The 288358-nt window shown below is 42.1% G+C and overlaps 1 protein-coding gene and 1 non-coding gene across 5 annotated transcripts; both read right to left on the bottom strand.

The window, feature by feature from the left end:
- Positions 1-107402: 107402 nt before the first annotated feature.
- On the bottom strand, positions 107403-275551 carry LOC129822630 (corticotropin-releasing factor receptor 1-like). Of its 4 annotated transcripts, none has more exons than XM_055880997.1 (15): positions 274481-275551; positions 244015-244141; positions 230995-231048; positions 225402-225461; positions 216504-216623; positions 182029-182111; positions 162527-162633; positions 144327-144447; positions 139601-139754; positions 139425-139485; positions 136504-136576; positions 133863-133948; positions 123106-123244; positions 122848-122889; positions 107403-112786 (listed from the first exon to the last, which is right to left on the bottom strand). In XM_055880997.1, the coding sequence occupies exons 1-15, from the start codon at positions 274502-274504 to the stop codon at positions 112646-112648; spliced, it is 1392 nt and encodes a 463-aa protein (XP_055736972.1). In that variant the 5' UTR covers positions 274505-275551; the 3' UTR covers positions 107403-112645. The 4 variants fall into 4 exon arrangements, with proteins under 4 accessions (XP_055736972.1, XP_055736978.1, XP_055736985.1 ...); XM_055881003.1 differs by having other exon boundaries at positions 244054-244141; positions 274481-275533; XM_055881010.1 differs by lacking the exon at positions 225402-225461 and having other exon boundaries at positions 274481-275533.
- A 1560-nt stretch (positions 275552-277111) lies between these two features.
- LOC129833901 (small nucleolar RNA snR44) lies at positions 277112-277264 on the bottom strand. Its single transcript, XR_008756139.1, has one exon. It is a non-coding gene; the product is annotated as a small nucleolar RNA snR44 (small nucleolar RNA).
- Positions 277265-288358: the final 11094 nt, after the last annotated feature.

The following is a 288358-nucleotide window of genomic DNA, read 5'->3' as shown; positions in this document are numbered from 1 at the left end:
CAAACACATAGATCCTCTGAACGCAGCTCACTCTCCAGATCCCAATCACCTGAATTCTGATCACCTGTTCACACACCTGTGTGTCATTTACAAACACTATTTAGTTTGGTTCATTGGACCCCATCATTGTGAGCTATTGTTTGTTTTTGTACACATTCTATTTGGAGGGCTGTTTATTTCCCTATTAGTCCTCCTGTGTATCGTAGTTTTGGCCATCCTCACTAACAACGTACTTTTGCCTATCAGATTTCCTTTCATCAACCTATTGCCTGATCTCCCGGACTACGTTATAAGCCTTTTCCCCTGCCAGTACTGTTAACTTTTTGGATTCCCTGTGTATGACCTTCTGCCTGTCCCTGGACCCTGCTACCTGCATCCTCCTGTGGTCCTTTACTAAATAAACACCTGCTGCACCCTGCGCTTGAAACCAGCACTCTGTCCCCCATCATACTCATTACAGTTATATGCTCTGTAAAAAAACATTCACGTTTTAAGTACACAATTATTGATTTTATTACACAGTATACCTACACATTGATAGGCTATATGAAATAAAAAAATCTGAAAATGCACTGAAACCAAAATACTTTTAGTTTTGGAGATCCTCTCAGCTACGGCTCATTTTCAAGCCCTCTGGTGGTTACAGTCCGCACCCTGGAACAGGTAGCACCAAAATAAATCAAGTAAAGATCTACAACACCTACGGTAGGCCTACAGTATATCAAAAAATATTTTTTTCATCTCTACATGTTGGTGATTTAAACCTGATCGAACTTGTTTGGCATCAACTGAAAACATTCATCTGTAACGATACAATTCTCCCCATACCCTCCTTCTTGGCAAGAGTCTATTGTCCTGCAAATAGCCCATAATGGGTGGATCGATGGCTTATTTTTTATTGCAATGTATTGAACGAATGTATTAATTAGTAATTTACCATTCTCGGCCTGGAAACGTTGTTTGCAGTTCACAATCTCATTTTCAAGTCCCCGTTAAAAAAAGAACAATATTTTGGAGTTGATTTCATTTTCGAAAGTGAGCGGTTGTAATCTGATTAAAAGGAATTGTAATCTAACCAATACACAAACAGAGATTCAGTGAAAATAAAAATCTCATTGATTTATCAAGACCAGTCCCCATGCTTGTCTCAAAGCAGCGCTGTCTTGACCTCTGAATGCTGTCTTTTCCCACTTCCACTTGCCTCTTCCATTCATTTTGAAAGAGTATTCTCCCACTACCCTCCTTCTTGGCAAGAGTCTATTGTCCTGCTAATAGCCCATAATGGCGCTGTACAATGTGAGTAGGCTACAGCACTACAGTAAGTGCAAAATAATCCTAACATTTCCACACCTTAATTGTAGACTAACCAATACCCAATGGGAGATTCGGTGAAAATAAAAGTCTGATTGATTTGTCAGGAGACTTGGCATGGGTCCTCAGGTCCTCAAAAGGTTCTACAGCTGCACCATCGAGAGCATCCTGACGGGTTGCATCACTGCCTAGTATGGCAACTGCTCGGCCTCTGACTGCCAGGCACTACAGAGGGTAGTGTGTACGGCCTAGTACATCACTGGGGCCAAGCTTCCTGCCATCCAGGACCTCTGTACCAGGCAGTGTCAGAGGAAGGCCCTAAAAACTGTAAAAGACTCCAGCCACCCTAGTTCATAGACTGTTCTCTCTGCTATTGCATGGCAAGCGGTACCGGAGCACCAAGTCTAGGTCCAAAACGCTTCTAAACAGCTTCTACCCCCAAGCTATAAGACTCCTGAACATCTAATCAAATGGCCAGCCAGACTATTTGCTTTGTTGCCCCCCCCCCCCCCCTTATTGCTGCTGCTACTCTGTTATTATCTATGCATAGTCAATTCAATAACTCTACCTACATGTAGAAATTACCTCGACTAACCTGTGCCCTCACACAATGACTGTACCGGTACCCCCTGTATATAATCAAATTACTGCACTGCTAATTTACAACACCTTCCTAACATGGGCCCCATTAGAAACCATGGTTCCAAACTTCTACTGCTGCCCCACATTACCAGAAGCTGTACTTGGACAGGCTGAGAATGTACACAGCCGTGAAATTGTCTTTCTTTGGACTGCGCCGGCATGCTAGCTTCTTAGCAGTGCTAAAACCTGCACTGAACAAGAGCCTGTGGCAGTAATGACTGTCCAATGAGAGCGTATGGGAGGGAATGACCTGCGTGGGAAGATACCCTCAATTGGATTCCTTCAGCGTAGCCCTATATCACAATGCTAACGTGCAATTACACAAACAAATGTAAGATGAGAAGCAGAGGGAGAGCCGCATCTGTAATTACATGTTCATCGGAGAAGTCAGGGAAATTGCTGAAGTCGTCCGATTACTGTGTGTTTTTATAGACTAGAAGAACTTGTGTGCTGTGAGGGACAGGTATTGGCGTTGGCTTTGAAAACAACAACAACCAGTGGGTTTTTGTTTTGCTCAATCAAAAACATTTAAAATACGATTGACTTTTGCGATGGCCACCTGACAACTTGCTTCTCCCTGGCCTATCCCCTTAGTCCTTCTCCAATCTCTTCACCAGTCCAGCTCTCGATAGCCTGGTTGCCAGTCTGTTTAGCTTACATTCGTCTCCAGGCATAAGCGGTCGCTTGGGGCCCACTACAGTTTTTTTTGTTTTTGGGGGGTGAACTCAGTCAGGGTCTCAACTTAAAGTTGAGAGTTACAATAGTAGAACACACAAGGTCAAATTTCAAAATTTGGTTTTGCATCAGCAGTTTCTCTTGTTATGTCAGTCACTGACTGTCACTCAGTGTCAGCTAGTTAGTCTTGCCAGCTATTTGAAGTGGGACAGACAGCGTTTTAACTACTTTGCAGATATGAAACAGACCATCATAAGACCAGTCAAAAACTATCACATCTCCAGTTCATGCTACAGAGCCAGCTTTATAAAGAGGTTTTGATTCAATATTCCATGACATAGAGTAGGCCATTATTGACAGAATAGATGGATGCAGTTCAATGCATGATTAATAATTCACGAATACATGTATTGCTATTCCAACAATATTGCCATCATGTTGTAAATCACAGCTGGCCTGGTACATTATTTGCTACCTCCAGCCATTTAGGATGAACTGTTTCAGTTTCAATTACTCCATTTTGGACAAAAACGCATGACTCCAACAAAGACTGGGAATGTGAATACAATTAAACTAGCACGGGTAATGATCACGAGCCAGTCATAAGGTGGCTAATAGACTAGCATATCTATGTATTTATTAGCTAGCTAGCTGCTGGGAGGATGTCATGTCATTGGACGAGTGGTGGACTTTTCCCTCAGCATATTGTTTTTCCAGTGGCTACAGCTAGAGATGCAGGTGTTATTTGGTTAGCTTGCAAGAACTGTGACTCACTTTGCCAGGTAGCTATACTGAACTTGAATAAGCGTTATCCACGGTTAGCATATCTCTTAGTTGTCAATCAAATGTATTTGGCATCGATCAAATGGGCAGGCAGACAAGTTCCCACTCAGTTGTCAAAACTTGGGTTGCAACAAGTATGCATTGGCAAGTAATTCAGTGCAATTCTGACGGCCAACTAAGAGCTGAAAATGTTTGAGAGGTTTTTTCTACTGTTCCCTTGTTAGATTTGAGCTAATCTCGCTCTTGCTAACATTCGTTGTTGATTTTGTTGTTGGTTATGATGATGTGCATAGGTAACTGAGAGAGAGAGTCTACCTATTCATGGTTGTTTGATCAATAGGACTATAATGTTCCCAAATCCAAGAAGACTCCTGTGATATTTACATATTTGAAGAAATCCATTCAGGTGTATTTTGTGACTTTTGGCAAATGCTTTCTAATGATCTGAAGTCAAATTGAATGATGGTAGGCCCGTGTGGCAAATGCCATATTTGCATATAGGCCTACTGCAGCTCTGATTGGTTATGGCTCACCGGCCTAGGTAGAGTCCGGTCCTTGACAAGACAGTTTTTATTAGGTTTTATTTACTGCAGTGCCTATTAATTGTCCAAAGACATGGTCTCGTTCCCACTATTGTCATAGCTGTCGCTTTCCTCATCCTCAGATGAGGTGAGGAGAGAAGGATCTTCTGACCAAAATGCGGAGTCTGGGAAATATGCCATCTTTATTTATAACGAAAAACTGATGACACGAAAACAAACAAAACACTTTCAACAAACTACAAAATAAGAAAAACGACGTACACGCAACCTGAACATAAACTTACATGGACAAACGTAAACTCACGAACAGGAACGGACATCGAAACGAACGAACAGCCAAACAGCTCCAAAAGTGAATACATCTAACATAACGAAGACATCACAGGAGACAATCACCCACAAACACACAGTGATAATGCCCTACCTAAATATGACTCTTGATTAGAGGAAAATGCAAACCACCTGCCTCTAATCAAGAGCCATACCAGGCAAACCGAAACCAACATAGAAACAGATAACATAGACTGCCCACCCAAAACACATGCCCTGACCAAAAACACATAAAAACTAACATAAATAGGTCAGGACTGTTACAGTACCCCCCCCCCAAGGTGCGAACGCCGGGCGCACCAGCACAAAGTCCAGGGGAGGGTCCGGGTGGGCAGTTGACCACGGTGGTGGTTCCGGTTCCGGACGCTGTCCCCATACCACCATAGTCACTCCCCTCTTCTGTCTACCCCTACCACTGACCACCCAAACATTACCTTCCCCTAAATAATCAGCTAGCACCGGAACAAGGGGCAGCACCGGGACAAGGGGTAGCACCGGGACAAGGGGCAGCACAAAAACAAGGGGCAGCACCAGGATAAGGACCATCACTGGAATAAGGGGCAGCACCGGGACAAGGGGCAGCACCGGGACAAGGGGCAGCACCGGGACAAGGGGCAGCACCGGGACAAGGGGCAGCACCGGGACAAGGGGCAGCACCGGGACAAGGGGCAGCACCGGGACAAGGGGCAGCACCGGGACAAGGGGCAGCACCGGGACAAGGGGCAGCACCGGGACAAGGGGCAGCACCGGGACAAGGGGCAACACCGGGACAAGGGGCAGATCCCGGCTGAAGGACTCTGGCAGGTCCTGTTTGGACGGCTCTGGCAGGTCCATGCTGGCTGACGGCTCTCGACGCTCATGGCAGACTGACGGCTCTCTACGCTCATGGCAGGCTGACGGCTCTCGACGCTCATGGCAGGCTGACGGCTCTCGACGCTCATGGCAGGCTGACGGCTCTCGACGCTCATGGCAGGCTGACGGCTCTCGACGCTCATGGCAGGCTGACGGCTCTCGACGCTCATGGCAGGCTGACGGCTCTCGACGCTCATGGCAGGCTGACGGCTCTCGACGCTCATGGCAGGCTGACGGCTCACGACGCTCATGGCGCTCTGACGGCTCTGGCTGCTCATGGCTCTCTGACGGCTCTGGCTGCTCATGGCTCACTGACGGCTCTGGCTGCTCATGGCTCTTTGACGGCTCTGGCTGCTCATGGCTCACTGACGGCTCTGGCTGCTCATGGCTCACTGACGGCTCTGGCTGCTCATGGCTCACTGACGGCTCTGGCAGATCCTGTCTGGTTAGCGGCTCTGGCAGATCCTGTCTGGTTGGCGGCTCTGGCAGATCCTGTCTGGTTGGCGGCTCTGGCAGATCCTGTCTGGTTGGCGGCTCTGGCAGATCCTGTCTGGTTGGCGGCTCTGGCAGATCCTGTCTGGCTGACGGCTCTAGCGGCTCCTGTCTGGCTGACGGCTCTAGCGGCTCCTGTCTGGCTGACGGCTCTGTAGGCTCATGGCAGACGGGCGGCTTTGCAGGCTCATGGCAGACGGGCGGCTTTGCAGGCTCCTGGCAGACGGATGGCTCAGATGGCGCTGGGAAGACGGATGGCTCAGATGGCGCTGGGAAGACAGATGGCTCAGATGGCGCTGGGGAGACGGATGGCTCAGATGGCGCTGGGGAGACGGATGGCTCAGATGGCGCTGGGGAGACGGATGGCTCTGGCCGGATATGGCGCACTGTAGACCTGGTGCGTGGTGCCGGAACTGGAGGCACCGTGCTAATGATAAGCACCTTCCTACTAGTGCGGGGAGCAGAGACAGGGCACACTGAACTCTCAAAGCGTACTCTATACCTGGTGCGTGGTACCGGCACTGGTGGCACCTGGCTGAGGGCACGCACCTCAGGACTAGTACGGGGAGAAGTGACAGTGTGTACAGGACTTGGGAGACGCACAGGTGGCTTAGTGCGTGGGGCCGGAACTGGAGGCACCGAACTGGATACACGCACTATAAGGAGAGTGCGTGGAGGAGGAACAGGGCTCTGGAAATGCACTGGTAGCCTAGTGCGTAATATAGGCACTGTAGGTACTAGGCTGGGGCGGGGAGGTGGCGCCGGAAATACCGGACCGTGCAGGCGTACTGGCTCTCTTGAGCATTGAGCCTGCCCAACCTTACCTGGTTGAATGCTCCCGGTCGCCCTGCCAGTGCGGCGAGGTGGAATAGCCCGCACTGGGCTATGCAGGCGAACCGGGGAAACCATGCGTAAGGCAGGTGCCATGTATGCCGGCCCGAGGAGACGCACTGGAGACCAGACGCGTTGAGCCGGCCTCATGACACCTGGCTCAATGCCCAATCTAGCCCTACCAGTGCGGGGAGGTGGAATAACCCGCACTGGGCTATGCACACGTACAGGAGACACCGTGCGCTCTACTGCGTAACACGGTGTCTGCCCGTACTCCCGCTCTCCACGGTTAGCCTGGGAAGTGGGCGCAGGTCTCCTACCTGCCCTTGGCCCACAACCCCTTAGCCCCCCCCCAAGAAATTTTTGGGAGTTACTCACGGGCTTTTCGGGCTTCCGTGCAAGACGTGTCCCCTCATAATTCCGGTTACGAGCTTGAATCTCCGGCTTCCATCCACGTCTCCTAGCTGCCTCCTCATACCAGCGCTCCTGGGCTGTGGCTGCCTCACTCTTCTCACGAGAGCAGCGATTTCCTCCAGTTTGCGCCCAGGGTCCTCTACCAGACAGGATCTCCTCCCAAGTCCAAAAGTCCTTGTTGCTCCGTCGAGCATTTTTCCCATACCGCTTGGTCTCTGTATTTTGGTGGGTGATTCTGTCATAGCTGTCGCTTTCCTCATCCTCAGATGAGGTGAGGAGAGAAGGATCTTCTGACCAAAATGCGGAGTCTGGGAAATATGCCATCTTTATTTATAACGAAAAACTGATGACACGAAAACAAACAAAACACTTTCAACAAACTACAAAATAAGAAAAACGACGTACACGCAACCTGAACATAAACTTACATGGACAAACGTAAACTCACGAACAGGAACGGACATCGAAACGAACGAACAGCCAAACAGCTCCAAAAGTGAATACATCTAACATAACGAAGACATCACAGGAGACAATCACCCACAAACACACAGTGATAATGCCCTACCTAAATATGACTCTTGATTAGAGGAAAATGCAAACCACCTGCCTCTAATCAAGAGCCATACCAGGCAAACCGAAACCAACATAGAAACAGATAACATAGACTGCCCACCCAAAACACATGCCCTGACCAAAAACACATAAAAACTAACATAAATAGGTCAGGACTGTTACAACTATAGTATATTGCTATTGAATTTTCACAAATGCCTTAGTATACGTAATTCCCAGTCATTTTCACGTTTTCATACTTTCATAAAATAATTCTCATTTCTCGCTTGTCAAATAAAAAGAAAAAAAAGCAACATATTCTTCCTGGGGGTGTAAATGAACAGATTTTAATAAAATGTCATGTTGCTAAAAAGCTGTCAGTTCCACTTTAAACTTGTAGTAATCATGGCCGAATACTGATCGGGCATGCAAGGCAGGTGGCCAGGGGCCCTGACCTCCAGGGGACCCCCACCGATTTTGTGATTCAATCTCACTCTGATATCATTAACTCTTGGCAAAATGTATAGACTTGCAGGAGATTAGCTTTAAAACTGCAAAGATTTCTCTCCACCCCATGACAAAATGACTAGAAATCTGCTGTAAAACTGCAATTTCTTTCTCACTTGCCCATGGCAAAATGTGTACAATGTGTACAATGTACAATGTGGGGTTCCTTTAGAGGCCTTGGACTGTCACCCACGTTACACTTTGGGAATGTGCCTAGGCTCGGTTCGACAGCACCACCCAAACTTCTACTTGGTCACAATCCCGGATCCGGGAGCACCCCCATCAGTAAAAAAAGCTGACTAGCATAGCCTAGCATAGCGTCACAAGTAAATACTAGCATCTAAATATCATTAAATCTCAAGTCCAAGACACCAGATGAAAGATACACATCTTGTGAATCCAGCCATCATTTCTGATTTTTAAAATGTTTTACAGGGAAGACACAATATGTATTTCTATTAGCTAACCACGATAGCAAAAGACACAACTTTTTTTCCCCACCATTTTTTTCCTGCATAGGTAGCTATCACAATTTCGACCAAATAAAGATATAAATACATTTACATTTACATTTAAGTCATTTAGCAGACGCTCTTATCCAGAGCGACTTACAAGTGCATACATTCATACTTTTTTTTGTACTGGCCCCCCGTGGGAATCGAACCCACAATCCTGGCGTTGCAAGCGCCATGCTCTACCAACTGAGCTACACTAACCAAGAAACAACTTCATCAGATGACAGTCTGACAACATATTTATTGTATAGCATATGTTTTGTTAGAAAAATGTGCATATTTCAGGTATAAATCATAGTTTTACATTGCAGCCACCATCACAACTCTCACCAAAGCAACTAGAATAACTACAGAGACCAACGTGAATTACCTAAATACTCATCATAAAACATTTATAAAAAATACACAGTGTACAGCAAATGAAAGACAAAGATCTTGTGAATCCAGCCAATATTTTACAGCGAAAACACAATATAGCATTATATTAGCTTACTACAATAGCCAACCACACAACAGCATTGATTCAAGCCAACAATAGCGATAACGAATAAACCAGCAAAAGATATTAATTTTTTCACTAACCTTCTCAAACTTCTTCAGATGACAGTCCTATAACATCATATTACACAATACATATAGAGTTTGTTTGAAAATGTGCATATTTAGCGGCACAAATAGTGATTATACAATGAGAAAAGTAGCCAAGCTGCAAACAAAATGTCGGAGGAAATCTTGGGAGAGGCACCTAAACTAATCAATAACTAATCCTAAACTTGACAAAAAAATACAGGTTGGACAGCAAATGAAAGATACGTTAGTTCTTAATGCAACCGCTGTGTTAGATTTTTAAAATTAACGTTACTACGACATACAGCGTGCGTTAAAGCGAGACCGCACCGAAATGAATGGCGGAATAGTAGGTCAACATTTTTCAACAGAACAACGAATTAACATCATAAATACTTCTTACTTTTTGATGAGCTCCCATCAGAATCTTGGGCAAGTTGTCATTTGTCCAGAGGAATCGTTGCTCGGTTGTAGATTGTCGCCTTCTACTTTGGAATTAGCAGTAAACATTAGCCCTGTGGCGAAGACGTGTCCAACTCACTATAACGCAGCACTAAGAAATATCCAAAAATCGCAATATACTGATATAAACTGATATAACTCGGTTTAAAATAACAACATTATGATAACACCTTTAACACCTATATCGATAAAATCAGAGCCGGATATATCTAAGGCCTATAACGGGAGCTTTCCAGAACGCAATCCTGAGGTCTGTCTTGCGTCATGGCGAATGTTGAAAAGACTGCACCCCACGTTCCAAGACCATTTATATGGCCTCAGATCTGCCTAGCAACTCCATTCCAATTCTCACTATTTGCTGACATCTAGGGGAAGGCGTATGCAGTGCATCTCGACCAATAGAAGACATGCAAATTAATAAACTGACCCAAGAACAGCCTGCCTGATTTCAGATTTCTCACTTGCTGACAGGAAAATTGCTCCAACTTGAGTTCTGTTTTACTCACAGATATAATTCAAACGGTTTTAGAAACTAGAGAGTGTTTTCTATCCAATAGTAATAATAATATGCATCTTGTACGAGCAAGCATTGAGTACGAGGCAGTTTATTTGGGAACAAAATTTTTACAAAAGTGAAAACAGCACCCCCTATTGAGAAAAGGTTAATTAATTGGAAGGGACAACGACCCTGGCTCTAATTTATTGCCATTGACGTGCGTCCAATGCCAGCCAATGCTGCATGTTCTCCAGCATACAGCAACACTCTGCGCATGTCACGTCAGGCATAATGTCACATTCCTGACCTGTTTTCCTTTGTTTTGTATTCATTTTAGTTGGTCAGGGCGTGAGTTGGGTGGGTTTGTCTATGTTTGTATTTCTATGTGGGGTTTTGTGTTCGGCCTGGTATGATTCTCAATTAGAGACAGGTGTGTATTGTTTGTCTCTAATTGAGAGTCATACAAAGGCAGCCAGGGTTTCACTGGTGTTTTGTGGGTGTTTGTTCCTGTGTCCTTACAGGACAGTTGAAGGTTAGTCACGTTTGTTGTTTTGTAGTTTGTAGTGTCTTGTTTGCTGTGTTCATTAAAAGATGGCTTATTTCCCTCAATCCGCATCTTGGTCCTATCCATGCTCCTCCTCGTTTGAGGAGGAGAACAACATTGACTGCCTTTACAGAAACACCCACCACAACAGGACCAAGCGGATTGAGGAGAGAGAAAAAGAACTAAGGCACTGGACACAGGAGGAATGGTCTTGGGAGATCATGGACGGAAAAGGACCCTGGGGAAGGGTTGGAGAGAATCGCCGCTCTCGGGAGGTGAAGAAGGCAGCCACAGCCCAGGAGCGGTGGATTGAGGAGGCAGCACGTATGAGAGGCTGGAAGCCCGAGAGGCTCACCCAACAATTTCTTGGGGGGAGGCTAAAGGGGAGTGTGGCGAAGCCGGGTTGGATACCTGAGCCAACTCCCCGGGCTTGCCGTGGAGTAAGAGGGCGTCGTACTGGTCAGACACCGTGTTATGCGGTGAAGCGCACGGTGTCCCCAGTACGCGTGCTTAGCCCAGTGCGGGCTATTCCACCTTGCCGCACTGGGAGGGCTAGGTTGGGCATCGAGCCGGATGCCATGAAGCCGGCCCAACGTATCTGGCCTCCAGTACGTCTCCTCGGGCCGGCGTACATGGTACCAGCCTTACAGGTGGTGTCCCCGGTTCGCCTGCATAGCCCAGTGCGGGCTATTCCACCTCGCCGCACTGGCAGGGCTACGGGGTCCATTCAACCTGGTAAGGTTGGGGAGGCTCGGTGCTCAAGAGCACGTGTCCTCCTTCACGGTCCGGTATATCCGGCGCCACCTTCCCACCCCAGCTCAGTACCACCAGTGCCTACACCACGCACCAGGCTTCCAGTGCATCTCCAGAGCCCTGTTCCTCTTCCACGTACTCTCCCTATGGTGCGTGTCTCCAGCCCGGTGCCTCCAGTTCCGGCACCACGCACCAAGCCTCCTGTGCGTCTCCAGAGCCCTGGACGCACTGTTCCTTCTCCCCGCACTCGCCCTGAGGTGCGTGCCCTCAGCCCGGTACCTCCAGTTCCGGTACCACGCACCAGGCCTAGAGTGCGCCACGAGAGTCCAGTGTGCCCTGTTCCTGTTCCCCGCACTCGCCCTGAGGTGCGTGCCCTCAGCCCGGTACCTCCAGTTCCGGTACCACGCACCAGGCCTATAGTGCGTCTCAGCCGGCCAGAGTCTGCCGTCTGCCCAGCGGTGCCTGAACGGCCCGTCTGCCCAGCGCCGTCTGAGCCATCTGTCTGCCCAGCGCCGTCTGAGCCATCTGTCTGCCCAGCGCCGTCTGAGCCATCTGTCTGCCCAGCGCCGTCTGAGCCATCTGTCTGCCCAGCGCCGTCTGAGCCATCTGTCTGCCCAGCGCCGTCTGAGCCATCTGTCTGCCCAGCGCCGTCTGAGTCATCCGTCTGCCACGAGCCATTAGAGCCGCCCGTCTGTCCCGAGCCAGTAGAGCCGTCCGTCAGTCAGGAGCCGCTAGAGCCGTCCGTCAGTCAGGAGCCGCCAGAGACGCCCGCCAGTCAGGAGCTGCCAGAGACGCCCGCCAGTCAGGAGCTGCCAGAGACGCCCGCCAGTCAGGAGCTGCCAGAGACGCCCGCCAGTCAGGAGCTGCCAGAGACGCCCGCCAGTCAGGAGCTGCCAGAGACGCCCGCCAGTCAGGAGCTGCCAGAGACGCCCGCCAGTCAGGAGCTGCCAGAGACGCCCGCCAGTCAGGAGCTGCCAGAGACGCCCGCCAGTCAGGAGCTGCCAGAGACGCCCGCCAGTCAGGAGCTGCCAGAGACGCCCGCCAGTCAGGAGCTGCCAGAGACGCCCGCCAGTCAGGAGCTGCCAGAGACGTCCGACAGTCCGGAGCTGCCCTACAGTCCGGAGCTGCCCTACAGTCCGGAGCTGCCCTACAGTCCGGAGCTGCCCTACAGTCCGGAGCTGCCCTACAGTCCGGAGCTGCCACTCAGCCCGGACCTGCCGGAGTCCCTCAGCCCGGACCTGCCGGAGTCCCTCAGCCAGGACCTGCCGGAGTCCCTCAGCCAGGACCTGCCGCCCCTTATCCCGGTGCTGGTCCTTATCCCGGTGCTGCCCCTTATCCCGGTGCTGCCCCTTATCCCGGTGCTGCCCCTTATCCCGGTGCTGCCCCTTATCCCGGTGCTGCCCCTTGTCCCGGTGCTGCCCCTTGTCCCGGTGCTGCCCCTTGTCCCGGTGCTGCCCCTTGTCCCGGTGCTGCCCCTTGTCCCGGTGCTGCCCCTTGTCCCGGTGCTGCCCCTTGTCCCGGTGCTGCCCCTTGTCCCGGTGCTGCCCCTTGTCCCGGTGCTGCTCCTTGTCCCGGTGCTGCCCCTTATCCCGGTGCTGCCCCTTGTCCCGGTGCTGCCCCTTGTCCCGGTGCTGCCCCTTGTACCGGTGCTGCCCCTTATCCCGGTGCTGCCCCTTCATTTAGGTGGGGTTAGTGGGAGGGTGGTCATTGGGAGGGGGATAAAGAAGCGGGGATTGATTATGGTGGGGTGGGGACCGCGTCCACCGCCAGAGCCGCCACCGTGGACAGACGCCCACCCAGACCCTCCCCTAGACTTTGTGCTGGTGCGCCCGGAGTTCGCACCTTAAGGGGGGGGTTCTGTCACGTTCCTGACCTGTTTTCCTTTGTTTTGTATTCATTTTAGTTGGTCAGGGCGTGAGTTGGGTGGGTTTGTCTATGTTTGTATTTCTATGTGGGGTTTTGTGTTCGGCCTGGTATGATTCTCAATTAGAGACAGGTGTGTATTGTTTGTCTCTAATTGAGAGTCATACAAAGGCAGCCAGGGTTTCACTGGTGTTTTGTGGGTGTTTGTTCCTGTGTCCTTACAGGATAGTTGAAGGTTAGTCACGTTTGTTGTTTTGTAGTTTGTAGTGTCTTGTTTGCTGTGTTCATTAAAAGATGGCTTATTTCCCTCAATCCGCATCTTGGTCCTATCCATGCTCCTCCTCGTTTGAGGAGGAGAACAACATTGACTGCCTTTACACATAATTATAACAACCGCAGCCTGACCCAGTCTTTGGAGTCTGGTTTTAAGCAGACGTGTACAGAGAAGATACATTTTGTAAGGGGTTGTGTGTGTGTCACTGAAGGAGTTGTCACTGACTATTTCATAATTTGAGAAGGTACAGTAAAGGAAGCAATGGCTCAATTGGCTTTCCAGTACCATGTCTCACTTCCATGCATTTAGGCATTTGGCTGTCCCTGTCACGCTCGTCGAAATGAATGGACCAAGGCGCAGTGTGGGTAGAGTTCCACATATTTTAATTAATCGAAACTCACCAAACAAAAACAATCAAGCACAAACGAAACGTGAAGCTAATGGCGTGCACACAGGCAACTAACCCCCCAAAAAACAAGATCCCACAAACTAAAGGTGGAAAAAAGGCTGCTTAAGTATGATCCCAAACCAGAGACAACGATAGAAAGCTGCCTCTGATTGGGAACCATACCCGGCCAACAAAGAAATAGAAAAACTAGAATGCCCACCCAAATCACACCCCGACCTAACCAAATAGAGAAATTAAAAGGCTCTCTAAGGTCAGGGCGTGACAGTCTCACACAAGGTGTGTGCCCATCAGCAGTGTTTTGCTACAGGTTTAGGATCTTCATTTGATTTGTAGCTGAGAATTTTCCTGCACCTGAAATCAAAATGTGTCTTGTTATTTAGATAAATTCACTTAAATCCTGCAGTTCTCTTTCTCTCTCGCTTGCTCAAATGCTAAAACACCAGACAGAATAAATGCCCTACTTCTGCAAAATGAATTTCCTGTTAGGAATGATCACTTAAATGTTTTTATTATTATAATAATAATAATCCTCATGCTGCAGGATTATAGAACGAAACTAGTAAAATAAGATCCTACATCTGTATGTCGTCTAGTCTCCCTTCACTCATCTCTTAATTATTTATTTGATTCAGACCTACTTTAATGACTTGAAGCCAGAGTAACATACACCAGAGCAGGGTTTCCCAAGCTCGGTCCTTGGGCCCCCTGGGGTGCCCCAGCACTACACAGCGGTTTCAGGACCAAGTTTGGGAAATCCTGCACTTGACTGGGACTTTACAACCCTGTTCTTGAGGAGCTACCGTCCTGTCTGTTTTCACTCCAACCCCAGTTAATCAACCAGCTAATTATTAGAATCAGGTGCGCTAGATTAAGGTGAAAAAAAACTGGTTAGTGCTAAACAGAATACTTGGGACATCCCTGGGATACTTGGGACATCCCTACCCTAAATCTAACCTTAACCTCTACCTTAACCTTAATCATAACCATAAACCTGACCTCACCCTAACCATTTTAGATTTCAACTTCAATGGGTTAGGGATGTCCCCAGTGGCGATTTTAGCATGTAAATCTTGGTGGGTCAAAAAGAAAAGTGGGATGCATGCCAGCAAAGCCACTACACTACACAACACAACATTAGACAATACATTAATTGCACTATAACGGTGACGAACGGTGCCCATGTTTATAATTTTGTTTATCATTTATCATTTTAACAGTCCCTTAATCCCAGATTTGGAACCACACAGCCACTCCACTGAATATCAGGCTATTAGCCTGTCACTGATTCCTTCCAAACCACTCATTGTTGAATTTGCCGTTTCCAACTTGTTGTGTAATGCTTATGTCCAATGGCCGATGAGCACCGATATGTTTTATCTCTAATTTCTCTTCTTTATTTTTCTTCATATGACAAGGATTAAAAAGGATTTGCCAGTAGATTGAAGACTTGATTCATGATGACTGCTAGCTAAGATTTTGAAAGTATGATGTTGACATCAGTCCAATCAAAGCTACTGTACATATAACGTGATTTGAAGTCATTTTATCTGTGGCCAATGACTTCGCGCCTTCTAAATAGTAAAAATAAAGAAAAATCCTTGAATGAGTAGGTGTGTCCAAACTTTTGACTGGAACTGTAGACATGTGTGCCTTTCCAAATCATGTCCAATCAATAGAATTTACCACAGGTGGACTCCAATCAAGTTGTAGAAACATCTCAAGGATGATCCATGGAAACAGGATGCACCTGAGCTAAATTTCGAAACTCATAGCAAAGGGTCTGAATACTTATGTAAATAAGGTATCTGTTTTTTATTTTTAATAAATATCCAAACATTCTAAAAACATGTTTTCGCTTTGTCACTGTGGGGTATTGTGTGTAGATTGCTGCGGATTTAATTTAATTTAATCAATTTTAGAATAAGGCTGTAACGTAACAAAATGTGGGGGAAAAAATCCAGGGATCTGAATACTTTCCAAAGGCACTGTAAACTGGGTAAATCAGTTGAAGAATAGTGAAGTAATACGATTTTAGGTCATGTTTTTCAGAATGGAAAAGTTTGTCTGTTTTTTCCTCCAGAAAATGCATTTGGTCCTACCCACTAATTTATTAAACATATCTTAGAATAATGTCACGTCCTGACCATAGAAAGCCTTTATTTTCTATGGTAGAGTAGATCAGGGCGTGACTAGGGGTTTAGTCTAGTTTATATTTTCTATGTGGGGTTCTAGTTTGTTTTTCTGTGTTGGTGTTTTGGTTTGATTCCCAATTAGAGGCAGCTGGCTGTCGTTGTCTCTAATTGGGGATCATGCTTAAGTAGCATTTTTCCACCTGTGTGTTATGGGATATTGTTTTGAGTTAGTGCACATAGCACCTCTGTAGTCACAGTTTGTTTGGTTATTGTTTTTGTTAAGTTTCACTAATAATAAAGTATGTGAAACTCATATCGCTCTGCGTTTTGGTCCGTCTCTACAAACGAACGTGACAAATAAAATGAAGTTAAACATTGCAAATGTATTAAAGCAGTCTACCAAACATCTGTTTAAACGTATTGTATTGTGTTATCCACTTGACTCTTTATCTGTAGTACAGAAGGCAATCACTGACAGAGAGAAGGAACACAGAAAGAACAAAGTAATTCCCTGTCTGCATAAATTGAATAATCACTTGAGAGGAAAGGTAATAGAGACAGACAATACAAGCGCAGTAAATGCAGGTATCAAAACCACACACTGATTTCCAAAACAAGCTACAAATTGGCTATGGTTCTAGTTTGACAATGCAGGCAAGGTACAATAATTGCTTTCAGAGGGCTTTCAATAGGGAACAAGTCTTGCTTATTGATAGAGGGTCATGATCAGTGAAATAGAAAATAGACACTGGCCTTATTCAATAAAACATTGGCGTTTGTGTGTGTGTGGTTGTGTGTATGTGCATAATTTTAGAATTACAATCAATTATACGCTGTAAGAAAAGACTAGCCCCCCCCCCAAAAAAAGTAACAAAATATATAATGAGTCATTCACACTGTTGGTTCGGTCATTACTGGAGTGAGTTTGGATTTTTGATGCTTAAGTTGAGATGGAGGCATGTCTGGTGTTTTGAACATGCTGCTAATCTTACTTACATACTGAATCCCACGGCTTTGTCGCAGACAGACAGCGGCTCATCACTCACTGATACACCAGAGGAGCAGCTTGAGGAGCTCATTGGCAAACACTTGTGGTTAGTAAGCCCTGAGCATGCAGGCTAAGTAGCAGCAGAGGATGTTTAGAGAGTCTGACTGTTTTCCCAGGCATATCGACGGATCCCTTGACCCTTTCTTCCCAGTGTACATCCTTTTCAACCCTCCACATCCACCCTCCACTTTGGCTCCCATCCGGCCCCTCTGCATCCACTCACTAGCCCGCATCCAACTCAATGCAAGTGAGCTAGGAAAACAGTACTCTGGAGAGCTGCACAGCACTCTCACAAGAGACACTCTGAAAGTGGAAAAGCATTGATGTTTCATAACAATCTTCCCCCAGAATCGATCTTTAGTGACCAAAAGAGCCTTGGCTCAGAAAGGACTGTCGATTTAAAATGCTGAGCTTGAATGGTGGCCGTTTTAAATAGAATAGGTAGTATTCTATTCTAGTATTCTGGTAGTAAAAGAGAGTCGGAGACACTGTTATATCGAGCCCTAAAACATTAAGGTAGTACAGGACAAGAGTGAAAGTGTGTGAAAGCCATCTCATCTGAGAAAAAGGGAATTATGAACACTTAAATTGTGGAGTGAAAGTCACTGAATCAATTCATGAAAGGACGCTTTAGGACTCGTGGGAGCAACGCCTGAAATCTTGCTGATTGTTTAAGTGAAAGTATCTAATGGGCTTGTGGTAATGCCATTTGAAAAGGTGTCATTTTTTGAAAGCCTACTACCTTTGCACGACAATTCAGACTGAAAGCAGCGGGGTCCCTCAGGGAGGATTTCTGTAGATAACCTCTGCCTGCCTGTACAGCTATGCCACGCTAGGCTACAGCCCCTTAGGTTACATAACACTGTCATGCTAGCATCTGTGTTACACATCGCTAATTTGCATTGCAAAACACTCCTCTATGCTATTGCTCTTCTGTGATAAAGCTCATCAATTACAAGGAGATGCTGATAGGGTATAGATTTTTTGCATGACAAAGAGACAGAGAGGAGATAAGAACTCTGAGGTGCATTATCATAAATCAGGAAGTGCTCAGTAGACAATAATTGTTATTTGAATAGAGGAAAATTAAGTGCAGTGGCTGATCTGGGTGTGAGTCAATACTGTGCACTTCCGTACACTTCCAATTTTGTTAACTCGCTGCAGTGTTCATTTGAACACGTTTGCGGTATGTATATGTGTTCACTCTCAACAGAGTGAATTTCACACTTTCAAAAGTATTCTACAGTGGAGTGAAATATAATGAAATTGTGTATGTTGTAAAGCCTATTATGCATATTTCCCAAGGATCATTTTCTTTGAGTGAATTACAGAGTTAACACCCAGGAGTGTATTTGTTAGTGACACAGACAAGGTGGTTGAATTCTTTCCTTTAAAAGGCCTGTGGCGTTCACCAGGTGAGTTCCTAAGCGAATGTTATCATTAAAATGAAACTATGACTATATATATAACATATAGCATAAGGCCTTACTTTGATGGCCTAGTTTTATCCGAACTTAGTGGTGACAGGAAACACCTGGTTTACAGGCCAGTTCTGGTATGCAAGTCACACAGTAGAGGTTCCTCAGAGGAGGAAGGGGAAGACCATCCTCCTCAGTGAATTTCATAAAAATAGTAAAATATTGAAAACGTTATCCTTTATAGAAAAAACTATACTAAATATATTCACATCAAATAATTGATTAAAAGACACTGTTTTGCAATGAAGGTCCACAGCTAGCTTCCATCCTCCTCTCAGTACATTGACTTCAATACAAAACCTAGGAGAATCTTGGTTCTCACCCTCCTTCCATAGACTTCCACAATAATTATGATAACTCCCAGAGGACGTCCTCCAACCTATCAGAGCTCTTGCAGCATGAACTGACATGTTGTCCACCCAATCAAAGGATCAGAGAATGAATCTAGTACTGAAAGCATAAGCTACAGCTAGCTAGCACTGCAGTGCATATATGTGGTGAGTAGTTGACTCAAATAGAGAGAAAGACAATAGTTGAACAGTTTTGAACATTGAGAAGCAACTTACTTAGCTAGCAAATGCAGCTGGCTAGTTTAGTTATTCAAACACCCAGCTCAAACAGAGGGATGCTATGTTAGCTAGCTGGCTATGACTATCCAACACAACACTGAAACTCTTCCAAGTCAAGGTAAGCTTTTGGTTTTATTAATTTATTGCTACCGGGGCCTGTTGGTGTAACTGCTTACTGACTATACACTGTAAAGTTACTGCATGATTGTAGCGGGTTTACTAATGCATTAGTTCTATTAGCTATGTTGACTAGGACATTACTTATATATTTTTATGACATGGTTTGGCTTGGATTGTTTTTTTTGCCTGGTCACGTACAGCTGATGTGTTGTTCACTTAAGTCCACTAACGAAGGGAGGAGAGTGCATAGAGGCTAGAATGAATACAACGTGGCTGCTATGAAAGTGAACTTTGTTTATGCGATCTGTGATCAGGGGTGTATTCATTCCGCCGATTCTGTTGGAAAAACTTTTCTTAAACGGAAGCAAACAAACGGGGATAAAAATACCTGAATTTGTCCAATGAAAAACTCTCGTTTGCAACTGTTGGACTAATGATTACACCCTAGATAAGCTAGATGCAAGCAAGAGTGTGCAAGGCAGTATTGAATGTGTCACTATCATCTCAAATGTATCTCGACTTGTGTGCAGCTACATTGTAAACTTTCCTTCATAGACTAGGTTGTAGCAACCTCATGATAGGTATAAGGACAATTTGAGTATGATGTAGTAGCCTAAACCTATGCTACATTGAACTGGGTGAATGGAATATGAATGACAGTCATCAAACATGCTGTAATAGAAATAAGGCCATGTTCACGAAGAAAACAAATCATCTTCCCTCATCATAAACGCCACTGACGTCACATTATGCTGGCATGCAAAGTGAAGTGTAAATTCTTTTGGAATCTAGACAGAGTTAAAATATCCAACAACTGGACTTTTTACTTATCCACAAACCACATTCAGAATGACTGTCAGGATAATAGGAAATGAACGAGACTATCTAAACATTTAAACTGGAACAACCATTTCAGCAATGGGTGCAATAAATCTAACTAACTGATTGGATTTCTTTTGAAAATTTTATGATATTTATCTTTGTATAGCATAAGATTATCAATGTACATGCACATTTTTTTTAAACAATAATAAAATAATATACCTGAAGTAGAGCATGCTGGGAAATATGATAATGATGGGCGTGGTTTTGATGGGACTGTTTTACACTCCGTAGTCTAAAACAATAACTCTGGTTTATTAACACCAACACTGGGGGTAATTTTACACCGCTGAGTGTTGATTTCACTCTTACAGAGTGAATTTAACTCCTGAATCAACACTCAAAATGTAACAAAAACATTATATCAACACTGGCTAATTTGCTGTGCATCATCATGTTTTTAGTAGGAAAAAATTAAATTCTCCCCAGTGTGACTGGCAGGGTTTGCTCTTGGGTCTCCTGCACTGACCACCTCTGTTAGACCAGCCTTGTGCTTTCTAAGACATCTGTTTCTGCATCAGAACATTCCTCATTTCCTGCTGTGGTGTACAATAACTTGGCAAATGTGTGAAAAACAAAACGCACTGTAGAAAAACCAACACAACTTTTGTTATTTGAATGAAGGAACATTAAGTGCAGTGTCTTATCTGGGTGTGAGGCAATAAAGGAGTGAGAGGTAGAACCCAGGTGGATAGTCCTTTCTCAGCTACATCAAAGTCTGCTATTAGACCACAGGTGTGTGAGTTGAAGCCCAGGTGCTGTTTATCTAACATATGTTGATCACAACTCTGGTGCATAACACTTGGTAGATTGTGACTGCATTTAGTCAACCGTTGTTGGTGTCATTTAGCTCAATTTGTATGGCTGTGACATCAGGGGTGCAAATTTGGTTTTAGAAGTGGGGGGAGATAAATTTGTGGGGGATCTGGGGGTCCTCCCATTTCCAATGATAATTCAATAAGCAATATTGTGTTGCACCTTTAACCCAGTCAACAGCTTTGCACCCCCCACAGCAACTTGCCCAAGACTCCCCCATTTCTCCTTCACCCAAATCCAGATAGCTGATGTTCTGAAAGAACTGCAAAATCTGGAATCCTACAAATCAGCTGGGCTAGACAATCTGGACCCTCTCTTTCTAAAATTATCCGCCGCAATTGTTGCAACCCCTATTACTGGCCTGTTCAACCTCTCTTTCGTATCATCTGAGATTCCCAAAGATTGGAAAGCGGGGAGACACTCCAGACCCAAACTGTTACAGACCTATATCTATCCTACCCTGCCTTTTTAAAGTCTTCGAAAGCCAAGTTAACCTGTTGGGGATGGGGGCGCTGTTTAGACTATTTATGCTAATGTGGCTAATTTTTTAAACGGCTTCCCACAAAATCCTTGATCGTACAATATGCATATTATTATTATTATTGGATAGAAAACAGTCTATAGTTTCTATAGGAGTTGAAATTTTGTCTCTAAGTGGAACAGAGCCCATTCTACAGCAATTTCCCTGACATGGAGTCAGATTTGAGAAACGTTGGCCACTTTTCTGAAGTCATTTAAACGGGCACTGTCGTTGCTATGACTATACGGACACTTCTTACGTCTTCCCCTGGATGCCTTTACGTGATGACGATTCCAACGGGCTCGATTGCTCGTTCACAGGCCCTACAAATGAAAAAAACCTTTAGCTAGCAAGTCTTTTCTTGCTGCGTAACGCGCGTGGAAGACACCGACCCTCTCCTGTTCCAAGCGTTAGTTTAGCCTGTTATATTTCTCCGGTCATCTTTTCACTCGTTATAGGAGTTACAAACATCACAAAGTAGTTAATTTAAAGCGTTTTATAGCAATTTATATCCGTTTAGTGCGATTTTGGGACATTTATTTTTGCAACGATGTGAAAAGTTGGTCACGCTTTTCAGTTCATCCCGAACGTAGTTGACATTTCCACATGGCAAGAGGACAGCTTTCCACCAAAAGACGATTTCTCCCAAGAAAGGATCCTTTGCCCAAGATACTGATGGAAGAACAGCTCAAGGTAGGACATTTTTATTATGATAAATCGTGTTTCTGTCGAAACATTTTAGTGGCTTAGGATGCCATGTTTTTTGACGTAGCTTCGCTTGGCGCAAACTGTATTGAAAAGTAAGGATAAATTAAAAAATGTAATAACGCAATTGTATTAAGAATTAAATTGTCTATCAATCCCTGTCCACCCTATATTTTTTAGTCACGTTTATGAGTATTTATGTATAAGAGTAGATCACTGTCTAAGTGGCGCAAGGACGTTTTCTTTACCAGCTTGTCTACATTTCACATTGTCTAACCATGATTTTGGTGGCTAAATATAAACATTTTCGATCAAACTGTATATGCATGTTGTAATGTGATGTTACAGGAGTGTCATCGGAAGAATTCTGAGAAGGTTAGTGAAAAAATTAATATCTTTTGGCGATGTTGACTTTTATCGCTCACTTTGGCTAGAATCAATGCTGGGCTGCTAATTGCTATGTGCTAAGCTAATATAACGATTTATTGTGTTTTCGCTGTAAGACACTTAGAAAATCTGAAATATTGTCTGTATTCACAGGATCTGTGTCTTTCGATTCGTGTATGCTGTGTATTTTTACGAAATGTTTGATGATTAGTAGTTAGGTAAACACGTTGCTCATTGTAATTATTCTAGTCCATTTGTGATGGTGGGTGCAATTGTAAACTATGCCATATACCTGAAATATGCACTTTTTTCTAACAAAACCTATCCCATACCATAAATATGTTATCAGACTGTCATCTAATGAGTTTTTTTGTTGGTTAGGGGCTATAAATATCTTAGTTTAGCCGAATTGGTGATGGCTACTGGTGTTGGTGGACAAATAAAAGATGGTGGAATATGCTAATGTGTTTTTTAGGTAATAGATGTACATCTTTACATATTGTGTCTTCCCTGTAAAACATTTTAAAAATCGGAAATGTTGACTGGATTCATAAGATCTGTGTCTTTCATTAGCTGTATTGGACTTTAATGTGTGAAAGTTAAATATTTTAAAAAAATATTTTTTTTGAATTTCGCGGCACTGGTTTTTCAGTGGGGGGGGGGGGGGAGTGCCGCTAGCGCCACGCTGATCCTAGACAGGTTAACAAACAGATTACCGACCATTTCGAATCCCACCGTACCTTCTCCGCTATGCAATCTGGTTTCCGAGCTGGTCATGGGTGCACCTCAGACACGCTCAAGGTCCTAAACGATATCATAACCTCCATCTAACAAAGACAATACTGTGCAGCCAAACAAATAAACAACTCTTACAAATGAAGCACAAAGACTTTGGATTGCCTTTATTAAGACATCCTCTATATCAATTTTCAGCCAGACTGTCACACCCTGGCCTTAGTATTCTTTGTTTTCATTATTATTTTTAGGTAGGTCAGGGTGTGACATGGGGAATGTTTGTGCGTTAGGTGTTGTAGTTGATACGTGTATGTATCTGTTTATTTTCCATTTGTTGAATTGTGCATTTATTTTGAGTAAAACACTGTGGTTTCGCTCAACACCTTTGTCCTGCGTTTGACTCCAAATATTCTCCGCACACAACACTGACAGAATTACCCACCAATCTAGGAACAAGCGGCGTGTCAAGCGGCAACAGGACCCACCTACACAGGATTCATGGACATGGGAGGAGATACTGGATGGTAAGGGACCTTGGGCACAACCGGGAGAATATCGCCTCCCTCGTGAATAGCTGGAGGCAGCTAAAGCCGAGAGGAGGCGATATGAGGAGGCAGCACGGAAGCAAGGCTGGAAGCCCGTGAGTACAACCCAAATATTTCTTGGGGGGGGCCTTAAACGGAGTGTGGCGAAGTCAGGTAGGAGACCTGCTCCTACTCCCTGTACTTACCGTGGAGAGCGAGAGTACGGGCAGACACCGTGTTACGCAGTAGAGCGCATGGTGTCTCCTGTACGCGCGCATAGCCCGGTTCAGTACATTCCAGCTCCACGTATCGGCCGGGCTAGATTGAGCGTTGAGCCGGATGTCATGAAGCCGGCCCAAACCAGATGCGTCTCCTCGGGCCGGCTTACATGGCACCAGCCTTACGCATGGTGTCCCCGGTTCGCCTACATAGCCCGGTGCGGGTTATTCCACCTCCCTGCACTGGTCGGGCGACGGGGAGCATACAACCAGGTAAGGTTGGGCAGGCTCAGTGCTCAAGGGAGCCAGTACGCCTGCACGGTCCGGTATTTCCGGTGCCACCTCCCCGCCCCGACCCAGTACCACCAGTGCCTCCTCCACGCACTAGCCCTATGGTGCGTGTCTCCAGCTCTTTGCCACCGGTGCCTACACCACGCATCAAGCCTCCTGTGTGTCCCCAGAGTCCTGTGCGTCCTGTTGCTGCTCCCCGCACTAGCCCTGAGATGCGTGTCCCCAGCCCGGTACCACCAGTTCCGGCACCACGCACTAGGCCTAATGTGCGTCTCCAGGGTCCAGTATGCCCTGTTCCTTCTCCCCGCACTAGCCTGAAGGTGCGTGTCCCCAGCCCGGTAACACCAGTTCCGGCACCACGCACCAGGCCTACAGTGCGCCTCAGCCGGCCAGAGTCTTCCGTCTGCACAGCGGTGCCTGAACTGCCCGTCTGCCAAGCACCGTCTGAGCCACCCGTCTGCCAAGCGCCATCTGAGCCATCAGTCTGCCAAGCGCCATCTGAGCCATCAGTCTGCCAAGCACCATCTGAGCCATCAGTCTACCCAGCACCATCTGAGCCATCAGTCTGCCAAGCGCCATCTGAGCCATCAGTCTACCCAGCACCATCTGAGCCATCTGTCTGCCCAGCGCCATCTGAGCCATCCGTCTGCCCAGCGCCATCTGAGCCATCCATCTACCCAGCGCCACCCAGCGCCGCCAACCAGACAGGATCTGCCAGAGCCGCAAACCAGACAGGATCAGCCAGAGCCGCCAACCAGACAGGATCAGCCAGAGCCGCCAACCAGACAGGATCTGCCAGAGCCGCCAACCAGACAGGATCTGCCAGAGTCGCCAGCCAGCCATGTGCAGCCAGATCCGTCAGCCAGCCATGAGCAGCCAGATCCGTCAGCCAGCCATGAGCAGCCAGATCCGTCAGCCAGCCATGAGCAACCAGATCCGTCAGCCAGCCATGAGCAGCCAGATCCGTCAGCCAGCCATGAGCAGCAAGATCCGTCAGCCAGCCATGAGTAGCCAGATCCGTCAGCCAGCCATGAGCAGCCAGTTCCGTCAGCCAGCCATGAGCAGCCAGATCCGTCAGCCAGCCATGAGCAGTCCAGCCAGGATCCGCCAGAGCAGTCATCCAGCCAGGATCCGCCAGAGCCGTCATCCAGCCAGGATCCGCCAGAGCCGTCATCCAGCCAGGATTCGCCAGAGCCGTCATCCAGCCAGGACCGGCCAGAGCCGTCATCCAGCCAGGATCCGCCAGCCAGCCAGGATCCACCAGAGCCAGCCAGCCAGGATCCGCCATCCAGCCAGGATCCGTCCCTTAGTCCGGTGCTGCCCCTTAGTCCGGTGCTGCCCCTTAGTCCGGTGCTGCCCCTTAGTCCGGTGCTGCCCCTTAATCCAGTGGGGTTAAGTTGGAGGGTGGTCATTTGGAGGAGGCTACGAAAGCGGGTAGTGAAGATGGTGGGGTGGGGACCACGACCAGTGCCAGAGCCGCCACCGTAGACAGACGCCCACCCAGACCCTCCCCTAGACTTTATGCTGGTGCGCCCGGAGTTCGCACCTTAAGGGGGGGGGGGGGGGGGGGGGGTTATGTCACACCCTGGCCTTATTATTCTTTGTTTTCATTATTATTTTTAGGTAGGTCAGGGTGTGACATGGGGAATGTTTGTGCGTTAGGTGTTGTAGTTGATACGTGTATGTATCTGTTTATTTTCCATTTGTGGAATTATGCATTTATTTTGAGTAAAACACTGTGGTTTCGCTCAACACCTGTGTCCTGCGTTTGACTCCAAATATTCTCCGCCCACAACCCTGACACAGACCGCCCAGCCAGCATGAGCCACCTGCAGGCCCGGACCCCACCAGTCTAGTCAATAACACAACTGTCTTCCCATATTTTCTTTTGTCTCAATGAAAGGTTTGGAAAACAAAAGTTTTATAAAAAACACATACACCTACACATTAACACATGGAAACAGTACATCCTCCATATAATTAATATCATAGGCCTAATAGTACTATAGAGCTCTTTTTACTTGCACACAATATAGCTGGTCACCCTGCAGTGCCCATACCCAACAAACCCTAGTCAGTGACTCTTGTTAGTTCCCTTTTCTGTTTGAGTGACATTTTTGGTTTTCTTACTGGGGAACACAAATGTTCAGTTGGACTTATCCCAAGATAAATTTGATTATACAATTATCCTGTAACTATTACAATATGTGTTTCAGTCTGGGATTGTTTTGCCTCGTTAAGATTTATTTACAAACCTTATTTTCCCCCCTTGAGAACAGTACTGTAGTATTGGGCGGATGGAAGAATGCCTGAGGGAGGTTGGAAGAAATGTGAACAGTTCACATGTTGTGGTTAGCAGTATTGGACACATTAAAAAGGGCTCTTACAAGGCCAGAGCAAGGAGTACTCCAATATTTCAATATCTCAGGATAGTTCTAGCTAGATGGGTAATGGACATGGATTTGGCCTCACAAAGAGTGTCAAACATTTCTGTTGTGCACTTAAACACTCTTGCACGCAGTTCCTTGAAAATCCACTTGATGAAACCATGGTTGAAGAATTCACTGGGACTTCTCCAACTGCCCATTCACTGCCCATAGCTAAGTGACTGGTTCCATGGAGTGCGTTGAGCCTCTGACAGATCTGATAACAGATGGGACCTGGACTTTGTTTACATTATGATAATTAACAGGGGTTGGAACAGAAGTTAGTTTCCAACTGTTTTTGTTCTGAACAGAACCATTATTTTCTTTTGTTACACTTTTATGACCAGCAAAAATGTCTGAACCTGTTTAAATCCCCAAAAGTTATGGTTATATATTGTTCCTTTTTAAGTCTGAAATATATATATATATTTACATTTAGTTCAACATAAAATTACTTCACCAATAGATGCTGTAAACAGGTCAATCAAACTCGACCAAAACAATGGAATTGCCATAGAAAATGTTATGGGGAAAAAATCCCAACTCTCATTGCTCCGTAGCAAAATTTGCCTAAATTTAGGCTGTTGTTTATATGTGTATTTCATACAATGTTGAGGTAAAAATTGGAGTATAATGCTTGTATGGATGTCAACCCCAACAGGATGTTCATGTCATTGTCACCAATCAATTGCATTACATTTAAAAAATAACTGACTACCACCACTGATTTCTGTATGCTAAACCAGCTTATACTGTATGAACTGGAGTTAGCATTTAGCAGTCCCTTCTAAACCTGAAAAGGGATACCTTCTAAATGTTCTCCAGCGAAAGAACAGACAAATAAATCCAAATCAGACTTAAGTAACCACTTTTTGGCGCTGATTTCAGAATCACGGTTGTAATGTCAGTAGGCTACTAGACTATGCTTCGGTGGGGAAGGGCAGGTTGCCTACATGCACACACACACTGACTGGCAAAGAATTTCAGCTGGCAGGCAGACAGACGTTGGAATACATTTCTGAGTGACTAGGGCTGTTGGGTTGACCGTTTTACCACCACACCGGGGTCATGAGTCATGAAAGCAATCAAATTTCACGTGACCGTTTAGTCACGATAATTAGGCTTCTCCAAGCTCTGATGCTGCTGATGGTCATTAATAACCTACCAAACTTGCTAATTGCCTGGTACTCAGCACTCAATTGTCCCTCTAATCACTCTGACATCAATGCAAATGTAATCAAAAATCGAATCAAACACTAATTGAGAGCCCATGAGCTCATGTTGCACAAAATGTCTATAGGCTCTGCAATTAGGAGAGAAAACAGAGTGATGGCCTCTATTAAAAAGAGGATCCCATCAGCTTTCTATAGGCTAGGCCTAATATATTTATTTCTCAAATTTTCCTAATATTAAGCACATTGCTTATCTTTACGATAGGAGTATAGCCTACCTGGCTGGCATGAAAATGAACCAGAGGAAAAGCGTCCTCCATTCGCTATTTAAGTGCAGAGATGTATTTTTTCGCCCCGGTTCAAGACATGATAATGGTCCATTCTAAATCAAAACGAATTTCAAGAATAGCCTGATGGGTGACAATATTAGCTCATCATTTGTGAATGATATATTATCACTTGTGAATGATTCCCAGCTAAAGGCAAGAACCAATGACTTTTTTGGGTGACTTTTTCAAATCAAGTCTCACACCTCAGGTAGCCTAGCACATAGGCCTATATGTTTTGATAAGGTTTGTATCACAACTAAATTGGCCAAATAACTTTAAAATTAAGCACATTCATCCGCTTTACAAGGGGTGTAGAGCATAATTGGCATACATAAGCAGTGCGTGAGTTTCAAGTTTGGGGAAGATAATTTTCACCATTTAAAAATGCACTTTTTATAATAAAAGCATCACATGCATAATTGCATTTGCGGTCACTTTTGATAATGGTGTTTTCATGCTATGGAACATTTGTGCTGATAGCCTACTGCCTTGTGTGCATTGCTGCGCTGATAATGTGAAGAGCCTAATAGTTTATAAACATTTTAAGCTTAATTCTTGTCAATAGGGGGGCGCTGTTTTCACTTTGGAAAAAATCTTTCCCAAATTAAACTGCCTCGTACTCTATTCTAGATCGTACAATATGCATATTATTATTACTATTGGATAGAAAACACTCTCAAGTTTCTAAAACTGTTTGAATTATATCTGTGAGTAAAAGAGAACTCATTTTGCAGCAAACTTCCATACAGGAAGTGAAAAATCTGAAAACGATGCTCTGTTCCAGGGCCTGCCTATTCAATTGCCTAATATTTATCGATATGCATGCACTTCATACGCCTTCCACTAGATGTCAACAGGCAGGGGAAGGTGGAAGGGGGTGTCTAGCTTGATCTAAGGTCGAACAAGAGCCTTTGGAGTGGGAGGTCAGGAATTTCCTTTGTCTACCAAGGCGCGAGGCGGAGCTCGACATTGGCTTCTGAAAAGCGTTCGGTATACACGGCTAATATCTCCGGCTCTGTTTTTATTTGATACATATTAGAAAAACATCATAAAGTAGGTTTTTTCAACCGAGTTTCATCCGTTTATTCAACGTTTATTGGGACTTTTGGAGTTTTCCGTTCTTTGCGTCGAGAGAAACTGGGAATGTCATCAACATTGGCTAGCATTGTGGCACGAATTCGACAGGAGAAAAGGACATTCTAAAACCAAACAACGATTTATCCTCGACCTAGGACTCCTTGTACAAGATTCTGATGGAAGCTCCAAACTAGCTCCGGACATTCTGGTGAATCGATGCTACATATTCACAATGTATAACCACGGTTTGCAGCTCTAAATATGCACATTTTCGAACAAAACATAAGTGTGTTGTATAACCTGATGTTATAAGACTGTCATCTGATGAAGTTGGTCAAGGTTAGTGATTCATTTTATATCTTTTGCTGGTTTTTGCGAATGCTATCTATGCGGTGAATAAATGCGGTTGTGTGTTTGGCTATTGTGGTAAGCTAAAATAATGCTATATTGTGTTTTTCGCTGTAAAACACTTAAAAAATTGGAAATATTGGCTAGATTCACAAGATGTTTATATTTTATTTGCTGTAAACCATGCATTTTTTCATAAATGTTTTATGATGAGTATTTAGGTATTTCACGTTGCTCTCTGTAATTATTCTGGCTCCTTTGGTGATATTTTTGATGGTAGCTGCAATGTAAAACTATGATTTATACCCCAAATATGCACATTTTTGAACAAAACATACATTTATTGTATAAAATGTGATAAGACTGTCATCTGATGAAGTTGTTTCTTGGTTAGTGACTAATTATATCTCTATTTGGTCGATTTTGTGATAGCTACCTATGCGGTACAAACATGGTGAAAATATGCGGTTGAGTCTTTGGCTATTGTGGTTAGCTAATAGAAATACACATTGTGTTTCGCTGTAAAACATTTTAAAAATCGGAAATGATGGCTGGATTCACAAGATGTTTATCTTTCATTTGCTGTATTGGACTTGTGATTTCATGATATTTATATGCTATTATTTACGTGTGGCGCTATGCTAGGCTATGCTAGTCAGCTTTTACTGATGAGGATGTTCCCGGATCCGGGATGGGTGTTAAGAGAGGTTAACGTTCTGGTCTGTTGAGTCAGCCTCATTGCATAAAAAAGTTTGTTTGATGCTAGTGGTTGTATTATTTTGGGATCTATCGCATCCCACAACTGTCCCAGACATGTTTGGAATATTTATTTTTCGGAGGGAATAGGTCAACTTTTGTACTATGAGGGATAGTAGATTGACATAGGCTAGTGCTTTTGCTGTTCGTTAGGTTTACTCATCTTGTTGGCTGACGAAAAGTAAATGTGGACAGTTCTTCCAATATCTTCAATATGCACCTCGGGAATTGGATGAGGACGCGCAGTTGCGTCCCCGATGTGTCTGTTATCACTTGTAGCCTGTGAGAAAGACTCGATCACGTGATGGAGAGCCGAGTGAAATGAGGGGAGCAGGCAGGCATGGATTTTTTTAGGGTGCATTAAGGCCACACAAAGGGGATGCCTGTCACGACTTCTGCCGAAGTCGGTTCCTCTCCTTGTTCGGGCGTTGTTCGGCGGTCGACGTCACCGGTCTTCTAGCCATCGCCGATTCATTTTCCATTTGTTTTGTCTTGTTTTCCCACACACCTGGTTTTCATTTTCCTCATTACGTGTTGTGTATTTAACCCTCTGTTCCCCCATGTCTTTGTGTGGTATTGTTTGTTGTAAGTGCTTGTGCACATGGTTACTGGTGCACATCGGGTTTTGTACCCATGTTGTTATTTTCTTGATGCCGTTGGTTTTGGAATTAAACTGCTCCGGCTATTACCTAGTTCTGCTCTCCTGCGTCTGACTTCCCTGCCACCAGTTACGCACCCCTTACAATGCCGCCGGGAAATTAAAGGCGTGCTTCTCAAAATTATCAAGTGCTTCTCAAATTGTGAATGAGAGTCTGACGAAGTATGTACAGCCTGTGCAATGTTTTTTTTATAATTAATTAATGCCTTTCAAATAACTTTTTTCAAATCATCATGCAGCCTTACAATGTATTAAAAATCAAAACATATAGCCCAACATTTGTAGAACAACTAAAGGTACATTAATAACTCTAAATTAAGCATATGGGAGTACTTCTTTCTTAAGTGCTTTCTTAAGTGCTCGTTTGGAGAAAATATAATTATCTATTTTATTCAGCTTTGTTCAATTGTGTTCTTCAAAATATAAAATAATGCCATGGAATTCTAAGCGAATCCTGTCTGCTAAATGAACTATTGTAGCCCATAGCCATATGGCATAGCCAGATCAGGAACTAACATAAGGACAACTCAGAGTATGCTATTCTGTTCTTCTTCTGAAATAGACTACATTTTCTTCATGTATCATGTTTCTTTAGACCTGTCTAAAATAAATAATGATTTTATTGTGAAGGTGTAGGCTTATAGTACATGGATTTATTAGACTTTTGAAATGTAGATGTTCCAAAGGTCTGCATCAGTGTGGAAGCCAGGAGATGCTAAATGTGTTTAATTAACGGGCAATTAACATAAACCGACAGTTATTTGCTTGACAATCACCGGCTGACGAAATTGCGTGACTGCCACAGCCCTATGGGTGACAGAGAGGGCTTTGCTTAGGCGCTTTGTTGCTAAATGCCCGGAACATACATTTAACATTATTATCCAGTTTCGATCACTTTCGTTTGCGGTTCTGATTCTGTTCCAATGAAGAAGAAGAAAATTGATTCTGGTTCTGTTCTCTGAACCGGTTTCAACTCCTGATAATAACAGCTCCACTACCAAACAAGTGTGATCAGCTCAGATGTGTAGAATATTGAATATACAGTAAGAATGGTTATTACTGCAGTTCTACTGATCTTATAGAATGATAAACAGGGAAAAGCCAGGTGATATAGTATTAACCAAAATACATCTGAGCAGGTGTAAAAGTAGTGTTCAGCCCTCAGCTCTCTGTAGTCACTGGACAACACCCGCACTAACGACGTGCAGTACCCACTTGGGTGAAGCTTCTTCTGCTGCCAATACGACCACCAAAAGCTCACGAAACATCAGTCCACAGTAGTATTCATCCTCACTACAAGGGAGCCCTCTGCTATCTCAGCACTGCAGTCCTCTCACGCGGGTGGTGAAACAACAAGCTGTCTCAAATGCATCTTTTGAATGCAATCAGTCAGCTGGCTAGCTCAAAACAATCACCTGTCCTTTCTGATCAAGTGTGCTATACAAAAACAAGGCATGGGAACCATGGAGTGATAGTTTGACCCCTAAACCTTATAGCAATTTAGAGAAGGTATACTGTAACTATGCACAACCCCAACAAAAAGCCAAACACCTTTTAAAGAATCATATTAAAGCTTTGAATAATGATAAAACAGCAATAGATTAGAAACCAAAATAATAAACCAACTCAAGTGGATGCAATAGGTTTTTTGGATATATCCAGCAATCTAAGCAACTCAAAAGTCGATAGTCCATTCAGTAAATAGTTCAAAAGGTCAAAGTCAAAGAGATTCAGTTCAAACCAAAATTTCCTTTTTTAAATCCAAGATTACCAAAATAATTCAATTAAATTGTTAGAGTTCTATCCCATAAAAAGTAAATCCATAAAGATTACAACACATTTGCAACACATTAAGTGTGTGTGCCCTCAGGCCCCTACTCTCCTACCACATATCTACAACACAGAAGTTTGGAACTGTCACGATCGTCTTTAGGTGAAAGAGAGGACCAAGGCGCAGCGTGATATAGATACACTTTCTTTTTATTTGAGAAGATGAAACGAACACGAAACTAATACAAACTAAACAACCGTGACGCTATCAAATGAAAGTGCAGACACACGCTACTAATGTCAAACATAGACAATTACCCACAACCTACCTAATGCCTATGGCTGCCTAAATATGGCTCTCAATCAGAGACAACTAATGACAGCTGTCTCTAATTGAGAACCAATCCAGGCAACCATAGACATACATAAACACCTACACTGAACACAACCCCATAAAATCTACAAAAACCCCCTATACAATACAAACACCCTATACGAGACAAAAACACACAAACATCCCCCATGTCACACCCTGACCTAAAATAATAAAGAAAACAAAGATAACTAAGGCCAGGGCGTGACAGGAACCACCAAGACTCTTCCTAGAACTGGACACCCGGCCAAACTGAGCAATCGGGGGAGAAGTGCCTTGGTCAGGGAGGTGACCAAGAACCTGATGGTCACGCTGACAGAGCTCTAGAGTTCATCTGTGGAGATGGGAGAACATTCCAGATGGTCAACCATCTCTGCAGCACTCCACCAATCAGGCCTTTATGGTAGAGTGGCCAGACGGAAGCCAATCCTCAGTAAAAGGTACATGACAGCCCGTTTGGAGTTTTCCAACAGGTACCTAAAGACTCTCAAACCATGAGAAACAAGATTCTCTGGTCTGATGAAACCAGGATTGAACTCTTTGGCCTGAATGCCAAGTGTCACGTCTGGAGGAAACCTGGCACCATCCCTACGGTGAAGCATGGTGGCGGAAGCCTCAAGTTGTGGGGAGGTTTTTCAGAGGCAAGGACTGGGAGACTAGTCAGGATCAAGGCAAAGATGAACGGAGCAAAGTACAGGGAGATCCTTAATGAAAATCTGCTCCAGAGCCCTCCGGTCCTCAGACTGGGGCGACAGTTCACCTTCAAACAGGACAACGACCCTAAGCACACAGCCACGACAACACAGGAGTGGCTTCGGGACAAGTCTCTGAATGTCCTTGAGTGGCCTAGCCAGAGCCCGCACTTGAACCCGATCGAACATCAACATTCCCCATATAACCTGACAGATCTTGAGAGGATCTGCAGAGAGGAATGGGAGAAACTCCACAAATACTGGTGTGCCAAGCTTGTAGTGTCATACCCAAGACTCAAGGCTGTAATCGCTGCCAAAGGTGCTTCAACAAAGTACTGAGTTTGATGTTTTTAATAGCATTTCACTCATTCTGCTCCAGGCATTACCATGAGCTAGTCCTCCCAAATTAAGGTGTCACCAACCTCCTGTGATGCATGTTTTTTTTCTTCTTTTCCCACACACACCAATTCTTACCCAAAAGACCCCTTACTTAAAGTGACTGGTGTAATTTTGACCAATCAATAGAATTTTCACTCTGTGGCACATCATTCATGCCATGGAATTGCCATGTGGTCTCCCGATTTTAAATGGGCGGACGGTGAAGTCGATGTGGTTGTTGTTCATGTACCGGAAAAGTTGAGCATCTTGCAATTCCATAAACAGTTTTCCCCCTAGGTTAACATGCATAACATTTAATTCTATAGCACATGTGGAGACGTTACAAGCTAGCTAAGCAAACCTAATCATTTCAATTAAATGAATGGCTCAAGCTTCCTCTTTAGACATTCATTTAGAAAATGTCTTACAGAGGCAGAAACACAGGCTACTTCTGTATGATTTGAGGATAAAATTGCATCTTGGAGAAACTATGTCTCACGGAGGCGTTATATACTATTTATCAGCTAACACTTAAACTTTACGCATGTTAAGGTTTTGGAATAAGTCCTATCAACTTTGAACATGTCTTAAATCTCTTCAATGCGGACATATTCATTTCCTCCCCATAAATCATCCCCCGATGGCTACCGCGCTGTGGAATCATCATGCATGAGGTGTCAGCCAGTCGAATACATGCTGCCTGTATTACACTCATTGATCTCTGGCAAGGTCACACCCAACTGCTCACTATCAGATAATAAGGGTTGCCAAATCGCTTTTACATTGTGCTGCTGATGTATGGGACGGATTCACACTAGCCGGTGGTGTGGAGAAGAGCTGTGATGACTGAGATAAAGGAGTTGGTGGACGTTGAGGCTAACTGTAGTTATGGAGGATGAGAAATAGTGGACAACCATGGGGATAAAAAGGGATTGATAAAACATGGGAAGGCCGTAGTCAGCAGGTCACAAAAATTAACCCGGAGGGTTTACCTTAAGTTGTTTGATGCTTTTTAAGCACTGCTAGACACACATGCGCGCACACACACACTAGCTGGATTCCCCAGCCCCACCCCCCAACACCAAAGTCACCTGGGGTAGCAAAGGCTGTTTCGCCTTTTTAATCTCGGTAACCTCAAACACAGTGGCTCCCGAGAGTCTGTGTAATAAAGTCGAGTAAAGGCTTGACTAATCTCTCTGTACCCACTCCACTCCACCCTCCCTGCTAATTGTTATTAGGGGAGGTATACCAGCCCCAAGGCAGAATCGAACTCTCCTTTTATCTAAGATGTTTTTCAATCAGAGGTGAGGAGATGGTCAGGGTGGGATGCCGATGATAACCTGAGAGGCTATTTCCGTTCCTATTGGGACGGAGGGAATTAGTTCCATGGATTTGGCAACGGGAACCGGCAACACAAGCAAAATAAGCCTCCAGTGTAGCTCTTAACAGAACTGTTTGTACGTTTCTCAGAAGTTGTGGTGAGAAAGTCGGGATGTCAGTGAGGCTCTGCCATCTCTTTAAGTCACAATTATTGACTTCCTCAATTGATTGGTTGTTTTCTTCTCACTCCTACTGTACTAAGTTGTTTTGAGCATTCATAATGAGTTGTACGGTCAAGGTTTAAACAAGGAGAATTGAGAGCTCCACTCAAGTGAACTGTTTTCCTCTACTAGCATCCCCATGACAACTTAGCATAATTAGTAAGTAAACCATGTAATTTGTGTAGCTTTACAAAGTTTGAAAAAGCTACCTGGACTCAAGTTGCTTTCTTTCGTTTGCTTGAATACACAAAACGGTATTGTTCTGACTCCCCAATTAAAATATGTTTTTGACAAGGTTATGATACATTAAAAGGTAAGAAATGTCTGCCAACCTGTGAGAGATCCATAATAGGATGGTGCTGTACAATGTTGTTCGCATCAGTTCACCCTTTCAGGAAAATCAGTGAGTCAAAATTGCTTTGCATCCAATTATATGTTTCTGACAGAGGTTCAGAAAGGTTGATAATGGACGACAAGCATACGCAGTATTTCCATTTCCTTTCCATTTCTTGGAAATGTGATTTATTACATTGAAAATGAATAATTCAAGGGAGAGGGGAGGAGTGGATGATAGAGAGAGTGACTTTAACATCATCGATCTTCCGCTCTTCTTCAACACGCCAACCGACCTTGCGCAATTCAGCCTCGAGGTTATAGTATACAGTACCTTCTGACAGTGTGCTTGAGACAGTCGTATATGAGCGCTGTCGCCAAACGATATGAGTGCCGTCTCAGCCATCGGTACTTTAGCATGTTTTGTTACTTGGCTGGTTGACAACCAAGATGGCTAAATGTATCATTCACCGTGACTTTTACACTGAAAAAAATGCATGATTTTGTTTGATATAAGAAATGGATGAGGACTGATTCCCTTCACAGTGAATAGAGTGGTTCATGTGGGGAGAGAAAGATGATTCAGCCCATCCAACATTATGTAGGGGAAAGGTTTTCTCCGATTGTAAAATGGTTTGTGAAAACAATGTTCTGAGGTGAGTTTCCCAAAAGCTATTTGGCACATAATCTCTCTCAACAATGCAGCTGCACAGCCACAAGAGACTAACAAAAAATAGCAAGACAATCGTAAACGAACAAAATTATTCAAACGGAGCACCGCACTGGTCTGGGTCTTTGAGAGAAACAAAGTATCACATTAGCAACAAAGATTTTGGGAAACTCAAACTAGTTTTGACCAGCTCGTTTAATACCATATGATCGGTTGGGGGTAAATAGTGTGTACATACAGGTACAGTATCTGCCAAAATAATGGAAACAATTGAGTAAATTAGAGTTCTGGCAGCTCTTGTGGGGTGCATTTTCCTGGCATGGTTTAGGTCCTCTCATCCCATTAGAGGCCAAGCTAAATTGCAATAAATACACAGCCATTCTGAGCGATCACCTTCAACCTAAGGTGAATCATTTCTATCCAGATGGGAGTGGTCTCTTCCAGAATGACAAATCATTCAGTGGTCACTGAATGATTTGGTGAGCTTGAAAACGATGTAAACCATATGACGTGGCCGTCTCAGTTACCAACTCTCAACCCAATTGAATAATCTGGAGTGTCGCCTGAGGTAGTGTTTTCCCCAACCATCAACAAAACACTCAATGATGGAATTTCTTGAGGAAGAATGGTGTCGTATTCCCCCAGTAGAGTTCCAGACAATTGTAGACTCGATGCCAGGGGACATTGAAGCTTTTCTGGTGGCTCGTGGTTGCCCAATGCTCGATTAAGACACTATGTTTTTTCCTTTATTTTGGCAGCTACCTGTATGTCAAATGTGATTATATTTCTTAACTGACCATTGAAATTACTTTATAAATAGGCTTTCTCTGAATACCCTACAAAACTCTCACTTGACGTCTGATATGAAAGAATAATGGATAAATATAATCATTTGACCTCATCCAGGCCCTAAGGCAAGGAGGCTTCTATAGACAGTTGACCTGGCCCATGGCCGCAGGAAGATATTTTGGGGTGGGGGTGCTGTCGACAGGGGGATCATTTTTGTTGGGGCATTCACGTGTGTGCAGTTTGGAGTGAGATTTGCTATCTGAATTTCATGGGGAAATGGGGAAAAATTACATTTGATTCCTGGAGCATTTAATATCCAATGCTTATTTGTATGACTTATTGAAAACTGTCTATGAATGGCTGCAATAATACATAGCCTCATATCATTAATTTTCAAAGACCGAAGTAGGCATATCAGATTTCAAATATATGATTATACTGGCAAAATTGGGAAGAAGTGGAATAATAAAATAAGTTTGGGGAATAACAGTAGTGTTCTTTCTGACAAGCAGAGTAAATACCCTATATGTTAGGGTAAGGCCCGGGTTTGATCCTGGGCTGTGTCACAGCCGGCCGTGACTGGGAGACACACAAGGCAGTGCACAATTGGCCCAGCGTCGTCTGGGTTAGGGGAGGGTTTATCCTTGTCCCATCTCGCTCTAGTGACTCCTTGCGGCGGGCCGGGCACTTGCAAGCTGACTGCGGTCATCAGTTGTACGGTGTTTCCTCTGACACATTGGTGCGGCTGGCTTCCGGGTTAAGCGAGCAGTGTGTCAAGAAGCAGTGTGGCTTGGCAGGGTTGTGTTTTGGAGGACACATGGCTCTCGACCTTCGCCTCTCCCGGGGCCGTATGGGAGTTGGAGAGATGAGACAAAACTGTAACTATCAATTTGGATATCACAAAAACAGGTAAAAGTTATAAAATTAAAATGAAAGATTAAGAATTGTTCCACTGATCAGACTAAAAAGTAAATAGATAAAATCTTGCAAAGACAAGATTACATAAATCCATTCATAGTCCCCTCCCTAGAATGAAAGTTTTCAGACAAAATTATTTTCATAGGTACAAATAAGGTCACCCTACCAAACTGCCTTGCTAAAAAACATGCTGTAGATCTGTCTGCTGCCTTTTCTCTATCACAGCCTAAATGCCAATCACCAAACGAGTGGCTAATGCAAGTGTGGAATAAATCGACTTTAGTACAGGCTGTGAATTGGCTGCATTCTGCACTAGGTCCGGGAGTAACAGCAAACTCATGCTGCTCATTTGACAGTTTCTTAAACTCCGCGGAGAACATTCTCTCTCCATGCAGCGCCACACTGAACGTTTCATTAAAAACATGCATCCAATCCCCTTGATCCCTTACATAACTAGACCAATTATATGCTTCAATGTGCTGCGGTTCACAGTTCTGTGGAAAAACAGGACAATGATACAGGTTCTGATCGTGATGTCAAATTGCAGGCGCAGATGCTCCGATTTCTAAACGGTTTGGAGCACAGTTGAAAAGTTAACTATACAATGGATTAGTTAGAAAAATGTAGTTTTTTAAACTTTTCAATGCGTGAAATATAAGAGGTGTGCTGTAAGAGCTTGAGACGAGAGTCAAATGCGTGTCTCAGGGCCAAGGTGTGAGAGTTGGCAGTTCTGAGATTCACATGTGGAATCGCTGTTTTGACATGTCAAGCTTAAATTTCACACGTGAAACCGTAATTTCACATGTATTACATTTAGAATTTACATGTTAACACCACCTTTTCACATGTGAGGAGAAAACATGTTTTCACCTCACACGTGAATAGTAGTTTCACATGTGAGAATCTTATCCATCTTTGGTTGTTACCCTAGTCTTTGCTTTCACAGACTTTTTCCCAGTTGTAAGTTTTGGCACATTCATTCCAGCAACATTGCATCCTACTGCTGGTTTGCCTCTGAAGCTAAGTAGGGTTGGTCCCTGGATGGGAGACCAGATGTAGATGGAAGTGGTGGGGAATTTGTCTTTTCACATCTTTGTAAGGGTGAAACAACTGTGTGGAGGGAAGGCTGTCATGGTGTAATAATATGACAGAGCTATTTATTCTGTGTGAGAGTGAGCCCATGGGAATAGGTGTCCACTGGCCAACTCATCACTTTAGTAATGGAATTATCTCATCCACTATTTTCTTGCTCATTATCATTGTTATTCACCATTGTACTTCACAATTGTTCTCCCTCTTACTTGCCCTTCCCTACTGTAAGTGATACATTGTTTACAAAGGCTTAATATAAAAAGCAGATCACAAAAAAACCCATCTTAGAATTGTGGACTGATTTCATAAACAAATTTGAAATCCTCTTTCAAACACAGTTCAAAGAGAAATTATTGTGCGCACATTTTTAAGATGACATTTGTGGTGAATCAATTACTTCAGTGTATTAAGGTTTCTAAACAGCCTATCATGCTATAATATCGAGTTACTACAGGAAACTGCCAAAATAAAGGAAACACCAACGTAGTGTCTTAATAGGACCTTGGGCCACCAGGAGCCGCCAGAACATAGATTCTACAAGTGTCTGGAACTCTATTGGAGGGATACGATACCATTCTTCCATGAGAAATTCTATAATTCGTTTTTTTGTTAATGGTGGTGGAAAACGCTGTCTCGGGCGCCACCCAGAATCGCTCATAAGTGTTTAATTGGGTTGAGATCTAGTGGCAGAGACACATCGACACTGCAACTCAATGTCACGTTTCAGGTATTGATGGGGACAGATGCCTATTGACTTGTTAATCTCTGCATCGGGTTCTCTTCCTGGTCCGTTGCTATTTACCCAGACCTATTGTCCTGCTGCATCAGATAAGCTTCTCCAGTCACGCTGTTTCTTGGAGTCACACGATGACGTGTTGTGTGGTCCTCCCACTACGACTCGTGAAAGCATGCAGTTGATTAGGCTCCAGACAACTTCACAGGGTGGTGAAAGTGAAAGATGATGAGCTTGATGCTCCTTTCCAAGAAATATTGAGGGGCTTATTCTGGTGACAGGATGGTCGATGCTTGGCTGCCGTTTATAGCCTTGCTCTTTTGTCCATAATATTCTCATCATGAAGGCTATACCCGCACTGTATGTCATCACGCAAAGCCTTTTATCTGCAACAAGTCAATTTGATGGAAAATGGGAAAATGCACGTTTGCGGATTTTCGAATATTTGCATAAATCTGTTGCCAATTGGATGGAAACTTAGCTAGTGATGGATCCCCCCCCCCCCCCCATCTTTGTATATGTCAATAACGGAGGATGGGGTAATGGAAATGAAAATGGTTTATGTTTGTGTGTTCAGACTCTTAGTACTTACTGTCATGAGACTGTTGATGATATGTGGGTGGTTTCTAGACACACATACAGAAATTACAGCCAGGTATAATTGGAGTATTGAGCGGCTGGCAGAATTCCACATGAGCAAGGCAGTCAGATTGAGTTGTCAAAATGATTTGATGGCCCTATTTATTGATTCATGTTGACCTATTGATCTATGCTGGATTAACGTAAAGGTCAATCTTATGTATTACGACAGGAGCCCACCTATCAGGATCGATCTACAGATGTCAGCTGATAATTGAAATGACACTCTAGTCAAGGTGAACCTTTGTCGTTATCTTTGAGGTGCTAGCTTGTTACTATGGCAGCAGTCCTTAACTCTTGTGACCATGCTGAACTGAACCTAATCAGACAAGTGATTGATAGCTGATCTCAGTATCACGTTGACTTTGCTCTTTATCTTATTCAAAAGTTATAGTGCGCAGTACAGTAAAAAGCAGTACACTGGCCTTTCTAAATACATGAAACATTTATTTTGAGATACATTTTTTTTAGGATACATGTGAAATAAATAATTTGCCAAATAATGTGTGTGTATTTATTTATATATATTTGGCAAGTTATTTATTTCACATGTATCCTAAAAAAAATGTATCTCAAAATAAATGTTTCATGTATTTTTTCCCATATGGGTAATAGAAAGGCCAGTGTACTGCTTGTTATGGAATGTATTTAAAATGTCTGTAAAATGTTTCACAAACTTTTAAATGCATCTGAAAATGTATTTTTAAATATATTTTCACATGTATTCATCGATATATTTGGTAAAACATGTAAATATATTTGAAAATGTTTAGTAAAATATATTCCGAAATGTATATTTACATTCAAAATGTATAGCAAATATATAAAATTGGCCAAGTAATTTTGTAAACGAAATGGTAACTGTCTTCACAATGACACTTTAGTAGACTCTTTGGTATCCGATGCACTGTCAGTCTCATTAAAGCTACAATATGTAACGTTTTTGGGTGACCTGACCAAATTCACATAGAAATGTGACTTATTGATCTTTCATTCTCATTGAAAGCAAGTCTAAGAAGTGATAGATCTGTTATCTGTGCACTGTTCCTATGTGTCTGTCACAACGTCTGCCGAAGTCGGTTCCTCTCCTTGTTCGGGCGGTGTTCGGCGGTCGACGGTCTTCTAGCCATCATCGATCTCTTTTTCATGTTCCATTTGTTTTGTCTGGTTGTCGCACTCACCTGGTTTCAATTCCCTAATTACATGTTGTATATGTTCCCTCTGTTTCCCACATGTCCTTGTCGGGAATTGTTTATTGTAAGTACGTGTGCTTTATGTACTGGTGCGATACGGGTTTTGTGTCCATGTGTTTTGTTATTTTTGTATACCGGTAGTTATGTACATTAAACGGCTCCGACTATTTACCAAGTTCTGCTCTCCTGCGTTTGACTTCATGCCACCAGTTACGTACCCCTTGACTGTGTCCTGGAAAGTTTAGTTTTTGCATCTTTTACTTTAGGATGAAAATAATTGTTTTTGTTATGAATAATATATTTCACAGCAGTTTAGGTCGTACTATGATTCTCTACACAATAACTGATTGTTTTGTCACAAACTGATTAGGTGACCTATTAGAATTTCAGTAACCAGAAAATGGCAGCACAATTTCTGCATAATGTATCTTTAAGACGGCAGAACCAGCAATGTACAAGCTTAAACTTAAATCAAGCAACACCATTAACTGGCATGACAATCCATCTAATCAGAGGCTAAAAAGAAAACAACCCCAACAAGCCATGCCTCCAAGTCTTCTAATAGGCTACTACCTCTACAATATATTTTGTCAAAAGGCTTTTTTTATTGTACTTGACAGATACCAAAAGCAGTAACATGCATTTAAATGACAACAAAAAAATACTACAAATATGATACATTATCGGTCATGTAGTGAATCTATGTCTTTCGTGTTCATATTATGACAAATAAACACAAGAACTTGACGAGAGCATTGCAACCAACGGGAAGAACTTAACGTGTATTTCATTCCACAAAATGAGTGCCTTTGATATGTTAAGTAGAAATGATGCACCAATTTTGCCTGTTATATGAAATTAAGTGCCCTTTAGTATAGATCACATGGAGAACTCAATACATTTGATTTTCAATATGAATAAAGACTTGTTTGTAACGGACGTCTGAAGAAGAGGGAGTGGACCAAAGCGCAGCATGGTAAGTGTTCATGATTTATTAATAAAACTGAACACTAAACAACAAAACAACAAAATTGTGCCAAAATTAAACGGCCTCGTACTCTGTTCTAGATCATACAATATGCATATTATTATTACTATTGGATAGAAAACACTCTGAAGTTTCTAAAACTGTTTGAATTATATCTGTGAGTAAAACAGAACTCATTTGGCAGCAAACCTCGAGATAGGAAGTGAAAATTCTGAAAATGGGGATCTGTGTCAGGGCCTGCCTATTCAACTGGCTTATATTTATGGATCTGTATGCACTTCATGCGCCTTCCACTAGATGTCAACAGGCAGTAGAAGGTTGAATGGGGTGTCTAGCTTGATGTGAGGCCGAATGAGAGCTTTTGGAGTGACAGGTCCGCTCTTTTGTGAGTTTTCAACTGCGCACAGGGGAACTCCACATTGTCTTCTGAAATGCGTCACGTATACACGACGAAATGCTCCGGCTCTGATTTTATTGGATACATATGAGAAAAACATCATAAAGTAGGATTTTCAACCGAGTTTGACCAGTCTATTCAACGTTTACTGGGACTTTTGGAATTTTTCGTTTCAGGCGCAACGATTTCTTGGACATGTGCCCTCCACATGGCTAGCCAAAGTTGCTAATTCGACAGAAGAAATGGACATTCTAAAACCAAACAACGATTTATTCTGGAACTAGGACTTCTTGCACAACATTCTGATGGAAGATCATCAAAATTAAGAGAATATTTATGATGTTATTTCGTATTTTGTGTTTTATGTTGGCTCCAACAAGGCGGAGAATTGTAGGGCGCTGTCTCACAATATTGCATACTGTATGTTTTACTAAAGTTATTTTTTTTTAATCTAACACAGCGGTTGCATTAAGAACCAGTGTATCTTTCATTTGCTGTACAACATGTATTTTTTAGTAAAGTTTATGATGAGTTCTTTGGTTAAATTAGGTGACTGTCCAAAATATCTCCGGATAATTTGGTGCATTGTGGCTACGTATTCACAATGTAAACCCACGATTTGTAGCTTTAAATATGCACATTTTCGAACAAAACATAAATGTATTGTATAACATGATGTTATAAGACTGTCATCTGATGAAGTTGTCCAAAGATTAGTGATTCATTTTATCTCTATTTCTGGGTTTTGTGAAAGCTATGTTGGCGGTGAATAAATGGCGTTGTGTGTTTAGCTATTGTGGTGAGTTAATATAAATATATATTGTGTTTTCACTGTAAAACACTTTAAAAAATCGGAAATATTGGCTGGATTCACAAGATGTTTATCTTTCATTTGCTGTACACCATGTATTTTTCATAAATGTTTTATGATGAGTATTTATGTATTTCACGTTGCTCTGTATAATTATTTTGGCTTTTTTGGTGCTATTTGTGATGGTGGCTGCAATGTAAAACTACGATTTATACCTCAAATATGCACATTTTCGAACAAAACATAAATGTATTGTATAACATGATGTTATAAGACTGTCATCTGATGAAGTTGTTCAAGGTTAGTGATTAATTTTATCTCTATTTGTGGGTTTTGTGAAAGCTACCTATGCGGTGGAAACATGGTGAAAACATGGCGTTGTGTGTTTGGCTATTGTGGTGAGCTAATATAAATATACATTGTGTTTTCGCTGTAAAACATTTTAAAAATCGGAAATGATGGCTGTATTCACAAGATGTTTATCTTTCATTTGCTGTATTGGACTTGTGATTTCATGAAATTATATTATATGACATCCCTGTTGCGTTAGGCTAGGCTATGCTAGTCAGCTTTTTTGATGAGGAGGATCCTGGATCTGGGAGGGAGACTCGTTAGAGGTTAACTAGTAATTACCAGGTGGAGGGCCATCTACAGTTAAAGTCAGATGTTTACATACACCTTAGCCAAATACATTAAACTCCGTTTTTCACAATTCCTGACATTTAATCATTGTAAAAATCCCTGTCTTAGGTCAGTTAGGATCACAACTTTATTTTAAGAATGTGAAATGTCAGAATAATAGTAGAGTGATTTATTTCAGCTTTTATTTATTTCATCACATTCCCAGCATCTCAGAAGTTTACATACACTCAATTAGTATTTGGTAGCATTGCCTTTAAATTGTTTAATATAATCGCGGATTTACATTTTTTAAATTATCCTTACTTTTCAATACAGTTTGCGCCAAGCGAAGCTACGTCAAAAAAGATGGCGTCCTAAGCCATTAACATTTTTCGACAGAAACACGATTTATCATAATAAATTGTTCCTACTTTGAGCTGTTTTTCCATCAGAATCTTGGTCAAAGAATCCTTTCTTGGGTCTAATCGTCTTTTGGTCGAAAGCTGTCCTCTTGCCATGTAGAAATGCACATTGCGTTCGGCATGAACTGGAACGGTGCCCAGAGATTCATAGTGTCTCAGAAATAAATGTCCCAAAATCGCACTAAACGGATATAAATTGCTATAAAACGCTTTAAATTAACTACCTTATGATGTTTTTAACTCCTATAACGAGTAGAAATAAGACCGGAGAAATATAACTGGCTACACTAATGCTTGGAAAAACAGTAGATCGGTGTCCTCCGCCCGCCTGACGCACCTAGAAAAGAGTTCCTACCTACAGGTTTTTTTCATTTATAGTGGCTGTGATTGGGCAATCGATACCATTCAAAGCGTCATCACGTAAAGGCATCCAGGGGAAGACGTAAGCAGTGTCCGTATACTCATAGCAATAACAGTGGCCTTAAAACTGACTCCAGAACAGGGGCCAAAATGTGTGAAATCTGACTCCATGTCAGGGAAATTGCTGTAGAATGAGTTCTGTTCCACTCAGAGACAAAATTTCAACGGCTATAGAAACTATAGACTGTTTTCTATCCAATAATAATAATAATATGCATATTGTACGATCAAGAATTTTGTAGGAAGCCGTTTCAAAAATTACACGATTTCCATAAATAGTGACAACAGCACCCCCTAGCCTTAACAGGTTAACTTGGGTCAAACGCTTCAGGTAGCCTTCCACAAGCTTCCCACGATAAGTTGGGTGAATTTTGGCCCATTCTATTCAACGTTTCAACGTGACAGAGCTAGTGTAACTGAGTACAGTGTGTAGGCCTCCTTGCTCGCAAAAGCTTTTTCAGTTCTGCTCACACATTTTCTATTGGATTCAGGTTAGGGCTTTGTGATGGCCACTCCAATACCTTGACTTTGTTGTCCTTAAGCCGGTTTGCCACAACTTTGGAAGTATGCTTGGGGTCATTGTCCATTTGGAAGACCCATTTGCGACCAACTTTAACTTCCTGACTGATGTATTGAGATGTTGCTTGAATATATCCGCATCATTTTCATTCCCCATGATGCCATCTATTTTGTGAAGTGCACCAGTCCATCCTGCAGCAAAGCACCCCACAACATGATGCTCCCACCCACGTGCTTCACGGTTGGAATGATGTTCTTCAGCTTGCAAGCCTCTCCCTTTTTCCTCCAAACATAACGATGGTCATTATGGCTAAACAGTTCTATTTTTGTTTCATCAGACCAGAGGACATTTCTCCAAAAAGTATGATCTTTGTCCCCATGTGCAGTTGCAAACCGTAGTCTGGCGTTTTTATGGCGGTTTTGGAGCAGTGGCTTCTTCCTTGCTGAGCGGCCTTTCAGGATATGTCGATTTAGGGCTCGTTTTACTGTCGATATAGATACTTTTGTACCTGTTTCCTCCAGCATCTTCACAAGGTCCTGTGCTGTTGTTCTGGGATTGATTTGCACGGTTTGCACCAAAATACGTTCATTTCTAGGAGACAGAATGCGTCTCCTTCCTGACTGGTATGACAGCTGCGTGGTCCCATGGTGTTAATACTTACATACTATTGTTTGTACAGATCAACGTGATACCTTCAGGCGTTTGGAAATTGCTCCCAAGGATGAACCAGACATGTCCAGGTCTACATTTTGTTTTCTGAGGTCTTGGCTGATTTCTTTTCATTTTCCCATGATGTCAAGCAAAGAGGCACTGAGTTTGAAGGTAGGCCTAGAAATACATCCACAGGTACACCACCAATTGACTCAAATTATGTCAATTAGCCTATCAGAAGCTTATAAAGCCATGACATATTCTGGAATTTTCCAAGCTATTTAATGGCACAGTCAACTTAGTGTATGTAAACTTCTGACCCACTGGAATTGTGATACAGTGAATTATAAGTGAAATAATCTGTCTGTAAACAATTTTTGGAAAAATGACTTGTGTCATGCACAAAGTGGATGTCCTAACCGACTTGCCAAAACTATAGTTTGTTAAATAGTATTTTTTGGAGTGGTTGAAAAACAAGTTCTAATTACTCCAACCTAAGTGTATGTACATTTCCGACCCACTGGAATTGTGATACTGTGAATTAATCTGTGTGTAAACAATTGTTGGAAAAATTACTTGTGTCATGCACAAAGTAGATGTCCTAAACGACTTGCCAAAACTATAGTTTGTTAACAAGATATTTCTGGAGTGGTTGAAAAACTAGTTTAATTGACTCCAAACTAAGTGTATCTAAACTTCCGACTTCATCTGTAAAAAGATTTTTCCAAGTTGTGGTATATTCCCACTTGGTTACAAACACAAAATAACATTACTAAACATCCACTGTAGAGGTTGGGGGTGCAACTCAATATTAGGAAGGCGTTCCTAATGTTTGGTATACCCAGTGTACAGTATGTACATGCATCTCTGCAATACATTTTAAGGAATTACATGCATTTTAGCATAGATATTTGAAATACATTTTTTGGGCCACACCTTCTGCTAGGTTGAATATACCCAGGTAAGGACAAGAGGATTCTAATATCCCATAACTATTTGCATAAATGAGGAAGAATTCTAAACAAAGGCACCAGCGATGCTAGTTAGCAACGGCACTGGTCCCATAAGTCTGTTTATTTTTTAAGCTTCTGCATTGGAATACGAGGTTGTACCTGTATCTTCAACCTAGACCTCCTGTCCTCCTTTGTTCGGTATCTTATCTTTATCTTAGAGGTTAAATGGCTTCCAACTTCAAGCTGCTCATGGGTAAAAATCTCTGCTACGGAGCCCTTCTATTCCAAAGTGTCAAAGAACATTACTCATCACCCAAAGTTTGACAATTTTCTTGGCATCCAAATCCTTAAGTGTGGATTAAAGAGTTGCAAAGGGCTGCAGCCGCCAACGTGTCAGGTTGAATTTATTACGGTCGTTTTCTATTTCACAACTTCAACATGGTCTGCTTTGCTCCAAGTAGCTGGTGTCAGATTAGTCATGAGGTTTCTGTTTCCTCTCTGTAGGGGATCAAAGAACTAGATGTACGTGCGAAAAGGGAAATCAAGGAGAAATTATCCTGATATTATATGCTGTAAATGTCACGCCTGCTCTCGCTCTTCCCCCCTGGCGCCCCCTGGCGCCCTCTTCCCCCCCTGGCGCCAGGCTGCCCTGCATTACACACTCCTGTCACCATTTACGCACACCTGCCTCCCTCATCACGCGCTTCAGCGACATTGGACTCACCTGGACTCACTCAATCACCTGTTTATTACCTCCCCTATATTTGTCAGTTCCCCAGCTCTCTTTTGACAAGTTAAAGATTGGGTAAATAACTTCCTCTTTGTGTAAAAGGACTAGTCAACATATTTGGATGTAGTAGGAAAATCTAAGACAGGGCAAACTCGAAATCAATGCATGTGTCAGAAGAAATGTATTAATTTTCCCCACCTGAAATTAATGTGAATGACTTTGGAACTAAAAAAATTAAGAAAATAAATGTATCAATTTATTCACCACCACAGTTACCACAGGCAAAGTTGATTTATTTAATTCAAAAGTATGAAGTCAAAGTAACAAACATGAGCACTGTTTGTTAGCTAGTTGGGAAAAATATAGGCTACTTTAATTTGCCACTTTACAAGTAAGCCAGCTAACTGTTACAAATACATATTATTTTGTATTATGGAATGTGCCAAATAGAGCTACAGAACCAGCATGATATTGACAATATTAGCTAATTGTTACTTTTAGTTAATTATTTCAGATGAGGGGCCTACAGATGTAGTTTCTTAATTTGATCACGCTGTTGCTGCAGGAATATTCCTGCACAGCAAGACATGCACACTTGTAGTGTATTCGAGATGTAAAATACATTTCTTACGTTTGTAATTCCCACTTTAAAATGTAAAAGTCACCCAGTGAAATACTACTTCAGTTAAAGTAAAAAAATATTTTGTTTAAAATATACTTAAGTATCAAATGTAAATGTAATTGCTAGAATATGCTTAAGTATTAAAAATATAAATAATTTCAAATTCCTTTTATAAACAGACCAGATGGAACCATTTCCTTGTTTTTTAAATTTATGGAAAGCCAGGGGCACACTCCAACATTCAGACATAATTTACAAATGAAGCGTATATGTTCAGTCCGCCAGATAAGAGGCAGTATGGCTGCCCAGGAATGTTCTAGGGGTGAAAGGGTAGCCTAGTGGTTAGTGCATTTGGGCAGTCACTGAACGGTTGATGGATCAAATCCCTGAGCTGACAAGGTTAAAATCTGTTGTTCTGCTCCTGAACAAGGCATAACCCACTGTTCCCCAGTAGGCTGCCATTGTAAATAAGAATTTTAACTTAACTGACTTGCTAAGTTAAATTTGTAAAATTGTAATTGTGATTTGTTAGTCCCTGAATTTGACTTTTCCTGTCCTGCTAAGCATTCAAATTGTATTTTTGGGTGTCAAGGAAAATGTATGGAGTAAAAAGGACATAATTTTCTTTAGGAATGTAGTGAAGTTGTCTAAAATATAAATAGTACAGATACCACCAAAAATTTCTTAAGTAGTACTTTATAGTATTTTTAATTAAGTACTTTCACCACTGCATGTACACTGTTCATAATCTACATCATAATAATGACATTTCTGAATAGTGTTTTGTCTTCATTTTGGTAGATCATCTTTATTATAAACAAACTTTATTCATAGATTCAGATAACAACAAAAACAGTACAGCCCCAACCCCTCCCTCTCTCCAAACCACCCACCAAGGCATCTATAAAAGTACATTAAATAGGAAAAGAACAAACAGTAATAGAAAACAAAAACAGTGATTTTTTTAAACAAAAATTATCAGCACAAATGGCTACTAGAACAGACATGACTGCTTACCAAGAAATGCAAGTTACAGTAAGTAAAAGACAGGCTTTCCAAATATTGTATTAATGGGGACCAGTTTAAGTCAAACTTTTGTCGGGACCCATGCACAGTGAACCTAACCTTCTCCACAGACAGAGATGACATCACCTCCTTAACCCACTGCATAAAGGAGGGTGGCTTTGCAGACTTCCAGTGAAAGAGGACAAGGCGGCGAGCTAGCAGCGAGGCTGATGCGTGGTAACATTATGTTCTAGGGGAAATACGCCAAAAATGGCAGTGACGGTGTTGGGGCTAACAGTTGTGATACACATATGTGAGAATGCCTCAAAAATGGGGTCCCAGAGGCCACTCAAAGATTGGCATTGTCACGCCCAGACCTTAGAGAGCTTTTTATGTCTCTATTTTCAGTTTGGTCAGGGTGTGATTTGGGTGGGCATTCTATGTTCTATTTTCTATGTTTTTGCATTTCTTTGTTTTGGCCGGGTATGGTTCTCAATCAGGGACAGCTGTCTATCGTTGTCTCTGATTGGGAACCATACTTAGGTATCCCTTTTCCCCCCTTTCTGGTGGGAGGATAACTTTGTTTATGGCACATAGCCCTTAAGCTTCACGGTTGTTTTGTATAGTTTATTGTTTTTGTTGGCGTCACCTAAATAAAAGGAATATGTACGCTCACAACGCTGCGCTTTGGTCCACTTCCTTTGACGGCCGTGACAGAACTTCCCACCAGCAAAGGACCAAGCAGCGTGGTGAAAGGGACTCCTGGACATGGGAGGAGATCCTGGACGGTAAGGTACCCTAGAGGCAGGCTGGGGAGTATCGCCGTCCGAGGGAGGAACTGGAGGCAGCGAAAGCAGAGTCGTGGCGATATGAGGAGGCAAGTCAGCGAAGCAGGCATGAGAGGCAGCCCCCCATTTTTTTGGGGGGGGCACACGGGGCGATTGGGGGAGTCAGGTTATAGACCTGAACCAACTCCCTGTGCTTACCGTGGGGAGAGAGTGACTAGTCAGGCACCAGGTTATGCGGCTCTGCGCCGTGTGTTTCCAGTGCGCTCCCATAGCCCGGTGCGCTCTCTGCAAGCTCACCGCAGTTGCCGTGCTAGAGTTGGCATTCAGCCTGGAGGGATTGTGCAGGCTCAGTGCTCCTGGTCGTCGGTGCATCTCTTCGGCCCAGGTTATCCTGCGCCAGCTCTACGCACAGTATCCCCAGTTCGCCAGGAGAACCCAGTGCGGCCTGTTCCAGCTTCCCGCACGTGCCGGGCTAAAGTGGGCATGCAGCCAAAAAGAGTGGTGCCAAGGCTACGCACCAGATCTCCAGTGCTCCCCCACAGCCCGGCTCATCCTGTGCCTCCTCTAAGGACCAGGCCTCCTGTATGTCTCCCCAGCCTGGTGGGCCCTGTGGCAGCCCCACGCACGAGGCTGTCTATACGTCTCCTCCCATCAGTGAGGATCCCTAGTCCAGAGTCTCCAGCGACAGTCTCCAGTCCGGAGCCTCCAGTGACGTTCTCCAGTCCGGAGCCTCCAGCGACGTTCTCCTGTCTGGAGCCTCCAGCGACGGTCAACAGTCCGGAGCCTCCAGCGACGGTCCCCAGTCCGGAGCCTCCAGCGACGATCTCCTGCCCGGAGCCTCCAGCGACGGTCCCCAGTCTGGGGCCCGCAACAAGGGTGCCCAGTCTGGGGTCGGCGACGGGGGTCCCCGCACCAGAGGCGCCACCAAATTGGGGTGAGCCAGAGGTGGAGCGAGGTCTACGTCCCGCACCAGAGCTTCCACCGCGGATAGATGCCCACCCAGACCCACCCCTATAGGTTCAGGTTTTGCGGCCGGAGTCCGCACCTTTGGGAGGGGGTACTGTCACTCCCTGACCTTAGAGAGCTTTTTATGTCTCTATTTTGGGTTTCGTGTGATTTGGGTGGGCATTCTATTTTCTATGTTTTTGCATTTCTTTGTTTTGGCCGGGTATAGACCAACCTCATTATTCGACCAACCTCATTATTGCAATAATTAATTGATTTTAAATAAAGATAATTGTTTGAATAAATGGCCAATAAGCTCATGAGGCATGTATGTTATATTATTCAAGAATGAATGGGTAAGTATAATTATTTTTTAAGTGCAAGAATGGATGTGGCAACTGTGGATTGCCGCTTTAAACAGTGAAAACACCTGGTTAATTCACTCACCATCATGCTACCTGTCCCTTGTGTACAAGCTGTTTACGAAATATGTCAAATGAGTTGTGAAACTTGATTAGCTATGTGCAGTGTTTGAAGTCGCTCTGATCAAAGGTCGAACAATGGATTAAACTTTCTCACAACAACAATCATCTGTCTCATCACATGCTAGTATCTGGGTTCAAAAGACCCAATAATGCCCAACTTTCAGTTAATTTTATGGCAATGTTAGAGGACAATTTAGTTGTAATTGTCCTTTAACATTGATTTTGAGTCTGTTTTCCAGCCTACTGCTGTCCGGTCAGAGTTTTGGATGAGTTTTGCCATTTTGGCTAAAGCTGCTGCCCAGTGCTAGTCACAGCATTACAGTCAAGACCCTGTGCCCAGACCGATCAGCTAGGCGGCTTCGCACTGTTCATCTTCTCCACAAATCAACTTCTCTCCTTTGTGATTGTTCATTCTCTCATTGCCATAATGCGTCTACATGACTCACACACAAACTACGATAAAGTCAACGAACAAAACGAACGAGTGAGTTCTTCAAGGTTCTTAAGCTCAACCTATTACAGATGTCCTCAGAAGCATGCTTTCTCCATTACTCCAACCATGTTTTTTTTGTCCATCTCTCAGTGGAGGTCGACAGTTGTGTGCCTAGAGATGCTTTTGCTTTTCACAAAAAAAAAGTTATTCTTGAACAATGGGATTCAAACTTCCAGTTGAACATGGTCTCATTTGTAAGCTATGTGCTGACAGCATAATCAACAACATTCTCTCTGTTCCAAACCCGCTGGCAAGCCATTTCATACTGCCTCGCTAACTGCCGCTTCTAACTTTTCTGTGCCCAACTGTAATGTTGTGCAATGGGAGTTTTGATCTCTTTTATGTCTTTCATTTGCAGATTAAAACAATGTGGAAGTTGTTTTAATATTGGCTTTATTCATTGTCTGTCCATAGATGCCCAGCAGCGAATCTGCTACTATTCAACATTTTCAGATGTGGGAAAAACAGTCACGGTTCGTGCCCATACGTGGAAATATTTCCTTTGAGAGGCATTTGCCCTAAATATAAAACAGTGGGAATATTGTATCTTAGAGATACATTACCATAATGCATTTATGGCATGTTCAGAGACCTTCACTGAGCTGCCGTGATTCATTTTCCCAGTGAATTATTCACTTGGATCATAAAGGAAAATCTTTTTTGACATCTTGTCAGTCTTTTGTTATTTTAGGTTTGTTGACACAGATAAATATATAACAGTAAAGTCAAGTATACTTGACACTATACTTGTTCTAAAGTAAAGCATACTGTCAGAATACCCCAGGCCAACATTCAGAATTCCTACCCAGACTGATTTTAAATGATTATAACTTCACACTTGCCACAATATTGTCACCACAAGGACAGCCATGTTCTTTTAAATTAGAATTGACTGATTTTAAGTGGGGTCAAGCCAAAGAGGATCAAAATCTTCATCAGAATAACACTTTTCCACAACCAAGTGTTTTCCCTGCCTGTCGAAAGCGAGGAAAAATACTTGTGGTCTTGGAAAACTGTAGACAAGACTCAAGTAACGGGGTTTGAAAGGTACACCTATCATCCTCGATACATCGAGTGTTCTCACATAAATTGTCACGTGATTTGTGGAAAGAATGTGTAGACAGACACTTGTCAAATTGTCAGACAACGTCACATGGAGATTCTTGAACTCAACTCCAGTGAATGTTATTTTATTGTGACTACATTACCTTATGGGTGAGGAATTCAACAGCATGACTCTTGGGCAGATGACAGCGAAGTTATTGAGAGAGAAAAAAATAAACTGAGAAAATAATGGAAAGAGAATTACTGTTTAATAAACAGTTCACATTTTCAACCCTTGCATTGTCTCAATTGGGTTTACTCTATTTAAACTTGAATACAAGGCCAGTGTTTCTTTCAAAACACTTTACCTTTTCAAACTGACATCCCCTACCTAAGCACATACACACTGAATCTCATCCATTCCTTGTGTGCACTCTGGGTCATGCCTTTCATTGATAATAATAATAATAATAAGGCTTTCACATAATAATCATTGGAAACTTTGAAAATGGCTGACATTAAAGGACAAATCCACCCAAAAGCACTAATTGCTATAACTTGCAGTGTTAAATAACACTATGTGAGAACAATATTTGAACAAATGTTTAATTTTGTTATAAGGTTGGTAGCAAAGTGAAAATCATTGTGGAAATCTGTTGCGGCTCAAGTTGACTACAAAACCCATAATGCAGTGCTCTCTGGGCTGGCTGGCTAGCTATAATACCAAAGTCAATATCAGCATGTGAAGTAGCTAGCTATCGATTTGAGTAATCCACTCTTTCAACGTGCAGAGAAAGGAATCCAAAAATTTGTTAAAACAAGTCAAAATACATTTCTATTTAATACCCAGGTACCCTAAAATGTAATTAAACTATAATATTTCATACGAAAAGAAGTATGTAAAATTAGCAAGTGTGCATCCTTTTCGTCATGCGCGCACAAACTGATTTCCTACTCTGACTCCCTTTACCAAAACTCAAAATTCTTCCTCGTTTGGGAAGAAACAAGCCTGAAACCTTGAACAAAAACTGTTGACATCTAGTGGAAGCCATAGGAATTGCAATCTGAGAGCTGGAATTGCATAGGACCCATAGCTTTCCATTGAAAGAGCATGGGCTCTCAATTTTTTTTTTTTTCCGGCTGGTTTTTCTTTGGATATTTGGCAACCATATATATTGTTATAACATTTCTACAAACTTCAAAGTGTTTCTATCCAATGGTACAAATTATATGCATATCCTAGCTTCTGGGCCTGAGTAACAGGCAGTTTACTTTGGGCACGTCAGTCAGACAGGAAGTGGAGAGAAATAGACCCTAGCCTGAAGAAGCATAGTGCAGTTTGTTTTACAGCTATCAACTTAGGAGTCTACAATCTCTCCATGATCAGATTGTGTGCTTCGCAGAGAGAGTTTGACGTTCGCAACTGCACCATGCAATGCACCCTGGACTGAAGAGGCAGAAAAATAGGAGAAATGTGGTGGACCCTCTGTTGAATTACACATTTCTTGAGGTAGGGATATTGCTCAAATATGATCAATGGCTCATTCGAGAGAAGACCACATCCCGCATTATGACATTGACCAGTATTGAAAGCTGACATGTATGATAGACGTTTTCAAGATCTAAAAGTCATCTTCCTATTAACTTCCAGTGTAGTGAGAGCAGCATTATCACAACGCTAGAGGGGTTATGGCTATTGACATGACTTTTGTCAGTTCCTGCACTTTATTTCCCAGAGTGCTCTCTTCTTCCGGCGATTCTGAAGTGATTTTCACATCTCATTCTGCACATAGCGAGGCTAAGCAGATGGGCTTGTGTTTGTCATTGAGACGCCACTTTTGGCTCCTCTCCCACCTAGGAACGCTTCCAGCATCAGAACTGGCCTGCTCTGCTCTGTCGTCCACAGCTCACAGACCAATTGCAGCCTGACATCACTGATAGGTTCACTGGAGTATAGCAGCATTTGAGATAGTGTAGAGAGCTAGCCACTGTCTTTGTTTATGGCCTTGTGAAAAAGTCAAATTCTTCCAGGCGAATGGGCTGGGGTTTATTTACCATTTTAATCTCTCATTTTTGTGATGGTTGAGCTGACATGGCTGATGTGATGGATGTGATAGGATGGCTGACTGCAGTGGACATGTGCCAACAGCAGTGGATGGGGGATGTTTCACCATGTAGCCACTAGAGAACCAGGGTGAGGGTCTGTTTCAAGGCTAGTAGGTGGCTGGTGTGTAAATTAGTTGAGCTCAGAAGGCACTCACACTCAGAGTAGAAGATTATGTCAGTATTATGTCAGCAGTAACATGCACATTATCTGCCTGAGAGTGAATATATTTGAGCTTCAGTACCTTGATTTTCCTTATCGTCTTTTGATCTTCATTGAGAAAATGTAATCATCTTTAAGGAGAAGGATGTCAATGGGAGTTAGGAAAGCTGCTGTTTACACTTATTGTTTAGCTGATGAAAGATCAATTACTGTATCTCTAATCAACCCATTACCACCCGTTGGAAATGATATGCTGCTGATTTTTTTTCTCTCATTTCAAATGCCCCCTTTGACCCTCTAAACATTGTCTAATTTTCCTCTCATTGGAATTCAGATCATGTCTCGGTGGTTTAAAACACGGACTGGTGACCACCCAAGTGTCACAGTCAGACCTGTTACCGTGACACGTTAAAACACCTCCATTAAGTTATCTTTACCCAATCCTCTCTTGTGGATGTCTTGTGTTATGAAGGCAGTGGTATCACGACAAATTCGTTTCTGCGTCCCTAAAATGGATTTACTTCCTCCAGGAAGAGTCAACTCTATAGAGGATATCATGACAAATTGTCTCGGAGCCCACTTTTTTCATTTAACTGGTAATTAATCACTGTGAATAAGCAGCTTTGGAGATCTAATATACTTCTCCTGCATTCCTCAGGAGAGAGAGGCTGGGCTCTGGTCAAAGGTAGTGCACTATATACTGTAGGGTAGCATTTGGAGCACAGACTGCCTGTGAGCAGGGTGAATAAAATGGCTGACCCATTGGCTGGAAGGCAGGCTGTTAATTATCCTCAATGTTGGTATCCCCATGGGAGGCTCAGTCTCAGGGTGGGCTCTGACACTGGGTGATAAATTGTACAAACATTACACCTCTTATGCAGATTCAGAAAGTAGCTTAATATACAGTGTCTTCAGAAAGTATTCACACCCTTTTACTTTTTCCACATTTTGTTTTGTTACAGCCTGATTTTAAAATGGATTAAACTTTGAAACCTCTCCCCACTGGTGTCATTACTACCTCCTGAGGGTTTAGAGCTTGAGGTAGTCACTTCATACGAGTACTTGGAAGAATGGCTAGACAGTGCACTGTCTTTCTTTCAGCACATGTCAAAGCTGCTGGCTAACGTTAACTCTAGACTTGGTTTCCTCTATAGTAATCGCTCCTCTTTCACCCCAGCTGCCAAACTAACCCTGATTCAGATGACCATCCTACCCATCAGCAGGTAAGGGTGCTCTCGAGTGGCTAGATGTTCTTTACCATTCGGCCATCAGATTTTCCACCAATGCTCCTTATAGGACACATCACTGCACTCTATACTCCTCTAAACTGGTCATCTCTGTATACCCGTCGCAAGACCCACTGGTTGATGCTTATTTATTAAACCCTGTTAGGCCTCACTCCCCCCTTTCTGAGATATCTACTGCAGCCCTTGTCCTCAACACCCGTTCTGCCAGTCACATTCTGTTAATGGTCCCCAAAACATACACATCCCTGGGTCGCTCCTCTTTCAGTTAGCTGCAGCTAGCGACTGGAACGAGCTGCAACAAACACTCAAACTGGACAGTTTTATCCCCAATCTCTTCATTCAAAGACTCAATCATGGACACCCTTACTGACAGTTGTGGCTGCTTTGTGTGATGTATTGTTGTCTCTATCTTCTTGACCTTTGTGCTGTTGACTGTGCCCAATAATGCTTGTTCCATGTTTTGTGCTGCTACCATGTTTTGTTGCTACCATGTTGTTGTGTTGCTACCATGCTGTGTTGTCATGTGTTGCTGCCTTGCTATGTTGTTGTCTTAGATCTCTCTTTATGCAATGTTGTGTTGTCTCTCTTGTTGTGATGTGTATTTTGTCCTGTAGTTATACATTTTTGTTTAATCCCAGGCCCCCATCCCCGCAGGCCTTTTGGAAGGCTGTCATTGAAAATAAGAATTTGTTCTTAACTGACTTGCCTAGTTAAATAAAGGTTCATTAAATACATTTTAAAATCATGTTTGCGGATGACACACAGTAGTAGGCCTGATTACCAACAATGACAAGACAGCCTACAGGAGGTGAGGGTGCCAGGAAAAAAACCTCTCCCTCAAAGTCAAGAAAGTGAAGGAGCTGATTGTGGACTTCAGGAGACAGCAGAGGGAGCACGCTCTATCCACATTGACGGGACCGTAGGGGAGAAGGTGAAGTGCTTCAAGTTCCTCAGCATACACATCACTGACAATCTGAAATGGTCCACCCACACAGACAGTGTGATGAAGAAGGTGCAACAGCGCCTCTTCAACCTCAGGAGACTGAATAAATTTGGCTTGGCCACTAAGACCCTCACAAATGTTTACAGATGTACAACAGAGGGTCCTGTTAGACTGTATCACCTTCTGGTATGGCAACTGCACCACCCGCAACCGCTGGGCTCTCCAGAGGGTGGTGCAGTCTGCTCAACGGATCACTGGGGGCACACTGCTTGCCCTCCAGGACACCTACAGCACCCGATGTCACTGGAAGGCCAAAAAGATCATCAAGGACATCAACCACCCGAGCCACAGTGTGAGGATGTTGGTGAATGGAAAAATGCGGAGTCAGGCGCAGGACACAGATATGAGTAATAGTCCGAAAGTTTACTCAAAATAAAGATAATGTTCCAACAAGGAAAACACAAAATAATCCAGAGCATAAGAACACGAACCCACATGACAAACAATAACGCACAAAACAGAGAGGGAAGCCAGAGGGTTAAAATAAGGAACATAATGGAATGGAAATCAGGTGTGTATGATGAAGACAAAACAAAACAAAAATGAAACATGGATCGGTGGTGACTAGAAAGCCGGTGACGTCGGCCGCACGAACAAGAAGAGGGACCAACTTCGGCAGAAGTCGTGACACACAACCTGTTCACCCCGATATCATCCAGAAGGGGAGGTCAGTACAGGTGCATCAAAGCTGGGACCGAGAGACTGATAGAAGCGGTTTATCTCAAGGCCATCAGACGGTTAAATAGCCATCACTAGCCGGCTACCACCCGGTTACTCAACCTTGCACCTTAGAGGCTGCTTCCCTATGTACATAGACATGGAATCACTGGTCACTTTAATAATGTAACACTAGTGACTCTAATAATGTTTACACACTGTTTTACTCATTTCATATGTATACACGGTATTCTGGTCAATGCCACTCTGACATTGCTCATCCTAATATTTATATATTACTTAATTCTATTATTTTACTTTTAGATTTGTGTGTATTGTTGTGAATTGTTAGATACTACTACACTGTTGGAGCTAGGAACAAAAGCACATCTGTCACGCCCTGGCCTTAGTATTCTTTGTTTTCTTTATTATTTTAGTTAGGTCAGGGTGTGACATGGGGAATGTTTGTGTTTTGTCGGTTTTGGGTGGTTATATGGTAAAGGGGGTGTTGGGTGTAGTGTATGGGTTTGTGTTGAGTGAATGTGTCTAGCTGTGTCTATGGTTGAGTGTAGGTTCTAGGAAAGTCTATGGTTGCCTGAATTGGGTCTCAATTAGAGACAGCTGGTTATTGTTGTCTCTGATTGGGAGCCATATTTAAGGCAACCATAGGCTTTAGCTGTTTGTGGGGAATTGTCTATGTCGAAGTGTTTTGTGTCAGCACTTATGTTTGATAGCTTCACGGTCGTCTGTTTTGTTTGTTGTTTTGTTTTTCCCTTCTTTAAATAAAAGGAAGATGTACTTTCCACGCGCTGCGCCTTGGTCCTCTCTCAGTCCCTTTGACGATCGTGACAGAATTCCCCACCACTTATGCGGGATCAAGCAGCGTGAAAAGCGGCAACAGGAGCAGCGCAAGGAGGCATGGAAATGGGAGCGTAATCTGGACTACACTACGTGGGAGGAGATCGACAGGTGGGTGATCGACCCAGGGCGAGTGCCGGAGCCAGCCTGGGATTCTCTGGCGCAGTGTGAGGAGGGATACCGGCGAATGGAGGCAGCACGACGACGCGGTAGGAAGCCTGTGAGTCAGCCCAAAAAAATTATTGGGGGGGGCTTAGAGGTAGTGGGCCGAGGGCAGGTAGGAGACCTGCGCCCACTTCCCAGGCTAACCGTGGAGAGTGGGAGTACGGGCGAACACCGTGTTACGCAGTAGAGCGCACGGTGTCTCCTGTACGTGTTCATAGTCCGGTGCGGGTTATTCTACCTCCCAGCACTGGTAGGGCTAGATTGGGCATTGAGCCAGGTGTCATGAAGCCGGCTCAACGCGTCTGGTCTCCAGTGCGTCTCCTCGGGCCGGCATACATGGCACCAGCCTTACGCATGGTGTCCCGGGTTCGCCTACATAGCCCGGTGCGGGTTATTCCACCTCCCTGCACGGGTAGGGCGACGGGGAGCATTCAACCAGGTAAGGAAGGGCAGGCTCGGTGCTCAAGGGAACCAGTACGCCTGCACGGTCCGGTATTTCCGGCGCCACCTCCCTGCCCCAGTCCAGTTCCACCAGTGCCTACACCACGCACCAGGCTTCCAGTGTGTCTCCAGAGCCCTGTTCCTCCTCCAAGCACTCGTCCTATGGTGCGTGTCTCCAGCCTGGTACCACCAATTCCGGCACCACGCACCAAGCCTCCTATGCGTCTCCAGAGTCCTGTGCATCCTGTTGCTGCTCCCCGCATTAGCCCTGAGATGCGTGTCCCCAGCCCGGTACCACCAGTTCCGGCACCACGCACTAGGCCTAATGTGCGTCCCCAGGGTCCAGTATGCCCTGTTCCTTCTCCCCGCACTAGCCTGAAGGTGCGTGTCCTTAGCCCGGTGCCTCCAGTTCCGGCACCACGCACCAGGCCTCCAGTGCGCCTATTCCGGCCAGAGCCATCCGTCTGCCCAGTGCCATCTGAGCCATCCGTCTCCCCAGCGCCATCTGAGCCATCCGTCTCCCCAGCGCCATCTGAGCCATCCGTCTCCTCAGTGCCGTCTGAGCCATCCGTCTGTCCCGAGCCATTAGAGCCGCCCGTCTGTCCCGAGCCGTTAGTCAGTCAGGAGCCGCTAGAGCCATTCGTCAGTCAGGATCTGCCAGAGCCGCCAACCAGACAGGATCTGCCAGAGCTGCCAACCAGACAGGATCTGCCAGAGCCGCCAACCAGACAGGATCTGCCAGAGCCGCCAACCAGACAGGATCTGCCAGAGCCGCCAACCAGACAGGATCTGCCAGAGCCGCCAACCAGACAGGATCTGCCAGAGCCGCCAACCAGACAGGATCTGCCAGAGCCGCCAACCAGACAGGATCTGCCAGAGCCGTCAGCCAGCCATGAGCGTCCAGAGCCGTCAGCCAGCCATGAGCGTCCAGATCCGTCAGCCAGCCATGAGCGGCCAGATCCGTCAGCCAGCCATGAGCGGCCAGTTCCGTCAGCCAGCCATGAGCGTCCAGAGCCGTCAGCCAGCCATGAGCGTCCAGAGCCGTCAGCCAGCCATGAGCGTCCAGAGCCGTCAGCCAGCCATGAGCGTCCATAGCCGTCAGCCAGCCATGAGCGTCCAGAGCCGTCAGCCAGCCATGAGCGTCCATAGCCGTCAGCCAGCCATGAGCGTCCAGAACCGTCAGCCAGCCATGAGCGTCCAGAGCCGTCAGCCAGCCATGAGCGTCCAGAGCCGTCAGCCAGCCATGAGCGTCCAGAGCCGTCAGCCAGCTATGAGCGTCCAGAGCCATCAGCCAGCCATGAGCGTCCAGAGCCGTCAGCCAGTCATGAGCTGCCCCTCAGCCCAGAGCGGCCATTAATCCAGAACTGCCCCTCAGTCCAGAGCTGTCTCTCTGTCCGGAGCTGCCTTTCAGTCCGGAGTTGCCCCTCTATCCTGACCTACCTCTCTGTCCTTAGCTATATCTCTGTCCTTAGCTATATCTCTGTCCTTAGCTATATCTCTGTCCTGAGCTACCTTATCCCGGTACTGCCCCTTAGTCCGGTGCTGCCCCTTAGTCTTGTGCTGCCCCTTAGTCTTGTGCTGCCCCTTAGTCTTGTGCTGCCCCTTAGTCTTGTGCTGCCCCTTAGTCCGGTGCTGCCCCTTAGTCCGGTGCTGCCCCTTAATCCGGTGCTGCCCCTTAATCCAGAGGGGTTGAGGTGGAGGGTGGCCATTTGGAGGAGGCTACGTAAGCGGGTAGTGACTATGGTGGGGTGGGGACCACGACCAGTGCCGGAGCCGCCGCCGTGGACGGACGCCCACCCAGACCCTCCCCTAGACTATGTGCTGGTGCGCCCGGAGTTCGCACCTTAAGGGGTGGGTTATGTCACGCCCTGGCCTAGTATTCTTTGTTTTCTTTATTATTTTAGTTAGGTCAGGGTGTGACATGGGGAATGTTTGTGTTTTGTCGGTTTTGGGTGGTTATATGGTAAAGGGGGTGTTGGGTGTAGTGTATGGGTTTGTGTAGAGTGAATGTGTCTAGCTGTGTCTATGGTTGAGTGTAGGTTCTAGGAAAGTCTATGGTTGCCTGAATTGGGTCTCAATTAGAGACAGCTGGTTATTGTTGTCTCTGATTGGGAGCCATATTTAAGGCAACCATAGGCTTTAGCTGTTTGTGGGGAATTGTCTATGTCGAAGTGTTTTGTGTCAGCACTTATGTTTGATAGCTTCACGGTCGTCTGTTTTGTTTGTTTTGTTTTTCCCTTCTTTAAATAAAAGGAAGATGTACTTTCCACGCGCTGCGCCTTGGTCCTCTCTCAGTCCCTTTGACGATCGTGACAACATCGCTACATCAACAATCAATTTTGATTTGATAGATTTGATTTCCAATCGCACAAAAAATCAAACACCCATCAAAATAAAGTTATAATTTAATACAGTTGACATTTTTACAAATTCGATGTGCTGAAATGAAATGAACGGATTATACTGTTATGTCCTGCTATAATTTTTTGAAGTTCTAATTTAGTGCCTTATTGAAAACAGGATGCATGCTTTGGAATATTTTTAATCTCTATAGGCTTCCTTTTTTCACTCTGTCATTTAGGTTATTATTGTGGAGAAACTACAATGTTGTTGATATGAGTTTTCTCCTATCACAGGCATTAAACTCCATTAACGCCGTGTAATGGTTTTAAAGTCACCATTTAATGGAAGCCTCTCAAATATAATCCAGGTATAGAATCAGGAATTTTCCAGGGTAGCTTTTTAGGCCCCTTACTTTTTCACTCTTTACTAACGACTTGCGTTTGAGTAAAACCAGTGTGTCCATGTACAGTATGTGGATAACACTATGCACTACAGCAACACTTGACTGCAAACTTAACAAAGAGTGTGGGTAGCAAGGAATAAGTTAGTCCTAAATATTTCGAAAACTAAAAGCATTGTATTTGGGACAAATCGTTCATCTAAACTCTAAACCACAACTACATCTCATAATGAATTATGTTGAAATTGAGCAAGTTGAGGTGTAAACTGCTTGGAGTAACCCTGGATTGTAAACTGCTTGGAGTAACCCTGGATTGTAAACTGCTTGGAGTAACCCTGGATTGTAAACTGCTTGGAGTAACCCTGGATTGTAAACTGTCATGGTCAAAACATATTGATACAACAGTAGCTAAAATGGGGAGAAGTCTGTCCATAATAAAGCTCTACTCTGCCTTCTTAACAACACTATCAACAAGGCAGGTCCTACAGGCCCTAGTTGTCGCACCTAGACTACTGTTCAGTAGTGTGGTCAGGTGCCACAGAGGGACTTAGGCTGGCCCTTGAAAGTACACTGAGAGCTAACATTTAATGACATGCATGTCAATCTCTCATGGCTAAAAGTGGAAGAGAGATTGACTTCACCGAGCTGTCGGTTTAAGATCATCTCGGACACCCATGCATTCCCCACAAGACATGCCACCAGAGGTCTCTTCACAGTCCCCAAGATCCAAACAAACTATGAGAGTCGCACAGTACTACAGAGCCATGACTACTTGGAACTCTATTCCACATCAGGTAACTGATGCAAGCAGTAGAATCAGATTTCTTTTAAATAAAAAAGGTAAAAATACACCTTATGGAACAACGGTACTGTGAAGAGACACACACAAAGGCATGCATTGTGATATTGTTGTATAGTGGTATCAAACATTTTGTATTATATATGTAGTGTAATAATGTTATTTGATGTATTGTTTTATGTTTTGTTTTATATGTAATGTAAGTGCTTTAATATGTTTGGACCCCAGGAAGATTAGCTACTGCCTTGGCAGCAGCTAATGGGGATCCCCAATTAATACAAATACATAACAGCCCTTAGCTGTGGTATATTGCCCTTATTTGTATTTATTGTGGATCCCCATTACTTGCTACCAAGGCAGCAGCTACTCTTCCTGGGGTCCAGCAACTTAAGACAATTAAAAATACTACATGACATTACATAACACCTTACCCAACACAGTGTGTTCCCTCAGGCCGCCACTTCACCACCAAATAATTACAATACAACATCCATGTGCATGTGTGTGTAGAGTGCGTGTCTTATGTGTATGTGTCTTTACACAGTACCCACAGTTCCATACGATGTATTTTTATCTAGCCTTTGTTTGGGGTTGGGCGAGGGGGGGGGGGGGGGGGGGGGGGGGGTTTATTGCTTAAATATTCCATTGTTTACTTCTCTCTTTTTTAGACTTCTGCCACAGCCAAGAGCTAGCATATATAGCATTGTCCAAATTCATGAATGTAAACAACCGGACCGATGTCAGCGATGCTGCGTTGCAAGCAGAAACTTCCTGAAAACACTGAACTATCCCTTTAATTACTTGTCCCTCAGTGTCACAGCTACAGCGTTCCCTACTGTTCATGAAATGTACATTGGGTCTGGACAAACAGAAAATAATCCCATTTGGCTTTAAGTGGTGCGTGAAGTGGGCACTTGATAATATGGTAAGGCTGTACATGCCGTTAAAGAGAGAGCACTTAAGGAAATCCAATAATTGGAGGGGAAAGGGATGCAAAGCAGTTAAAACTGACCGAGCTACAGTCTTCCTTGTTGGAGGAACTGTTAAAATAGGGATGAAAGGGATCTTTAACTGTGGTGACTGCCTGGTTGCTGGACACTCCAGGCAAGCTTCTGTCTCTGCCATCACCCACTGTGTCTGGTGAATGATTCCTTGGGCCACCAACTCCTCGTCTCAACCCCTAATCTGTTTAGACACCTCAGAAGGGCTACCCCGGTATCCTCTGATGACTGATTTATTCATCTAAACACACACACACACACACACAAAGAAAATTGACCTCTGTCTAACTTCCTTCTCTCAGCTGAACAGTAGTTATTTGGATGCGGAGAGGCTCTTTGGAAAGTAAATGTATTTGAGTTAAACGTAACAGACATGCTGACATTTCTTGACATACTTCCAATGGCTTATTTACAAACATATCATACAATTTTGCTCAAAGGTCGCATGTACAGTATCTGCAGAGCACACACTGTATACAGTGCCTTCAGAAAGTATTCACACCCCTTGACTTTTTCAAAAAGTTGTTGTAACAGCCTGAATTTAAAATGGATAACATTGAGATTTGTGTCACTGGCATACACAATACCCCATATTGTCAAAGTGGAATGTTTTTATACGCTACTGTTCAAAAGTTTGGGGTCACATAGAAATGTCCTTGTTTTTGAAAGAAAAGCAAATTTTTTTGTCCATTAAAATAACCTAACATTGATCAGAAATACATTGTTAACGTTGTAAATGACTATTGTAGCTGGAAAATGCTGATTTTTAAGGGAATATCTACATAGGCGTACAGAGGTCAATTATCAGCAACCATCACTCCTGTGTTCCAATGGCATGATGTGTCAGCTAATCCAAGTTTATCATTTTAAAATGCTAATTGTTCATTAGAAAACCATTTTGCAATTATGCTAGGACAGAGGAAAACTGTTGTCCTGATTAAAGAAGCAATAAAACTGGCCTTCTTTAGACTAGTTGAGTATCTGGAGCGTCAGCATTTGTGGGTTCGATTACAGGCTCAAAATTACCAGAAACAAAGTACTTTATTCTGAAACTCGTCAATCAATACTTGTTCTGAGAAATGAAGCCTATTCCATGCGAGAAATTACCAAGAAAGAGAAGATCTCGTACAACGCTGTGTACTACTCCCTACACAGAACAGTGCAAACTGGCTCTGACCAGAATAGAAAGAGGAGTGGGAGGCCAATATCAAAGAAAAAGCCATATCTCAGACTGGCCAATAAAAATAAAAGATGAGTACTAGACAGAGGAACTCTGCCTACAAGGCCAGCATCCTGGAGTCGCCTCTTCACTGTTGACGTTGAGACTGGTGCTTTGCAATGACAATTTTTTTGAAGCCGCCAGTTGAGGACTTGTGAGTCGTCTTTTTCTCAAACCATTGAAAAATATACTTTTAGATATACTGTAGGCGACATGAGTCTCACTAGTGTTGAGTAATGTGCTGTTAACCTGTTGAGGCTGGGGGCGCTGTTGTCACTATTTATGCTAATCGTGTAATTTTTGAAACGGCTTCCCACAAAATTCTTGATCGTACAATATGCATATTATTATTATTATTGGATAGAAAACAGTCTATAGTTTCTATAGGAGTTGAAATTTTGTCTAAGTGGAACAGAACCCATTCTACAGCAATTTCCCTGACATGGAGTCAGATTTCAGAAATGTTGGCCCCTGATCTGGAGTCAGTTAAAAGGCCACAGTTATTGCTATGAGTATACGGACACTGCTTACGTCTTCCCCTGGATGCCTTTACGTGATGACGATTTGAATGGGGTCGATTGCGCGTTCACAGGCACTATAAATTAAAAAACCCTGTAGCTAGTAAGTCTTTTGGAGCTGCGTTATGCGCGTGGAGGACACCGACCCGCACCTGTTCCAAGCATTAGTGTTGGGAGTAATCTTTCTCCGGTCATGTTAAGACTCGTTATAGGAGTTAAAAACATCATAAGGTAGTTAATTTAAAGCGTTTTATAGCAATTTATATCCGTTTAGTGCGATTTTGGGACATTTATTTCTGAAACGCTGTGAATCGCTGGGCACGCTTCCAGTTCATGCTGAACGCAGTTGGCATTTCCACATGGCAAGAGGACAGCTTTCCACCAAAAGACGATTAGACCCAAGAAAGGATCCTTTGCCCAAGATACTGATGGAAGAACAGCTCAAAGTAGGACATTTTTATTATGATAAATCGTGTTTCTGTCGAAAAATGTTAGTGGCTTAGGACGCCATGTTTTTTGACGTAGCTTCGCTTGGCGCAAACTGTATTGAAAAGTAAGGATAATTTAAAAAATGTAATTCCGCGATTGTATTAAGAATTAAATTGTCTATCAATCGATGTCCACCCTATATTTTTTAGTCACGTTTATGAGTATTTATGTATAAGAGTAGATCACTGTCTAATATGGCGCACGGACATTTTCTCACCAGCTGGGCTACATTTCACATTGTCTAACCATGATTTTGGTGGCTAAATATGCACATTTTCGAACAAACTGTATATGTATGTTGTAATGTGATGTTACAGGGGTGTCATCTGAAGAATTCTGAGAAGGTTAGTGAAAAAAATAATATATTTTGGCGATGTTGACGTTATCGCTCACTTTGGCTAGAATCAATGCTGGGCTGCTATGTGCTATGTGCTATGCTAATATAACGATTTATTGTGTTTTCGCTGTAAGACACTTAGAAAATCAGAAATATTGTCTGTATTCACAGGATCTGTGTCTTTCGATTAGTGTATGCTGTGTATTTTTACGAAATGTTTGATGATTAGTAAGTAGGTAAACACGTTGCTTTATGTAGTTATTCTAGTCCATTTGTGACGGTGGGTGCAATTGTAACCTATGCTATCTACCTGAAATATGCACATTTTTCTAACAAAACCTATCCCATACCATAAATATGTCATCAGACTGTCATCTGATGAGTTTTTTTCTTGGTTAGGGGCTATAAATATCTTAGTTTAGCCGAATTGGTGATAGCTACTGGTGTTGGTGGACAAATAAAAGATGGTGGATTATGCTAATGTATTTTTAGGTAATAGATTTACATCTTTACATAGTGTGTCTTCCCTGTAAAACATTTTAAAAATCGGACATGTTGGCTGGATTCACAAGATCTGTGTCTTTCATTAGCTGTATTGGACTTTAATGTGTGAAAGTTAAATATTTAAAAAAAAAATTTTTTTTGAATTTCGCGGCTCTGCCTTTTCAGTGGGGGTGGGGGGGGGAGTGCCGCTAGCGGCACCCTCAGCCTAGACAGGTTAAGTGGCGTAGGTCTTATTTATTTTTATTGAACTTCTACCTTCTCTCAGAGCGGGGTTCTGGGCCGGGACGCTCGACTCTCGCCCGAGCTCGGATCCCCTCATCTCCATGTCGCCTGGGTTGTGCCTGACCGGCTCCATCCCCCCTTTCCCCATAAGGCATGACCTCACGGCCACCCCCAATATCAAGGTGCAGATGGGCATATTTATATAATGAATATGAATTCAGAGGGCAGAAATGATTAACCTGTCTAGGATCAGCGTGGCGCTAGCGGCACCCCCCCCCCCCCCCCCCCCACTGAAAAACCAGTGCCGCGAAATTCAAAAAAAATATTTTTTTAAAATATTTAACTTTCACACATTAAAGTCCAATACAGCTAATGAAAGACACAGATCTTATGAATCCAGTCAACATTTCCGATTTTTAAAATGTTTTACAGGGAAGACACAATATGTAAAGATGTACATCTATTACCTAAAAACACATTAGCATAATCCACCATCTTTTATTTGTCCACCAACACCAGTAGCCATCACCAATTCGGCTAAACTAAGATATTTATAGCCCCTAACCAACAAAAAAACTCATTAGATGACAGTCTGATAACATATTTATGGTATGGGATAGGTTTTGTTAGAAAAAAGTGCATATTTCAGGTATATGGCATAGTTTACAATTGCACCCACCATCACAAATGGACTAGAATAATTACAATGAGCAACGTGTTTACCTAACTACTAATCATCAAACATTTCGTAAAAATACACAGCATACACGAATCGAAAGACACAGATCCTGTGAATACAGACAATATTTCAGATTTTCTAAGTGTCTTACAGCGAAAACACAATAAATCGTTATATTAGCTTAGCACATAGCAATTAGCAGCCCAGCATTGATTCTAGCCAAAGTGAGCGATAAAAGTCAACATCGCCAAAAGATATTAATTTTTTCACTAACCTTCTCAGAATTCTTCCGATGACACTCCTGTAACATCACATTACAACATGCATATACAGTTTGATCGAAAATGTTTATATTTAGCCACCAAAATCATGGTTAGACAATGTGAAATGTAGACAAGCTGGTAAAGAAAACGTCCTTGCGCCACTTAGACAGTGATCTACTCTTATACATAAATACTCATAAACGTGACTAAAAAATATAGGGTGGACAGGGATTGATAGACAATTTAATTCTTAATACAATTGCGTTATTACATTTTTTAATTTATCCTTACTTTTCAATACAGTTTGCGCCAAGCGAAGCTACGTCAAAAAACATGGCGTCCTAAGCCACTAAAATGTTTCGACAGAAACACGATTTATCATAATAAAAATGTCCTACCTTGAGCTGTTCTTCCATCAGTATCTTGGGCAAAGGATCCTTTCTTGGGAGAAATCGTCTTTTGGTGGAAAGCTGTCCTCTTGCCATGTGGAAATGTCAACTACGTTCGGGATGAACTGAAAAGCGTGCCCAACTTTTCACATCGTTGCAAAAATAAATGTCCCAAAATCGCACTAAACGGATATAAATTGCTATAAAACGCTTTAAATTAACTACTTTGTGATGTTTGTAACTCCTATAACGAGTGAAAAGATGACCGGAGAAATATAACAGGCTAAACTAACGCTTGGAACAGGAGAGGGTCGGTGTCTTCCACGCGCGTTACGCAGCAAGAAAAGACTTGCTAGCTAAAGGTTTTTTTCATTTGTAGGGCCTGTGAACGAGCAATCGAGCCCGTTGGAATCGTCATCACGTAAAGGCATCCAGGGGAAGACGTAAGAAGTGTCCGTATAGTCATAGCAACGACAGAGCCCTTTTAAATGACTTCAGAAAAGTGGCCAACGTTTCTCAAATCTGACTCCATGTCAGGGAAATTGCTGTAGAATGGGCTCTGTTCCACTTAGAGACAAAATTTCAACTCCTATAGAAACTATAGACTGTTTTCTATCCAATAATAATAATAATATGCATATTGTACGATCAAGGATTTTGTGGGAAGCCGTTTAAAAAATTAGCCACATTAGCATAAATAGTCTAAACAGCGCCCCCATCCCCAACAGGTTAAATAGTAAAGCATTAGAGTTTTAAGAATTGCGTGTGTTCAATTATTTGTGACATTGTGGCATTTAAAGCATATTGAAGTAAGAAACAATAGGATATGAAGCAATAGCCTACCGGCATGTGGTCTACTATTTCAGCAGACAAGCATGGGGACTGGTCTTGATAAATCAATTATTTTTATTTTCACTGAATCACCGTTTGGGTATTGGTTAGACTACAATTAGGGTGTGGAAATGTTATGCTCTTAGTACTGTAGCCTACTCCCGACCGATCACGTTGTACAACGCCATATTTTCCTAACGGAAACCAAGGCTTTTTTTTTCTTGGAATAGAAACACCACAATATTAATCAAATGAATTGAGCTACATTGCTTGATCAATCAAATATACTAGGTTCTTACAAAAAAGGGTTTTAGTACAGCCAATATTGAAGACTGTCAAATGCTTCTCAAAGATGCCCTCTGGTGGTCAAACTAACGCTACCTAGCATTAGTAGCAACAATGGCTGACAATTAAATAACGTGCCATAGAATTCTGCGGCAGCCCGCCACGTGTGCTGCAGTATGACGCAACTTTTACCGGAGGAACCACTGTACCTGCTGCTTCCATTTGTTGAGGCAGTATTCTGTAACGTATACACTAGGAGTCAGAACGCAAGAGCAGGTGGCGAGTTTAATAATAAATAGGATATAGCCTAATACAAGAACCACAAGTAGCGTATAGACATGAAACACAGTCAATACTACCTGGGGAATGGACCAAAAGAGGTGACAGATATAGGGGAGGTAATCAGTGAAGTGATGGAGTCCTGATGTGTCATGAGAGACAGGTGCTCGCAATGATGGGTGCCAGGTGCTTGTAACGATGGTTGCCTGGGCAGGTGGTTAGTAAACCGGCGACGTCGAACGCCAGAGGGGAGCAGCGGGAGTGGACGTGACACTTTCAAAACGTAATTTCGCTAAATTAATTTGAATCTTTGAAGTAGTCAACCTTGCATGTTAAATGTAATAATAAAAAGTAAATTAGTCAATTTAATGCTTTACTTTGAGACAGCGGATGCTTATCACAGGAAAACATCTGCATTTGTTTACAGAGAAGCACGGTTTGGCATGGTTTGGCTTTGAGAGGAAAAACTAAGGCAAGAAACGAAACATCGATTTCACAGTCAGTTTAGGGATAATAGTCCCAGTATAATAAGAACCAGGCCTCCAACTCTAACAGCCAGACTCCCGGGGTTGATTTTATTAACCAAAACATTAAAAGCAACTGCTGCCATAATACCTATTTAGTTTATGCCAGATTTGATTTACCAAATCTGCTGTGAGACACAGGGATGGCGTCTAATGGCTAGATGGCTGGACTGATAAATATCTTGGCATAGTGTGTCCTTGCATTGATATTCTCCACATCGCTGCCTTGGCCTGGTAACTCTTTGATAGCCTGGTTAAACCAGACACCGCACAGTGTCCAGTCTGGTTTATTCAAAATAGCTAATTGACACGAGTAGTGCACTGGGCAAGGGGAGGTCAAGGTTGACAGGAGGTAGGCACTCTAAACCAGCTTAAAGGGATAGTTCAGGCAAAATATATATTTGGGTGAAATTGCTCTTACTTTGAGTTGTGTCTGAAGGCCCATAGTTACAGAATCCACATTATAAACTGGCTGGTTCGAGCATTGAATGCTGATTGGCTGACAGCCATGGTATATCAGACTGTGTACCATTGGTATGACAAAACATGTATTTTTACTGCTCTATTACATTGGTAACCAGTTTATAATAGCAAAAGGGCAACTCGGGGGGTTTGTGGTATAGGGTTTTGTCCAGGCACTCCGTGTTGCGTCACACACAATAATCAAAGTATAATAAGAACCAGGCCTCCAACTCTAACAGCCAGACTCCTGTGGTTGATGTTATTAACCAAACATAAAAAGCAACTGCTGCCGTAATACCTATTTAGTTTATGCCAGATTTATACGTTAAAAGACCCCAAAAAATGGCCAATCATTTCAGGTCCAGTACCCTCGTTGGGCCGCTGGTGTGAAAGATTCAACAGGCTACTGGCATTACACATCTGGCTAAAAGATTACTGTAGCTCTGCTGGAATCACTTTTATAGATAAGTTTGACACCTTTTGGAAACAGAAGATACTCTACAGGAATGAAGGAGTCTATCCAAATCAACTTGGCTCCTGGGCCCTCATTTATCAATGTTGCGTAGAAAAACTTCTAAATGAACTCATATGAAGAATATTTTCAATGGTCGCAAATACAAAAGTTGGTATTTATCAATTGCTTGTACGCTTTATTTACACACCTGTAAGTATTTTGCCTTGATAAATCAGATACGTTCTAAAACACTGTGCTAGTGCACGTAACGCTTCATTTGCATAAAGAACCGCCCTAAATGACCATTTATGGTCACAAACTTTCCCTTTAAAGCTGCAAAAAAATGTCACTAATTTCTGTCCGCCAACATGGAGAAATCGAAAAAGAAAAACAACTTTTCGGATGCAGAAATAAAACTTTTGTTCACCGAAGGGGAAGCAAAACAAGCCATACTTTTTGGAGCCCTCAGCAATGGCTTGACAAATAAGAGAAGAAATATTGCTTGGGAGCAGGTTAGAGCTGTGGTTAAATTTTTTTATAAATAAATGGTTTGATTTGAAAGCATATGCAACAAAAAGATCCAGGGCAGTGTGACTTCACTGTCAGCTATGGACCAGTGCATTAGCACCATAATTGGAGAGACCCCAGTGTCTGGCATCATTTGTGATGGTGATACTGAGGACCCTCTCCCAGACCTTGAAGGAATACCAGACACCATCAATTGGTGTAAGTCAAGCTTTATTTTCTCAACCATATTCAGACATGGACCACATAAATATATATTTTTCTTGACAAATATACACTACCGTTCAAAAGTTTGGGGTCACTTAAATGTCCTTGTTTTTGAAAGAAAATCACATTTTTGTCCATTAAAATAACATAAAATTGATCAGAAATACAGTGTTGACAACAATGGTGCAGTTAATGTTGTAAATGACCATTGTTGCTGGAAACGGCTTATTTATTTTATAGAATATCTACATAGGCGTACAGAGGCCCATTATCAGCAACCATCACTCCTGTGTTCCAATGGCATGATGTGTTAGCTAATCCAAGTTTATCATTTTAAAAGGCTAATTGATCATTAGAAAACCCTTTTGAAATTATTTTAGCACAGCTGAAAACTGTTGTCCTGATTAAAGAAGCAATAAAACTGGCCTTCTTTAGACTAGTTGAGTATCTGGAGCATCAGCATTTGTGGGTTCGATTACAGGCTCAAATTGGCCAGAAACAAAGACTTTCTTCTGAAACTTCTCAGTCTATTCTTGTTCTGAGAAATTAAGGCTATTCCTTGTGAGAAATTGGCAAGGAACTGAAGATCTAATACAATGCTGTGTACTACTCCCTTCACAGAACAGTGCAAACTGGCTCTAACCAGAATAGAAAGAGGAGTGGGATGCCCCGGTGCACAACTGAGCAAGAGGACAATTACATTAGTGTCAAGTTTGAGTAAGATGCCTCTCAAGTCCTGGCAGCTTCATTAAATAGTACCCGTAAAACACCAGTCTCAACGTCAACAGTGAAGAGGCGACTCCGGGATGCTGGCCTTCTACGCAGAGTTGCAAAGATAAAAACATGTAAGACAATAACTTCTGGTACAATGTAAATGTGTTTTCCTTGTCTGGAAGAACAGATAGGATAGTTAGTTAGGATGTTGACTCATGCCCTGAGTGCCAGAGCTATGGGCTGTGGGAAACGCTCCCTGTCAGGCATGGGCTCATCGGGTCTGGGTGGATCATTCAGTGGAGTGCCATTTTTGAATGCAATGTTGTGGAGCACACTGCAAGCCTGGACAATGTAGCAAACCTAAAAAGGAATTTGCACATTGTATTGCATTTGAAGGAATGTCATTTCAGAGGCAAACCTTGCTTGGCTGGTATTGCAGTGTGCCTCCTGTCCCAGACAAGCACAGCCAACGCCCTTTCAGTATGCTTATGGTGCGCACCACTGTTCTTCTGTGTGTGTGTGTGGGCTTGGTTGTACCTTGCCTCTTGTTGGTTTGTGGGCAGTCATCAGCCATGTTTTTAATGGGTAGGCCCGGTCTCCTACAGTTCTGAATACAAGATTCAGATATTGTTTCCCAGTAGAGATCTAACATGTCACTTACCAATAAGCCATCCATCCTCAACAGCTCCTTCCTGGAGGTTAAGGCCGACTGAACTGTTCTGCACAATGAATGAATCATTTGGCCACTACATTTAACAAATCCAGAAGTGAATCACAGGTGACCTGCACATTGATTGAATGGAAACCCTTTCTGTTTACGAAGTTGAATTTGTTCAACAATGATGGTTTTATTGCGATGTGGGTGCAGTCAATTGCTCCAATGGCATTGGGAAATCAGCTATGGTATGGAAATCCCTTTTCACTCTGGCCTGTTGCACAGCAGTGTATGGAAACTGTATGTATTGGTGGGGTCAATGAAATAATGCCATGAAGGACTGCAGGCAATATTCGGCTCATGGTTGGTTGTGAAATGCCAGACCGATCCACAATGTTCCAGTTGCCAAAAAAACCAGGGCGGAGAGGACTTGGCTATGCACTGGGATGGCGTGTGTTTCGTCTCTCTTTCTAATACTGGAGAGAGTTGGTTGTAGAGATGCAATAAAATATTCCTTGGAAAACTAAATCTACTAAACCAAGTGTCGCTCTCAGCAAAAAAATCTGCACGCTCATTGAAAACATGCTCCCTGCGGAATGTGCCAGATCCTCCAGCAATGCAAGATTTGTCATTCTGGACAAGTCACAATGCCTCAGTGTTGCCTTTTATATTATTTAACTGGTTTAACTAAATTTCCTTCAACCTTTCATTACACCTTTTCAAATTGACTTTATTATTCAATTAGGCTTATGGTTTCATGTTTATGAATTCGATAGCATCCTGAGAACTATGAGTAGCTTAAGTGTCTATAAAAGAAATACATGAAACTATTAATGTATCTTTTTTCTTAGTTTATGAATTGGTCCAGTATGTCAATCCTTTCTCCATGTGGTGGATGGTATTTCATTATCAGTTTGACTTTTCTACCACATGGTGCAGTGCGTACGCATGGGTCAGAGGTTAAATGTACGCACATTAGGGGGCTTCTGGTTGAGCAACGTAGAAATAAGTCGCACATGGTCTCCTCTCCGACAACTTTTGTAAATAATCCTAAATTTCGCCTAAATTAATTTTAATAAACCAGTAATAGAGTGTACCTAAGTTAGCATGAGCAAGCCAGTCACGCGCTTTGGAAAATCGATGGAAAAAACTTCACATTCCACCAGATTCAATAGCCACCCCGGGTGATACGGCTAACCTGATTACACTGGAGATCCTCTTCAGAGAGCTGGCAAATCGGTGAAAGTTAGGCAGCAGAACTCACCGAATTGCTGAATAACTCACTGGTGGCTGCACTGGCTCCAATTCAGGCAACCGTGGAAACCATCCGGTGTTCTGTGGCATCTCACACTACTACACTGGCCAAAGTTGAGGCCGGGCACAGTGACCAACTCACTACGCTGGAAACCAGGCTTGACTATGTGGCCGACGCCAACAAGTCTCTGCAGCTACAAGTGGAAGATTTGATTTCACGTTCAAAACGCCAGAATATCCGTGTGATTGGACTGCCAGAAGATTCTAAGACAGGATATCCATCCCAGTTCATGGCGGAGCTGTTCATGGAAGTTTAGGCGATGAGGCTTTTCCCAATCTGACTGAACTTGATAGAGCCCACTGCAGCCTTGCACCGAAACCTCGTCCAGGCGGTCGACCGCGTCCCATCATACTGCGGTTCCATCGATACAAAGAAAATGAGCTTGTCCTTCGGGGCAAGTGAACATGGCAACATCACTTTCCAAGGCCACAAAATCAAGGCCTACCAGGATTTCAGATCTAGCCTGGTTAAGAAACGGGCCGCCTTCAACGATATCTAGTCCACTCTGGACGATTTATCCTGCCCGACTCCGTGTCACCTTTAACAGCGATCCTGAAGAAGCTGAGTCCTTCTACCGACAGCGCATACATTAAATGCCTGAATTGGGATGATTTCTCACCTGCCTGTATTATGTGAGTAACGTTAGTGCTAGTGACCGTGTGGACAATAGGCTACATACATATATGGCCATCTATCGATTCTCGTGAAACAATTTGAGTTGTTTTAGTTTCTTAATCAAAGACAATCGCTGGTAAAAGCGCCGCATTTCGTTTTCTTTCATTTTACTAAGGATTTGAACTTACTGCTCCACTCAAGGAAATCTGTACCCTACATTGCAATTTAGTAGCCTTTAGGTCATTTTAGATACCAATGTTACTAGCTACTAGTATATACATTTTTCATTGGGGTCTGCTTGATTTGTGTGTGTGTGTGTGTGTGTGTGTGTGTGTGTGTGTGTGTGTTTGTGTGTGTGTATATATAAAGATGAGGTCGGAAGTTTACATACACCTTCGTCAAATACATTTATACTCTTATTGCTGGGGGGCAGTATTGAGTAGCTTGGATGAATAAGGTGCCCAGAGTAAACTGCCTGCTACTCAGGTCCAGAAGCTAAGCTATGCATATTATTAGTATATTTGGATAGAAAACACTCTGAAGTATCTAAAACTGTTTGAATGATGTCTGTGAGTATAACATAACTCATATGGCAGGCAAAAACCTGAGAAAAAATTCAACCAGGAAGTGGGAAAACTGAGGTTTGTAGGTTTTCAAGTCTTTGCCTATCCAATATACAATGTAAAATTTGGTACGATTGCACTTCCTAAGGCTTCCACTAGATGTCAACAGTCTTTCGAACCTTGTTTCAGGCTTCTACTGTGGAGGGGGAGCGAATAAGAGCTGTTTGATTAAGAGGTCTGGCAGAATGCCATGAGCTAAGTCATGCGCACGGCCGTGAGAGTGACCTGCATTCCTTTTAATTTCTAAAGACAAAGGAATTGTCCGGTTGGAATATTATTGAAGATTTATGATAAAAAAATCCTAAAGATTGATTCTATACATCGTTTGACATGTTTCTACGAACTGTAATGGAACTTTTTTACTTTTCCTCTGGACTAAGTGACTGCGCCTCGTGAATTTGGATTTGTGAACTAAACACGCGAACAAAAAGGAGGTATTTGGACATAAATTATGGACTTTATCGAACAAAACAAACATTTATTGTGGAACTGGGATTCCTGGAAGTGCATTCCGATGAAGATCATCAAAGTAAGTGAATATTTATAATACTATTTCTGACCTCTGTTGACTCCACAACATGGCGGATATCTGTATGGCTTGTTTGGGCTCTGAGCGCTGTACTCAGATTATAGCATGGTGTGATTTTTCCGTTAAGTTTTTTTGAAATCTGACACATTAAGGAGAAGTGTATCTAAAGTTCCATGTATAATACTTGTATCTTTTATCAATGTTTATTATGAGTATTTCTGTAAATTGACGTGGCTCTCTGCAAAATCACCGGATGTTTTGGAGGCAAAACATTACTGAACACAACGCGCCAATGTAATTGGATATAAATATGAACTTTATCAAACAAAACATACATGTATTGTGTAACATGAAGTCCTATGAGTGATGAAGATCATCAAAGGTTAGTGATTCATTTTATCTCTTTCTGCTTTTTGTGACTCCTCTCTTTGGCTGGAAAAATGGCTGTATTTTTCTGTGACTTGGCGCTGACCTAACATAATCGCATGGTATGCTTTCGTTGTAAAGCCTCACAGGAGGCTTCGTGCCATGGATCATCACTGGAGGTTTCGTGCCATGGATCATCACTGGAGGCTTCGTGCCATGGATCATCACTGGAGGCTTCGTGCCATGGATCATCACTGGAGGCCTCGTGCCATGGATTATCTCTGGAGGCTTCTTGCCATAGATCATCACTGGAGGCTTCGTGCCATGGATTATCACTGTAGGCTTCTTGCCATGGATTATCACTGGATTGGAGAGACACACAGAAGGCCTGGCTCTGGGAGAAGGCACAGGACTCACCAGGCTGAGGAGACATGCAGGAGGGTTTGTGCTTAGCACAGACACAGAACTCACCAGGCTGGGGAGACATGCAGGAGGCCTTATCCTTGGCCAAGGCACCGGATGCACTGGACGGTGGAGGCGCACTGGCGGTCTCGAGCGCAGAGCTAGCACCACTCGTCCTGGCTGGATCCCCCCTGTAGCCCGGCAAGTGCGGGGAGTTGGAACAGGCCGCACTGGGCTGTGCTGGTGAACTGGAGACACCGTGCGTAGGGCTGGTGCAGTATACCCCGGGCCGAGGAGACGCATTGGAGACCAGATGCGCTGAGCCGGCATCATCCCTCCTGGCTCGATGCCCACTCTAGCCCGGCCGATTCGAGGAGCTGTGATGTAGCGCACCGGGCTATGCGTGCGCACTGGGGACACCTTGCGCTTCTCCGCATAACACGGTGCCTGCCCAGTCACTCTCTCACCACGGTAAGCACGGGGAGTTGGCTCAGGTCTCCTACCTGAGTCCGCCAATCTACCTGTGTGCCCCCCCCCCCCAAAAAAAAATACTGGGGCTGCCTCTCGTGCTCGTTACCTTGCGCCAATTCCTCGTAGTGGCGCCGCTCCGCTCTAGCTGCCTCCAGCTCTTCCTTGGGGGGGGCGATATTCCCCAGCCTGTGCCCAGGGTCCCTTACCATCCAAAATCTCCTCCCAAGTCCCGGAGTCCAGAACCCTCTGCTCCTGGTTACCACGCTGCTTGGTCCTTTTTTGGTGGGTGACTCTATAAAGATTTTCCTCCTCTTCAGACGAGGAGTATGAAGGATCGGACCAATACGCAGCGTGGTAAGTGTCCATGATAGTTTAATAAAACTGAACACGACAAAATACAAACATAACAAAGTGAATGATAACGAAAACCGAAACAGTCCTGAAATGTGAAACAAACAATAACAAAGGAAACAATCACCCACAACACACAATGGAAAACAGGCTACCTAAATATGGTTGCCAATCAGAGACAACGATAAACAGCTGCCTCTGATTGGGAACCACACCAGGCCAAACACATAGAAAAACAACAACCTAGAAAAAAGAACATAGACTGCCCACCCTAACTCACGCCCTGACCAAACTAAATAGAGACACAAAAACGGAACTAAGGTCAGGACGTGACCTCTACGAGGGCCGGATTTTCTAAAAACAAGTGAGCCAGGCTACTTACTCTCGGGATAAGACGATTCTGGATTTCCCAAATACAAAGTTGGTTTTGTGTTGGTAAACACACATTTGGAAGGTGGTTCCTTCCAGGGCAATGTCATTCAAATCAGCTTCATTGAAAAACATTAGCAGTCCCCGATGGGAGCAATTAAAAATGGCCAGGCATCCGCAAATTAGTCCAGCAAAACGTAATATGTCTTTGTTTAACTTCTTATGGCTGAGATTCCGTTAACGGGATCGACTTGACAACAGCCAGTGAAAGTACAGGGCGCCAAATTCAAACAACAGAAATCTCATAATTAAAACTCAAACATACAAGTATTTTACACAATTTTAAAGAAAGCTTTACGACAAAAGCACACGAAAGCACACCATCTGATTATGTTATGTTGTGTTAGGTCAGTACCTAGTCACAGAAAAACACAGGCATTTTTCCAGCCAAAGAGAGGAGTCACAAAAGCAGAAATAGAGATAAAATGAATCACAAACCTTTGATGATCTTCATCACTCATAGGACTTCATGGTACACAATACATGTATATATATAAAAAAAATCTTAGTTTAAATTGGCGCGTAATGTTTTGCCTCCAAAACATCCGGTGATTTTGCAGAGAGCCACATCAATTTACAGAAATACTCATGATAAACATTGATAAAAGATACAAGTATTATACATGGAACTTTAGATAAACTTCTCCCTAATGCAACCACTGTGTCAGATTTCAAAAATGCTTTACGGAAAAAGCACACCATGCAATAATCTCATTTAGTATCCCATGTGTTCTGGGACATAGATGTGGACATTCGCTAGGCTCTGGAACGGAAACCAGCAACCACTTCCTGTCCTCCTGAGCACATCTACGTTCCCACAGGGATAAGGGAGTGACTATTGACCTGGACACAAACTAGTCGCCGGTGGACTTTCTGGAATCTTCCATACTATTCAATCTCTCTCCGAGAAGTATTGGTGGCCCACCTTGGTGCAGGATGTTATTCGTTACATCAACTCCTGTTCTGTATGTGCTCAAACTAAGTCCCCCCAGCACGCTCCAACAGGGAAGCTCCTTCCCCTTTCCGTGCCTCAGTGTCCCTGGTCTCATCTGTCCATTGACTTTGCTACCGATCTCCCCTCTTCTGATGGTTTCACCACCATTCTGGTGGTTGTGGACAGATTTTCAAAACTATGGCTGTTTATCCCTCTCTCTGGTCTCCCCACAGCTCTCCAGGTCACTGAGGCACTGTTCCAGCAAGTATGCTGGGACTATGGCCTTCCGGAGGACATCGTCTCCGACCGTGGGCTCCAATTCACGTCACAGTGTGGAGGGCGTTCATGGAGAAACTGGGGGTCATGGTCAGCCTCACTTCCGGGTACCGTCCTCAGTCCAATGGGCAACTAGATAGGATGAAACAGGAGCTGGGGAGGTTCCTGAGGAGTCACTGCCAGGACCGGTAGGGGGAGTTGGCCCGATTCCTTCCCTGGGCGGAATACACCCAGAATTCATTACGTCACTCCTCCACCAGGTTACTCCCTTCCAGTGTGTCCTGGGTTATCAGCCGGCACTGGCTCCGTGGACTTCGAGCCAAACCGAAGCCCCTGCGGTGGACGAATGGTTCTGGCGCACCAAGGAGGTTTGGAGTGAAGCAAGTGCGCTGTCCCATTACCAGAAGGAGCAGGCGGATTGCCACCGCAGTGAGGCACCCGTGTTCCATCCTGGTGATCGTGTCTGGCTTTCTACCAGGAACCGCCCACTCTGCCTGCCCTGCAAGAAGCTGAGCCCCCGGTTTGTGGGGCCATTCAAGGTTCTCCAGAGGGTCAACGAGGTGACGTATAGCTTACAGCTTCCCAGGGACTAACGTATCTCACGTCACGAACCACTCATTCGCCAAAGCAATTTAATGGTGTTTGAAAAAAACCTGGAGAAAATAACAGGATAAATCTCATTTCAACCCTGAAATCAATTAACCATGTTCTACTACATAGTAATTTAGTGAACACTGTATTTCAGAGTGACTTGCAAACAGCAATAGAATGAGGCTTCTATAGAGTTCAGTCCAAAAACGTTTGGACTGAATGCTTCACCATAAAATATTTTCTAAATATGTTAGCAAAGTATTGTCAGGACTTAGGGAGAACACAACCATAACAATGTTAATCTACTATAATTCATCCCTGTTTGTATTGCCAGTATAGTCATAACTCCTGTGGACCCGTTATGAATTTTAACAGTCCTCTTGTGACTGACATTGGGACCTTTTTCAAATCTATTGTTCATACCACCCCTAACAGAATATCAACAAGCTTACTTACAGACTCTGGATTCATCTTGTGAGTGAATCTTTTAAAATATGAATAATGTGTATGCTGTTTATACCCAGAGTGCCATGCATCGTTTGAGTTTCCAAAAAAACAGGAGCAGCCATAACAGAACTATATGTCAAAAAGCAAATCTTTGAAAGCTTTCCCCCGCTAAGTGTTTTGACAACCACATGTTTAATAGCCAACTTCTAACTGTGCTGTTAGGTTATGTAATGTTGTCAAAACTCAGCATTCATTAGAGCCTGCTTGTTTGGTTGGTTACACCGGTTAGGTCCTTAATGTCACACGTTTGTCAAAGTATGGATCAGGCTCTGCCGCTAATTGCAAGTGTGGGATTGAATGTATAATTAACACCTGTTTAAAGTGAAATGAAAAAGTTCATACACTTTCATCTATCTCATTAAACATGTTAAATCTGGGGGCGAAGTAGCACTTAGCTAGCTGTCTCCTAACTGAAACGTACAACAGCTTATGTTATGGATACTACAGTCTTCATGTGACAATATGGCACTGTAGAATCACTAATCAAAATGTTGATTTTACCATGACAAGTCAACTTCATTTTAACAGCTAACACATAGTTCAGAGGGCCATAAATATTAAAGACCCTCACCATCTTGACAGCACCTCCATTTGAAATAATACAGTTATGTATTAACTCAGTTATGACCTTATTTGTATGACCATAAATCAAGGTAATCGTACAGGTAATCCTTAAAACACCTGACTCCACTTGTTTAGCTTTGGCAGCCCTCCATTTTGCATGAGTGTTCACTTTCTTGGCATTTTGTTTGAGTATCTATTAAAAAGGAGGATAAATTACATATCACTGGCAAATGTTAAATTGATTTCAGTCTCCTGTGTCTTGTCCATGGTTCACAGTATAGCATCTACATTAGGAAGCTTTACTCTGCCATCTTCTTAGTGTCTTATTTCAGATGCTGGCTAAAAACTTTGGAGGTCGTCGTTGTTTGTCATTCGAGCTCCTCCGCTCTGCCAAGTAACCAATCTAAATAAGGAAGTCAGTCACATTTTTTTTTATGGTATTGTCTTCCTACCCGGGCCTGATGATGAGTCATCTCGCCTTGGCAGGATACTGCTGTCTGCTTTAATACAGCTTTGACTGCAGAAGCTGTTCCGTATATGTAGACAGAGGAGGCATCATTCATATCCGAATCTAAAACGTAATATCCACATCTATAACAACATCTATAAGTAATGCATATCTGTATGTACTAACACCCAGTGCCATGGTGAGAGGTTATGCATTGAATGATGTCTCAAATTTTGTTGACAAACGTTGTCCTGGATATGTGTATTTCCTTATGTTATAAATTATCAATTTATACCAAGTGCATGTTTACCTAACTGTTCATGTGAGAACCCAAAGTTTGCAGTGTCGAAGTGAGTCTATCCTCATTAAACACTGTACACTGACTTAGAAATTGTTTTCTGGTAAGAGGCATGCAAGACACTCATTAGCGCACTGTACAGTGGAGGACAACAGTAACGTGGAAATAACTGTGTGGGAGTAAATTACTGATGTTTGTGGTCTGATAATGGTATGAGAACTGTCTGACTAGTTTGAGAAGTTTCTGAAACTCGTTAACATATAGTAGAGAATAACAGGAAAAACAGCAGATGAACTGAATAAATAATGTAGGAAAAAAAACATAGCAAAAAGAAAAATAAATCCAGGTGACTGTGTTAATAAAATGTGCTTATTGAAATGAAATGGAGTTTTTTCATAGTAGCCAATCTCTGTTAGAGAAAAGTCCTTGGATATCTCCCAGCTAGAAGCAGGAAGCAGTGGAGGCTGGTGGGAGGAGCTATGAGGTCAAGCTCATTGTCAAGCTCATTGTACACAAAAAAAGGTGCTGTATCTAGAACCTAAAAGGGTTATTTGGCTGTCCCCATACGAGAACTCTTTGAAAAACCCTTTTTGGTTCCAGGTAGAACCTTTTTTCTTAGTGTAATGGATGGAATGGAATAAATGGAACGGTATCAAACATGTGGAAACCACATGTTCCCCAGGTCGTTGGTGTAAAAGAGAATGTGTTCTCAGTCAACTTACCTGGTATAATAAGGGTACATTTAAAAATATATATATGTTTGACTCCGTTCCATTTGTTTCATTCCAGAGAGAGCCAGCAGCCTTGTGAAGGAGTTGGTCGCTAGACATTATCAGTGTGTCACTTGCTGGCGAGATTAAACAGATTTTCTCTTCTCTCAGTACTGTGGAATAATGGAAGTGACATGAGGGAGGAATCTTCTGGGCCCAGGAGAGGCCACAGTTTAATATAAATTAACTGAAGCATTGCGAGTGTGTGTGTGGGGTTCACTGTTATGTGAAAGTTAACCTCTGCCTTTCGGTCAAGTTCTCTCTCTCTCTCCTTTTTCATATCCCCTCTGTCTCACACACACACACACACACACACACACACACACACACACACACACACACACACACACACACACACACACACACACACACACACGTGGACAATCCCTATCCAATGGAGCATAATAGCCTCTCATCTCTGTGTGCCATGTCAGCCACAGCTGTCCATCGAGGAAGTAGACAACTGTAAATAACAGCCTCCAGCTGGGAGCCGTATAGTTCTGTCAATGTGTGAGTGTCGGTGCCCAATGCATTTCCATCCTATCCTAAGTACCAACTGCAGGGGTTACAAACCCATCAACCAGTTGGCGGATAGAAAAGAACACCAGAGGGGTAGCAATATTTGTGTTTTGAGTGAAGGCGGTATGGGAAAAGACAGGGCATATTATTGCCAAACCAGTCACAGGAGGTTAGGATGTGTTTTGAATTAAACGCAGGTGCGGCTGGATTCTATACTCCCCAGGTGGACATGTTTTAGGTCGGTGAGGATGCGATGGAAGTTGGCACTGATTTCAAAGGGGCTCTAGCTGCCCTAATGGTGACTGAGGGGAAGAGGACTGTGTGTGTGGGTGTCTGTCTGTGAGTGCGTGGGTGTGTCTGTGTGTCTGTGTCGAGGTTCACAAATGAGCTCAGCCTATGGACAACATCACGGTCACCGATCTCCTGAGTAAGGCAGGTTGAGGTGTCCTAGAGGGGTGACTCCTCTATCCCTTACCTGTTGGGATGGGCCTGTCTGACTCTAGCATAAATATAGATGGTGTCGGAGGACCATGAATATAGATGCTGATAGCAGGGGGGCTGCTATTAATAACAGAACCTTGATCTTTCTCTGGATGGAGATTGTGTAGAAAGAAATGTGGGGATGTCACGGTAAGTGAACTGTCCTCATTCTTCAAGTGGGGCACAATGTTTGGAAGGCTTACAAACGGAAGGCACACATTTTAGGGGGGCATTAGTCAAATCCATAGACACCCACTTGTTGATGTGATGGATAATAGAAGTGACAGTATATTAATTTGGAGGAAGCAGTGTGTCCCCTGAAGCGATACTTACTTTACTGGGCGAGTCCACTGAAGTAAACAGGATAATAAAGTTGGAAATGACTGATAGTAATGAACCCTCCCAATGGCACACAGCCATGTTTGTTGATCCAATGGGGAGGGGTAATGAGGATTACAGGAAATGACACAATTGCACTTCCTTTCTGGTTGCCCAGGACCCAGGAAGTGTAATGCCTTAAGGCAATGTCCTTGCTATTTTGGCACAGCAAGGAGGACAGCAGAAAAACCGCAGAGGAGACAATAAATACAGTACTGTCAGACATCATACTGTCATAGCAGTCCTTAGCAGAAGAAAAATATTATGAAGTGGATACAAGCATGAAATTTGGAACAAACATTCCTCAGGTGATACAGTATGAAAACATCTCATAAGAGGTGCCATTTCAAAGTTATTGTGAAAATTCAAAATGGCTGCCACAATAGCTGGTATTTGACCAGAAAAACTGTTATGCAACAGATAAAAGCATGGAATTTGGTACAAACATTCCTCAGATTATAGAAACATATCCTATTAGTGGTGCTCAGTTTTGAATTAAACAGGAAGTGTATTTCAAAATGGCCACCAATGGAGATGGTAATACATCCATAGTCATGTTTAATGACTTTCCATCATCCCGAGTTTGACACTTCCGAGAACAAAGAGGCTCACTTTTGCAGGAGTTCTCTGCAAGCTTTGTCAGTCTCTGGTAAGAGTTTCCACAAAGGTGTCCAGTAATCAACTTTTTTAGCCAACTCCAAAATTTATGGTGAAGGTTCCGATTGGTCCAGCCGGTATACAGTATATCACAAAAGTGAGTACACCCCTCACATTTTTGTAAATATTTGAGTATATCTTTTCATGTGACAACACTGAAGAAATGACATTTTGCTACAATGTAAGGTAGTGAGTGTACAGCTTGTATAACAGTGTAAATTTGCTGTCCCCTCAAAATAACTCAACACACAGCCATTAATGTCTAAACCGCTGGCAACTAAAGTGAGTACACCCCTAAGTGAAAATGTCCAAATTGGGCCCAAAGTGTCAATATTTTGTGTGGCCACCATCATTTTCCAACACTGCCTTAACCCTCTTGGGCATGGAGTTCACCAGAGCTTCACAGGTTGCCACTGGAGTCCTCTTCCACTCCTCCATGACGACATCACGGAGCTGGTGGATGTTAGAGACCTTGCACGCCTCCACCTTCCGTTTGAGGATGCCCCACAGATGCTCAATAGGGTTTAGGTCTGGAGACATGCTTGGCCAGTCCATCACCTTTACCCTCAGCTTCTTTAGCAAGGCAGTGGTCGTCTTGGAGGTGTGTTTGGGGTCGTTATCATGTTGGAATACTGCCCTGCGGCCCAGTCTCCGAAGGGAGGGGATCATGCTCTGCTTCAGTATGTCACAGTACATGTTGGCATTCATGGTTCCCTCAATGAACTGTAGCTCCCCAGTGCCGGCAGCACTCATGCAGCCCCAGACCATGACACTCCCACCACCATGCTTGACTGTAGGCAAGACACACTTGTCTTTCTACTCCTCACCTGGTTGCCGCCACACACGCTTGACACCATCTGAACCAAATGCTGCAGCTCAATTTCAGGGTCTTGGCAATCTTCTTATAGCCCAGGCCATCTTTATGTAGAGCAACAAATCTTTTTTTCAGATCCTCAGAGAGTTCTTTGCCATGAGGTGCCATGTTGAACTTCCAGTGACCAGTCAGTATGAGGGAGTGTGAGAGCGATGATACCAAATTTAACACACCTGCTCCCCATTCACACCTGAGACCTTGTAACACTAACGAGTCACATGACACCGGGGAGGGAAATGGCTAATTGGGCCCAATTTGGACATTTTCACTTAGGGGTGTACTCACTTTTGTTGCCAGCGGTTTAGACATTAATGGCTGTGTGTTGAGTTATTTTGAGGGCACAGCAAATTTACACTGTTATACAAGCTGTACACTCACTACCTTACATTGTAGCAAAGTGTCATTTCTTCAGTGTTGTCACATGAAAAGATATACTCAAATATATACAAAAATGTGAGGGGTGTACTCACTTTTGTGATATACTGTATCTCACTGGTCATCCCCAAAGCCAACACCTCCTTTGGCCGCCTTTCCTTCCAGTTCTCTGCTGCCAGTGACTGGAACAAACTGCAAAAATCGCTGAAGCTGGAGATTTACATTTCCCTCACTAACTTTAAACATCAGCTATCTGAGCAGCTAACCGATCGCTGCAGCTGTACATAGTCCATCTGTAAATCGCCCACCCAATCTACCTACCTCATCCCCATATTGTTTTTTTAAAACTTTGCTGCTCTTTTGCACACCAGTATCACTACTTACACACCATCATCTGATCATCATCATGTGCTCATCTATCACTCCAGTGTTAATCTGCTAAATTGTAATTACTTTGCTACTATGGCCTATTTATTGCCTTACCTCCTCATGCCATTAGCACACACTGTATGTCGACTTTCTTTTTTTTCCATTGTGGTATTGCCTGTACGCTTGTTTATTCCATGTGTAACTCTGTGTTGTTGTTTCTGTTGCACTGCTTTGCTTTATCTTGGCCAGGTCGCAGTTGTAAATGAGAACTTGTTTTCAACTAGCTTACCTGGTTAAATAAAGGTGAAATCATTTTATTTTTTTAATGGTTTTCAGACTTGTTGACCAAATGCTGGTTTGGCACACTGCCCGGTCTGAATGGTGCAGCCTGTGTTGGGGGGATGTTCTCCATTGAGAATGACCTCTTTGAGAAGAGAGCCTTCCTCAGATCAATGAAACAATCTAGGCTGATTGTCTAGTCATAGATGGCACAGCTGTATCTCTCAAGTAATGTAAAAGTGGATGAATCCAGATCAAGGGATTAAAATGGTTCAGCTGCCATGGAAACAAAGGCATCAGTCACCTCTGGAAATGACTTACATGCACTTCAAGCTGTCTTTTTGCCCTTTCCATTAAATTCGGAGGTTCTATCACAACCTGTGAATGCGCGGAAGCCTCACAAAGCCAAACTTGTGCATTCCAAGCTTCTTGTAGATGGTGTTGATGCAAATATGCTGGTAGGTTTTAACCAAACCAAAAGCAACCCACAGCTTTATGGTAGGATAATCATTGGTAAGATGGAAGAACAGCCCAGCAAGGAGGACAATGATGTCTGTATCCACTGATCGAATGATAATGGTTTGTGCACCCTTTTGAAGGGCATTTTTAAGATGAAGGCATGTGTCTGCTTCTTTGTGGTCACATTCAGGAATTGATGCTGGACAGTTCTTTGAGCTCTCTTTTCCATCTTCAAATCCATTTGCACACACCTTCTGTGTCGACATTTTGAAAAGCTCCTGTTTGTTGTTATGATTTCTGGGAAAGTCAGAGAACTTACATGGAAGCTTGGTTGTCTTCAGACTTCCATCGATTCTCTCTGAGTATTTTTATTTGTATGTGTCACACATGATCAATTCAATTGCAGTTTTTCAACTAAAGCTCCACACCACTGCCATATTAGCTAAATGTGGAAACTCGGTGGGTAGGTAAGGAATGGACAATGAGAGCTCCATCAATGATTTTGCCATCAAAAGGAAGAGAGCACAGGTGGGTAGGAATCTACAGTGATCAGGCCTAGCAGATCGGATTTTGGGGTTTGCAGGTTAAGCATTTCGTTATGTGAATGGGCTGAAGGACATGGGTTATCCTCACGAAAGAAACCTAGATTTGTTTTTTCATCTCGGAACTTGCTCGCGTTGTGAAGTCGTCAGATAGTTGCTTTCTCTCTTTTGTGACGGGCTTTGCTTTAGCATTTTTTAAGCAGTGGTACATTATTCCTCTTTATGCTCTGATGGATGGATGTGTTTCTATACATAATGACTTCCTGGAGAAATTTAAGATTTTTAAGAAGTGCCTAGTTTCTCAATGGTGCAGACAGTGGCAATAACATCTTTGCTTGCACAATTGCGTGTATCCAAAACCAGAAGCTCTGGACATTTATCTAGGAATGGACTCCCCATGCTTGAGATTGTGTTGCACAAGCTGGTCACTTGTTTTTTTTAATGTTTGCTGGTGTGATGAACTTTGTTCATGTTGAATATTACAACTACAGTTTGGAACTAGCAACATTTTCCATTGGGTGAATTGTTGGTTAGTTGTTAGCTAGATAGCTAGCTATGTCATGTAGTTTTGGTATTTACAAAATGGTTGGAATTTCCCAGCTAGCTCCTCAGCTGATAGGGACATCCTAAGGACGTTCACAATGTTTCCTGTTGGTCCTTTACCATTTTCCCTCAGGACGTCCTTTTGTTAGCTGTGTAGTTAGTTTGGTATTAATATTAATAATACCATGAAACAAGATTAACCAGGTGTAAAGGAGGCATTGCGCTTACATAACTGAAAGTGAGTTGATTAGACAAACAAATGTATTAGCTAGCTACAAAGACTCAAATGATTGATTAGTGTTACAAATATCCTGCTGGTGACTGTTATCAACACCTCACAACCCTGAGCTGCACACTCCACTGCCCATCCCCCATGACCGTAGCTTGAGAGTCTATGGCACAGGTGTCAAACTCATTCCACAGAGGGCCGAGTGTCTGCGGATTTTCGCTCCTCCCTTGTACTTGATTGATGAATTAACATCACTAATTAGTTAGGAATTCCCCACACCTGGTTGTCTAGGGCTTTATTGAAAGGAAAAACCAAAAACCTGCAGACACTAGGCCCTCCGTGGAATGAGTTTGACACCCCTGGTCTATGGGGTAGCATAAACCTGCCTCTCAAACCCTTTGACCTGTGTGACCTGTGCCCAGATAGGTAGCTAGGGAGGTTACTAGGGGGCTGTATATCTGCCCATCCTCTTGACTATACAGGTCATACAATACTTGAAGTTTCCCTCAAGCAGTGGCAGAGCGCAACATCTCTGTCTTAATTATTTATTGACTAACTAATCAAATCACAGAAATAGATGAACACATACTCACAATTAGTTATACATGGGGTATTACATGATAAAGGAAAAAGTCCCTAGCAGATGAAACCGATATTTCTTAATTTTTTATTTCACCTTTATTTAACCAGGTAGGCAAGTTGAGAACAAGTTCTCATTCACAACTGAGACCTGGCCAAGATAAAGCAAAGCAGTTCGACACAGATAACAACACAGAGTTACACATGGAGTAAAACAAACATACAGTCAATAATACAGTAGAAAAATAAGCCTATATACAGTGTGAGCAAATGAGGTGAGATAAGGGAGGTAAAGGCAAAAATAGGCCATGGTGGCGAAGTAAATACAATATAGCAATTAAAACACTGGAATGGTAGATTTGACAGTAGATTGCAAAGTAGAAATACTGGGGTGCAAAGGAGCAAAATAAATAAAGACATTACTGTGCAGCCGTCTTCATCGACCTGGCCAAGGCTTTCGACTCTGTCAATCACCATATTCTTATCGGCAGACTCAATAGCCTCGGTTTTTCTAATGACAGCCTTGCCTGGTTCACCAACTACTTTGCAGACAGAGTTCAGTGTGTCAAATCGGAGGGCATGTTGTCCGGTCCTCTGGCAGTCTCTATGGGGGTACCACAGGGTTCAATTCTCGGGCCGACTCTTTTCTCTGTATACATCAATGATGTTGCTCTTGCTGCGGGCGATTCCCTGATCCACCTCTACGCAGACGACACCATTCTGTATACTTCCGGCCCTTCCCTGGACACTGTGCTATCTAACCTCCAAACGAGCTTCAATGCCATACAACTCTCCTTCCGTGGCCTCCAACTGCTCTTAAACGCTAGTAAAACCAAATGCATGCTTTTCAACCGTTCGATGCCTGCACCCGCACGCCCGACTAGCATCACCACCCTGGACGGTTCCGACCTAGAATATGTGGACATCTATAAGTACCTAGGTGTCTGGCTAGACTGCAAACTCTCCTTCCAGACTCATATCAAACATCTCCAATCCAAAATCAAATCTAGTCGGCTTTCTATTCCGGAACAAAGCCTCCTTCACTCACGCCGCCAAACTTACCCTAGTAAAACTGACTATCCTACCGATCCTCGACTTCGGCGATGTCATCTACAAAATAGCCTCCAATACTCTACTCAGCAAACTGGATGCAGTTTATCACAGTGCCATCCGTTTTGTTACTAAAGCACCTTATACGACCCACCACTGCGACCTGTATGCCCTAGTCGGCTGGCCCTCGCTACATGTTCGTCGTCAGACCCACTGGCTCCAGGTCATCTACAAGGCTATGCTAGGCAAAGTGCCGCATTATCTCAGTTCACTGGTCACGATGGCTACACCCACCCGTAGCACGCGCTCCAGCAGGTGTATCTCACTGATCATCCCTAAAGCCAAAACCTCATTTGGACGCCTTTCCTTCCAGTTCTCTGCTGCCTGCGACTGGAACGAATTGCAAAAATCTCTGAAGTTGGAGACTTTTATCTCCCTCAACAACTTTAAAAATCTGCTATCCGAGCAGCTAACCGATCGCTGCAGCTGTACATAGTCCATCTGTAAACTACCCACCCAATTTACCTACCTCACCCCCATACTGCTTTTATTTATTTACTTTTCTGCACTTTTGCACACCAGTATCTCTTCTTGCACATGATCATCTGATGATTTATCACTCCAGTGTTAATCTGCTAAATTGTAATTATTCGATTTATTGCCTACCTCATGCCTTTTGCACACATTGTATATAGATTCTCTTTTTTCTACCATGTTATTGACTTGTCTATTGTTTACTCCATGTGTAACTCTGTGTTGTTGTCTGTTCACACTGCTATGCTTTATCTTGGCCAGGTCGCAGTTGCAAATGAGAACTTGTTCTCAACTAGCCTACCTGGTTAAATAAAGGTGAAAAAAAAAAAAAAAAAAAATACAGTAGGGGAAGAGGTAGTTGTTTGGGCTATTTATAGATGGGCTATGTACAGGTGCAGTGATCTGTGAGCTGCTCTGACAGCTGGTGCTTAAAGCTAGTGAGGGAGATCAGTGTTTCCAGTTTCAGAGATTTTTGTAGTTCGTTCCAGTTGTAGTTCGTTCCATGGCCCCCAAAGCCAAGTGAGATATACCTGCTGAAACACGTGCTACGGGTGAGTGCAGCTATGGTGACCAGCGAGCAGAGATAAGGCGGGACTTTACCTAGCAGGGTCTTGTAGATGACCTGGAGCCAGTGGGTTTGGCGACGAGTATGAAGCGAGGGCCAGCCAATGAGAGCGTACAGGTCGCAGTGGTGGGTAGTATATGGGGCTTTGGTGACAAAACGGATGGCACTGTGATAGACTGCATCCAATTTGTTGAGTAGGGTGTTGGATGCTATTTTGTAAATGACATCGCCAAAGTCGAGGATCGGTAAGTTGGTCAGTTTTACGAGGATAAGTTTGGCAGCATGAGTGAAGGATGTTTTGTTGCGAAATAGGAAGCCGATTTTAGATTTAACTTTGGATTGGAGATGTTTTATATGAGTCTGGAAGGAGAATTTACAGTCTAACCAGACACCTAGGTATTTGTAGTTGTCCATATATTCTAAGTCAGAACCGTCCAGAGTAGTGATGCTGGATGGGTGGGCAGGTGCAGGCAGCGATCGGTTGAAGAGCATGCATTTAGTTTTACTTGTATTTAAGAGCAAATGGAGGCCACGGAAGGAGAGTTGTATGGCATTGAAGCTTGTCTGTGTATGACGGCTTGGTAGACAAAGGAAAGGGGGTGGGGAACTGATAGCTGATAACTACACTCATAGAAATTGCTAATACTTTACATGAACGACCCCTTATTCGAAAATAAATTGCAATTTACATATTTACGAGTATGTCTTGCTGTCTCTCTCTGTGGGTGCTAGTCCATCTGCTGGAGAGACTCGACAGAAAAGTGTCTGTTTGGGTTCCCCAGAAATCACATTCTGTCATAGTTGTTATAATGGGTACTTCAGAGTACCATTCGGAAATCTTCTTAGAATAGGGTGCATTTACCAAACTAAAGTATTTAAACAGCTGCAGTCTGAATAATTATTTGTTAGTTTGTAGACTTCTTCGCCATTTCAACATGGGAATGATCTTCACGTTCTCTGGTCTTGTCTTTTGGTAGAGTTGTAGTTAAACCACTTCACACACTAGCGTCACCCGGCACGTTTTGGTCTTAGAAATTCAAACATTTGCAACCTTAGTTTACACCGTGGTTTGCGTGGTCTGGTGTGAATTGCATCATGGGGTCTTTTTTGCTTGGGTAGCAAAGGGCTGTCTCATCATGTTTGTGCCCTCCTGGGTGTGGCTAATGATTGTGCCTAAGTTACCATTAAACAACCAATTCTCATTTAGAAAACTAAATCACATTGTTATATTTTCAAAAGTAGTATTATACTTATTCATCCATCTTGTACAACATTCAGAAGTAAACCTGACAGCTGGGAAATGTACACTATGAGATATAGTTATGTGTGTTTCCTGTCCATGAGATCACCAAATGAAAACACACTCGACATGACTGTCCCTTAAGTGTCCACGGACCATTCCCACATTCTCAAAAATATAAATGGTTTAATTCTACCATTTTGGGGATTAGGACTTTCTAAAGAGAATCTCTTTGTTCTCCATAGGCTCTTTCCCTCCATACTCCCTGGCAGTGAAGAGAGAGTTCCTAGCAGGAATTTATGACAGTTGTAAAACCTGATGTGGCAGAGGGAGTGAGAGGGGGGGGGAGCATCGATATACACCCCAAAAGGGCCACGTTGTGACACCTTCAACATGAAAAATCATATGCACACATTTATTTATTAATTTTAGTTCAGCTTTCAATACAATACAAATACACACACTGCTGAAACAACTACTGGACCAGAATGTCAACGGAGGCCTCGCAGGTTGGATCTAGGACTTTTTAACTGACCGCCTACAGAGGGTCCTCATAAATGGGTCCCTCTCTTATGAAATGACCCTGAACCCACAGGTGTGTCCTTTCACAGTTGTTGTTCTCTGTCTACACTAACAAGATGAAGATCCGAGGAATTAATATGAGCCTGAATGGCCATCCAGTGGAGGTGGATGAGTGTTATAAATACCTAGGGACACATTGATAACAAGCCGAGTTTGCCAGAGAATGCAGACTGTATTTTTTTTTAAAGCAAGCCAACGCCTGTTCTTAATCAGGAAATTATAGGGGTTTGGGGTCAGCCAGGTTGTTCTGGAAAGGGTGCACAGCAGCTTAGTGGAGAGCATCCTCACGTTCAATATGACAGTCTGGTATGGTAATCTTAGCATGAGGTGCAAAAGTAAACTGCCAGAATAGTAAATACAGCCAGCAAAGTAATTGGTTGACCACAGGCACATTTGAGCATTCTGTTCCACAAGGCAACCAAAAAAAAGGCACTGGCTGTCGTTGGCGACCCCTCCCACCCTCTACACCCTCAGTTCGCGAGGCTTCCCTCTGGGCGGCACTTCAGAATGCCCATGGCCAAGAAGAACGTAGTCAAACATTAATTCGTTCCTTGTGCTGTTGGACTACTAAATGCGAAGTAAATTGTATCGGTATATGTACTTATCTATCTAGTGCAGATGGGACAGTAGTCGTTTGTGAGTGAATGTATTAATGTCCTCTATGTTTTTAGTGGATGCAACATGATGGACTGACTGGTTTAAATGTGCATGATGTGAGAATGTATGTTATGTGATTCATTTAATGGAAGGTGATGCCAAAGAAAAATGTCCATCCTGGATGGACAATCACATTTTTTTCTATTACGACCTCACCTACCATCAATAGCTACCATGACTGAACACAACGCATCACGACAATTCCCTTTTTCTACAATTATCCATAACTGACAAAGCGTTTCAGGTTAATCTAAAAACGATGGCACTTTAAATGGATTTCATATAAAGGCTAATTCCTCATGTTTGCGATGCATTAGCCTGCAGAGGTCTGATGCCCCAAATCATGATTGAGAGCAATAAATGTGAGACAAACGATCAGTACATGATTTGATAGCTTGAAATCAATGTTTGTTTGCCATGGTGTAAGTGAATAACTGATGTTTAAACGTATTAGATGCTTGTCATGGTGAATTGAGGTTTTAAGGTACATTGGAAGTCGGAAGTTAACATACACTTAAAATTGAGTCATTAAGACTAGTTTTTAAACCACTCCACAAATCTCTTCTTAACAAACTATAGTTTTGGCAAGTTGGTTAGAACATCTACTTTGTGCATGACAAGTCATTTTACAGACAGATTATTTCACTTATAATTGTCACGCCCTGGCCTTAGTATTATTTGTTTTATTTATTATTTTAGTTAGGTCAGGGTGTGACATGGGGTATGTGTGTATTTTGGGGTATTATATGGTAGAGGGGGTGTTGGTTGTAGGTTATGGTTTTGTGTTGAGTGTATGTGTCTAGCTGTGTCTATGTTGGGTGTAGTTGTCTAGGAAAGTCTATGGTGGCCGGAATGGGTTCTCAATTAGAGACAGCTGATTTCGGTTGTCTCTAATTGGGAGCCATATTTAAGGCTGCCATAGGCTTTAGCTGTTTGTGGGTCATTGTTTATGTATATGTAGACGTAAGTAGTTTGTGTGTGCACTTACGTTTGAAGTTTCACGATCGTTTGTTGTTTTTGTTAGTGTTGTATAAGTGTTTGGTGATCATCTTCGTCGTTATAATTAAAGAAGATGTATTCAAATCATGTTGCGCCTTGGTCCTCTCGTTCATGTCAACGCGATCGTGACAATAATTCACTGAATCACAATTATAGTGGGTCAGAAGTTTACATACACTGAGTTGACTGTGCCTTTAAACAGCTTGGAAAATTCCAGAAAAATATGTCATGGCTTTAGAAGCTTCTGATAGGCTAATTGACGTCTAATGGAGGTGTACCTGTGCATATATTTCAAGGCCTACCTTCAAACTCAGTGTTTCTTTGCTTGACATCATGGGAAAATCAAAAGAAATCAGGCCAAAAAATTGTAGACGTCAAAAAGTCTGGTTCATCCTTGGGAGCAATTTCCAAATGCCTGGAGGTACCACGTTGATCTGTACAAACAATAGTACGCAAGTATAAACACCATGGGACCGCGCAGCCGTCATACTGCTCAGGAAGGAGACGTGTTCTGTCTCCTAGAGGTGAACGTACTTTGGTGCAAAAAGTGCAAATCAATCCCAGAACAACAGCAAACGACCTTGTGAAGATGCTGGAGGAAACAGGTACAAAAGTATCTATATCAACAGTAAAACGAGTCCTAAATCAACATAACCTGAAAGGCCGCTCAGCAAGGAAGAAGGCACTGCTCCACATCCACCATTAAAAAAGTCAGACTACGGTTTGCAACTGCACATGGGGACAAAGATGGTACTTTTTGGAGAAATGTCCTCTGGTCGGATGTAACAAAAATAGAACTGTTTGGCCATAATGACCATCGTTAAGTTTGGAGGAAAAAGGGGGAGGCTTGCAAGCCGAAGAACACCATCCCAACCGTGAAGCACAGGGGTGGCAGCATCATGTTGGGTCTTCCAAATGGACAATGACCCCAAGCATACTTCCAAAATAGTGGCAAAATGGCTTTAGGACATCAAAGTCAAGGTATGGGAGTGGCCATCTATTTCTAGCATCTATTTCTAGCCCTGACCTCAACCCTATAGATAATTTGTGGGCAGAACTGAAAAAGCGTGAGTGAGCAAGGAGGCCTACAAACCTGACTCAGTTACACCAGCTCTGTCAGGAGGAATGAGCCAAAGTTCACCCAACTTATTGTGGGAAGCTTGTGGAAAGCTACCCAAAACGTTTGACCCAAGTTAAACAATTGAAAGGCAATGCTACCAAATATTATTTGAGTGTATGTAAACTTCTGACCCACTGGGAATGTGATGAAAGAAATAAAAGCTGAAATACATCATTCTTTCTACTATTATTCTGACATTTCACATTCTTAAAATAAAGTGGTGATCCTAACTGCCCTAAGACAGGGAATTTTTACAAGGATTACATGTCAGGAATTGTGAAACTGAGTTGAAATGTATTTGGCTAAGATGTATGTAAACATCTGACTTCAACTGTATGTGATTTGCAGTTTACAGGTATGACATAATGGCAAATACTATTGGTCTCATCATTATTGTGAGTGAGAGTATCGACAAAAACAACACACTATACAAATGGTAACATCTATGGTTTCACATAAACATGTTTGTGCAACATTATATTGCTTTTGATGGTTTTTGTTGTCTTTTTCTCTCACCCATCTACACACAATACCCCATATTGACAAGTTGAAAACATGTCTTTAGAAATATTTGCAGTGTGGGCCTAAACATGACCAAATAATTGTGTACTTGACCCAACGATATTTTAAATATGCCTCTACACACTTTCAATGAATGCTACGTGTTACTGTATTAGTTTTCTTCACGTGTTTTGACCGATTAAACATCTTCACACACTAAACACTCACTTCACATGTTTTATACCATATACCATTATACCATAATCCCCAACACCTTGGGATGGGCAACAGTGTTCTTACAACATTCACATGTTTGACCTTAAAGAGCTTTAGGTATCTTTAAATAACTTTTGACAGTTGGTTCATAAGTCCATGTGCAATGTTCATCATAGCAGTTTCTCCTTTCCAGCATCTGAAGAAATATTTTTGAGGATTTACTTCAACTTCAACCCCTACATGTCAGCTATTGTCTATCATGTGTTTCCTTAATGTGTTTTAAATCAAAATAGAACATTCAAAGGGAACATTTGAGGTTCTCGTTCATCTCCATGAGCCATGTCATACCCATGTGCTTCATTTTAGGTCATTTGATTATAAATGACTTTCAAGTCAGCTCTCTGAACTCTAGTGTGTCTTGCTTTCATTACCGATCATTTGACTGTGTTCCCTGGCATCACTGTCTAACAGCCCTGGCAGACAGCAGATGTATTGGGGTGAGGGTGTGCTGGCTCAGCTTGGTGAGAGTATGGCCTAGATTAAATCAGATCAAGCGTTAACCTGCTATGCCTCGTGGGCATAAAGATCCAACAAAGCCTCATTGTTTGTGTTCTCTCTCTCTCTCTCTCTCTCTCTGTCTCTGTCTCTGTCTCTGTCTCTGTCTCTGTCTCTGTCTCTGTCTCTGTCTCTGTCTCTGTCTCTGTCTCTGTCTCTGTCTCTGTCTCTGTCTCTGTCTCTGTCTCTGTCGCTGTCGCTGTCTCTGTCTCTGTCTCTGTCGCTGTCTCTGTCTCTGTCTCTGTCGCTGTCGCTGTCTCTGTCTCTGTCGCTGTCTCTGTCTCTGTCGCTGTCTCTGTCGCTGTCTCTGTCGCTGTCGCTGTCTCTGTCGCTGTCTCTGTCGCTGTCTCTGTCTCTGTCTCTGTCTCTAGCACTGAGATGCAATGCCTTAAAACCGCTGCGCCACTCGGGAGCAATTAGTGGCAATTAGATTTTGATGTGAAAGTTTTCCACGTGTGAAAATGCAATTCCATATGTGAGAGTTAGATTTCAGAAGTCCCCGACAGATTCATTACCTACAATACAGCTCTGCACTTAGAAAAAGAGTGCCATCTGCATTGCTATTTTAGTTATCAGTTAATCCGACTATTGACTCATCATTGATTTAATTTATGTATTTAAGCAATTTGAGGGTTTTCTGTATAGTTGTCTAATGTTGGTGGGGCATATGAAAAATATAATATTTTTTCTTGATTGTATTTTTAGAACCCTGCGATTTACTTTGAAGTCCAAAGTGTAGGAATACAGGTGAAATCAGTTATTGACACAGACATGTTGGCGTAGCAAGAAGATGGGAATGCCATGAAACCAAGAGGTTATGAGTTCAAATCCCAAGGAAGCACATGCTGAATAATAATTGACGTATAAATTAACATACACAATGGAGTCATGTGTGTCAAATATGTACAAGTAATGTGTGTATCATAAGCTCTTGTTTCCGTTTGCAGGGCATCACAAATTGTTATCTCCATGTGAAAGACTGTGATCACATGTAAAAAATACACATGTGAAACTTCATAGAATGTCACTTGAAGTGACCCAAAAACACATGATTTTACATGTGAAATCATGTGCTTTTTCCGTAAGGGACACACCCGTCTGCACATATGCATGTACACTTTAGTCTGACAGAACAACATAGCCACAAACACAGCAGCCAACATTAAGTTTGACTTGGAAATCGTCTCGCTGAGGTTAACATCACTTTTCAGGGCTACACACTCTTAGTGTAATCTATTTTCCCTTTCTATGTCTGCTTTCAGTTAATAGTGCTCTGTGTTATTGAACCCAGACCTCTTATAAGAATCTGTACTGTGTTTAGAGAAAGACAATCTATCGCACTATAGAATCACAGTGACCAACGGAGAGATCTCAATGGAAGCAGACTACATGAGTAAGCCCACAGCCCTCGCATGGGCTGAATAGTTTGTAATAAGAAGTAAAATGAGGATAAAATGTCTTAAGCAAACTTCTAAGTAACTACTGTATGAAGTGTTCGTTCGAAGAAAAAAAACACACCCACGCAACTTGTAAAGCTCTCACTCGCCGTCGGCTTGACCCGTGGCTCTAGGTATGTTTACTCAGTTTTTACTCTTCTCCTTAGCCAGAGATTATCTCATCCACATGAAACCCTCTGGATTTTGCCGGCGGGGCTGTTTCTGTGTAAAGCCTTTGAATTGCAATCATGTGGAGGGATCACAAGCTACAGGGCTTTCCTTTCAAAACCAAAGTATTGTATCTTTGCAAAGGTGCATGTATGGGTTGCTCTGGCTTGGACAAGGCTTAATTACTTTACTTACTTAAAGCTAGAATCCGGAGTTGAAACAATAACAAAAGGGTTATGAAGCCTCTGTTTTGGTAAAATACTGAGGGATGGGCCTGGAGCAATGTAACCACTCTAAAATTCATAGACAGAGGTATGGAAGTAAGAACTGACCATCCACAATATCAAAATTATAGTTTTAACCATGTTTTGAGGCTATACAGTGTTTGTTTTTATTTACGTTGTTTACAAACATTGGAGTAAGCTTATATTTTGGGTTCTGATGGGGTACGACAGTTCAATTGAGCACATGAGGCATTTATACGTTATATTCTTCAAGAACTAAAGGGTATATCATTCATTTATAATAAAAAAAATGGATGTAGCAACTACGGATTCCAGCTTTAAAGGTGTATGTATGAGTTTGTCAGATCAATAAATATGTTTTGCTTGTCATGTGGAAGGGATCAAAGCTAGTCTGTAAGAATCTCTGATAATCTTCTTATTCATATGGTGATGATAACAATGAATGTACTGTACATACAGTGACATGTATCTGCCAGTTGTCATGACAGCACTGACAAATAAAAGGCTTAATGCCACAGAATTATCTCTTGACAGTATTTATACAGTATACAGTTGAAGTCGGAAATTCACATAAACCTTAGCCAAATACATTTAAACACAGTTTTTCACAATTCCTGACATTTAATCTTAGTAAAAATTCCGTGTCTTAGGTCAGTTAGGATCACAATTTTATTGTGTGAATGTGAAATGTCAGAATCACATTCCCAGTGGGTCAGAAGTTTACATACACCCAATTAGTATTTGGTAGCATTGCCTTTAAATTGTTTAACTTTGGTCAAACGTTTCGGGTAGCCTTCCACAGGCTTCCCACAATAAATTGGGTGAATTTTGGCCCATTCCTCCTGACAGAGCTGGTGTAACTGAGTCAGGTTTGGAGGCCTCCTTGCTCCGACATACTTTTTCAGTTCTGCTCACATATTTTCTATAGGATTGAGGTCAGGGCTTTGTGATGGTCACTCCAATACTTTGACTTTGTTGTCCTTAAGCCATTTTGCCACAACTTTGGAAGTATGCTTGGGGTCATTGTCCATTTGGAAGACTCATTTGCGACCAAGCTTTAACCTCTCTAGGATAGGTGGGACGGTAGCGTCCCACTTGGCCAAAATCCAGAAAAAATGTAGCGCTCCAAATTCAAATATATTACTATAAAAATCTATCTTTCATGAAATCACAGGAAAGACACCAAATTAAAGCTACACATGTTGTGAATCCAGCCAACATGTCTGATTTCAAAAAGGATTAACGGGGAAAGCACACCATACAATTATGTTCGCTCAGTACATAGTCACAGAAAAACACAGACATTTTCCCAGCAAAAGATAGTAGTAACAAAAACCAGAAATAGAGATAAAATTAATCACTAACCTTTGAACATCTTCATCAGATGACACTCATATGACATCATGTTACACAATACATTTATGTTTTGTTCGATAATGTGCATATTTATATCCACAAATCTCGGTTTACATTGGCGCCATGTTCAGAAATGCCTCCAAAATATCCGGAGTAATTACAGAGAGCCACGTCAAATAACAGAAATACTCATCATAAACTTTGATGAGAGATACATGTTTTACATATAATTAAAGATACACTTGTTCCTAATGCAACAGATGTGTCAGATTTAAAAAAAACGTTGCGTAAAAAGCTCACCATGCAATAATCTGAGACGGCGCTCAGATAGTAACAACATTTCTCCGCCATGTTGGAGTCAACAGAAATACGAAATTACATCATAAATATTCCCTTACCTTTGATTATCTTCATCAGAATGCCAGGAATCATAGTTCCACAATAAATTGTTGTTTTGTTCAATAATGCCCATTAGCTAATTTTGCTAGCATGTGTAGTGCACGTGTCCAAACGCTCGCGCAGATGCAGGCAAACGTCGGACGTAAACTTCAAAAAGTTATATTACAAGTCGAATAAACTGGTCAAAGTAAGTAGAGAATCAATCTTCAGGATGTTGTTATCATTTATATCCAATACGGTTCCAACCGGAGAATTCTTTTCAGTCTCTATAAGTAATGGAACGCAAGACGATATAATGAGGAAAGCGCACGACCAAGAACTGGCAATCTGCCAGACCACTGACTCATTCACCTCCCATCTGGTCCCACAACACAGCATAAGCTTCATTCCACGTTCTACTGACTGTTGACATCTAGTGGAAGGCGTATGAAGTGCAAACAGATCCATATATTACAGGGAATTGAATAGGCGATGACTTTAACAACGACCACTCTCAGATTTTTCACTTCCTGTTTGGATTTTTTCTGCCTGCCATATGAGTTCTGTTATACTCACAGACATCATTCAAACAGGTTTAGAAACTTCAGAGTGTTTTATATCCAATAGTAATAATATGCATATATTAGCATGTGGGACAGAGTAGGAGGCAGTTCACTATAGGCATGAAATTCATCCAAAAGTGAAAATGCTGCCCCCAATACCAAATAAGTTAACTTCCTGACTGATGTCTTGAGACGTTGCTTCAATATATCCACATCATTTTCCTGCCTCATGATGCCATCTATTTTGTGAAGTGCACCAGTCCCTCCTGTACCAAAGCACCCCCACAACTTGATGCTGCCACCCCCTTGCTTCACGGTTGGGATGTTGTTCTTCGGCTTACAAGCCTCCCCCCTTTTCCTCCAAACATAACGATAGTTATTATGGCCAAACAGTTCTTATTTTGTTACATCAGACCAGAGGACATTTCTCCAAAAAGTACAATCTTTGTCCCCATGTGCAGTTGCAAACCGTAGTCTGGCTGTTTTATGGTGGTTTTGGAGCAGTGGCTTCTTCCTTGCTGAGCAGCCTATCAGGTTATGTCGATATAGGACAAATTTTACTGTGGATATAGATACTTTTGTACCTGTTTCCTCCAGCATCTTCCCAAGGTCCTTTGCTGTTGTTCTGGGATTGATTTGCACTTTTCGCACCAAAGTACGTTCACCTCTAGGAGACAGAACGCGTCTCCTTTCTGAGCGGTATGATGGCTGCGTGGTCCCATGGTGTTTATACTTGCTTACTATTGTTTGTACAGATGAACGTGGTACCTTCAGGCGTTTGGAAATTGCTCCCAAGGATGAACCACACTTGTGGGGGTCTACAATTTTTTGCTGAGTTCTTTTGATTTTCCCATGATGTCAAGCAAAGAGGCACTGAGTTTGAAGGTAGGCCTTGAAATAGATCCACAGGTGCACCTCCAATTGACTCAAATTATGTCAATTTCCGATCTTTATGATACATTGCCTTCAGAAGTTTTTTACACCCATTGACTTTTTCCACATTTTGTTCTGTAACAGCCTGAATATATAATTGTTTAACCTCTACAGAGTACCTAACCCGGATCCGGGAGCACCCCCCACACCCCCCACACTGATTAGCATCGCTAGCATAGCGTCACAATTAAATAGTAGCATCTAAATATCATTAAATCACAAGTCCAAGACACCCAATGAAAGACACAGATCTTGTGAATAAAACCACCATTTCAGATTTTTTAAATGTTTTACAGGGAAGACACTATGTAAATCTATTAGCTAAACACGTTAGCAAAATGACACCATTTTCTTACTCCAACAGTTTCTTACTCCATCAGGTGCTATCACCAATTCGGCTAAACTAAGATATTGATAGCCACTAACTAACAAACAAATTCATAAGATGAGTCTGATAACATATTTATGGTATAGCATAGTTTTTTTTTTTTAAATGTGCATTTTTCAGGTATAAATCACAGTTCTACATTGCAGCTGCAATCTGATATAGTGCTGATGCAGCTAGAACAATTACAGAGACCAACGTTATATAACTAATTACTTGTCTTAAAACATTTCAGAAAAAATACACAGCGTACAGACATTGAAAGCCCAACATCTGGTGAATCCAAACAATATTTCAGATTTTTTAAATGTTTTATAGCGAAAACAAAATGTATCGCTAAATTAGCATAACCAGGCCAGCCAGAACCGGCTGGACGCGCCCGACCAGTTCACATGCACGACAGATATATGAAATAACATCGTAAATTGGGTCTTACTATTGCTGGTCTTTCATCAGAATGTTGATCAAGGTGTCCTTAGTCCTGATGAGTCGTTCAATCCATTCACAATGGCAACCTCCCCTCTTCATTTAGCCTGGGTACTGGTCGACTGGCACGGTCCATGTCCAAAGTTAAAAAACTCAAAGAACGGAACACGGCAAAACTCCCGAAAAAATTCTAATAATCTGATTAAACTATATTGAAAAAACATACATTACGGTGATATGGTCACATGTATCAAACAAACTTCGACACGGAGATAGTTTTCATCCGTAACGTCAGCATAACAAAAGACAATGGCACCTCTGAAAACGCGCATCTCAGAAACCGGAAGTTGTCGGTCACGCTAAAGAAATAGGTCTTATTTCACGTCAGTACAAGATAAACAAAAAAATTCTCCTCTGACGTCTTCCAGACACCCAGAGGAAGAAGAAGGAAGTGTGTTTCGGGTCATAGGTCGCGTGACCATATATAGGCAGAGCTTTGAAGCGAGCATACACATCTTGCAATCTTCTTCTGGCTCAGGGAAAGTGCTGTGAAATGACCTGTGTTTGACTCAGAGACAAAATTGGAACGGTTTTAGAAACCATAGCTTGTTTTCTATCCAATGGCATATGGTTATATGCATATAGTAACAGCAATAATTGAATAAGAGGCAGTTTAATCTGTAGAGGCAATTATGCTAATGCGAAACAGCACCCCTGTATTCTCAAGAAGTTAAACTGAGATTTTGTGTCACTGGCCTACACATAATACCCCATAATGTTAAGTGGAAATATGCTTTTACAAATTCATTTAAAATTAAAAGCTGAAATGTCTTTAGTCAATAAGTATTCAACCCCTTTGTAAGTGTCACGTTCCTGACCTGTTTTCTGTTGTTTGGTATGTGTTTAATTGGTCAGGGCGTGAGTTTGGGTGGGTAGTCTAAGGTATGTGTTTTCTATGTTGGGTTAATGGGTTGCCTGGTATGGCTCTCAATTAGAGGCAGGTGTTTGGCGTTTCCTCTGATTGAGAGTCATATTAAGGTAGGTTGTTCTCACTGTTTGTTTGTGGGTGATTGTCGCTGTGTCTGTGTTTATTGCACCACACGGTACTGTCTCGTCTTGTTCGTTCTTACCTGTTCATGCGTGCTTCGTTATATGTAGTTTGCATGTTCAGGTCAGTCTACGTTGTTTGTTTGTTATTTTGTAAATATTCAAGTATAGTTCGTGTCAATGTTCGACGTCTCATAAATTCATTATGGATTCAACACCCGCTGCGCCTTGGTCCGTTCATACACCACCAGACGAACGTTACAGTAAGCCTAAATAAATTCAGTAAAAATGTTTGTAACAAGTCACATAATAATCTACAAAAAATGTGGCAAGGAAATTAACTTCATGTCCTGAATACAAAGCGTTATGTTTGGGGCATATCCAACAAAACACATCATTGAGTATCACTTTATATTTTCAATCATGGTGGTGGCTGCAACATCTTATGTGTGTGCTTGTAATTGGCTTGGACTAAGGGAGATTTTTTGGATAAAAGTAAAAGGAATAGAGCTACTGTAAAAAATCCTATAGGAAAAACCTTTATCAGTCTGTTTTCCAACAGAATAATTCACCTTTCAGCAGGACAATGACCTAAAAATCAAGGCCAAATATACACTGAAGTTGCTTACCTAGATGACAATAAATGTTCCTGAGTGGCCTAGTTAAAGTTTTTGACTTAAATTGGCATGCAACTCTATGGAAATACTTAAATGGCTGTCTAGCAATAATCAACAACCATCTTGAGGGAACTTGAAGAATTTAAAAATAATTTGTAAATATTGTGCAATCCAGGTGTGCAAATCTCTTAGAGACTTACCCAGAAAGACTCACATCTGTAATCGCTGCCAAAGATGATTCTAACATGTATTGACTTAGGGAGTTGAATACTTATGTAATCAAGATATTAGAGTTGTATTTTTCATATTTGTCTTTTAACAAATGTTGGAATTTGTCTTCCACTTTGAAATTACAGAAGATTCTGTGTAGATTGATGTCACCCAGTAAAATACTACTTGAGTAAAAGTCAAAAAGTATTTGGTTTTAAATATACTTAAGTATTAAAAGTAAATGTATTTGCTAAAGTATTCTTAAGTATTAAAAGTACAAGTAAAAGTGTAAATAATTTTTAAGTTCTTATATTAAGCAAATCAGATGGCACAATTTTATTTTTTACATACACCACTGTTCAAAAGTTTGGGGTCACTTAGAAATGTCCTTGTTTTTGAAAGAAAAGCAATTTTTTTGTCCATTAAAAAAACATCAACTTGATCATAAATACAGTGCATACATTGTTAATGTTTTAAATTACTATTGTAGCTGGAAATGGCAGATTTTTCATAAAATATCTACATAGGTGTACAGAGGCCCATTATCAGCAACCATCACTCCTGTGTTCCAATGGCACGTTGTGTTAGCTAATCCATTTAAAATGTATCATTTTAAAAGGCTAATTGATCATTAGAAAACCATTTTGCAATTATGTTAGCACAGCTGAAAACTGTTGTCCTGATTAAAAGAAGCAATACAACTGGCCTTAGACTAGTTGAGTATCTGGAGCATCAGCATTTGTGGGTTCGATTACAGGCTCAAAATGGCCAGAGACAAAGTACTTTCTTCTGAAACTCGTCAGTCTATTCTTGTTCTGAGAAAGGAAGACTATGCCATGTGAGAAATTGCCAAGAAATTGAAGATCTTGTACTACTGTACTGCTTGTACTGCTGTGTACTACTCCCTTCACAGAACAGCGCAAACTGGCTCTAACCAGAATAGGAGTTTGAGGCCCCGGTGCACAACTGAGCAAGAGGACAAGTACATTAGTGTCTAGTTTGAGAAACAGACACCTCACCAGTCCTCAACTGGCAGCTTCGTTAAATAGTACCTGCAAACACCAGTCTCAATGTCAACAGTGACAGATTTTTCGGGTTTGTTAAAAAAACACATTTTAATGCACAATTTATGTAGTAGCACTGTTCCATATATCTTGAACTCTCCACATATACTTTTTCTCATTAGATTGCTTTTTTTGTTTTTTTACAAACTATGTACAATTCCTCAACGCTTTCCAACATTGAACAAGTAAAGTCATAAACATAATAAATACAATTTTTCCTTATTGGACTTTGAAAGAGGAAAGAAAGATAATTGCAACATTATCAAACATAACAACAAAAGTGAAAAAAATCACATCAAACTACGTATCGCACCTTTCATCACAAAATCTTAAGTAGACACATTGTGGACATAATTCGATTTATTTATCAATCTATATTATAGGTAATGTGGGCCTGTGTCCTTCAATAAAAGCTGTACCCTTTAAATAATGTGATAAATATAAAAATCTGTGTGCCTTAGACAGCTAAATAAATACAAATGTTTTTGGTTCTTACACCTTCACAACAAAAGATGAACACATTGTAAATACCCGAGAAAGAACACTTACATACATCGTTGTTATAGTAACTATAACTGCATCGAGAGAAATCGGTCAAGACCCCTCTGCACAATTAAGGAAACAAATCAAGCCAAATAAACAATCAAAAAAGAGAAAGGGCAGCAGCAGAATTTCTTATTGAAATAAAGAGATAGGGCAAGAAATAAGAACAGCCTATCGACTAGATAGCTGCGCTTGTGTCTTTGGAGGATGTTCGTGACCACAACTACTTTGGTAATGACAAAGAAAAACAAGAGAACATTTGACTACACTGATGTTGCTGACGGTCAGTGGTATGACAGCTGACTACACTAATAGCATATGTGCAATTAACTGGAATTCATTATGAAGCTGTCTGTGTACTGTATACTGGAGCCATTTTCAATTGCAGTATTATATTAAAGAAGTATGAGGACTACGACACACTTTGAGAGACATCTACTGTATACAGAATGATAATAATAATAGTAATGATGACGGCTGCCTCAAGAAACTACTTTCCCTGGATTGACGTCAGCTAGCAAATTCAGAATTTCAAAATCGGAGTCTGACCATGCACATGTATACATGAAAATATTTGAACTAAAATATTCCTGTTTCCTGGAAAAGGAAGGAAAATAGCTGTATAGTCCATTTTCTACAAAATACTGAAATACTGCATTTGATTGAAAAAGTTTTCAATAGCATCTGGTTATTGGTTATGATAACTGGAATATGTGTTCAGAATAGAATTACATTCAGTGTTTGGAATACAATTCTCGGAAATCTGGTAGCTGTGATTTAGAACAGGGTTCTTGTAACATTATAACAGAGAACCAACTGGCTTTGGATTTCCAGGGTAAATCATTTTTGGTTAAGAGAGAACATATTTTCATGACAGAGGCAGGTACCTGGAATTGGAATGCATAACACTATCATACATTGGCAATTCCATTCCAGGCTAACCTCTAATCTCATGAACGTAATATCGTCACGTATCCTGGCTGTTGAGGAACACATGGTGTGTGTTGGAGGGCAGTAGCATCCCTGGCTGGGTGGGCGAAGAGTTCGTTTTGACATATCAACCACCAGCCAGACATTCTCACACTCTCTCTCTCTCTCTCTCTCCATGTTAAACAGAATGACAGGTACATAAACAATGGGATTGTGGAATAAACTGTGCTCTGTTAGATGGGGTTGGACAGTAGTTTTATCACATTTTCCCCATGAAAAATAAATCAGCCTGCCTTCAGCAAACATAGATGAAGCCGCATCTGTGATTCTTGTGATCATTTGTTTCAGCGATTAGGATGCATCTGTCTGACAATACGTTCTATAGCTATTACTCAAAGCGATCTGTAAACATTGCCAATGACATCACATATTTTATTCTGACTGCTTTATGCCAATGATCAAAAGGGACCGGGAGGAAAAAAGGATTCAGAACAAACTATTTCTGTTGTCTATAGACATATCTGCCAACGGAGGATTGGCTTTGTTTGACTTTGCAAAATAAACCCAGCAGTTTCTTTTCTTTTCTAAATGTCAGTAAGCGCTTCAGGATGCATTTCAACTGAATACACACTGGGCACAGAAGTCACTTCAATGTCTAGTTTTAATATTAATTTGGTTGAGTTGGCAACTAACGTGAATTCAACGTGAAATCCACCAAATATGCCACCCTGTCATTTGATTGTGGTTAAAAGTTGGGTGAAAAAAAGACAAAAATCCTATCAATTTAAAAATCCAATCAGTTTCCTACGTTGATTAAACATCACATTACATTTTTGGGTTGAAATGATGATTCAACCAGTTTTTTTAAATACTGTATATAATTCTGTTCCAAATAAGCACAAAAGTCTGCATGAACAAATACATGAAAAACAGCACTTTATGCCTTTCAAACCCCCAAAAAACATCAAAACGATCCCTTTTTCGGTCCCTGGTTGTGAACTATGGCCTGGGGGCATGGCCGCAGGAAGATGTTTTGGAGTGAGGATGCTTGATAAATGTAGATTTATCAGGGGGTGCTGCAACCCCTACTTCATGCGGCTATGCCCGGTTGAACATTTTAAGTCAATTCCCAGCAAGTCCCAGTTCCTATCCCTGCCTCTATCTATACCACAGAATCCCTTTTCATTTAATTCTCAGTTCTTCCATTCACTCGCTCATTCATAGAGATGTTGCATAGCAGGGGACAGTGTCAGGGTACAGGCTTTGGTACTATTCTCTCTTTCCTGAATTGTCCCTGGCTCTCAGCTTTCAGACAAACTAGCTGTGACTTCCCTGCAGATAGAGCTAATTAGCAGACAACGCGCACGAGAGAGAGAGGCAGATGAGAAGTCCTTGTGGGTGAGGCCATTATAGCTCTCACAGTCCTCTCATAGCTCTACCTACTGGGGTGAGCTATCTTAACAACACCAAGTAAAACGTTGGTCTTAATTGGTTTCATCCTGTGCTGTGTGGGGTAGTGTGTGGAAGCCAACTGGTTCTCTGAGCCCTGAGATTCAAGCTTCAAGCTCACAAGCTTTTTGGGAGGGCTCCCACATTAGCCAATGTACAGAACAACAAAAAGAAGGGAACTTTTGGGGAGCTGATGATTGTGAATTATTTCAGCTTTTGTACTCATAATTACAATATTTTTCAGCGAGAGAAAGAGGGAGAGAGGGGAATCCTACTGCAAAACATTTGAGACTGGTCCTGTCTAGACAACGTCTATCTGAATATGCATAACTCTATTCCCCTTTGTCAGAACAAACCACAAGAAGTCAGCATTCACTCAATCATCTGCCAGACCTTGTGTTCATCTTTTCCTAGTTACTTTGACTTATTCATGTGTCATTCAAACATAAAAAGTTGTGCTATGTGCATGACAATATCTGATAAATGGTTTTATGTTGGAATGATGATCCGATTTGTTATGGTCCTTCATAATGGGTGTTTCAATTTGAAAGGATTTGCAGAATTTCAGCAAAGTATTGTCAGTACCCACTGGGCACAGACGTCAATTCAATGTCTATTCCATGTTGGTTCAATGTCATTTTGTTGAAACGATGTGGAAACAATGTTGTTGTGTGTGCCCATTGGGTACTTTCTACGACAAAATAGCAATATAACATATTACCTGTTTGATGGCAAGAAAGAGTTTGAAGAACAAAATGATTTAGTCTGAAGATTTAGTATAGATACGTTTTGCAAGTTGCAGAGATGAAGCAACCAAAACATCCACGTTCCTCTCAGACCTTAACATAGCTAGCCAAAATAATTATATTAATAATTGGCATTTCTCCCAATCCAGCTTTCAAAATTCTATACTAAAGTGGGCGTTATCTTATTACGGTCCTGGTCATTTTTGAATTTGAAATAAATAAAAAAGTGCTTTGATAAAGGTGTGCTTAAATCAGTTGAAGATTAACACCTTTTACAACCTTACGCAAAAGAAAAAATATCTTCAGTTATGTTTCATACTGTAGCCTATGATAAATCCTCTCCATATGTGTGTGTTTGTATTTGCTTGAGCCTCAAAAAAACTCAACCTTACCAGGCGTGAAATGCCTTATTGATGTTAAACTGCCGCTCTTCCTTCACCCCCCCAGGTCTGACTATCTCTAAGCCAACGTTACGTTTGAGTCCCAGGAAAAGGCTAAGATGAAAGGAAGGAGAAGAAGTCATTACAGTTTGAGGAGATATGCTAAATATTTACTTCCTGAAAGAACTGGGCAACACAAACACAACTGTTTTGTCCTCTAGGTAGATTTGACAGTGTGTACCAATTTTCACAGTTCATTCCCATTAGTAACAGTGTTGGATGTCACATCACTTTTTCCGCTTGCACAATGCCTTGGTTGTTGTTGTAAGGATAATGGGGAAGGCATCCATCTTCAATGGTGGCCAAAGATATCACATCCAGAACAAGATAATAATTAATCAGAAAAACAAAAGGAAGGAATGGGAGAATGTTTACTAGAGACAGTAGTCTGGAAAGACATGAAATAAATGGTCCATGACGGTCATTCGCTTTACGATGCAGCGCCAGTAAGCATAGCCAGCTCAAAGTTCAAAAATTGCTCCACAGAAAATAAAAACATGCAAAGGAACGAGAATCAAATTGTTTTTGTCAATGATCTTGAAAAGGTCAGTTAGTCCAACAGGGATCATGTATTTGACACTGATACAAGCACGTGCCCCAGTGCCATTTTCTTCCCACTTTCAAAGTATTCTTATGGACTCCAACTTCATCCATATGGACTAACTCCATCCATATGGACTTCAACTTCTGGATTTTGCAGAATAAAATAGAATAAGAGAACACTGGACTTACTGACAAACGTGATTTTCTTTTTCATCTGACATCAAAAGTCCCCTTTCAGCTGAATCTGCCAATGCCACAGGGATTGTACCAATTCTCTGTGCAGCCTTTTGGCAAAAAGTCCGCTCTTGACATTACTTAGTTTGGCCATTGTCATCCTGACTGTCTGTAGCTTCCAGAGGGAATGCACTGAGCGAACGTACCTCAATGTATTAGCAGGCGAGAGACTACAGAGGTCACCGCACCCTGGGAGGGGGTATGTGAGGTCTGTGTTTACAGACCAAGTGTACCCTGTGTGAACCATCACGGTAGCTGTTTCCCTCGGTTGGTTTGGAGAGAAGAGGGGAAAGCAGTGCTCTGTGGGGGACATGTTGGAGGGGTGGTTGGCGGTGAGAGGTTAGATGGGGGAGTTCAGCCAAAGCAGAGTGTTGCTGGTCCTCAAACAGCCGAGGACTGCTTGATGCTGTGGAAGCTGACCCGCGTGGGCGACGTGGGGATGGACATGGCGCGTGCCACCCGAGCCCTGATTGAATGCTTGTCCTGCCAGCGGTGCCATCTCTTCCTAACCGCAGAACGCACCTGAGAGGATAGCAGAGAGAGAGAGACGGAGAAAAAGAGAGAAAATTCAAATTTTGTTTGGTCTGACGGTGTAAATTGTTGACTAGAGTAACATAACAATTATATTTATTTTCTTCACAGAAACTATGTAAATCGGCAATGTCAGTTTGATTGAATACCACTCATAGTTAACTGCCACTTTAAGTGAGTTTCCATTGAATTGTTTTCACCTAATTAAAATGTTCTCATTTATGCAATTTCCAAATTGTGGTAACCAAGGAGAAGTGGACAGTGTTGGGCCAGTGCCATGGTATTAAAAATATGAGGGAGGTAGAAGCTTTTAAGGCACTGAACTTCTGCCACACCATGAGGACCACCATGTATTCTCTAATAACAAGTCAGTGACATGATAACTACTTTCCTTATTTGCTTTTGGATTTTAATAATTATTAACCTCATTAGAAGCCCAAACTTTGACTGGATGTATCAAAGGATAAGTGTACAGGCCCCTTTCTCACTAATAAGTTAGTTTACAAAGGAGAAGCAGCACTATGTTCTTTGGCTCCCTGGTTTAAGTATGCTGAAAAGATCAACATCTAAGTTCGAGTTGTTCCCTTTCTAAACCTATATTCATGAAACTGTGTGCTCCATAGAGCTTCCACATCTTGAATAACACTCTTTCTTCAGCAGGAAAGTGTTTATTTTTTTGGACAATTAACACTCATAGGCATAATATTTCTATCCATGATTCTACCAAAACACAGGCTCTATGTAAGACGTCTATCACAGTATATTTAATTAAAGCCAACCTGTTTGTTTTTTCACCTGCTTCTAAAGAACTAGAGCAACAAGCAGCTCTATCTTTTCACTTTGTACTATGTGAAACCCTGCAGGGGCCTTTGGAACACTGCACACAGTTGGCTGTGGAATTGAAGGAAATATGTCACAGAGGATGAGGACTGTGTACAGTAGGGGTGTGAACGCAGTAAAGACATATTTGGTTATGTCTGCGAAAAGAGCCTTGAGTGTTTAATACAGAAATAGAATAACGTACTGTATATTAACGATTGTAGATAGAATAGCTGAATGACAGTTAGAGTACATTGTGGGAGTGATTTCATGGATAAAAGGATAAATAATCACTTTCCCGCTCTTTTCTCAGAGACTGGAAGCCTTTCACACAAAAGAGGTTTCCATCAAACTTTTTTATTCGAGTAAGTACATCGGATAAAACATGTAAAGACAAGCCTGTTGGAAACAGCTAATTTGTCGACAAAACTAAATACGTGGGCAGATATTTTGGTCTGTGAAACAGAATATGCAACAATTGCAGTAGAAAAGCTTTTATCTGCTATTATTGACATAATAACCATCCTTTTTAAGTAAACTTGGATCCACACTATGCTATGTTGTGTGACCCCCCACTGCCACTTGGAAAAGCATGCACAGATTTAAATAAGTTATGAACTTTACAGGGTGGTGAAAGTGCGCGGTGATGAGCTTGATGCTGTCACGTCTACTCCCGCTCCACCTCTCATTGTCGCCAGTTTACTCATTATTCCACAGTTTGCTCATTATTCCGCAAATCTGTCACCATTGTTACACGCACCTGCGCCTCATGAGACACACCTGGTCTCCATCACATTCCTGATTACCTCCCCTATATCAGTCACTCCCTTTGGTTCTTTCCCCAGGCTATATTGTTTTGTGTTTCATGTCTGTACGCTACTCGTGGTTCTTGTTTCATTAGATTCATTAAATTCACTCCCTGTACTTGCTTCCCGATTTATTAGCGTTGACGTTCCAGAATAGCGCCTCACCAAAGGAAGCAACAGGGATTTATTTTTGCTTTTTTACTGGTGACGTCAGGTCCAAGTGCGGCTGCTGACGCAACCAGGGATGGCTCTTTAGGCTTCATGCCTCAGCTGGCTTGATAGGTTCTCAAGCCTCGGTTGGCTCGTCAGGCTTCAATTGCCGAAGCTACAGGGGAAGCCGCAGCTAGCTCGTCCGGCTTCCGTGACTCAGCTGGCTCATCGGGATCCCATGCCTCAGCCGGCTCGACAGATTCCCATGCCTCAGCAGAAGCGATACTGGTCCTCGTGACCGTCCCTCTGGTCGACGTCCTGTGGCTGGAGCCGCGCGTCAGGGAGGGGGTACTGTCACGTCTACTCTCGCTCACCCTCTCCGGCTCTTGTTGTCGCCAGTTTACTCATTATTAGGCACACTTGTGCCTCATGAGACTCACCTGGACTCCATCACCTTCCTGGTTACCTCCCCTATATCTGTCACTCCCTTTGGTTCTTTCCCCAGGAGTCATTGTTTCATGTCTGTACGCTACTCGTGTTTCTTGTTTTGTTCCATGTTCGGTTATTTATTAAATTCACTCCCTGTACTTGCTTCCCGATTTATTAGCGTAGACATTACAGATGCTCCTTTCCAATAACTATCGATGGTCTTATTTCGTATGGTGGTGACATGACTATCCATGCTGGGCTGCCAGTTGACAAATAAAAATGATCATGGTCTTATCCATAACCTCCTAATCTACCCTTTGCACTGTATCTGCAAGCTGTTGTCTAGAGCTACGTGCCAAGACGCGAGTGGGGACATTTTGCTGTTTATCGCAGACTTTGTGCCAGAACCAGCGTCAGAAATAAAACTAGGATGGAAACACAGGACTTCTGATGTTTAATTCACTAAATGAAAAGTTATGACTATGTTACGACGCACTGCTTTTTATCTGCAACAAGTCAGTTTGATGGAATTACAGCTCTGGTGGGAAAATGTTCCTTTTTTTAATGTGGATTTTAGATTATCATATGTTATCATCAGAATATCATAGAATAATCATATGTTTTATATCATAAATTATTGGGACAGGGACTCTGTACTCCAGCACTTTGGATTTGAAATGATACAATACACAAATATCATACACCCCCCCAAGATGATAACCTCCCCTGTTATTGTAATGATGAGAGGTTAGCATGTCTTGGAGGTATGATATTTGTGCATCTAACATTCTCACTCGTTTAGGATTATTCGTAATCATGGTAGCATCCACATTAATGTGGAAGTGTTTATACATATTTTCTGTTATTTACAATAAAAGTGACTCAAAAATTACACATTATTTACCATTCATTTCTATTGGGCACAAAATAGTCTGAAACACAACCAAAACAAACATAAAATGCATCAAACTAATTTGTAGAGTCACAAGCTTGATGTAGTCATTGCGTGCAATGAATATGGGACCGAATTCACAACCTTTTACTACTTTAATACAAGTGAATGAATCCCTATACTTTTGGTCCCCTAAAAATGGGGGGACTATGTACAAAAAGTGCACTAATTTCTAAATGGTTCACCCGATATGGATGAAAATACCCTCAAATTAAAGCAGACAGTCTGCACTTTAACCTCATAGACATTGTTTAATTTTTAAATCCAAATTGTTGAAGTACAGGCCAAAATAATAAAAAATGTGTCACTGTCCAAATGATTTTGGAGCTCACTGTAAACTGAGTGTACAAAACATTACGAACGCTTTCCTAATATTGAGTTGCCCCCCGTTTTGGATCAGAATAGCCTCAATTCATCAGGTAGTGCTGAGCGATTAGTGTTTCTTGAGGTCGGTTCGGTTTCGGTTCCTTTGTAAAAAAAAAAATATCACCGTTTTCTATTTCGATATATTTTTTACATTAATGGGTCCAGTGGGTTAATACTGAACGTTTTTTTTAACGTTCTGAGAACAGAAGTGAAAATTTTGCCTGTTCTGGGAACGTTTATTTTTAGGTTGCAGGGACTACATGCTTAGATACCCAACAGATCCAATATAAAGAGCATTTTTCTCCCTGCTTAGCACAAGGTGAAGGAGAGCTGTATTAGATAGGAATGCTAAAATACCAGTGATTGAAGTCGGCCGTGGCTAACTGGTATGGAAAAAGCGGCACCTCTTTCTTCTCTCTTTCCTACTTGAGTAACAGTACCTCTTCTAGAATATCAGAGTAGAGAAGGCTAGTTAATAACATTTACTTGTGTGTCTGAGGGTAGTACTACTCTGGTTCTCCGTATGTTGTAAATGGTGAAAAAAAAGCAGAAAAAAAACTATCGGTCCTCTCTGGCTTTGCTTCACAGATTGCTGATGGTTCATGATAACATTTGAACAACCGCCGAACTCCACCATTTGTCCTTTGGATGTAGTCCCATGATACCATCAAGAGCAACGAATTAGCGGCTGCTCGACATTAGCGAGCCGACAGGAGAAACAGAGGTTGATTAGCTAAGCATACTGCCAGCACACGTCTATTGAGTGGCCACTTTTGCCCTAAGTAACTGCACCTCAGTGGGAGATATCTTCCACACTAAGTGGCGTCATGCTAACATATTGTACATTGATCTCTACTCAGCGTTTAGTGTGTAGGCTTCATTTAATTTAGATTAAATATTTTTCACATTGATGCACTATGAATTATCTGGGTTGAATCCTGTAATAACACAGAAAAAAGCAATAAAAGTCCCATGATGGTAGCGACTGCCCATTAATGCTTATCACTTATTATTAAACATGATTTATTCACTTCACTTTAATCAAATATTTCAGTTGTTGTGTATAAAACATTTGTTTTATTTGATGACATTATTTAATTCCAGGTCATTATCTCATCTCTATAAAGCTGCTGTCTGACAAAATCACTTTTCCCTTTCAGTTAAGACCTAGAAATCCAGGTGATGGGTGTTCCCTTCTAATTAGTGACCTTAATTCATCAATCAAGCATAAGGGAGGAGCAAAATCCCACAAACACTCGGCCCTCCACTTGATGTAGCTTATTGGCCTGTTGGAAACTATAACTCCCTACTACCCTCATACTCAACTCTGGACCTCGAAGCCAGTTCCACTGCATTTTTTAAAATTGTTCCCCTCTAATCAGGGACTGATTTAGACCTGGGACACCAGGTGTGTGCATTTCATTATCCGATGGATCAGAAAACCAGCAGGCGCCGGACCTCGTATGGTAAGAGTTGAGTACCCCTGTCCTACTAAATGGCACAGTTCAGGCTGGATCTGATTTATCTCTAGAGAAACTGTGCAATGTGCGCATTGAGCTCACAGGAAAAAAAACGGAACAAAATGGAATTCAAATAAGTCAATTGGTTGTTTAATAAACAAAAACGAACCAACGTTTCCGTAATCACTCAACACTATCATCAGGGCAAGGACTCTACAAGATTTTGAAAGCGTTCCACAGGGATGCTGGCCTATGTTGAGTCCAATGCTTCCCACAGTTGTCAAGTTAGCTTGATGTTCTTTGGTTGGTGGACCCTTCTTCATACACACGGGAAACTGTTGAGCGTAAAAACCCCAGCAGTGTTGCATTACTTGGCACAAATTACCATACCCCTTTCAAAGGCACTTAAATATTTTGTCTATCCTATTCACCCTCTGAATGGCACACATACGCAATCCATGTCTCATTTGTCACAATTTTAAAAAATCCTTCTTTAACCTATCTCCTCCCCTTCATCTACGCTGATTGAGGTGGATTTAACAAGTGACATCAATACTGGATCATAGCTTACACCTGGATTCCCCTGGGCAGTCTGTCATGGAAAGAGCCGGTGTTCATAATATTTTGTGCACTCAGTGTATGTGATAACCTACAGTATTTTCCTGAATGAAAATGATTCATGATGTGTTAGTCCAGCGTTAAAGTATGGGTCGCAGCATCTGTGTGATGCCTCAAAAAGCATATTGCTTCAATCAGTTTATTCTAGTTAAATGTTTTCATGATTTCTTGTATTTTAACAGCAACAGTTCCACAATAGAAAGATATATGTAAGAGTGTTTTTAATGGAGAAAAATGAACATGAATAGCTATTTAAATGGGTACTTCATTTCATTGTTATTTGTTTATATTGCAGTTGTTTTAGGCATAAGGGCAATGAAATGTACTGATATTTACAGTTGAAGTCAGAAGTTTACATACACCTTAGCCAAATACATTTAAACTAAATTTTTCACAATTCCTGACATTTAATCCTAGTAAACATTCCCTGTTTTAGGTCAGTTAGGATCACCACTTTATTTGAAGAATGTGAAATGTCAGAATAAAAGTAGAGAGAATGATTTATTTCAGCTTTCATTTCTTTCATCACATTCCCAGTGGGTCAGAAGTTTACAAACACTCAATTAGTATTTGGTAGCATTGCCTTTAAATTGTTTAGCTGGAGTCAAACATTTCCGCTAGCCTTCCACAAGCTTCCCACAATAAGTTGGGTGAATTTTGGCCCATTCTCCTGACAGAGCTGGTGTAACTGAGTCAGGTTTGTAGGCATCTTTGCTCGCACACGCCTTTTCAGTTCTGCCCACAAATTTTGTATAGGATTGAGGTCAAGGCTTTGTCATGACCACTGCAATACCTTGACTTTGTTGTCCTTAAGCCATTTTGCCACTATGCTTGCGGTCAATTTCCATTTGGAAGACCCATTTCCGACCAAGCTTTAACTTCCTGACTGACGTTTTGAGACGTTGCTTCAATATATCCACATCAGTTTCCTGCCTCATAATGCCATCTATTTGTGAAGTGCACCAGTCCCTCCTGCAGCAAAGCACCCCCAGAACATGATGCTGCCACCCCCGTGCTTCACGGTTGGGATGTTGTTCTTCGGCTTGCAAGCCTCCCCCTTTTTCCTCCAAACATAACGATGGTCATTATGGCCAAACAGCTCTATTTTTGGTTCATCAGACCAGATGACATTTCTCCAAAAAGTACAATCTTTGTCCCTATGTGCAGTTGCAAACTGTAGTCTGTTTTTTTATGGAAGCAGTGGCTTCTTCCTTGCTGAGCAGCCTTTCAGGTTATGTCGATATAGGACTTGTTTTACTGTGGATATAGATACATTTGTACCTGTTTCCTCCAGCATCTTCACAAGGTCCTTTGCTGTTGTTCTGGGATTGATTTGCACTTTTCGCACCAAAGTACGTTCATCTCTAGGAGACAGAACTCGTCTCCTTCCTGAGCTGTATGATGGCTGCGTGGTCCCATGGTGTTTATACTTGCGTACTATTGTTTGTACAGATGAACGTTGTACCTTCAAGCGTTTGGAAATTTCTCCCAAGGATGAATCAGACTTGTGGAGGTCTACAATTTTTTTCTGAGGTGTTGGCTGATTTCTTTTGATCTTCTCATGATGTCAAGCAAAGAGGCACTGAGTTTGAAGGTAGGCCTTAAAATACATCCACAGGTACACCTCCAATTGCCTCAAATGTTGTCATTCAGACTATCAGAAGCTTCTAAATCAATGACATAATTTTCTGGAATTTTCCAAGCTGTTTAAAGACACAGTCAACTTAGTGTATGTAAACTTCTGACACACTGGAATTGTGATACAGTGAAATAATCTGTCTGCAAACATTTGTTGAAAAAATGAATTGTGTCATGTACAAAGTAGATGTCCTAACCGACTTGCAAAACTATAGTTTGTTAAGAAGAGATTTGTGGAGTGGTTGAAAAACAAGATTTAATGACTCCAATCTAAGTGTATGTAAACTTTCGACTTCAACTGTATGTATAGTTGCATATTTTCATAAGCTTGGGATCCAGGAAAACAGAATTTCTCATTTGGGTCCCAGGCTGAAAAGGTTTAAGTACCCTGTGTTAGTCTAACAACAGTATGTTGATTGGTGTACCGTTTTGCACTACACTATAATTATTCACAGGTTATTGTAGGTGAATGCCAGATCTACTCAAATATGAGTTTCACATTTATTTCCATAAGGTTGGAGGTGATTACTGTAGTATAGGCTAGGATGGGAGTTTGGCCTGCTCTTTTTCTTGTGCGTGGGTGGGTGTGAAAATTAAACTGGCGTATTGTCCTGATAGGTTTGACAATCTTATACACAGCCTGCCATGAGTGTCAAATCATTAACATTTCAAAATAGCGAAGGCAATTGTGTAAGGCTAAGGAGTCGCTAGAGAAATTAAGGTTTGAAAAACCACATGATTTCACATGGCAAATCACAGGATTTCAAATGTGACATTTCCATTTAGTTTTGGAACACTTCACGTGGATTTTCATAAATGATCACATGTGAAATCCTGTGAAACAATACGGTTTTGGAACACTTCACGTGATGATATTTCGCATTTAGTTTTAGAACACTTGATGATATTTCGCGTGAATTTTCACATGTGATCACATAACCTTTCACATGTGGAATCATGTGTTGTAGGAAAATATGTTTTTAGTTTCAAACTGGTTGTGGGAACAAAGTCCTATGTTTACAGACCAGTAAAACCGAACTTAAAAAAAAAACGTTTTGCATGTTCTGGGGACGTTTATTTTTAGGTTGCAGGGAGGTTCTGAGAACGTTTTACTCTGACCACCACTTGATTATCATGGGATTCAATACATGTCATGACATTCAATACGTTTATCAGCTTGTGGGGTCCAGTGGCTTTAAAACACACGACAAAAAGACTCCGTCCGGACTCTGGAATATTGAACAAATACACCATAACTACCACCACAACCCAGGTATTTCTCAGTCTTTTCACACAGGAGTTTTTACTCAGGACTACACGCGTAGATACCCAGCAGATCCAATTTAAAGAGCATTTTCTCCCTGCTAGTGAGGTTAACACAAGGTTAGTGAATCTTTGTTTTGGCTAGGCTAGGTTTTCCCCTTGCAGCATGCTTTAAGTCTGTCATTAGAGTCAGGGTTGTGTGTATTGCTTCAAGGGGTCTCCCTGCAGCATAGGAGTTATTAAAAGAAGATTCTGGAGAAGAGAGAAGGTTAAACCCTGCTGCTCATCATGATTTCAGTGTAGTTGGTTAGCGTTAATATCAGTTAGGTCATTAGCCGAGCTTGCACTGTGTAAGTGTGAAGGAGAGCTGTATTAGATTGAAGTTGGCCGCGGCTGACTGGTACAGAAAAAGCGGAACCTCTTTCTACTCTCTTTCCTACTGCTTGAGTAATGGCACTTCTTCTAGAATATCAGAGTAGAGAAGGCTAGTTAATAACATTTACTTGTGTGTCTGAAGTTAGTACTATTCTGGTTCTCCCTATGTTGTAAATAGTGAAAAAAAGCTGAAAAACAACCATTCGGTCCTCTCTGGCTTTGAGTCACAGATCGCTGATGGTTCATGATAACATTTGAACATCCGCCGAACTCCACCATTTGTCCTTTGGATGTAGTCCCATGATTCCATCAAGAGCAACGAATTAGCGGCTGCTCGACATTAGCGAGCCGACAGGAGAAACAGAGGTTGATTAGCTAAGCATACTGCCAGCACACGTCTATTGAGTGGCCACTTTTGCCCTAAGTAAGTGCACCTCAGTGGGAGATATCTGCCACACTAAGTGACGTCATGGTAACATACTGTACATTGATCTCTTTTCAGCGTTAGTGTGTAGGCTTCACTTCATCCTTCCTGACTCTCCTTGTAATATTGAGGTAAAATAAATGCATTTATTAACCAAAATACACGGATCAGTTATCCAGGAGACATGACCCGGATAGTCTCCTGTTGAGACAGATTGCTCCAGGGAGAATGGGATACCTGAGGAGGTAACTGCAATGTTTACATCAAGCTGTGTAGCAAGGGTACTTTCCCAGCTCTCCCAAGGGTTTTTCAGGTTTTAGGGTAAGCAATCTTTTGTAACTCCAGACAGATTTAGGTTTCTCACCGGTTAATATTTTATGACAAATCCATTTAGGCATCCTATTCCTTATATAGTGCACTGCCTTCGACCATGGCACCATGCAGCCTCTGACATGGGGTGTGTATATATGTGTTGGGCTAGGGTGAAGCTCATTGTGATCTTATTAATTCTGCTGTCCAGTGGAGGAAATCTGCATGTCCAAGGTAACCCTGCTGCTTGGCTTGCATTTTAGACGACACAATACATTTTTGAGGACATTTTTAGCTCTGCATGAAATGATGCCAAGTGGACATGTTTTCAATAGTCCTGGGAGGAATGAGAGGAGGGTTGGAGGGAGGGATAGAAAAGAAAAACTCATTACGGGTACAGTGTGAGCGGTGGGGGATCATGGGACAAACATGAATCTGCTTACCTCGCTGTTCAGGAAGCAATAAAACACTGACACGAAAAAGCCCTGGAGGACAGAGACAGAGGGAAAGATGGCGAGAGGAGAGGGGGAGGAGAGAGAAAGAGTGTTTAACATTGAAGATAAGATGAACAGTGCGAGCAGCACTACATTGTACTGTAGCCTACATCTATTTTTTGTGACACGTTATATGCTTCAGAATGTTTACAGCGTCAAACAAGTTCTCAAACCCTCTATAACACTTTTCATTTGGCCTGGGCATACCTGAAAAGACTCCAGGATGGAGTTGAAGTAGATGAAGACTATTTGGGCGACCTCATCCTCCCCTCCCGGGTTGACGAAAAATAGCATGTAGGTGATGCCCAGGAGAGGCAGCAGCACCAGAGTGGCCTTCACCGCTTTCCTGATGGACACACAGTAACACAAGAGTCATATTATTAAATAAAGACCTGGCCGCCAACTAGAGAGTCAATTAGACACAGACACAGAGCCATACTAATGACACAAATAGATGCCTAAAATAGACCTGCCAGACAACTAGTGGGCCAATACTAATTTGCTAATGGCTGCCAAGTCTTTTTTCTCCTGTTCTGTGATTTATATGGTTCATGAGAGCACTCACAATACTGTCGTGTGTAGTTTGGATTTATGGTGTCGACATACCTTTAAGGGTAGTGATAATGTTTGTCAAGTTCCTACAATACTTTGATTCCACACTATGGGTGTGGGGTTATGCATTCAAACCATGGCAGCAGTTTCCAGTTCACATGCATATTGAATTACCTCATAGTCCTTACAGCACTATAACAGGTAGACAAAACTCCAAATTGAATTGCTCTGTTAATATATTTATGTTCTTAAACTCTCTATGATGAGTCAGTGGCTGTGTGTTTGTTTCTGTGTGTGCGGTGTGTGTGTTTGTGTCCGTGTTTGTGTGTGTGCGCGTGTGCCATGTGAATGCCTGTGCGCGTATGTGTCATCCTTGGCCGCCCCATGGCGCTCTTACACCTGTGAATGAGTGTGGCAGCTGTGCCCATCACCTCCATGCAGAGAGACCCCCGATGTCAGCTGCTGAAAATGTTACCCAGCGCTGTCAGAGCTAGCATTTCGCCGTACTGCCCTCTCGTCTACACTGACACAAATTGAGCACAAAATGAATGCTCAATTTCAATTTCTGACATGGCCTAAAGTAATGTGACACAGAGACATTCTTTCAATTCATCCATTTCCTAGTGGAAATGCATTGCTGTGGTGCATACCAGCTATACGGCCCACCAAGGGGTTAATGTATAAGGACTAGGTCATGTTCTAGATCATTCTGGCCTCTCATCCATCAGCATATTTTTAATCACAAGTGAAGTGCTGACCAGCAGTCCAATAGAGGAGCACTAGCTGAGGCTCAATGGCGCGAGACCCACAAAATGGCACCCTGTTCCCTACATAGTGCACTACTTTTGACCAGGGCCGGCCCTGGTTAAAAGTAGCGCACTGTATAGATAATAAGGTGCCACTTGGGACGCAGGCTAAAAGCTGCCTGAAGGGTAACGAACGTAGCCTTTATAATCACATTAGTGAAGCCAAATTGAATTTGCTCAATAAGAAGTTTGATTGACAAATGACTCCATTAAATTACAATAATGAGCGAGGGATATTTGCTTGGCTACTTTCCAGTCAGATGACCCCATGCAGCGTCTGCCATTCTGGTTTCATCATCCAAGGAATCAGTCAAACTGTCAGATTTTACTGTACCAATAAAAAGGTGTGAAAATGATTACGGCTTGTGAATAGTCAGCATGGTGTGTTGTGTTAGCTGGTTACAGTAGCTGTGAAGGGTGTGAGAGTTTCTGAAGATACAGCTACACACAGGCACGGGCATGGGCACGCACACACGCGGAACGCACACACTCTCCCACCCCACCTGGTTCCACACAAAAATCAATTATTACAATTCAACCAGACAGGTATCGATCATTAGGTTTCTTCCAACGAGGCCATTGATGTTTCATGGGCGTGTATTAATTAACAGCTCATTGAGGTCTACTTTACAGCTGGGGCTGGCTCAGCTGACCCTGGAAGCATCCCAAATATTACCCTAATCCCTACAGTGCCTATAGAAAGTCTAGGACTTTTAGGACTTTTTTCACATTTTGTTGTGTTACAAACTTGGATTGAAAGAGATTTAACTGTACTTTTTTGTCATTGATCAGAAAATTATTTACAAGTGAATAAAAATGTAATCATTCAAATATAGTCGTTGCATAATCATTCAGCCCCTTTTTTAAAGGCAAGCCTAAATAAGTTCAGAAGTAAAATTTAGCTTGACAAATAGGGGTTGACATGATTTTTTATGACTAACCCTTCCTCTGTCCCCCATACATTCAGCATCTGTAATGTCCCTCAGTCAAGTATTACATTTCAAGCACATATTCAACTACAAAGACCAGGGAGCTTTTCAAAAGCCTCATAAATAAGGGCAGTGATTGGTAAATGGGTAACAATAACAAATCACATATTCAATATATCCTTAAGCATGGTCACGTTAATAATTGTGCTGTGGATGATGTATTAAACCTCCCAGACACATCAAAGATGCAGTCGTCCTTCTGCACTGAGCTGCAGGACAGGAAGGAAACTGCTAAGGGATGTCACCATGAGGCCATTGGTGATGTTAAAACAGCTACAGAGTTCAATGGCTGTGATGGGAGGAAACAGAGGATGGATCAACAACATTGTAGCGACTCCACAATAATTACCTAAATGACAGAGTGAAAATTAAAAAAATATACAAAACATGCATGCGAGGAGGTAGAGTCATTAGATCATATATTCCTGTTGTACGCGGAATGAGGAAGAGCTCGGTTTTGTTTGTTTGGAAATGTTGTTGTTTAAAAGTATATTGGAAAGATCTTGGTAGCTACCTAGCTTCTTATGTTGGATCCCGGGAAGCAGTTGGCATCAGTTGCTGGGACTACTAGTATCTTTCCAGTGATCCTGCCGACCAAGGACGGGTCTGAGGAGCTATTTGGCATCGCAGCTAGCTGGATATCAAGCTAGCGAGGTGTTCTTAAACGCAGCCCGCGACGCAGTTAGCCATTGTGCCTGGGACCGCAGATTGTCCCGGGTTTGAGGCTGGCTAGATCCCTGCTGTTTGTTGTTTTCAATTTTCCCCGTGACCTGCCCTGTCTGGAACTGCGAGGAGTAACAGCCTAACATATGTCGCTAGCTACCATGACAAAGACCAAAGCCGGCGGGAGTACCGTTGAGGACAGTGGTGTCTATCACACGTGAAGGATCTTTTAAACCTATAAGCAGTTGTTACAACAACAATAAAATAGTTTCAAGTGTTTTTTCCAAATACTTGTGGATTCTACTAACAAAAGAATGGACGACCTGACCAGAGAGGTCCAGGACCTGAAGAACAGTTTGCAGTTCTCCCAGGGTCAGCCCGACGAGTTGAAACAGGAGAACGACAAGATGACAGCAATCTGTAAGTCATTGAGAGAGGACATTTGTGTGAATCCATGATAACAATTACAGATAAATCAGACTATCTCGAGGGACAATCAAGTCGAAACAACATGGTTGTTGACGGAATTGCAGAACTCCACATGAGACCTGGATGGAGTCTGAGGACAAAGTGAGGGAAATGATCTCTGAGAAATTGAAGATGGACCACAGGAAGATTAAGGTGGAGCGTGCCCACAGAACTAGAAAACCCACCACCGGCCCAGGTGATAGGTCCAGGCCGATAGTGGTCAAGTTCCTGAGGTTCAAGGACAAGGTAGCTGTTCTGGAAAGAGCCAAGAACTTGAGAGGAACGTATATCTTCCTCAACGAGGACTATCCTGAAGCTGTGCACCAGAAAAGAAAATAACTGATCCCAACCATGAAAGCTGCCAGAGCGCAGGGGTATATTGCGTACATCTGCTACGACAGGCTCATTGTCCACCCTCCCTCCCTCCCTCCCTCCCTCCCAGAAGCCTGCAAGGGATGAGAGCCAAGCCTATGGGTTCGTAGCCTCAACCCCGCAGCACACACACACACCAATTGATTCATGGACTGCTGAATGTATATATTTTTTTATCTTACTTTGTATGCTCTTTTCAATATTATGTCTATCTCTGATAAGCTTCCCAGGAAAGGGCTGAAAATAGCCCATATTAATATATGTAGCCTTAGAAAAAAGGTTCATGAAATCAACATCAGATAACAGTCATATATTAGCCATTTCTGAGACTCACCTAGATAATTCATTTGATGAGACAGCAGAAGCAATACAAGGATATAACATCTATAGAAAAGACAGAAATGCTTATGGGGGAGGAGTTGTTGTATATATATATTCAGTGCCATATCCCTGTAATGCTTAGAGAAGATCTTATGTCGAGCGTTATTGAAGTGTTGTGGTTGCAAATTCACTTGGCACATCTAAAGCCTTTTCTTTCGTGGTGTTGCTATAAGCCACCAAGTGCTAACAGTCAGTATCTAAATCATATGTGTGAAATGCTCGATAGTGTATGTGATGTAAACAGAGAGGTCTACTTTCTTGGGGACCTGAGTATTGACTGGTTTTCATCAAGCTGTCCGCTAAGGGGAAGCTTCTTACTGTAACCAGTGCCTGTAATCTGGTGCAGGTTATTAATCAACCTAGTAGGGTGTTTACAAACACTACAGGAACAAGATCACCCACATGTATCGATCACATTTTTACTAATGCTGTAGAACTTTGTTCTAAAGCTATATCCTTGCCCATTGGATGCAGTGATCACAATATAGTGGCTATATCCAGGAAAAGCCAAAGTTCCAACAACTGGACCTAAAATTGTAAATGAGAGATCATACAAAAGATTGTGCTGTGACTCTTATTTGATGATGTTAAAAATATTTGTTGGTCTGATGTGATTACTGAGGTGCATCCAGACACTGCACTTGATGAATTTATGAAATTGCTTCTTCCAATTATTGATAAATATGCACCAGTTAAGAAACTGACTGTTAGAAATGTTAAGGCTCTATGGATTGATGAGGAATTGAAAAACTGTATGGTTGAAAGAGATGGGGCAGAAGGAGTGGCTAATAAGTCTGGCTGTACATCTGACTGGCTTACTTACTGAAAATTGATAAATTCTATAACTAAACTCAACAAAAAGAAAAAAAAACTTAATTATGAAGCCAAAATATGATATACTGTATATATAGATTGATGGGAAAAAAACTTGAGTACTTTAAATTATGGGTTGAAAGACAAATTCAACTCCATCTTTCATCGAATCAGATGGCTTATTCATCTCAAAACCATTTGATGTTGGCAATTATTTTAATGATTATTTCATTGGCAAAGTGGGCAAACTTAGGCAGGAAATGCCCACGACAAACAGCGAGCAATTATATTCATGCATAAAAAACTAATCATGAAAGAAATGCAGTGGAAGTTTTAATTTTGTAAAGTTAGTGTGGGAGAGGTGGAAAATTTATTGTTAACGATCAATAATGACAAACCATTGACCATTGACAATTTAGATGGAAAGCTCCCGAGGATGGTAGCTGACTCTATAGCCACTCCTATCTGTTATATTTTTAATCTGAGCCTAGAGGAAAGTCTTTGTCATCAGGCCTGGAGTGAAGCCAAAGTAATTCCCCTACCCAAGAGTGGTAAAGCGGCATTTACTGGTTCTAACAGCAGACCTATAAGCTTGCTGCCAGCTCTTAGCAAACTGTTGGAAAAAATGGTGTTTGACCAAATACAATGCTATTTCTCTGTAAACAAGTTAACAACAGACGTTCAGCATACTTATAGAGAAGGGCACTCACCATGTACTGCACTGACAAATGACTGATGATTGGTTGAAAATGATAATAAGAAGATTGAGGGAGCTGTTCTGTTAGATTTCAGTGCAGTCTTTGATATTATTGACCATAATCTGTTGATTAAAACATCACAGCACAGTTGAAAAAGCATCACAGTACAGTTGAACATTTTTTGGCAAATAGAAATTCAAAATGGATGGTGTTAAGAGATAGATGGGAGGGGTTGAATGGAGCTGAAGGGTGGGACTCTGCCATATTGTGGATTCAGAGCTATCTATCTAATAGAACTCAAAGATCTTTCTTTAATGAAAGCTTCTCTAATGTCAAACATGTAAAGTGTGGTGTACCGCAGGGCAGCTCTCTAGGCCCTCTACTCTTTTCTATTTTTACCAATGACCTGCCACTGGCATTAAAACAAAGCATGTGTTAACCGGGTGTTTAACCGGGTGTTAACCCCGGTGTCCTGGCTAAATTCCCAATCTGGCCCTCAAACCATCATGGTCACCTAATAATCCCCAGTTTACAATTGGCTCATTCATCCCCCTCCTCTCCCCTGTAACTATTCCCCAGGTCGTTGCTGCAAATGAGAACGTGTTCTCAGTCAACTTACCTGGTAAAATAACGGTAAAATAAAATAAATAAATAAATGTGTGTCCATGTATGCTGATGATTCAACCATATACGCACCAGGAACCACAGCCAATGAAGTCACTGAAACACTTAACAAAGAGTTGCAGTCTGTTTTGGAATGGGTGGCCAGTAATAAACTGGTCCTGAACATCTCTATATCTAAGAGCATTGTATTTTGTACAAATCATTCCTTAAGTGCAAGACCTCAGCTGAATCTGGTCATGAATGGTGTGGCTGTTGAACAAGTTGAGGAGACTAATTACTTGGCATTACCTTAGATTGTAAACTGTCATGGTCAAAACATATATATTCCATGGTTGCAAAGATGGGGAGAGGTCTAGCCGTAATAAAGAGATGCTCTGCTTTTTTCACACCACATCCAAAAAGCAGCAAGTTCTGCAGGCTCTAGTTTTGTCTAATCTTGATTATTGTCCAGTCGTGTGGTACAGTGCTGCAAGTAAATACCTAGTTAAGCTGCAGCTGGCCAAGAACAGAGCGGCACATTTACCTCTTAATTGTAATCATAGGGCTGATATAAATGCTACTCTTGGCTAAGAGTTTAGGAGAGACTGACTGCATCACTTCTTCCTTTTATAAGAAACATTAATATGTTGAAAATCCCAAATTGTTTGCATAGTTAACCTACACACAGCTCTGACACACACACTTATCCCACCAGACATGCCACCAGGGGTCTTTTCACAGTCACCAAATCCAGAACAAATTCAAGAAAGTGTACAGTATTATGTAGAGCCCTTATTGCATGGAGCTTCCTTCCATCTCATATTGTTCACATAAACAGCAAACCTGTTTTTTTTTTAAACTGATAAAGCAACACCTCGCTGCACAATGCCTCTCCCCTAGTTGACCTAGATAGTTTGTGTGTATGCATTGATATGTAGGCTACGTGTGCCTTTTTTTAAATGTACGTAGTTCTGTCCTTGAGCTGTTCTTGTCTAATGATGTTCTGTATGATGTCCTTCTGTATTATGTTTCATGTTTTGTGTGGACCCCAGGAAGAGTAGCTGCTGCTTTTGCAACAGCTAATGGGGATCCTAATAAGAAAGCAAATTTTGGTATTGTCCATATGTAGCTCGTTTTTGGTCACAGGTCCAGGAATGGATGAAGAATTGCAACATTTACCTAGAACGCTGCAGATAGCAATACTGGGTGATTTGAAAAGTCATAGTCAATCAAGTAATAATATAATTATTATTTTAGCAAAAAAAGTTATTTAATTTACAATCTGTAGAAGCTATGAAAAAAGAAAGGTTCAGTACTTTTGTGAAGCATCACCGCACAGTTGAAAAATATATGGCAAATACAAATCCAAAATGGATGATGTTACGAGATAGATGGGATGGGTTGAATGGAGCAGAAGGGGGGGACTAATAACAACAAGATAACCAATGTAAAACATATGGGGTGTGTAAAATGTATGGAGGTTCAGAAATGTTGTGAAATAGCACAGTTACAAATAGAAATCAAACTGCATGGACATCAGAAATAGAGAAAGGACTAAAAACAAACAAAATATAACTATTGTAAAATAGATTGTCTGTAAAATGTGTATAATATGTATAAACTTAAGGTAGAAGCCTAAGTGTTATTGTTAATTAATTTACTCCAATTGGTGGTAGGGTATGCGGGGAATAATAAAGCTATATTCTAAAAAAAAGTGTATGTATGTATGTATGTGTGTGTATGTCTGTATGTATATATGTGTATACGTATGAATGTTTGTGTATACGTATGTATGTATATATGTGTATACGTATGAATGTTTATGTGTATATATATGGGTATGTATGTATGTACAGTTGAACTCAGAAGTTTACATACACCTTAGCCAAATACATTTAAACTCAGTTTCACAATTCCTGACATTTACCCTAGTAAAAATTCCCTGTCTTAGGTCAGTTAGGATCACCACTTTATTTTAAGATTGTGAAATGTCAGAATAATAGTAGAAAGATTTATTTATTTCAGCTTTTATTTATTTCATCACATTCACAGTGGTTCAGAAGTTGACATACACTCAATTAGTATTTGGTAGCATTGCCTTAAAATTGTTTAGCTTGGGTCAAACGTTTTGGGTAGCCTTCCATAAGCTTCCCACAATAAGTTGGGTGAATTTTGGCCAATTCCTCCTGACAGAGCTGGTGTAACTGAGTCAGGTTTGTAGGCCTCCTCGCACAAACACAATTTTTCAGTTCTGCCCAAAAATGTTCTATAGGATTGAGGTCAGGGCTTTGTGATGGCCACTCCAATACCTTGACTTTGTTGTCCTTAAGCCATTTTGCCACAACTTTGGAAGTATGCTTGGAGTCATTGTCCATTTGGAAGACCCATTTGAGACTAAGCTATAACTTTCTGACTGATGTCTTGAGATGTTGCGTCAATATATCCACAATTTTCCTCCCTCATGATGCCATCTATTTGTGAAGTGCACCAGTCCCTCCTGCAGCAAAGCACCCCCACAACATGATGCTGCCACCCCCATGCTTCACGGTTGGGATGGTGTTCTTCGGCTTGCAAGCATCCCCCTTTTTCCTCCAAACATAACGACGGCCAAAAGGTTATATTTGTTTATACTTGCGTACTATTGTATATACAGATGAACGTGATACCTTTAAGAGTTTTGAAATTGCAACCCAAGGATGTGCCAGACTTGTGGGGGTCCACAATTTTTTTCTGAGGTCTTGGCTGATTTCTTTTGATTTTCCCATGATGTCAAGCTAAGAGGCATAGAGTTTGAAGGTAGGCCTTAAAATACATCCACAGGTATACCTCCAATTGACTCAAATGATGTCAATTAGCCTATCAGAAGCTTCTAAAGCCATGACATAATTTTCTGGAATTTTTCAAACGGTTTAAAGGTACAGTCAAACTTCTGACCCACGAATTGTGATACTGTGAATTATAAGTGAACTAATCTGTCTGTAAACAATTGTTGGAAAAATGTATTACGTCATGCATAAAGTAGATGCCCTAACCGACTGGCCAAAACTATAGTTTGTTAACAAGAAATTTGTGGAGTGGTTGAAAAACGAGTTTTAATGACTCCAACCTAAGAGTATGTAACTTCCGACTTCAACTGTATGTATGTGGGTATATATATTAACCCCAAAAATACATGGGGGATTGAAAATTATGCAAACAATTACATTGATGGAAGAAACAATCTATCCGCAATATTAAAGCTGATCCTCCCTATAAAAAATATATATATTATATGGATGAGCGATGGCCAAGCGACATAGGCAAGGTGCAATAGATGGTATAGAATACAGTATAATGTAAGATATGTAAACATAATTAAAGTGAAATTATTTAGTGGCATTGTATAAAGTGACTAGTAATCAATTTATTAAAGTGGCCAGTTATTAAGTCTCAATGTAGGCAGCAGCCTCTCTGAGTTAGTGATTGCTGTTTAGCATTCTGATGGCCTTGAGATAGAAGCTGTTTTTCAGTCTCTCGGTCCCAGCTTTGATTCAGCTGTACTGACCTCACCTTCTGGATGGTAGCGGTGTGAACAGACAGTGGCTCGGGTGGTTGATGTCCTTGATGATCTTTTTGGCCTTTCTGTGACATCGGGTGCTGTAGGTGTCATGGAGGGCAGGTAGTTTGACCCCGGTGATGCGTTGTGCAGACCGCACCACCCTCTGGAGAGCCGTACCAGCCCGACAGGGTGCTCTCGATTGTGCATCTGTAAAAGTTTGTCAGGGTTTTGGGTGACAAGCCAAATTTCTTCAGCCTCCTGAGGTTGAAGAGGCGCTGTTGCGCATTCTTCACCACCCTGTCTGTGTGAGTGGACCATTTCAGTTTGCCTGTGATGTGTACGCAGAGGAACTTAACTTTCCACCTTCTCCACTGCTGTCCCTTCGATGTGGATAGGGGGGTCCTCCCTCTGCTGTTTCCCGAAGTCCACGATCATATCTTTTGTTTTGTTGACATTGAGTGAGAGGTTGTTTTCCTGACACCACACTTTGAGTGCCCTCACCTCCTCCCTGTTGGCTGTCTCATCGTTGTTGGTAATCAAGCCCACTACTGTAGTGTCGTCTGCAAACTTGATGATTGAGTTGGAGGCGTGCATGGCAACACAGTCGTGGGTGAACAGGGAGCACAGGAGGGGGCTGAGCACGCACCCTTGTGACGCCCCAGTGTTGAGGGTCAGCGAAGTGGAGATGTTGTTTCCTACCTTCACCAGCTTGACAGCGCTTGAAGAATTTTGGAAATAACAATGGCAAATATTGTACAATACATGTGTACAAAGCGCTTACCCAAGAAGGCTCACTGCTGTAACCGCTGCCAAAGGTGTTTGTAACATGTATTGATAAATAAATACTTATCTAATCAAGTTATATTTGTATTTTATTTTTAATTCATCTTTAAATATACTTTTTCTTCCACTTTGACAAGCAGATAGGGTAGATAACTATTAAATATATTTTAATCCCACATTGCAACACAATAAAATGTGAAGAAATCCAAGGAGGTAGAGCATTACCTATGGGGACCTGGTAAAAGTAATGCACTGTGAAAGGTATAGGGGGCCATTTGGGGCCCTGGTCCTGGCTCACCTGTACTGTATTGTCTCTGAGGTTGTGGAGGCTCTCAGCTTAGTCATTAGGATTCTCACAATGTTGAAAAGGAATATAAAGTTGATCTGAAAACAGAGAGAAAATAAGAATGTAGAAAGATTTACATTGGTTAGTTATGAGAAAGAAACATTTAACAAAACAAGCTTTGTCTGTGCTGGAAATAACTGTCACAGAGTTGACGTTTTTCTCAATACATTGCAGGAAATTAGAAAAGATGTCACAGGCTTGACCTTTCTCTCGGTACATTGCAGTCAATGGGAAAAGATGAGTGTAACAGGGTTTCAAGTTTTCAGGCTGATAATGGGCTGATACAGTATATTGACTGATGTATGTCAAACAAGGAGTAAAAAATCCAATTTAATGCTTCAGAGCAAGGTCTTAGAAGGATTGACTACTGAGGTTAAGGGAAAATAAATAAATCTATTTTTTACATTAAAATGTAGCGTGCTGGTTATATCATACAGTACCAGTCAAAAGGTTTGGACACACTTAGTCAGGGTTACTCCAGGGTTTTTCTTTATTTTTTACAATTTTCTACATTGTATAATAGTAGTGGAGATATCGAAACTATTAAATAAAACATATGGAATCATGTTGTACCAAAAAAAGTGTTAAACAAATCAAAATATTGTATATATTTGAGATTCTTCAAAGTAGCTACCTTTTGCCTTGATGACAGCTTTGCACACTATTGGCATTGTCTCAACCAGCTTCATGAGGTAGTCACCTGAAATGCATTTCAATTAACAGGTGTGCCTTGTTAAAAGTTCATTTGTGGAACTTCTTTCCATCTTAATGCATTTGAGCCAATCAGTTGTGTTGTGACAAGGTAGGGTTGGTATACAGAAGAAAGCACTATTTGGTAAAAGATCAAGTCCATAGAACAGCTCATATAAGCAAAGAGAAATTATAGTCCATCATAACTTTAAGACATGAAGGTCAGTCAATCTATAACATTTCAAGAACTTTGAAAGTTTCTTCAAGTGCAGTCGAAAAACCATCAAGCGCTATGATGAAACTGACTCTCATGAGGACCACCATAGGAAAGGAAGACCCAGAGTTACCTCTGTTGCAGAAGATTGGTTCATTAGAGTTACCAGCCTCAGAAAATAGCTTCGAAGAGTTCAAGTAACAGACACATCTCAACATCAAGGAGACTGTGTGAATCAGGCCTTCATGGTTGAATTGATGCAAAGAAACCACTACTAAAGGACAGCAATAATAATAAGAGACTTGGTTGGGCAAAAAAACACGAGCAATGGACATTAGTACAGTGGAAATATGTCCTTTGGTCTGATGAGTCCAAATTTGAGATTTGTGGTTCCAACTGCCGTGTCTTTCTGGAATGCAGAGTAGGTGAACGGATTATCTCCGCATGTGTGGTTCACACCATGGAGCATGGAGGAGGAGGTGTGATGGTGTGGGGGTGCTTTGCTGGTAACACTGTCAGTGATTTATTTAGAATTCAAGGCACACTTATCCAGCATGGCTACCACAGCATTCTGGAGTGATACGCCATCCCATCTGGTTTACGCTTAGTGGGACTATCATTTGTTATTCAACAGGACAATGACCCAACACACCTCCAGGTAGTGTAAAGTCTATTTGACCAAGAAGGAGAGTGATGGAGTGCTGCATCAGATTACCTGGTCTCCACAATCACCCGACCTCAACACAATTGAGATGGTTTGGGATGAGTTGGACCACAGAGTGAAGGAAAAGCAGCCAACAAGTACTCAGCATATGTGGGAACTCATTCAAGACTGTTGGAAAAGCATTCCAAGTGAAGCTGGTTGAGAGAATGCCAAAAGGGTGGCTACTTTGAAGAATCTCCAATATAAAATATGTTTTGATTTGTTTAACACTTTTTTTGGTTTACTACATGATTCCATACAGTATGTGTTATTTCATAGTTTTAATGTCTTCACTATTATTCTACAATGTAGAAAATAGTGAAAATGAAGAAAAAACGTTGAATGAGTAGGTGTGTCCAAACCTTTGACTGGTACTGTATTTTCAATCATGTTCCAATGCTATGTGTGAGTATCTGATGAGTTATGTAGGGAGAAGACATGAGAAAAACAGTCGCCTATTTAAACTTTCTTAAGGAGGAAAAAGAGTGTGTAAAGAGTTAAGCTGAGCTAAAACGGTCACAGTTTAGCGTGCTACAAATCATTTACGATTCATACATATTCCGCACATATCATATTCATTCCAACTGACCCAGTCAGTTCTGCATATGTGTAGTAGGTGTCACGCCGTTCAAATAGCTTCACATGGTGGTATTACTGCACGTGCGTGAGTGTGTGCGTTGGAAGGCTGCGGTATAAAGTTCACACACCATTGAATGTCAATGACCTTTCTACTGTTTGTTTTGTATTACTTGACATCGAAAAACTATTTCTGCTTGAGTGCACAATAATGTTATTTTGTCAGTGTTCCTAACTGTGCGGTGCTGTAAATACAAACACACTTAGAGGGAACGTGTAAAGGGGAAGAGCTTGGTCATGGATGTAGGAAAACCTAACAAGGACAATGCTAGAACACTATGTCTATAAATGTCTATACTAGGAGGAAAAATATGGAGAAATGGGAAAATGATTGTGTAACACTGTCTTACCAGCAACACCAGGATCATTGGACCCTGGTAGATGTAATCTGTGTACACTCCTGCCTTCTTCCCAAACCAGCACCTGCAATTTAGAACACAGAGAGTTGAGCCAATCATACTGGCCGATGCAGAAGGTCCACCAGTCACATTTATCCAATGACAAAGCAGACCTCGGGACCTTTGCCAACAATTTTTTAAAGTTGACTAAAATGAGCATCGGCCTCGGCCAATCACAATTGATATCAGAGGTGAGTGAGAGGGCTTAGCCTATCAAAGCCAGTAGTGGCAGAGAACAAGAGAGGCCTTTGTAAAGTCCAGCACTCCTCTCTAGCAACAGAAAACACCTAAAACAAAGAATTTGTTGGAATTACATCCACTTTGCAGTGAAAACAAAGGCATGAAAAAAGGAAAAGAAGACGCTCTCTGAGGGGATGAGACGCTCCAGTTTCACTCATTCTACAGACTCAGTTCAGTGGAGTGAATCGTTCATTTGTTCCGTCTTCACCTTGTTGGTATCAGAGCGAGAGTGAGAGAGAGAGCAAAACAGCTCATGGTAAAAAAAAAAGCAGAGGGATTGGGGGAACTGTGTCTGGATAGAAGTTTGTTTTCGCCCCCCTGCTGAGCATTACGAAAAACAAGCTAACAGGTTTCGGAGGGTGGACATCACGGCAACCCCTGTGTAAGCAAGAGACTCCGATGTGATGCAGTGGAAACGGTCAGGTTCCTGGTATAGCACTAATGAAACTGATGCCCCCCAGCCAACCAGCTGGTTGAGGGAAGAAATTTAAACTCTACCAAGCGTGTTTTCTGATTGTATTAGAGAGCAGAATATCAGAGAATGGGAAAGGATATGGAGTATGTTTGCTTAGGTTATGTTTGCTATTTCAAGTCAGGTTGATGATGGTGTAATTAAGTTGCCTTGCACAAGCTGGAACAGCTGATAGGAGCAGGAGCGTATGTCCTGTTTCTGAAGCGTGACGCAGCTGGATGTACAAGTCCACCCCCCCAGGACAGCACACTAGTCTGTCGAAGGGCTATCCCATACCAACGGGAAGTAGTTTGGGGGTGAGGGTGCTACAATTTTTACCCACGCTGCAGGCGGCTATATTGGTACGCTAATACAGGACTATTAAAAGCCAAGTGCACTACTTTTGTGATTTAAAAATATATATATATTATTATAAACTCAGCAAAAAAAGAAACGTCCTCTCACTGTCAACTGTGTTTATTTTCAGCAAATGTAACATGTGTAAATATTTGTATGAACATAACAAGATTCAACAACTGAAACAAAAACTGAACAAGTTCCACAGACGTGTGACTAACAGAAATCGAATAATGTGTCCCTGAACAGTGGGGGGGGGGGGGGGGGGGGGTCAAAATCAAAATTAACAGTCAGTATCTGGTGTGGCCACCAGCTGCATTAAGTACTGCAGTGCATCTCCTCCTCATGGACTGCACCACATTTGCCAGTTCTTGCTGTGAGATATTACCCCACTCTTCCACCAAGGCACCTGCAAGTTCCCGGACATTTCTGGGGGGAATGGCCCTAGCCGTCACCCTCCGATCCAACAGGTCCCAGACGTGCTCAATGGAATTGAGATCCGGGCTCTTCGCTGGCCATGGCAGAACACTGACATTCCTGTCTTGCAGGAAATCCCGCACAGAACGAGCAGTATGCCTGGTGGCATTGTCATGCTGGAGGGTCATGTCAGGATGAGCACCACATGATGGAAGAGAATTTCTCCCCTGTAACGCACAGTGTTGAGATTGCCTGAAATGACAACAAGCTCAGTCCGATGATGCTGTGACACACCACCCCAGACCATGACGGACCCTCCACCTCCAAATCAATCTCCAGAGTACAGGCCTCGGCGTAACGCTCATTCATTCGATGATAAAAGCGAATCCGACCAAACAGACAAAACCGCGATTTGTCTCACAAGAGCACTTTTTGCCAGTCCTGCTTGGTCCAGCGATGGTGGGTTTGTGACCGTAGGCAACGTTGTTGCAAGTGATGTCTGGTGAGGACCTGCCTTACAACAGGCCTACAAGCCCTCCGTCCAGCCTCTCTCAGCCTATTGTGGACAGTTTGAGCACTGATGGAGGGATTGTGCGTTCCTGGTGTAACTTGGGCAGTTGTTGTTGCCATTGTATACCTGTCCCGCAGGTGTGATGTTCGGATGTACCGATCCTGTGCCGGTGTTGTTACACGTGGTCTGCCACTGGGAGGATGATCAATTGTCCTCCCTGTAGCGCTGTCTTATGGGTCTCACAGTACGGACATTGCAATTTATTGCCCTGGCCACGTCTGCAGTCCACATGCCTCCTTGCAGCATCCCTAAGGCACGTTCACGCAAATGAGCAGGGACCCTGGGCATCTTTCTTTTGGTGTTTTTCATAATGAATCTTGTTTTGGAGACAGCTGTGCAGAGTGATCACTAGCTGGCACAGCCACAAAGTCCAAAAATCTGATTTTAAACCGAACCCTAACCTTAATCCTAACCTTAACTATACTGCTAGCCCTAATGCCTAGCCTTAAATTAAAACCAAGTAGGAAATCTGTGTTTTCATGAATTTTTGCAATATAGACAATTTTGACTAAGGGGACATCGCTCAGTTCTGCCACCAGGGCAAGACTCATGACAATAAACGTCAACCTGCTATTCTGTATGCAGAGAAATTATAGGTTACAGGTTCACTAAGACTCCCGTAAAATGAGGATAAATCGGTTGTTTAATGACCTGGCAGAAAGTACAATTAAGGAGATGACTGGGCGACATCCAAAACTCATCCACTACAACGGTCACTCTGATGGGTCTGAGAGGACCTAGACACGGACAAGATTGTTGCCTGATTCCAAAGACAAATCGATACCACAGTGACATGAATAGAGATAGAGAATGTGAAAGAAAAATACATGTGCTTACTTTTCGTTGTCGTAGTAAAGCTTGCCAATGGCCCATGCGATGATGATTGGAAGAGGGATACCTGTAAAACAGCACACATCGTCTCTGTTACAGTCGACTTACAGTCTTTGTGACGAGGGAAATGAATCAATCAACCCACATCCGTCTTTCCCTCGATGAGCTAAGTGTTAACTCACACCACCCGATGCAGATGAACATCCACTTCCGTAGCTTGTCCGTGGAGTAGGTGAGCACGATAGCTGTATGCAGGTAGCAGCCCTCCCCAAACATCCAGAAGAAGTTTGTCACGTGGAAATAGTTATAGGCTGCCGTGACCAGCCGGCACCACAACTTTTTATAGAGAAGAAGGAAAGAATAACAAAAAAGATTAAGGCTAGTAAAAATGAAAAAAAAGTGAGAGCTGTAAAGCCACAACTGGTTCCTTTCCTCGCTCCTTAGGGGGTTGTTGCTGATCCAGGCTGCATCTGAAATGGCACCCTGTAGGCCCTTGTCAAAAGTAGTGCACTACATGGGGAATAGGGTGCCATTTCAGATGCAGCCCTGGTTCTCTAAAAAACACTCAATTTGCGAGTGACACTCCACCGTGCAATCCTTATTTAAAATGTGCAGCTTCTTTGAGCTTCTCTATCATGCTCTGAGTATTGTCAAAAGGTCTCTCTGAATGCTTCCAATTTGGAACTGGTATATAGGCAGATGTCTGGCAAACAAAGGTCACCGCGGCAGTTTAAGAATGGCAGATTTGACCTCCTGCATTACTTGTTAAACTGCATCATAGCTCTCACTTCCCATGGCCTATGACAGTCTGAGTCATCCAACACTGACAATACCTCTCAACAAGTCCAAAGTCAATATTGATCTGCTATCTTAATTTGATCACCCTGTTGTCGCAGATAATTTTCCTGCGCAGCAGAAAATTGTAATTGTAGTGTATTCAAGATTTAAAAAGGTTTCTAAAGTTTGCAATTTCCAATTTGAAATGTAAAACTATTTGTCCTAAAGAAACATTTATCAACACCTACAAAAATGTCCATTTAATTCAAATCCACATAATAATTCACATTTTCTGGTGCTGCAGGATTATTTTCATGCTGTGAGAAACTGGTCAATTTAAGATAGTACACATCTGTCTGCCACTTTCAGCACTTCAACCTCTATCTTCTTTGACAATAACTGAGACCAGATCATTGAGGGCCACTTGGGAGTTACTTTGGATTGAGAGCGTCAGAGAATGGCACAGGGGGAGTCTGGACTAGGTGTTGTGAGAGCAAAATTGCAAGATTATGTCATAATACTGTAATTGCATCAAATGGTTGTTTTATGCAACATAATAGAGGGCTCTTATAACTCTATTGTGTCTGTGTGAACTGATAGTGGGCCTCTTGGAGATTTAACACTGACAGAAGATGTATGATGTCTTTGGTTGATAAACCTAAAGAGACCGCATTCCATAGCATGAGTTATGTTTCTGTGCTGTCGTACCAGGGGGAGATGGCTCCAGTATGGAGTTGGGGGGACAGACCCTGGTCTCTATACAATGAAAACAGTCTCCATAGGAGATACTGTCTGCTGTGAATTCTAAGTATCTTTCATACGAATCTTAACCTTGTGACTCATTCCCTACATCTGTTTGTCATGTAGACTGAAGGGGGTGTATCGTTGTTATAAAAGGCCATGGTATCTTTTGTTGTTGGGCTCTCAATGAATCACTTGTTCGTTGACAACATCCATTACTGCAATAATTAAATAATAAAGTTGACTTGTTTTGAAGAAATTGAAAAGTCTCTCCTTTTGACGACAATAATTCCACGACAGTGTCTACAGCTGGGAGATGAGACAGGAGATCTGTCAGTCTTTAATCTCGCTCTCAAGATTGAGGAGCGACGACTCATTGGGCGATGATCTCAGTTCGGAAAGAGGGGGGAGATGCTCCCCTTTGGCGTTTGTTCAAAAGTAGCAAAGCCCATCTCTGAAGGCCTGTGATGAATATGTTGTCTAGGTGTTTAACTATAGTAGTTTCATGAAAACGTCTTAACATATGTAAGACTAGAGGCTTAGACGAGAACTCCTTATTGTCATGCAGGTCGGGAGTGGCCTTGGTTCACAATCAAAATAAGGAGCCTTTCCAAATCAGGTGTTTCTTATTTACCTCCTTTTTCATGACAATAAGACAAAAATATTTGAATTTAGCATTTGCTCAGGTAGTTATTCATATGGTACCTAGTGAAAAGAAAAGAGTAATGTACTGAGTGGGGAAAATCTCTATTCAATATGAAAGTGTCATTGACTCCTTGTCTAGCTTCACACTCTCACCCCACTTATTTCGAGGACATACCAAAAGACTCCATGACCTGGTACTACCCATCAAATCATCAAAGTCACACAGATAATGGGACTCTACAGCCAGCAATCTCAGTGTATTTGGGCTAAGATCTCAAGTGACCCTTTCAAATTCCCTCCACTCTACCCCTTGTGTAGTCTAAAGGCATTTCAGGGCAGCTGTCAAATCAGGATCGCAGTTCATTCACAACTCTCCATTTTCTCTAGCCTCTACTCTAATCGACCCATTGAGGGTGAGAGACTCCCAGTCCGATCAGTGAAGTGGGGCCATGGTTGAGTGTGATAGCGTGATATCGGTACCATCCTGACATCCCCGCCACTGACGCATGACAGCTCCCTCTATATTCGCAGGGGGAACCCAGTGTACCAAGGACAAGAAAAAACACAAAAATGACAGCTTTCAAAAGTGAAAAAAACTCTCCTGAGGTTCGGGAGTTGCTTGTGACCGAGCCAACTCCCCTTTTGAAAATAGAGAATCATCTTTTGAGACAACAGCTGATAAACAGGTGAGGGGATGCGCTGTACCGAAATGATTGAATGGCAGGAATCAAAGCAATTGCGTATTAGCTGACGTGTCCTAGTATGCTGATATTTGTCTTTAACTGCATTTGTTTTTTTATAAAAAGTACGATGTAAATAGTATGTAGTACGATTGCAACACAGTATGCAGTTACAGTGCAGCGAAATAGTATTCCCGCATGCAAAACTGCTTTACCTCAGTGGCATTTAAGGGTTTCAAGCATGAACTGCTCATTTAAAGTCCTGCCACATCTCAATTGGGATTAGGTCTGGACTTTGACTAGGCCATTCCAAAACTTCCAATTTGTTGCGTTTTAACAATTGTCATGACTTGATTGTGTGTTTCGGATCATTGTCTTGCTGCATGACCGAGCTACGCTTCAGCTTCAGCTCACAGACGCATGGCCTGACATTCTGCTGCAGAATTCTCTGATACAGAGCAGAATTCATAGTTCCTTTTATTAAGGAAAGTAGTCCAGGTCCTGATGCAGCAAAGCATCCCCAAACCATCACACTACCACCGCCACGCTTGACCGTTGGCATTCGGTTCTTACTGTGGAATGTAATGTTTGGTTTTCACCAGACATAATGGGACCCATCTCGTGGGACAAGGGACATCTCAGCCGGCCAAAACCTCCCGGAACCCAGACGACGCTGGGCTAATTGTGCGTCGCCTCATGGGTCTCCCGGTTGCGGCCTGGATCAAACCAGGATCTGTAGTGACGCCTCTAGCACTACGATGCAGTGCCTGTTTTAATTTAATTGTACCTTTATTTAAATAGGCAAATCAGTTAAGAAAAAAATCTTAATTTCAATGACGGCTTAGGAACAGTGGGTTAACTGCCTTGTTCAAGGGCAGAACGACAGATTTTTACCTTGTCAGCTCGGGTTTCGATCTTGAAACCTTTCGGTTACTAATCCAACGCTCTAACCACTAGGCCACCTGCCGCCTTAAACCGCTGCGCCACTCTGGAGGCCTCTGGGTCACTTTGAACGCGCCCAGTCTGTCTTCTTAGATCAGATATTGACAGTGGGGGTTGGATTCATTCATTTCTGAGGGCTGGGGGGGCCGGAGGGGGTGATGAGCTAATTAGTAAAGTAGTAGTAAAGGCTAATTGAAAGAGCTGGGAAGGAAAATAAGCATGTTATCTTTTCTCTGAGGTGAGGGATGTTTGCACAAGCAATAACGTCAAGATGCAGGTGAGCTGAGGGGCAATTAACAGTGAACCAGGACTACATGGTGGTAATCCAAAGCCTGTTAGTTAGTTAGTTAGGAGTGTGTGTGTGTGTGCGTGCGTGCGCCCGGACCCTGGAGATGTTTTTGAAATGATAGCTGTGACATTGCAATCCAATTTGATCTGAGAGAGGAAAAAGGAGGATGAGTGAAAGTGAAAGTTTGAGTGTGTGTGTGTGTGTGTGTGTGTGTGTGTGTGTGTGTGTTCATTAGTGAGCCTGGAGAGAGAGGAAAGTAATAGAAGGAAAGAGTGGGGATTTTTGTATGGGTGTCTGAATGTGTGTGTGTGTGTGTGTGCTTCCTTATCTGCATGAATGTACTGCCCTTCTGTGTTTGTGTTGCCTCACAGTGTATCACAGCAAACTATATACAGGTAACTGCCAAAATAAAGGAAACACTTGAGTTGTTATGGTGTGGGGTGCATTTTCCTGGAATGGTTGAGGTCCACTCAAACCCTTAGAGGGCAAGGCAAGTTAAACGGCAATAAATACACAGCCATTCTGAGTGATCACCTTCAATCTATGGTGAGCCATTCCCATCCTGATGACATTGCCCCCATCCACAGGGCACAAGTGGTCACTGAATGGTTTGATGAGCATGAAAACTATGTTTACCATATGCCTTGCCCATCTCAGTTACCAGAGTTGAACACTTGCCAAGGCACATTGAAGCTGTTCTAACAGCTTTTGATGGCGCCCTATTAAGACACTTTATGATGGTGTTTCCTTTATTTTGGCAGTTACCTGTATGCATATGTATATTGCATATAAAGCGGCCTGAAATTGATGTACAATTAACTTCCCTGTACTCACCACATTGCTCTCGTGCACCTCAGGGTTCATGGTGAGCTGTACGACGAACCAAGTGGCGTTCCTCAGGATGAAAGCTGTGATCAGGTTCCAGTGAATGATGTTCCTCAAGCAGCGGATACTCCTGGGAGGAGAGAGGAGAATAGAGGAAAAGGTAAGCACTGGTACCTATTCATTATACTGTACAGTGCAACATGGCAGCAATGCTATGCATCACATTGTGAATCTTTTGCAAGAAGATATGTATCAAGGTTCTTGATGCCTAAGTCAATACACTGCACTGTAATACTCCTGGTGGTAGAGGAGAGAACAGAGGACAGGTTAAGAGCTGGTGGTATGTATTATAATTATTGCAGTGTGTGCAGTTTTTCCTTCTTCAGTATAATTATGACATTTTAGGTCGAGCACGCCGATTCCTGATGCTATGCAGTATAATGTTGGTAATACATATGACGGGATGATGGATAATGGGACCATAATAAAAAGAGGGAAAGTTAAGAGACAGTGGGGAAGTTTGTGTGAGTGTGTTTTTGGATGTGTGTTTTGCATAATTAGTACAGCATGTGCATGGACTATGGCCGTGTATGTGTGTGTGTGTGTGTAAGTCTAAAGAGCTAGACAAGACCCGTTCCCTCAAGCAGGGGGTGTATCACTTTCTCTGTTCTTTTCTAACCACTTCATCCCACCTCCAGTGGCAAAGCAAACCACCTCACAATAATCTCCCAAAACCCTCTGGCAGTAGAGTTGGGCAGGCTGATCAATCTTTTCCCCAGGCCTCAGTAGCACCAGCAGCCCAGCAGGTTCTTCAACCCACAGGAATGCCTGATCGAATTGGACCAGCTAATGGATGGTTTATTAGATCAGTCAAGGTTGTAATTCACACATTTGGTGTACAAACATGGAGGTAATAAGACACCAGGAAAGGAAAGCATCCAGGACCAGCAGGGCATCCAGGACCAAAACCTTCGTACGGTGCCATTTTTTTCCTCAAGCTAATACTTAAACTACGAAAAGTTGCTAGTCCTCAGTAATGTTATTTTAAATGTTCTTAAGCTTCTTCCTATTAAAAAAAGTTATGAAGAAATTAGATTCTTGAAAATAATGTTATTGGATTTCGTCTTGGAAATGTACTTAATTCCAAGATAGCTAAACCCTTGTCTTAAACTCACGGCAGTGAGAGAATAAGCTAATGAAAGCAGTTGAACATATTTAAACCCCCCAGAGTTAATGTCAGCCCCCCACGGAAATGTATTTAGTATAATAAAGAAATGCCCATAAAAAAACAATCAGTGAAAGATGACAGAGCTAGAGTGACCATTTTGCTTTGCGATCCCCACAAGCGTCTTGGGACTCGTACGAAGTCAGTAAAACCGATCTGCCAACTTCTGTCTGTAGTGTCTGAACAGTTTGGGCTACACACTAATGTCCCTCTGTGGAAAGGTGAGACCATCACGAACATGTTTTGCTCTAGGACGCCCACATGCCTCACAAGACTCTGAATGTTATTTTCAAAATTCGTCAAGCTCTTTCAAATCGGTCATTGATCATTGCTAGACAACCATTTAAGTATTGCCATAGATTCTTCAAAAACATTTAAGTCAAACCTGTAGCTCGACAACTCAGGAACATTCACTGTGTTCTTGGTAAACAACTCCAGTGTATACTTTTGGCCTTGTGTTTTAAGTTATTGCCCTGCTGAAAGGTGAATTCATCTCTAAGTGTCTGAAACAGGTTTTTATTTTGGATTTTGCCTGTACTTAGCTCCTTTTAATTATTTTTTTTATCCTGAAAAACTCCAGTCTGTAAAGATTACAAGCATACCCATAACATGATGCAGCCACCACTTGCTTGAAAATATGCAATGTAATGTGTTGTACTAGATGTGCCCCAAATATAACACGTTGTATTCAGGACAAAAAGTGAAATGCTTTGCCACATTTTTTGCAGTATTACTTTAGTGCCTTGTTGCAAACAGGATGCATGTTTTGAGATATGTTCTGTTCTGTACATGATTTTTTATTTTCATTCAGTCATTTAGGTTAGTATTGTGGAGAAACTACAATGTTGTTGATACATTCTCAGTTCTCTCTTATCACAGACATTAAACTCTTAAGCTGATCTAAATTGGAGTGATTGTGAAATCATTGAGCGGTTTCCTTCCTCTCCGGCAACTGAGCTAGGAAGGACACCTGTATTTTTGAAGTGACTAGGTGTATTGATACACCCTCCAAATCATAATTAAATGGTGCTCTGGTACCCCTTGCCGTGCGGTAGCAGAGAGATCAGTCTATGACTAGGGGGGCGGGAGTCTTTGACAATTTTTACGGTCTTCCTCTGACACCGCCTGATATAGAGGTCCTGGATGGCAGGAAATTTGGTTCCAGTGATGTACTGGGTTGTACTACCCACTACCCTCTGTAGTGCCTTGTGGTCGGAGAACAAGCAGTTGCCATGTCTGGATGCTCTTGGTGTAGCTGTATAACCTTTTGAGGAACTGAGAATCCATGACAAATCTTTTAAGTCTCCTGAGGGGGAATAGGCTTAGTGTGTTTGGACCATGAAACCTTGTCGGTGATGTGGACACCAAGGAACTTGAAGCTCACAACCTGTTCCAGTACAGCCCCGTCGATGAGAACGGGGACGTGCTCGGTCCTCCTTTTCCTGTAGTCCACAATCATCGCCTTTGTCTTGATCACATTGAGGGAGAGGTTGTTGTCCTGGCACCAGGTCACTGACCTCCTCCCTATAGGCTGTCTCATCGTTGTCGGTGATCACTGTTGTGTCATCTGAAAACTTGGTGTTGGAGTTGTGCCTGGTCATGCAGTCATGAGTGAACAGGGAGTACAGGAGGGGATTGAGCAGACACTCCTGAGGGGCCCCCGTATTGAGGATCAGCGTGGTGGATGTGTTGTTCCCTACTCTTACCACCTGGGGGTGGCCCGTCAGGAAGTCCAGGATCCAGTTGTAGAGGGAGGTGTTAAGTCCCAGGGTCCTTAGCTTAGTGATGAGCTTTGAGGGCACTATGGTGTTGAACACTGAGCTGTAGTCAATGAATAGCATTCTCACGTAGGTGTTCCTTTTGTCCAGGTGGGAAAGGGCAGTGTTGAGATCATCATCTGTAGATCTGTTGGGGCTGTATGCAAATTGGAGTGGGTCTAGGGTTTCTGGGATAATGGTGTTGATGTGAGCCATGACCAGCGTTTCAAAGCACTTCATGGCTACACACATGAGTGCTATGGGTCGGTCGTCATTTAGGCAGGTTACCTTAGTGTTCTTGGGCACAGGGACTATGGTGGTCTGCTTGAAACATGTTGGTAATTCAGACTCTGTAAAAATTGTCAAAGACCCCAACCATCCCAGTCACTGAATGTTCTCTCTACTACCGCATGGCAAGCAGTACCGGAGCGCCAAGTCTACGACCAAAAGGCTTCTCAACAGTTTTTACCCACAAGCCATAAGACTCCTGAACAAGTAATCAAATGGCTACCCAGACTATTTGCATTGTCCCGCCCCGCCCCCCCAACCCATCTTTTATGCTGCTGCTACTCTCTGTTAACCAAATATTCATAGTCACTTTAACTATACATTCATGTTCATTCATAGTCACTTTAACTATACATTCCTGTTCATACTATCTCAATTAGCCCGACTAACCGGTGCCCCCGCACATTGGCTACTCGGACTATCTGCATTGTGTCCCGCCACCCGCCAACCCCTCTTTTACGCTACAGCTACTCTCTGTTTATCATATATGCATAGTCACTTTTACCATACCTACATGTACATACTACCGCAATTAGCCTGACTAACTGGTGCCTGTATATAGCCTTACTACTGTATATAGCCTCGCTACTGTTATTTTTCACTGTCTTTTTACTGTTAATTAGGGCCTGTTACTACTTATCTATTGTTCACCTAATACCTATTTTTTACTTAAAAATCACACTTTTGGTTAGGGCCTGTAAGTAAGTATTTCACTGTAAGGTCTAGACCGGTTGTATTCGGCACACGTGACAAATAAACTTTTGATTTGAACTCCTGTACGGGAGACGACCCCGAGGACAGCTGGACGTGGCTAAAGTAGCCTGGGAACAGCAACCGTCGCCCCATCGAACCATGGTGGAACACGTGGAAGACATGCAATACCGGATGGCAACCCTGTGGCCCCTGGATGCCCAAGAGGCCCAAGCACGGGTGTACAACAGAGGGGCACAGCGAAGAGCCTGCTACAATACACAATAGCACAATTGGTTATGGGATCGTAAAATGGCGGCCATCTCCTTCGGCACCATTGAAACAATGTTTTACTCAACTACCAATAGGTGCTCTTCTTTGTGAGGCATTGGAAAAACTCCCTGGTCTTTGTGGTTGAATCTGTGTTTGAAATTCACTGCTTGACTTAAAAACCTTACAGGGGTACAGAGATGAGGTAGATGTTCAAAAATCATCTTTAATCTTGCCATAAAAGTGATTGAATACTTATGGACTCAAGACTTTTCAGTTTTTCATTTTTTATTAATTTGTAGAAATGTCGAAAAACATAGTTCCACTTTGACATTATTGGGTATTGTGAGTAGGCCAGTGACAACATCTAAATTTAGTCCATTTTAAATTCTGTTACACAACAAAATGTGAAATATTAAAGGGATGTGAATACTTTCTGAAAGCGAGTATTGACAGCATTCCTCCCACTTTATACTAAATGTTTAATGGCTCATTACATCATGTTTATTCAAAAACATTTCCTACCAATGTTAAAATGTGACAGAATGCACACTGTGGTAGATTACCTGTTTCAACCATGGTACAATAAGTGCTTTGTGGTTGTACAAGAGACACGCACACACACACACACATGCGCACACGGACGCACACATGCGTGAACACATGGCTGACATAGCTACACCTACACAGAAAGAGAGAGAGTGAAGAAGAGAGAAAGGTTGAGGACAGAGAGAAATGGGGAAAAAATTAGGAGTAAATTACAGTGGTCCTTTTGATAGAGGGAGAAGGAATGAGTTGAGGGTGAACGAAGGTGAGGGTTAAAATGAAAGATGACGCACAGCGGGGGGAGAGACGAGAGAGAGAGAGTCAGAGGAATTAGTGAAATTGCTTGTGAGAGTAAAATAAACAGAGGGAAAGGTAGAGGACGACGTCTACATTGGCTGTACTCCAAACAGTCTCTGGTGGATTATTAATCATTTAAGAATTCAAATGTTTTTTTCAAAGCTTAAAAGGGCTTTGTTTGTCAGAACCATCCCCCTCGTTCTATTTTTCTCTCGATCCCCCCTCTTCTTTTATCTTCATCAGGCCGGACTAAATTACTGGAGGCAGAGGAGACTGAACCCATATTTCCTTATCCTCCTACTCATACCTGACAACGTATTGCTGGACAAAACCATTTGTTAGGATGGAGTACAACAAAAAAAAAAGTCAAGGGTTACTGGCTCACTTCCCTCCAGACATAACCTTACATGTCTTACTCTTCATTTGTCAGCCAAAGAAAGTATGAAGCTCTAGAAATCTACCTCAATTCTATTTACAGCTGCATCTCATGGAGATCTCAAAGCCTGAGCGAGGATGCCAAATTGCACTCTATTCCCTTTGGCGTGCACTACTTTTGACCATGGGCCCTGGTCAAAAGTATTGGGCTAAAGAGGGAATAGGGTCCCATTTGGGATACAGGCAAGGACTGCGATGGTCTTCTTCAGGAGAACATATTTTGGAGTATGGGTAACTCTAGCTAGTGGGTATGCCGAGTTATACAAGTGTGTTATGTTTCCAATTAAGTAGACATTTGAGCAGTCCGGGGACTGACCGCTCAAATCCTATTAAATTAAAGAGACTTAAAAGCAGTCTAGAAGACAAATGTTGGAAGTATAGACTCACATAAACCCAAAATATCTGGTGTGTGTCATACAGGAAATGTCACTTTTAATCTGAAATCAAAACACTAAGGAGGTTGAGGTTTCAGAATGTTTCTTTTTGTGGAGTGTATTTAGACAGTCTCTTGTTGACAGAGTATCTAGGTATGGACAGAGACACACACACATACTTTCAAGAGGATTATCTTATATAAAACGCACCTTGAAAAGGCACACACACACACACACTCATGCATACTGTACGCAGAGCCCCTGGTCGTCACAGCTCTCCACAGAAAAGTGCCTCGGGGATTGCGTTAGAGTGTGCACATTCATTTATTTTAAAGTGGAGGCTTCAGAGGAACAAATTAGGATATTAGAGGCATCAAACGATTCTTTGATTTATTTGCCTCGGCATATCAATGTATGTAAAAAGGGAAACAGAATGGCCCTGAAGAAAATGCAATACAGGGCTTGGATGGAGCTCCGTGCTGTGTAAGAGCAAAAGACTGGCCTGAAAATGAACTTCATCATTATTCCTTTCATTTTAATTTGATTAATAATAAGACAATTCATGTCATTTCACAGGGAATTTCAACTTGTGTTCTTAGAAAAGTGATAGAGAGGAGGACAAAGTGAAGAGACATTATGAAAATAACAATATACACAAACATACACAAATTGCAATTCTCTTCTCAGGGCCCTAAACCTATTTGCAGTGTTTCTTGAATGTGCCAGACTGCCCAGCGCACAGTTTATTCATTGGGGAGTATTGACTATAAGCACTCTACCAATTTACAGGGTATACAACAATATGAGGGAGAACAAGATATGATGCTTCAGTAACTTCATGCTACATCACAACCGGGCCGTGAATGGGAGTCCCATAGGGCTGCACACAATTGGTCCAGCGTCGTCCGGGTTTGGCCGGTGTAGGCCGCCACTGTAAATAAGAATTTGTTCTTAACTGACTTGCCTAGTTAAACTCAATTTTCGCCTAAAATGACATACCCAAATCTAACTGCCTGTAGCTCAGGACCTGAAGCAAGGATATGCATATTCTTCATACCATTTGAAAGGAAACATTTTGAAGTTTGTGTAAATGTGAAATTAATGTTGGAGAATATAACACATTAGATCTGGTAAAGATTGCCCAAATGTGCCTAATTGGTATATTCATACATTTTCAAGTTCATAACTGTGCACTCTCCTCAAACAATAGCATGGTATTCTATCACTGTAATAGCTACTGTAAATTGGACAGTGCAGTTAGATTAACAAGAATTTAAGCTTTCAGCCAATACCAGATATGTCTATGTCCTGGAAAATGTTCTTGTTACTTTCAACCTCATGCTAATCGCATTAGCCTACGTTAGCTCAACCGTCCCGAGGTCTGGCCACCGATCCTGTAGTGGTTAAATAAAGGTTCAAATGTTTTTCTTAAAAATAAAAAAAAATCAGTTCACACAGTGATTCTGGTTGACTGAGTCAGCAGAGCATGGCACTTGCAACACCAAGGGCTGAGTGTTCAATGCTGCTGGGGCCACCTATATGCCAAATATATGCACGCACGACTGGTTAAAAGCATCTGCTAAATGGGATATATTATATTTTCAGTAAGTCCTCTTTGTGCCTCCAAGAGGATAAAACACTCCCAAATTCTAACAAACCTCTTTCACAAGAGTTTTACAGCGGTAGACATGAACTAGAAAGAAAACAGTCACCTCAGTTGTTTCGAGTCTCTAAAACAGGATTTTGTTTTAAAAATGGTCAGAACAGTACATCTCTAGTTGGTTTACCCAAAGGCAGTTTCTAAGAACCAATGCCCTCTGACGCCACTCTAGGAGGCAGTCTCTTTCTCTGTCTGTGGGTTGATGTCATCACGCATCAATAGAGGTGACATGACAAAGATGGACACTGGCGAGATGTCTTCAGGGGAGGGACTGAGGTTCCAAGGTTCTGTCTGCATCCCAATTGGCACCCTAATCCCTTTATAGGGCACTACTTTTGACTAGGGGGCTGGTCAAAAGTAGTGCACTATATAGGGCATACGGGGCCATTTGGGACACACCCTCTATCTATCTCTATTGAGAACATGCCAAGACTGTCAAGCTGTTGCCTAGCTCCATGAATGACAAGAGAAACTCTACGTACTAAATTATCAAACACACCCACACCACCAGCAGTGATGTAGCCCTTATCTAAATGAAGAGAAACAAGCTTCTCTGTATGGGGACCCAGGCTATATGCGGAGGTTCGGAATGAGGAATTGATACGCACACACACACCAGCCTGGCCTCAGAGCCATATGAAACATACTTTACATATTTCTGAGCACCTGCAAGACTCATGATACCTACTAATAGTCTAGCTACTTCAGACAGAAACAAAAGTAGGGAAGTTGGTCAAGGAGGATGGGTAAGTGTAATGCGCAACTGTCTAGCAACGCAAAGGTTGCGTGTTGGAATCGTGTCAGGAAAAACTGTAGTATTTTAGCTAACCCTTCCACTAACCCTTATTCTAAACTTAACCCAATTCAACTATCCTTCTATGTAAATTCACCTAACCTCTGTCGCTTTAGTTCCCCCCAACCTTTAATGGAAATGATCCAAAACTTTTGTAGTTTGTTCACCTAACCACCAACGTAAATTCTCCCCGTAATTCTCCTTTGTTGTTAAGACGCAACAAGCAACCTGGTTTTAGAGAAATGCGTAGAATACTATATGACTTCCAAGACCTATGATAACTTACATCATCCAATTGAGCAGACTTGCTGGTGTTTTTACAGTCTTTTATGTCTAACAATGCAAATTCTAATATATATATATTTTTTATATACTTGGGGGGGCCATAATAAAACCACCCGCGGGCCAACAGTTGGGGAACCCTGCTATATGTCCTCTAATTCATATGATATTGTATGACTGCTATTCCATTCATAATGTAATTTAACACAATGTAACATATATTACTAAATGGAGTGTCACAGAATAAAACAAAATTGCCCTGAGACCAAGTTACGCACACACACACACTTCCTTTCTGTTCTCTGGGCTCAGTCGTAGTTCAAATCTCTGGCAACAGAACCTTGTCAAAATCGGACACACTTCACGTTGTTACTTCCAACTCCAGCATCCAGACTCTAACCACCAAGCATAGCTGAGCAGCAGGGATCTGCAGAATAACAGATTACTTCACAAGAAGTTAAATGGGACTGTGAAAAAGAACTGGAGTGTGGTGCAGTGTTTAAAGCCACACTGGGCTGGGTAAATATGGAGGCATGGCCACAAGCGTGGTAAAACCAAGACCATTCAATCCCAGAGCAGTCCTACCAGAAAATGAGGTTCAAACCACACCAATGAGGCTGCAGCTGAGCTAAATACCATGTACAGTATATCTAAAGCGGTTTACCAGAACAGGATATTATGCATATTGTAACAGTCCTGACCTGTTTTATGTTGTTTTTTATGTGTTTATGGTCAGGGCATGTGTTTTGGGTGGGCAGTCTATGTTATCTGTTTCTATGTTGGTTTTGGGTTACCTGGTATGGCTCTTGATTAGAGGCAGGTGGTTTGCGTTTTCCTCTAAGAGTCATATTTAGGTAGGGCGTTCTCACTGTTTGTTTGTGGGTGATTGTCTCCTGTGATGTCTTCGTCGTTGTCGATGTATTTTCACATACGGGACTGTTTGGCTGTTCGTGTGTTTTGATGTAACGTTCCTGTCCGTGAGTTTACGTTTAGTGATGTGAGTTTATGTTCAGGTTTCGTTCTACGTCGTTTTGTTATTTTGTAAGTTTGTTAAAGTGTTTGTTTTCGTGTTGCCATCATCATCATTTTCATCGTTGTTATAAAATAAAAGATGGCTTATTTCCCGCAAACCGCATTTTGGTCTGAAGATCCTTCTCTCCTCACCTCATCCGAGGATGAGGAGAGCGACAGCCGTAACACATATCAACATCCACCACATGCAGTGGCTACATAAGTATTCCCACCTAGAACTCATTAGAGATGTTCTGTTCTACACTGTGTTCTATTTTTGACATGTTCTATGGGATGTTATATTCTCGTTCATTCTATTCTGTATCGTCTACTACTCTAATACAACACTAGACACAAGTACCAATGCATAATACATCATAGCTACTTGAATAATACATTGTCATCGATGTACACTTGGTTAAAGTTCTGATTTTGAAATGGTTCAAATAGATTTCTGGGTGCACTGGAATCACCTAATCATTTCCTGTTTGTTGTGGCAATAGTAATCGATAGGGAATAGTAATCGACACGTTTGTGTGTTTGTGTGCATGTGTATATATGTAAGTTTGCAGTGGTGGAAAAAGTACCCAATTGTCATGCTTAAGTAAAAGTAAAGAAACCTTAATAGAAAATGAATCAAGTAATAGTGAAAGTTACCAAGTAAATACTACTTGAGTAAAAGTCTAAAAGTATTTTGTTTTAAATATACTTAAGTATCAAAAGCAAAAGTAAAAGCATAAATCATTTCAAATTCCTTATACTAAGCAAACCAGACGGCACGATTTTCTTGTTTTTTAAATTTACGGATCGCCAGCAGCACACTCAAACACTTAGACAATAATTTACAAACAAAGCATTTGTGTTTGGTGAGTTCGCCAGATCAGAGGCAATAGGGCTGACCAGGGATGTTCTCTTGATAAGTGTGTGAATTTGACCATTTTCCAAGCATTCAAAATGTAACGAATACTTTTGGGTGTCAGGGAAAATGTATGGAGTAAAAAGGACATTATTTACTTTAGGAATGTAGTAAAGTAAAAGTTGTCAAAAATATAAATTGTAAAGTACAGATACCCAAGAAAACTACTTAAGAAGTACTTAGTATTTTTACTTAAGTTTGCATGTGAGGCGTAACTTAGTACTTTGTAAAGCTCAATTACATTTTCATTTTGAGTTTGAGTAGCCGTCACCTGCTGTTGAACTATGACGGGGCTTCCACTGCAACAAGCCGTTTCAAGACACCACCAGGTCAAGCTGAAGCCTCCCATGACCCCTCACCCCAGAATCCTCCCTCCCAGAGCAGGCACACACGGGTAAACAACACCACACATGTGCAGGTCTCATGGGCAGCCGAAAATGTCAACCGAGGCCCCAGCTTGGGTTTGTATTATTAATATATAAAAAGATCATATCTGGGCTAACTATTCCCTTGTGTGTCATATGGCAGAAATCCAATAATTAAAGGTCAGAGATTCTCTGAATCACTAACTTCTAGCAGAATGAGATGAACATGTGAGTTCAGTTTACTCAGCAGAGAGACATAGGGAGTCATCCCTTCCTTGTTTTTTATTTTATTTAGGCTTACAGCAAGTTCCAGTCTTGGTAAAAAAAGAGAAGAATTATGTTATTTCTGATATACCACACTTCTGCCATTGTGCATTACCAGATAAAGGGATTCTGAATCAGTATAAGCGAGAATTGACTGGTTCTTTCAGTCAATTTCTATTCATGTATATTACATTATACACCATTAACCCAGATCACAGAAATGGGGTCTGTTGAGCCATTAATAAGTATTATTTCATCCCCCAACGTCAAATACGTTTATGAACAAACATCACGTGTTTACACTAGAGTCAAGTCAGCTATCTGTGTGACTGGTTAGTACGTCTGCTTGCTCAACAGCAGGCTATTGGACTTGACCTTTTCAGGCGGATGTAACGCTGGAGTGTGTGTGGGGAATGGGAATTGCACGTGTGTGTGTGTGTGTGTGCATGTGTGCATGTGTGTGAGTTGTGTGTCTGTGTGTGTGAGTACAGGTTACCCATCAAGATAATGGCTTACCTAAGATGGGTCACCGGGTCTCTCTATAATGACTCGATGACTAAAACGACCTCGTCCTCAAGGTTAGAGAGTACCTGGGTATTGAAGCAAAGTAGCATAGTCAATGAGCCCACGTTGTTCCAGAATGCCTTGAAGGTTGTCATAAATGACTCCCATCACCCCAATCACCAAGAAGTCTCTTTATGGAGCTGTAAGGATTAAGGGCATGACTTTAATCTCCTCAGCCTCTCCCCTACACTGGCCATCAGATTTGCCCTTGACGTTGTTGGTACGCAACATTCATTACGCTTTTGGAAGGTGCTACAGTTTGATGTCCCAAACTATGTAATTAGTACTATGGTTAGGGTAGAATTAGTTAAAAAAAGTCATTAGTGAAGCGAAATTAGACAGACACGTGGCTAAGATCCATTAAACCAAATAAAGACTGAACATAGTGCCATTGGCTACCTCAGGAAGCCCTTTGAGGCACTAACCAGCAGTGGGCTGAAGGCTCTGTTTCATATTTCTGAGCTCTGGGCTCTTGTAAAAAAGAAAGCGGGATCAGGGACCCCACTCCAGGGAAAAACATGCCACATCGCTGTTAAAACAAGCCTGTAATCGTCCCCTTTAAGTAACCGCAAAAGTGCCTTGGTTTACAAGGAGGACATCTCTAAGTTGGGTAGATGTCACGTTCGTTCTCCTCCTCGTCTGAGGAGGAGCATGTATCGGACCAAAACGCAGAGTGATATGAATACATCTTCTTTTATTGGAGACGAAGACGAAACGAACACTATACAAACAAATACAAAAACAATAAACCACGAACGTGAAGCTACAAACGAAAGTGCACACACACAGCTACTAACGTTAGACATAGACAATTACCCACAAACACCTAAAGCCTATGGCTGCCTTAAATATGGCTCCCAATCAGAGATAACAATAAACAGCTGTCTCTGATTGAGAACCAAACCAGGCAACCATAGACTTTCCTAAACACAACCCCATACACTCTACAAAACCCCCTAAACAATACACACACCCTAAACTAGACAAAACACACAAACATCCCCCATGTCACACCCTGACCTAACTAAAGTAATAAAGAAAATCAATATAACAAAGGCCAGGGTGTGACAGTAGAAGTGTTGTGGTACAGTATCTCTGCCGCTTTACTTTTCCTTTTTTGGTAGCAGACTATCCCTTTCAACAGGGTGCTGTATTTACGTCAATGATTTGCAGCTTGATTCAATGCTGATGTTAAGTTCATGTTCGGTACCTTGGCAACAAATGTCTTTAACAACATGTTTGAACTGGACCTCTGCAAACTGACTCTAATGGAGTGGGCTCAAGCAAAGTTAATAAAAAATAATGCCATGGTGAAACATTGACTGGCACTAGGCTAGACAGCTTTTCGTCTGATGCGTCGATGCCAGCCAGTGCCAGGTGAGCTGTGACAATCACTGACAGGCACCACTCCAGCCGTCACACTAGGATGCGAGCTCTGAAAGTGGGCGAGCAGCTGCTTTGGGATCCAAAGTTCCGCCACGTTTGTTCCAAGTGAGAACACGGGCTTATGTCTTACACTTTATTATATGAATAGTATCACAGTTTTGAGGGAGTTTGAGCTGCTGTACAGCCCAGGGCTCTGTGCTGAGTGGATCCTTACTACATGTGATCTCAAGGGCCTAGTGGTACAGTAGGGTTGACAGCAAACCCCTTCCCACATCACCACAGTTCCTCTAATCTCACTGGCCTATCTCTTGGTTAATTTCCCTCTCCCCAGGGAGTCCTGTATCTTCACTATGTACATTCTTGAAAGCAGCAGTATTTCCCGTTTCATGCTTTAAACCCCCTCCCCACTGTGAACGAACTTGGACAGCGTCATGGGCATTTTGCTGCAAACCAACCTGGTCTCAGAGCATTTCGTATGATTCTGTACATACATCTGAGACACTCCATTTAGTATGATATGTTACGTTTTGTCACATAAGACATATGTTTACCTAAGGCAAAAACAAAAGGAAGGTGGCTGGTCCGGGTGGCTGGTCGGGGTGGATGGGTAGACATATAACGGGAATATCTAGCTACTCAAAGGTTGCGAGTTCAAAAATTATCACAGATAACTTGAGCATTTTAGCTAATTAGAAGCATTTTGCTACTTTTTAGCTACTTTTCAACTACTTAGCATGTTAGCGAACCCTTCCCCTAACCGTTAACCCTAGTTTAACTCTTTAACCTAACTACTAAACTTAACCCTAACCCTATCTATTATGGCTCCTCAGATCCTCAAAAGGTTCTACAGCTGCACCATTGAGAGCATCCTGACTGGTTGCATCACCGCCTGGTATGGCAACTGCTTGGCCTCAGCAGCAGGATGAAGAGGCACTACAGAGGGTAGTGCGAATGCCCCAGCACATCAGTGGGGCCATGATTCCTGCCATCCAGGACCTCTATACCAGGTGGTGTCAGAGGAGGCCCAAAAATGTTCAAAGACTCCAGCCACCCTAGTCATAGAATGTTCTCTCTGCTACCGTACGGCAAGCGGTACCGGAGCGCCAAGTCTAGGTCCAAGAGGCTTCTAAACAGCTTCTACCCCAAGCCATAAGACTCCTGAACATCTAATCAATTGGCTACCCAGACTATTTGCATTGCATTGCCTTCCCACCCTCTTTACACCACTGCTACTTTCTGTTGTTGTCATCCCATGCATAGTCACTTCAATAACTCTACCTACATGTACATACTACCTCAACTAACCGGTACCCCCTCACATTGACTCTGAACTGGTACCCTCCTGTATATAGTCTTGTTATTTTACTGCTGCTCTTTAATCTCTTCTTCTTGTCCATAATTCTTTACACTGCATTGTTGGTTGGGGGCTCATAAGTAAGCATTTCACTGCAAGATCAACACCTGTTGTATACGGAGCATGTGACTAATACAATTTGATTTGATTTGAACCCCTAGCCTAGCTAATGTTAGTGAGCTAAATACCATTAGCCACCAAGCTAGAATTGTTAACATATCATACAGTTATTATTCATAGCATATAATACGAATTGCAATTCATAACATATCATACGAAATATGCGATGGACATCAACAAACTAATACATACTATACGAAACTTAGAATATCATAAGCGTTTCACTGTTGTATTCGGCGCATGTGACTAATACAATTTGATTTGATAAATGGAGTCTCGGATTTACATACAAAATAATACGAAATGCTCCGAGACACGGTTGTATAAGCGCCTGCTCCTTTAACCTGTTAACAAAATGAGGGGGGATAGATCAGGCAAAGATACTGGTTAGCTACGTGAATAACGCCTCTGTCGTTTTCACAACAGGGGGTTTTCCATTAGGGGATGACAGCAGTGCTGCTCTGCTTGTCCTTTTCCACTGACGCAGACTCCCCCTGGTGTGTTTCACAGTCCAAATGGCATATCACTGCTTTGGTAACACCCTGCCAGTGCAGTGCTGGGGTCCTGGGTATGTTCGCTGTCGGTGCGCTTCTCAGTTCACTGGGGGAGCTGAGGAAAGCTGGCCAGGGGCCACCACTTCACACTGAGACCATGTGTCTCTGAGGTCTGTAGACTCCTATCCTCTACACCCCCCCCCCCCGTCTCTTCATCCTGCTGCTACGTCAGTATGGACGGGAATAGAATCCGCCAGGTCCTCCTAGTTCAGGGATCAGTGGAAAGTCAATGATGATCTAAAAGTCGCTGTTTCCCTGATCATCTTTTCCCCTTTCGGAATCACTGAAGTGTTAAAATAATTGACGAATCGTGAAGTTGTGTACGACGTTTCCAAGTGGAGGTAATCACAAAACTTGTGCACAAGAAATATCCAAAATTTGTATAACGCGAAAGTAATTTAGGTCCGCCCAATTCAACACGTCAGCTGATGTCCCCACACAAACAACTAAGCCCTCGTCCCATACGAAAGCACCATTACCTCTTTTACACGTATGCGTCTGTGTATTTCAGTGCTCGGCAGTATCTTACCAAATGTCAGCAAGTGTGAATGAAAGGAGGGGCGAAGCAGAAGTGTTCTCCCACGGATGCTTTGTCTACAACTCAAACTCGGCAATACCGTTCACAGTGCATTGGGTGCCTTAACTCAGTGAGGCTTGAACAAGTAGGCATAGCAATGGGTTTACCCTCTTCTTACCGTTGCTGTTCCCAGACTGAATGACTTGAGGTTATTTTCAATCTAAACTTGTCCGCACACTAAACCAGGCCTGGGGTCTTCACTGAGTTTGAATAGGAGGTTTAGGACTATCCAAACAAAGTGTTACCGAAACTTATGTGCAGACACTAAACCTCTTTAAAAGTGGTTTCCTTGGCCGAGCTACCCAAACAATCCGCATGCATTGAATGCACTGATACTGTACGGCAAAGCATTGCATGATCAAAGAAGAGCGTATGCACTCAGGAGTGACACTGATGTGCATTGTTTTTCTAACTGTACAGTGCATTCAGGCAGGGAAGCTATTTTGATTCATCTCCGTAATCTGATAATCCTTCAAATTGTACTATCGATTTTGCAATCAGTCCTGAAGAGCAGATTAGACAGGATATAAAATGAGGATATAGAAAATAACTCCGTTTCAAGGATGTAAGGAGAAAAACGCACCTTTTGACTTTCGATTTTATGCCAGAAGACATTGAAGGCCTATAATCTATCGAAACGAGGCATGTGAATGAGAAAGTACTCCTTTCGGGGACATTTCTTCTGCCGTTACAGTACGTACAATGTATGACTCACACAGCTACCATTCTCCTGTGAGAGGTCTATACCCGTGAAGTAGCTAGAGGGGCTTTAGAGCCCCCCCCCCCCCCAAAAAAAAAAAATGTGTGTATGAAATATTAAAAAGGACAGCTTTATCACAGCCAGATCAAATGAAAAGATAAAGGCCGTGAGTGGAGAAGGAGTAATGAAGTCTCAGGGTGTGTGTGTGTGTGTGTGTGTGTGTGTGTGTGTGTGTGTGTGTGTGTGTGTGTGTGTGTCCATCCCAGACATCTGTTCCTGCTAGCTGTTTCAGTTCAGTTTAGGAAGTAAACAGTAGACCAGCGCTGGCCGGGCCTGTCTGCTACTTTACTTTGGCTATTCTCTACATACATGCAGTACGACCAATCCCAAAAGCTTTATGACACACCACTCTCCATATTAGCTGAGATGGTAAGAGGTTAATTAATGAACAGGGCACTGATGTTGAAGATGTAACTATTTTAACCAGACCAAACCAGACCAAAAAAAACTTCCTCTGTTGTCTCAACTCAAATGAGACTTCTTGATTGGAGCAATTGAAGCAGTGAGACAGTATCTTGCTGAAATTAAATCGGACCAGATTAATCCAGGATAATCTGTTCGAAACAATCTCTTACACTATATGTTTAATCTCAGAGTCCAGATAATCTGTGTTGGTGTGGCCTTTGAGAAAGCCAAAAACCACGCATGTCTGTGTTGACTGACATGTTGGGTTGTTAGTGACATGCTGTTTGTCACGTATCACTGCTTTCACCACCGCACAGCGCCTTCACTGGTCAACACCTTCCCAAACAGACATCATTTCAGCATCTAGTTTTGGTTTACATTTGGTTGAGTTGTCAACTAACATGAACTCAATGTGAAATAAAATTAAAAAAATGACCATGTCATTGGATTGAGGTAAAACAATTCCCTTCCGTTGATGACTTTTTTCAAATCCAATCACTTCTCCACGTTGATTCAACGTCATCACATTGTTTGGTTGAAATTACGTGGAAACAACGTTGACTCAACCAGTTTTTGCCCAGCGGGTTGAGCCCTGGGAGTCCAGAATGAAACAGTCTCTCTCCCCTCTCACAAAACAAGATTGCGGTTGTGTGAACATGGGTTTGAGTCTCAGAGTGGATTTGTCCATGTGTGTGTGTGTGTTTGTTCGTGCGTGCCTGCCTGTGTGTGTGAATGTATTTGAATAATACACGACACTCCAGCAGGACACACTTCACTAATATGCTGGACAGAACCGAACAAGGCTACATTACACCTAGGTCAAACCAGCACTGCATTACATTCACCACCTCATTCATCCAACCTTGTCATTAGTCAGAAAATCAATTTAGACATAGATGGGTCATGCCAGAGCATGCACTGCAGGGTTGAGGGCCGGGCTGGTGTTACACATAATGACATACCCCCCCGGTGAGTGACAAGTATCGAGCACAAGAACGCGGATCCTGTCTACTGAGCCATAAAATAACATGAATCTTGGCAGGATTATTATAGAGTATTACGATCTATGTTATAATGGTATTTTCTTCTCGGTTTCATACTGTTACTGTTTCGTGTTGTATTGGATTGAGTATGAAACACTTAGCCGTAACCAAGGATACGGGTTCGTGTGGGTGTGACATCAGAACGCAGGAGGTGTTGATATGATGGAGGAACGTGAAGGAACGTAGCAGGCGGGTGTCGTGCTGTTATCTGTTTCTGTTATATGATGTGTTGACATGATGGAGGAATGATAGGAGGACGACAGTGTCACTCACCTCAGCCTCATAAAGAGGATGAAGGCCACCAGCAGGGCTGCCAGAGAGATACAGTGTCCCATGTAGTTTATGATCACGGCTATGTGGTAGTGCAGCTTGCTCTTTTTCTGCAGAAAGGAGGGGAAAAAAGCCAGAAGTAATATGTAAGTAATATGCAGTAATATGCAAACAATAGTATGGACACACAAATCTATACTTGGCAGTGTACATCATTGTCAAAGTTAAACGATAGCTAATTACTTCATGAGAGATATTGTGCACTTTCGTAATGCCTACTGATAAAAACAGTGCAAAACGTATCAACTATGAATCGTATTATGGCAATTGCTTGGCATCCGACTAAGGCGCTACAGAGGGCGGCGCGTATGTCCCGAGTACATCATGGGGCAGAGCTTCCTGCCATCCAGGACCTCTATGCCAGGCGGTGTCAGATGAAGGCCCTAAAAATGTTATAAGAGTCCAGCCACCCAAGTCATAAACTGTTCTTTCTGCTACCGCACAGCAAGTGGTTCCGGAGCGCCAAGTCTGGGACCAAAAGGCTCCTGAGCAGCTTTTACCCCCAAGCCATACGACTGCTAAACAGTTAATCAAATGGCTACCCGGACTATTTGCATTGATTTCCTTCTTTTTGCACAGACTCTCTTTTATTGGCTCTGTGCACCCTCACTGGACTCTACCCACACACTCACACATACTGCACTGACATTCCAACACACACACACACACACACACACACACAACGCTGCTGCTACTCTGTTATCTATCCCGATTGTCTAGTCACTTTTACTCCTACCTACATGTACATACAGTGGGGCAAAAAAGTATTTAGTCAGCCACCAATTGTGCAAGATGAGGCCTGTAATTTATCATACGTACACTTCAACGATGACAGACTAAATGAGAAAAAAAAAATCCAGAAAATCACATTGTAGGATTTTTTATGGATTTATTCCCGTCCATACATATTTTTAAGTGGGAGAACTTGCACAATTGGTGGCTGACTAAATACTTTTTTGCCCCACTGTATAACCTAAAATACCTCTGCTAGCTCATACCCCTGCACGTAACCCTAACTCGGTACCTGTACTCCTTGTATATAGCCTCGTTATAATTATTCAAGTTAATATTTCCTTTTTGCTATTTAGCAAATGTTTCTTATTTTAAATATCTGCTTTGGGAAAGGGTTCGTAAGTAAGCTTTTCACGGTAAACTCTACACCTGTTGTACTCAGCGTTGTACTCAGCGTATTTGATAAATACAAGTTCATGCATTACAGCCTTCGCTCATGAGGTCATCATGTACAGCAGACTTTGCAAAGGATCTATAAAAGTCACATAATTGAATTATCTCTAAAAACAGATACTTTTTCTAAACTCTTGACGCAGCAACACACCTACATCACACAATTAGCCAAATAGTTAATTTTCTGCTCAGAACCACATTTTGTTCATTAAATACCAACTCTACATTTCGAAACGCAAAGAAACGTTCTCTACATACATTAACTTTATCAAAACACGACAAACCTGACTCATTATCTAATCATTCTGTCAAAACACTAGCACATGTTTTCTATCCAAGAGGAACATACAGTTGAAGTCGGAAGTTTACATACACTTAGGTTGGAGTCATTAAAACTCGTTTTTCAAACACTCCAAACTTCTTGTTAACAATCTATAGTTTTGGCAAGTCGGTTAGGACATCTACTTTGTGCATGACACAAGTAATTTTTCCAACAATTGTTTACAGACAGATTATTTCACTGAATCACAATTCTAGTGGGTCAGAAGTTTACATACACTAAGTTGACTGTGCCTTTAAACAGCTTGGAAAATTCCAGAAAATGATGTCATGGCTTTAGAAGCTTCTGATAGGCTCATTGACATAATTTGAGTCAATTGGAGGTGTACCTGTGGATGCATTTCAAGGCCTACCTTCAAACTCAGTGCCTCTTTGCTTGACAACATGGGAAAATCAAAAGAAATCAGCCAAGACCTCAGAAAAAAATTGTAGACCTCCACAACTCTGGTTCACCCTTGGGAGCAATTTCCGTACGAACAATAGTACACAAGTATAAACACCATGTGACCACGCAGCCGCATACGGCTCAGGCAGGAGATGCGTTCTGTCTCCTAGAGATGAACGTACTTTGGTGCGAAAAGTGCATATCTGTCAAGTTCGTCATAAGGAGTAGACCAAGATGCAGCGTGGTATGTCTCCATCCTTTATTATGGAATAGAAAACTTCAAAGAACAAACGAAACGTGAAGCTATAATAATGCTCACAGGCAACTAAACATAGACAAGATCCCACAAAGCACAATGGGAAAATGGCTACCTAAATATGATCCCCAATCGGAGACAACGATAAACAGCTGCCTCTGATTGGGAACCATACTAGGCCAACATAGAAATATAATTCACCTAGATAACCCACCCTTAAATCACACCCAGACCTAACCAACATAGAGAATAAAAGCTCTCTATGGTCAGGGCGTGACAGTACCCCCCCCCCCAAAGGTGCGGACTCCGCAAAACCTGACTCAATAGGGGAGGGTCCGGGTGGGCATCTACCGTCGGGGGCGGCTCCGGTGCGGGGCGAAGTACCCACTCCGCTCGTGGACATGTCATTGGAGGAACCGGACCGTGGCTAGTTGCCGGAAGAACCGGACCGTGGGTCGTCGCCGGGGGCTCCGGACTGGGAACCCTCGCTGGAGGCTCCGGGCCGCCGATCGTCGCTGGGGGCTCCGGGCCGCCGATCGTCGCTGGGGGCTCCGGGCCGCCGATCGTCGCTGGGGGCTCCGGGCCGCCGATCGTCGCTGGGGGCTCCGGGCCGCCGATCGTCGCTGGGGGCTCCGGGCCGCCGATCGTCGCTGGGGGCTCCGGGCCGCCGATCGTCGCTGGGGGCTCCGGGCCGCCGATCGTCGCCGGAAGCTCTGGACTGGGACCTGTCGCAGGAAGCTCTGGACTGGGACCTGTCGCCGGAAGCTCTGGACTGGGAACTGTCTCCGGAAGCTCTGGACTGGGAACTGTTGCCGGAAGCTCTGGACTGTGGAGGCACACTTTTGAGGCCTGATGCGTGGGACCGGTACAGGTGGCACTGGGCTGATGACATGCACCTTAGGGCGAGTGCGGGGAGAAGGCACAGGACGTACTGGACTGTGGAGGCGCACTGGAGGCTTGATGCGTGGGACCGGTACAGGTGGCACCGGGCTGATGACATGCACCTCAGGGCGAGTGCGGGGAGGAGGCACAGGACGTACTGGACTGTGGAGGCGCACTGGAGGCCTGATGCGTGGGACCGGTACAGGGGGCACAGGGCTGATGACACGCACCTCAGGGCGAGTGCGGCGAGGAGGCACAGGACATACTGGACTGTGGAAGTGCACTGGAGTCCTGTGTGTGGGACCGGTACAGGTCGCATAATGACCATCGTTATGTTTGGAGGAAAAAGGGGGAGGCTTGCAAGCTGAAGAACACCATCCCAACCGTGAAGCATGGGGGTGGCAGCATCATATTGTGGGGGTGATTTGCTGCAGGAGGGACTGGTGCACTTCACAAAATAGATGGCTTCATGGAGGCAGGAAAATGATGTGGATATATTGAAGCAACATCTCAAGACATCAGTCAGGAAGTTGCAGCTTGGTCGCAAATGGGTCTTCCAAATGGATAATGACCAGAAGCATACTTCCAAAGTTGTGGCAAAACGGCTTAAGGACAACAAACTCAAGGTATTGGAGTGGCCATCACAAATCCCTGACCTCAATCCTATAGAAAATGTGTGGGCAGAACTGAAAAAGCATGTGCAAGCCTAAAAAACTTATTCAGTTACACCAGCTCTGTCAGGTGAAATGGGTCAAAATTCACCGAACTTATCATGTGAAGCTTGTGGAAGGCTACCCGAAACGTTTAACCCAAGTTAAACAATTTAAAGGCAATGCTACCAAATACTAATTGAGTGTATGTCAACTTCTTACCCACTGGGAATGAGATGAAAGAAATGAAAGATGAAAAAATAATTCTCTACTATTATTCTGACATTTCACATGCTTAAAATAAAGTGGTGATCCTAACTGACCTAAAACAGGGAATTTTTACTAGGATTAAATGTCAGGAATTGTGAAAAACTGTGTTTAAATGTATTTGGCTAAGGTGTATGTAAACTTCTGACTTCAACTGTATAGTCAATCATAGCACAACGACTTTTAAAATACTAACATTTGATGGCATTACAAAAACTGCATTACTTTTAATTTTTCAGTTCTACCTGCATACAATATGAAATATATATTTTTTTATCATTCATTTTCCTTTTACTGGAAACCACTATATTTTTTTGTTGAGTGTCGAATGTGTGCAGTTTTGGCAACATACTGTCTAAAAGTGAATGAGTCATCTTAACTTTATAGAATGTACAGTAGCAAAGAATAGTAAGTGACAGAATTGCTGCAGTAAAAGCTTTATTAGCAACATGAAATTGCTGCCAGTAACCAACAAAAAATCCAACATACATGGTCTTTGGTTCCAAAAGTGTAAAAATAAAACACAATTACAGTTTAAAAAAGGCACAGAAGGGGAAGAAAAAAAAATTCACAGTCCTGTTCTAATCTATATGATCTTCAGCATTTGGCCACATGTTCTCGTCCCCGTCACATCTTATGTCATCTCTCGCTATGCACCTTTTGATAGAAACGCTTGGCATACTTTATCCACCCCTGGCAGTCTTCAGCTGAGATGTCTCTGCAGCCGGCATCCATTGCATTCAGGAGGGACATTTGGTCATGTGGCCGATGATCATCCACTTTACACCTCCAGGCAAAAAAAAAATACCTCGATGGGGTTGAGGAGAGGCGAGTAGGGAGGGAGGAAAAGGGAAACCATTCTTGGATGGGCTGCAGACCAGTTTGTGATTGCATGTGAATGGTGGAATGCTACATTGTCCAATGCAATCACAAATGTCCTCATGTTTCCTCCCACCTGTTCCCTTTCTGCTTCTGGCACCAGTTGTTGGTGGATGTCATCTAAAAACAAAAGAAGGCGCTCAGTGTTGTAGGGACCAATCTGTCATTTCTGCAGGACCAAACCAGCACCCGAGATTGCAGCACACATTGTGATATTTGCTCCTCTCTGACCCGGCACATCGACGGTGGCCCTTTTCCCGATTACGTGTCTTCCCCGCCGACGTGTTTTTGCCAGGATCAACCCTGCCTCGTCAACATAAATGATTTCATGTGGGGTCTGATTAGCCTCCAACTCTATGACTCTCTGGGGAAGAAAACACAGCGTGTCCTACTGCATGTACTGTAACCCATGTTTACATGTAGAGTAGCATAGTGTAAAACTCACTATAGAACAAGACATTGGATAGACACCATACCTGGACGTGCCGGAGTTCCTTGACCTTTCAAAAGGAACTGTGTACAACTCTGAGTTTGGTCATAGTCCGAGCAATGGTAGTCAGGCTGATGCTTTCCACATTGTGAATTACCAGGTTGTCCTCTACAATTGTGATATGAATTTCTCTCAATTTTATTGCATTGTCAGCAATGAACAATACTTCCATGGCATGCTTTCGGTCTCCACTGAGGAGCTTTCCTTCCTCCCCAGAGGGAGGAAGACGTCCTTTAGAGCAACAAAAATACAACATACATCTTTGCATTGAGCCTGGTGGCCTACAGTTACAGTGAGACATTGCAACAGTAATGATAGAAGAAGCCCTTGTGAAATGCATTACTTACCTGTTGGTTTGTTAAATTCCGGATAATGGAAGCCACGGTTGACCGTCTGAGATTAGGCTGGACTCTTTCACCAGCCTCTCTCAGTGATAGACCATGTGATAAACCATGGTCTATGATGGTGGCTCTTATTTCGTCAGTGACAACAGATCTTACTCTCCTTTGAACACCACCACACATTCTTACTCCTCTCCCCCTACCTCCCCTTCTTCATTGTCCTGGTCCAACTATTCCTCTGCCTGGTCCGGCTTCTCCTCTGCCTTGTCGTGCTACTCCTCTGCCTGGTCCAGCTACTCCTCTGCCTGGTTTAACTATTCCTCTCCCTTGTCCAAACATCGTTTTTTCTCTCTCTGCTCCTCTGTGTTGTTCTGTCTCCACATTGGTCAAAATCCATCCAAAGAGTCCACTTTTTACTGTGTATGTCCATGTAATTGAAAGAACTTCAACACCTGGCAATGTCTCTGATTGCGATTGGAATCAGCTGTGGTTGGTCTATTTTACACAACTTCAAGTAAATCAGCTATTTCTCAATGTTTCAATGATCTGTTCATTCAAAAATGCTTATCATCTGTTTCAATATAGCTTTTGAGCTGCTGTTGTTGCAGAAGTAGAGGCTTTACGCTATAGTTAAGGTCTTAGACATTAGGTCTTCATTTCTGGCGTGCTGTGTGCAAGCATTTGTGAATAAGACAAGAAAGATCCATCATTTTGGTAATGGGTAAGGAAATATGTAAAGAAAATGTAAGCATTTTAGAAATGTGTTAATTGACTACATATTCTGTGAAAACAACATGAATTGTGTTAATGGTACGGTCCACAACAGACGGTTGTTGTGCTAATTGTGTTTAGAGTTTTGAAAATGTGACTACAGCTTGGACAAAACAATATTAGCGATTGTAAAAAAAAAAACTGTAATATTTCTGTCTGTCTGTATGTATTATGTACTGTTAGAACAGTCTGGTATTGAATAGATAGAGTCAAAGTGCAGAGGTTTGAGTTGACACTGGATTATATGACTTCCCATCATTATCTGTGAAAAAGACCCCTGTAGAACTCAACCAGATGGCATTTTATAAGGGACAAGACAATCCTTGTTGTCATTAATATCAACGTGCAATGAGTGATGTAAAATATTACATATTGGTCATTTAGTCAATTTCATTCACATCAAACAGAGAAATGATATGTCATTGGTACTTTAAATCACATCTTTACTTTACACCATTTAAACGTTCACATTCTTGTACAGTTAACACCTCTGGGGCAACTGTCTATCTCCTTCTCTACAAATAACAGCCCCTCATCTCTTTTCTTTTTAGAGATGACTCTGTCACGCCCTGACCATAGAGATAATTTTATTCTCTATGTTGGTTAGGTCGGGGTGTGATTAGGGTGGGTTATCTAGGTTATTATTTGTCTGTTGGCCTGGTATGGTTCCCAATCAGAGGCAGCTGTTTATCGTTGTCTGTGATCGGGGATCATATTTAGGCAGCCTTTTCCAATGGGTTTTTTGTGGGATCTTTTTTGTGTGTAGTTGCCTGTGAGCACTGCATTTGACTTCACGTTTAGTTTTTTTCTGTATTGTTTTGGTGAGTTTCTTTAATTAAACTCTACGCACGCTGCGCCTTGGTCCGTTAATTCTACAAACGATCGTGACAGACTCTTTGCATACTTCCTCCCTGTCTTCTTTCTGGAATTTAGCTCTGCCCCACAGTGTTGTTTCCCTCCGCATTCTATTGTAATTTTGGAGAACTGGATAGCTAGGGGGGGGGGGGGGGGGGGGGGGGACTAAGATCTACTAACAGACAAAGAAACAAAAACAAACTCCCCCCAGAGACAAATGTGAATCTTTATCCATCCAGATCATCCTGATCCGATTATCTCCCCGGTAATCCCCCAATATAATCTGTCACTTAGATGGATTACCAACAGGCAGCCACTGGCAGATTACAAACGTACGCCTTGATGAGTCATGAGAATTTTAAAAACTTTTTAAACTGGAAGCACCCCATTCCCCTACCAACACACACACTCACTCACTCACTCACTCACTTACATACACAGACATTTGCATACGCAAATGCACACTTATCCTAGCAGCTGTTTCATGCAGGGCTATCTTGATCTTGCAGGTGGAAGAGTCTGTTTTACCTCAGGCTACAACACTGCCAAGGGTCTCCTCGAGATTCTTCATCTACACTCTATCCTGTCTGCTATCTCTGTCTCTGTCTCTTTCTGTGCTGTGCTATAACTGGGGGGGAACTAGCTTTGTCATTCACAAACGAACCAGCGACTCCCTTGTATTCTGCATAAAACAGGAACTCTGGGATCTAAGGCAGACAAAATGATTTACCTTTTATAGCGCTCTTCATTACATAAAGAATCTCAAAGCGCTTCATAGCAACACAAAAAAAAAGAAAAGCAATTTAAATAAATGAGACGGAAGGTCAAGAGAGGGTTGGAAAGTTCACGGCTTGAATGGTCATCGGAGGGAAGTGGTCACCGGGGGAAAGCAAGCAGCGGTGGTCCCTGGAAATGGTCTCTAACATGGTGATAGTACTCAACCCTGAGGCATCTCTTTCGCTTTCCTGGCTAAGGCAGTAGCAGCATTCAGAGCAGCCCCCAAACAAACACTGCGAAGGCAAGCTGTAACTCACCCCATCATACCAAGTGAAAACAACTGCCAGGTTTATAAGGATCACTTTACATAGGGTCTCACATATGGTAACAATGATCCTAATGCTCCGTCTGGCAACAGTTTCTTAGAAATATTCATATTCTTGCTGGGTCTGAGGGAAACAGATGTCAGGGAGGGATCCAGACTGCTTCTGTGGACATCCTTCCTGGCCCCTATCTCTTTAATTAGGCAATTGGGACAGACCGGATAGTCCTAGCATACGATGTGGTACACAGGCTTGCATCCTATCTATCTATCTATCTATCCATCTATCCATCTATCCATCTATCCATCTATCCATCTATCCATCTATCCATCTATCCATCCATCCACCCATCTACCCATCTACCCATCTATACACATCAGCAGGACATGCATGTGTACTGTGTATGTGCCGGTGTGTAAGGACAGGCTGTTTTTGTATTTGTTCAAGAGTTAACATGTTTATTAAAACATCGGAGGCTGTGAGCCTTGTGTTGTGTGTCTGACCTCCCTGAAACCTGATAAGAACAAGGCTCATATGTTTTGTCACGTAACGCTGGTCCGCAGAGGGGGAGGATAGGTGGAGGCTTGTTGATGGCTGTGCCCAGCCGCCTCCCACTCTTAGAGGCCAGCCTTCCCGCTGGCCAAATCTGTCACCAATTTCCTCCTGCCCTCTTAAAGGAGGCCAGTGAAAGCTCTCCGAGCCAATAAAATAGGACAGTGAGAATGGAGGAGCAGCATGCCATGCAGAGCCAAACAGAGGGAGCAGGCTGCATCGCCAGCCTATGAACAGTAGGGATGGCTGGGTCCTCATCTCATTTCTCCTGACTCCCCTGCCTCTCCTTCTGCTGCAGTGCTGGTTTAGATAAACTATTATTTTAGTTTGATGTGTATATGAATGACTCCCGACGATGACTAAGATCTGTGATTATAGAAAACATGTGTGCCATTGGTACACAATGGCATGTGTTAAGACTTGAGTCAGAGATTTGAGCTGGTACATTCAGTTGGTATTTAGCCATTTGGTCAAATTACTTTTGGCTTTGTACTTTGGAACACAGCGAGCATCTCACTTGTAGAGCTGAGATTTTACTGATACATTTGAAATCTGCAAGAGGAGATTCCAGCACCTTGAAACTGTAAATGGACATACAGTAGTGATTAGTAAAAGTGGGCGAGAGAGAAAAAAAGCAGGTTGAAAGGGGTTCCCACTAAAACACATCCATGCAGTTTCCCTTTATTTCTCGCGGGGCAGGCTATCCGCAGTATGTGCAAAACATGATCCTCTCCCCACCTTTTAATGTTTTAGTTCTAAGAATGAATTTAGTTCTCTGATACAGAGGTAGCAGTTATACTCACAGTTTCATTCGCTCTGTGCCCAACTGTCTTCCCCACTACACTTTGTGAAAAATGTTAAATTCATCCTATCAGCTGTTTCTAGCAGGGCTATCTTGATCTCGCAGGTGGGGGAGTCTCTTTTACCTCATGCTGCAACACTGCTTAATCTACACTCTCCTGTCTGCTATCTGTGCCTGTGTCTCTCTGTGCTGTGCTCTAACTGGGGGTAAATAGCTTTGTCATTCACAAAAGAACCAACAAGTACCTTGTATTCTGTATAAAACAGGAAGTCTGGGATGTAGGGCAGACATTGGGATGTATTTTTTTACTCGGAAATGAGTCCCTCATTGCTCATTTGTCTGCCTCAGCATAACGAGACATGGTGATAGTACTATGTCCTGAGGCATCTCTTTCTCTTTCCTGGCAGAGCAGCAGCATCCCCCTAACGCACAGCGTATGCAAGATGTAATTCGACAAGATAACTTGCCTGAGCCAGTTGTTGTCCCCCATGAGGAAATAAGAGGGGGACTATGGATCTGTCTCCGTATGTTCGTCACAGTCGACACCACTGGTGAATGAGGCGTCTTTCCACGGAGATGGAGATCCGACATTTACAAAATTACACTAATTGGCCCAAGCACACATCAATGGGCCCCTGCACATCGCTATACTAATCGACTGAAACTTTGAACAAGCATATCTCCAGTCCCGTTTGACCTACATTCATGAAATATTTAACATATATGCAGCTCTCGATGAAAAACGTGTTTGCCCATTAACAATTTATTTGGATTTTGATGTGTGCTTGGGGTTATTGTCTTGCTGGAAGATCCACACTCCACAGCAAAATAGCCCCATAACATCAAAGATCCACCACCATATTTTACAGTAGATATGGGGTTCTCTTCTGCTCATGCGTTCTCATTTGGACACCAAACCCACCACTGGTGTGCGTGGCCAAAGAGCTCTATGTTCATGTCATCCAACAAAATGCAAACACCGTGAGATTGCTAAACAGCATTAGCACTTGGGTTGGGAACCAGAAAAGAACCCCATACCTACTTTAACATCTTTATCAAGCGTGTTAATAATTTTGGACCCCACTGTATATGTATCTCCTCATGAGAAACAAGCATCCTATAAGGACCTATAAGCTCTGCCCATAAAATTTTCCACAATTTAGACTTGTTGTCCCCCATGACTGTGGGGGGAATATACACTACCATTCAAAAGTTTGGGGATCACTAGGAAATGTCCATGTTTTTGAAAGAAAATGACATTTTTTGCTCATCAAATTGATCAGAACTATAGTTTAGACTTTGTTAATGTTGTAAATGACTATTTTAGCTGGAAACGGCTGATTTGTAATGGAATATTTACATAGGCGTACAGGGGCCCATTCTCAGCAACCATAAATCCTGTGTTCCAATGGCACGTTGTGTTAGCTAATCCAAGTTTATCATTTTAAAAGGCTAATTGATCATTAGAAAATAATTTTGCAATTATGTTAGCACAGCTGAAAACTGGCCTTTAGACTAGTTGAGTATCTGGAGCATCAGCATTTGTGGGTTCGACTACAGGCTCAAAATGGCCAGAAACAAAGCATTTTCTTCTGAAACTTGTCAGTCTATTCTTCTTCTGAGAAATGAAGGCTATACCATGCGAGAAATTGCCAAGAAACTGAAGATCTCGTACAATGCTGTGTACTACTCCCTTCACAGAACAGCACACACTTGCTCTAAACAGAAAATAAAGAGGAATGGAGGCCCCAGTACGCAACTGAGCAAGAGGACAAGTACATTAGAGGGTCTGGTTTGAGAAACAGACGCCTCACAAGTCCTCAACTGGCAGCTTCATTAAATAGTACCCGCAAAACACCAGTCTCAACATCAACAGTGAAGAGGCGACTCCGGGATGCTGGCCTTCTAAGCAGAGTTGCAAAGAAAAAGCCATATCTCAGACTGGCCAATAAAAATAAAAGATTAAGATGGGCAAAAGAACACAGACACCGGACAGAGGAACTCTACCTAGAAGGTCAGCATCCTGGAGTCGCCTCTTCACTGTTGACGTTGAGACTGAGTGTTTTGCCCCCGGTGATGCGTTGTGCAGACCTCACTACCCTCTGGACAGCCTTACGGTTGTGGGCAGAGCAATTGCTGTACCAGGCGGTGATACAGCCCGACAGGATGCTCTCGATTGTGCATCTGTAAAAGTTTGTGAGTGTTTTCGGTGACAAGCCAAATTTCTTCAGCCTCCTGAGGTTGAAGAGGCGCTGTTGCGTTGTCTGTGTGGGTGGACCATTTCAGTTTGTCCGTGATGTGTACGGCGAGGAACTTAACTTTCCATCTTCTCCACTACTGTCCCATCAATGTGGATAGGGGGGGTGCTCCCTCTGCTGTTTCCTGAAGTCCACGATCATCTTCTTTGTTTTGTTGACGTTGAGTGTGAGGTTGTTTTCCTGACACCACACTCCGAGGGCCCTCACCTCCTCCCTGTAGGCCGTCTCGTCGTTGTTGCAAACTTGATGATTGAGTTCGAGGCGTGCATGGCCACGCAGTCATGGGTGAACAGGGAGTACAGGAGAGGGCTGAGAACGCACCCTTGTGGGGCCCCAGTGTTGAGGATCAGCGGTGTGGAGATGTTGTTTCCTACCCTCATCACCTGGGGGCGGCCCATCAGAAAGTCCAGGACCCAGTTGCAAGGGGGGGGGGGGGGGGGGGGGGGGGGGGGGGGGGGGGGGGGGGGTCGAGACCCAGGGTCTGGTGTTAAATGCTGAGCTGTAATCCATGAACAGCATTCTTACATAGGTATTCTTCTTGTCCAGATGGGTTAGGGCAGTGTATTGCGATTGTGATGTCTGTGGACCTATTGGGGCGGTAAGCAAATTGGAGTTGGTCTAGGATGTCAGGTAGGGTGGATGTGATATGATCCTTGACTAGTCTCTCAAAGCACTTCATGATGACGGAAGTGAGTGCTACGGGGCGATAGTCGTTTAGCTCAGTTACCTTCGCTTTCTTGGGAACAGGAACAACTAGTCTAAAGAAGGCCAGTTTTACTGCTTCTTTATTCAGAACAACAGTTTTCAGCTGTGCTAACATAATTGCAAAAGGGTTTTCTAGCCATTTAAAATGATAAACTTGGATTAGCTAACACAATGTGCCATGTGCAGCTATATTATTTGATAACTGATATTCAGATTTAGACCAAAGAAGTTTAACACCATTTTGCAACAGCTCTGATGACATATCTTCCTGTGAAATAAGCACATTTCCCCACATGCCACTAAGGTTTTTCTCTTTGCTTTTCTCCTGTAACGCATCTCCCCATCAAGCAGTGGGGTCCATTCTCTGACATCCCGTCCATTGTGAGCTATCAAGTTTTGATTTCCATCGAGGGAAAACATACCTCATTGTTTTAATTCTCTCTTATTAATTCACGCAACATAAGTTGGAATAATTGTCACTAATTGCCCCAAGGGGGGGCACTGCATCATTTATGGATGACATGTTTACTGTTGCCTTGTTTCTTTGTGCACTTGCTTTCACAGTTGAGTGATTTTTTTTTTTTTACTTTCTTTTGTCTTTGGCCCATCTACCGAAGCCTAGAGGGCCAAATTTTCAACCCGAGTTCACATATACAACACGTGAAAAGCATTGGGCCAGTAAGCATTTTTATTTCATGTCAAGTCTGTGGACCTGAGTGACAAACAGCCCTCTTTAGAGGCCATGATTGACCTGGGAAAATACTCTATGGCTATTTCTATACCCCCTGCCTCTGGGGCTCTGCTGACAACGACCTTTTCCTACCTTAACAAAGTGCCTTTTCTTGTTTAAGAGTACATGTGCCACAGTGGAATGGGATGGGGACATGTGCCTGCACTGGTGTTTTAGTACAGCAGAACAGATGTACTGTATGAAGCAAATTAACACAGTACAGTTGTGTGTGATAAAAAAAGTTTGTTTGCTGTGTTCGTTTGCAGTCATCTATTGGTCGTTTAAACCGGGGTAGTCAAGTCTTTAGAACATGGCTTCATTCTTAACCACATATGCCACTGGACTGGAATGAAGAACATTTCACAGTCATTTCCCTTTTCTATTACAAATGCATGCAGCAAATGACCAGATACACTACATACATCATTCAAGTCCATGATCATGGTAATCACATGAAAAGCAAAGGCTGTATGACCTCTGGTTCTGCCAAGTTCTTTTAAAACAAAAGTAACCTTAACATGACTCCTAACCCATGAGCTCTCTCCTACGGGGGCCCTAGCCCAGGGAAAGGAAACTTAAAAGCGGTGAACTAGCTATGTATTCCAGGGTCAAAGCTCATCATATCTGTTCCTTCACTGTTTTAGTCTGTAAAGTCGTAGGAGTGCAGCATTCACTCGGCTGCCTACTAGAGAGAAAATAACCCCAAAACATCCAGCCTGGGCAGGAGGAGACTGACCACAGAGAAAATGAGAACATAAACCAACAGCTGGACATGATTTTAATGAAATCAGCACTCTAGCGACAGCAATTCCTCCTTAAACAACCATTACCAACTGAGCAACCACGATATAAACTGTGGTGAATCATAAGCCAAATGCTCTCAAGGGTTGCTGGGATTTCAAGGAATGCAGGTTTGTGATTGGACCAAGAAGATTATAGCCAGTTTGTCAGCTATAAGCTTTGCGGACCGGAAGATGCCCTAGAAAGCGTTTACTCAGCCCCCTCCTGCTGTGCTGGTATACGGAACAAATAGGGAGATCAAATTGAACGTTTTGTAACCACACTGAAGTGGTTAACTCATCTTGTCAGTAGCCCACTGTGCTGTAAGTGGGTTAAAATGTTCTACAGGTGGAAAGGGCAAGTTATCATTTACAACACGATCCAGCTATAAACATAGTCAAAGACCTTCCCGGGGAAAAAAAACCCCTTGCTTTTGTACTCTCCTGCTCTGAGATGAGGCTAGATTTTTCTTTGCTCCTCTCTGCTTTCTGTCTTTCCCTAAAGGTGATATTGAATGCTGATGCTAGCAACACTGGCAGCAGACGGCTTTTCTTTCTTCTCAACAAAACCTAGTCATATAAGTTTGGTCTACCACTATTTATGCAACCGGTGTTAAAACCCAACACTTAAAAGTGTTCAAATTCAACAGTTACTGCATACCTCGTAAAATGTGTGAATTGCTGGCATAAACAGCTCCAACAAAAGAACCACTGTAGTCAGATATAGTGAATGCCAAAAAAGAGTAATATAGTTAACCTTTTCCCTACTTGATTTAAAAAAAGATTGGTAAGCAAAAGCTACACCCTAAAGGATTGCACACTTTCTGAATATCAGTAAAGGTCACTAGAACTACTTTTAATTAAGTGCATTGGGACCTTTGTGTCTGCAAGGTGACACTGTTTTAATACAGTAGCACCGCTTTGCCACCGTCCTCAGTCTTTGAATAATCCTGCCATTGATTCCCATACTGTTTTTAATTTTCCCTATACCACAAGGTTTGATTTTGTTAATGCGCAGCGCCAACCTTCCCGATGATTGCATCTGGATGAGTCAAACCACAAAGCAGTGGGCGTCTGAGGCGACAGGGTGCTCCCCTGTGTGAGTGGACTTATTCATTTGCATGTGTATGTCCATCAGGAGACAGATGGTGGGGAGAAGAGAGCATGCAGTGTGCAGCCGTCTGCCCAGTGGCAAGGGGGTCCTCAACAACCTTAGATGACTCACGTGTTCGCCTGTTCACAATACTGCTAGCTAGCAGCTGTCTGCTTGCCAATGGCAATCACAATCAATCTACGTGATTGGTTTTGGGAAGGGAGATCATTTGTTTACTATATGACTCATAGTCCTGTAAGTGATGCATATACTATAGTGGTCAGTTTTTTCAGGGAATGGAAAGGAAGGCAAAAAGGTCACAGGTCAAATGTGGGGTTAAAAAGTATTATAAGGGAATCTAATTTACCTGTTTACAATCAGTGGTAGAGGCATTGGAATAGCTTGATGTGAGAAAATTCACAGAAAATGTGTTTTTAATTCACATTGTACAGTAGTTGTAACAAGTACTCGGGAGACCAAGCATATAGTCTACCTCACACTAACGTCCCTTCCCTCCAACCAGATCACCTCCATTACACTCCATAATGATCTGGTCGATGTAAACAACCACTTATGCCTTGTTAAATACAAGCTACAAATAAGATAACAAGCCTATACATCATTCAAGCTCTCTCCCACTCTCTTATCCTCCCAAAACAACCCATGATACATATTTTAGCTGGCAGAAGGCATGTATGGCCCATAGTAGGCCCGCTTACTTGCCAGTCAGTAAAGGCTAGAATCAGTGTGTGTCCTACTGGCACCCCAGGACCCACAACAATAACAGGACTCCATTAACGTGTGATGGAGGGTAGAGAGAAAGGGACTAAGCATCCCATCCCATAAAAAGTGCTCCATTTGAATGTGCCTGACTCAATAGAGCTACATGAGGTGCTTGTTGGAGATGGAAGAAAAGTGGTTCGGTAAAAGCCATGTTGTCTTGAGGACTGAAATATAAAGGTATGACTCTGTACGACTGGTAGATTCTGCTGTGAATGACAAAGCTGAGCTGGGCCCTGTCTGAACGATTTTGACGGAGTACAGTTGCTTCAAGTAGGCATTAACTTGTGAAGGCTTAGTCATCCAGGATCAACAGGATGCTCATGGACAATGAAAAGCAAACTGAAGAGGTGAAGCATGCAACACCCACTCTATAACACACATCATCAGTCCTGGAATTTTAAAGAGAATGTGTGCTGGGGGAGCACATGGTGGTGCTGTTGTGATTTCGGTTGTACCGCAGAATGTTTCTATTAGCAGGAGGTAGCCTCAAGATTCGAGAAGAGGGTCAGTAACCTGAGGCTAGCCATTCGCTTTAAATACCAGAGCCGACGGGAAAAAAAATCCGATGAACGTGAGGGTTACTTGCATCAGTATCGGAGGTGCTACAGACGTTGTGACCTTGCGCAAGGTACTTACAGTAGAATCTTTCTTTTTTACAATGAAATCTATATTTTTTTGAATGAAAATGATATGTTATGGGAAGGGTTCAGACACCTTTTTTTTGTCATTTCACTTGTTTATGAGAAACCCAAAACAGTAAATCAATTCCTCATCCTCGTTGTGTAGTACGGGGGCCCTGAAAAAACATGAACAAACGCTCCAAAAACATCCAAATATGTCCTTTTAGAAAAGTAAAATCTCTGTATAGTGATGCAGATGTTTAGATGTTGTACACCTGAGATTGTGTCATTCTGAACATTATCCGCAGCGTTATATTCCCGTTTGTGCAACTCGAGCTGTTTAGCTTATCCAGCTGTTCCATTCTCTGTGTAGCTTGCTACTACACAAAGAATTGCAAAATCAAAGAGACACCAACATAAGGCGTCTTAATAGGGCAGTAGGCCACCAAGAGCCGCCAGAACAGCTTCAATGCGCCTTGGCATAGATTCTACAAGACTCTGGAAATTCCTGTGTTGTAGCTGCTTTCAATACACTTTGTATCCCGAATTTACTCAAGTGTTTCCTTTATTTTGGCAGTTACTTGTAGAATGGATGGAGGGGAATCTTTTGAGTCGCAGTAAAAGGGAGTATAACATTGCGGATAAAGTTCGGAACGAGACAATTTCACAACATCTAATGACCTGCATCACTATAATGAGAGCTGTTTTTGGAGCCTTTGTTCATGATTTGCTGTTTGAGGTAATTTTCTCAAAAACACGGCTTCCAGTTGAGCAATGTAGAAAGAAGTCGCACGATGTCTCGTCTCCGACAATTTTTGTAAATAATCCGCAATTTTGCCTAAATTCATACTTCTCATGATCTCAAAAACATTTTAATTACCCAGTAATAAAGTGTATCTAAGTTAGCATGAGCAAACCAGTAACACGCTTTGGAAAATCAACGGAAAAAACTTCACATTCCACCAAATCAACTTCAGCTTCATCACAATTCCAGTGGGTCAGAAGTTTACATACACTAATTTGACTGTGCCTTGAAACAGCTTGGAAAATTCCAGAAAAGGATGTCATTGATTTAGAAGCTTCTGGTAGGATAATTGACATCAAATGAGTAATTTGGAGGTGTACCTGTGGATATACTTCAAGGCCTACCTTCAAACTCAGTGCCTCTTTGCTTGAAATCATGGGAAATTCAAAAGAAATCAGCCAAGACCTCAGAAAAATAATTGTAGACCTCCACGTCTGGTTCATCCTTGGAAGTAATTTCCAAATGCCTGAAGGTACCACGTTCATCTGTGCAAACAACATTACACAAGTATAAACACCATGGGACCATGCAGCCGTCATACCGCTCAGGAAGGAGACGTGTTCTGTCTCCTAGAGATGAACATACTTTGGTGCGAAAAGTGCAAATCAATCCCAGAACAACAGCAAAGGACCATGTGAAGGTGCTGGAGGAAACAGGTTTCAAAAGTATCTATATCCACAGTAAAACGAGTACTATATCGACGTAACCTGAAAGCCTGCTCAGCAAGGAAATAGCCACTGCTCCAAAACCACCATAAACAAAGAGACTACGCATGGGGATTAAGATCATACTTTTTGGAGAAATGTCCTCTGGTCTGATGAAACAAAAATAGAACTGTTTGGCTGCAATGACCATCGTTATGTTTGGAGGAAAAAGGGGGAGGCTTGCAAGCTGAAGAACACCATCCCAACTGTGAAGCATGGGAGTGGCAGCATCATGTTGTGGGGGAGCTTTGCTGCAGGACGGACTGGTGCACTTCACAAAGTTGATGATATCATGAGGACAGAAAATGATGTGGATATATTGAAGCAACATCTCAAGACATCAGGCAGGAAGTTAAAGCTTGGTCACAAATGGGTCTTCCAAATGGACAATGACCCCAAGCATACTTCCAAAGTTGTGGCAAAATGGCTTAAAGACAACAAAGTCAAGGTATTGGAGTGGCCATCACAAATCCCGGACCTCAATCCTATAGAACATTTGTGGAGAGCACTGAAAAAGCATATGCGAGCAAGGAGGCCTAGAAACCTTACTCAGTTACACCAGCTCTGTCAGGAGGCATGGGCCAAAATTCACCCAACTTATTGTGGGAAGCTTGTGGAAGGCTAACCGAAACGTTTTACGCAAGTTAAACAATTTAAAGGCAATGCTACCAAATACTAATTGCATGTATGTAAACTTCTGACCCACTGGGAATGAGATGAAATAAATAAAAGATGAAATAAATAATTCGCTCTACTATTATTCTGACATTTCACATTCTTAAAGTAAAGCGGTGATCCTAACTGACCTAAGACAGGGAATTTTTACTAGGATTAAATGTCAGGAATTGTGAAAAACTGTGTTTAAATGTATTTGGCTAATGTGTATGTAAACTTCCGACTTTAACTGTATGTCCAATAAAAAAAAATACATATATATTTTTTTAAAGTTCCTCAAAACAATTACATTTACATAAAAAATTGAGATGTGGTTGTAAAAATCAAAACTTCCTCTTTAACTAACTCCCACAATGCTTTAGGGATGCTGCTCTGTGTCTGACCCTGTGCTGCCTCCAGACTGTCATGTGTGTGTTTGAGGGATACTGAGAATTTCTCTACAAATAGATAGTAAAGATATTTTCAGCAGTGCTTGTATCCTTAGAAGAAGAATGGAAGAATAGATATTTTACTAACCATTACAGAGAAAGGCTCAGTATTCTCAGAGTTAAACAGTTACCTTTCCATACAACAATAACCATGCTACATACAGTACATACCTCATTGAGAATCTCTTGACACTGGGTGTAGTTGCCTTTCACGGCCCAGGACCCGTTGGAAAGGCATTCTCTGTACACATTGTCTGTGGAAATAAAGGATTGAAAACCATGTAAGTAAAGTTAGCAAACATGCACCATTTCTCCTTTCATACAAGCGTCTAAAATGAACCGAAACCTTAAACTCAGATTCTGCAAAAACCACGCAGGGTGGCTGTAATTTATGCAGCTTAGAGTGCTGATAGCCCCAGATAGAGGACACATGATCCAGTCTTGACAATGTTGCACGCCAAACCCAACTCTTGACAGTGCTGCCGCTTTTTATGCTCTAAATAATACAAAAATACAACAAAGTGAAGCAAAGAAACCCCAAAAAAGCTAATAGGTGTCTTTGTTTGATGTCAGGTGCACATGCTACATGCACACAGTGGAGGTAATGTGACTCAAGAAGTAAGCAAGAGACAAACAGAGAAGCAAAGCCACAGACTTCTAAAAGACTCTCCGCTGTGTTCCCAAGGTTGCGACAAAGTAAGCGACAGAGTGTCGGAGACAGCAGAAGACAGACCAAAAGCAGTCAGGCCTAGAGAGCTGCCCTGCGGTACACCACACTTTACATGTTTGACATTAGAGAAGCTTCCATTAAGCTAACCTAAAATAAAGACTGTCAGCTAACGCTCCACTAGCACCTAATGAACCATCATAATATTACCTGACAAACTGCAAGAAATGAAGCATCATGTCATTACCCCAAGACAGGTCTAATTGGTTGTTCTTAAGTTGATTGACATAGAGTAGGTGGCATGCCATGCTCTCATTATGTTACATCATATGAATTCGACAGACAAAATACAAAACATATCAAACGTAAGCACGACCTAAGGCCATAAGATTTTGTATACTTCCTGCTATGCTCTAAACATGAGGATCTGTACAAACACGAAGTAATGGGATTGAAAAAAAAACATTTTGATAAGACTTGGTGAATCATTACAGAAAGTATGGAAAATAAGAATGAAATCCAGAACTACAATTAATGGAGAGACGTGTGATGACATGATATTTCAGTAATGACACTCTTGATGTGGTATACACATTCCAAAAAAAATGAATAAATATTTGACAATATCAGAATTTTTCAAAAGACAATTGTTTTTGTTGTTGCAGGGGTTCGGTATTACAGTAGATAGGTACAACCTTGTTTGTCTACATGTACAGATACACAGTATACTGTTTGAGATCAATGTTTGCGGTTAGAAAACATTGTTGGTAAGTCATTGACATTCCGTTCATATCATATTCTCTCCTTGGCATTGTTGATTCATTTATCGACCATTATGTGTAATCTTTATTTAAAACTAGGCAAGGCAGTAGGCTGCATTGATTGACCTGTTCTGATCAGTGGGAGTTGGGGTGTAATACAAACACTAATGAACACACTCTCATGCATTTATTGATCATTGACATCAACATTTTAACTTGCATAGTCTGTATCACTAAATACTAATAACCCGTTGGACTAACCTATGCTTCTGTCCTACAGCTTATCTTCATTATGTCATTAAGAATACACACAGTTCAATCTTTGAACTGGGTTGGAGGTTGTGTTGTACTGAACACATGGCATACTATGGATATGACATACAGTACATACTGTATCTGATAGAGAATGAGACAGTATAAACGCACACAAACAAAAACACACACACACACACACACACACATACACACACACTGCAGAAAGCAAGGGATGGATGGTCTTCTGAAACAAACCGCTGACAATACATTTCTGCCAAACTGCTCTGGCCCACCATGTGAATGATATCACTCTCCTACTTGAGTCGCCCCTATTGTGGGGTTCTGCTGTAGGGGGATTTGGGGAAGGCCTCAAATCAATACCTTTAAGGCTGAGTAGCTATTATCAGTGTGATTCAATCATTCCCACTGCAGCTGAGAGCCGCTGGCCCTGCACTGAGCAAGGACCTCTTCCTCACTCTACACTGAACGTTGAGCTATAGTACACTTTCTCAGAAGGTGTACGAATGCCATACTGCTGTCCATGGAAATAAGCTTTCTTGGATAGATTGAGGCAAGGACATTGCACTTAAGAGGAGAAGATTACATTTAGTCACGGATGGCAATATCCACAAAAACGATACTGTTTTCATCTTTTTGACTTTGAAAATCAATCACAGTGACCTTTTTCTAAGCTGCCCATCCCAAGGGTTTCTCTTCTTTTCAGCTTTGTTTGAAGATGAGGTCGCTAGGAATTAATGGTGCACCATGGGGAATAAGTGTGGCCCTCGTGTCTGGATCCCATCAAGCTATGATGTCCAGAATCAAGCCAATGTGACCTTGAACTCAGGCTAACTCACTCACAGCAACGCCCCTGCGGCTAAGGATTTACACCCATCAGTCCCTGTATTGATCAAAACCCACTAATATCATAAATTTAAAAAAACGATAGAATGCAGGCTTTGGTGGAGCGGTAACACTGCAGAGATCGGGATCCCAGGTCTGGAACTTCCTTCCTCAAGATAGAGTCTAGAAGGGTCAGTAAATTCCAGGTCTGGAATTTCTACACTTCACATCCTCCCTCATCTGTCTCCACCTCTCCTTCCAACTGTCTGAATAAGTATAAACACATAACAAATATAACAAAGGAGAATGGAATTCCATTAGTAAAAGTAGAACTCCAGCTGAGAGCTAGACTGAAATTGGAAAGGAAGAGAAGGAAAGATTTAAAGTCTGGATCTGCATTCTGCATTTTCCGACAGTCAATATCTACCCTGAAGAAGAGGCTCCCATGTACCCCCTCCTGACTATAATTGAAACAATACAAAGGCCAGTGCAAAATCCAGACTTCCAGAAAATCCAGGAAACCACCTTGAGATGGTCCGACACTCATTTTCAGTACACAGTAATTCCAAAGATCAATCATGTTAAACTCCAATTATAAACACATACAGTTGACACATTACCATTTATTGACTTGCTACAGTCTCCTTCTCATTCAGTGTGATCTCATTCTCACTTTCCCTCTCTCTGCCCACTCGCCACGGAGACCCCCATGGGTATTGGATACTCGCTGTCAGCTTTCTAAGCTCTAATTCATCTAAATCTATCTGAATCCCATGGAAGCCCCCGCCAGAAGCTTAACATTCTCTCTCGCCCCCCTCAAACGGGATGTGTATGTCATGTACCGCTCTGATGCTCAGCCGTCGGAAGTCATCGCTACAGCCGGCACATCTTAAGTGGGCTTAAATCGACGAGCTGACAAGCTATATAGTAAGCGTGGCAACGCAGAACAGCGAAAATACTGTCTACCATTATTTGAGGAATTATCTTTGTACAGGGGAGAATATATCTGGTGAGTATGAATGGGGTTCAATCTTCACCTTCTGAAGAGCTCTAGGAATTCTAAGAAGCAAGTGGGAAGCCCAGTTATACAGTTATCTGAACGGAACCCCTACAGTCAGTAAACCCAGCCACAAAGGAGATAGATGTGAAGAATGATCAGGAGTCGGGGCCCAATTGAACGATTTAATTCCAGACTACATCTAGGGGTGTGTCGTGTCTTTGACTATCAGGTGTGAAACACTAATATCAGGGATGAAACATCTAAAGCTGTATGAAATGATAATACCAATGTAACCTATCTGGGAAGACAACTACAACTCTGAAATTATGATACAGCACCATGTATGAAGGAAACTTTCAGCAAAACGTTCTGCCAAAGTTCTCCAGCTTCAGGCTGGCTTGTACCCTTTCATCATCCACGCTTGGGTTATCCATAATGACGAGTACACTGAGCCAAGAGAGAAGCAATTGGAGGGTAGTCAAGGACTTTAGCCATCAGTTGTCTCAGCTCTTCCCTCCAACTGTCTGTCTCCTAGCAGGTATAAGCTCCATTGGACACAGACGGTAATGTGACGAGTACAGTGCTAGTCGATCACTCTAGCTTGGACCAGAGGGACTAGGGAAGGACTCAACACAGCTTCTGTTAAAGCCTGAGCAGATTGGGGGCAGACAGTGTTTCTGGACAGAATTTAGAGGTGGAATGCAACGGAGCAGTGACTGGAGAGTTGGGCTGAGTTGTTGAGGGGTGGGGGTGGTGGTGTACAAGGCTGGAGAACTCACTCTACTGACTGTCGATATAACAAGGGGGGAAATACAGAGGGAGAGGGGGCCAGATGGAGTGTGTGTGTGTGAGAGAGAGAGAGAGAGACAGACAGACAGACAGTATAGGCATCGCTGTAGGCCAAATGGACATGCTGATGGACAAGTTATAGAAGAGACCTGCGAGACTGGGAGGAAGAGCGAGAGTCCAGGAAATAACATCTTTACACCTCTTTCTTTCCAATTCATGTCCATCACTCTACTGGAGTTCTACTTTTCTCGTTAGATTTTTTACTTTTTGACTTGAATCCTTCCTGGGCTATTTCTGTACTTTTCCTCCTTATCTCTTTTCACCCTGCTTACAGGTTGTGCTGATATTGATCACACACACACAACTCAATGACTTTTGTAATTGTTCCTGTCATCATTTCCCCTCATTTCCTTTTTCTCCCTCTCCGTCCCACTCTTTTCTGCCTCTAATGCTACCTATAGTTGGTAGTTGTATTGATTAGTCACATAAAATCCAAGGGCCTCCTTAATTGCTCCTGTCAAACCATGAAAGAGTTCTCAGTGATCACACACACACATGCAAATGCACATGCACTCGTACACACACACACTCACGCATATGCACACACACTCACATGCACACGCACACACTCACACATGCATATGCACACGCACTCACTCACACACACACATACAGCACACTCCTGACAAAGTGGTGGGCGGAAGGCAGAACCATGGATCAATTAGTTAGTTAGAATATGGCGATGTGAATTGGCAGGAGAATGATTCTAGTGAACTTAACACGAGTCATCATTTAGCTTAAGTAATTTGAATTACGATGACACTTGTAATTACAGTGATCATGAACATCAATAAGCGTTCATGACCGTCAATAAATATTGAGTGTGTGATTACACTTTTTGTGGAGCTGGTGGTGGATCTTCTTACGTTTCTGCAACGAAGATTGAGATCCCTGGTGTTTTTCCAGGATTGCCGTGGCTCATTTAAAGATAAACCACGATTAAGCCTTCTTTTAATCGCACACTCAATGATCAACTTTTAGTGACAAAACACCCTGAGACAATTGGTCTACTTTTGAGGTCTGTCTAACTCTAATCTTGGGGTGAAATGTCCATTTAACAGATGTTTGATAATGTGTGCTTGCTATTATAAAAAGGACCAGAACATTGCATGTGTCCAGATTTATACCTTTGCTAATCTAATATATCACCTAAAGTGTGGTGTGGGACCATTTAAAAATCACAGAGAAGCAGCTCCCAGCAGTTCATCATCGTTCTATTCTTGTCAGCATATTTCATAAATTCAAATTTGGGGTGGGGGGGATATTTTCACAGAGAACTTCTGGATGAGGAACAGACTGGGATAATTGCTCCATTTTTAGAGTTTAAAGTCCCTTCCTTCAAATCAATTGCAATCAAATCTGCTCTGATCATCTGACTGTACTGCTGGATGAGCTAAATGGCGTTTGCGCTGGCTTCACACCAACGTTGATTCACTCGGGAGATAGATCATTGTTCTAAAAATGCACTGGACAATTATATCACAAATCGTATGGAGAAGATTTTGGCAATATATACAGTACCAGTCAAAAGTTTGGACACACCTACTCATTCAAGGGTTTTTCTTTATTTTTACTATTTTCTACATTGTAGAATAATAGTGAATACATCAACACTTTGAAATAACACATATGGAATCATATAGTAACCAGAAAAGGGTTCAACAAATAAAAATATATTTTATATTCTTTAAAGTAGCCACCCTTTTCCTTGATAACAGCTTTGGCAGTCTCTCAACTAGCTTCACCTGGAATGCTATTCCAACAGTCTTGAAGGAGTTCCCACATATGCTGAGCACTTGTTGCCTGCTTTTCCTTCACTCTGCGGTCCAACTCATCCCAAACCATCTCAATTGGGTTGAGGTCAGCTGATTATGGAGGGCAAGTCATCTGATGCAGCACTCCATCCCTCTCCTTCTTGGTCAAATTGACCTTACACAGCCTGGATGTGTGTTGGGTCATTGTCCTGTTCAAAAACAAATGGTAATCCCACTAAGCGCAAACCAGATGGGATGACATTTCGCTACAAAATGCTATGGTAGACATGCTGGTTAAGTGTGCCTTGAATTCTAAATAAATCACAGTGTCACCGGCAAAGCACCTCCTCCTACATACTTCACAATGGGAAGCACACATGCAGACATCATCCGTTCCCCTACTCTGCGTCTCACAAAGACACGGCGGTTGGAACCAAATCTCAAACTTGGACTCATCAGACCAAAAGATAGATTTCCACCGGTCTAATGTCCATTTCTTTTGTTTCGTGGCCCAAGCAAGTCTTTTCTTCTTATTGGTGTCCATAAGTTGTGGTTCTTTGCAGCAATTAGACCATGAAGGCCTGATTCACATAGTCTCCTCTGAACAGTTGATGTTGAGATGTGACTGTTACTTGAACTCTGTGAAGCATTTATTTGGGCTGCAATTTGAGGCTGGTAACTCTACTGAACTTATCCTCTGCAGCAAAGGTATCTCTGGGTCTGCCTTTCCTGTGGTTGTCCTCATGAGAGCTAGTTTCATCATAGCTCTTGATGGTTTTTGCGACTGCACTTGAAGAAACTTTCAAAGTTCTTGAAATGTTCCGCATTGACTGACCTTCATGTCTTAAAGTAACGATGGACTGTCACTTCTCTTTGCTTATTTTGAGCTGGCATTGCCATAATATGGACTTGGTCTTTTAGCAAATAGGGTAAACCTTCTGTATAACACCACTAACTTGTCACAACACAACTGATTGGCTCAAATGCACTAAGGGCAAAGGGTGGCTAATTTGAAGAATCTCTGTCACGCCCTGGCCTTAGTATTCTTTGTTTTCTTTATTATTTTAGTTAGGTCAGGGTGTGACATGGGGAATGTATGTGTTTTTGTATTGTCTTGGGGTTTTGTAGGGTAAATGGGTCAGTGTCTTGTCTAGGTGTTTGTATGTCTATGGCTGCCTAGATTGGTTCTCAATTAGAGGCAGCTGTGGTTCATTGTCTCTAGTTGAGAGCCATATTTAAAACTTCTTGACACTAGGGGGCGCCATTTCGGCTTTGTAAAAATTCGTTCACAAATTAAACTGCCTCGTACTCAATTCTTGCTCTTACAATATGCATATTATTATTACTATTGGATAGAAAACACTCTCTAGTTTCTTAAACCGTTTGAATTATTTCTCTGAGTGAAACAGAACTCATTCTGCAGCACATTTCCTGTCAGGGAGTGAGATTTCAGAAATCGAGGTCCCTGTTCTGAGGTCAGTTTATAAGTCCCCATGTAAGCCATCGGGCTACATGCACTGCATACGCCTTCCACTAGATGTCAGTAAGCGGGGAGAATTTGAATGTAGTGGATTGCGCAATCTGGGCCACTATAAATGATCATGGAACGGAAGTACCATTCTTTTCAACGGGACATCTGGCGCAAGAGGACATCACAATGGCGTCCTGCAAACGCTTTCGTTTTAGCAGTTCTATATCTCCGGTCATGTTTTTATTCGTTATAGGTGTTAAAGACATCATAAGGTAGTTAATTTAAACCGACTTATAGCAGTTTATATCAGTTTATTGCGATTTTCCTGGATTTCTTTGTGACGCGCTTTCACTAGTTGGGCACCTCTCCAGTGGGTGGCTATCGTTAGCTGCTTTTTCCACATGAGAAGAGGACATCTTTCAACCAAAAGACGATTGTTCTGGAGAAAGGACACCTTGCCCAAGATTCTGATGGAAGCTCGGCAAATAGTAAGCAATCTTTATGTTGTTAATTCGTATTTATGTTGACAAATGTCAAATAATAATTCCGCCATGAATTTCGGTGCGGTCTCGCTTTAGCGCACGCTGTATGCTTGAAGTAACGTTAATTTTAAAAATGTAACACAGCGATTGCATTAAGAACTAATTTGTCTTTCATTTGCTGTCCAACTTGTATTTTTTAGTCAAGTTTATGAATAGTTTTCGTTTAGAATAGGTGCCTCTCCAAGATGGCGCCGGACAGATTGCTTGAAGTTTTGGCCACTAATCACATTGTATAACCACGAATTGTGCCGCTAAATATGCACATTTTCGAACAAACTCTATATGCATTGTGTAATAGGATGTTATAGGACTGTCATCTGAAGAATTCTGAGAAGGTTAGTGAAAAAATTAATATATTTTGGTGGTTTATACGTTATCGCTATTTTTGCCTTGAATCAATGCTGTTGTGATGTTTGCTATTGTGGTAAGCTAATATAACACTATATTGTGTTTTCGCTGTAAAACACTTCGAAAATCTGAAAGATTGTCTGGATTCAAAAGATCTGTGTCTTTAATTTGCTGTACGCTGTGTATTTTTAAGAAATGTTTTATGATGAGTAATTAGGTAATACACGATGGTCTCTGTAGTTATTGTAGTCGCTTTGGTGAGAGTTGTGATGGTGGCTGCAATGGTAAACTATGATTTATACCTGAAATATGCACATTTTTCTAACAAAACATATGCTATACAATAAATATGTTATCAGACTGTCATCTGATGAAGTTGTTTCTTGGTTAGTGGCTATTTATATCTTTATTTGGTCGAATTTGTGATAGCTACTGATGGAGTAAAAAAATGGTGGAGTAAAAAAGTGGTGTCTTTTGCTAACGTGGTTAGCTAATAGATTTACATATTGTGTCTTCCCTGTAAAAAATATTAAAAATCAGAAATGATGGCTGGATTCACAAGATGTGTATCTTTCATTTGGTGTCTTGGACTTGTGAGTTCATGAACATTTTATTATATGATATCCCTGTGGCTTTAGGCTAGCCTATGCTAGTCAGCTTATTTGATGGGGGGGATCCCGGATCCAGGTTTGTGAGGCGTTAGAGGTTTTAAGGCAGTCATATGCATTGGGTTTTGTGGGAAATTGTCTATGTTGTACGTTTGTAGCTTGTGTGTGCACTTACGTTTATAGCTTCACGATCGTTTGTTGTTTTGTTATAGTGTTCGTTGCGTGTTTTTCCCTTCTCTAACTCAAAGAGAATGTATTTTGCACACGCTGCGCCTTGGTCCTCTCTCTCACCCATAGACGATTGTGCAATCTCAAATATATTTTGATTTGTTTAACACTTTTTTGGTTACTACATGATTCCATATGTGTTATTTCATAGTTTTGATGTCTTTACTATTATTCTACAATGTAGAAAATAGTAAAAAATAAAGAAAAACCCTGGAATGAGTAGGTGTGTCCAAACTTTTGACTGGTACTGTATACATAGATTTTTTTTCTATGATAATTTCTATATAATATGAAGATAATTTTGCATCCAATGAGCTGTACTGAAACCAGGAATCATATAGCTATATCATCATCATCGATGTAAAATTCCCAATACCTTTAGAGGCAGAAAAATATGACAGTGCTATAGACAGGTTGGTTGTTTAGCAACAAAACCGACGGCTGCACAACTAAAGGCAAAACAGACAGGGTTGACTTAGATTGTTGACAACATGTAGGCCTAAACTATATTTCGTCTCCAAATGTTTATTGAAAACATAAATACATTTGCACAATGAGCACTTTTTGTCTCAAATACACTACTCAAAAAAATAAAGGGAACACTTAAACAACACAATGTAACTCCAAGTCAATCACACTTCTGTGAAATCAAACTGTCCACTTAGGAAGCAACACTGATTGACAATAAATTTCACATGCTGTAGTGCAAATGGAATAGACAAAAGGTGGAAATTATAGGCAATTAGCAAGACACCCCCAAAAAAGGAGTGATTCTGCAGGTGGTGACCACAGACCACTTCTCAGTTCCTATGCTTCCTGGCTGATGTTTTGGTGACTTTTGAATGCTGGCGGTGCTTTCACTCTAGTGGTAGCATGAGACGGAGTCTACAACCCACACAAGTGGCTCAGGTAGTGCAGCTCATCCAGGATGGCACATCAATGCGAGCTGTGGCAAGAAGGTTTGCTGTGTCTGTCAGCGTAGTGTCCAGAGCATGGAGGCGCTACCAGGAGACAGGCCAGTACATCAGGAGACGTGGAGGAGGCCGTAGGAGGGCAACAACCCAGCAGCAGGACCGCTACCTCCGCCTTTGTGCAAGGAGGTGCACTGCCAGCACCCTGCAAAATGACCTTCAGCAGGCCACAAATGTGCATGTGTCTGCTCAAACGGTCAGAAACAGACTCCATGAGGGTGGTATGAGGGCCCGACATCCACAGGTGGGGGTTGTGCTTACAGCTCAACACCGTGCAGGACGTTTGGCATTTGCCAGAGAACACCAAGTTTGGCAAATTCGCCACTGGCGCCCTGTGCTCTTCACAGATGAAAGCAGGTTCACACGCACATGTGACAGACGTGATAGAGTCTGGAGATGCCATGGAGAACGTTCTGCTGCCTGCAACATCCTCCAGCATGACCGGTTTGGCGGTGGGTCAGTCATGGTGTGGGTGGCATTTCTTTGTGGGGCCGTACAGCCCTCCATGTGCTCGCCAGAGGTAGCCTGACTGCCATTAGGTACCGAGATGAGATCCTCAGACCCCTTGTGAGACCATATGCTGGTGCGGTTGGCCCTGGGTTCTTTCTAATGCAGGACAATGCTAGACCTCATGTGGCTGGAGTGTGTCAGCAGTTCCTGCAAGAGGAAGGCATTGATGCTATGGACTGGCCCGCCCGTTCCCAGACCTGAATCCAATTGAGCACATCTGGGACAACATGTCTCGCTCCATCCACCAACGCCACGTTGCACCACAGACTGTCCAGGAGTTGGCGGATGCTTTAGTCACCTCATCAGGAGCATGCCCAGGCGTTGTAGGGAGGTCATACAGGCACGTGTAGGCTACACACACTACTGAGCCTCATTTTGACTTGTTTTAAGGACATTACATCAAAGTTGGATCAGCCTGTAGTGTGGTTTTCCACTTTAATTTTGAGTGTGACTCCAAATCCAGACCTCCATGGGTTGATAAATTTGATTTCCATTGATAATTTTTGTGTGATTTTGTAGTCAGCACATTCAACTATGTAAAGAAAAAAGTATTTAATAAGAATGTTTCATTCATTCAGATCTAGGATTTGTTATTTTAGTGTTCCCTTTATTTTTTTGAGGAGTGTACATTGTTACAGTTGTTGGCTAGCTAGCTAGAAAATATTTGACATATTAGCACAGATGTAACATCAGTCAAAACACCTCAAAACAAGACATGACATCAAGAACAAGATAAAACTAACGGAAACCAGCCACCTACGATTCCCCATGTGGCAGCTTCATGTCGCTGTTAGCTGTCTGACTGTTCAGAGTCAAAACATCATAGGCCCTTCAGCTCCATCGGTGTGCGTACATTTTAGCATCATTTAAAAGTCAATAATATTAGCTAACCTACTAAAATCTCTATGTACTGTGTGGACCAGGATACAGGAAGATGACATCACAACAAAGCTCACAGAAGGTGCCCTCTGACCCTTTTCAATGGAAGTGAAATGCCATTCCATGGTGTACTGTACGTCTATGTTTATTTTATGGAAACACTGACATTTACTTATTAAATGAATATCCCTTTGGATTGTGTGGGATGACAGAAGAGAGGAAGGACTATCATCTTGAAAAAGGTCTCTGTCCTAAATGTCCACAATAACATGCAGATGTAATACTAATGTGTGGGAGTTATCTTTTCTGCAATGAAAGTGAAGGACTAGAGAAATGAAATCACAGAAAAGGATATAAAGGATAGATCGTGCGATGAATCATGTCTCTTAGGTCAGGTTGTGACATATGGATCAACACTTTGCTGTTTCTCATACTGTAATGTAACCTTCTGGAGTGGTGTGTTATCTAATTTACATGGCCCTTTCGTCCTTTTCCTTGGGCCTAAGTGGACAGAGAAAGAGTAAGGGGGCCTATGGTGGTACTGAGGGTAGATTTGTGTGTCCTCCACTTCGCTATCATCACTCGTCTTTAATGGTTAGTGACTAATTACTAGAGGGAATATCACAAACAGGCCTAAGCACTTACTCCAGCAATTAAAAAATCATCAACATTTTTAATCTGCAGAATCAGAAGACTTTCATTTATTAAATTGGTGCATCCACACAAAACTAGGATTCATTTAACCCTACTGATCATTTCAAGAGAAGCACACAAATGAATGTGCATTCACACATTGACCCTCTGAGAAAAGGAGGAAATGCTAGTTTCTGATAGTGATTAGGTGGTTATGGTTGGAATGGGAGCTATATGAAAACAAAATCAATGACAGTCCTCTTTAACTAACATCAGCTAATTAAACTATCCACATTGATGTCTCAAGAGTTTACTAAATCTTACTTCGTAAATTATTAAAACAGATTTTGGTGTTGGTTTGAATCTTTTACATGACGTCAAACTGAGAGAGCAAGAGAGAGAGAGAGAGAGAGAGAGCGCGAGAGAGAAATACTGAGAACCAGGCATCTGTTACTGCAGTTTCTGTTTACTTTTTAAGTGGGTTTCTCCGAAAATGGATAATGATGGGAGAAATTGGTAAACAGTCCCTTTTATTAACCAATTGAACATGAGAGCTTAAACCTTTTCAAGACCCGCCGTGAAATGTCCCATGACCAACAGCCCGAATCATATTACATTGAATATACTGTATACATTAATATTCATTGCTCACCTTTCCATTGCATTTGTTTTGTACCGCTTCGATGCATTGACATTATTCAGATTACAATCTGTGAAGGTGTGCCCTGAAAGTAGGACTAATTGATATTCAGAACTCTCCCTCTCTCAATTTTTTTTCCAGTCAGTCGTCTTCTCATCCGATACCTGCTGAAAGAAACACATCCAGAGCTGATGTGTTTAGCTAAAAAGTAGAGCATAGGTGTCATGTTCTGACCATAGTTCTTTTGTGTTTTCTTTGTTTTAGTGTTGGTCAGGACGTGAGCTGAGTGGGCATTCTATGTTGTGTGTCTAGTTTTCCCGTTTCTATGTTTGGCCTGATATGGTTCTCAATCAGAGGCAGGTGTTAGTCATTGTCTCTGATTGGGAACCATATTTAGGTAGCCTGTTTTGTGTTGGGTTTTGTGGGTGGTTGTCTTCTGTCTTCGTGTGTCTGCACCAGACAGAACTGTTTCGGTTTTTTCACATTTGTTGTTTTGTAATTTGTAGTGTTCAGTTTTTTGTCTTTATTAAACATGATGAACACTAACCACGCTGCGCTTTGGTCCTCTCCTTCGTCCACAGAAGAAAGCCGTTACAATAAGCATACATAATGTACCCCCTTCTGTTTGTCGTGCCCATGACTACATCACTAACTGGTTTCCAAAAGTTTTCTAAACGCTACCAGTTCCCTCCGGGTTAATTCAAAACAACAAAAAAAATAGACCTGGGGAGAAATATGACACAAAAAAAAGAGAAATAAAATACAACGGCACTGCACCATTTGACATAATGCATTATTCAAGATTTCAGTTCCAGTCAAATCACTGCCCTTGGGTATGTCTTGCTCTGGTGTAAAGAGCCATGGGCTGAATTACCAAGGATTTGAATATGCAGTGTGAATTTGCATTACTGGTGACCTAATTTAGAAAACCTACCTCCTTCTCCATAGACAGAGAACCCATTAGGAATTCTACAACACGGTGCCCTCCGTAAATATTATTATTTTGGCTCTATACTGCAAAGGTTTGGATGATTTGAAATCAAACAATGACTATGGTGTTAACCAACAGTGCAGTTCAAGAAGTAGAAAATATTTATCAAGTTGTCAAGTTGTTTGTAATAATGATGGTCGGACCAAGGCGCAGCGTGCGTAGTTTTCCACATATTTTAATAAATAGAAACTCACCAAACAAAACAAACAAGCACAAACAAAACGTCTTGGACTACTCACAGGCAGCTACACAAACACAAGATCCCACAAAGGGGAAATGGCTGCCTAAATAAGATCCCCAAATCAGAGACAACGATAAACAGCTGCCTCTGATTGGGAACCATAACAGGCCAACATCGACATATAAAACGCCTAGATGACCCACCCTAAATCACACCCCGACCTAACCAACATAGAGAATACGAGCTCTCTATGGTCAGGGTGTGACAGAAGTAGGCTAAAATAAAAAGTAATAATAAAAAGTAACACAATAAGAATAACAATAATGAGGCTACACTGCATACTGTACAGGGGGCACCGGCACCGAGTCAATGTGCAGGGGTACAGGTTAGTTGAATCTGTACGTGTAGGTGAGGGCGAAGTGACTATGCATAGGTAACAAACAAACAGTGAGTAGAAGTAGTGTACAGGGGGAGGGGGGGTCAATGTAATTTGTCCAGTGGCGATTTTTATGAATTGTTCAGCAGTCTAATTGCTTGGGGGTAGAAGCTGTTGAGGAGCCTTTTGGTCCTACACTTGGCGCTCCGGTACCGCTTGCCATGCGCTAGAAGAGAAAACAGCATATAACTTGGTTGACTGGAGTCTCTGACAATTATATGGGCTATCCTCTGACACCGCCTATTATTTACGTAGGTCCTGGATGGCAGGAAGCTTGGTGCCAGTGATGTACTGGGCCATTCTCACTACCCTCTGTAGCGCCTTAAGGTCAGATACCGAGCAGTTGCCATACCAGGTGGTGATGCAACCGGTCAGGATGCTCTCGATGGTGCAGCTGTAGTACCTTTTGAGGATCTGGGGAGCCATGCCAAATCTTTTCAGTCTCCTGAGCGGGAAAAGGTTTTGGCGTGCACTCTTCACGACTGTCTTGGTATGTTTGGACCATGATAGTTCGATGGTGATGTGGACACCAAGGAACTTGAAACTCTCGACCCGCTCCAATACAGCCCCGTCGATGTTAATGGGGGCCTGTTCGGCCCGCCTTTTCCTGTAGTCCACGATCAGCTTCTTTGTCTTGCTCACATTGAGGGAGACGTTGTTGTCCTGGCACCACACTGCCTGTTCTCTGACCTCCTCCCTATAGGCCATTTCATCGTTGTCGGTGATCAGGCCTAACAGTGTTGTGTCGTCAGCAAACTTAATGATGGTGTTGGAGTCGTGTTTGGCCACGCAGTCATGGGTGAACAGGGAATACAGGTACCCCAAGTACCCCAGTGTTAAGGATCAGCGTGGCAGATGTGTTGTTGCCTACTCTTACAACCTGGGGGCGGCCCGTCAGGAAGTCCAGGATCCAGTTGCAGAGGGAGGTATTTAGTCCCAGAGTCCTTAGCTTAGTGATGAGCTTCGTGGGCAATATGGTGTTATACAGTGAGCTGTATTCAAAGAACACCATTCTCACATATGTGTTCCTTTTGTCCAGGTGAGAAAGGGCAGTGTGGAGTGCGATTGTGAATCTGTTGGGGAGGTATGCGAATTGGAGTCTAGGGTGTCCGGGAGGATGCTGTTGTGAGCCATGACCAGCCTTTCAAAGCACTTTATGGCTACAGATGTGAGTGTCATGTGGCGTTAATCATTTAGGCAGGTTTCCTTCGCTTCTTTGGGCACAGGGACTGTGGTGGTCTGCATGAAACATGTAGGTAATACAGACTCGGTCAGGGAGAGGTTGAAAATGTCAGTGAAGACACATGACAGTTGGTCCGCGCATGCTTTGAGTACAGGTCCTGGTAATCCATCTGGCCCAGCGGCTTTGTGAATGTTGACCTGTTTAACTTCTCTAGGATAGGGGGCAGCATTTTCACTTTTGGATAAATAGCGTGCCCAATTTCAACTTCCTTCTACTCATCCCCAGAATATAAGATATGCATATTATTAGTAGATTTGGATAGAAAACACTCTGAAGTTTCTAAAACTGTTTGAATCATGTCTGAGTATAACAGAACTTATGTAGCAGGCAAAACCCCGAGGACTAACCATTCAGATTTTTTTTTTTTAGGTCACTGTCTATTCAATGGGATTTCATTGGGATACTAGATTTCTAATCAACCTGTTTGCAGTTCCTACCGCTTCCACTGGATGTCACCAGTCTTTGGAAATAGGTTGAGGTTATTCTTTTGTGCAATGAAGAAGTACGGCCATCTGGAATCAGTGTAACGTTATGTGTACTGTTTGAGAGTTGCGCAAGACTAGAAAAGTAGCGTTAGTTTGTTGTCCTCCTGTATTGAAAACAGATAGACCCGTCTTCAATTTGATCGATTATTAACGTTTAAAAATACCTGAAGCTGTATTACAAAAGTAGTTTGAAATGTTTTGGCAAAGTTTAGAGGTAATTTTAGAGATATTTTGTAGTGACGTTGCGCAAATTGGAAGCTGTTTTTTTCTGGATCAAACGCGCCAAATAAATTGACAATTTGGATATATATGGACGGAATTAATTGAACAAAAGGACCATTTGTGATGTTTATGGGAGATATTGGAGTGCCAACAAAAGAAGCTCGTCAAAGATAAGGCATGATTTATATTTTATTTCTGCGTTTTGTGTTGCGCCTGCAGGGTTGAAATATGCTACACTCTCTTTGTTTACTGTTGTGCTATCATCAGATAATAGCATCTTATGCTTTCGCCGAAAAGCCTTTTTGAAATCTGACCTGTTGGCTGGATTCACAACGAGTGTAGCTTTAATTTGGTATCTTACATGTGTGATTTAATGAAAGTTTGATTTTATATCATTTTTTTGAATTTGGCGCTGTACATTTTCCCTGGCTATTGGCCAAGTGAGACGCAAGCGTCCCACATATCCCAGAGAGGTTAAAGGTTCTGTTCAAATCGGCTACCGAGAGCGTTATCACATAATCATCCAGAACAGCTGGTGCTCTCATGCATGCTACAGTCTTGCTTGCCACGAAGCAAGCATTAAAGGCGTTTTGCTCGTCTGGTAGGCTCACGTCACTGGGCAGATCGAGTCTGGGTTTCCCTTTGTAGTCCGTAATAGTTTTCAAGCCCTGCCACATCCGACGAGCTTCAGAGACGGTGTAGTAGGAATCAATCTTAATCCTTTATTGACGCTTTGTTTGTTTGATGGTTCGTCTGAGGGCATAGCGGGATTTCTTATAAGCGTCCGGATTAGTACAGCTCTAGCCTTTAGCTCGATGCGGATGTTGCCTGTAATCCATGGTTTCTGGTTGGGATATGTACGTACAGTCACTGTGTGGACGACGTCATCGATGCAATTATTGATGAAGCCAATAACTGAGGTGGTGTACTCCTCAAAGTCATTGGATGAATCCCAGAACATACTTCAGTGTGTGCTTGAAAAACAGTCCTGTAGTGTAGCATCCACGTCATCTGACCACTTCCGTATTGAGCGAGTCACTGGTACTTCCTCCTTTAGTTTTTGCTTGTAAGCAGGAATCAGGAGGATATATTTATGGTCAGATTTGCCAAATGGATGGCAGAGGAGACCTTTGTATGCATCTCTGTGTGTGGAGTAAAGGTGGTCTAGGATTTTTCCCCCCCTGGTTGCACATGACATAATGGTAAATATTTGGTAAAACTGATTTAAGATTGCCTGCATTAAAGTCCCCGGCCACTAGGAGCGCCACTTCTGGGTAAGCATTTTCTTCTTTGATAATGGCCTTATAGAGTTGGTTGAGAGCGGTCTTAGTGCCAGTTTCACTTTGTGGTGGTAAATAGACGGCTACAAATAATACAGATGAGAACTCTCTTAGTAGACCGTGTGATCGACTTATCATTAAGTACCCTACCTCAGGCGAGCAATACATCGAGACTTCTTTAATATTAGACATCGCGCACCAGCTGTTATTGACAAAAAGACCCCCACCCCTCGTCTTACCAGAGGTTGCGTCTCTGTTCTGCCGGTGCATGGAAAATCCCGCCAGCTCTATATTGTTCGTTTCTTCGTTTAGCCACGTCTCGGTGAAACATAAGATGTTACAGTTTTTAATATCCCGATGTTAGTTTTTAATGTCCTGTTGGTAGGATAATCTTAATAGTAGGTCATCAACAACAAAAATATCCAATGATTGCACGTTATCAAGAAGAATGGAAGGCATTGGGAGTATGCTCCCCTTTCCCGGCATCTTTTCTTCACGCAAAAGGCGTGGATCTGGGCCTTTTCCAGTGAAATCAGGATATCCTTCTCGTCGGACTAGTTAAAGGAAAAAGTTTATTTCAGTCCACTGTGAGTAGTTGCGTTCCTGATGTCCAGAAGTTATTTTCCGCTAGCGGAACCCCAGTCCTAGACATGTTAGATTTCTGCCTTGCTAGAGCTGCCCTGGTCAACTGTAAGTGCCATTATTGTGAAGTGGAAACCTCTAGGAGCAACAACGGCTCAGCCACAAAATGGTAGGCTACACAAGCACTCAGAACGGGATTGCTGAGTGCTGAAGCTCATAGCGTGTAAAAATTATCTGTCCTTGGTTGCAACACTCACTACCGAGTTCCAAACTGCTTTTGGACGCAACGTCAGCACCAGAACTGTCAGTCGGGAGCTTTATGAAATGGGTTTCCATGGCCGAGCAGCCGCACAGAAGCCTAAGATCACCATGTGCAATGCCTAGCGTTGGCTGGAGTGGTGTAAAGCTCGCCGCCTTTGTACTCTGGAGCAGTGGAAACGCGCTCTATGGAGTATTGACTCACGCTTCAGATGCAAGGAAAATGCTACCTGCCCCAATGCATAGTGCCAACTGTAAAATTTGGTGTAGGAGGAATAAGGGTTTGGGCTAGGCCCCTTAGTTCAAGTGAAGGGAAATCTTTATCTTAATTAGGGGTACATACATTTTAGATGATTCTGTGCTTCCAACTCTGTGGAAACAGTATGGGGAAGGCCCTTTCCTGTTTCAGCATGACAATGCCCCCCGTGCACAAAGCGAGGTCCATACAACAATGGTTTGTCGAGATCAGTGTGGAAGAACTTGACTGGCCAGCACAGAGCCCTGACCTCAACCCCATTGAACACCTTTGGGATGCATTGGAACACCGACTGCGAGCCAGGCCTAAACGCCCAACAGTGCTCTCGCTCTCTTTCCCTTCTCTCTCCCTCTCTGTCCCTCTCTCTGACTGTTTAACTCTCTTCCTCTCTCTGCCTGTCTCTCTCTCTGACTGTTTAACTGTCTTCCTCTATTTCAACTCTCTAAAATGCAAAAGTGTTCATATATACTTGTCATGCCTCCCTCTCCTTGGTGAGAATCAAAAGGACCCACAGCTAGGCAAATGTTTGATGATAATGTTTGAGGATAATCTCTACAGACCAGACAGCGTCGAGCGGTTTGTTCATGTGCTGAAAGACTAATGTAGCTCTGCTGAAGTCACTTTTATTGATAACTTTGACACCTTCTGGAAACAGAAGATACTCTACAGGAATGACAGAGTCCATCCAAATCACCTTGGCTCATGGACTCTGTCCACACATTTCAAGGCTGCGTTGAAACAATGACTGGTAAATGATCCAAGACCAGCTCAGTTAATCCCTACCATTGTGGCAATGAGTCAAATGCACATGATCCTATGGGCACTGTCAAACACAATATAAGTCATTTAATTTGTGTACCCCTAATTGCACCGAAGACACCTGTTTATCCTACAGATATTGTGAGCAGTAATCATGAGCCTATGAACCAGAGTTACGCTGTTAGCACTGAGGCGGTGTGCAATCGTAGGAAGACCACTTTATGCGTCTCACCCTGCACTATCAGCTCCAATGTAAACAACATGAGTAAGTCTACCTCTGATAAGCTTCCCAGTAAAGCATTAAAAACAATCAAGCAACCCAGAAAAGTGCTAAAAAATAGCCCATAAGAAACAATGTCCATGAAGTCAATAACTTGCTTGTAACATGACATTCAAATTTAAACTCTCTCTGAAACTCACCTAAAGCCCATTATTGTGGGAAGCTGCTATAGACCACCAAGTGCTAACAGTCAGTATCTGGATAATGTGTGTGAAATGCTTTATAATGTATGTGATATCAACAGAGAAGTATATTTTCTGGGTGATTTAAATATTGACTGGCTATCATCAAGCTGCCCACTCAGGAAAAAACTTCAAACTGTAACCAGTGCCTGCAACCTGGATCAGATTGTCAGTCAACCGACCAGGGTAGTTACAAACAGCACAGGAATTAAATCATCAATGTGTATTGATCACATCTTTATTAATGCTGCAGACATTTGCTTTAAAGCAGTATCCAAATCCATAGGATGTAGTGATCACAATATAATAGCCATATCTAGGAAAACCAAAGTTCCAAAGGCTGGGGCTAATATAAGAGGTCACACAATAAGTTTTGTAGTGATTCATATGTTGATGATGTAAAGAATATTTGCTGGTCTGTGGCATGTAATGGGGAGCAACCAGACACTGCACTTGAGGCATTTATGAAACTACTTATTCCAGTTACTAACAAGCACACACCCATTAAGAAAATGATTGTAAAAACTGTTAAATCCCCTTGGATTGATGAGGAATTAAAGAATTGTATGGTTGAGAGGGATGAGGCAAAAGGTATGGCAGTTAAGTCTGGCTGGCAAACATACTGCAAATTAAGAAATCATGTGACTAAACTAAATAAAAATAAATTACACCATGAAACAAAGATAAATTATATAAAAAATGATAGTAAAAAGCTTTGGGGCACCTTAAATTAAATTTGGGGGAAAAAGCCAAATTGGCTCCTTCATTCATTGAATCAGACGGCACATTCATCACAAAGCCCACTGATATTGCAAACTACTTTAATGACTTTTTCATTGGCAAGATAAGCAAACTAAGGGATGACATGACGGCAACAAACGCTGACACTGTACTTCCAAATATATCGGACCAAATTATGACAGACAAGAATTGTACTTCTGAATTCCATAAAGTCAGTGTGGAAGAGGTGAAAAAAGTATTGTTGTCTGTCAACAATGACAAGCCACCGGGGTCTGACAATCTGGATGGAAAATTACTGAGGATAATAGCAGACGATATTGCCACTCCTATTTGCCACATCTTCAATTTAAGCCTACTAGAGAGTGTGTGCCCTCAGGCCTGGAGGGAAGCAAAGGTCATTCCGCTACCCAAGAATAGTAAAGCCCTCTTTACTGGCTCAAATAGCTGACCCCAATCAGCATGTTATCAACCCTTAGAAAACTTCTGGAAAAAATTGACCAGATACAATGCTATTTCACAGTAAACAAATTGACAACAGAATTTCAGCATACTTATAGGGAAGGACACTCAACAATCAGAGCCATTACACAAATGACTGATGATTGGCTAAGAGAAATTGATGATAAAATGATTGTGGGTGCTGTCTTCTTAGACTCAGTGCAGTGCAGCTTTTGACATTATCGATCATAGTCTGCTGCTGGAAAAACTAAAGTTATGGCTTTACACCCCCTGCTATAACGTGGATAAAGAGTTACTTGTCTAACAGAACACAGAGGGTGTTCTTTAATGGAATCCTATCAAATATAATCCAGTTAGAATCAGGAATTCCCCAGGGTAGCTGTTTCAGCCCCTTGCTTTTTAAATTTTTTACTAACGACATGCCACTGACTTTGACTAAAGCCAGAGTGTCTATGTATGCGGATGACTCAACACTATACACGTCAGCTACTACAGTGACTGAAATGACTGCAACACTCAACAAAGAGCTGCTGTTAGTTTCAGAGCGGGTGGCAAGGAATAAGTTAGCCCTAAATATTTCGAAAACTAAAAGCATTGTATTTGGAACAAAACACTCACTAAACCTCAACTAAATCTTGTAATAAATAATGTGGAAATTGAGCAAGTTGAGATAACTAAACTGCCTGGAGTAATCCTAGATTGTAAACTGTCATCGGTCAAAACATATTGATGCAGTAGTAGCTAAGATGGGGAGAAGTCTGTCTATAATAATGCGATGCTCTGCCTTCTTCACAACATTATCAACAAGGCAGGTCAGAATTTCCTGGCTGAAAGTGGAGGACTACTTTTATTTATGAGAGGTATTGACATGTTGAATGCACTGAGCTGTCTGTCTAAACTACTGGCACACAGCTCGGACACCCATGCATACCCCACAAGACATGCCACAAGAGGTATCTTCACAGTCCCCAAGTCCAGAACAGACTATGAGAGGCCCACAGTACTACATAGAGCCATGACTACATTGAACTCTATTCCACATCAAGTAACTGACGCAAGCAGTAAAATTAGATTTAAAAAACAGATAAAAAAACACATTGTGGAACAGTGGGGACTGTGAAGCAACACAAACATTGGCACAGACACATGCATACACACACACACGATAACATACACACTATACATAAACATGGATTTAGTACTCTAGATATGTGGTAGTGGTGGAGTCCACTGAGGGCACACATTGTGTTGTGAAATCTGTGAATGTATTGTAATGTTTTTAAAATTGTATAAACTGCCTTAATTTTGCTGGGCCCCAGGAAGAGTAGCGGCTGCTTTGGCTAATGGGGATCCATAATAATTTTTTTATTTCACCTTTATTTAACCAGGTAGGCAAGTTGAGAACAAGTTCTCATTTACAATTGCGACCTGAAAATACAAATACAAATGTGTAAAGTTTTCATTCTCATGAGCATAGCTTTCACATGTATGTACCAGCCCATTCTCTTTGTCTCTCCCGCTCTCTTTATCTTGCCCCTCCCTTCCCATTATGTAACCAAATAGCCATATCGGGATAGTCCACCAGGGAATTTTCATTGCATTATGTTCGTAATCGATAATCTATACTGTGTGTGTGTTCATGTAATTCTGTGTGGTTATTTAGTTAGTTAGTAAATAAATAATTAAGACAATTTGTGTATCGCTGATTCATCATTTAGGCTCGGGTTCGTGCATACAGTGGGGCAAAAAAGTATTTAGTCAGCCACCAATTGTCCAAGTTCTCCCACTTAAAAAGATGAGAGAGGCCTGAAATTTTCATCATAAGTACACTTCAACAATGACAGACAAAATGAGAAAAAAACCCAGAAAATCACATTGTAGGATTTTTAATGAATTTATTTACAAATTATGGTGGAAAATAAGTATTTGGTCAATAACAAAAGTTTATCTCAATACTTTGTTATATACCCTTTGTTGGCAATGACAGAGGTCAAACGTTTTCTGTAAGTCTTCACAAGGTTTTCACACACTTGTTGCTAGTATTTTGGCCCATTCCTCCATGCAGATCTCCTCTAGAGCAGTGATGTTTTGGGGCTGTTGCTGGGCAACACGGACTTTCAACTCCCTCCAAAGATTTTCTATGGGGTTGAGATCTGGAGACTGGCTAGGCCACTCCAGGACCTTGAAATGCTTCTTACGAAGCCACTCCTTCGTTGCCCGGGCGGTGAGTTTGGGATCATTGTCATGTTGAAAGACCCAGCCACGTTTCATCTTCAATGCCCTAGCTGATGGAAGGAGGTTTTCACTCAAAATCTCACGATACATGGCCCCATTCATTCTTTCCTTTACACGGATCAGTCGTCCTGGTCCCTTTGCAGAAAAACAGCCCCAAAGCATGACGTTTCCACCCCCATGCTTCACAGTAGGTATGGTGTTCTTTGGATGCAACTCAGCATTCTTTGTCCTCCAAACACGACGAGTTGAGTTATCAAAAAGTTCTATTTTGGTTTCATCTGACCATATGACATTCTCCCAATCTTCTTCTGGATCATCCAAATGCTCTCTAGCAAACTTCAGACGGGCCTGGACATGTACTGGCTTATTAAGCAGGGGGACACGTCTGGCACTGCAGGATTTGAGTCCCTGGCGGCGTAGTGTGTTACTGATGGTAGGCTTTGTTACTTTGGTCCCAGCTCTCTGCAGGTCATTCACTAGGTCCCCCCGTGTGGTTCTGGGATTTTTGCTCACCGTTCTTGTGATCATTTTGACCCCACGGGGTGAGATCTTGCGTGGAGCCCCAGATCGAGGGAGATTATCAGTGGTCTTGTATGTCTTCCATTTCCTAATAATTGCTCCCACAGTTGATTACTTCAAACCAAGCTGCTTACCTATTGCAGATTCAGTCTTCCCAGCCTGGTGCAGGTCTACAATTTTGTTTCTGGTGTCCTTTGACAGCTCTTTGGTCTTGGCCATAGTGGAGTTTGGAGTGTGACTGTTTGAGGTTGTGGACAGGTGTCTTTTATACTGATAACAAGTTCAAACAGGTGCCATTAATACAGGTAACGAGTGGAGGACAGAGGAGCCTCTTAAAGAAGAAGTTACAGGTCTGTGAGAGCCAGAAATCTTGCTTGTTTGTAGGTGACCAAATACGTATTTTCCACCATAATTTGCAAATAAATTCATTAAAAATCCTACAATGTGATTTTCTGGATTTTTTTTCCTCATTTTGTCTGTCATAGTTGAAGTGTACCTATGATGAAAATTACAGGCCTCTCTCATCTTTTTAAGTGGGAGAACTTGCACAATTGGTGGCTGACTAAATACTTTTTTGCCCCACTGTATTTAGGAGGTCAACGACGTTCAGAATGAGACTGATATGATGAAATTATTGATTATTGTCTGTTATGATATTGAGATATTCTGATATAATTGAGTTAATTTGGGAAATGGTGACTCATTAAACAAACTTTTCCCGTGGTGCCCCAAGTTACTAATGAGTTCATTGTTACATGATTAATTTACTCAAGTAATAATTTAAAAAAATTAATTATTCGATAAATAGTATGTCATCACATGTAGTCACATCATGACATATTGGAGCCCCGTGCAAGGAATCTAAGATAGAATGAGGCCTTCATGTTGCATTCAGCCTATGTGAAATTGTAAAGTAGATTACGTTATACACCATTAGAGCTGTTGGCAGGAATTGTTGGGTGGGTGTGTTTCTATTTGAACAAGATCTGAAGGTTGCCTCTGGGGTTGTTTCTCTGACATAGTCCGTGAGTAGGTTCAATTATTGAATACTACGAGCCAGTGTCACGACTCCCACCGAAGGTGGCTCCCCTCCTGTTCGGGTGGCGCTCGGCGGTCGTCGTCACCGGCCTATTAGCTGCCACTGATCCTGTTGTTTCCCCCTTGTCTGTTTATTAGTTGCACCTGTGTTTAGTTAGGTTAATTGGTTGGGCTTTATTTACCAGCCGGCCCGTCTGCTGGTTGTGCGGGATTATTTTCAGTATACGTTTGTACTCGACTGTAAGTCACGGTTGTTTGTGTATAGTGTTTTTTGCTGAACTGTTTAGTTCCCCCTGTTTGGGGCATTTGGTTAAGTTGGCGTCATTTTTCACCGGTGTGGTGTAATAAAAGTATCGCTACCCTGAACTCGCTGCGCCTGACTTCTTCCTCCGCTACACCCCGGACGTTACAGCCAGGTCAGACATATGCGCCGGCCGGTTAGGTACTCAGAATTCAGCTTTCAGGGATAAGTGACCCCTGGTGGTAAAGAATCGCCTAATATATATATATATGTATATTTATTAATATATATATATGTGTTTTTTTTCATGTGACAGCAACCTCATGCTCACATTTGTAAACAAATGGTTACACTTAGGATATCCAACCAATTTCAACTGATTGAATATCGTTCTCTCATTCAATTTTTCCTAGGATGTTAAAATTGTCAGACTTACAGGTGATCATTAGGATAAGGTCCAAACAAATGTGTTTCTACCAATGTGACAATTTAAACTTTTCCACATTAACCTAGATACAGCAACACTTTCAGGTTAATTTGATTGGTGTCCCATCCACGGGACGGTTAAGCTAACGTAGGCTAATGCTATTAGCATGACATTGTAAGTAACAAGAACATTTCCCGGGGCATAGACATATCTGATATTGGCAGAAAACCTAAATTCTTGTTAATCTAAATGCATTGTTCAATTTGCAGTAGCTATTACAGTGAAATAATACCATGCTATTGTTTGAGGAGAGCACAATTTTGAACGTGAAAAGTTATTAATAAACAAATATGGCACATTTGGACAGTCTTGAACAGAAATGAAATGGTTCATTGGATCAGTCTAAAACTTTTCACATACACTGCTGCCATCTACTGACCAAAATCTAAATTGCACCTGGGCTGGAATAATACATTATGGCCTTTCTCTTGCATTTCAAAGATGATAGTACAAAAAAATACAAAAGAACAGTTGTTTATCTTTTATCGTTTACCAGCTCTATTGTGTGTTATTCTCCTACATTCCCACAAACTTCAAAGTGTTTCCTTTCAAATGGTACCAAGAATGCATATTTTTGCTTCAGGACCTGAGCTACAGGCAGTTAGATTTGGTTTAGGCAAAAATGGAAAAAAAAGGGGTGGATCCTTCCCAAATAGCCTATACAGGTATGATTGATCATTAACATTGATTAATCAATTAAATTAGCTTTTGAAAATTCATTCACGTCCAACTCATACATTACTGATCCAGTATTGATGGTTCAGTAAAGTATTTAAATAGATTACAATAGTTTTCTGCAGCTCCACAACGACTCAAAACCCAAATCTATTAAGAATGTGCAAGCTATCAGAGGGGGTGGTCCCCAGTCCCCTACTAATTTGTGAACCCTCACCCATAAAAGGATTAATCACTGACCTCAGCAGTGATACTAACCATAACAATGCCATTACAGGAAAAACAGCAGAAATTGTGACAAACGCTCTCCAAAATCAACCGTTGGTCGCAGGCCTTGTAAAGGTTCTCTCCAGTTTAGCCCTGATGTATCACCACCAGAGATTGGCATTGGTCCCATTCCGCAGTGCTCAGCAGAAGCACGAGCAAGAAATGGTTGATATGAAGGGACAGGTGGAGAGAACCAGGAAGCTAATAACAAAAGTAGAAAATTAAAACATTCTGCTAGCCGAGGAGCTGCGTTTGAAAACTGAACAATTAAAAGTAATTGCTAAAGCTTATGATGACGAACGAGCACAAACACTTCAACAAAATCGTTTTCTACAGGAACAAATCGATTTAGCCAAAACTAAATATGATGAAGTCCACGCTAAACTAGATAAATCTCTCTACGAACAGGAACACCCAACTTGATAACATACATGCAGTTTTGATGAACGTTACTCAAAGCAACAATGTTCTAGTCATAATGCTGCAGACCAAAGACAATCAGTTGAACACAATGACAAAGCTGGATGAGAAATCGGCAGATCTCTTTGAAGTCGCTGACCAAATTAATGGTGAGAGAACAGGTGATGAAGATGGAAATATTGATTTCTAAGCAATCGGAGGAAATCTCATCACTGAATCTCTTGCTCCGTACTCAAGACCTCTACCTGCAAACCATGACAGATAAGTATGAGGACGAACAAAGCAAATGCGACACTCACGTGTCTAAAATAAGTACTCTAAACGCCCAAGTGGACTCTGCTACACAGCAGAATACCACCCTTAGATATCATCTGGAGAAATTCCAGAGCAGTCACACGCTACAGCGTGACTATCCAGTCAAGCAACCGGAGCTCGGTACTCAAAGGAGTGAAGACAAAAGAAGATTTCAGACTTTGCCTCCATCATGTGTCCTTTAGTCTTCTCCTCTTGGCCATTTGGCACAGAGTAATATGGCGCCTCCTCTCCAACAAAACCAAACCTTTGCTTCTCCTCTTGGTCTTTCGGCCCCAATTTCCCCACAGTATGAAGCCAACCTTCTACGCCTGCCTTGACAAACTCGTCAAAAACTTCAACACCTTTGACCCCATTTCTGGCAAGCCAAACAATACGGAGATATTCCTAGCAGACATAGAGGACGCCTTGGGTGGCTTCCAAAAAACAAGGTTAATTGTTCTACAATAGCAACACGTGCAAAATGACTACGCTAAACTTGCCACAGCTTTGAAAATAGAATAGAAGTCAGTGGTTCTGCGACTCGCAAACACGACAGTTCGCTGGCTAACACTGTCAAACAAGCTTAAAATGAACACCCACAAGCTTACTATCATAGGCTCCGTTCAGCTTACTTTGGCCTACTCACTGAAACAGGAATGGAAGAGTTGTTACCATTCAAACAAATGTTGCTGTCGAACATGTATCCCAACTTCATTACCTACTTGGGCCCAACAGCCCACGTTGCCTTGCCAATCTTACATCTCAGAGAGCTTGCGAGCACAGCTTTTTGAAACATAGAGCCCAGACATTTTGGTTACCATGAAACAAATACCAACCGCGGTCGAAATAACTGTAAATATGTTGCCATTGAGACGACTACAGCTACAATTGACCTGATCACTACGTTCCTGCATCCAATCCACACAAAGAGTCAGAGCACAAGGGTAACAAAGGGTTCAAGGACAATCAAAACGTAGACCAATGTTCTCTAGAAGTTCTACTACGTGGAGAACTAAAGCGAGAAAAATTTGAGAAAAGGGCCGTCTCCACTAACCACACTGTCTTCTCCTAACACTTGCTGCAATGCAGTCATCCACAAGTAGTATCTGTCGACAGCATTCTTGAGAAAAAGACGTTTCGAAACCTCTTGGTGCAGAATCCGATCCAAGGAGATATTACGATAACTCGATACATTCTATCAGCAAACCTGATTGATCATCCTTCTCGTGATTTTGGCCAGCAGTCTCTTTGAATGAGCATCTTCCCTCCTCCTTGGAGTCGTGCAATACTGTAGCTTCCACAAACACTGCGGCCATCTCAGCAATAAAAGCATCGACGTGCAGAGTGTATTCTGATTCCGATGATACATTTTCCACTTTGTATGGGATTGAAACCCCTTAGTGACACTAACGGTGTCAGTTGCGCAACTGACCCAATGACTCCCACTGGTGAAATGCTGTGCGATATTGCAGACAGATATCCTCGTCTCTGTTCGCAGGTACTGGAGAGGTTGCCACATGCGAACGCTGTGGCGACTGACAGGCCTTGACAGTCACTGAGTGTTTTGAAGCGCAAACACCAGGAGATTTGGTTGAAAGGTTACAGCCAATCTAATAACAATGTGCTCCTGACAACTCGTACAAAGGGTCTGACCTTTTCGTTTGTGCCTCGGATACCAACACCAACCGCTGCTGGGGGAGTCCCGAGACACAAAGGGAAATACTAGCCCAGACCCATTATGAGCCTCGTCGAGTCTGATGGGGTGGGGGGTGGGTTTGGGTGGGGTGGGGGGTCGAGACTACATGCAACACTGTACGAGGCCGCCAGAGCAGGGTACAAATCTAGTTGTAAACTTTAGAGGTCGACCGAATTATGGCTGATTTCAAGTTTTCATAACAATCGGTAATCTGCCTTTTTGGATGCCGATTATGGCTGTTTACATTGAAATCCATGAGGAGACTGCTTGGCAGGCTGACCACCTGTTACGCGAGTGCAGCATCAAAAGGGCCTTGTGGCTGCAAGGAGCCAAGGTAAGTTGCTAGCTAGCATGAAACGTATCTAATAAAAAACGATCAATCTTCACATAATCACTAGTTAACTACACATGGTTGATGATATTACTAGATTAACTAGCTTGTTCTGCGTTGCATATAATCAATGTGGTGCCTGCTAATTTATCATCGAATCACAGCCTACTTCAACTTGATGATTTAACAAAAGCGCATTCGCAAAAAAAAGCACAATCATTGCACAAATGTAACTAACTGTAACGGGCTTCCTCCTCCTCTTCATAGTGATTCGACCAAACTGCAGCGGGTTGTGAATACATAATGATTTAATAAACAAAACTGAAGAACACGACGAACACTTGAATAATTACAAAACAAATAAACGAATGTAGACAGACCTGGACACGAACTTACATACAACGTGAAGAACGCATGAACCAGGAAAACAGATTACATAAAACGAACGAACAAACTAACAAAAACCGGAACAGTCCCGTGTGGCATAACATACAGACACTGACACAGGAGACAATCACCCACAAACAAACAGTGAGAACAACCTACCTTAATATGACTCTCAATTAGAGGAAACGTCAAACACCTGCCTCTAATTGAGAGCCATACCAGGCAACCCAAAACCAACATAGAAACAGAAAACATAGACTGCCCACCCAAAACTCACGCCCTGACCAATAAACACAACCAAACAACAGAAAACAGGTCAGGAATGTGACACTAACCATAAACATCAATGCCTTTCTTAAAATCAATACACAAGTATACATTTTTAAACCTGCGTATGTAGTTAAAAGAAATTAGTTAAAATAAATTCATGCTAGCAGGCAATATTAACTAGGGATTTTGTGTCACTTCTCTTGCGTTCAATGCAAGCAGAGGCAGGGTATATGCAGCAGTTTGGGCCGCCTTCCTCATTGCGAACTGTTGAAAGGCCATTTTATTCCTAACATAGTACATAATTAAATTCCGTATTTCGTTTTGTTTTTGAAATGATAGTTTCTGGATATATTAATGACCAAAGGCTTGTATTTCTGTGTGTTTATTATATTATAATGAGGTATATGATTTGATATAGCAGTCTGACTGAGCGGTGGTAGGCAGCAGCAGGCTCCTAAGCATTCATTCAAACAGCAGCTCTTAGCAATGCTGAGATGCACAGCGCTGTTTATGACTTCAAGCCTATCAACTCCCGAGATTAGGCTGGCAATACTAATGTGCCTATAAGAACATCCAATAGTCAAAGGTATAGGAAATACAAATGGTATTGTCACGGCCATTTAAAGGAGTGGACCAAGGTGCAGCGCGATTGGAATACATATTTTGAGTCAACAAAGATCACTTAACAAAATAACAAACAAACCGTGACGCCAACGTAGCTCACAGGCAACTAACGTGGACAACTACCCACAAAACCAACATGGAAAATGGCAACCTAAATAGGCTCCCCAATCTGAGACAACGATAAACAGCTGTCTCTGATTGGGAACCCACTCAGGCCACCATAAACCTACAATCCCTAGACAATACAAAATCCCCATAGATAACAAAACCCTAGACAAGACAAAACCCCCTAGACAATACAAAAACTAAACAAACCACCCCTTGTCACACCCTGCCCTAACCAAATAATAAAGAAAGCAAATATAACTAAAGTCAGGGCGTGACAGTATAGAGAGAAATAGTCCTATAATTCCTATAATAACTACAACCTACTGGGAATATTGAAGACTCATGTTAGAAGGAACCACCAGCTTTCATACGTTCTCATGTTCTGAGCAAGGAGCTTAAACGTTAGCTTTTTTACATGGCACATATTGCACTTTTACTTTCTTCTCCAACACTGTGTTTTTGCATTTTTTAAACTAAATTGAACATGTTTCATTATTTATTTGAGACCAAACAGATTTATTTATGTACTATATTAAGTTAAAATAAAAGTGTGCATTGTTCATTCATTATTGTTGTAATTGTCATTTATTACAAATATATATATAAAAATCGGCCGATTTAATTGGTATCGGCTTTTTTTGGTCCTCCAATAATAGGTATCGGCGTTGAAAAATCATAATCGTTCGACCTCTAGAAAACTTCTCCATGAGAACTGAGAGGAGCAGACAGGCCCCTCGATGGGGATAACCTTAGAGAACATCTACGATATCACTGAGGTGTACCAGAGTGGTCGTAAAAGAAGTCCAGTGGACTTTCCACCTCCAAAAAACAAATGTCAACAATAATCATTCCTTGCCATGTGTAGTTTCAAATACAATGCAACTAGTAAAATGCTCAAATCATATGTTCCGGTAAGATAACATTTCAGAATAAATCGGTAGGATAACTGGTCCCCTTTAGTACCAGTACCAATGCCAGCACAGTCAGTCCAGCCACAATCAGTCAAAAGGTTAGAGACCTAACAAGTCAAATTGCTATTGATGACAGCGACAGAGTAGTTAGTAGTCACTCAGATTGCAACACGTGGAAGGGAATCTCCAAAACACTTTTCTGATGGTAAACACACATGCCTCTAATACAGTAGCAAGAAAAAGTATGTGAACCATTTGGAATTACCTGGATTTCTGCATAAATGTTACATAAAATCACAACAAATCACAACAATAGACAAACTCAGTGTGCTTAAACTAATAACACACACATTACTGTATTTTTCTTGTCAATATTCAATACATCATTTAAACATTCACAGTGTAGTAAAAAGTATACTTTTTCCAACCTGCACTGTGAATTTTTACATGGTGTGTTCAATAAAGACATGACACATTATAATTGTTTGTGTGTTACTAGTTTAAGCAGACGGTGTTTTCCTATCGTTGTGACTTAGATGAAGATCAGATAAAATGTTATGACTAATTTATGCAGAAAACATGGTAATTCTAAAGGGTTCACATACTTTTTCTTCCCACTGTAAATAGAATCCTCCATTCAGGAGGACAGTTATTTGAAGTCATGAACCATGATCACACCACGTACGACTGGTTCAGTGATTATAGAGTACTTCCGTTGTGAGGTTAGCTCCTTAGTGGATAACATAGCAATGAAATAGACTCTTTCATACCTATCGCCACTACAATGGTGTAAGATACATTCACGTGTAGTAAACTACAGGTCCCCTTAACATAGGTCTTGAGGAAGATATAAATTTTTACTAACCTCCAGGCATTGACATGGAAATTATCTGATGATGTCAGACTCATTCTGAACCGGTTGCAGCCTACCAGAATACTTGGTTTTCTTTCCCTGGGCATGTGTGCTTGTGTACGCATAAACACACGTACAACAGAACATTTAATAAGGATTTATGCTAGGATCACTTAAGGGTTCGAGCCAAATACCAGCCTTAGTAAAGTTGAACATTTACCCTGAGGCTTTTGACTCTACAGCTACAGTACTCACCAGTTTCTCCCCAGAGGTCTATAGGTCATCCCTGTAGACTGTCTGAAGCTAGGTGCCTTACAGCTGTAGACTTATCATGTAGTTCTCAACTTAGGATAGTGCCCTAAGCAACACACCACCAAGTAGGAACGCCTTAGATATGACATTAGACAATGCCATGATAGGGTCATTTTACCAAGACCATGGACCTATATGGAATATAGTCCCATTATATGATTAAGGTGTGATAACTAAATTATGTATATCTTTTGTTTATGCTTTTATAAATGTTTTGTTTCATTGTCTTTGACACTTAGGAAGTGATAGAGCCATAAACAATTTTCCCAGATTCTAAATGTTGTAAAACCTATATGATTAAATATTAAACTATTTGTGAAAAGATAGCAATGTGATTTTAGCCTTCTAAATTAGATAACATTTTTTCATATAAACTTGTTCCAAGTCGGTAACCACGCCCATGTGAGCACAGACATTGTGGCAACTTGATGGAACCACCCTCAAAGGCGAGAGCTTGAAATTACTTGTTGAAGAATTAACATATTAGAGCAGAGAACGTGAGGATCATCCACACGTTGAGATGTTTGTAATTTAAATCTCTACAGACGAGAGCGTTGAGCGGTGGCTACATGGCTGACAAATGGTTTAAAAACTACAAGACTAGAAAGTGGTAAGACACTCTGAAACTCACGAGTGAAGAAGATAAAGACTACACTGGAACATGCAGTCTGCAGCTGTTTTAGTAAACTCGACCAAAGACCACTGTTTGTGCAACATCTGGAGGATCCATCCTGGACAAACACTCATAGAGAAAGAAAACTACTTCTACAAAGGACAGTAGGCCTCTGGTGGACAAACTAGAGGCCAACTACTCCCCAAAGGCATAGACGGACCGGGTGATTTCAACAGAGAAACGACAAAGACATACAAGCGTAAATATATACGTTGCAATTATTTTCGAATGAGCGGTGGTTCATGTGCAAAGTATTCATTCTCATGAGCATAGCTTTCACATGTATGTACCAGCCCATTCTCTTTGTCTCTCCCGCTCTCCTTATCTTGCCCCTCCCTTCCCATTGTGTAACCAAATGGTCATATCGGGTTAGTCCACTAGGGACTTTTCATTGCATTATGTTAGAAATCGCTAATCTATTCTGTGTGTGTGTTTATGTAATTCTGTGTGATTATTTAGTTAGTAAGTAAATAAATAATTAAGCCAATTTGTGTATCGCTGATTCATCATTTAGGCTAGGGTTCGTGCAGATTTACGAGGTCAAAAACGTTCAGAATGAGACTGATTTGAGGAAATTATTGATTATTGACTGTTATGATATTGAGATATTCTGATATATTCTTGAGTTAATTCGGGAAGCGGTGACTCATTAAACAAACTTTTCCTAAGGTGCCCCAAGTTACTAATGAGTGAATTGTTGCATGATTAATTTAATCACGTGATAATTAAACATTGGTAATTATTCGATCAATACCCTGTCATCACATGAATGATAGTCACGTCGCGACACACTCTAACATGCACAGATGTACAAAGATTTACTCGGATGTTTGCATCTGCATGCATACGTGTGTGTGTGTGTTTGTGTACTGTATGTGTCTTACAACAGGCCTGTATAAATAAACAATAGCTAAACCCTGAAAATCGATAAACAACTATGGATATTGGACAGACATGTACAAATATGCATTGTCAATGGGGCTCTACTCACTGGTGGTGTTGTATTTGACACCATAGAACATCTCTGGACATGGCCGTGACACCCACTCCCCTGCAGTGCTCTTGGGCCAGCAGGTACCGATGGGATCGATGGACATGTTACAGAACAGGCCTGAGTGACAGAGAAAGGACCGAGGGAGATAGCGAGACAGACACAGAGAAGGGGATCACAAAAGGAAAGAAAGAGAGAGGACGAGAGAAAAAAAGCCAGCGTTACAACCAGTGGACTTGTGTCTGTGATTGTGGACGGACAGAGGTTAAAGAGCGCAGTGTCACAGCTGTCTAACAGGAAGTGGATGGTAACTAAAGAACAGGACATGACCACTGTGACCTGCCTAGCAGTGCTTACAGGTAACTGGAACTGGCAGCAGCAGGGTCGACCACACACACGCATGGTCACAGACGTCGTAACCATGGCACCAGTCATCAACTGAGCTACAGCCTCAGCTGTATTCAATTATAATAACCCGTAATATTTCTAATGTTTGAACATTGTACATTTTGGAAAGTTGTGCCGTGTTAACCCATTACATTTTACATTTCCATCCCTCTTATATGAAGTGGTATTCAACAGTAGGAAGTCACTGCTTTGTTTTAGATCACCCCTCAATCTATAAATGCCAACAATTACATGAATTATGTTGATTGAAAGTTTGTTTACAAATACTAATTGAAACGTGCAAAGTGCAAACTAGGATTACAGTTGCAATGCTGTAATGTGTACTCACAATACAGCTACACTGTATCTGACTATGTAAGTACAATTTAAATACATGGTTATAGTGCCACCTCATATAAAGTGGGAAGCCAATTTCCTTGTTGATTTTTCCCATCTCTGTAAACGTGGCATTGTAATACAATGCGATGGCAGTCAAGATAGGGCTTGTTATTGCCTGTGGAAAAATGATGGCTTCAGTTATGATTACAAACATATTACAATAACCTATTACATTTAATGATATACTGTACTGTGTCTGAGCAACAATCTGTTTGCACTCAGGTGAAAAACCCATTGTATGAATTTTCTATTTACCTAAAATTGTTTCCTTAAAAATCATTGAACATGTATATTAACATATTAGTAAAAGATCCATGTTGTGTCACCACCATGGGATTGGAGACAAACAGAATGAAGTGTGATGTAAACAGAGAGGTCTACATTCTTGGGGACCTGAATATTGACTAGTTTTCATCAAGCTGTCCGCTCAAGAGGAAGCTTCTCATTGTAACCAGTGCCTGTAATCTGGTTCAGGTTATTAATCAAACTACCAAGGTGTTTACAAACACTACAGGAACAAGATCATTGATCACATTTGTACTTATACTGTAGAACTTTGTTCTAAAGCTTTATCCGTACCCATTGGATACAGTGATCCCAATATAGTGGCTACATCCAGGAAAGCCAAAGTTCCAAAAGCTGGGCATAAAATAATGTATAAGAGATCATACAAACAATTTTGCAGTGATTTATGTAGATCATGTTAAAAATGTTTGTTGGTCTGATGTGAATCATAAGGAGCACCCAGATGCTGCATTTGATGAATTTATGGAATTGCTTCTTCCAATTATTGATAAACATGCAACCTGTTAAGAAACTGACTGTTAGAACTGCTACGGCTGCATGGACTGATGAGGAACTGTATGGTTGAAAGAGATTTTTTAATTTGACTTGTATTATTTAACCTTTATTTAACTAGACAAGTCAGTTAAGAACAAAATATTATCTACAATGACGGCCAACATCGGCCAGACCCTAACCCAGACGACGCTGGGACAATTATGCGCTGCCCTATGGGACTCCTAATCACGGTCGGTTGTGATACAGCCTGGAATTGAACCAGGGTCTGTAGTGACGCCTCTAGCACTGAGATATAGTGACTTAGGAGCCGTGATGGGGCAAAATGAGTGGCTAATAAGTCTGGCTGCACATCTGACTTACTGCAAATTGAGAAATTATGTGACTTATGCCAAGATCAATGATATAAAAATGATGAAAAAAACTTTTAATGAAATTAAATATTTAATCGAATCAGGTGGCTTATTCATCACAAAACATTTTGACTTTGCCAAATATTTTAATGATTTCTTCATTGGCAAAGTGGGCAAACATAGGCAGGAAATGCCTTGTATGGGTGAGACATCGTAATGATGCATAAAAAAAACGAATAATGAAAGAAAAGCATTGCAAGTTTGAATTTTGTAAAGTTAGTGTGGGAGAGGTGGAAAAATGATTGTTAACGATCAATAAGGACAAACCTCCTGGCATCGAGGATGGTAGCTGACTCTATAGCCTTTCCTATCTGTCATATCTTGAATCTGAGCCTAGAGGAAAGTATTGTCCTCAGGCCTGGAGGGAAGCCAAAGTCATTACGCTACGCAAGAGTGGTAAAGCGGCCTGTCAGCTTGCTGCCAGCTCTTAGCAAACTGTTGCAGAAAATGGAGTTTGACCAAATACAATGCTATTTCTCTGCAAACAAAAAACGTATGTGTTATGGCTTTTCAACCTCTGCCATAGTCAGAAAAATCTATCTAATGGAACTCAGAGGGTTTTCTTTAATGGAAGCTTCTCTAATGTCAAACATGTCAAGTGTGGTGTAACACAGGGCAGCTCTATAGGTCCTCTATTATTTTCTATTTTTACCAATGACCTGCCACTAGCATTAAACAAAGAATGTGAGTCCATGTATGCTGATGATTCAACCATATACGCACCAGGACCCACAGCTAATGAAGTCACTGAAATCCTTAACAAAGAGCTGCAGTCTGTTTTGGAATGGGTGGCCAGTAATAAACTGGCCCTGAACCTCTCTATATCTAAGAGCATTGTATTTTGATACAAATCATTCCCTAAGTTCTTGACCTCAGCTGCATCTGGTAATGACAGGTGTGGCACTTGGTGTTATCTTAGACTGTAAACTGTCATGGTCAAAACATATAGATTCGATGGTTTTAAAGATGGGGAGAGTGAAGTCTTTTTTTGACACCACACTCCATAAAGCACAAAGTCCTACAGGCTCTAGTTTTATCTTATGTTGATTATTGCCCAGTCATAGGGTTAAGTGCTATAAAGAAAGACCTAGTTAAGCTGCAGCTGGCCCAGAATAGAGTGGTCCAGATCCAGAACAAATGAAAGGAAATGTACAGTATTATACAGAGCCATGAGTTCAGCCTTCCATCGTATATAACACTAGTGAACAGCAAACCTGGTTTCCAAAAACAAATAAAGCAACACTTCACGACACAACGCCTCTCCCCCAAGTGACCTACTTGTTGTTTGTATGTACTGACATATATGTGTACAGATGAAGTCGGAAGTTTACATACACTTAGGTTGGAGTCATTAAAACTCGTTTTTCAACCACTCCACAAATGTCTTGTTAACAAACTATAGTTTTGGCAAGTCAGTTAGGACATCTACTTTGTACATGACACAAGTAATTTTTCCAACAATTGTTTACAGACAGATTATTTCACTTATAATTCACTGTATCACAATTCCAGTGGGTCAGAAGTTACATACACTAAGTTAACTGTGCCTTTAAACAGCTTGGAAAATTCCAGAAAATGATGTCATGACATCAGAAGCTTCTGACAGGCTAATTGACATCGTTTGAGTAAACTGGAGGTGTACATGTGGATGTATTTCAAGGCCTACCTTCAAACTCAGTGCATCTTTGTTTGACATCATGGGGAAATCAAAAGAAATCAGCCAAGTCCTCAGCAAAAACTTTTGTAGACCTCCACAAGTCTGGTTCATCCTTGGCAGATAATTCCAAACGCCTGAACGTACCACATTCATCTGTACAAACAATAGTACGCAAGTATAAACACCATGGGACCGCTCAGCCGTCGTACCGCTCAGGAAGGAGATGCGTTCTGTCTACTAGAAATGAACGTACTTTTGTGCAAAAATGCAAATCAATCCCAGAACAACAGTAAAGGACCTTGTGAAGATGCTGGAGTAAACAGGTACAAAAGTACCTATAGCCACAGTAAAACGAGTCCTATATCGACATAACCTGAAAGGCTGCTGAGCAAGAAAGAAGCCGCTGCTCCAAAACCGCCATAAAAAAGCCAGACTATGGTTTGCAACTGCACATGGGGACAACGATCATACTTTTTGGAGAAATGTCCTCTGGTCTGATGAAACAAAAATTGAACTGTTTGGCCATAATGACCATCGTTGATGCTTGCAAGCCGAAGAATACCATACCAACCGTGAAGCATGGGGGTGGCAGCATCATGTTGTGGGGTGATTTGCTGCAGGAGGGACTGGTGCACTTCACGAAATAGAGGGCTTCATGAGAAAGGAAAATGATGTGGATATATTGAAGTAACATCTCAAGACATCAGTCAGGAAGTTAACCTGTTGGGGATGGGGGCGCTGTTTAGACTATTTATGCTAATGTGGCTAATTTTTTAAACGGCTTCCCACAAAATCCTTGATCGTACAATATGCATATTATTATTATTATTGGATAGAAAACAGTCTATAGTTTCTATAGGAGTTGAAATTTTGTCTCTAAGTGGAACAGAGCCCATTCTACAGCAATTTCCCTGACATGGAGTCAGATTTGAGAAACGTTGGCCACTTTTCTGAAGTCATTTAAACGGGCACTGTCGTTGCTATGACTATACGGACACTTCTTACGTCTTCCCCTGGATGCCTTTACGTGATGACGATTCCAACGGGCTCGATTGCTCGTTCACAGGCCCTACAAATGAAAAAAACCTTTAGCTAGCAAGTCTTTTCTTGCTGCGTAACGCGCGTGGAAGACACCGACCCTCTCCTGTTCCAAGCATTAGTTTAGCCTGTTATATTTCTCCGGTCATCTTTTCACTCGTTATAGGAGTTACAAACATCACAAAGTAGTTAATTTAAAGCGTTTTATAGCAATTTATATCCGTTTAGTGCGATTTTGGGACATTTATTTTTGCAACGATGTGAAAAGTTGGTCACGCTTTTCAGTTCATCCCGAACGTAGTTGACATTTCCACATGGCAAGAGGACAGCTTTCCACCAAAAGACGATTTCTCCCAAGAAAGGATCCTTTGCCCAAGATACTGATGGAAGAACAGCTCAAGGTAGGACATTTTTATTATGATAAATCGTGTTTCTGTCGAAACATTTTAGTGGCTTAGGACGCCATGTTTTTTGACGTAGCTTCGCTTGGCGCAAACTGTATTGAAAAGTAAGGATAAATTAAAAAATGTAATAACGCAATTGTATTAAGAATTAAATTGTCTATCAATCCCTGTCCACCCTATATTTTTTAGTCACGTTTATGAGTATTTATGTATAAGAGTAGATCACTGTCTAAGTGGCGCAAGGACGTTTTCTTTACCAGCTTGTCTACATTTCACATTGTCTAACCATGATTTTGGTGGCTAAATATAAACATTTTCGATCAAACTGTATATGCATGTTGTAATGTGATGTTACAGGAGTGTCATCGGAAGAATTCTGAGAAGGTTAGTGAAAAAATTAATATCTTTTGGCGATGTTGACTTTTATCGCTCACTTTGGCTAGAATCAATGCTGGGCTGCTAATTGCTATGTGCTAAGCTAATATAACGATTTATTGTGTTTTCGCTGTAAGACACTTAGAAAATCTGAAATATTGTCTGTATTCACAGGATCTGTGTCTTTCGATTCGTGTATGCTGTGTATTTTTACGAAATGTTTGATGATTAGTAGTTAGGTAAACACGTTGCTCATTGTAATTATTCTAGTCCATTTGTGATGGTGGGTGCAATTGTAAACTATGCCATCTACCTGAAATATGCACTTTTTTCTAACAAAACCTATCCCATACCATAAATATGTTATCAGACTGTCATCTAATGAGTTTTTTTGTTGGTTAGGGGCTATAAATATCTTAGTTTAGCCGAATTGGTGATGGCTACTGGTGTTGGTGGACAAATAAAAGATGGTGGAATATGCTAATGTGTTTTTAGGTAATAGATGTACATCTTTACATATTGTGTCTTCCCTGTAAAACATTTTAAAAATCGGAAATGTTGACTGGATTCATAAGATCTGTGTCTTTCATTAGCTGTATTGGACTTTAATGTGTGAAAGTTAAATATTTTAAAAAAATATTTTTTTTGAATTTCGCGGCACTGGTTTTTCAGTGGGGGGGGGGGGGGGAGTGCCGCTAGCGGCACGCTGATCCTAGACAGGTTAAAGCTTGGTCGCAAGTGGGTCTTCCAAATGGACAATGACCCCAAGCATACTTCCAAAGTTGTGGCAAAATGGCTTAAGGACAACAAAGGAAAAGTATTGGAGTGGCCATCACAAAGACCTAACCTCAATCCTATAGAACATTCGTGGGTAGAACTGAAAAAGCGTGTGCGAGCAAGGAGGCCTACAAACCTGACTCAGTTACACCAGCTCTGTCAGGAGTAATGGGCCAAAATTCACCCAACTTATTGTGGGAAGCTTGTGGAAGGCAACCTTACGTTTTACGTAAGTTAAACAATTTAAATGCAATGTTACCAAATACTAATTGAGTGTATGTCAACTTCTGAGCCACTGTGAATGTGATGAAAGAAATAAAAGCTGAATTAAATCATTCTCTCTAATGTTATTCTGACATTTCACATTCTTAAAATAAAGTGGTTATCCTAACTGACCTAAGACCGGGAATTTTTACTAGGATTAAATGTCAGGAATTGTTTAAACTGAGTTTAACCTGTTTGGGCTGCAGGGGCAGTATTGAGTAGCCGGATAAAAGGTGCCCATTTCAAACGGCCTCGTACTCAATTCTTGCTCTTACAATATGCATATTATTATTACTATTGGATAGAAAACACTCTCTAGTTTCTAAAACCGTTTGAATTATATCTGTGAGCAAAACAGAACTCCTTTTGCAGCAAACTTCCTGACAGGAAGTGGAAAATCTGAAATCGATGCTCTCTTCTAGGGGCTGCCTATTAAAGTCCTTGATATTTAAAAGTTTAGATGCACTTCATACGTCTTCCGCTAGATCTCGACAAGGAGTGAGAGAAGAAATGGAGTGTGTAACTTGATCTGGACTCGAATCATAGCTCTTGGCATGACGTGTCACCAGTTTCCTGCTTTCTGGAGAGCGCGAGCAGGGACCTGGATTTGCCTTCTGATAAGCTGCCGTTATGGACGACTAATATCTCCGGCTTTGATTTAATTTGATATATGTGACGATATCATCGTAAAGTATCTTTTTTCAATATAGTTTAATCCGATTATTGAATTTTTTTCGGGAGTTTTGCCGTGTTCCGTTCTCTTCCGTTTGTTGACATGGAGAGATTCGCGCCACTTGGCAAGTGTGCTTGCTAAATCGAGAGGGAAAAAGGCCGTTCTAAATCCAAACAACGATTGTTCCCGACATAGGACCCCTTGTACAACATTCTGATGAAACATAAGCAAAAGTAGGACCCATTTTATGATGCTATTTCATATATCTGTCGAACTTGTGAACTAGTCATTTGCGCCCAGCTTTAGGGTACTCTCTCGCTATACCTAAGCTGGATGTCGTAATGAAGTTATTTTTAGAATTCTAACACGGCGATTGCATGTATTTTGTATTACATGTATTTTTGTATTTTACATGTATTTTTGTATTTTACATGTATTTTTTAGTTATGTTTATGAATAGCTATTTGGTCAGAATATGTGTGTCAGAAAAAGTGTCAGAAAAATATCCGGACGTTGTGGGAAAAAGATGCTACGTTAGCACAATGTATAACCACTGATTTCAGCTCTAAATATGCACATTTTCGAACAAAACATAAGTGTATGTATAACCTGATGTTATAGGACTGTCATCTGATGAAGCTTATCAAGGTTAGTCAAAAATTATATATCTTTTGCTGGTTTGTTACGATCGCTAACTTTTGCTACTGGGAAATGGCTTGTGTTTCTGGCTATTGTGGTAAGCTAATATAACGCTATATTGTGTTTTCGCTGTAAAACACTTAATAAATCGGAAATATTGTCTGGAATCACAAGATGCCTGTCTTTTATTTGCTGTACACTATGTATTTTTCAGAAATGTTTTATGATGAGTATTTAGGTATTTGACGTTGGTGTCTGTAATTATTCTGGCTGCTTTCGGTGCAGTTTCTGATTGTAGCTGCAATGTAAACTATGATTTATACCTGAAATATGCCCATTTTTCGAACAAAACATAGATTTATTGAATAACATGTTATAAGACTGTCATCTGATGAAGTTGTTTGTTGGTTAGTTTGGTTGGTTCTTGGTTAGTTAGGTTGGCGTTGTGCATGCTACCTGTGCTGTGAAAAATGTCTGTCCTTTTTTGTATTTGGTGGTGAGCTAACATAAATATACGTGTTGTTTTCGCTGTAAAACATTTTAAAAATCGGACATGTTGGCTGGATTCACAAGATGTGTACCTTTCATTTGCTGTATTGGACTTGTTAATGTGTGAAAGTTAAATATTTCTAAAAAATATATTTTGAATTTTGTGCCCTGCACTTGAAGTGGCTGTTGTCATATTGTGACTGGCCTCGGGCTTGCAGCCAGAAGAAGTTAAATGTATTTGGCTAAGGTGTATGTAAACTTCTGTCTTCAACTGCAACTGATTGATGCGCACACGCATGCACACACACACACACACACACACACACACACACACACACACACACACACACACACACACACACACACACACACACACACACTACATGTTAATATTTTTAAATGTACAGTACCAGTCAAAAGTTTGGACACACCTACTCATTCCAAGGTTTTTCTTTATTTGTACTATTTTCTACATTGTAGAATAATAGTGAATATATTAAAACTATGAAATAACACACATGGAATCATGTAGTACCCAAAAAAGTATATTTTATATTTGAGATTCTTCAACGTAGCCACCCTTACCCTTGATGACAGCTTTGCACACTCTTGGCATTCTCTCAACCAGCTTCATGAGGTAGTCACCTGGAATACATTTAAAATAGCAGGTATGCCTTGTTAAAAGTACATTTGTGGAATTTCTTTCCTTTTTAATGCATTTGAGCAAATCAGTTGTGTTGTGACAAGGTAAGGGTGATATACAGAAGATATCCCTATTTGAAAAAGATCAAGTCCATATATGGCAAGAAGAGCTCAAATAAGCAAAGATAAATGACATTCCATCATTACTATATGTGTCACGCCCTGACCTTAGTTCCTTTTTATGTCTCTATTTTGGTTTGGTCAGGGCGTGAGTTGGGGTGGGCATTCTATGTTTTGTGTTTTATGTTTTCTATTTCTGTGTGTTTCGCCGGGTGTGGTTCTCAATCAGAGGCAGCTGTCTATCGTTGTCTCTGATTGAGAACCTTACTTAGGTAGCCTTTTCCCACCTGTGTTTTGTGGGTAGTTATTTTCTGTCTTTGTGTCTGTACCAGACAGGACTGTTTTGTTTCGTTTCGTTTCGTTCTCTTTGTTATTTTGTTTAGTGTTCTGTTTTAATAAATTAACGTGAACACTTACCACGCTGCGCTTTGGTCCGATGAATACTCACCTTCAGACGACGATCGTTACAATATGACATGAAGGTCAGTCAATGCAGAACATTTCAAGAACTTTGAACATTTCTTCATTGCAGTCACAAAAACCATCAAGTGCTATGATGAAACTGGCTCTCATGTGCACCGCCACAGGAAAGGAAGAACCAGAGTTACCTCTGCTGCAGAGGATACGTTCATTAGAGTTACCAGCTTCAGAAATTGCAGCCCAAATAAATGCTTCCCAGAGTTCAAGTAACAGACACATCTCTACATCAACCGTTCAGCTGAGACTGCGTGAATCAGGCCTTTATGGTCAAATTGCTGAAAAGTAACCACTACTAAAGTACCCCAATAATAAGAAGAGACATGCTTGTGGCAAGAATCACAAGCAATGGACATTAGACTGGTGGAAATCTGTCCTTTGGTCAGATGAGTCCAAATTTGAGATTTTTGGTTCCAACCATTGTGTCTTTGTGGGACTCAAAGTAGGTGAAAGGATTATCTCCACATGTTTGCTTCCCGCCGTGAACGATGTGTGATAGTGTGGGGGTGCTTTGCTGTTGACACAGTCAGTGATTTATTTAGAATTCAAGGAACACTTAACCAGGATGGCTACCACAGCATTCTGCAGCGATACGCCATCCCATCTGGTTTGTGCTTAGTGGGACTATCATTTGTTTTTCAATGGGACAATGAACCAACACACCTCCAAGCTGTGTAAGGGCTACTTGACCAAGAAGGAGAGTGATGGAGTGTTCCGTCAGATGACCTGGCCTCCACAATCACCCGACCTCAACCCAATTGATATTGATTGGGATGAGTTGGACCGCAGAGTGAAGGAAAAGCAGCCAACAAGTGCTCAGCATATGTGGGAACTCCTTCAAGACTGTTGAAAAAGCATTCCAGGTGAAGCTGGTTGAGAGAATGCCAAGCGTGTGCAAAGTTGTCATCAAGGGTAAGGGTGGCTACGTTGAAGAATCTCAAATATAAAATATATTTTGATTTGTTTAACACTTTTTTGGTTGCTACATAGTTTTGATGTCTTCACTATTATTCTACGATGTAGAAAATAGTACAAATAAAGGAAACCCAGGAATGAGTAGGTGTGTCCAAACTTTTGACTGGTACTGTATGTAAATTGTAAAGTTTTTTGTTGTTGTTATGTGTCGGACCCCAGTAAGACTAGCTGTCACCATTGGCGTCGGCTAATGAGGATCCTAATAAATCAAGTCAAATAGATATTGAATAATGTTAAACATGACTTGAAAAAGCAATCAGTTCCATCTCCTACAGAACTCTGTGTAACCCCAGCTGAATGGAATTGAAATGTCTGCTAAAGAGATTATAGTGCATTGAGGTGTAACTGAACCTGTGTAGACAGAGAAAAATGTAGGTTTTCATTCACGTCTGAAACAGAGCTTTTCTAGTTGATTTGCATCAGGGCTTGAAGAGGGTGGGGATGTAGACATTACATTCACTCTATAAAGTGTGTCATTGTCCAAAACCTTGGTGCTCTCCGTTTCCTCACATCTTTGTGTGGCAGACGTATGCTAACAGATTGTGTTAATGCCTTGTGTTAATCTGCTATGCCTTGGGTGGATGGTATTTTTACCTTGTAATTGGGAAGGAATTGTGTGTGTGTGTGTGTGTGTGTGTGTGTGTGTGTGTGTGTGTGTGTGTGTGTGTGTGTGTGTGTGTGTGTGTGTGTGTGTGTGTGTGTGTGTGTGTGTGTGTGTGTGTGTGTGTGTGTGTGTGTGTGTGTGTGTGTGTGTGTGTGTGTGAGTAAGATCTATTAAAGGAGCTGTCGAAGCTCTTGGTCGTTTTGACACGGCAGGAAACATTAGTGACCTTTTAGATACACCGCATCACAGAAGTCACCACAAACGTCACAAGCCGTGAACCGGTCTCCAATTGATTATCCACACTACTAAGTACAAAGGCTGTTTTACAAGAATCCCAAAGGTAATTAGATTAATATTCTTGTAAACTCAACCCTTGTCAACAGCAGTGACTAGGGTCTGCAATTCATGACGGACTCCAATTCATGATTGTTTCCGGGGTGTTTCCCCTTCAGACAGACAAATCTCCCAACCAATCGTGAGGCAGACATGCCAGAACATTACGATTTCAATCCAGAATGTACAAGCAAAACCTTTGCAGTTGTTTAAATGATGGTGGTTGACGCAAACTAGCTACTTGTGAAATGCACACATTAAAAATAACCTTTGTGATCTCCATCTTGCTAGCCACTATTTTGTGTATGGGGTATGTGGCCAACAAGGCAGTGACACAGGCAGTTTCTCTATGACAAACTGACATTCTATTATGCACAGACATTACGTGTTAACCCGGAACATTGGCTGCATAGTGGGAGGCGACTGGGTTAGCTTTCATTGCATATAGATTATCTCAGCAATAACCATGCTTGCATCTCAGGTCTCTGTCTCTCTTTACGGTGTTTTCCATTTCCATTTTAGTAATTTAGCATACACTCTTATCAAAGCGATTTACATCTAGGGTTAGGATGCAGTTTTCCCCTGTCATGTTTGTTCATTACTGCAATGCCTGAGCACAACAGATGATAGCAATATATGTGCATAAAGATGAAAGCATGATAAAATCATATTTCCAATTAATGGAAAATAAGCAAAGATGAGTCACAAACTGCGTGGCCTGCTATGGACCCGTAATCCACCGTGGGTCACTAACGTACTAGCAACAACATCTGTGTTAACGTGCTAGCAACAACACGCTAGTGGAAAACATGCTTACAGGTAGCGGCAAACCTGAACCTGGGGATAAGGGGATTAACACCTCACTGCGGCCTTCCATGATGACCATACCAACAACAAAACAGCAACAACAGCAACCACCACACTAGGGATACAGCTGGGCAGGTAACCTTTAGTGACAGCTGCTGCACTACCAGTGAGGCGTCTGTGTCTGTTAGTCAGGTGAGCTGGGAGAGTGGGAGGAGAGGGGGAGAGAATGAGTGAATGAAAGAGGGAATGGTAGAGGGAGCGAGGTTGAGAGAGCGACAACAACTGAATGAGAGAGAGTGAATGACAGAGAGAAACGTAGAGAGCAGCAGACTGAAGAAGAGGTAGGCAGATTGCTCGGGTGGATAGGCTCTGTTTAGCTATAACACCATGTTGAAATAGTAATTGAGGCAAGCCATATCTGGGCTAGATAGATGTCAGTACCCTTACGGAAAAACCAAATGAATTTCTGTGAAGATGTGATAACGTGACAACATGTAAAAGCAACCTGTGATATCACAAAACTTCACATGTGAAAACATGATCTCATCTGAAATAAATGTAACAATAAATGCTTTAAAAATGGAAAACTCCAAATTCTATTTTCACGTGAACTTTTTTCACGTGTGAAAATGCAATTAAACATGTGAGTTAGATTTTCACATGTAAATTTTTCTTACATGTGGAACTGCACATTTGATTTTAACATGTGAGAATTCACTTTTCAGGTGAAAGTTGTTCACATGAAAGTACAAATTCGATTTTCAAATGTGAAAATGTGTCAAATGTGAAACTTAATTTAAAATATCACCACGTGACGTGTTCCAAAACTACATGGTTTCACATGTGAAAGGATATGTGATCACGTGAAAATCCACATATCATCACATTTAAAGCGTTACAAAACCATGAATTCACATGTGAAATTTCACATGAAATTATGTGGTTTTTCCGTAAAGGGTTATGGACGGATAAATAGATGGAGTAAGAGAAGAGAACACATAAGCAAAATAGGAGGTGTCTGTCTGGGTACATTTAGCATTGTCGGACTACATATGCTAGTGATTCGATAAGTCGTAAGGAGAGAAGACTTTCCGATGTTTTTTTTCCCCCCAAAGATTTAAAACTTCAGTGAAGACATCCAAGCCTCACTATGTAAATGAGAGAGGTAGAGACGCTGGAGGGATTTGAAAACCCAGCACAACCCCAAACACGATTCTGCTAAACTAAAATGGAGATAAAACGCAAAGTTGTGGCGCTGCAGGCAGTTTAAAACTAATTAGAGCACGTCAGATTGGAGGAGGCAAGCAGGCAGCCCTCATACGGCTGATAACGTTACTCTGGGCTTTGGTAGAAAAATGTGTTACTTATTAATCAAACAAAGGGGACTCTAATTTGTCCTGCACAGCTTTTACAACTACAGGCAGCAATGCATCATGGGCTGCCAAAGAACAGCCCTAGTGATTGGCTTAGAGAAAATCCTCCCCTTCATTTCATGGAGGGGGGTCAAATGTATCTTTCTGTTTTGGAAGAGCACAGCGGGATGTGACATTTACTTTAAACCGTAAACCGAATATAGGAAAAAATAGGACCGTAAAATAAAGAGTAGTGGCTAAATCGTCTAATATAATTGTCCCAATGCAATTTCCATCCTAATAATTTAGCTACAATGGAGAGTGGTAGAAGTTTGAAAACAAGCATTTCGCTACACCCGCAATAACATCTGCTAAATATGTGAAAGTGACAAATAAAATTGGATTTATTTGGTTTGTATAGTTCTGCCTCATACAAATCCAATGTCCAGAGTTTGATTCAAGTTGGAATGTGTTAATCCATTTATTTGTTGTTATTCTCTTTACAAAAATTTCATGAAAAATGTAACAAAATGGATTCTGATCAAGCATGGAAATGAAAAGGTCCTTAAATTCAAACAAAACTAACACACATGGCATGGCCTGGCATTACCAATACTTTTTAACACATACCTTCAGACCCTGATGTTGATGAATGTCTAAGATGTTGCTGTGAGTGCAGCCCTTTGTCAGGTGAGTAACAAAACTAGCCCAAGACACATGTTTTCTCTGTATCAAAAATGAATGCGGCTCTTTTGTGTTACATACCCTGAATCATATATCTTGCAGAAGCATCAAAAATGACACAAACTGATACCAGGCAAGACACACTTACACTTTGGGACCACGTGAACATTTCTACTGTACTCACCGGCAGTGACATTGCTGGGCGTGAGGGTCAGATTCCACAGTGCCAACGTACGTGCTGAAACACAAGAGGAAAATCAAATATTAATACAACACTAAAATATACAGGAAACACATGAATAAAACCATATTCCATTTACAATTCATGTATAGTCCTTTTCAGGTTTGACATGACGATGGATACGTGTCGGATCAATGGTGACAACAAAGGAAAACAAAGAGACTCAAAATGTCATAAAAGTCTTGTCATGATCTTCTCTGTATTCTGTCCTCCATTACTTTTAAAACGTGCTACCGGTCAACATAGACAATTAGGCACGCAAGACGCAACACTAGTGAAATCATTTCAACAATCTGACAAGGTGGAATACAAGAGACAAAAGAAGAATCGTCTTTGATTAATATTTGTAAACATGATGCTTGCCACTGTAACCAACCATTCCTTATGCCCCGTTCCCCCTATCCCTCACCCACCCCCTCACCCACCCCTTTCCCCTTACATTTGCACAGCACTTCATTTCATACTATACGTAATATATAAGCTCGGCAAAAAAAGAAACGTCCCTTTGTCAGGACCCTGTCTTTCAAAGATAATTCATAAAAATCCAAAGAACTTCACAGATCTTCATTGTAAAGGGTTTTAACACTGTTTCCCGTGCTTGTTCAATGAACCATAAACAGTTATTGAACATGCACCTGTGGAACGGTCGTTAAGACAATAACAGCTTACAGACGGTAGGCAATTAAGGTCACAGTTATGAAAACTTAGGACACTAAAGATGCCTTTCTACTGACTCTGCAAAACACCAAAAGAAAGATGCCCAGGGTCCCTGCTCATCTGTATGAACATGCCTTAGGCACACTGCAAGGAGGCATGAGGACTGCAGATGTGGCCAGGGCAATAAATTGCAATGTCCGTACTGTGAGATGCCTAAAACAGCCCTACAGGGAGACAGGACGGACAGCTGATCCTCACAGTGGCAGACCACCTGTAACAACACCTGCACAGGATCGGTACATCTGAACATCACACCTGCGGAACAGGTACAGGATGGCAACAACAACTGCCCGAATTACACCAGGAACGCACAATCCTTCCATCAGTGCTCAGACTGTCCGCAATAGGCTGAGAGAGGCTGGACTGAGAGCTTGTAGGCCTGTTGTAAGGCAGGTCCTCACCAGACATCCCCGGCAACAACGTCACCTATGGGCACAAACCCACCATCGCTGGACCAGACAGGATTGGCAAAAAGTGCTCTTCACTGACGAGTTGCGGTTTTGTCTCACCAGGGGGGATGGTCGGATTTGCGTTTATCGTCGAAGGAATGAGTGTTACACCGAGGCCTGTATTCTGGAGCGGGATAGATTTGGAGGTGGAGGGTCCATCATGGTCTGGGGCGGAGTGTCATAGCATCATCGGACTGAGCCTGTTGTCATTGCAGGCAATATCAATGCTGTGCGTTACAGGGAAGACATCCTCCTCCCTCATGTGGTAACCTTCCTGCAGGCTCATCCTGACATGACCCGCCAGCATGACAATGCCACCAGCCATACTGCTCGTTCTGTGCGTCATTGCCTGCAAGACAGGAATGTCAGTATTCTGCCATGACCAGCTAAGAGCCCGGATCTCAATCCCATTGAGTACGTCTGGGACCTGTTGGATCGGAGAGTGAGGGCTAGGGCCATTCCCCCCAGAAATGTCCGGGAACTTGCAGGTGCCTTGGTGGAAGAGTAGGGTAACATCTCACAGCAAGAACTGGTAAATCTGGTGCAGTCCATGAGGAGGAGATGCACTGCAGTACTTAATGCAGCTGGTGGCCACACCAGATACTGACTGTTACTTTTGATTTTGACCCCCCCTTTGTTCAGGGACAATTTATTTAATTTCTGTTAGTCACATGTCTGTGGAACTTGTTCATTGGAACTTGTTCAGTTTATGTTTTAGTTGTTGAATCTTGTTATGTTCATACAAATATTTACACATGTTAAGTTTGCTGAAAACAAATGCAGTTGACAGTGAGAGGACGTTTCTTTTTTTGCTGAGTTTACATGGAAATATTCCCTTTTTCTCTCCGGCGTATGCTTTGATGTACAGTTCCATTATTCAAAAAGTGCAGGGTACTAGGCACCCATGGAGCATGTTTCGTTTGAGCCAGGGCCACATCGCATCTCATCATGAAGGAAACCTAGCACTCATGACTGTGAAATAGTTCCTTCCAAACATAATTCCATGCCCGTCTACCTTCTCTTTTCCCCTCATTGAACTTAGAACAAAGGACAGTTGGATAGAGGACGCTATCTATGTCAATAGAACATAAATATATATTAAAATATTCATAAAGTACAGGCAGTTTGGGCTGTAATAAGGTGATGAAGACAGAGGCAGTCTCACATGAATGGACAGACCGTTCTTTCATTTAATCTTAGATCATCCTCAAGTCCTGAGCCGGAATATAGAGGTCACACAGCACACTGTAATGGCTCAAACACACAACGCATTTCATCCTCAAAACACTGCTAACTGTTTCCATGATTCATCCTGTATCTTTGGTGGATTCATATCCCATTTTGGTGGGAGTCCATGTTCATGTTCAGTATGTGCGACTTGGCCTTGCTAGTAGGCCGTGGAATGTTGATATGATCGTTGATATTCACGATGCATTTTCACTGCTCCTAAAGCCCTGTCTCTTAGACCTTCAGTCTGTTCCCCCTAACTGCCACTGTGGCTGCCGTCCACTGACATAAAACAAGTTGGCCCAAGCACATGATTTCAACATAAACGGTTGTGTTATGCTCAGAGAAAGACACACACAGACACACATCCAATCACTTAGCACGCACGCATGTACACACACACACACACACACACACACACACACACACACACACACACACACACACACACACACACACACACACACACACACACACACACACACACACACACACACACTAACCCTCTAACCAGTGGACCGCATGTCCACACACTGTGAGCACTGTGAGGACTGTGAGCACTGTGAGCACTGTGAGGACTGTGAGCACTGTGAGCACTGTGAGGACTGTGAGGACATGCGGTCTGCTAGTTGGAGGGTAGGTCACACAGACAGCACACACAGCACGTGTGTTACTACATTGATAACACAAGTCCTACAATCCGTCTTCAGAATTATTCTATAATAGAGGAATTCCCCAGGGACGTACTCACTCGTGATGACTGTGTCCACGCTCCACAAACATTACCATAACATCCTCCCCTAACAGGGAACAGGCTCTGGACATGGCTTGTGACAGTCCATCCATTATAAATAGTTATAATTAGAGAGGATGCACCCTACTCCCTACATAGTGCACTACGTTTGACCAGAACCATATGGGCCCTGGTCAAAACTAGTGCTCTACATAGGGTGCCATTTGGGACTCAGGCAATCATTCCAGAGAGACTGCAGGTCCCTAGTGATCCTATACCCTTGGTTCAGGTTCAGTGAGCCCCTGCATGGGTAGATTATATGTCAAAGGACCAGGCCATTGAGATAACATGCCCTGCAACCTATACAGGCTCAGAGCCAATACAGTACAAACGGATCCCTGTGATCTCGCTGATACCTCAAAAAACCCATAGAGATACACAGTATTGAATTTGCTTTTCCATCTCAATAAATAATAATTTCACAGTACTGTATGTATTCAATGGGTAATCTAATAGATCACCCATCTCCCAAGACCAAGTCCCATCTCATGATGGTCTTCTGTGCAGTAGCAGAGGTCAATGCCCTCTATTCTACCAGACGGGGTCAGTGCGGCTGACTGAACGCAAATGAAGAGAGGTCAGAGTCAGAGTTGTCCTCCAGCTAGTCACCCTACTGTAGCTCTCAGAGTATACCCTTCACACTGGTCTCAAATTATATCAAGAACTCAAATATCACACAACTACTAGAGAAAGGTGCCACTCTTCAGTGCACTGGTGGTACTGTTGCCTCTAAACCAGCTATCATAACAATTGTCAACAGCATTCCATCCTGCATCCCTCTGCTGGCTTGCCTCTGAAGCTAAGCAGGGTTGGTCATGGATTGGGGACCAGATGCTGCTAGAAGTGGTGTTGGAGGGCCAGTAGGAGGTACTCTTTCCTCTGGTCCAAAAGTAAATATCCCCAATACACCAGGACAGTAATTGGGGACATTGCCCTGTGTAGGGTGCTGTCTTTCTGATGGGACATTGAACAGGTGTCCTGACTCTCTTTGGTCATTCATTATTGTAAGAGTAGGGGTGTTAAACCCAGTGTTCTGGCTCAGTTCTGTCCCTCGTACCATCATGGCCACCTAATTATCCCCGGCGTGTAACTATTCCCCAGGCTGTTGCTGTGAATGTGTTCTCAGTCAACTCTCCGGGTTCTAAAAAAAAACTGATCCAGCCCTACCACTCACCTAAATGCTGTGCTCACGCACCAATAATTATTCCTTGCATTCATTCATGTGAGCGAGTCATCCCACACACACGTTCCAGTGATTCATTTCACCGCTGACTGGCGTAACGCAACTTGACAAGATTATTGCTCAATTAATAAACCATGACTCATGCAAACCGCAGATGTTAGAAACAGAGCCTAAAACAGTTGCAATCATCTTTTCACACCATTTCAAGTACAAAAATCAAGCTTTTTGTTCTCAATAATTGGCTTACTGTGAAGATTGATGGATAGGCAGGATAGGCAGTACCGCTCTCTCTCTCTCCCACACACTGAAAGCTATTAGTAACTGTGTGATGAGTACAGGATAAGCTATGTAGATAAGAGATCTACCCAGGCAATTCCGGGATAAATACAAATAGGCTAGAATGTAGGAATTACTTATGGTAGTCATGTCGGAAAGATTTTAAGGGAGACGTTCAATACTACAACCAATTCAACAACAACTTGTTGGTGTAATAGCACTGATAAATCATGGCCTTCAGAGGCCCATTAAAGGGAGACAGACATTGATTCATGAAATCTGAGATGAGATGTTAATCACTGTTTGATCCGCGTACTTTCCCAAAGCTTCCCTCTGTTTAACGGGCACAGATATCAGAGATGGATGGAGCCAGAGAGAGAGAGAGAGAGGGAGAGAGAGATGAGAGAGAGAGAATGAGACAGAAAAGGAGAGAGAGGGAGAGATGAGAGAGAGAGACAGAGTACTCTCTTGACATGTGGAAGGGAGTAAACATCCTCTACTGCAGATAGCAGGATATATGGTGAGCATTGGTGGGAAGGAAAATCAAATCCATAGGAAAACATGCTCTGAATTTTGTGAATGAAATGACAAAACCTATAGAATAAACAACCAGCTATACAATTATGGAGGGTGTTCATATCTTACTGGAACTATTAAGTGTACACAGCAGCAAGTAATAATGTGAGGGGGCCGCTGTACATATCCCCATTTAAGTTTTCTGTTGAATAGTCACCATGGAAACAGAACAACTGCTGCACCTGCTGCACAACCCCCCCCCCCCCCCACCCACCCACCCACCCACAAGTTTGATATGTCAACGTCTATTGACGCCAGCCAGCCATTGCCCTTGATTGCGCTGACTTCTAAACAGCAGTTCTTAGAACAGTTTATTGAAGTGGGCTGAGACGATTGTGTTAAACAAAGTGTTAAACAAAGTTATACAAAGTCGATGATTTCTCTCTGCGTTAATAGCTTGTCTATTAGACATCCTCAGTGTTCTTTCTCAGCACTGCAATGACCTTAATCGTAAGCCACTATCATCACGTTCCCCTCTTTTCTCTGCTCATAACAATTTGCCACAGTATCTTCCCTTTGTAGGTCAACAGGGTGCTCATAAGGGCTATGGATAAAAAAGGACTATGCATTATTCTTGCTTTTTACTAAGCTGCTTAATTGCAACCAAGTAGTGGCTAATGTGCATCTTATCCTTCGATATCCCTTCAAAAGCACTTAAGGCTAATTAAAGAACTGGGCACTGTGTGTGTGTGTGTGTGTGTGTGTGTGTGGGTGTGTGCGTGCGTGCGTGTTACTGAACCATCGCTCGCTGGTCCAACTGACACAAATAGTTAATTGCACACAAGCTAATTTGATCCTTAAAGGAAGAAGAAAATTGCTTATTGCATTAGTTGAAAATGGCTTCCATCCAATTAGCAGGCTAATTCAAGGGAGACAACATCAATACTGCAGCTTCATCAGCGTTTTTTTTTTGTTAACCTTTATTTAACTAGGCAAATACTGAGCTATATTGTATGCAAACATTTTTTTTATTATATTATTTTATACTAATACAATTGTACAAGATTTTGTTTAACAAGTAATAATTTTTTTTGTAAATCCCCAAGCACAAATCAAAATCCACAAAGAAGTGGTTAATTGGCCACAACATCAACATTTTGCAATGGCCATCTCAGTATCAGAACTTCAAACCCAATAAAAACTGGTGGTTTGAATTGCAGAAGGAAGTCCATAAGCGCAGACGAGGGATACCAAGGATGTAGAAGGATTTTATATTAAGAAGGATTGTGTAGGGGGGAATGGTCTAAGCTCCCTCCCAATGTGTTCTCCAACTCATACAACAGCTCAGTGCAGTTATCTTCGCAAGGTGAGGTATTGAAAAAAATGTGTTTATTTTTTAAGATAGATTACTTGTTAAACCAAATCTCTTTCTCTGAGCAATTGTATTAGTATAAAATATATTTTTGGGGAACATACAATGTAACTCAGTATTTGAATTATTTATTTTATACAATAATTTTTGCTCATCTTATCAAGGGTGTCAATAATTTTGGAACCCCACTGTATTTGCATAGTTTATTTGCAAAGCTCTAGTCTCGTCAGAGATGGGCAGTATTTCTGTTACATGTACTGTATGTGAAATACGTATTTGAATTTCTTCTGAGTATTTTGCATTTTGTATTACACTGGGATGAACTACACTCAATGTATTTTCGAACAAGATATTTCGAAAGCTGTCATTTCTATTTTCAAAATACTTTTCTATACAATTTTTCATATAACTGTTAACATTTTTGTTGTCGTCTTTCACCCTACATTGGTATCAAAAGTTTGATGGCGCTACTGTGTGATGAGAGTGTCTGCTAAATGAACAGTGCATTTGGAAAGTATTCAGACCCCTTTCCTTTTCAACATTATGTTACATTACAGCCTTATTCTGAAATGGATTCAATTACTTTTTCTATCATCAATCTACACACAATACCCAATAATGACAAAGCGAAAACTGATTTTTAGAAATGTTTGCAAATGTATAAATATTTAGACCCTTTGCTATGAGACTTGAAATTGAGCTCAGGTGCATCCTGTGTCCATTGATCATCCTTGAGATGTTTCTACAACTTGATTGGAGTCCACCTGTGGTAAATACAATTGATTGGACATGATTTGAAAAGGCACACATCTGTCTATATAAGGTCCCACATAGACAGTGCATGTCAGAGCAAAAACTAAGCCATGAGGACGAAAGAAATGTACGTAGAGCTCCGAGACAGGATTGCGTCGAGGCACAGATCTGGGGAAGGTGACAAAACATTTCTGCAGCATTGAAGATCCCCAAGAGACAGTGGCCTCCATCATTCTTAAATGGAAGAGGTTTGGAACACCCAAGACTCTTCCTAGACCTGGCCACCCGGCCAAACTAAGCATTAGGAGGAGAGGCCTTAGTCAGGGAGGTGAGCAAGAACCCAATGGTCACTCTGACAGAGTTCCAGAGTTCCTCTGGGGAGATGGGATAACGTTCCAGAAGGACAACCATCTCTACAGCACTCCACCTATCAGACCTTTATGATAGAACGGCCAGACGGAAGCCACTCCTCAGTAAAAGGCACATGACAGCCAGCTTGGAGGTTGCCAAAAGGCACCTTTTTGAACTCTTTGTTCCTGAATGGCAAGCGTCATGTTTGGAGGAAACCTGGCACCATTCCTATGGTGAAGCATGTTGGTGGCAGCATCATACTATGGGGATGTTTTTCAGCCTCGGGGACTGGGAGACTAGTCAGGATTGAGGGAAGGATGAACGGAGCAAAGAACAGAGAGATCCTTGATGAAAACCTGCTCCAGAGTGCTCAGGACCTCAGACTGGGGCGAAGGTTCACCTTCCAACAGGACAACAACCATAAGCACACAGCCAAGTCAATGCAAGAGTGGCTTCGGGATAAGTCTATGAATGTCCTTAAGTGGCCCAGCCAGCGCCTGTAATTGAACCCGATCTAACATCTCTGGAAAGACCTTAAAATAGCTGTGCAGCGACACTCCCTATCCAACCTGACAGAGCTTGAGAGGATCTGCAGAGAAGAATGGGAAAAACTCCCCAAATACAGGTGTGCAAAGCTTGCTTCAACAAAGTACAGAGTAAAGGGTCTGAAGAGTTATGTAAATTTGATATTTAAAAAAATAAATAATAATCCTTTGTCATTATGGGGTATTGTGTGTAGATTGATTAGTATTTAAAACATTTGTTTTAATACATTTTAGAATAAGGCTGAAACATAACAAAATGTGGAAAAATTAAAGGGCTCTGAATAATTTCCAAATGCACTGTATATCTAAAATATTATAATTGCAAAGCATGCTGAGTATTACTCTGATGACCGCTAAACTAGGCCAATGACAGTTCCCAGTGTGCTTTGCAGTTGTTAATTTTCACATATACCTTTACATTTTGGTAATTTAGCAGACACTCTTCTCCAGAGTAACAGTGCATTCAACTTAGGTAGATGAACAACAACATATCACAGTCATAGTAAGTAAGACATTTCCGTAACGTTACTGAGAATGTTGTTGCTTTTCGGCTGGCTACTTGCAAATTGTATTTTTGCATTCTAAAAAAGAAAATACATGTATGTTAATGTATGTTATAATACTTTGCAGAAGTATGTTTTATTTGATTTTGATACATTGGTCTTTGGGGTATTTTGGAGTAGTATATTGTCATGCCTCTTTTGCACACCAGTATCTCTACTTGCACATGATCATCTGATGATTTATCACCCCAGTGTTAATCTGCTAAATTGTAATTATTCGCTCCTATGGCCTATTTATTGCCTACCTCCTCATGCCTTTTGCACACATTGTATATAGATTCACTTTTCTTTTTTCTTTTTTTTCTCCTACTATGTTATTGACTTGTTTATTGTTTACTCCATGTGTAACTCTGTGTTGTTGTCTGTTCACACTGCTATGCTTTATCTTGGCCAGGTCGCAGTTGCAAATGAGAACTTGTTCTCAACTAGCCTACCTGGTTAAATAAAGGTGAAATAAAAAAAATAAAAAAATTGTAATATGTCATTCATGCCCATCCCTAAGTTGTGTTTTCACCTTTCATGTGGAAGTTGAAAAGATAAGGAATAAATAGCTCTGAAAAATTGTCTGATGGGCAGGGAAGACTATGTTCCCGTTCGTTGTGTGTCATCTCAGAACTTTTGCATTGTTGATTTCCCAAGAGTGCTCTAGGAGAAGGTGGTGACCTCATGACATGAGAATGACAGTTGAAGAAAGAAACTGTTACATTTTGTGCTGTGTAAACTCTATATCCAGCAATATTTCGGACATTTTCCTCTGAGAGACACAAAAAAACCTATCCTCTGTGGTGGCTGACAATTTAAAAGGGAAACAAAGAAATGACACATTTTTTTCCCATTGAATTCCATTTCAAACACTATCATGGTGAGTGGGAGATATGGATGATTTCATCTTTGACATGTCTAGATAATGTGCTAGACATGATATCCTCGATGCTCTGACGTTAAAGCTCTTCACTTTTTATGGCCCTCTGTGTAGCCAACTGTACACTCGTGGCCAAAAGTTTTGAGAATGACACAAATATTAATTTTCACAAAGTCTGCTACCTCAGTTTGTATGATGGCAATTTTGCATATACTCCAGAATGTTATGAAGAGTAATCAGATGAATTGTTCATTTGCCATGCAAATGAACTGAAACCCCAAAAAACATTTCCACTGCATTTCAGCCCTGCCACAAAAGGACCATCTGACATCATGTCAGTGATTCTCTCAATAACACAGATGTGAGTGTTGACGAGGACAAGGCTGGAGATCGCTCTGTCATGCTGATTGAGTTTGAATAACAGACTGGAAGCTTCAAAAGTAGGGTGGTGCTTGGAATCATTGTTCTTCCTCTGTCATCCATGGTTACCTGCAAGGAAACACGTGCCGTCATCATTGCTTTGCACAAAAAGGGCTTCACAGGCAAGGATATTGCTGCCATTGCACCTAAATCAACCATTTATCGGATCATCAAGAACTTCAAGGAGAGCGGTTCAGTTGTTGTGAAGAAGGCTCCTAAAGTTGATTTGGGGCACCACCAGTACAGAGCTTGCTCAGGAATGGCAGCAGGCCGGTGTGAGTGCATCTGCACGCACAGTGAGGTGAAGACTTTTGGAGGATGGCCTGGTGTCAAGAAGGGCAGCAAAGAAGCCACTTCTCTCCAGGAAAAACATCAGGGACAGACTGATTTTCTGCAAAAGGTAGAGGGATTGGACTGCTGAGGACTGGGGTAAAGTCATTTTCTCTGATGAATCCCCTTTCCGATTGTTTGGGGCATCCAGAAAAAAGCTTGTCAGGAGAAGACAAGGTGAGCGCTACCATCAGTCCTGTGTCATGCCAACAGTAAAGCAGCCGAGGACCATTCATGTGTGGGGTTGCTTCTCAGCCAAGGGAGTGGGCTCACTCACAATTTTGCCTAAGAACACAGCCATGAGTAAAGAATGGTACCAACACATCCTCCGAGAGCAACTTCTCCCAACCATCCAGGAATAGTTTGGTGACAAACAATGCCTTTTCCAGCATGATGGAGCACCTTGCCAGAAGGCAAAGGTGATAACTAAGTGGCTCGGGTAACAAAACATTGATAATGGCCAGGAAACTCCCCAGACCTCCCCACATTGAGAACTTGTGGTCAATCCTCAAGAGGCGGGTGGACAAACAAAAACCCACAAAATCTGACAAACTCCAAGCATTGATTATGCAAGAATGGGCTGCCATCAGTCAGGATGTGGCCCAGAAGTTAATTGACAGCATGCCAAGGCGGATTGCAGAGGTCTTGAAAAAGAAGGGTCAACACTGCAAATATTGACTTTTTGCATCAACTTCATGTAATTGTCAATGAAAGCCTTTGACACGTATGAAATGCTTGTAATTATACTTCAGTATTCCATAGTAACATCTGACAAAAATATCTAAAGACACTGAAGCAGCAGACTTTGTGAAATGTAACACTTGTGTCATTCTCAAAACTTTTGGCCACGACTGTACACCTGTCTGAAGGTTTGTGCTACAGGTCAAACTATCGTTGCATTACAGGTCAAATGAGTCTTGAATCTTGTCGGTCAAACCCTCATAAGAAGCTACAAAGACGGGTCTATGAAGTGTGCTCTATAACATGACATCTCTTCCACACGTAGTCTCTGATAACTTAGAGATAATCCATCTTCATAGATCTTATCGGATCTGAGCTCCACCAAAATCAAGTCCTCCAACACATTGTGTTCACACATACGGCACAGAGCAACTGCTCCACATAATCTTTGAGATTGGCCTTTGAAGTGAAAGTGGAGGGTGACGGGTGAGAGGTGTGGGGGTGGGAAGGCTAATCTTTATGGAAAAGAGACTGCAATCATCACAGACTACTCATAGATCGATACTGAGGGTAACTGAATTGCAACTCTAAGTCCCATCACCATCGCAGATGTTTAGACAGTCTTGATTAACTGCTCATGCAATAAGATCCCACAGCCTATGGAAATCGCCTGCCCACGCCTTTGTCATGTAGTCAAGCAAAACACCAGTGTCAACGTCAACAGTGAAGAAGCGACTCCGGGAGGCTGGCCTTCTAGGCAGAGTTTCAAAGAAAAAGCCATATCTCAGACTGGCCAATAAAAATAAAAGATTCAAATGGGCAAAAGAACACAGACACTGGACAGAGGAACTCTGCCTCGAAGGCCAGCATCCCGGAGTCGCCTCTTCACTATTGACGTTGAGACTGGTGTTTTGCGGGCACTATTTAATGAAGCTGCCAGTTGAGGCGTCTGTTTCTCAAACTACTGACTTGTTTACATAAGACAACACGTCGCCAATGTTATGTTGAAAGAACACTTGGCCCCTAAGCTTATCGAGTTGCAACTTGCTGATGTGTTTGATTGTAATCACTCGAGTCTGCCACTTTGTTTTGGCAAAATTACAAATGGAGACAATGCACACATGCATCCAAACTGCCAATATTCAATATAAAAAAAAATCTAAACACATTTGCGAGCACCTTGTGTCTCACCGCAATTTACTTCTTAACATGACTCCCTATGAAACACTGAAAGACAGACGGATACTGTACTCTGGCAATAGGTAGCCTTAATGAGCAGCAGAAAATCAGTATTGAGTGTAGTAGCAGCTGACTCGATACTGCAGGGCACTTCTAGTTTTCATGCAAAAAAAATTTACTTGAGAAATACCGCACCAGACACCTTAGCTAGATATCAAATTGAACGACCAAGACCTCCTCGGGAAAAAACGTTGAAGTTAATTACAGACTTCTTGATTTATCTTAATTAATTCGGACTATTTTGAAGGAAAGTGGTTGCTACCATGACTCAATAGGGACAAACAACAATAACTGCCAGGGTACGATATAGTGAACGTAACACACCCACATCGAACCATACCTCCAAGACCCAAATCTTATTTTTCTTAATGAGGAGCAGAAAAACACATGAGGAATCATTGCGTTCAGCCCCCCATTTAAAAAAAAATAAACATTTTGAAAGCTTTGTGTTATTATAGGTGATTGGGACTACAAAGTGCATATGGACTTCTATTGGGATCACATTCTTGCTCAATTGCATTGCTGTTGGCCACTGATGCTGTGGACGGACCAATAATGACTCTTGTTGCCTATGTACAGTATTCCACCAGTGCCTATTCAGTGATGGGATAAACTCAGAATGATTCAACTCTCTATTTAACATGATAGACCATTAAAAATGTTCCGCCACCATATTCCCCGCCCACATAGAAAACTGTCCTTAGACGATTGGAGGAGGGCCTCACCAGTGAGATTGGTGGACAGCAGGAGCAGTGTATCACAGGTCAGGTCAGCCGTTGTCCCAGAGATCACCACAGCCCAGATGGTCAGCACCTGAAAAGGAAAAGAGAAATAAATAAAGAGAAAACAAGTCTAGTCAGTCTGTTTCTGGAACTGGGGTAAAACACATTGTTATCTAAAAGACAGATGACATAAGTTTAGTACCGATGTGAACTTCACTGTCGACTTGAGACGAGGGAAACATAGGCAGACACTATGTCTAGTGTCTAGCATTAGTCAGCCTACCTCCCACACAAAAAGGCAGAAAATATCCCCAAGTTCCCAAAAGTGCATTTCTATGCTGTTCACTGAATAAAAAATGATGCTAATGTATCAAATGAATTGACTATCAGACACACTCCCAGTCTCAGCATCGTAAAATACTACATTCATTTTACATGTTGGTTTTATGCACATATTTTACATTTGTGGCATGAATTGTTCATGTTATTTATATACATTACTTCCCTATAGGGTTGCCTGACGTACAGTATACCGAACAACCTGCAGAGTTAAAACTTTCAGCACGTTCCATTGAACCTAAGTACAAACATTTATGTCATTTATGCATGCATATTGCACTAGCTTGTCATGTAGGCTGTAAAGAATATATTCACATGTATTGCACCCTTTCCCTTCTGAGTACCCTGGCCCTCACGAGTGGCGCAGTGGTCTACGGCACTGCCTCTCAGTGCTAGAGGTGTCACTACAGACCCTGGTTCAATTCCAGGCTGTATCACAACCGGCTGTGATTGGGAATCCCATAGGGCGGCGCACAATTGGCTCAGCATCGTTAGGGTTTGGCCGGAGTAGGCTCTCATTGTAAATTAGAATTTGTTCTTAACTGACTTGCATAGTTAAATAAAGGTTAAATAAAAATGTACATACCTAGGGAAACATATGCAGTAGATACATAAATATCCCTATAGGCCAGGAATCATCAACTAGATTCCGCCACAGGCCAATTTGTTCTTGAGCAAATGTTCAGGGGGCAGGAAGATAATCACACATAATTTGTAGACTGCAAATTGTACACAAGAAGCCAAACATATATAATAATTGACTAAAAATAATGGAATTTCCCATGGAAGAATGGTGACGTATCCCTTTTCTAGAGTTCCAGACGCTTGCCAAGGTGCATTGAAACTTTTCTGGCTTGTGGTGGCCCAAAGTTCTATTAAGACAATTTATGTTGGTGATTCCTTTATTTTGGAAGTTACCTGTATCTCTACTATGCGTGGGAATACTTCGGAACAGATTTCCACAATTAAAATCACTTAAGAGCTCATTTGCTGTCCAACAATTAAATTGTATTTATTTATTTTTAACTTGGGGGTGGGGGGGGAATAAAACCCCCCGCGAGCCAAATTGTTGGCGGAATAAAAATGTTGGGGAAAATAGTTTTCCACCTGTTGCAAGGATGGCTAAATGAAACCCATGCAGGCCGTATTTCATAAACTCAAACCGCCCATTCTTTCTGTGATCGGTCACATGTGAAGAGCCTCTATCGCCATAGGCGCTGAGGCCCTTCTTCGAGGAAAAAGGTATTTCAATGCCCACACACCCAAACAGAGAAGAGGCCTGCTAATCTAAGACCCTGCTCCCCTCCTCCTACCCCCATCCCACCTCTGAGGTTTCCTACAAATGACACTAAATTGATTTGTGACCTACATTTCGTAATATGCTGAAATTGGAATGCAATAATCCGTGAAGAGAGGAAGCTAGAATAAAATAAAAAACACACACAGGGGCCTGGTCTGCCGTTGAGCCAGTACACTCAAAATAGCCTTGACTGTTGAGAACATTAATGGGGTTTTATGTAACCTCATCTGCTTGCTTTGCTTGTGTCCTTGTTGATGAAAGGAGAATTCAGAATTCAGAATGTGTCACAAGGAGCTGCACTTGAAACATTATTTATCCTCTCAGGGAGCTCTACTTATATGCTCTGTCTCTTAACTGTGATTCACTATCACAACAAAATGGTGCTCTGTGTCAGTAGCATGTTCTGGCATAACCTTCAGCTTAAAAACAGGATGAGCAAGACGTGGAATCTTTCCCAAGTGTTAAATTACTATTCTGCGGTGGATAGTAGTGGAACTGTCTGAAAAACTAGTTTGCTTTTCCATGGTAATTTTCTAAGAAATGTAGTTCCACTGTATGCAGTCTTCCATAGTAATAAGCTGGCAGAATATTTGATAAATCAATCTTTACTAAAACTGTGTCAGCCTTGATAATGCAATCACACGTTCATCAAAGTACTTCTTGACTGACATTCACATAATTAGCATGTTTGGCAACATCTTAGCTGTGGATCTACAGTAATGCACTCTAATGCCGCATAATGACCACACATCATCACTGCAGCTGGCCAATACAGTACAACATTAATTCATTTAATTCACTCAACTAATTCAGACACTGCCATGTGGTGTGAAGATGATGCACAGCAAGTATCTTTCACACATGGGGAATATCTTACCAAGCATAACACTTCTGTGCTAAGTAATGCCAACTTTATAATCCATTTGAATAAGTACATGGTTGATAAAAACAAAGACAATTAAGGGTGACAGAATGGTGGGGACTTTGTAGTCTTTGTTGTCCCTAAATCCCAAGTCATTGTAGTACCTATATATCCCTAGTCCCTAGAGAGAGAGAGGTAAATCTGGGTTGGCAAGGAGCTACTGTATATCTAGGGGTCATGGGGAGGTTGACATGGAAATATATCCAGGGGTCATGGGCAGGTTGGCATGGAGACATATCCAGGGGTCATTGACTCATTATGCCCATGTAGTATTCTATACAACTTAATCCTGTTCCTAAGTAAAGTGGGTAGGAGTGAGTGTGTTTGCGTGTGTTCAAAAATGTATACTTTTAAAGTGCAGTTGGCAGTTTAAATGTGAAATACTTATCAGCTGGCTTCTGATTTGTTTTAAACCCCCAAAAATCTGCTCGTCTCAATTTGGGTGGAGTCAAATGGGAAGTCTCCATTCTTAATATCAAAAGCATGAGAAAAGAACCCGTCCCATGGGGTATTTTTGCTAAATCAGAAACAGATCTGTGAATCACTCTCAAACCAAAGTTAGAAAGAATGTCTGAGCTAATGAATCCCAATCCACAAGGAGCAAAGAAACTTCTGTCACTCACAAACTGCACCTCTAGTAAGTAGATATCAAGGCACATATCATGCACGTATGCGAGCACAAACCAGGGGTTAGAATAGGTTCAGGGAACAGAACTGAAAGCCGGAACAGAAAGTGATCCAAGGAACAGAAAGTGATCCAAGGAACAGAAACGGGAACGAAAGTGATCCATACTGTTCTGGAATAGAACTGTTGTTTTAAAAGCATAGGAACATTCCAGGCATTTTTTCGAGTACCACATAAAAACGCAACAAAGCGCCTATGCAAAGCACTCACTCTGTCACCCAGAAATGTATTCCAGTGTCTTCCTGAAAGCTGAAAATCTTTGCCAGAGTTTGTGTGTGTTTAGGCTACCTGCCCCTCCCCCTCCGAAGTACAGGCTACTGTACTGGCGTTACAAGCACGATTCAGGAAATATATTTTAAACTAGCTAAAGAAGAATGGATCAACTTTTTTAAAGCTAGTTAAGGATACTATATGCCTAGTTATCACGTTTCACGTTGGATTCATTAACTACAAAAAGGCAAGACTTGTTTTTAATGCTGGTGCCACTCTGCACACACAAGCTTGTTAGCTAGCTAGCTCAAAGGACATTCAAAGTTCCTCTATGGAAGCCGCTCCTCCTAAGTATAATTCTGTGGTTCTAATTCAGAGAATGCATGTCAGTGCTTCAAGCCTCCTTCTCAACCTTCTCTCGCTCTCTTCCCACCCACAAAACTTCAGACACATCTTGCGCCATAGGCTACACTCATCTGTCCATCACGCATGTAAACAACTAGCTTGCCTGCCTTGTCCTCACTGATTGGAGGAGTCATTTAATGAGCTAATTGTAAAAAACGGTGGAACCAGAACTTTATTTTGCTGGTCGGAACAGTGGAACAGAACGGAAATAATTTTGGTTCCAAACTCTGGCACGAACGCACAACCCCCCCCCACACCCACCTCAACACACACACACTCACACACTCCCCCAACAAACATCTGAGTTACACATAGCCCAGAGTGAGTGCTTCTGTGCAGAGTGGAGAGGAGAGGAAGGAAAACACAGGAAGCCAGCCTTCTGCCCTCAGTCATTTTTTCAACAGAGCAGAAGGCATGAGGGAGTTCAACTCATAACCTAAAGGTGGTTTGTCCAGCAGAGACATATGTTGTCACCTCTGACTTCATGTGATTCGCTCTGGTTCACTCCAGCAAAACTGATTGCACACTATGGGAAAATGGAGCCTATATGCCAACCATGGGTAAAGCTATCACAAAAAGAACTGTCACACACTACATGCTGAGAAGTTTCTTTTAAAGGTGGCTACCGAGCTGAGAACGTTATGTGTTTCTTAAATATGGTGAGAGTGTGGTTGTCTTTTGGTTATTTTGCATATAACCTTTCCACAACTTTCTGGTAATGGTGCAGGATAGACGCTTGGCTTTCTCAACATTCTCAGCACATCCTAACTTGACAACAAAAAAAAGATCTTGGAATTTCATTTTTTTAACAGAACGTTTCCTAAAAGTTCAAACATGGTTACATTTCATTTCAATTTTGGTAATGTTTAAGAAATGTAAAACCGTGAACGTTCTCAAATAGTTCAGAGAATGTTAAGAACCAATGTTCTACTATAGGAATGTCAGTACTGTCAGCATAATGTTTCTTTCAGGTTTCCTCATGGTTCTATTTAAAGTAATGTACTCAAAGTGTTCCAATAACGTTAAGAAACAACGTTCTTATGTGGGAATTTCAATACTTCACATTAACGTTTCCTCGTGGTTCATTTTAAAGTCATGATATCAAATTGTTCCAAAAACATTAAGAAACAATGTTCTTTTTTGGCAATTTCAGTACTTCAGCATAACGTTTCCAACAGGTTTCCTCATAGTTCTATGGAAAGTAAAGTCTTCAAACTGTTCCGAGAACGTTAAGAAAACAACAACATAAAAACCACAAGAGAACGTTCAAAGAATGTTGTTTTAAAAAAAAAATTACATTCTGTTCTTAGCATCAACAAAACTCTCTCTATCCTCTATCTTGATAAGTGTGTTCAGATGTATTCGTCTTAATGAGCACTTGCTTCCTTTTAAATGGGGTCTGTTTCAATAGACAAAATTAAGAGCTTTGTATGCGTAAAAAAACATGGCGTGCTAGCTCCATCCTGGTGGCGCAGTGGACTAATTCCATGTACATGTATAGAGAATAGAAGATTATAGTTTTGAATCTCACTGAAGCCAAGTCACAATAAAAAAAAAAAATTTTAAGTCAAAATATCCTATAATTTCCATTCTAAGAGCGTTAATAAAACCTACCATAAAAACTTTCAAGGAACCAGAGTAAAACATTCTCAGAACCTCCCTGCAACATAAAAAAAACATTCCCAGAAGAGGGAAAAAAAATAATGTTTCACTGTCTTTTTACTGTTATTTTTTATTTCTTTACTAATCTTTTGTTAACTTAATACCTATTTTTTACTTAAAAATTGCACTGTTGGTTCGAGCCTTAAGTAAGCATTTCTCTGTAAGGTCTACCTACACCTGTTGTATTCGGCGCACATGACAAATAAAATTTGATTTGATTTTGTTCACTTCTCTTCTCAGAACATTTAAAAAAGTTACGTTTTACCGGTCAGGAAACATACCGTATGGCTCCGTTCCCATAACTTCCAAAGGAACCAAATGTGTTAGCAGGGATAGCTTTCTTACAGGCTTTGGAAAGTCTGCGTGAGATACCATTGCTTGTATTTGTCTCCCTCGTGATGGACTGTTTTACTGAGTGTACGAATTTTGCTCCTTGATCCCTGAATAAGTTACAGTACTGTTGCACATCCTCATTCAGGGAAGTTTTATTTGAGTGTTCTATTAGCCACAACCACACGGTGTGCCCTGTCCTGTCCTGCCCTCTGGCTTTTCTGCCGTTTTCTTATTGCAGACGGGGTGAAACGAGTGAGGGTCTGTTCAAGTTTGAAAAGACTTTGTGCAAATACTGAATACTGTGGTTTAGTTACCAGAATATCAAACGGAGAAGGTCAAATCAACTTACACAAAGCAATAAAAATAGAACTAGAACAATATAAGACATTTTTAGGCACAATTGTACTGGCAGCAGAGCAGTGTTCATTTTATGAGCAAATCCCCTGACAGCTTAGCCTAAAAGTGTAAACAATGAACAATACATGGTAATTCAAACAGGCCACCATAGCCCTGCTCCCAATCTGCAGTTGATAAAAGGGTTGAAACTAAATCTAATTCTGACTGTTCATAGTCAGTGCACGTGATAAACTATTCTTCCCTGGTTCCGCTTTAAACAAACTACAACTTTTGTCTTAGTGAAGCCTTTATAAACCCTGAATAAGACATACATTGATGCTTCAGAAAACATTCATTATCAATCATCTTCAAAAATGAAAATGTATGTGTCAAAATGCAATTGCTACAATGAAATGGGACAACAGGGAAATGGCTCTTGATCTTCTGTCGAGTTCCTGTTGACTGTGAATGAAAGTGGATTGTATTGGTGCCAGGAGGACTACCTGCCTATCTGTCTAATGGAGTTCACCGGATAACACTGGCCCAACTGGCTATACAACTGATACGCTGGCTGGCAGCAGGCCTTCAATCAAGGCAGAGTGACTGCCACAATGTTGTTTTTCATTCTTTCCATTCTTGTTTTCCATTCTTGGACAGAAAGAGGTAGAATCAGATCAAAGCCAGTATTGTATCTTAATTTGTATATAACGGAGGATTTGAGCTACGGCTTCCTTTAGAGCTCAGGGCATGGCACTCATAACCAATCAGCAATGCACCTGTGTGGTGAGTGAAGCCAGGTTCGTGCCCAGGTCAGAGCCTATTAATCAGCCCATCAGGACATGAAAGAACACCCGGAGAGGCAATTTTCACTCCTTTATCCACCACCGATCCCCTTAAAGTGTCTGACTGTCTGTGCAAACACAATATCACTTTGTGGCTTCATCAAAACCTTTCAAGGTCCCACACAATACAGGGTTCTACAAATATAATACCTGACCACACACTATAGTGAGTGAATAGAGATACAGGTTTTGAAAAAAAATAAAGGGATTCAGTCTTCGCAGAGTATCAAAACCCTAAGCTGCCTGAACAACCGCTGGGGTTGAGAAGTCAAGTGCCTGAAATCACTCCCTCTCCCCACTGTGCTGCACCACGGAAACCCACGACTCTCTCCCAGGCTTCTCAGCATGATTCCTGGCTCTCCTACTTCCCGGAAACTTTTGATGGTAAATCCGGAAAACAATGTGACAACGCTGGAAGGCAAGTGCATTTTGAACCGTGTTCGGACACTGGTTTCAGGGAAGAGATTCTAGGACTCTTGGTTAAAGTCGAGACACATAACATGAGTTTATCCCAACTACCTTGTTGTGCGATTCACATTGGTCCTCCTTATATGCCAACAAGGCATAAACACATGGTATTGACATTGCGCTACATCAAATGGCATTGGCATTACACAACCATGATGCATCTAGTGTTTATACTATCCAAAGTTTCAGACAGGGTTCTACATGCCTTGCCAGAAGCCTTTCCATGCGAGTTGAATGGCACCTCATAAAATCCTCTTCAATTAGATAATGCTCGCGTGTGTGTGTGTGTGTGTGTGTGTGTGTGTGTGTGTGTGTGTGTGTGTGTGTGTGTGTGTGTGTGTGTGTGTGTGTGTGTGTGTGTGTGTGTGTGTGTGTGTGTGTGTGTGTGTGTGTGTGTGTGTGTGTGTTGGAGAGAGTTACTGTGTGTGCGTGTGTGTGTGCGTGCCCATGTATGTGTGTGTCTGTTTCTGCGTGTGTCTGTGGTCACTGACTAAGCCACACACAGAGGGTTGTCTGAATACACCAGCGTTAGCAGCAGCAGCCATCTGTAAAATGGATAATCCAGGTCTGACAATAGGTACCAGGCACCAACAACATGTCATATATACGCTGGGCTCTTACAAATGGCAATGCTGTCCTCACGCTCTCAATTCTCATCCCCATCCACCACCATTGGCCCAACTCCATCTTGGAGAGGCTGCGTAACAAGAGGCTTGACAGGCACACAGACGTGGAGCCAGGGGCTGGAGCATGCAGTGGGAATGGGTTCACTGCAGCTGACTACAGTCAACAAGAACAACCATCAGTGTTTTGATACATTGCCTGGCTGGCTGTTTGGCAGGTTGGTTCTGAGAACAAATAGAGTTGGATGATACACATAGAGTGGAGATGATCCCTGCTTTGGAAAGACTGATATCCAGGGATTGTTGTTCGTCCACTAACCCCTGAGCCCCCAAACACGAGACAGCATCACCCCCTGTCATGATCCCCTTAACCCTCAGGTTCAAGGAAGGCTGAAATTATTCTGAGAAAGAACTATTTTTCTTGTGGAGTGTAAGAGGTTTGTTGGTTTCAACAAACCCCTCCCCACAGAGGCAAGAGTCAGCAATGTGTGTGCCTGTGAGGGCCAAAATGCTACAGAGGCCAAGAGAAAGCGGAGTGGATGTTAGAGAGATATTCATGTATTAGCATTGTATTAGCACTCTGAACCACTAAAAGGATTTCATGTCTAGTAATGTGTCTTAATACATCACAGACAACTAATCCTCCATCATGCTATGTGATATTATGACAAAAACTACAAATACCACAAGCATCATCCAAATACCAGACATTCTGTTATTTTCACCCAATTGGTCAGGCAGAAAAATTTAAGAGCATTATCTATAACTTCAAGCTGCCACAGTCTCTCTCTGATTGGATGACCCAGTCTGGAAAAACAATGGAGTATGTCCTGAACTTCACACAACCCACAATCTTTCCATTGCTCTTTTCTGTCCGTCCTAGTGCCAGGATTTAGCTTGACAACTGAATTAAGGGTGGAATTTGAAATGCTAGGTGAAGTTAGTAACTAAGTGAAAAACAATTATTTTTAACATTGAAATCAACTTTACACATGGGAAGATGATGTTACCAAGGGCAATGTGTGTATTGCTTTCTAAAGAGTGATGGGTGCTTGCTATATGAAATGCTTGTTCTGCAGCTAATGAGAGCCAAAACAAACACATAAACAAACATAAACACATGCTCAAGCACACACACACACACTTAACCGATCTCTTCTGGTGAAATATGTCATATATATTGTTTTTAAATCAACGCTCACAAGTGATGTCCCGCCGCTCACAGTGAAGACGCAGTATATAATATGATTGAACTCCCTCACGCTAAGCGGCTAGCACATGACTTATTTATACTTCAAATGGATGGGGTGAGCGAATTGCTCTTAATTCCCCCCTGCCATAATGAATGGGTTTAAGAGCATTGCTGGCTGCTGTAGTAGTGCTCTCTCTTTCTCTCCCCTGTTGTGTGTGTGTGACAGTAGTGATGCGTGAGAGATACAACCCACGCAAAGTGCGTATGGCATGAGTCGAAAAGCATGTCTCCGAGACAATGTAATGCAACATCAATTGACTTCTTCTATAATATAGTTGTCTTCATGTCATCTATTTGAATAATTTCTTAATGGGAGATACACACTGAGTATACAAAACATGAAGAACACATGCTCTTTCCATGATATAGACTGACCAGGTGAATCCAGGTGAAATCTATGATCCCTTATTGATGTCACTTGTTAAATCCACTGCAATCAGTGTAGATGAAGGGGAGGAGACAGTTTAAAGAAGGATTTTTAAGCCTTGATACAATTTAGACATGGATTGTGTATGTGTGACATTCAGAGGGTGAATGGGAAAGACAAAAGATTTAAGTGCCCTTGACCGGGGTATGGTAGTAGGTGCCATAGGCATCGCTTTGTGTTACGAACTGCAATGCTGCAGTTTTTTATGCTCAACAGTTTCCCGTGTGTATCAAGAATGGTCCACCACCCAAAGGACATCTAGCCAACTTGACACAACTGTGGGAAGCATTGGTGTCAACATGGGCCAGCATCCCTGTGAAGGCACTTCAAGGAGTACAAGAGTGACGATTTCTTCAGCGGTATCACAGACACCTTATTAGTGTGGCACTAAGTTAATATGGCAGAGACTCAGTTTAATTATATTGACATTAATTAATGTGCTATATGACCCACAGCTATGAATACCTTAAATTGCTTCCACCATATTGAGCCTCATTAAAGGTGATTTTTTTAAATTAAATGAGTAAATACTGCATCGTTTAGTCATGGTCACAACCAAATCTGATGCCCCGTGTTATTAAATATATGCCTCCTTCGTGTCCATTGCTCCAAACGTATCTGTCAAAAGCAGTATTGGCATTGTACTGTAGTCATTTGGTAGGTCTTTGTCCTTTATCTCATCCAAATCGACAGTATACTTCATGCCCTAACAGTAATTATAAAACTGCTGGTTTGAGGTCAGGCACATCAAAGGAGATGTGTTAATCAGTTTTTCTACTACAGATGGAGCTTTTGCCTCTTTCCAATATAAATGTAACCCATGAATAATTAGGCTGCCTTTGTTTGGGTAATTAAAATGTATCACCAACGACGACTCAAGCCTCATGCTTTGAGAATGCACTCCATTTCCATCTGATAGCTAACAAGAAAGCAGCTTTGAAATACAAAACAGAACTACTTCCCTTCCCTATTAGAATTCATTTGCAATTGTTATACACAGAACTGAGCCCCCAGACCCAGTTTGAACCATACTACCAAATGGTGTAATAGTTCAGTGCTCAGAAGCAGACCAAATCAAAGATGTTTGCCTTCTTTGCATCATTAGCCAAAACAAATCGAAATTCAAAAAGACATGAAAATAGAGGGGCCAAATGCTAGTTGTTAATAGGTCCTTGGTGATGGCAAAGGCTACTAGTCCTGCGGGTCAGACATCCAGCTTAGTTAACTACTCTGTAGTAACAGTTTACTCACTGCTTTGATGTTTGTCAGAGAGCCTGTGACAGCAGAACGTCTGACATCATACAAACCCCTATCATGTCTGATCATATGTGACAAATTGTACTGCCCTGTCACAGTTGAATTGCTACTGATGTGCATGCTATTAAGGGGGAGCTGGGTAGCAGCTCCAATGGCAGACTCCATTATATTGAGATTCAAGTGTCGGTCGCCAGTACGCATGCTAGCTACAATTAGGCTAGCATGGCAGATAAGCCTGACAAACAGACCGTTAGATATGTCAATGCATCAGGGCCAAGTGACACCATGTTGAATTATAGGCGGTGCCAGAGAGATCTGATTTAATGGGCCATCCTACATGATTTTCTATCTTGCTTCGTGCTTCAAAACAACTGGGACAGCATTGGGAAACAAGTGGAACCTTTCACTAATGCAAGGTTCTACGTGGAACCCCTTTACCACTTAAAGGTTCTAAGTACAATATGTTTCACCACCAACGGGTTCTACCTGGAACCAAAAAGTGTTCTCCTATCGGGATAAAAAATGATCCAATTTTCTAAGAGTTTAGGCAAGGGGGATAAATGGAGTCTGTGATGTCTGTGATGCGTGACAAACACATATTTCTTTAGACTTTGATTACACTCAGTGGGTTTTAGGATGAAAGGGGAATTTAACTTTTGATTAACTGTGTCATACTTTAAACCAGTGCAAGGCCTTTCTCATAAGAGCCTCAGTGCTTATATGGGTCAGTGTTTCACGCATAGGGCAGTTACTTAATCCACTCTAGTGGAAAGTTGCTGTTGATGCACCTTAAAGTAAGAAGAATATATTGGCAGCAGCATAAAAAGCAAAGATGAGTATAGCCTCTTCGGACATGAAATGCCCACAGGCTATTTGATAAACAGGGCTTCCTTTCTGTCTACAGTTTTTCTGCTCTGATGCCGGTTAAGGGCAAATTATAATTTTAGACGTAACCTTCATGGAGATAAACGTCCCTATCAGCTTTGGTATTGATCTGTCAATGTTACATTGATTCCTATTTTCTCTGTCCTCCGACCAATCAGATGCAGAGGCGGTCGGTGCCATTTAAGATGAGGAAGGATCATTACTATTTTTATGAGCATGGTCTTATTTCTATGACAGCATATTGGATGACTGTCATTCATATTCCATTCACCCAGCTCAATGTAACATTGATAGGTTTAGGCTACTACATGATCCTCAACTTTTCCCAATACACACCATGAGGTTGCTACAACCTAGCCTATGAATGAAAGTGCATTGTTGTCACCATATTAGCTAACGTCAAAGTCAACATAGCTACTAGAACTAACGCGTTCATGCAATGATGCAGTACAATATAGAGTCAGCAAGCAGTTTAGCAGTTACTCCGGTGGGGCCCCGTGGCAATAAATTAATAAGCCTCTTAAATGGTTCTGGTACCGGTTCCGACCAACATTTTCGCTTATAAATTGATCTGTGGTCACCGTAGATCTAAATAGCTTTCATTGAGCGGTAGCCCTGACTCTTCTGCCTGTGTGAAGCAGGGTGTGAAATCTGACACCACTTGAAGCTGGGATGTTCTTTCTATCTTCTGACTGTCCATCAACTCCTTGCTGAACCCTACGTCATAGCCACTAACAACACATATGCCTGGAATTTTTATGTTTCCTGTTGCTCCTCTGAGGAGCCTCCACTGATCAAATGTGGTATCAACAAATCTTTGACCAATTGGTTTTGTTAGCAACAATGCCCCCTTGCCCTTATTTGTCTAAATGGAATTTATACATTTCCTCGAATGGACATTAGGAAACCAGCGATAAAGAGAGTCCCATATGTTGCTATGTACTGTACACTTCAAATCCAAATACATCATTTTCCCATTAGAATGATTTCACAAACTCTTTGTTGAATAAATATCTCAGCTCCACTCCAGCCCAAGATGTGGAAGAGCGAACGGCAGTGATGGTCGCATATGTTGCTATTGTACACATCATCCAAATACTTAATATCTCATTTTGATATGCATACTTGAAATCCAAATACCTAATCTTCCCATTAGAACCCAATCACTTTCCACTCTCAAAGGATTCTCCACTTTAGCCTCTGATGTAGAAGAGCACAGATCCCAACAGTCGTCTCCAGCCACACTACTCTGCAATGCCGAATGATGATGTTTGGATGGGGAGAGAGAGAAATGAACAGTGGAAGCTGGTGCAAAACAGCTCTAGAGTGGAAGGTAATGGACTCAGAAGCAGAAAATTGGTTAAACGGCCACGGAGGTCTCCGTCGCCATATGTCTTCCCTCTGGCAGTGGCTGCTGGCCTCCCTTATCCCTCCATCCCTCCTCCCCCAGCCAACCCTCCATCCTTCTCTTTATCTCCAGAGCCAGGGACCGGGCCTTCTTGAAGCTTGACAGCTGGGATAGGGAGTGGAAGTGTGGCCAACGTTGGCCCATGTAAGTGGATGTTGCTGTCACTGTGTGGATCTTTGAGTGGCTGATGACAGGTGCTAGACACTCCCACACACAAACACACACACACACACACACACACACACACACACACACACACACACACACACACACACACACACACACACACACACACACACACACACACACACACACACACACACACACACACACACACACACACACACACACACACACACACACACACACACACACACACACACACACACACACACACACACACACACACACACACACACACACACACACACACACACACAAGCACACACACACACACATACACACACACATACACACACACACACACACACACACACACACACACACGCCTGGCTATAATCGGCCCCATCAACCCCGAAATGACCCTTTCCCTCCATTTAGCTTAGTTTCCTCTCTTGTCTCAGCATTTACTCTGTTCTCCATTCATATCAACGTGGTAATGATTGGACAGGATGAGAGGGGGACTACTTGGTTGTGTCTCAAATGGCTCCCTATTTCCTATATAGTGCACTAATTTTGATCTGAGCCCACAGTGCTATATATAGAGAATAGGGTGCCATTGGGACGCAGGCCTTGACAGCCACTACCTCCTCCAGCTGTCGTGAGTAAGGTGCCTCCGGCTGCCTTGGTGGCCCATAAGGAGCGGCTGTTTATGTTAGCTACAGTGTCTAAGCTTCACTTATCTAAAGTGAGCAGGCTGCTCACTGTGAATGAGTCGATAGTCTGGGAGCAGCAGGAAAAGGTGCCCTGCTTGCCATTCAGCACACCAGCAGCTGTCTCGGCAGAACTTCTGAAATGAATCAAATCGGGAAGAGGTTGTGGTTCCAAAATCTTCTCAAAATATATTCTAAAAAAACCAAGTTGATATTCCCACTTGGGGAGAGAAATCAAATAGCTAAAGGTTTGTGTATTATAACTGAGACTGAGGGCCTTTCGATGGTTGAGTGGCTTGATGGAGTGTTGGATTAGAAGATCACCTGGCAGAGGATGTGGTTGGTGAGGTAAAATACAGACAGTTGGACATTTTCCGCAAAGTCACTATGGTCTGGCCACACACTTAAATGAGTTTTCCTGCTCTTGGCCTGAGGGCAGATCAAATTTTAACAACCACTATAAACACCTCCGAAGGGGAAAGAGGAGAGACAAAGGTGCTTTCAAATTACCACAATGATTCTCTCTCTCTCTCTCTCTCTCTCTCTCTCTCTCTCTCTCTCTCTCTCTCTCTCTCTCTCTCTCTCTCTCTCTCTCTCTCTCTCTCTCTCTCCTCTCTCTCTCTCTCTCTCTCTCTCTCTCTCTCTCTCTCTCTCTCTCTCTCTCTCTCTCTCTCTCTCTCTCTCTCCCTCTCTCTCTCTCTCTCTCTCTCCTCTCTCTCTCTCTCTCTCTCTCTCCTCTCTCTCTCTCTCTCTCTCTCTCTCTCTCTCTCTCTCTCTCTCTCTCTCTCTCTCTCTCTCTCTCTCTCTCTCTCTCTCTCTCTCTCTCTCAATTCAATTCAAGGGGCTTTATTGGCATGGGAAACATGTGTTAACATTGCCAAAGCAAGTGAGGTAGATAATATACAAAAGTAAAATAAACAATAAAAATTAACAGTAAACATTACACATACAGAAGTTTCAAAACGATAAAGACATTACAAATGTCATATTATATATATACAGTGTTGTAACAATGTACAAATGGTTAAAGTACACAAGGGAAAATAAATACTCTCTCTCTTTCTCTCTATTTTCTCTCTTTCTCTCTCTCTCTTTCTCTCTTTTCTCTCTTTCTCTCTCTCTTTTCTCTCTCTTTTCTCTCTCTTCTCTCTCAGCTCATGATCGAATCTCCATGGGCACTACACAAATCTTCCCCCAGGCTAGCGTTAGGCTTGTGCTAGCCACAGACGTAAGCTGTTAATTCCTCCATGGTGTGTGACAAAGCAGCCAAACATGCAACTGTCAGGAGAAGACTTACACTGCATTTATGGATACGGAACAAGACAGCACAGTCAACCGCCCGTGAATACATTTTCCATCAAGCTCTCTGTGTTGCGTTTTGCAGCCTCAGAGGTGTCTTTTCAAATGGCTCAATTTGAGATTCAGATTCAGAAAAGTGTTATTGTCCCATTGCCGGGCAATTTGGCTCTCTCTTTAAAGTTATGAAAGACAAATGGGCATGGCACGATGACAAAGAAAAAGTTGCAGCACATATAAAAGACAACAACGTCTACTGCAAAGACGACAAATTGTGAACGAGCCCATAAAAAGACAGCGCGCAGCACCATTATTTCATTAGGCTTCGCAGCCTCGCCGGCGCTGCGGCGTGAGCGATGGGATGCAGAACTTGGTCTGCCTCTACCAGACTTAACAAACAATACATTACAACTAATGGGGGAGAGGGAGCGAAAGAAAAACAACGCGAGTAGACAGTGATGAATGCCTTGTTTGTTCAACTACCAGATATCTTCAAGTTTGTTCAAACCTCCCACATTTCAAACAGAAGCCCCGCAGAGCAGAAAGCACACAGCAATGAAAAGGAATAGCACACAGAGGTCTTTGAGCTTCAGCGGAACGCCAAGCCTTTGCCTGCTTTGCATCCTGCACTGATGATTGATTTCACAGGCACAGCTAGGGAAGCTCGAACCAATCTAGGACGGCTGTCTTGCAAAAAACAACATTGATATATGGAGGTAAACACTTAAAGAAAAACCAGCTACCTCCACCCTCGCAGCCGGGCTGTACTGTAATTTGTGTTCATCCACCAATCTGTTTTGAAATTACAGGGTCGATAGACAACCAGCACTACAGGTGCCATGGCAAGCTAACAAACTAACTAAGCAGGTGCCATGGCACTAACTAACAGGCACAGAGGATGGTGGGGACCGTGCTCCGTGGGCGTAAGTGAGGAGGACAGACCCTTGTCACTGTTGCCTGCCGGGCTGCCTGATCTACTTTGATCCCTAGGGCTAGATCCAGCTAGCATACTGTGGTGCTGCAGCCCCAGCGGCACCTCTGTCCCGTTTAAGGCTCTAATGGTGTTTACACATGCAGGGCATTATGACGCTCCACTGTTTACCCTGCCTTATTATCACAGGGGGGAGGAGAGAGAGAGAGAGAGAGAACATGTGTCGCTTGCATGGGTGGCATAATATTGATTGCATTATATTGATCGTTGGCCACACTTACACTCCCTGTCCCAGCTGTCAAACCATGGGTGTATGTTTTTTTTGTGTGTCAGTCGGAGCTTGTAGTGTAGAACTTGTGTGTTGGTGCATATCATGAAAGGCAAGCACGCAAGAACGCTACTACTGTCAAGAGGCAGGTTTGTGCGTGCACTCACTTCGGTACAAGTAATGGAAGTTATATGTTTGAGTGCTGTGTCGGAAGTACTGTAGGTGTATATGTGTAGGAGGCTGCATGGCATGTATCTAGGAATTAACGAGGCAGTCGTGTGTTAATGACTTGGTTACTTAATTACTTGGTGTGGGTGTTGTGGGTCTCTCTATCCGTAGGAGCCAGGCCAGGGAACGTGTGTGTGTGTGTGTGTGTGTGTGTGTGTGTGTGTGTGTGTGTGTGTGTGTGTGTGTGTGTGTGTGTGTGTGTGTGTGTGTGTGTGTGTGTGTGTGTGTGTGTGCGTGTGTGAGAGTGTGTGTGTGTAATAGTGAATGCAGGCATAAGAGACAGCGGAAACTGCACGACACGCACACGCTACTGTCTGAAAATCAACTTCCTCTCACACAGTGGGATGGCTACTGAGGACACCAGGGCATCCAAAGCCCTGAGAGAAAACATGTCTATGAGAGAACCCTATCCCTATTTCTTCCCATTTTGGTACCCTCTGAGGGAGGACTGCCGGATCAATATTTATTCTGCCTCCCCTATGGGTTGTGGTCAAAAGAAGTGCACTACATAGGGAATAGGGTGCCATTTGGGACACAGCCTAAATATGCAACTCTACTTTGCCTCTTCACTTGACCTTGCGGTTGTGGTTGATTCTGGGCCGGTATCGCCGCTGTAAGGTTGTTAATTGTGATAAATGAGAATGACACCAGCTCCTACGGTAGCCCAGCAAGTCAATATATTTTATGCCAGCTCTGGCACGGCACGGCAAGGAGCTGCTGTCTCTGTGGGTAATTAATGGAGGATGCTCAGGCTTGTATCAAGGATGGCGGTAAAAAGGCACAGTGCACCTCTCTCTTGCATATATCTCTCTACTCTATGATTCTAGTGCAGCCACTTGGGCAGTCTTGTGTGTGTGTGTGTGTGTGTGTGTGTGTGTGTGTGTGTGTGTGTGTGTGTGTGTGTGTGTGTGTGTGTGTGTGTGTGTGTGTGTGTGTGTGTGTGTGTGTGTGTGTGTGTGTGTGTGTGTGTGTGTGTGTGTGTGTGTGTGTGTGCAGGACTGTGTTGTGCTTGTATATGGGTGCATGTGTATGTTTGGGAATGGAGGTGCTGTACTAGTACATGTTCAAATAAATCAGACGTCGGAATGGTACGTGGCTAAGATCCCTTGGTCATGCCCCATACAGACTGATTCTGTCCTTTGTATTTTTAATGTCTTTCCTCTGGAGAAACTAAACAATGACGTTCATCTGGATAGGTGCAGTCTCTCTGAGACGTCATGACACGAGGGTACGAAACATGGAGTCAAGCGCTTCCACTTGACTTCCTGCATATCTCAGGCGCCTCGAGCCTGCGACAGATACCGGGAGACCTGGGATATAAAAAAAGTCACCACTCACAGGACCATAAATATGTCACTGTCGTAGGAAAGGAGGCCAGTGTTTACAGCCTGACCAAGCATGGGTTATCAGGCCTCTGGACAATCCACAGTGCACCATAAACATTACAGCAGAGATGGAGTGGGAGGGGGAGAGAGGTAGAGGGAAAGAAAGAGAGCAAAAGGTAGGGAAGAGTTTGTAGTATAGTGAAGACTTAAGGGCCATTTACATTATCTCTCTTCAACATCAGATTTGCTACTTTTCTGTTTATACTGGCCTTGGATGTTGTGTGGCCAAAGCTACATCCTGCTTCATATGTGAGCGCAGCTATTAGCATACCGTAAATACGATAGTATATAGACAAGCAAAATAAACAAAAATAACATATTGAACTTGGAAAAGTACCTCTTGTTAGCTACTCCCTATAGTTGTGCACAATTACACTGAACAAAAGTATTAACCCACCATGTAAAGTGTTGATCCCATATTTCATGAGCTGAAATAAAAATCCCAGAAATTTTGCCAAGACAATCCATCCACCTGACAGGTGTGGCATATCAAGAAGCTGATTAAACAGCATGATCATTACACAGGTGCACCTTGTGCTGGGGACAATAAATTGCCACTTTAAAATGTGCAGTTTTGTCTCACAACACAATTCCACATATGTCTCAAGATTTGAGGGAGAATGCAATTGGCATGCTGATTGCAGGAATGTCCACCAGAGCTGTTTAGAGCATTTAATGTTTATTTCTCTACCATAAACTGCCTTCGACGTCGTTTTAGAGAATTTGGCCGTAAGTCCAACTGACCTAAAAACCGCAGACCACGTGTAACCACGCCAGCCCAGGACCTCCACATCTGGCTTCTTCACATGTGGGATCGTCTGAGGGGGGAGTAATTATGTCTGTAAAAAAGCCCTTTTGTGGGGAAAAACTCATTTTGATTTGCTGTTCTTTGCTCCCCAGTGGGTGGGCCTATGCCCTCCCACCGCTGCCCAGTCATGTGAAATCCATAGATTAGGGCCTAATTCATTCAAATTGACTGATTTCCAGATACAAACTGTAACTGAGTACAATCGTTGAACTTGTTGCACGTTGCGTTTATATTTTTGTTTCAATATAGTTCACATTAATAACAATTGAGTGAAAAGGCTTGTTATTTACAGACTACCGAGACACGGCTATAGTGTCTCTTCGTCCGACATCATAAATATCTCCCGCTTCCTTTCCTAATTAGCTCATTTGTGAGCTGCTTCGAGGCTATGTAATTGCACTGATAATAAGAATACAAAACCTCCACAAATAAACCAATAATCCAACACAGTTCAACTACACTCCAGTCCTCTGATCAAACAAAAGGAAAAAGTAATAACATAACCCTTTTGGGAACCACAAACAATTGCTTTGATGAGTTTGTGTTAGCTTTAAGTGGGAAACCAGAGTATGTACTCTGCCAAAAACAAAACAATCACACAGTAATTTAATTTAAGTAACTTATCGGAAAAGTCAACCAAACAATGGTTGGCTCCCCAAAGCTTTGTTATGGCATCGCCCCCAGTACCCGCTGCTCTCAAACCACCGTAGACTGTGCACTTTCGTTTAATTATTTTGCAGATTTGAGTGGTCAATTGGCTTGGGTGAAACCCTGATGCAGGTATGGAGATGCGCTGCCTTTGTCCTCCTCTGAGTTAGTTGGGAAAAAATGTATTCTCATAGTTATTCAACCAAAAAACCTTGACAAGCTTCAAAGCTGCATTGGACTCAAAGAAAAAGTCCCCCTGAATCAGTACAGTGCCTTCAGAAAGTATTCATACCCCTTGACTTATTCCACTTTTTCTTACCACCTGAATTCAAAAATGTATGAAATAGTTTTTTTTCTCAGCTATCTACACAGAATACCCCATAATAACAAAGTGAAAACATGTTTTTGAAATATAGAAATATCTAATTTACATACACTACTGTTCAAAGTTGGGGGTCAATTAGGAATGTCCTTATTTTTGAAAGAAAATCCCCAAAAATTGTCCATTAAAATAACATAAAATTGACCAGCAATACAGTGTAGACATTGTTAATGTTGTAAATGACTATTGTAGCTGGAAACGGATGGAATATCTACATAGGCGTACAGAGGCTCATTATCAGCAACCATCATTCCTGTGTTCCAATGGCACTTTGTGTTAGCTTATCCAAGTTTATCCTTTTAAAAGGCGAACTGATCATTAGAAAACCCTTTTGCAATTATGTTAGCACAGCTGAAAACTGTTGACCTGATTAAAGAAGCAATAAAACTGGCCTTCTTTAGACTAGTTGAGTATCTGGAGCATCAGCATTTGTGGGTTCGATTACAGGCTCAAAATGGCCAGAGACAGTTTACTTTCTTCTGAAACTCGTCAGTCTATTCTTGTTCTGAGAAAGGAAGACTATGCCATGCGAGAAATTGCCAAGAAATTGAAGATCTCGTAGAGCGCTGTGTACTACTCCCTTCACAGAACAGCGCAAACTGGGGGGGGGGGGGTACTGCAAGGTCAACCTTGTGTTCTGTTTCGTTGTGTTCTTTCTTTGTGTTCTTTAACGTAGCCCTGTCTTTCATTTTTTTCATTGATTTCCCCTGTGTTAGTTACTCACCTGGTCTCGTCAGCTCCTTATTTAGTTCAGTTCATTCTGTTTGTGCCTTTGTGAGGTATTGTTCGTTTTGACTGTATTCCTAGCTCGTTTATGAGAACCAGTTTTAGCCTTCAGTCCTATTTTTTTTACCTGCCTGTTTGCCTACCTATGTATGACCATTGCCTGCCTGTGACCACTATTCCTGCCTTCTGCGAAGACGTAATAAACACCTGCCGCACTCTGCGTGTGAATCTACACCTTTTTCTCCCTGAGTATTCATTACAGATTTAAGTCAAAACTGTAACTAGGCCACTTAGGAACATTCAATGTCGTCTTGGTAAGCAACTCTAGCGTATATTTGGCCTTGTGTTTTAGGTTATTGTCTTGCTGAAAGGTGAATTTGTCTCCCAGTGTCTGTTGGAAAGCAGACTAAACCAGATTTTCCTTTAAGATTGTGCCTGTGCTTATAGCTCTATTCCGTTTCTTTTTATCCCAAAAACACCCATGTCCTTGTCGATGACAAGCATACCCATAACATGATGCAGCCATCACCATGCTTGAAAATATGAAGAGTGATACTCAGTGATGTGTTGTGATGGCTTTGCTCCAAACATAACACTTTGTATTCAGGGCAAAAAGTACATTTTCTTTGCCAATTTTTTTGCAGTGTCTCTTAAGTGCCTTGTTGCACACAAGATGCATGTTTTGTAATATTTGTATTCTGTACAGGCTTCCTTCTTTTCAGTCTGTCATTTACGTCAGTATTGTGTAGTAACTACAATGTTGTTGATCCATCCTCAGTTTTATCCTATCATAGCCATTAAACTATGTAACTTTTTTTAAATCACAATTGGCCTCATGGTGAAATCCCTGAGCAGTTTCCTTCCTCTATGGCAACTGAGTTATGAAAGACGCTTGTATCTTTGTAGTGATTGGGTGCATCGATACACCACCCAAAGCCTAATATAGGGATATTCAGTGTCTGCTTATAATTTATCTTACACATCTACCAATCGATGCCCTTCCTTGTGAGGCATTGAAAACCCCGCCTTGGTCTTTGTGGTTGAATCTGTGCTTGAAACTCACTACTCGATTGAGGGACCTTACAGATAAATGTATGTGTGGGGTATAGAGATGGGGTAGTTATTCAACAATCTTTTTAAGCACTGTTACTGAACATGGAATAAGTCCATGCAATTTATCATATGATTTGTTAAGCACATTTTTACTGAATGTATTTAGTCGGGCCATAACAAAGGGGTTGAATACTTATTGACTCAAGACATTTTAGCCTCAAATTAGTAAAACATTTTCACCACAAATAACAAACAAAATTCCACTTTGACATTATGGGGTGTTGTGCCTAGATCAGTGATTTATCTCAACTTAACCATTTTTAAATTCAGGCTGTAATAAGACAAAATGTGGAAAAAGTAAAGGGGTGTGAATACTTTCTGACTATGTCTCTAACAGGATAAAATACCTGGATGATACACACTGCATATAGCTTTGTAGTAAAAGTAGAAAGAGTTTGATACGGTCATACAAGAGTATGAGTACAATGTATTGTGTTTACGCACTCTCCAACTCAAGAGCTATGTAGGAATCATGAAGCAATCATGTTTTGAAAAAGTCATGGGGCGGTTTCACAGATCTGGATTAGGCCTACTTTCAAATGAAAAAGAAATTCCATTGAACGTGGTTTGGCGTCCATGGGAATACTTAATCTGGGTCTGCGAAACTGGCCCATAGATTCCTAATCAGACATTATGAGACTGTTATCCCTTAGACTCTAAGGTTTATTGCCATTGAGTACTATACTGAAAATAGACTAAACAAAAAATAAATGAGTTTGACAGTCTACAACTCAACAATGGCTAGCATTAGAAAAATAATTAAAAGATTACATTTGTCCAGAAATAGTTGCTTTATTGCTTTGGTATTTATCTGATTTAGCCATGTTTAGTTATGTAAGGACTAGACAGCAAATATCCTGTGATTTTCAGTTCCACAATGCTCATGTTGGAAAATAATAATCTCTGTATTGTTATATCTACGACAACACCCCATCACCAAACCTTAACAACATCAAGAGTAAACCAATCAGATTCAGATTATGGACGGTCAAAGTAAAGCATGAAGTACGAAATAGGAAAATAAAATAGAAATAGATAGAGACAGATAATGATCAGGCAGCGTAGCGTGTCCGTGTTATTACATGAGTTTCTAGGTGTCCAGTTTTACCAATTAAACTTGAATAGTCAATGCACAGTTTAGAACTATCTTTACATTAGATATCAGTGTCTTTGAATCATACCCTTCAGCCCTGTGCTATGCAATCTTTAACAGTTATCTTCCAATGCTTCAGTACTGCTTTATCTAAGGTCAAATAAATAGTGTGGCCCATATTTAATCTATTCATTATACCTACAAGCACCAGTTAAGACCGTGATACAATATAGCCTCGACTGTATCATCGCTATGTAACCAGGTTATTACACCACCGTCTCCCCAACCACCTCTTTCCACAGCACTGATTGGCCTTATGACTGACACACCAGTTTCTTACAGCACCCCTATGGAAACAAGACAGAGAGGAACGCATCCCAAATGGCACCCTATTACCCACATAGTGCACTACTTCTAACAGCCCAATGGACCCTTTTGGAATAGGGTGCCATTTGGGACGCAAGCCAGTGAGTGCTCCTACAGTGTCTTTAAGTGCTTTTATACACGTGTCTGTGAGCATAGCGTGATGTAGAAAAATAAAGAACAGCCATGCAAGTCAGCAGATGGATCGCAGTTTGGCTTGCCCGGAATTGTTTCCTTCATTCTATTAAAGGGTCAATATGGGAGCGGTGAATACGTTTTTGACTTTTTAAAAGTGGTGGCTGCGTTGTTTTTGTTTGAATCTCAGACTGCCCCTTTAAATACCCAGCTCTCTGAGGTTTCACTTGAAATTGATCAGACCCGCTTTCTGAGAATTGTACAGGGCTCATGTTGTAAGGGGCTTAGGGAAAGGAGAAGCAAAGGCTTTTCAGGGCAACTATGATTGTTATCATCCGTATTTGATCTAAAACTGATTACCTTTGGTACGTAATGTCCTGTCCTCCGATTTGGTTATATTTTTTATAGAATGAATTTACACAGGAGGCAATCAATATGTAGTTAACCAAAGACTTGCAACTACCAGTGCATCTTAAGCCATCAGCCTATGTGATGTGTCGTGACATATTCTTTTGCGTTACACCATTTCCAATTTCTTTGTACACATTGTATTGTTTTGAGGAACTCTGGAATGTACACTACCGTTCAAAAGCTTGTGGTCATTTAGAAATGTCCTTGTTTTTGAAAGAAAAGCACATTGTTTGTGCTTTAAGATGGGCAAAAGAATTAAGATGAGCAAAAGAACACTGGACAGAGGATTAGCTAACACAACGTGTCATTGGAACACAGGAGTGATGGTTGCTGATAATGCGCCTCTGTACGCCTACGTAGATATTCCATTAAACAATCTGCAGTTTCCAGCTAAACTAGTCATTTGCAACATTAACAATGTCTACACTATATTTCAATGGACAAAAAATGTACTTTTCATTCAAAAACAAGCCATTTCTAAGTGACCCCAAACTTTTGAACAGTAGTGTATGTATTGCAATCCAAATCTAACATCTACTTGATATCCTTTTTTTTAATCAGGATTTTAGATGTGGTGGTTTAAAGAAGCCTGATATCCTATGACTCAATCAAAACAAGTGGTTAGAATTTCTCCTCCAGTTGCTTGCTATACCTTGGGACCAATTGCATAGAAGTGGCATAGATTTCTCTTGGGCTAGACTAGGAAACATCTACTAAAATCTGCTGCAGAACTCGTGTCATGATGAGTGACATTGAGCTATCCATCAATGCGATAGGTTCAGGGCTGTGCATGACCAGGGTCCTATTCATTAGGGGGAAAAAATTTCAAAATGGACTGAAACAGGGAGGTACCACTGTACATTGTCCAATAAGAACACTGAGTAGCAAAATGGTTTGCTACGGTTTGCTACGCTGTGCTCTACTGAACATGACCCTGACCAGATAGAAGAGCGCCCTCCTCTGGCCTTCAACCCCTCCCACCTGACCTTAATAGAGAGAACCTGTACTTCTGATAAATGTCCAATCTTGCAGGGTGCAAACAATACATTTCCATATCCACTGTAATAGACTACTGTACTGATAGACACACCTGTCAGCCTCACCTATATTATAGCCCAGAATGACATACTGTATAGTGGGATATTAGTTCATTACCGGCCTTCAAACTCTGACTGATTGAAGTTCTCAAGCCTCGTCCTATCTGCAGCAAACAGTCCAGTCACCTTGGCTTGGGGAAGGTGGGCTTTAAAACATGTGTGTGCTGGCAACCTAGCTATTATTGATTAATATGTTCAGTTGGAGCTGCTGATGCAAGCACTTTCAAGGATTTCAGCCTTGCGCCGTCGAACACATACTTTATCATTAATGTATAGCCACCTGCTTGGTATAGTGCACTATACAGGGAAAAGTGTAACATTTCAGACGCAGGCATGATATACGATAGATGGCTTTATATGTGTCTTGAAGGTCAAACCATAGTAAACAGTAAATGCACGTAAGCCATATACAGTTGAAGTTGGAGGTTTACATACACCTTAGCCAAATACATTTAAACTCAGTTTTTCGCAACTCCTGACTTAATCCTAGTAAAAATTCACAATTTTAGTTTAAGAATGTGAAATGTCAGAATAATAGTAGAGAGAATGATTTATTTCAGCTTTTATTTCTTTCATCATATTCCCAGTGGGTGAGAAGTTGACATACACTCAATTAGTATTTGGTAGCATTGCCTTTAAATTGTTTAACTTGGGTCAAACGTTTTTGGTAGCCTTCCACAAGCTTCCCACAATAAGTTGGGTGAATTTTGGCCCATTCCTCCTGACAGAGCTGGTGTAACTGAGTCAGGATTGCAGGCCTCCTTGCCTGCACACGCTTTTTCAGTTCTGCCCACACGTTTTCAATAGGATTGGGTTCAGGGCTTTGTGATGGCCACTCCAATACCTTGACTTTGTTGTCCTTAAGCCATTTTGCCACAACTTTGGAACTATGCTTGGGGTCATTGTCCATTTGGAAGACCCATTTGCGACCAAGCTTTAACTTCCTGACTGATGTCTTGAGAGGTTGCTTCAATATATCCACATACATTTCCTCCCTCATGATGCCATCTATTTTGTGAAGTGCACCAGTCCCTCCTGCAGCAAAGCACCCCCACAACATGATGCTGCCACGCCTGTGCTTCACGGTTGGGATGGTGTTCTTCGGCTTGCAAGCATCCCCATTTTTCCTCCAAACATAACAATGGTTATTATGGCCAAACAGTTCTATTTTTGTTTCATCAGACAAGAGGACATTTCTCCAAAAAGTACGATCTTTGTCCCCATGTGCAGTTGCAAACCGTAGTCTGCCTTTGTTTAATGGCGGTTTTGGAGCAGTGGCTTCTTCCTTGCTGAGCGGCCTTTCAGGTTATGTCGATATAGGACTCGTTTTATTGTGGATATAGAAACTTTTGTAGCTGTTTCCTCCAGCATCTTCAAAAGTTCATTTGCTGTTGTTCTGGGATTGATTTGTACTTTTCGCACCAAAGTACATTCATCTCTAGGAGACAGAACGTGTCTCCTACCTGAGGGGTATGATGGCTGCGTGGTCCCATGGTGTTTATACTTGCGCACTATTGTTTGTACAGATGAACGTGGTACCTCCAAGCGTTTGGAAATTGCTCCCAAGGAGGAACAAGACTTGTGGAGGTCTACAAAAAAAATTCTGAGGTCTTGGCTGATTTTCTTTGATTTTCCCATGATGTCAAGCAAAGAGGCACTGAGTTTGAAGGTAGGCCTTGAAATGCATCTACAGGTACACCTCCAATTGACTCAAATTATGTCAATTAGACTTTTAGAAACTTATAAAGCCAGGACATATTTTCTGGAATGTTCCAAGCTGTTTAAAGGCACAGTCAACTTAGTGTATGTAAACTTCTGACCCACTGGAATTGTGATACAGTGAAATAATCTGTCTGTAAACAATTGTTGGAAAAATGACTTGTGTCTTGCACAAAGTAGATGTCCGAACCGACTTGACAAAACTATAGTTTGTTAACAAGAAATTTGTGGAGTGGTTGAAAAATGAGTTTTAATAACTCCAACCCAAGTGTATGTAATCTTCCGACTTCAACTGTAGGTAGTCAATGAGACACATGGCTGTGGTAAGGGTCGCCGGCGCTGTTCATGGTCACACAGATGTATTATATTCCCCAGTGGCAGCTTCTGGTGGGAAACCAATCCAAAAGTCACCCTGCTTTCTACAAAAAATATATTCAACACCTCAAGGGTGTAATGTAGTTAAGGAAAAATACTTTAACTTACTACTTAAACTAGTTTTGGGGGTATCTGTACTTTGCTTTGCTATTTATATTTTTTTAACAACTTTTAATTTTACTCCACTACATTCCTAGAGAAAATGAATGCACTTTTAACTCCATTCATTTTCCCTGACACCCATAAGTACATTTCAAATGTTTAGCAGGACAAGAAAACGGTCCAAGAGAACATCCCTGGTCATCCCTATTGCCTCTTATCTGGCAGACTCACTAAACACAAACGCTTCAATTGTAATATGCTTCGTTTGTAAATGAGTGTTGACAGCAAGAAGCCCAAATAGATTTGACAAAAGAAGAAGTATTTCAAACCCTGATTACATTGGTTTACGATAACCTCTTTATTTATGTGTGGGAATGCTTGGGAACAGATTTTGTGAATTGCAATCTATTTGAGCTGATTTCCTGGTGATTTTACGTCAAAATAAATTAATAAAGATATATTTATTTTTCTACGAAAAATTGGGGGGCCAAATAAAATCACCTGGGTGCCGAATTTGGCCCGTGGGCCGCCTATTGGGGAACCTTGTTGTATAGTGCTAGCACAGACTGTTTTTCCTCAAAAGCCAGTTTCCCTTCTGTCAGCCAAGCAGCCATTGGTTTTCAGCTATGTGATATGGTTGCGCGGGAGGATTTATATCTGTAGCTTCTGTGCCCGTGGAAATATAATTACTACAGTATACTAGAATTAACTAGAATTGAATGGGAATGTCCGTTCTGTGGTCTGGTCCTTTTCATCTGAGGGCTCTGTGATCAGTTAATTAGATCAGCGAGGACAGACAGACCCAGGCTATGACTGTGACTAGGGGTACATTGAGATCTTTAATTAAAGAAGTGGACATTGAGATTTAATTGAGGAATAGTTTTGATGAGATGCAGAACAGACTGGAGTCTCACTGACATTCACACCTGATGAAGGGACAAGGATCTGTTTGCCTCTGAAAGAAGGCCCTGTTTAGGACTGTCGTTAAAAGCTTGGTAGAGAGGAAGAAATGTGTAGGCCTACAGAGTCTGTCTGCCAGGCAAATAGGGAGTATAAAAATAACATTATGTTGGTGATTCATTCGAAAATGTAAAATGTATAGTTTGGTGGACAGGACAAAAATGTTTACAGTCAGACAGTTTGGCAAATATATAAAAATGACATATTGTTGATTCACTTTAACATACTCACATTTACATATCAAATGAATCATATGAAAATCAAAGACATGGGATGGTTGCTCAGTCAAAACGAAAGTGATCTGATCATTAGCTAGATGATGGATCTGCAATCAGATATGCATCGTTGGTATTATTTGCATTTTCACTTCCTCACTGTCCAGGTTGTCTTTTCTGCTTTAATTAGAACGTCAACCCTCACTGCATTTAGAACTGTCAATCACTTCACCTCATAGCCCTGGGTAGAGTTCACTAATCTCTCTCCATTGGACAAATGCCAGACTTACCTCAAGCAATATAGGCTTAGTGTGATTCACAGGCAGTGGCTGTGTAGAAATGAATCCCCTACTGCACCTGCATGAGTTTGATTCTCAATGCATCAGGGTGTCTATATTGAGACTGTTTTGAATATACTGCACAAAGAAGGTATGATCATATGCATACACCAGATGCACAAGTGTCTGTAAGCCAAACATTTTTCAGCGTAAACATTTGGTATGCATGGAACAAAATGTGTCAACCATTCCGTATTTACTGCTCCTTGTCGTGAGGTATTGCATGGGTAACCCTTGCTTTACACAACAGAACACATGGATCATTTATGTTCCATGTAGAAATAGAAGGCTTTGTAATCTCTGCCCTGTGTTTCCACTGTATAAGCTCACTTTCTTTATACACTTGTGCAACCTTGTGTAAAGCTGCCAACTCTATGATTCTACACAGCATAAAGGATTCATTTTGGCCACAAGTTGTGGCAAAAGATTTTAGTCATAAAGTGAAAACAATGAGAACAAAGAGGCTTGGCATGTGTCGGCAATGTCAATGGTTCGAAGAAGCTTATTTTTAGTGTTTGTATTTTGATTTATGATATCAAAATGAGGTGCGCTATGCGGCGAGGTGCCAAACCTCTCCAACTTGGCGCATTCAAGATTGAAGAATCCCGTACAAGTAGTAGACCTATGCAAGTACTGAAGAGTTGTGTTGTTGCCGTCGGTGCTTTCAATCTCCGCAGGTCATGTAGGCTATGTGGATGTGAGGATTGTATAAGAAAACAGGCATATTTATTCCTACCGATTTAGATTTGACCCTTACTCAAACGTGTAATGACAATGCGTAATCTTCTCCTGGGTTAGGCTAAATCAGGCGAGCCACAACAACACCTAAGATTGGCTGAAAGACTTAGAAAGATCCCAAAAACAGCCCTGTGCCTCCTGCGGATTTAAATTAAATTGAATACCTGCTGAGTCATATTTGCAATATTTACTGTCTCAGCATTATCAGCGCGTAACTGCGTTTAATTGTATTCTCGAATACAAGCCAAGTGAATGAATCAACAACAAAAAATGCATATAACAAAATTTAGCAATATCCCCTTTAATAATAATAGTTCGTAGTGCTCGAGAGCTCCAGTGCCAATATAACCTGCATTTGAAGTAATATCATACACTAGATATTGTTCTTTACGGGAGTTGTAAACGGAAAACACACACGCACACATATACTGCACACGCACACTTTTACATTCATCCTTTGCTGCTGCTACTCTTTTCCTTATTTTACTCTCATTATTATCTATCCTGATGCCTAGTCACTTTACCCTGCCCTCGTGTACTTAAAACCTGGTACCACTGCAAATTGATCTGGTACGACTACTGATAGCCTACTCTCTGTATATAGCTCCATTCTTGACTATTTTATTTTATTCTTCGTGTTACTATTTTATTTGTATTATTAATGTTGAACTCTGCGTCGTTGGGAAGGGCTCTTAAGCAAGCATTTCACGGTAAAGTCTACACCAGTTGTATTCGGCGCATGAGACACATACAGTCTGATTTGATTTGAAAAAACAAATCTAAGTCCCAAGCAGTGAGAGGCAAAAACACAATCTCAGCTGCCAACAAAACATTTTTTTTTTTTACAACATAGCAGTTAATAACTGAAAGGACAACAATGATTTAAAAGCATCTCGCATGCACCTGACATACCTGGGGAAGAATTCGCAGCCACATTTTTCTGTGCGTTTATTTGCTGATACCTCCAAACTGCACTCCTGCCTTCCCGCAGTTACCGTGTTACCACGCGATGCCTCTGGTACAGGATTAGGGATACTCAATTCTCACAAGAGAGGATATCACGCAACTTTCGGAATAAATCTTGCCCACACGAACAACCAACAGTTACTTATCGTTATGCATTTTCTCAAATATGAAGTCCCAATAAAGTATAAAATGTTCATTTATTTTATAACACAGCCTCTAAATTGCCGGTCATTATCTTATTGAGATATGTTTGGTTTTAATCGATGTCAGTCCATTTCAGAGGAAATTCAAACGTCTCTTCGGAAATATTTTTTTTGTATAATGTTGATCCGTAGTAGTCTATTTCTTTCTGTATTACACCGCTATATATTCCGGTGAATGGACTTTCCAGAGGACTGCGTTTAGCTTGGTTTTAATAATAGCCATGTACATAAAACGAACATTAGAGGTTCCGTCCGCAGTATCCAATAATTAATTCAGTGGGCCTATTGAAATTCGGCCAGAGATTGATGTCGGGTCTCGCCAACTTCAAAGCGTTGACAGCCTTTTGCGTCGTCCTTTTTCAATCCCTCTTCATAACAGTCCTCTCATGTATTGTTTTTTTTTGTTCGATGTGCGACTGGTCAGGTGCTCCAATATTTATTTTCTCAATGCTAAGGTCTCCAAAATAGCATTTAACTTATAATATCTAGGCAACATACACCACAGCATTCATTAAATCTGCCCACTGCGCTCCAAAAAGTGAAAAGGGAAGAGTGCTTCCCAGGCTCAGCTTCAGAAATCGCCTAATAAGATGTTTTTGACAAAACTACACCGGTATCCTCTTAACGCAGTGGCGGGCCACAGTCTTTCTCGCTCTTTGGGTGTTTCAGCTCCGATTCCACTTCACTGCAGTTCGACCGACTGCTTTTAGAATTTGAAATATTTTGTTTGCGGTACTGCTCTCTCAGCCTCCATAGGCAAATAGTACAAACTCCAGCATGCGATCGCATAGACTGTCCTACGTCACTGCACACTTTACGGCTCTCCTCTCTTCAGTTTAGTTTTTCATCCTGAGTGCAAATTAACTTGTATTGCACTTCATCGAAACAACATGTTAGATCTGTTCTCGATTTATGTCCAATGGTACACACCAACTCCAGAGGGGCAGGAAAAGGTAAGTCTGTGAAGCTGTAATATGGTTCAATTAAGTAATAATTTGCCAAATACTCCAACTGAAGCCCCCTTGAAAGCTCTAGACCCATGTCATATATTGTATAGGAACATGAGGATACATAATTATAACATAATTTAGGCTGGCCACTCAAATAATCCCCTTCCTCCCTCTCTCCATTGTACTGCCTTATCTCTCCTGATGCCCCACCATGTGTATTTATTTGTTTATTTAACCTTTATTTAACTAAGCAAGTCAGTTAAGAACAAATTCTTATTTACAGTGACGGGCTAGGAGCAGTGGGTTAACTGCCTTGTTCTGGGGCAGAAAGACTGAGAGATTTTTACCTTGTCAGCTAGGGGATTCAATCTAGCAACCTTTTGGTTACTGGACCAACACTCTAACCACTAGGCTACCTGTCATATAGTCATATTGAAATTTCCACATGTTTTGCACATGCAAAATTGTATTTCACATGTGAAAACCATGTGGTTTTGGAACACTTTACATGGAGTTTCAAGTGGATTTTCACATGTGATCACAACCATTCACAAGTGGATTAACATTTTCCCATGATGCCCTGCAATCCACGTACATATTTGACAGATGTATTTATACAGTAATTATTATTCAGTATTTCCTCACCAGGGATTTGAACAACTTCTTGGTTCATGATATTCCGATCTTTCTGCTACACCAGCATGGCTGTGTCAATGACTGATTTCACCTGTATTCCCACACTTTGCGGGTCATAATAAATATCAACTTTGTATAATACAGTACATTCAAAAACTATTCTATTTATCATAGTGATTCAGGAGTAACATTAAACCAGAATAATATGTCCCACCAACATTAGACAACTATACAGAAAACCCTCAAATTGATGAGATAAGTAAATGAAATAAACAATAGTCAGATAACTGATAACTAAAATAGTGCAGATACGTATTATAGGTACTGAATGTGTAGAGGACTTTTAAGAATGCTACAGACTTTGTGACGCAGCAGAAAGACCAGCGTAACCCAAATCCAGAGGTGTTTGATTTCAAATCCAAGGTGAGGTCATATTGAAAACTCAGTACTAAGTGATCATGTCAAATGTAATCATATTGTTTATGATTAAAGACTTGTACAGCTTTTTCATAACACATTTTACTCAACAGCTTACCACTTACCTTAAACCCACTTACCTTAAACCCCCCGTACCATTTCATTACCTCCCTTACAAAAATAAATTTGTGGAATTTACTATTTCACATTATGAAGCTGAAATTGAGCTGAAATCTACAAATGTGAAAACAAAAGAGACATGTGAGGTCAGTTGTTCACATGTATTCAACATGGACTTCACATGTAACGCCACCTTTTCACGTGAGAATAACATGTTTTCACCTCACATGTGAAGTGTAGATTCACAAGTGGAATTTACATGAAAAACATTCACATGTGAAAAGAACATTTGCAATTTCACATGTGAACAATTTCACATGGAATTGTATTTTCACATTTGAAAAACGTTGGTCCATAGGGGGGCTAGGCCTGCATCTCTGCTAAAATCTAGGTATAAGATTGAAAGGAATCTGAGTCTTATTCTGTAAATTTAGCTACTGCTTGCTTTTCTAAAGTCTACCAACTTTGCCAGCAGGCATACCAGCTAACATAGTTAGGCAAGCTAGCTACTCTTGTTACTCTTGCTAGCTACACTTGTAGGTACTCGGCAGGTAACCTAGCAGTTAAGAGCGTTGGGCCAGTGACCGAAGGGTGAAAAAAATTGGTCGATATACCCTTGAGCAAGGCACTTAACCCGAATTGCTCCTGTAAGTCACTCTGCTAAATAAATAAAATGCAGATATAAATATAACTTCATTGATAGCCTAAAATGGCTACTTGGTACAGTAGCTAGTTATGAAGTTGGGAACCTTTCTGGGCTAGCTAAAGCCAACTTCATTGATAGGTGGCTAGTAGCATTACAGAAAAGAACAAGTATTATATATATATATTTTTAAAGTAAACAGAACAAGTTTAAGTGGACACATGGCCCTGTACCCCCTATGAGCATGATGCCTCTGCGTACACAAAATGCAGTTTGGGCCACAAGCCTACATTATCCTTTATCTCTCCCAGGTAAAGTAAGGGGCAGGCTTAAATCATTTCATAGAGGAGCTAGATAGATTGATGAGATGACAAAGCCTTTTTTTTTTTACAAATAGAGTAGGTCTATCTGAAATCTGACATATTGCAGCGCTAATGCAATGATATCCCATGTGATGATGTATGGCCTGCTCTACGAGGGTATTGGAGAGCTCACTGAATATAAAGATGGAGACTTGGGGAGGGGAACACTGTTGCTACTTCACTCTCCAATATTCATGTAGGAGCAAACTGAAGAGAAGAGGATATTCAGCCACTCTTGGTGGACAATGGACATTCATTTAACAAATAGAAATGGAGGCATGGAAACCAGATGCATTTGAATGATTTACTTAAGACAAAGAATGCAGTCCTAGCATTGTTGTCACAGGTGTGAAAAGAGCCTTAATTACTTGTGCATGCTACCTTGGTTTGAGAGCTTGCTAACTGAATGATTGATCCTGCAATTATATCTGCTGACTGTTTCTTTAAATTCCTGATTGTTCTTTAAATTCTGTGTCTTTTTTTGTTGTTTGAGGTGCGGCTGCCTGGTGGAAGGTGCAAGTAAGAGGGAAGTTTGACATGTGGCTGTTGATTTAAGTTTGGAAGTTGCTGACTTTTTAGCTAGTTGAGATCATTGTTTTATGTTATATAAATAAAATGACTGTTTAGTTAGGTTCTGGTGCAGGGTCGCAGGAAACACTGTTTTTGTTTAGTTCCACTGGTCCTAAGGCCCTTGTTAAGGTCAACGGCATCTTTGCCCAGTACCAGGATATTTTAGCACAAAACCTGGTTGCCTCTGCCAGAGGCTGAAACTTGTTCGCAGGTGGATCTTCCAGCAAAACAATAACTCCAAGCACAGTATTGAAAACTGGGTGCCAATAATTGATATTTCAAAATATTTTTTTTTTTAACAAAAACTCTTTCTCTGAGCAATTGTATTAGTATAAAATAATATAATTTTCAAATTTTTATGAGCATACAGTATAGCTCAGTATTTTTATTATTTATTTTTTTGTCTTTTATCCAAATTTTTTATCAAGGGTGACAATAATTGGAGATGACAGTGTATACTGGATGTCCAAAATTGTGGGGGGAAAGACCAAATGTTTTTTTCCCCCAACATAATAGGTATCATAAGAATACTTCCAGAACCACCTTGTGGAGAACTTAGTTACTTACACTTATTTTATTGTACCACATATGTTGACTTGTGTGTACTGTAAAGGTCACCATTACCATATAGTACATCTCTGAATCTGCACATTTTGTAATCATGGGACCGAAGCTTGATGGTCTCTTTATGTACAGTATTTTATTACTTTTTTTGAGGGATCCTATTGTGCCACCCAAACCCTCATATCATGGGGTGTGATCGCAGCCAGGTCACCCGGGATATAAGTCAGTATTCGACGTCCATCCCTATTTCAGGAAGTTGGGAGATGATGTGGAAACTGTCCGCTAGGAGCAACAGTGAGCGCTATTACCTTTTCGGTTTTTGCAAAGGCATTGTGGACGGTATTTGGTATTTATTAGGCTCTCCATTAGCCGCTACAAAAGCATCAGCTACTCTTCCTGGGGTCCACATGAAACATGACATAATACATATTATAAACTGGGTGGTTCGAGCCCTGAATGCTGATTGGCTGACAGCCATGGTATATCAGACCGTAAACCATGGGTATGACAAAATATTAATTATTTCTGCTCTAATTAAGTTGGTAACCAGCTTATAATAGCAATAAGGCACCTCTGGAGGTTTTGATATATGGCCAATATACCACGGCTAAGGGCTGTGTCCAGGCGTTGCATCGTGAGTAAGAACAGCCCTTAACCGTGGTATATTGGCCATATACCACATCTCCTCGGGCCTTATAGCTTTAGTACAGAACATTATTAGTCAAGGACCGAAATACATACATTAAAAACGTCACACATAGCCTACATATCAGTACACACACACAATATTTAGGTCTAATATATAATACATTGCAAATTACAATACAAGATATATAAAATGTCTGTCTCTCTTCACAGTCCCCTTTCTGCAGTAAGGTGTTCTTTTATCTGTTTTTTTAACTGGTTTTAATGCTAGCTTGAGTTGCCTTGGGTGGCAGAGAGTTCCATGTAGTCATGTCTCTATTTAATACTGTGTTTCTCAGCCTCTGTTCTGGACCTGGGGACTGTGAAGAGACCTCTGGTTGCATGTCTTGTGTTGTACCGATGACTGACCGAACTGTGCGCCAACTGCTTGAACAGACACTTCGGTACCTTCGACACATCAATGCCTAGCACAAAGACCAATAGTTATGCAGTCAATCACTCCTCAACTTTTAGCCAGGAGAGACTGACATGCATGTTACTTCTTCCATGTACATCTAAGTGCGATATGTGCTGCTTTGTTCTGGACCAACTTACCTATGTCCTTACATGACCATACAGCTGGCCAATAGTCCAGGTGCTACAATACTAGGGCCTGTAGGACCTATCTGGTTGACAAGAAGGCAGAGGAATGCCCTGTCATGGACAGACCTCTTTCCATTTTAGCAACCATAGTGTCTATGTGTTTTGACCATGACAGCTTGCTATCTGCCTCTGGTGCCAAAGGTTGCATGTTCAAATCCTGCGATAGAAAGTTAATGCCTAAACTTAACCTTAAGCACTTAGAAATTGTAAGTTTGAGAAACATGGATGAACATCTAACTCTGACGTGAGACTGTGAGCTTATTGGTGATTGTGCCACCTCAAATGAAACTCTTGAAAGGCAAATATTACATAAGCTATCTACAGCTTCATGTGCTTATTTGGTATTTTATTTGGATCCCCATTCCCTGTTGCAAATGCAGCAGCTACTCTTCCTGGGGTCCACACAAAACATGAAACATAATACAGAATGACATAATACAGAACATCAATAGATAAGAACAGCTCAAGGACAGAAGTACACATACATTTTTTAAAGGCACATGTAGCCTACATATCAATGCATACACACAAACTATCTAGGTCAAATGGGGGAGAGGCATTGTGCAGCGAGGTGTTGCTTTATCTGTTTTTTGAAACACGGTTTGCTGTTTATGTGAACAATATGAGATGGAAGGAAGCTCCATGCAATAAGGGCTCTATATAATACTGTACACTTTCTTGAATTTGTTCTGGATTTGGTTACTGTGAAAAGACCCCTGGTGGCATGTCTGGTGGGATAAGTGTGTGTGTCAGAGCTGTGTGTAAATTGACTATACAAACAATTTGGGATTTTCAACACATTAATGTTTCTTATAGAAAGAAGAAGTGATGTGGTCAGTTTCTCCTCAACTCTTAGCCAAGAGAGACTGGCATGCATAGTATTTGTTTCAGCCCTCTGATTACAATTAAGAGCAAAATGTGCCGCTCTGTTCTGGGCCAGTTGCAGCTTAACTAGGTCTTTCCTCGCAGCACTGGACCACACAACTGGACAATAATCAAGATTAGAGAAAACTAGAGCCTGTAGAACTTGCTTTTTGGAGTGTGGTGTCAAAAAAAGCAGAGCATCTCTTTACTACGACTAGACCTCTCCCCATCTTTACAACCATTGAATCTATATGTTTTGAGTTTATAATCTAATGTAACGCCAAGTAATTTAGTCTCCTCAACTTGTTCAACAACCACACCATTCATTACCAGATTCAGCTTAGGTCTAGCACTTAAGGAATGATTTGTACCAAATACAATGCTCTTAGTTTTAGAGAAGGACAAGTTTTCAGGACAAGTTTATTACTGGCCCCACATTCCCAAACAGACTGCAACTCTTTGTTAAGGGCTTCAGTGTCTTCATTAGCTGTGGTTGCTGATGCGTATATGGTTGAATCATCAGCATACATGGACTCACATGCTTTGTTTAATGCCAGTGGCAGGTCATTGGCAAAAATATAACATTTTAGAGGGCCTAGAGAGCTGCACTGCGGTACACCACACATTACGTGTTTGACATTCGAGAAGCTTCCATTAAAGAAAACCCTTTGAGTTATATTAGATAGATAGCTCTGAATCCATGATATGGCAGAAGTTGAAAAGCCATAACACATACGTTTTTTCAACAACAGGTTATGGTCAATAATATCAAAGGCTGCACAGAATGTTATACACACTATGCAGTGTGTGTAAGTGTTAGATATAGCCTATTGTTGTATTGGCTTACTACTCTTATATACAAGAGTAGTACCAACTGTGGTACAATAAAATAAGTTTAAGTAACTAAGTTATGATACCTATTATGTTGGGGGAAAAATTATAATTGTTACTCTTGCTAGCTACACTTGTAGGTACTCGGCAGGTAACCTAGCAGTTAAGAGCGTTGGGCCAGTGACCGAAGGGTGAAAAAAATCGGTCGATATACCCTTGAGCAAGGCACTTAACCCGAATTGCTCCTGTAAGTCACTCTGCTAAATAAATAAAATGCAGATATAAATGTAACTTCATTGATAGCCTAAAATGGCTACTTGGTACAGTAGCTAGTTATGAAGTTGGGAACCTTTCTGTGCTAGCTAAAGCCAACTTCATTGATAGGTGGCTAGTAGCATTACAGAAAAGAACAAGTATTATATATATTTTTTTAAAGTAAACAGAACAAGTTTGAGTGGGCACATGCCCCTGTACCCCCCATGGGCATGATGCCTCTGCATACACAAAATGCAGTTTGGGCCACAAGCCTACATTATCCTTTATCTCTCCCAGGTAAAGTAAGGGGCAGGCTTAAATGATTTCATAGAGGAGCTAGATAGATTGATGAGATGACAAAGCCTTTTTTTTTTGCAAATAGAGTAGGTCTATCTGAAATCTGACATATTGCAGCGCTAATGTAATGATATCCCATGTGATGATGTATGGCCTGCTCTACGAGGGTATTGGAGAGCTCACTGAATATAAAGATGGAGACTTGGGGAGGGGAACACTGTTGCTACTTCACTCTCCAATATTCATGTAGGAGCAAACTGAAGAGAAGAGGATATTCAGCCACTCTTGGTGGACAATGGACGTTCATTTAACAAATAGAAATGGAGGCATGGAAACCAGATGCATTTGAATGATTTACTTACGACAAAGAATGCAGTCCTAGCATTGTTGTCACAGGTGTGAAAAGAGCCTTAATTACTTGTGCATGCTACCTTGGTTTGAGAGCTTGCTAACTGAATGATTGATCCTGCAATTATATCTGCTGACTGTTTCTTTAAATTCCTGATTGTTCTTTAAATTCTGTGTCTTTTTTTGTTGTTTGAGGTGCGGCTGCCTGGTGGAAGGTGCAAGTAAGAGGGAAGTTTGACATGTGGCTGTTGATTTAAGTTTGGAAGTTGCTGACTTTTTAGCTAGTTGAGATCATTAAGAGGGTTAAGATCATTAACATGATTAAGATCATGTTATATAAATAAAATGACTGTTTAGTTAGGTTCTGGTGCAGGGTCGCAGGAAACACTGTTTTTGTTTAGTTCCACTGGTCCTAAGGCCCTTGTTAAGGTCAACGGCATCTTTGCCCAGTACCAGGATATTTTAGCACAAAACCTGGTTGCCTCTGCCAGAGGCTGAAACTTGTTCGCAGGTGGATCTTCCAGCAAAACAATAACTCCAAGCACAGTATTGAAAACTGGGTGCCAATAATTGATATTTCAAAATATTTTTTTTTCTCACAAAAACTCTTTCTCTGAGCAAATGTATTAGTATAAAATAATATAATTTTCAAATTTTTATGAGCATACAGTATAGCTCAGTATTTTTATTATTATTTTTTTTGTCTTTTTTTTTTTGTCTTTTATCCAAATTTTTTATCAAGGGTGACAATAATTGGAGATGTCCAAAATTGTGGGGGGAAAGACCAAATGTTTTTTTCCCCCAACATAATCAGTATCATAAGAATACTTCCAGAACCACCTTGTGGAGAACTTAGTTACTTACACTTATTTTATTGTACCACATATGTTGACTTGTGTGTACTGTAAAGGTCACCATTACCATATAGTACATCTCTGAATCTGCACATTTTGTAATCATGGGACTGAAGCTTGATTGTCTCTTTATGTACAGTATTTTATTACTTTTTTTGAGGGATCCTATTGTGCCACCCAAACCCTCATATCATGGGGTGTGATCGCAGCCAGGTCACCCGGGATATAAGTCAGTATTCGACGTCCATCCCTATTTCAGGAAGTTGGGAGATGATGTGGAAACTGTCCGCTAGGAGCAACAGTGAGCGCTATTACCTTTTCGGTTTTTGCAAAGGCATTGTGGACAGTATTTGGTATTTATTAGGCTCTCCATTCGTCGCTACAAAAGCATCAGCTACTCTTCCTGGGATCCACATGAAACATGACATAATACATATTATAAACTGGGTGGTTCGAGCACTGAATGCTGATTGGCTGACAGCCATGGTATATCAGACCGTAAACCATGGGTATGACAAAATATTAATTATTTCTGCTCTAATTGAGTTGGTAACCAGTTTATAATAGCAATAAGGCACCTCTGGAGCTTTTGATATATGGCCAATATACCACAGCTAAGAGCTGTGTCCAGGCGTTGCGTCGTGAGTAAGAACAGCCCTTAACCGTGGTATATTGGCCATATACCACATCTCCTCGGGCCTTATAGCTTTAGTACAGAACATTATTAGTCAAGGACCGAAATACATACATTCAAAACGTCACACATAGCCTACATATCAGTACACACACACAATATCTAGTTCTAATACATAATACATTGCAAATTACAATACAAGATATATAAAATGTCTGTCTCTCTTCACAGTCCCCTTTCTGCAGTAAGGTGTTCTTTTATCTGTTTTTTAACTGGTTTTAATGCTAGCTTGAGTTACCTAGGGTGACAGAGAGTTCCATGTAGTCATGTCTCTATTTAATACTGTGTTTCTCAGCCTCTGTTCTGGACCTGGGGACTTTGAGGAGACCTCTGGTTGCATGTCTTGTGTTGTACCGATGACTGACCGAACTGTGTGCCAACTGCTTGAACAGACACTTCGGTACCTTCGACACATCAATGCCTAGCACAAAGACCAATAGTTATGCAGTCAATCTCTCCTCAACTTTTAGCCAGGAGAGACTGACATGCATGTTACTTCTTCCATGTACATCTAAGTGCGATATGTGCTGCTTTGTTCTGGACCTGTTATGCTGGTGAATGAGGACCCAAAAGCGACTTAACAAAAACAGAGTCTTTATTCCAGTCTTAAACAAAACGGTACTCCAGGATATATCTTAGATGACACCTGCTCACACGCAGCATCTGTTGAAGGCAAAAACACGACAGGGCGGAACCAGGACACAGAACAGCAAACCTCAAACAAAGATCCGACAAGGACAGAAGCGGAAAACAGAGGGAGAAATAGGAACTCTAATCAGAGGGCAAAATAGGGGACAGGTGTGAAAGATTAAATGAGGTAGTTAGGAAAATGAGGAACAGCTGGGAGCAGGAACGGAACGATAGAGAGAGAGCGAGAGAGGAAGAGAGGGAGGGGAAGAGAGAGGAATAGAAAGAGGGAAAGAACCTACTAAGACCAGCAGAGGGAGACAAATGGAAGGGAAGCACAGGGACAAGACATGATAATCAAATGACAAAACATGACAGTACCCCCCCACTCACCGAGCGCCTCCTGGCGCACTCGAGGAGGAACCCTGGCGGCAACGGAGGAAATCATCAATCAACGAACGGTCCAGAACGTCCCGAGATGGAACCCAACTCCTCTCCTCAGGACCGTAACCCTCCCAATCCACTAAGTACTGGTGACCACGTCCCCGAGAACGCATGTCCATGATCTTCCGTACCTTGTAAATAGGTGCGCCCTCGACAAGGACGGGAGGGGGGGAGGGAAGACGAACGGGAGCGCGAAGAAAAGGCTCGACACAAGAGACATGGAAGACAGGGTGGACGCGACGAAGATGTCGCGGAAGAAGCAGTCGCACAGCGACAGGATTGACGACCTGAGAGACACGGAACGGACCAATGAACCGCGGAGTCAACTTGCGAGAAGCTGTCGTAAGGGGAAGGTTACGAGTGGAAAGCCACACTCTCTGACCGCGACAATACCTAGGACTCTTAATCCTACGTTTATTGGCGGCTCTCACAGTCTGCGCCCTGTAACGGCAAAGTGCAGACCTGACCCTCCTCCAAGTGCGCTCACAACGTTGGACAAAAGCCTGAGCGGAGGGAACGCTGGACTCGGCGAGCTGGGACGAGAACAGAGGAGGCTGGTAACCAAGACTACTCTGAAACGGAGATAGCCCGGTAGCAGACGAAGGAAGCGAGTTGTGAGCATACTCAGCCCAGGGGAGCTGTTCTGCCCAAGACGCAGGGTTTCGAAACGAAAGGCTGCGTAAAATGCGACCAATCGACTGATTGGCCCTTTCTGCTTGACCGTTAGACTGGGGATGAAACCCGGAAGAGAGACTGACGGAAGCACCGATCAAACGACAGAACTCCCTCCAAAACTGTGACGTGAATTGCGGACCTCTGTCTGAAACGGCGTCTAACGGGAGGCCATGAATTCTGAACACATTCTCAATGATGATTTGTGCCGTCTCCTTAGCGGAAGGAAGCTTAGCGAGGGGAATGAAATGTGCCGCCTTAGAGAACCTATCGATAACCGTAAGAATCACAGTCTTCCCCGCAGACGAAGGCAGACCGGTAATAAAGTCTAAGGCGATGTGAGACCATGGTCGAGAAGGAATGGGAAGCGGTCTGAGACGACCGGCAGGAGGAGAGTTACCTGACTTAGTCTGCGCGCAGTCCGAACAAGCAGCCACGAAACGACGCGTGTCCCGCTCCTGAGTAGGCCACCAAAACCGCTGGCGAATAGAAGCAAGCGTACCCCGAACACCGGGGTGGCCAGCTAACTTGGCAGAATGAGCCCACTGAAGAACAGCCAGACGAGTAGAGACAGGAACAAACAGAAGGTTACTAGGACAAGCGCGCGGCGACGCAGTGTGAGTGAGCGCTTGCTTTACCTGTCTCTCAATTCCCCAGACAGTCAACCCGACAACACGCCCTTCAGGGAGAATCCCCTCGGGGTCGGTAGAAACCACAGAAGAACTAAAGAGACGGGATAAGGCATCAGGCTTGGTGTTCTTATTTCCCGGGCGATAGGAAATCACGAACTCAAAACGAGCGAAAAACAACGCCCAACGAGCTTGACGTGCATTAAGTCGTTTGGCAGAACGGATGTACTCAAGGTTCTTATGGTCAGTCCAAACGACAAAAGGAACGGTCGCCCCCTCCAACCACTGTCGCCATTCGCCTATGGCTAAGCGGATAGCGAGCAGTTCGCGGTTACCCACATCATAGTTGCGTTCCGATGGCGACAGGCGATGAGAAAAGTAAGCGCAAGGATGAACCTTATCGTCAGACTGGAAGCGCTGGGACAGAATGGCTCCCACGCCCACCTCTGAAGCGTCAACCTCGACAATAAATTGTTTAGTGACGTCAGGAGTAACAAGGATAGGAGCGGATGTAAAACGCTTCTTGAGGAGATCAAAAGCTCCCTGGGCGGAACCGGACCACTTAAAGCAAGTCTTGACAGAAGTCAGAGCTGTGAGAGGGGCAGCCACTTGACCGAAATTACGAATGAAACGCCGATAGAAATTAGCGAAACCGAGAAAACGCTGCAACTCGACACGTGACTTAGGAACGGGCCAATCGCTGACAGCCTGGACCTTAGCGGGATCCATCTGAATGCCTTCAGCGGAAATAACAGAACCAAGAAAAGTGACAGAGGAGACATGAAAGGCGCACTTCTCAGCCTTCACGTAGAGACAATTCTCTAAAAGGCGCTGGAGTACACGTCGAACGTGCTGAACATGAATCTCGAGTGACGATGAAAAAATCAGGATATCGTCAAGGTAAACGAAAACAAAGATGTTCAGCATGTCTCTCAGTACATCATTAACTAATGCCTGAAAGACAGCTGGAGCATTAGAGAGACCGAACGGCAGAACCCGGTATTCAAAATGCCCTAACGGAGTGTTAAACGCCGTTTTCCACTCGTCCCCCTCTCTGATGCGTACGAGATGGTAAGCGTTACGAAGGTCCAACTTAGTAAAGAACCTGGCTCCCTGCAGCATCTCAAAGGCTGACGACATAAGGGGAAGCGGATAACGATTCTTAACCGTTATGTCATTCAGCCCTCGATAATCCACGCAGGGGCGCAGAGTACCGTCCTTCTTCTTAACAAAGAAAAACCCCGCTCCGGCGGGAGAGGAAGAAGGCACCACGGTACCGGCGTCGAGAGAAACAGACAGATAATCCTCGAGAGCCTTACGTTCGGGAGCCGACAGAGAGTATAGTCTACCCCGAGGGGGAGTGGTCCCCGGAAGGAGATCAATACAACAATCATACGACCGGTGAGGAGGAAGAGAGTTGGCTCTGGACCGACTGAAGACCGTGCGTAGATCATGATATTCCTCCGGCACTCCTGTCAAATCCCCAGGTTCCTCCTGAGTAGAGGGGACACAAGAAACAGGAGGGATAGCAGACATTAAACACTTCACATGACAAGA

This window comes from Salvelinus fontinalis, chromosome 2 (assembly GCF_029448725.1).
Source record: "Salvelinus fontinalis isolate EN_2023a chromosome 2, ASM2944872v1, whole genome shotgun sequence".
NCBI lineage: Eukaryota > Metazoa > Chordata > Actinopteri > Salmoniformes > Salmonidae > Salvelinus > Salvelinus fontinalis.
Note: the sequence above shows the minus strand (reverse complement) of the source record. Positions and strands in the feature narration are given on the sequence as shown.

Excerpts from the sequence above, each read along its gene's own strand:
- LOC129822630 (XM_055880997.1), bottom strand. The coding sequence starts at position 274,504 with ATGTGGCTGCGAATTCTTCCCCAG. Across the intron at positions 162,634-182,028 it reads GTCAAGAGATTCTCAATGAG|AAAAAGAGCAAGCTGCACTA; the intron begins GTATGTACTGTA and ends TCCTTTCTGCAG. Across the intron at positions 136,577-139,424 it reads CTTTACTACGACAACGAAAA|GTGCTGGTTTGGGAAGAAGG; the intron begins GTAAGCACATGT and ends TCTAAATTGCAG.